Here is a 288,358-nt window from a genome sequence, read left to right on the forward strand (position 1 = left end):
AGGGGCGTATGATATAGAAAGAACAACCAACAGTCAAGGAGGGGCGTATGATATAGAGAGAACAACCATTAGTATATGATCAATCATCCAATGTTCATCAAACATGCTCAACTCATAAATAACTAGGGAATGCGTAACAAATTTAATACAAATTATTACCAATCTGCTAAATCAATTATTTTATTTCAAGGAAGTTCTGTGTAACCCCTGAAAGCGCAGCAGTATTCAAACAAACAATGAAGGATTATATACCATGAAAATTTTAATGAACGCAGCCAACATTAATTTTTAAACAGCACAACTGTGTTTTATGAAATTGAGATATTTATTTTCTTTCATATATAGTAAAATTAAGCGCTCGTAGTAGTTTTTAAAAAGGTAGAAAACAACATTTGGATTACTGTGCTGATCGTTTAGTTTTGGCTATAATTAGTTTTATGAAGGTGAGTTTTACTTAAAATGTATCTTTATACTGAGTGGATGTCTGTGAATAAATCACATCCATTGACTCGCTTTCTTAACAATTCTTTTCTTCATCATAAACAAAACAAATTTACCGTTTACAACCAGCTAGCTTATTTCCTGAATATAACCTTTGTTATAAAATCCGCAATAACAGTGTAATTGTCATTACAAAATTTCTACATGAACCATAATAAACTTTAAACCAGTTCTAGAATAATTATGTAAGATTATTATGAATGACCTTTTTATAAGGTTTATTACATAAATATGTTTGGGTGCCATAAGATAGATTTTATGCATTTGGAAGATGTAATTATTCTGCTATGGACTTTAATAAAATGATGCTTTACTAAAGATGAATTTACACAAAAAATTACTATATTTTATCAGAAAGCATCGGCATTTTTTATCATTGACGATTGTTTTTGATGTTTGAGGTGATCTGACTACCAGGACGTTTCAAGATTAAAATCGACGATATCTGATCGCAGTTAACACGCAATGAATGCACTAGTTGCTATTGTTGCTATAGTTGAGATCGGCTATTACAATCAAGTTGCAGCATTACATATCGCTATTTTACCAGTCTCTTTGCGAGTAAAGACATCATAATCACATTTTCGCTTGATCTGAGCATTTTAACTCTGACCAAGTTTTGTCAATTTTACACTTGAACTATCCTGGCAGTCAGATCACCTCAAACATCAAAAACAATCACCAATGATAGGAAAATACAATGTACCAACACTTTCCAATAAAATCTACTGAATTTCACATAAGTTCATCTTCAAGCCATAAGTGCTGAAATCTTTAGTGGATGTTTAGCGAAGTTGTAGTAACCTACCCTCTGGCAACAAGAGAACTAAACATAGCAAACCAACCTGGGAGGCAAAGAGAACCTCCAAAATCTTATCTTCAATTTCTTTGAGATTGCGTTTGTTGGTAGCGCCTTCTAAAATCAGTTCATTTTTCTTTTCCCCCAACATGATAACATTGATACAAACTGAGAAAACGAAATAAAAATGCTGAATATGTTGAATTAATAATAACAATTCTTACATAGAAGTGTGTATAAAAAAGGTTACTGTTCCATCAGAAGCTATCCATCAAAACTTTTCTTATGATATGCAGTTTGAAAGTTAGAATGTTGTTATATGTTAAATACAAATCAATTTTCTAACCAAAAACTTTTTTATTACCCAGGCAGCGCCGGGTAGCACAGCTAGCTTTTACACATCTGTAACATACAAACATCAAACTATTTATAATAACTGCTGTCCACAGTTTTTAATGATCCAAATATAGACTATCGACAGACTCTACCTGACTCTGTACTAAAGAAGATACTTTAATAGATAGCTATTAACTTCACTATCCCCAGTCATTGCTGTTCAAAGTAAATTATACCATGAGACACAAAATAATAAATAACAGTAAAGTAAAATAATGGATAATATAGCAAAAAGCTCTCTTTTACATAATGTTGTTCCATAATGTGGCTTGGTAAGTGTTGGTATCTGGTATAAGGTGTAGAGGATATTCTAGGGAAGTAGGATTGTAGTGGATGGTCAGGCAGATTGGAGGTGGGATCTGAGTGCTTTAGATACCAAATATCTAATACCACAGGTTCATCAGCATTAAGAGTATATAGTAATCCTTATCATAATAACTATATACTTGTATACTTCTTTATGAGGAGATTTTCTATAGCTAGAAATTGGCAAAATAATTCATTTTTAATTCCCGAAAAGCAATACTTATCCGTGTTCAAATGCGTGTTATTAGAAGTGTACATCCTTTGTATATGTGTTTTTCCGAGACAACACCAGTTGAATCCTTCAGAGATGTGTTTCACAACTGAAGGCAATTGACACGAACGGAAGTTGTTTACCACGTAAAATAAATGAATATTTACAGACATGCCAAAAACAAGAAACTCTATGAATCGAGGACAAACTGTTCTTTTCTTTCAGGAAAACTCAGCAACATTTGAGGAGATAATAGACTAAACTATTGAACAGGTTATGAAAGTTTTTTAACGTTTTAATTGGAAATGTGATCAACTAGCCTGTCAGAGGAACCATGCGCGGAGAGACACTTTGCTGGTTGGAGAGCGACACTAGACTTGGGCGTCGAGGGTGGGTTACCCTGATTTGGTGCCCCTTCTTTATTTCTTCCACTCTTTGGAATGTTCATGTAGGACACACCCTCATCTTGGGTCTCTAATTCGCTTACGCGGATGGTCAAAAAGCATGTCATACATAAACAAAGCGCTAACCTTTTGGTTTGCAGCTGTCTAAGCTGTCACACTTCTAAAAATTTAGTAGCTGAGCACTGGTATAGTCCCAGTTATCTGTTGAGTCAAATAGTCACCAAGAAGTACCTACTACCTACTACTGCGCATCTACCCGTTCACTACCTCTTCATTATCTGTGTTAAACTCGATTTGATCATCTGTTTATTTTTAGCACCAGCCTCTACCTACTGCTTTTCATAATTTATAGACAGAGGTCAAGGTTGCATCAGAAATGATGTATATGGTGTGTCGCTATAGTGATTGTAAACAAGCTCAGCTTACTGGTTCTTATCTATTAAGATAAAATCACAAACTTCCTTGCTTGTGCTTTATCACTTTCCTGTTTGTTGAAGACTTTGTTAATTAAACACCCTAGTAACCATATTTAGGTCATCTGCTACCATCATGTGACCAGCTATGAGGCTAAAAGGCTACACTCCCTAATCTTGTTCCTTTTATCCACACCTTTATCGGTGTTAAGCGCTTAGTATAAGTATCAGCGTTGGGCCTCTAGCAGTCCAGGTAGGTGGAAAGGTTTGTCTATGAGTAGTTAACAGCTCTGTACTTTTTCTTAGTAAACTTGCTTTTCAATAGACTGACAGAAGCCAGTCGTTTCACATGATAAACATTGAGACAAGCTGACTGAGGTATGTCTGACCTCTAAGGCTGACCTCTCTTCGTTTCCTTTTTGCTCATTAATGACAGCTTCGCAAAAGATCTATTATTCGATTATGTTTTACTAAAAAAGCTATATATAGTGTTGCACTTGGCATGATCAAACCATTAGATCAACGATTTCACTTGACTCCTTAATAAGCCTCTATTTGCGCAATCTTGTGAAATGTTTATGGAATACCTACTCCTTGATTATTTCTGTATAGGATTGTGGTAGCTCTTTATAGAAATAATATTTGAATAAAGACACCTAGCTTCACACACACGCGAGCAGTGTCAAGGGAAGACATTTTCTTTCAACATTGGCTCTTGACCTTATAATGACATCTGAGAGTATTATTTAAACCTAAACTTAAAATGATTTGGGTTCAACTTTGGAAAAATTATACTTCAATAAAAACATTGTACAGGGTAACAGGACCTGAGGCTTGATTTAGTTTGGGCATTTCTCTATACGCCTACAGTTCACTCGGAATGTAAAAAGCGTTTATGAAAGTTACCTCTTGAATAGTCCAGTGGTATTGCGGCAGAGTTCTGACACCATATTGTCTCAATTCACAAGTCATGTAGGATAATTTATGGTAACTTACAAAGAAGTACAGCTATATCTATGAGCTTAAGTGAACTTCTGTAGTTGTTCTCCTTGCTGTTAGGAACAGGATGATTCTACTAGAAGAACAATATCTGGTATGATCAGAATCTGAAAATTATGTTTTAACTTTTTGTGTTGTTTCTTGGAAAGTAAGTAGTAGAAATATAATTTTAGTGTCTAATGTTTTTGTAACAGTATTTCATCTAAAGCTAGAATCCCTTATTATACTGTAGCCTACCATTATGTACCTCGCTAACGTTTATTTGATCTGTATTAGCAGGTACTTTCTACGCCCATATAAGTTAGTTTGTACCATCCATTTTAGCTAATATCTGATGTGTTTATATCTCTTTAGAAACAGGCATCTAGAGGAGTAGAAGGGGTCACCAAAGATGGCTGCAAGCAATATTCTAGAGTTCCAATGGTATCCTGACAGCATGCGTTGTAAGTGCTGTCAAAATATACACATTCACTAGATGACTTCAATTATGTCAAAATCTTTTTGCTTTTTCTATTCTTTTTTAGACTGTTTCCTGAATTTTTCATGAGATGAAACAACCAAACAATTAATAATAGCAAAAATTGAAAGCCAGGTTATTCTCCTATTTTGGCCCGACTTACTCTGTTCCTATAATCGTTTCTTCTCACCGTCTATCTTATGGTTCTGTCAGGTGATGTTGTCAGGGAAGATCAGGAGAAAGAGTATGTTTTTGATTTTAAACTCGAAAAGTTGAAAAAGAAGGAAGTGGAAGAGGGCTTTGAAATACAATCAACTGCTCGGTATGAACCATTAGTACACTAGTTAATAGGTTTTTCGTGTTTAGTTCTGATTGTTAGTTCTCACGAGTTCATACCGAAAACGCCGAGTGTTTTGCTGTGAATTTACTTGTCAATGCGATTTCACGGTCATAGCTACCGATTAATAAGTCAGCATGGAGACTGACATCATATTAGTAATCTTCCCTTCTGGATAAGCAACTCCAAAGCAGTGTCTCCCTCTGCTAGATAACAGTAGCTAGAGGCTGTTTCATAGAGTAAGGTTCAACTAATGGCTCGACATTCTTGTGAATGAATGGAAGTAACCCGCTGCTTAGTGCCGTTTGCTCTCATGAATGCAGTAGTCTTTATTACTACCCTGGGAGTTTGTGCAGAGGTCAATCATTGCCACAATCATTGCTGATGAGAGTTTCCTTAATGGTTTATCAAGGTCCTTCACTTTCCTGGTGAATGCCGGAGACAAGCCAATGCTTAAATGCAAAGTCAGCAACTTGCCAGAAGATATCGAGACTAAAAAACTTCCAGAGACCAAGGTGAGATCTTGGTGTCGCATTGTTTCTTGTCAACGTATCTCCCTTACTCATAGCTAACTCGTCGGTCTATTGTCAAATTTTTTCATCCGATATGCCTTGTCAACATTCATATATAACCAGGATGGCCTTTGTAGCAGGTCACATTTGTGTAGGACACTCTTGCATATTCTATGTACATCTGTTCTACAGATAGATGATGGCCGCATACAGGTGTTTTTAAAAAAGACAACCAAGAACAATTGGAACAATTTGATCAGCCGTGTTGAGCCCTCCTGGAAGTTCCCTCCACTTTCCGAAATACAGTAGTCAACCGCCAGCTTCTATGGATCATTTTACACAATCATTACAGAACTCTATTGTCTAATCCTTCATTTAGACTACCTGGTGTTGGGAGTTGTCTAATCCTTCTATTAAGACTACCTGGTGTTGGGTGTAATTATTTCAACTCTTGTATTTATTTATTGGTGCTTTTTGGGTTTACAAACAATATTCTCGAGGTTGCGGAGCTTTGGGCTTACGCAATGTTTTTGATATTTGTTTTTAATTAAGCCTTGTATGTCAACATATGAACAAAATCTTTTTATAATTCTGTAAACTAGGTTTTTGTATAAGCTCTTTTACTCATGCTGCCGATAGACAGTTTGTCACCCCCTGGTTAATCTGAGGGTGGGTGCTGCTTTATCTCTAATTGCAATCATGCTTTTTAATCTCTGAACACATCAGCTATAATAGTAAATATATTACATGATTACAACAGGAGATGTGAAGATGACTCCGTGTTACACCAAGTCGTGCTAAAGACTAGACACAATCAATTTAGTCAAAGAGAGTTTTCCTCTTTAAAGGTATGGAAAAGTTGAATATAACAAGGAATACAATGTGCATAAATGGGACTTTATCATCTGAACTACCGGCTAAGTCTAGGCAGATTATGTATGAGGTAGCCTTGCTAAACATGGATGGCTGTATTAAAAATGACACTACAATAGCTATGACACCCGACTACATCGCTCCATATGAAATTATCCTCTCACGACCTGCTACACCTAATGTATAGATGAAGTATAATATTCACATAGAATTATCAACACCAACTTCTCCATATAACTGCATAGCTCTAATTATTATTTAGCTGTCCAACTTGGAGTCTCCGTGCAGGTCTATAATTCAATATAATAATGCTGTGACACGTGCTCAATACGATGAATAATCTATTTATAGACTGTTATTCTCTTCACATTACTTAACTGAAAACCGCACATTTATTGTCCAATAAAGTTACCAGCTCTGTGTTCTCCATGTGGTTCCTCCACAAGCTTACTCGTTTTCTCAAACATGCAAGTAATTAATCTGCTAGCAGGGTTATAATCAATAGCAACACCTACTCTTGTCTACTCATCCTGTTTTAGTTGAGACTGCTGAAGACTGTTCTATATAAAATGACTAGTCATTTTAACAGGTGAAGGGAGAGTCTACAGCAAATATTATTCTGTCTAATCTATGAAAGATTGCCAGCACACCACAAACTGTCTCACTCTCATGACTGCTGTACCGTGTTTACAACCATGTTTTATTGTAATAGTGCGTCAGTGGTACCAAAAACATACAGAACAAAGTCCACTAAAAATCGTCTACTCTTACATTTAACACTGGCTTTAAATTATTATCTTCTATGTTATAGATGTGTAACTTTACATGGTAACTCTATGAGACACTCTTGTAAATGAAATAGACTCACTCTTCTACTAAGGTGGTCATCTGGTCATCAACTCAGGTATTCAGGTCATCTTGTACTCTACCTTACCCTGAATAAGCCTTGCCTCTCCAAGCCCTGAATATCCCTTGTTTCAACATTTACTATCAAAACTACATTTAGCAGAAAACATGGTCATTACACATTTTATTATATTATTATGATATCTTAAATAATTGGAATGTAAAATACATTGGAATGTACATTTTTTGTGTCAAGAAAACATACGTATGAGTGGAATAAGATAAATGCTAAAAAGCAAAACAATTAAATACAATAGATGCATAGCAATGAAAAGACTAGAAAACATTTACTACATATCTAGGTTCATGGAATGTAAAGAAGAGTAATATGGGCATGAAAAGTAAGCAGAAAACTCCAACATAGGAATGTAACTACAACTATCCCATTTACTATAAGCGCTTATTTTTACAGAGATATTCAAAAGAATGAAAGTGTTTACTCATGGTATGGATTTGGCAGCATTCCAACATCATATGGAGCCCGAGTTTCCATTTTCAGCATTGCCAGTTTTTGATGAAGTAAATCTATGGTATTAACAAGGTATATATCATAGAACAAGCCTCCAACAACCAGCAGGGGCACACAACTACATGAATGTTCACCGATACCAAAAGTGATATCAACTTGATGCCAGAACATAACTAGAATGCACCAGCGTATCTGCTATGTTTTACATCGCCCCGAGAACTGCGTGGTTCAACCACAGAAGGCTGAGGTATATTACTGCTAGCGTTAGACATGGTGTCACCAGCTGGGCCTGACCTAGCGACAGACCTGTTCCTACCAGCCAGGCTAGACTCCGTATCGCTGTGGTTATGCCGCGGCTGCATGAATGGGGAGTAGCTGGAGTACCGAGTCGAAGGAGGGTAAGCTGTGGACGCCATCGACTCCCCCGCCACGCTCCTAGGTCCAGGAGCTGAACTCCCAGAATAATCTATTTTGTATCCTGGTTCTTCAGCAGACTTCTGTGTAAGATAACAAACGTAACTTTTCAATTTCATGATAAGCAACAGCTATCTGTAAGTGTCAATATATCTCTCAGTGTCTGTCTGTTCAGTTCACAGAAATGAGTTTAGTGGGCAGCTAAAAAGGCTAGGAGAGTGGAGTTATGAACAAGCGCTTTCTATAATTTAGGCAGCATGATAAATGGATAAAATCGACTGGTTGTCATAGAAACTACTTATAATATCAGTGTTTCCATGCTTCAAATAGTTCAGAGTTGCCTTGCTAATTACAAGTGGAGATAACAACAGTAGTAGGTATCATTACCTACAAACAACAAACTATTTATAACAACTGTACTTGTCCGCTATCAACAGACTCTACTCGACACGTTACCTGACAATACTGAATTATCATATACCCGCAATATTGGACTAAATACTTAAACAGGTTAAGAAGGTTTTCCGACAGTCCAGCTGGAAATTTAACGAACCTGCTTGTCAGAGGAACCATGCATAGAAAGACGCTTTGCTGGTTGAGGGGCAACACTAGACTTGGGCCTCGGGGTTGGGTTACCCTGATTTGGTGTTCCTTCTTTATCTCGTCCACTCTTTGGAATATTCATATAAGACAAACCCTCTCCTTGATCAACGCTGCAAAAAGAATGTGACTTCTCCGTGGTTCCATACAGCGGTAGAAAAAAAGGAGTGACAAGAGAAAAATAGTCTTTCCAGATAAATTTCTGCAAACAGTTACATAACCTGACACAAGTCACTATCAGGGTGGTAATTACCTGCTAGGAGGGTTCTGACGAGGGGCAGCGACAGGGGGAGCCTTTTTGTGAGTTATTTCAGAACTGGAGTCAGGTTGATCTCTATCTAACTCATTATTTGACAGCCTCTCCAGCTCTGTGTCATCTCCTAGATTGGCAAACTCATCCTAAGAAAGGTACCTCCACAATAGAGCTACTTCCAGAATACATACAATAGAGCTACCTCCAGAATACATACAATAGAGCTACCTTCGGAATACATACAATAGAGCTACCCCCAAAATACATACAATAGAGCTACCTCCAGAATACATACAATAGAGCTACCTCCAGAATACATACCGCAAACACCATCTACAAAAAAGAAAAGTACAAGTCAGAGCGAAGTTACAAAATAAGGAAATAGCGATAACAGAGAACTCTGGGAGATCTAAGACCATTTTGTTTTCCCGACGATCAAATAATCTACTGCTGCACAGTATTTTACGTTTATCTTGCAGTTTGCTAATATACAGTCAAACATGGATAACCCGTCCACGGATAGCTCGAACACATGGTTAATTCAAACGGTTTCTTTGGTCCGTTCCCACGTAATGATAAATTGCTATAGATAACTCGAACTCAACACTGTTAATTCGAACTGTTTTTTTGCCCAACAACCTACCGAAATGGTTGTTATCGCTTTAGAAAATCACTTTATTCAAAGCCATAGAGGTAAACCTCATCTTTTCGTAATTCATAAGCGTTGTTATTACCACCATCGGCAAAATAATTTTGTCAACGACTTTTCTAAAGGTTTGGTCAAATTTGATTTATACTGCTATACGATTAATAGCACGGGCTTGCCGGGTCACGCGCGCAAGGATTTTCGCCACGCACATACAAAACAAAAACAGCATGTTGTTGTGTATGTGCGTGGCGAAAATCCTTGAGTGCGTGACCCGGCTAGCCCGTGACGAATAGTTTTCCGACGTTGATTCCGTGTTGAATCAACGTCGGAATGTTGAATGTTTAAAACGTCTTAAAAAATGTTTTTATTAAACGTATACGTTGTCTTAGCTAAAAAAACTATTCATCGTTTGACCTAAACATAGAATACGTGTGTACATTCAATAAGTATCCATTCAAAAAGCGTGAGTGATATACAATGTACCGTTAAACCTCGTAAAACTTTTAATTGAACTGCCTCGGAGTGTTGCTCTTAACGAATCCCAGGTAAAGTAAGGGATTTTTCTTTGGTAACTTTTTCTTGAAGTTGCATAAACTTCAAGAAAAATCGGCAAAATTGATCGTGGGTAAAACGCTCAAAAGAAAAAGATGTCTTTTCTTTTGAGCATTTCAACAACGATCAAGTTTTGCCAATGTCAATCTAAAAAAACGTCCTGGCAATAACATCACCTCAAACAACAAACCAATCTCAAGTGATAGAAAAATCTCTATACTTTTTGATAAAAACGTTTTAAACTTTACATTAGAAGCATTTAATTTGAAACAAGCCATTTGTGCTTTTGATTTATATTATAGTTTGCATATGTACATGTATCTACTAATAAATAAGTAAATACATGGACTTGTGACAGTGCTCTGATAACTTGAACGCTCTGATAATTCGAACACTTTTGCTCGGTCCCGTGAAGTTCGAGTTATCCATGTTTGACTGTATTTACAAACTTCTAAAACATTAATTGTCAGTAACGATGCCAACAACCTGGTTGAAAAACATATTTTACCTTTGCAAGTAATTTACAAATACTGGTGTAACACAAGTGTACATTTATAGTCTTCTAAATTATCCTCCAAAAACATCTTAAACAATCTACCAACTCTTAGAATATAATTGAAGTCCAACCAAATATGATGTTCAGGAAAAGCAGCAACAGTATTCAAATGGCTTCCAATAATGGTAACTCGCTGTATCACTTTATTAACTGATATAATTGCAAAGCAATTAACTAAAAACATCCTTAGGCATTATTCTACAAACATATTATATTAAGAATATATTATATTACAAATATATTATATTACAAATGTAATATATTACAAATGTAATATATTACAAATATAATATATTACAAATATATTATATTACAAATTTATATATTATATTACAACCGCTTTTTTGACACAACGAAAAAAAATTCAACCAAGACTGAATGATCGACATACAGATCTACGAATCAATTTTCCTCACAGAATATTATCTAACCTAAAAACCCTTTGTTAAGTAAGGAAAAGAGTCTCAATTTTCATGACACTCGTTTGCCGAGGTTCTCGGGTGTTTTCACAAAGTTTATTATTGTTGTAAATTTAACCTCGATGGAGTTGAGGGAAAAATTTTTAAAAGCTATTTCAGTAAACAGAGGACAAATACATCATCAATCTAAAGGAAGGTCATTAACTAAGAGTTTCTAAATTTTGATTCAACTAAGGCTAGGAGTCAGTGTGTAACTGGAGTAGCAACCATTATTCAGTTGTGCTATAAGCAACTTACAGCCGTGTGAAAGACAAATATTAATTTCACTAAATTTGTTCATTAAAATTTTATTAATTGTGATGTGGGGTGTTAACTGGCAGACTTTGACGAAGGTACACTCTTAAGGTCTGGCTACACACATCGAGAAAATGCTTCGCCGATGCATAGTGTAGATATTTGTTGCCACTGCGCATACTGACGCTACCGAACGATGCACCGTGGCAACAAATAGATTGACCAATGATAATTAACCTAAGTCGTGTCAAGGCCATGACATACTTGCCAGATTTTTCAGTACCATGATTGACGTCTCGACAGTGTTATTATCTGATCATCAAAATGTATGATTATGATGACATTGTGCTGTGCATTGGTATTTTTTCGTACAACGAAAGAAATGTTCGAGTGTAACAGGAGAAACAGCCAAGTAAACTAGATTTTGGGTTCACAGCAACTAAAGCCAAGACAAAAGTGTGTTCCAACAGATTTAATCAACTAATTAGTACCTAATTTACACTAGTAGCTCTCATGTATCTCGTAAGAGTCATAATATCTCTGTTCATATATAACTGTGTGTGAAGCCATGTCGACATCATCATTGAAAAGACCTTAGATAAAAACATATTGTAGGAAATTATTAACATTGAATTGAGAATAAACTATTAAACCAATGATACGCCGGTTGCATCATAACTAACACAAACCGATGTAGATTTTCGACACGACGCATCGACGATGTGTTGCCAGCACTATTGGCTATGCAAAAGACACATCTCACCGGTGCGTAAAGACAAGCCGTCAGCCTAATGTTTATGCAATGACAGATGATGTCAAGATGAAGAGCGATACGATATGAGTATAAACGTACACTAATCAGTTTTTAATACTCGTATTTACCTTGGCATCGCCGGAAGAGAGACGGAACATCTTTTTAATAACAGTTGTGAAGACGATGAGAGACAGAACGAAGGAGATGAGGAGGCTGACACCTCCAGCAATAGTTATGGCAAGGCCTGCACCATATTTGTGTGTATCCTTCTTCGTCCCAAAGAACTTACTTGTTCGCTCTTCGTAGTTCTTTATGAAAATGAAGGGGCCCGATATCAGAAGAGCACCTGTAAGTGACAGTTGTATATAATAAGAGCACCTGTAAGTGACAGTTGTATATAATAAGAGCACCTGTAAATGACAGTTGTATATCAGAAGAGCACCTGTAAGTGACAGTTGTATATCATAAGAGCACCTGTAAGTGACAGTTGTATATCATAAGAGCACCTGTAAGTGACAGTTGTATATCAGAAGAGCACCTGTAAGTGACAGTTGTATATATCAGAAGAGCATCTGTAAGTGACAGTTGTATATAATAAGAGCACCTGTAAGTGACAGTTGTATATCAGAAAAGCACCTGTAAGTGACAGTTGTATATCAGAAGAGCACCTGTAAGTGACAGTTGTATATAATAAGAGCACCTGTAAATGACAGTTGTATATCAGAAGAGCACCTGTAAGTGACAGTCGTATATAATAAGAGCACCTGTAAGTGACAGTTGTATATCAGAAGAGCACCTGTAAGTGACAGTCGTATATCAGAAGAGCACCTGTAAGTGACAATTGTATATTATAAGAGCACCTGTAAGTGACAGTTGTATATCATAAGAGCACATGTAAGTGACAGTTGTATATCATAAGAGCACCTGTAAATGACAGTTGTATATAATGAGAGCACCTGCAAGTGACAGTTGTATATCAGAAGAGCACCTGTAAGTGACAGTTGTATATAATAAGAGCACCTGTAAGTGACAGTCGTATATCAGAAGAGCACCTGTAAATGACAGTTGGATATAATTAGAGCACCTGTAAGTGACAGTTGTATAACAGAATTTAGAAATAAGTTATCTCTTCACTTTGACAGCTTGAAGATGTCAAACAAGAACTTTATTAACTTACAGTAAGAACTTCTTCATGCTTGACTTCATGACAACCCATCAAACTGATGACTACGCCCTTTTATTACTGACTACATAGTACATACTTCATATATGCATCTATAGTGATTAATTGAACAATTTCTATTTACTATAAACCCTCTATTTAAATGCCATGGCGCTGTATTTTTCAACCCTTCCCTATAGTTGCGTTTTACTAGAGGTGGGGTTCGAATAAAAAGTGGGGCTTAATTTTTCAACCAACTCGCCAGAATTTTGGGAAGATAAATTTAACCCTTTTACGGGCTAAGCGAGCCTATATTTTACACTCTCCTTCGAGCTGATCAACATTAATGCCGTCAGCCTCAGTATTTTCGCTAAACTGTTTTTATATACCTCGTGTTATCAAACTGAGTTAGGCAAGGAACTACTTTGATTATAAAATATTAGCGGGATACAGTTATTAATATTTTAATGCTGTCGCTTTTAAAGTTTTAAAGAAAAAATCCTCAAGCGTTAGAGTTTGAAAGCGGACTTTTAATGTTTGAATATTAAAATACTCCATAATAATGGCTGCTATTACATATGATGTTTCTGAAGAATATTCTCATCGTTCATCAAAACGCTTTAGTCTTCGGGTAAGATTGTAAACCACATTATGGACGAATCTAAAAACAATGGATAGGATTTAGACCTTAATGACTTCGAATCCGAATGTAGTTCTGATGATTGTAACAATCAATCTTCTCAGGTACGCCATCACTAAAACCACTACAGCAACAACAAAAGAATTATTGTTATTGATGTAACCGAGACATTATTAGTACTATTTTGTAGACAATTTTCTACTGATGACTTTCTATTACAGGTTCATGAAGATCAAAGATTGTCCAAGTAGCAGGCAAATAGAGATGGCGTCCAATTAAAGGGTGACGCTGTATTTTTCAACCCTTCGTCTATAGTGGCGTTCTATTAGAGGTGGCGTTCAAATAGAAGTTTTATGGTATTTTGCATTGCTAGAAATAAAATATTTGTGTTTTTGTAGTATTTAAATAAGTTAAATAAAAAAAAGTCTGCAAGTCTGATACATTAGCCATTTTAATTAGTCATTGTCACACCTTGTTGAACTACCTGCTCTAAAAGCAGCATTGATGGAAAAGCTTGCCGCTGAGCCGTGGAAGCTTGGTGAAAACAAGCAATCCACAATCTAATCTACACGACTTGGAGGGAAACAAAAACAGACCAATAGCAATCTCACTTACAGTTATGTCAACATAAACCTTTTCTTACAATGATTTCCAAAATAACCTTTTAGAGCTTTCAGGATAACGCCGGCAGATACCATGAACTATATTTTGTACGCTTCTTGCCTCTTGATCAAATCATTCTTCAGAATATTTTTATTCAGGATTTTAAACTGAGTTAAAGCTTGGGTCAGCCAAATAACAAGTATTTTTATGAAACTGGTGGAGAATTGGATAAAGGAATTGAATAATTGAATACCTGTAATTGAATAAAGGCTCAATTGTAACTGGAGCGCATGGAAATCAAAGGTGCATACGTGGCAGTCGCCATATTCTAAAGCTTACCTGCTACAGCAGCAAGCACAAACCACAGTCCCAGCGCAGCCTTTGATAGCAATAGGGTGCTGGAGGGCCTGCGACGCTTTTTCAACTGTTGCTTCAGAGTGCAATAAGAGATGAGAAAGCCGAGTACCAACAGGAGGGTGAGGAAGATGAGTATCAAAGCAGCCAGATGCATATCCTGAACCTTACGGTACCAAGCTACAAACAGCAAGTATCGCGGTCGGAAACACAAAGTTTGTCAATTGATAGCAACCGTGAACTAAGTACAAAATATTAGCTTCCATTTCGCTAAAAAAACATAGATAATAGTTTAAAAATAGGAGAAAAAATAAAAATAACCCGACAAAAACATTAGCGCGAAAACTAGCAAGGTGAAAAGTTCTTGTGAACCTAGCATACATGAATGCCCATTCGGTCGAAAACAGTTTGATTTGATCAAAATATGTAAAATTTAGGATAATCTGAACGGAGGCTAAATGGGACGAATCATTGAACTCACCAGGACTCACATATTCGTCAGGAATCTGGTCAAACACTGCACTAGTCTTTGTTGTATCCTTGCAGCCGTTTAAGACATCCTCATCTGGTCGCTCGGAGTACAATGATGATAATGGGAATTCCACAAAACAGGCTGTGCTAACACCCACACTAGTAACACTTTTATCTGATGATGGTCTAGGTTCCAACCAAGCACCAATATATCCCACTACTCCAAATATAAGACCTAAACAGTAAAAAAACACGGATGCACTGAAAACAGCACTGCCGAGGAAGGCACCCATGTTTCGTAGCGACTTCGAATCTGCGTTAAACTAGACCATAATCTTCCCAAGTTTCATTTAAGGAAGGAAGACCGTGCTAAGTTTGGCGTGACCTATAAAGAAACTATTTTGAAAAATACGTCTCTGCGCTTGCGTAACTTATAATCTACATTCACTTCGTACACAAGTTTTGCTTAAGATTGTAACAATGCAATACTTGGTTCATGTATTAACTGCATTGCATCAATTTGTGTATTAAATGTAATAAAATAAATTAAATTATTATTAAAAAATTAAACAAAATTATTTTGCAAATTAACAACAAACGATAATAGTTTGTATCAGGGGAAGATAATATCTGATCAAAGCATTAATCCCACTGATAAAAGCATCACTGGTAAACCTGCTGAATCATAAAAACCTCACTGATAAAAGCATTAAAAGCTGATATCAGGAAGATAATCTCCAAAAATGTTGAAGTTGTTAATATTGACTATAAAGAACTCAGTAAAACAAACATTAACATCTTACAAAATCAGAATGGCTGAGAAGATGGAAGACGCAACTAATTAATGGGAATTGCTCACTAGGCCTAATTGCAACTCTCCCAGTAGATCATTTATTCAATAACCCAATAACCTCTAGAGACAGAAAGGAAAGCACTCGCTGCACTGTGCGATCTGCTAACTGATTATAGCATACTGCAACTATTCCAATATACCATTGGAGCAACCTATACACCTACATATACTCATGAAATAATATATACATATATGTGTGTGTAAATATAAATGTATTTTATGAATCAAAAGCAATATCAGACCTGCAAATAGAGACAATTTATTTTTGGTTTCTTGTTTATTGTTTAAAATAAAGAATTAACTAACTAAGATAATATCTTATATAGTGTTTGTGTTTGCCGACCCATTTCAAACAGCATGTCTTAACTGGTTAGTGGTTACCTCATGGAAAAGGTATTAACAAGCCCAACATATGGCCAAGCTTTTTTTTACATTTAAACATAGCATTGTTCAGAAAAAGTTAAATATCTATAAGAACGTGCCTCTGGCTTTGTTAACTCATAGCATAATGGCTGGCCAAAGGCTGTAAGATAAATCTGCACCAAGTAAAGTTTCACCATTAACTCTGTACTTGGTTAGTGAGGGTTTACTTGGTCAGTTTTGGTTTACCAAAAGTTTTTAGCTTTTAAAATTGCTCCATTTGTTTGGAGTTTATGTCCACTCTGCTTCCTTGCGTAACAGCCGACCAAAATGATTAGTACTGCCAAACTAAGAGCGAAGAACTTGGCAAAATAATGGATAACATCAAAAAATTGTTGAAGGTTTCCCTGTTTGAAGGTGCAGGAAACTCCAAAGCATCTTTAGTCTATTTAAGATCAGCTCTAATTCCTATGCTGCCAATGACATGACCTAAAAAGTGCTCTTGGACACACCGCATCAACATTTTCTCAAGGACATTCCTAAGTGGTCAATGTGTACGATTAGTACTATCAACCAATATCATCCATGTGGCACATCACTGCCTTCCAACCAACTGGAAATCTCAAGTGCACCAATTATTCCAAATCAGATTCATAATTCCAAACTTTTAACAATAAAATCTGTAATTGCATTTGACCATAATCACAGTTGGAAATTAACAGGGTAAACATTTTACAGATACAGTATTTTATGTATTGTCAATACATACATGTACATACATATACAAGGTTTACTTTTGGTCATTGCAATGCATGAAAAGCCATTCCGTAAGCTCTTTGATTATTTTTGTCTCACTGAGCTTTTCCTACGGTTTAACTGATCTACTCTCAACTGTTCGACAGGAGAGCCAATTGCTCTGTCCTGTCAAACAGTTGACAGTAGAAAGCGGTTATTCTCCTGTCGAGGAACCGTTCTTGGGTTACAAATGGAGTAGCATGTTGATCAACCTTGATTCAAATTTGGGCGTTGAAGGACTCAAAACCTTTTTATATCTCTGGAAAGGCCAATACTTAATCTGAAGTGGGACTAGTGGTAACACCATCTATAATTGACCTGATTACCTAGTCAGCAGAGGGACTAGATTTGCAACAAAGTATATTGTTTCTGTTTTATCAGTTGACAACATTGTCTTTGTCTGACCAGCCACATGCAATTTGTGGTTTCTTGCACTTTCAAAACCTTGTTTGTAGTGTTCAATAAAGCAACCTTTTTATATGTTGGAGTTATCTTCTTGTTATAGCCGTGTAACCTTGTTTGATACCTACAATGATACCTACATGTATATCTCAGACAAAAAAGCATTTTTCCTGGTTTTGGCCTTCGAGTGAGACTCAAATAAACTAAACACTAAGATTTCTATATACATGTATATATAGAGCAGAGATGTACACACATATAGTATATACATGTACATATATATATATATATATATATATATATATATATATAGTGCACCAAGTATTCAGTTCTAGTCTATCTGACATTCATGTGTCCAGTTATCCGTTGAGAAAAATCCACTTTGCACTGGATTTGAACTCAGAACCTCCAGGTTTTCAGACAGGCAAGTCTATAAACGAAGTCCAGCGACTACATACATTGCTTTACAATGGAATAATTGTAGTCATACTTATTACAACTGCCAATCTTTACTGTCAATTGGTTAAAATAGCAGCTTCACGCTTCAGCTAACACGCTTGAAGATAGTGATTGCAAAGAGAGAGCATGATGCTGGCTCTAAGTTTTAATAACGGCTCTTATTATAGTAAAGAGTTAGACTAGCTTAAGTTACTCAAACTCATTGGGGAAACGAACTTAGTCAATTAAAAATAACATTCACCTAGTTTATATGTGTGTGCAGTTCGTATCTCTGTATATATATCTACACAGTTAATATTACTTAGCTAACTAGTTTGTGAATATAAATGAAGTTTCTGCCAATTAGAATACTTATCGTTACCAGTTTGACCAATGAACACACACGTATCTGTAGTGAGAGCCTATAGATACCTTTAGCAATGCTCACATGTGGTTTATGTTAAGCAATAAATGCTGGAGCCAATACTTTAGAATATTAAGACGATTTTTTAAAAACAGTTTGAAATAACTATCTAGTACTTGTAGGACCAATATTTTTCTCTCAACATTCAGGAAGAGAATATTTCATGTCTACACAATAATTCGGAAACGCACAAAAACGGCCTCAAGCCTTCAGCGGGTCCAATAAGTTATGAAGGAAAGACTGGTCCTCAGACGGTTACTCGATTGTTTTATTTGTGCAAAAAGTATGGATCTAATGCTAGAGAAATTGTCTTCTCCTGCACCATCACCCAAACATTTGAAATTAGAAATCTTCCGGTAAAAGAAAGCACAGATTTATTGAATGAGTGAAAAGACAACTCCGGGCAAACTGTCACTAATTAACGTAGAATAAAATCTAAAACCTTATTTGCAAAAGAGCGCTATAAACATATCATGAGATGGCCAGGCCGACTAACCCAATAAACAAATTAAATTATAACATGACAAATAGAGAGAAAAAACTCAAAGTCAACTCAGTGTTTGTCTCCTTAACCTTGGAGCTCCTTCTACGTTCCCTCATTCTATAGTAATTAGAGTCGAGATTGACTTTATATATCTCTTCTTGCTGCCCGTGTTCAGTCTTACAGCAAAAGTTGAACTGTGTGAGGTTTGCCCTCGTTTCCAACACTGACACAAGCAAGAAGATTCAATGTAATGCAAAATTTGTTAGCTCAGTCGAAGAGTTGTTTTCTCTTCACAAACCAGATTGGTATTCCCATAGTTCTTTTTCATATCCTTCATGAACATGCCCTAGCAATACCGTGCGTCTGCTTTCACAGTACCTAAAATATCCACATGGTATTGGATAATTTGAGCCAGTCTATCCACGTTAGTTAGCATCGCGTGTCAAAGGGTGATATGAGACACAGAGATGAGACAGATTCAACTGCTGACATCAAATTTAACATATAAAATCAAAAAACAAAAAGGGAGTGCTCAATGAGTGCAAATGCTGGGCAGATTTTAGAGTAGGTCAAGGTCAAATATAAGCCTCAGCTGATCGGAGAAAGATCTATCTAGTTGTCTATCCTAAAACAAAGAGCTTAGCATTTTAGAGTTCTTAAAGAATAGAGAAAGCATAATATTATTATGCTTTATTAGTTATCTTGAGGTGTTGACTGATGTTCTAAAAAAAGAATCAAGGAGATTGACCAACTAGAAGCTTAGATATAGCCAGCCAAACACAGGTCTACCTAATAAAGAATCAGAGGAAAACCCTTCGAAAATCCCGAAAACTGTGACGTATAAAATCGACTTAATGTTCATGTGCCGGAGTTGTGCACCCTTACCGCCGTTACGTATAATGATTGTTTTGGCTACGAGATGTGAAAAGCTACTCGCGATAATAAATAATTTACAGACTAGCTCTGGTTTCTCAGGAAAATCAAGCAAACATTATGTGGTAAAGGCATTTGCCCACAACCCCTCGACGTGATTTGTCAAAACAGAAGAGCATATTTTGACTATTGTGCTTCAAATTTTAACTCGATCTCCACGGATATGCTCCGAAGATCCTTTGTTCAACGAACGGCGCGTGTATAGTCTATATGCGACATCCGCGATTGCAAGTCGTTTCGAATAAGAAATGAGAATGTGAATTTTTGTTCATTCATCATTTTTCTATTGTGTATCTACCGCAGCATTTAGTTGATTTTCATGATTATCGTCACTATTAACATACTGTAAGTTCACTACAGCCATAATCTTAAAAAGAATAACTTGACCGTGCTGTTCTTGCTGTAAAAAAAGAAAACGATAACTTTTGATTTGATTTTTCTATTGATCTATTATTTTATCTATGATTATTTTTTATGATTAATATTATAATCATAATGCATATTATACAAAATAATAATATAACTGCATATAGAATAAATGATGTAACTAATATAATTTGTAGAAATTGATAGCAGAATGTTGCGAAATAATAGATGCGTGTAATTATTTTATTCTAAAACTAATCTACACGTCAGAGGGACTGGTTCGGAATTCTGAGAGCAATGATTGTTAGGCCCAATTTGATTGTTCTATACTTCCAAGGATTAAACCAATTAAAACGCCGTGATTGTTATAAGAGAGCGCATTAGTTGGCTTAATTGACCAATGGCACACGAGTCGATTTCATACGTCATATAATGATGACTACCAAAAAACTTATGTTTTTTGGTAGACCTGTGTTTGGCTGGCTATATCTCAGCTTCTGGTTGGTCAATCTCCTTGATTCTTTTTTTAGAACATCAGTCAACACCTCAAGATAAATAATAAAGCATAAAAATATTATGCTTTCTCTATTCTTTAAAGAATAGAGAAAGCATAATATTATTATGCTTTATTAGTTATCTTGAGGTGTTGACTGATGTTCTGAAAAAAGAATCAAGGAGATTGACCCACTAGAAACTGAGATATAGCCAGCCAAACACAGGTCTACCTAATAAAGAATCAGAGGAAAACCCTTCGAAAATCCCGAAAACTGTGACGTATAAAATCGACTTAATGTTCATGTGCCGGAGTTGTGCACCCTTACCGCCGTTACGTATGATTGTTTTGGCTACGAGATGTGAAAAGCTACTCGCGATAGTAAATAATTTACAGACTAGCTCTGGTTTCTCAGGAAAATCAAGCAAACATTGTGTGGTAAAGGCATTTGCCCACAACCCCTCGCCGTGATTTGTCAAAACAGAAGAGCATATTTTGACTATTGTGCTTCAAATTTTAACTCGATCTCCACGGATATGCTCCGAAGATCCTCTGTTCAACGAACGGCGCGTGTATAGTCTATATGCGACATCCGCGATTGCAAGTCGTTTAGAATAAAAAATGAGGATGTGAATTTTTGTTCATTCATCATTTTTCTATTGTGTATCTACTGCAGCATTTAGTTGATTTTCATGATTATCGTCACTATTAACAGACTGTAAGTTCACTACAGCCATAATCTTAAAAAGAATAACTTGACCGTGCTGTTCTTGCTGTAAAAAAAGAAAACGATAACTTTTGATTTGATTTTTCTATTGATCTATTATCTTATCTATGATTATTTTTTATGATTAATATTACAATCATAATGCATATTATACAAAATAATAATATAACTGCGTATAGAATAAATGATGTAACTAATATAATTTGTAGAAAGTGATAGCAGAATGTTGCGAACTAATAGATGCGTGTAATTATTTTATTCTAAAACTAATCTACACGTCAGAGGGACTGGTTCTGAATTCTTAGAGCAATGATTGTTAGGCCCAATTTGATTGTTCTATACTTCCAGGGATTAAACCAATTAAAACGCCGTGATTGTTATAGGAGAGCGCATTAGTTGGCTTAATTGACCAATGGCACACAAGTCGATTTCATACGTCATATATTGATGACTACCAAAAAACTTATGTTTTTTTGGTAGACCTGTGTTTGGCTGGCTATATCTCAGCTTCTGGTTGGTCAATCTCCTTGATTCTTTTTTAGAACATCAGTCAACACCTCAAGATAAATAATAAAGCATAAAAATATTATGCTTTCTCTATTCTTTAAGTTCAAAGAAATGTGATGATACTGTACTTGGCAGAGAGAGGAGAGAGAGAGGAGAGAGAGGAAAGAGAGAGGAAAGAGAGAGGAGAGAGAGAGGAGAGAGAGAGAATAGTCAATGAATCAGAATAAAGCAAGCTGAACAAATAATAACAAATAATAATAACAATATATATATATAACAAATAATAACATGCACAAAAACTGAGCAGATCAAATGGAGGGTTTTATTTGGTTTTGGGTGGTTTTAAAAAGCCTTCAAGTACCGTAACGTATCCGGAATTTTGTGTTCTGCCCTTTTATTTACTGAGTTTACAGTTTTAAAATGAATTATAATTAATAATCAAAAAAAAGGTAAAACTTGGTGCAAATGTTTCTCTTATATCTTTCCGCTCCCGATTACATGAACAATGATACTGTGCTTGTTTAATGCTTGAAATAAGATGGTTTTTCAACACTTAAAGTTGTGTGTGTAAAAACGAAGCAAAAAAAGGAAAAATATAACAAACCAAATCAATTATAGACAATTATAGACACATGCAATGCGATAAATCTCGTTTCTTAACTCTTTATACTTCCAACAGCAAACAGCTGTGCAGACTTCTGAAGCAGTGCAAAACTCAGAGAGACAAGACCGATGTACATAGACCGGGCATTATTAAATGTTTGACGCAACAAAAAGGCGAGTGCTAACCTGAACTTATCCTGGACCTTCTGTTTAATGTCAACAAGCATGTCAGAAGTTATGTCCCTCTCGAGGTACTCTGAGAGCTGTTCCGTTGCCTGCTCCAAGTCCCTCTGATTATCCTGTAACATGGTCGGCAGCGTATCTTATGTCATCACAAGAATAGAGTGCATAGCGAACTGATGGAACATATTTGAGGTCAATCAAACAAAAGAATTGTAAAACGGAGTCAGCTCTGACAATGTCAGTTGGACTCACCAACCTCAAATATAATGGACTGATTGTTTTTCTTGAGATAGAAGGCAAAGACATAAGTAAACATGAGAGTCTGTCTGCACAGGCAGAGAATGTCTACAGCTTTCTTGAGGAACTGAACTTCTATCCACGACATATTATGTCGCTGCATCTCCTCCATCTTTTCCTTCACTTTCGCGTATAGCTGTAACATTACGAGTTTTTATGACACTCAGTTGCAATGAATGAGCCTTTACAATGTCTGACAGCGGCATAAGGTCCATGCATATCATTTAACTGCTACAAACCTTGTTCTCAAACTTGAGGCTTTGCATATGGTTCATGTAGCGGTTGCAGTAATGAAGGTAACGCTGTAGAGCGGCACGGGAAACTTCTTGCGCAGTGCGCGCTTTCACGGCGGCATCTTCATCAAACCTATTACAGTTGTACCTGCAATGGACACACATGGTCTACAGACATACAGTGAACCAACTCAGCAAGAAGGCAGCAGAGAAGGTATGTGAGAAGACCGGAGTTTGCTCCAACCATTACCCATAGACGAGCCATCTTCAAATATCCTCATCCATGAGACTAGAAGGATTTTGCAATAAACAAGTTCAAACCGAAGGCAGTCATAACGGCGAGCAATAATTTTAATTCTAAAGGAGACAATTTTTATAATTTTCAGGCTGGGAATCACTGCCTAATTGACCAAAAGGCAGCAGTATAAAAGAGCCTGCATCTAGCAATAACTATAAGTTCTCTAGCTGAAGAAATGAAGAGAATAGACAGCGTGTCATCACGATTCAAACCTTTACATTGACTTGATAACAGCTTATTTTAATTCTAATTTCATCTCATTTGCGATTTGAAATAATTTGGGTGAATTAAAAACCGTTAAAAGGAAACACACAAAAACAAGAAACATTGCAAACTGAATAACAGTAGAAAAGGAGGAAAATAAGAATAAAACATAAACAAGAAAAAATATAGAGTAAGTAAATTTAAACTGTAAGTCAGTGTAAGTGAGGGTAAGAATACAGTGGATGGCGCTACAACGTAAGTAATCCGTTTTAGGAAAGTTTCCATTAATTATAGGCAATATAAAATAAATATTTGTTTATTTATAGGGATTTTATGTTATAGAGTAACGTGTATACAGTAAAACACATGTATATTGCATAATTCATTCTAAGATTTTCCCAAACTCACCCTTTGGTCCTTCAAAAAAGAAAAAAACTAGGCAGCTTTATAATTTAATGACTAGTATTATTGATTTATATTGACAACTTTTCTCCTTTGTCTTATCACATTCATTCGGTTTATGGGCCATGACTACGATAGTTTTACAATAAGTTAAGGAGAGCGCACAACTTCAACATCATTCACATCAATCTTTTCATTTTTTTCTATAAATCAAGGTCCATTCTGCCAAGAAAAATAAAAAATATTTTGTATAAAAAAAAGTTTTGCTATACATATTAAGAGTGATGTCTGTCTGTTCATTGCCAGGGTTCAAGGTTGCGATACAAGATAGCTTTCGACAAAAATACAACTTGTGACATTCGGGTTGCTATACGACACTCTAACACCTGCACCAATCGACCGCCTTAAGTATGTTTGAAGAATTGCGCAACCACTTGTTTTTTGTGTTTCATCGACACGCCTGACGATCCTCTCGCAGCGAACTCAACTGCCAGGGCCACCCAGGGTACTCGTATATATAATAGAGATAATCCTATATGTTGTTTTTCTTTAAATTGCGGCAAAAAATTGATATTTTTAAAGCTAACTACGTTATTCTCATCATGCAAATCGAATTATGAGAATTTGAACTTGCACTGACTTGACACTTTCTGCTATATGAAAATTGTTACGTATTACGGAGCAAAAACTTTTACCTTATTTGGAATTTGCATTATCGGAGCATCTAGTGTATTTCTATCACCCACTCTACCAAGAAATCTGTACATTACTGAGTCTAACGTATGTTTCCTGACTCCAAGATAAATTAACAATTTGATAATCAAGTGTTTACATATCACTTTAGTGTTTTTGTTAAGACTAAAATGCATTTGTTTTAATCCAAATATGAAATTACTAGACAATTTATCATTTGTGTTTAGCTATGCGACAAGTTAACAAAGTATAGTGAATTCTAGAGAATTATTTGTTCCTAAACCCGATAGCCTCTATATACATAAAGTAAATCTGAGAATGGACGAACTTCGTACGCTAAGGGTTGACTGTATATCTAATAATTATTAAGAAGTGATTGCGACTAGACAGTAGTCAGTAGTACCAAGAGATGCAATACCATGTCTCACAACTCACTGGTAATGGTATACAAAGATTCTGGTAAACTGTCGATAGCAATAAAATGCTGTATCTTTTGTATGATATTCATCATCAATGATGCACATGATGCAAACTAAATAGCTGAATATGATAGCAAACAGAAAAGCTACCAAGACAGAAAGGTAAAGGGCAATAAAAGAGGGGGGTAATAATAGGGGAGGGTAATAAGAGGGGAGGGGGCAATCAGAGGGGAGGGGGATAATACGAGGGGAAGGGCAATAAGAGGGGGGTGATTATAGGAGAGGGGGCAATTAGAGGGGAGGGGGCAATAAGAGGGGAGGAGGGCAATAAGAGGGGAGGGGGATAATAAGAGGGAAAGGGGCAATAAGAGGAGGGGGTGATTATAGGAGAGGAGACAATTAAAGGAGAGGGAGGCAATAAGAGGGGAGGTGTGCAATAAAAGGGGAGGTGTGCAATAAAAGGGGAGGTGTGCAATAAAAGGGGAGGGGGCAATAAGAGGGGAGGGGGCAATAAGAGGGGAGGGGGCAATAAGAGGGGGGGGGCAATAAGAGGGGAGAGGCAATGAGAGGAGGGGGGCAATGAAGGAGTAGGAAGAGGCTAGACAGCAACTCTAACTTGAGATTAGAGGAGAGAAAGCAATGCTAATATGATATCTTACCAAGAAGAACCATGTGGATCCCATGGTCCCAGACAAACCCAACAAAAGTCTGTTTTACAGCTTTGGTTTCTGCAGACCATGTGATTACAACCTCCATCTTTCTCTATTGTCACTTGACATTTGGGACATTCCTAAAGCAGAGAAAAGTAAGTATGTGTAAAAGAATGACAGGTGTTGCAGGTGACCCAACAACTACTGTCAGTAAGAGAATGACAGGTGTTGCAGGTGATCCAACAACTACAGTAAAGGAACTAGCCAAGCAGAAAATAGAAAACCTCTGGAAACGTGAGAGGATAAGTGGTGGCATACAACAATACGGTCAAACCTAGAAAAGAAAAACTCCAGAAACTGCACCATAAGAAGAAAAATCTCTGGAGTGCAACTGGAGAAACCAAAGATAGTAAATGGTTACTCCCCTGCTAATCAAGAGTGCTAACCGGGGTATTAGTTCTGAAAACTTTGAACAGCGAACACTGAGAGAAATCATAGAAATACGAACCTTTGTGTTTGCTGCTATCCAATTAGAGGTTTCACTGTCGTCATCACATTTTTTCACCCACTTTTTAAGCCAATAACATTTGACAGGATCATGCCACACCTCTCCACACCGAAAACTAAAAAGATCATCTATTGAATACTGAGGAACAGTACTCATCGGTATAACTATACTAGTACTCATCTGTATAACTATACTAGTACTCATCAGAATAACTATACTAGTACTCATCGGTATAACTATGCTAGTACTCATAGGTATAACTATACTAGTACTCATCTGTATAACTATACTAGTACTCATCAGTATAACTATACTAGTACTCATCTGTATAACTATACTAGTACTCATCGGTATAACTATACTAGTACTCATCGGTATAACTATACTAGTACTCATCTGTATAACTATACTAGTACTCATCGGTATAACTATACTAGTACTCATCGGTATAACTATACTAGTACTCATCGGTATAACTATACTAGTACTCATCGGTATAACTATACTAGTACTCATCGGTATAACTATACTAGTACTCATCGGTATAACTATACCAGTACTCATCGGTATAACTATACTAGTACTCATCAGTATAACTATACTAGTACTCATCGGTATAACTATATTAGTACTCATCGGTATAACTATACTAGTAGTCATCGGTATAACTATACTAGTACTCATCGATATAACTATACTCATCGGTATAACTATACTAGTACTCATCGGTATAACTATACTAGTACTCATAGGTATAACTATATTAGTACTCATCGGTATAACTATACTAGTACTCATCGGTATAACTATACTAGTACTCATCGGTATAACTATACTAGTACTCATCGGTATAACTATACTAGTACTCATCGGTATAACTATACTAGTACTCATCGGTATAACTATACCAGTACTCATCGGTATAACTATACTAGTACTCATCAGTATAACTATACTAGTACTCATCGGTATAACTATATTAGTACTCATCGGTATAACTATACTAGTAGTCATCGGTATAACTATACTAGTACTCATCGATATAACTATACTCATCGGTATAACTATACTAGTACTCATCGGTATAACTATACTAGTACTCATAGGTATAACTATATTAGTACTCATCGGTATAACTATACTAGTACTCATCGGTATAACTATACTAGTACTCATCGGTATATCTATACTAGTACTCAACGGTATAACTATATTAGTACTCATCGGTATAACTATACTAGTAGTCATCGGTATAACTATACTAGTACTCATCGGTATAACTATATTAGTACTCATCGGTATAACTATACTAGTAGTCATCGGTATAACTATACTAGTACTCATCGATATAACTATACTCATACTCATCGGTATAACTATACTAGTACTCATCGGTATAACTATACTAGTACTCATAGGTATAACTATATTAGTACTCATCGGTATAACTATACTAGTACTCATCGGTATAACTATACTAGTACTCATCGGTATATCTATACTAGTACTCAACGGTATAACTATATTAGTACTCATCGGTATAACTATACTAGTAGTCATCGGTATAACTATACTAGTACTCATCGGTATATCTATACTAGTACTCAACGGTATAACTATATTAGTACTCATCGGTATAACTATACTAGTACTCATCGGTATAACTATACTAGTACTCATCAATATAACTATACTAGTACTCATCGGTATAACTATACTAGTACTCATCGGTATAACTATACTAGTACTCATCGGTATAACTATACTAGTACTCACCGGTATAACTATACTAGTACTCATAGGTATAACTATACTAGTACTCATCGGTATAACTATACTAGTACTCATCGGTATAACTATACTAGTACTCATAGGTATAACTATACTAGTACTCATCGGTATAACTATACTAGTACTCATCGATATAACTATACTCATACTCATCGGTATAACTATACTAGTACTCATCGGTATAACTATACTAGTACTCATAGGTATAACTATACTAGTACTCATCGGTATAACTATACTAGTACTCATCGGTATAACTATACTAGTACTCATCGGTATATCTATACTAGTACTCAACGGTATAACTATATTAGTACTCATCGGTATAACTATACTAGTAGTCATCGGTATAACTATACTAGTACTCATCGGTATAACTATACTAGTACTCATAGGTATAACTATACTAGTAGTCATCGGTATAACTATACTAGTACTCATCGGTATAACTATACTAGTACTCATAGGTATAACTATACTAGTAGTCATCGGTATAACTATACTAGTACTCATCCGTATAACTATACTAGTACCCACCGATAGATATAATAAACCTTTATTATATCTATTTATTTATATCAATGTACTCACGACAATAACTAGACAAGAACTCACCAGAACCTGTGGCCACAAGAGCAAGTGACAGGCTTGCAGTCTACATAAGTCACTTTAACGGCGCAGCCGCAATCAGCAGCTGGGCACCAGCGGAGTAGTCTGTTGCACTATAATAGACAGTGATAGAAACATAAGTTTAAACTAACATAATGGTTGCAGCAAATACGGGAGGTGATAACTCTGAAGCACTAGCATACCTCCACAAAGCTGTTGGTGATCAGGTGTTGATATTTGAGTCTTACTGTTGGCTCTCTGACGAGGCGCCTGCAAGCACATAAGTCTAAATTAAAACAATAGACAACTCTTAAACGCGACGTGTGCTCTGATACTAATTTTAAAATAGCTCAGCCAGTTGAACTCCAAACAGCAGCAGATATTTGATTTACAATGATTTACTACATACAGTAGTTGCATAGCAACCGATCGCTAATGATTGTCGCTGCGTCGTATTTCACTTCTAGAGAAACTTGAAAACGGTTCTAACCTAATATACGAATAACATGAGACAGAAATGAATGTAAGACAAAGATATTTCCATCGGTTGGTGACAGGAAAATTTCCATTCATACTCTATTGCCAATGAAAACCGACGCTAAAAAAAGAATCTGATTGCTGGCTAACTTTTGCAAGGCTTTAGAACTCAAGAACAAGGGCTATATTAGTATAATATTCTTATAAACTTTGGTCGAGCACCGTTCAAGGTCAGTTTAAGGCCAGTAGCAGCTTGGCCAGCATCTCAGGTAAGAGTTTTGTTTAATAGTCAATTAATTGATCAGATCTATCCACAGCATAAACCGAAGTTGTCAGTACAAAATAACAGACATCTGTTTCAAGGCAACTTGTTTCAAGGCAACTTAATCACGGATGCCGTGAAACAAGAGGCTACAATTAAACTAAAAGCTAGCCTTCTGTGAGACAGACGACAGCGGTGACTTACATCACTGTGACATCATCGACTAAAATGTGGCAGGCGTGGGCGGGGCAAGATATGGTCTGACCCATACCCTCATGAAGTATTTTGGTAGATAAATAGTCATTCCAGCATTGCTCACAGAAAAGATGGCCGCACTCGAGACCCGTCATGTTCTACAAGAGTAAATGGCCTACTAAGGCATTTGACATTTGAGCTTGTGGTGCACACACGTGCGTCACCTGATCAGCTCTGTGACAGTCACAGACTTTAATAGTAACAGGGAAGATAACTCAGCATTAAGAGTAATTTCCTCGTGAAACAATTATTAACCATCTAGCGCGCTTGATCGGGTCAATACTGAATACTGAGTCTAGCGGGCTACCTAATCCACTTACTGCTCTGCGCAGCACATCGTTATCGTGGCATTTGCTTTTGCACAAATATTTTAAAAAAGAATTTTGTTCAAGATAGCCTGATATTTGTCAGAAAGACTAATATAATTGAGTGGGTGTTGTCTTTCTTTTAGTTTTAGCTACACTCAAAATATAAACACAGCCCAGTTTTTTACTTTTGCGTGAGATACGGATATATAAAGTTTCATATAGTCAGTCGTTAATTAAAATGCTATCATTACTTTAACAGCCCCTCCTATAAAAGGTCGACTTAAGGATGCAAAGTTGTGACTTGCTTTACAATTCACAACGAAGTGGTTATTACCACACACGCTGTTAATACACCCATGTCACACCTCCTTTAAGCTGCCAGTAAAAATGAGAATGCAATTTGACTTGACACAAAAAAGCCTGAATTACCACAAGAACTCAGGGACACTTATGGATACAGGGTGCTCTTTGTAGGAGCAACAGAGCCATGCAAATAATCTGATGCAACACCATCATCATTTTAAAGACGGTTAAAGGGCATTTGAAGACTAAGAAGGCCCATCTTACGACTTTCGCCGAAATGTTACAAATGTCTTAGTGTAAAAACAGTTGTCACAAAAACTAAAATAAATAGTTTTATATTATTGCAATTAATTTCAGACTTTGCAAAAATTAACTCATCAGTTTGGCTTAGCGTCAGGAGTGGCCGATTAGAATCAAGCGATTTAAATCATCCCAAAAAATCATGTTTGATGATTTTTTTATTTTTCCATGTCAAAAATGGGACTTATAGAAGGTCTACTGTGAATATGAACTGCACAACTTGGTCAAAATTGAAATAAAACAACTTTTAATAAATTGAAGTGATGCAAAGCTGTTTAGTTATGTTGCTAATGTTTTTGTGTCGCAAACTTCAACAAAATAAAATAATACTATGTTAGTGGTTATGAAAAAAAGCTGGTAAGTGATGTTTTCAAAAATCCAATTTAAATCAAAAAGATCTGATTTAAATCACAAAAATCCAGATTTTTTTTAAAAATCATGATTTTTTCCAACCTTGCTTAGCAACATTAAAAGATATCAGGTAGTGTACTTGATGGGAGCAGCTGTCTGTGTGACTAAGCATTAGGAACACAACTCTAACATGCTTAGTATTCTGAAGCAAGAGCAAACAACTTCCGATGAGTGTGCCTGTCCAGCCAGTTTGGCCAGCGTTAGTCATGACTAATCAACTTGAAATTCACTCTTCTGATCGAATGAAAAGCTGATCGATGAAAAAACTTTGAACGCCACACAAACAGTGTATCATCCCGAAATCGTACAGCGTTACGATCTTGTGCGACCGAAAGCTAGTCATCAATGATACGCTAGAATGTCCCTACCTGTGCAGGCATGCCTGAGAAGCAAATTTCGCAGTCAAAATTCTTAGCCACTGCTGCCGATCTAGTGCGACAGCTCTTGGTGCTGCTGCTTGGGGTCGTCGAAGTTACGGCATTGCGACTAGTAGATGCTGCAATATTTCATATTTTCAGTTTATGTGAATCTCTAGTCGGCATGTAGAGATGTATCAACACTATGTATCTATGTGATTCATATGAAACTGTATCTATGTGATTCATATTACACTGTATTTTGTGTCTTCCTTTTGAGCTGAGTGAGCAAAAAAAAAATAAAATTGTTTCCTTAAAACGCAAGCAAAAAACTACAGAGCAAACATTTCAGATAACTTCATTTGAAAATCGGCGATGTTATCTAGTAGTTATTGCAAGCAAAAGCCATGAAAAACATGGCTTTGAGTTTTTAAAAATAGGGAAGCTCTCATTAAACTTACAGCCATGACAATTTAAAATACAATTCAAAAAAACAAATGCCGAGAAAATATATCTAGAATAATTCTGAGTTCATTCAAATTTTGAGCAGTCGCAAGCTCTACAACTCTATCTGTGGTCTCTACCTGCGGCCACCATCTGTGCGAGCTCCATTTTCTGTATCGCTAAGGCTACACCTCCATTTGCTCATCTTTAATATGTCAGCAATAAATATGAGCCACATAAATAACATATTTCTATTGATGAATATTTTATTTAATTTTTACATATAATTTTATAAATAGTTTAATATGTATTTGTTTAATGTTACATGTAATTGCCTGAAGTATTTGTTATCAAGTTCTTGTGTTGCGGAACGAATTGAATAAAACACAGTGCATGTTCATAAGAACAGTTGCTACCACACACCACAGTTTTGAGATAGGAAGTAAATAATGAAACAGAATAATCTTATATACCAAGGTTTGGCTGTATACAGGATTTTTACGCAAGCTCACAAGTCTTACAGCTAATGGAACTAACATTAAGGTAGAGTAATTGTGACTCACCAACACTTGACGAGGCCCTCGACAAGCCTGGATTCACTATATGTGCCTCATCAAAAAGTCTTGCTTGGTCTCCATCGTAATATCTTTCTATGAGTTTTTCCTTGTCCCAACGAAAATGATTCAATAAAATTCTTGTAATGGTTGCTGGCAACTAAAACACGTATTAAACATTTACGTATGTCATCAAGCAAGTTATATAGCAAGCTATATTATAGCGCTCTTCAAATTATCAGAAAAAGCTAAAACAGGTACATTTTGATGGCAATATCTGTTGAACTGCGGCACTCACCCACTATCATACATTCATGCACTGGCTAATGGTTGGCCAGCCTTATGACCTTCGGCACATGCCACCATACTACCTTCTGTTTCTTATTCTAATGCATTCTCAATGTATTCCCTAGCATAAGATCTAAATAACAGCGCATCAAAAAACAAAATGAGGTCAGAAGCTTTTAGTTTACTAATGTCTTTTCACATAGCATATGCATCTAAGTTTAAATAGTCGCACAAATTATTCCATTATTTAAATTTTACATACTAGAATTAAGATATTCACTTGCTGATCTTTTCTTAAATGGCTAGATTGATTGTTAGTCCATCTGCTTTCCTTTTTTCCAGAGAATTCAAGGAACCTTACCTCTAACTAACAATATAACTAGTTTTGTAGCTTATGAGCTGATCTAAGCCAAACTACGCAAACAAAAACCTAATATAAGCAAACCAGATTACCAAAACCAATATGGCCTTCTCTAGCCGTACCACTAAGAATAGATTGGCGTTAGCTAATATTCTCAAGATACCTTGCGTTGGCAAATAAAAAAAGGAACTAGAACTACATGCCGAACCGTACCTCGACTATTGTATTAACCTCTTTTATACAATCTATCATATGTTGAACGATTTGATCGGGAGCCAACACCATATGTGGAAATGTCTCATCTTGGGCCTCAAAAGTCGTGCTGCTAACTTCGGGTTCCATAACCATATGATCATCTCCGTCTTCGCTCATCTCCTCTTCTGATTCATCAAAATTCATGTCCTCTTCGCTATCCATCGCAATGCTGAAGCAATAGCCAGAATATAATGCAAGAAAAACGAGTAGGAGAAGAAGGCGAAAACAGCTCTCCTTTGTACGTTTAGTCTCTTAGGTGCGCTACACCAACGGAACTTGACGAAATCACTGTAATGAAATGGCCTCGTTGCGAAAATTGATGACATCATGGTATATATAGAAATCAAAAGCTATCGTTCGCCGTAGTTGGAGTAATCTTTTCTTGAGTAAACAACTCACAAACATTACCCGTGAACCGTTTCAAGTCGTTCACGGCATCGTATAGTTTAGTTAAAAAGTATATGTAACAATAATTTCTTATTGATTGACCATTTTACTATATTTTAATGCATAAATTTTTGCAATTTTTATGAACTAACAGAGATGGATAAAAAATCTGAGAAGTGATGGCCTTACTAGCCAGTGCATAAAGCATGACAGATGGTTCCTAGGGATCGGTTCATGCCATAGTATAGAGCATACCTATTGTCACAACACACTTTAGTGAATTCTCATGTTCACGTTGGTTTATATAACTATTAGTTAATCAAAAATTAAATTGTTCGTATAATTTTGCTAAAAAGTATTTTTATGGTTGTGCGGATTTCTAGGCACAAAACACACAATATATTGGTCTGTAAATATAATACCATTTGGCAACCAGAGAAATGTAACAAAACCATTTATTTAGGAATTTTACCTAGTAAGTTTCATTCATTTCCTTAATAATTGTAATTCACAAGTCTATGCATGTGCACGATGTGCTCTATCGCTATAGAATATTTTGAGAACTGGTTATTTTTGATCAAGTAAGCTTGAGTTCTCTGCTAAAAGCTTGTGGGAACGCACTTACAGACATTCAAATGAAAACATTTGCCTTTCTCCTCTGAGAAGCACATAAGATGTTTGCTTCAAGCCTATGAAATATTATGAAAGCTTAGAATATAAGCAAGCTGTAGACTTATTGATAATGAATCAAACGCGATATTACATTTGAAGGGCTGCGAAATATAGGGCTGAGCCGATAGCTAGTCTGTTATTTCTTATGGCTACTTATAACTTATGTCTGCGTTTAAAGTATCACATGACCATGCTGAAGGCAGCAGTGTCCCATCTGGGAAGCCAATCACCTGTGTCCTATACAGATAAGTTATAGGTGCAAAGCTTATGATCAAAAGACGATACAAAAAGTTTTCATAAAGAACACAATATGCGCATATAATTTTAGTAGCACCAATATATACTATTCTTAAACAATAGTATTTTAAACTACCGTATATTTTATTTGGACATTGTCATTGTATTTGTAGGTAACCCATGACTGCCAACTAGCAGCGAGAAAAGACATTACATAGTGGCAAGTATCTTAGTAGATTTGATTTTACTGACTAAATAATAAGTTGTCTTATTATTATAAACTATTTAATATGTAAAATATTGCTTGTAAAATAAATGCTATGTTGCTATAGGAACAAATATTTGCAAAAGATAAAACTAGAATCGTTTCATCCCTAACCATGGTCACTGCTGTTACATAACGTTTAGCTTGGCTTAAGACTTTATGCTTCTGAGCTTATTATAGAAATGTTATTATAAATAATTAAAAACGCTAGTGGTAGCGAGGCTTGGGCTCATGACCATATATATAGAGAGACGCGTGTTGTTGGAGTCATTCACAAGAGGGACTTGCTTCAAGAGCCATCTGTCACCAGTCGCCATCTGCTGGACTCTTCGAGCTTTCTATTGGTACTTGCTGTTACTTTCTACAGCATCTGTTACGATGTCATAAGTATTCTTATTTGTTGCGCAAAGCAACAGATATTTCTGTTTCGACGATAAATCACTCATCAATAAGTAAATGAGAATGACGGAAGAATGGCAGAGCATGTCGGTAGCATTCTTGGAGTTTTGATTGTTGCTCATATAGTGTGTTACATCAACTTTTTGAGTACCGATCAAAAAACTAATGAATGATAAAATCTGCTCACTGGATTCCAGGCAGCGCTTGAATGTTGGAGCGCAGATTACTGACTAAACGTATCAAATGGTAATGTATTTTTTACAGTACAAAATATGATTATATGATTAATGTATTCTATGGCAGAAACCACCCAGCATTTGACAAACTGTTTTAGCAAAGCCTGCTCGGTATTTGAAAGAATGTATGTATCTTGTTTAGAAGTGGAAGGTTGAACCAATTACAAAAGATGAATTGTCAATTATGAAAATATGTTATAATAGTATTTACTTTATTGCAATCGAGTGATTAGTCTCTACTCCGGCTTGTCTCTCAGTAACTTCTGGCTTCTCAGAACTTCTGGAAATCTTTGAATCGGGAGTTGTCTGCTCTACTACATTTGTGATTTCATTTATGGTAATGCCAGTAGGTAAACGCTGACAGAAAAGTTAGTTGAAAGTTTGTAACTATAAAACTGTGTTTTTTGTTGTTTGTGTATCAGGAACACAGCATCCACATGTGTTTCAATTTACCAAACTTTTCTGAATTTTCTGAAATAACACTCTCAAGAATACTTTCAAACATGTAAGTTATACGTATTTCTATATTAATAATATTTGCGAAGCTAATTTGAAAAAGCCCAGCCATGCTTGTCTGAGTGACAAATAAGAAAGCGGTGATAGCAAGGGAACGAGGGACCAAGGTCGACCAAGGTCGGCTTTCAAGGTCGACCAGCTGATGAAGAGATTGAAGAGTTGAATTTAAACAGTTGAATAGCCACCGACAGTCTATCAGTGATTCTGTCTTTTGCCTTTCAACAAAGATATTGTAATACGCATTTGAGGAGACTGAAAAGTGCGCAGCAGCAAAACAACCCATTGAATAATTGTGGATACTTCAAAACAAAATAATAAATCTATCATCAACCAAGCAAATTGTTTATCATATGCAAAAATATCTTACAAACTTCAATGACACATTTCAAATCTCCAGTTTGAAGAGGGACAAAGGTCGGCATATAAAAAACAAAGAAGCTTGAATAGATTTTAGATAATAATATAATAATATAATAATATAATGCACATGCCAAGTGAAAAATGTACTTCAACACTTTTAAACCCAAATTTTGTTTACCATATAAGTTTTTCACGTGGCCCTCATCCACTTCCCTCAATACATATGTGGATTGTCAGTAAATAGTGTATCCAACCATGGGCTAGTAAATTTATCAATATCTCTGTGGCAACATCAGTGGTATATCTAGATAGGAAGTAGGTGACCTCTGGCATGACAGCGATATACAGAGAGCATTCTGAGAAGAGAGCAAGCATCGTTTAATCCTGCCGGTTGAGCTAATTACAAGCCGTTGTTGCATAATCAATTTAGAAAATATAATCAGTTGCTCGTGCCACAACTACCATAGTTAGGGCTTGGACATGCAAACGACTAGCATCTGTTTCAAATTTTATACAATTTTAAATTTTTAGGTAAGAAATGTAGTATTTCTGAATGTTTGGGTACTCTTATTATTTGAAAACCAAATGAAGATACTGAATTTTGATATCCACTCTCGCTTTGGCTATTTAAAAGTACCACATAATGGAAATGGTCTACACATGCTGCCTCTAGATTTACACGAATTGATAAAATGAACACGCAAAAGGAGAAGATGGTTTTAAAAACATAAAGACGTTTTTTGAAAAGAATTTTGGGTAGTTTTGAGTTTGAAGCATAAAAAATGGCACAGAATCACATGACTTCAGTGTATCCAATCGCATGACTTCACTAAACACAGAGTAGACACTTCCAGCAATGATGTCATTACTGCCATCATACCCTGTAGATTGAAATTGGTTGTCTTAGCCTTTATCCTGTGCACTGCGACATGTCAGCTAGAGATCCACCTCACAGCTAAACCCAATGGGCGCTAAAACAATTCGTTTTAACAAATTCAACTCTACGAGTGACATGAGAGACTGTAGACCCCCCACTGTCTATTATGCTACTCAGTCTTTAGTTCTGTGATCAGGGTTTTAAGAAGTTGCTGGATCTCTCTATAAACAGTACTCTCACTTCTGTGTCACTGAGCGAGAATGCGCCAACGGCACATCAAATAATTTAGACAACTTATTCTTTCAAGCAAAACGTGAACCTGAATCTTCGTCATAGGCCTGTCATCAAGATGCCAATAGGTACCAAGGAACAGTGTATGAAACAGATGAACACTACTCACAGTTTGGACAGATCTGAACATCCAATCAAACCTGAGAGAATGCATCGAATAGAAAAACTTTAGCAGCATTCGGTATATTCTAGAAGTCTGTCATGTGCCATCTTACCGTGCGCTACCATACACATATTTTGAGGAAGGGCTAGTCCAACATGAAATACAAGAGAAATAAAATAGGGACAAATGCTAGAGCTAGTATTCTATTATGGACAGCTGAACTAACACTCTGAGGTCAGCACTGCGAGTATTTGAAAACAAGTATTCTCGTGAAGGTGAGGGCGGAACATCCAAATTTGGACAGACACTGTAAGTCTACGGATGAGAGGAATAGCATCAGTTTACCCCAATAAACACGGTGACCCTAAACTGGTCTACAAGCCAGGTCCCAGCAAGTGGCTAGCAACTCGGTCAACATAGAGTATTAGTTCGAGAGGGTGTCCAGACTAGCCCTCCTGTAGCTGCATTTAATGAAGGAACTAGTCTAATACGCTTTAAATAGCCATTTCTCGTACTAATTGACTTGCCAACGCTGTAGCAGTGTGTAGCAAAGGCAATCTGATTACTGAGTCTACCTGAATAAGCCAGTTACGTTGAAAGTGTGTTACGTAACTACCTTCATCCCTAATAGCATTTGGGGAGAACAAAGCCCGAGCAGAGAGAAAGCTATTGATCCAGTCTAGCTCCATAACTGCCAGGCCGAGCCAGACAAACAGGTTTTGGAAGAGAAACGAGTTTCCAAGCCATACTACATTTTAATTAGTGCAGTCTATAACATGGCATCGTTGAGAATGGAAATATTTAATTATATACATTATATGGCAGCCGATGAAAACACTCATTACAAGAAAGTGATGTGAAGATAGAGCAGTGAACTGATGGCAGCGCTTGAAAAGACAGACACGCGCTGCTACAGCACAACAGAGTCATTAGCAACCAGCTCCCCGTACTCTATAGTGAAACTTGTATAATGGACAATAAGACGCGGCCTTATGATATAGTGAATGTTCTTTCAATTTAAAATGATGGTGTACATCAGTGTAAAGTTACAGAAGCACTGTTGAGCTGAAGGCAGACTGCACAGGTGGCTAAATAATACAGGACACTCAGCGTGTGTACACAATAAAAATTGCACACAAAAATTGCGCATAAAATTGCAGGTCGGATTCAGGTTTCACAAATAAATAAATGAAAAGAAAGATAATGTATAAAGATAAAACGGTCTGCAAATAAAACAAAGTGAAACAACTTTTACTGAACACTGGACTGAGTCGGACGGCAGCAATTGTCATGGTAGGTGAGAACAGAAGTCGCTTATCGGAATGGCTTCCTGTGAATAACTTGAGAGTTTGTTGAAGCGGCGGAGACACTGGAACGAGCCGTACTAGGGGCTCCCCGACTCTGGGCGTGACTAGCCCGACCTGAAAAAAAACAATGAGCAATGTATGTAGCTAACGATATATAGAAAGAGAAATGAACTCCCTGTCACTGAACAGGGCTTGATGTAGCCTTCACCCACAGGCCAGGGGGCTCCAACACAGGAAAATAAAGATTGAATAGGTGAAAGTTTCATCTATTCACAAGTGTGACAAATGGAAGCGAACTGTACACGAGGAAAATATAGTGACGGACAATGTATACAGAAATATAACTCTGGAAGCTATAGGGTGTCAATTATAGCGCATTAAAATATTTCACAAGCTCAACAACAAAACCAAAGCTTGTTGACAAGATGCATAATTTCCGTAAAATCCAAAAGCAAAGTTATGTAACACGACAGAGAGAGGACAAAGAAAGATGAATCAGCCTGCTATGGTGTACAAGAGCGAGTAATGAAGGTTAGCGGAGGCCTTCATAACTGATAATTCAACTCACTGAGACTTGCATCTTTACAAATATCGGACGAGGCTATTCTCACCGATGAGACGAGTTTTACAAGTTAAACAAGGTGCATGACTCTCGCCAGAGTTACATGATAACCTTGAAAAGTGTTAAAAATCTCTTGCAACAAAAAAAGGAAAACACATCTTGAAGAATCATAGGGTTCGATTCATACCTAGTACGTGTTTAAACTACAAGAAAACTAGCAGCAACTGAATGATGTAACAAGGTTATGAATTAATTGAAACTCCTATAAACAGGTACATGATGTGACACATAGATATGACATGATATAGTCTGTCTATATATATATATATATATATATATATATATATATATATATGTGACATCTTGTAGCAGGTGTTAGGACTCACTTGAGACACTACTCCGACTGTCATAGGAACTCTCCGTTTGATCCAAGAGCGTGAAGACATCCTCTCGGCTGAAGAATGTCTTGCTGGGCGGTTCTAGTGGTTTACCCTTGTTAGCAGGTGCTATAGAAACTGGCAAACCTCCTGTGATGAGGCTTTGTGGGTAGAGCCGCGCTGCCACCTTCAGCCCTGCAAATTATATTTGAAATTGTCCTCTTTCGCGTACAAATGACATGAACTGACAACTCCCACTAATTGTCAAACGGGCACTAAGCTATCCTTACATGTATCTGACTACGGTTGTTCATTTCACAACAAATAACAGTTGAGACGGAGTGTGCACCCTGAACAGCGAATAAAATGCTGCCGATGTATATATAACCACTGAATGTGTTCTTCAATTAAGGATTCTTAGGCATATAAATAGACATAACCACTCGCAGCCTAAACAGTAGACATAACCACTCACAGCCTAAACAATAGATGGAAACAGGAAAAGCTACATATCTAGAATGAAAAAGTAGATCTTCTCACCCCCCGAAAGAAGAAAGAGATTGTCATAGCCTCTTTCCACCAAAGTTGTGGCAGCTTTAGGGGCGACCCTTTCGTCTTCATCGTACACGATTATAATCTTCCCAGGCTGATTCTTCTGTACAAGCGAAGTGATATGGTCAGAAGGAATGCTAGCTAATAGAACTGGTACAAAAGGCAGCTGTCACCTGACCGGCGTGAGATGAGACTGTAGCAGCAGAATATACTTCACATTGGCTAACTCTGCTACTTGTGACATTTAATTCCAGTTTGAGAATTGTGTGTTACCGGTAAGTTTGTCAATGTGATAGTTCTATGCTCTAAAATATTAAGCTCCATAGCTCTATGGTTCCGAGCTTCTTAACTGAAGGGCACTACTTTCTGGGCTTTACAACTCTGAGGTTTTATGTTCTCTGAGTATATACAGACTTGAAACTATTGGTTGATGTTTTTACATTCCGCGCGCACGCACACACACACACACAGTGCTATATTCCATAAAAACCTTTAGTATTTGTTAAGTTATAGTGTTAACCAGTTCTATAAACAATTGCTCTTCGATGCTCCCGAGCTCCGTTTTCAAACTCAATCGCTCTTTTTACTAAATAATTTTAATAGATGCTTTGCTGTATAAACCTGTAACCCTACAATCTATAACTCTATGGATACGCTCCATAATTCTATGGTCTCATAATCTGAGGCACTCTTAGTTTAGACTCCAAGGCTCTATGATTTTACAGACTGTAGCTCTGACTCTACAGACTATAGCTCTATGACTAGAGTTGCCCCGATTTTGGTATCGGAATCAGTATCGGTGCCGATATGGGTGTTAAGTATCTGAATAATGAAACCATCTAAAACTTCCGATACTTTTTACAGATCAACTATTTTGCAGAAAACTGTATTTTAGCCTGCTGCACGAATAAAAAATTATCAGCTGCAAGCTCCTTACTTTTACCAAGTGAATTTCAGGCCTGCCACACAATTTATTTCATGTCTATAGTCTGATCAACACAGCTGAGGAACCTTTTTGCTTTAGTCAGGACGTAATCACAAAGTGTAGTATTTCCCAATTACAGCGATAGGATTTTTTGCAGCTAAACACGAGCAAGAAAACAAAGATGGGAGACAAAAACGCACTGTAATATTTCTATTTACTAGCATTATGAAAGTAACTTAAACAGTCGATGCATAAAGTTATCCATCACACTCTCGATCCTGACGATACAATGTATCGTTTGTACCGTGCAAAAAATGGTAACCATAGTGGCTTATCGGTATTTAGCCTGTCCTCCATCATCTGTGGAAACTGAGTCCCTCTTCAGTACGCCTGGCTACATAGATTGTGATAGAAGAAAGATACTTCTTACTGAGAGAACTGAATCACTAACGGTAATTAAAAGAAACGTTGACTTGCTCTAAACTTGTACAGGAGCAGCAGTTTATCCAGCAATAGAAGAAAGACTTCTTTATCACAGAGAGAACTGTACCACTAACAGTAATTACCTTTATTTACAAATTACAAGAAACATGGACTGTTTTGTTACTACATGCATGGTATGTCAGTATGTGAACATGTATATACACGTATATTTTTTTCATAAATACAAACAAATAAATACATTAATATAATTAATAATGTTTATATTTGCATAATAAGATTAACAATTATTTATGCATTTTTCAATAAGAATCAATGTATCGGGTCGGTATTTGAATCGGCTGGTGAATTTAGAATTGGGGATCTCTATCTATGACTCTACAGACTATAGCTCCAAGATTCTACAAACTATAGCTCTGACTCTACAAACTATAGCTCTATGATTCTATAGACTATAACTCTATGATTCTACAGAATATAGCTCTATGACTCTACAACCTATAGCTCTATGAATCTACAGCCTATAGCTCTATGAATCTACAGTTTATAGCTCTATGATTCTACAGTCTATAGCTTTATGATTATACAGCCTATATATCTATGATTCTACACTCCATTATACACTAGATTATAGCCTTAAGATTCAACATAGTGGTGCGATTACACACTCTATAGATATACTAACTACTACTAAGTTCATTCTCGCTACAGATAATGCTATGAAAAGTACTGTATGAGTAGAAAATGGTTCTACTGAAAATGATGAGGAGAAATTTACTGATTAGTGCCACCTGAGTGGATGGACACCATTGTGAGCGTTCTACCATTTTTATCACTGAGAATAAGTTAAAAACATCCAAGAGCACACAACTTCATCTACAAATTTTTATGCGTACAAAGCAAAATGGCTGTTGCCTTACCACTCAAGTGAAACAGCACGTGACCAAGGTGACAGTTAAATGAATTACCAGACGACAGAAATAAACCTCATCAGAAGAATATAGTGGTTGTATTCACACTATGATGACAATGAATTTGTCGTCAGCCTAGAAGACAGCCATGTACATTTCACATTACCCCTACGATATTTTTTATGCTACCTGAAGTACATTGAAACTGAAAACATTAGTAAGATATTACTGAGAAAAATTACCTATCGTAACGGGTATCACAAAATAAAGGGAAGACAAACACCACAGAGTAAGGAGTGAGAGAAGATTATAAGGAAGGTTGGTGATTATGAGGAGGGTTGGTGATTATGAAGAGGGTTGGTGATTATGAAGAGGGTTGGTGACTATGAGGAGGGTTGGTGATTATGAGGAAGGTTGGTGATTATGAGGAGGGTTGGTGATTATGAGGAAGGTTGGTGATTACGAGGAGGGTTGGTGATTATGAAGAGGGTTGGTGATTATGAAGAGGGTTGGTGACTATGAGGAGGGTTGGTGATTATGAGGAAGGTTGGTGATTATGAGGAGGGTTGGTGATTATGAGGAAGGTTGGTGATTACGAGGAGGGTTGGTGATTATGAGGAGGGTTGGTGATTATGAAGAGGGTTGGTGATTATGAAGAGGGTTGGTGACTATGAGGAGAGTTGGTGATTATGAGGAAGGTTGGTGATTATGAGGAGGGTTGGTGATTATGAGGAAGGTTGGTGATTACGAGGAGGGTTGGTGATTATGAAGAGGGTTGGTGATTATGAGGAGGGTTGGTGATTATGAGGAGGGTTGGTGATTATGAGGAGGGTTGGTGATTATGAGGGTTGGCGGCTGTGACTGGTGAGAACCCAGCGAAAGAAAGTTACTTACATAGGCAAGCATCGACTTATTCTCATAGTTGCAGCTCCTGGACAGATAGGCGATAGGAAAGCTTTCAGCTACAATAGACGAGTGAGTAGTTCGTATAAGATGTATTTTTTCCATACAAAACAAGATCAATTATGGAAAGTGGGATAACTAACCCGTTATAATATGACAAGCATTGTACTCATCCTGGTCTCTGACATCAAGAATGAGGAATGGTCGCTCTTCGAGGTTACGATCTGGCAGCTGCTGAAATACAGGTCCTTTATTGTCGGAGGACGACTCTGCAGGATGTTGAGTATCAAACTCTCCCACACCAGTAATCAATCTGGAGGATAGTGAACAGTGCATGATGCATGACTAGTACAAATAAAGACTGACCTCCTATGATACTAGTGCAAATAATGACTGACCTATCGTACTAGTACAAATAAAGACTGACCTCCTATCGTACTAGTACAAATAAAGACTAACCTCCTATCATACTAGTGCAAATGATGACTAACCTTCTAGCGTACTAGTACAAATAAAGACTAACCTCCTATCATACTAGTGCAAATGATGACTAACCTCCTGTCACACTCGCCTACCGATAGTTGGTGGCGTATAGATACCACCCATTCTTTCAATAGGTTTGTAAATGACCAAATCATTACCTAGATCGTCTGTGTTGGATTCCCATTGAGCTTTACTTGAAGATACAAACGGGTTTTGCCTGGTTCAATAAACAAAAGCTAACCAGGGAGAGTATTTAAACGAAAGCTGTGCTAGTGCAGACTGAATCTCCCAACACAGTGGATAACATCAAGGACCTTACATCCCTCGAGGTAACTCAATAAAGACAAAAGTGAACAGTTGTGATAGAGGTTGAGCATTGCAAACGATGTGCACAGAAGACACCAACAACCGTTCTTCATAGCATTACCTTTTCCTGACCACAGAAAGAAATAAGCAACAGTTATTAATATCCGAGTTCAGATATTACAATCAATACATTCTGTTACCACAGAACTGTCATACATGTATGTAATCGTATACATATATACATGCATTTACACATAAAAATATGTACATATAAGTGTATATATAAATACATGTATACATACCAACATATATACATACCCTACATGTAAATACCGTAAAACCTCTATTTGAACACCATGGTGCTCTATTTTTCAACCGCTCCTCCATTAATAGTGGTGCTCAAATAGAGGCTGGCATGTATTTTCAAATAGCATGTCAGAATTTAGGGAAGCTATATTTAACCCTTTTATAGGTCAAGCGAATGTTGCCTATATTCTGCACTCTTCTTCGCGCAGAACAACAATAATCCTTTTGGATGCAATACATCTGCTAACTTACCACAAACTTGTCAAACATATCTTCATAAATTCTTTGAAAAACCGAGAAATATCTCCAGTTGATATCTATCGCCTATACCCCGCTTTGCAAATTGTGGGAGCTTTCAATTTTTTTATTTCATTCTAAACTTAAAGGCATATTTTCCATTTTACAACTACATTTATTAATGTTGCATAAAAGCTCATTGCACTCATTGATATGTTGGTTACAGATTGCAGCTAAAACTGTCTTTTTATGTGCAATAAAAGCATATAGAAGAATACTTGATAGCAAGAAATAAATATTAAATAATGTGCTATCTATCTGCAAATTTATAAGTTATATAATGATAGTCGATCAAATGCTACAAATATATATTTATGAACAAGTGATCCAAACAAACCATACTTATAATACATGCAGAAACGAAGATTAACAATTTTGAAACAAAAATATTTGCACCGTTCGCTCGGCCAGTTGCATTCTCATTGTTGCTTCCGACGGAACGACCACCTTCTTCTGGTTGTTCATTACCTTCCACCATGCCTTCTTACTTCAACTCTTCCTCTGCACTGCTAAACTATTTGATATTATTGTCCAAACAATTTTTTCAGCAGAGCAAAACTTTTACACGTACCGTTTCGCACAAATAATTGAACTTTTAGCCGGATAGGCGCCAAACACAACTTTTAGCCTAAAACTAGTCATTCATATAGGCCTACCGTCGTAAATGTAAACCATTTTTCCATAAACATGTCAAAGTTTCAAGACCGCGTTGAACAATAAACACTACTATTAGCCTGATACAGTTGTTAGTGATTTCTAGTGTTGCTTTCAAAGTTTTAACAAAAAGATTTGAAAAACGTTGAAGTTGAAAAAGGGGCTTCGATGCAAACAGAAACAACGAAATAATTGTTATTAACGTAACCGAGTCATCAGTTTGATTTTGTGCACACTTTTCTACTGATCATTTTTTACTCTAGGTTTGTAAAGATCAAAGAATGGCAAAGTGGCGGTCAAATAGAGGTGGTGTTCAATTAGACGTTTTATGGTATATATATATTCATATATGTAAATATATATATATACATATTCATCCAAATACATACACATACATACAAACAGATAGATGTATATATACATCGCACACACATTTTATCCATTTTTTCAGGTGTATGAAACTAACAGAAACAATGATTTTACTCCATCTTCTATTAACACATATTATATGTATGTGTATACACGTCCCTATATATCTGTATGCATGTACATATAGTGCGTAATCAAAGAAAAACTATTTATTTCATAGACATATTATTCTAACCCATGCAGGGTTGACCTGGCAGTGCTTCTATCTCCACCAGCATCACCGTTGCTATGTTCAGGATTGTGAGGAGTTGGAGGAAGATCAACATCCATTCCATCCTCCTGGATCTGCTCGGTGCGGGTTGTGTCAGGACGGTCTCCCACTAAACACCAGGGTAGATAATTGCTTGATAATAAGACACCAACATAGAGATATATAAAGAGCACCTACAGAAAATAGAAATTTGATAGATACGACGTATTTAGCATGTACAGTTGAACTCACTCTCACTCTGCTCATCAAAGAACATATCCCCATCAACTGTTGACACTTGTATGACCTGTAAGCAAAGGTCACATGATCATCAAATTATTTAGGCAGTACTGACAGTCTGGGTATAGAGAGAATTACTAAACTGCTGCGTTCTTAGCAATGATCTAGAACCTATCAACCTAATAAGAAAACTGCAAACCCAAGTTTACAAGTTGTCCGCTCATGTAAAGTTGAACAGACAACTGTATAAAGGGTCATGCACATTCATTAAATGTTTACCACATTTGAAAACCTATTCTTAGCATTTTTATCATATCCTCATTGGTTTTGCTTTTCACCAAGTACCAATAAAATTCTAATAGCTAAATTACACATTATCTCTTAAAAACTGATTGTTATTTGATATCCGTTTTATAAAACCCATCATAGAAGCTTGACTCCAATTTTAAGCCTTGCTTGTATATACGTGAGCCTCTACACACATAGGGTTGGATAAATTCAATAATGTTATTAACTTATTATTATTACATGTGTCTACACAAACTGGAATCAAGAATAACTAAAAGTTGCAAGTTTTCACCAAAATATGAGAACAGTGATGTTTTGATGCTCTCACTCTGACTGAGTTATAAAAATTAATAACAATGCTGAAGGCCCCTCCGATTATTAAAATCTCCCTTATGCGTTAATATAATTTTTGAGAGTGAATCTAAAAGAAAAGACAACTTCAAACTTCACAAATTTATTGAGCAAAATGCAATCACAATTAGCAATATTTATTAATGTACTTTGAAACGAAACTGATGTTAGTACAATAAGAAACAATAGGAACCTTATCGCAATGCAAGTTCTAACCATCTGAGTTAAGTCTAGTCTCTTTATAACTCTAGAATAAGAATATAAGAAATAGTAGGGGTAGAACGAGACAGGTTTTTTAAGTTCGAGATGAGACTCGAGACACTGTCTTGTAAAAATTCGAGACTCGAGACACGAGACAGTAAAATAATGAGCATTTGGTGATGATTTCACTACACAAGTGCTAGTTACTTGGTATATATAAAATTAATAAAACTATTTTTAAATTGCATTTTCACCTGGTGTAAACGATTTAAATACAACATTTTAATAGTGATATGCATGTAGTTTTTGTAAACAAAAGTGACACAAACAACTCTAAAATACCGAAGTTATATATTCTAAGAATTTTGAGCTTGATTGATCATAATTATTATAAACATATTGCTTTGTACATGTATATTTTTACCATCTATTGAATAGTTCTTACTTTTTAATGTAATGAAACCGATAGCCGGCGCTCTAGAAAGAAATGCCGCAACTAAAAGAACACACGATAACACTTTCATTCTTATCGTTTCATTAATATTAAGTGTTGTTTGTGTATTAACTGTAGTATGTGAATTATATTTAAATTGTACTCATGAAATTATATTAATTACTGTATACATGCACATATATATTCTTATATTGAGCTAACAAAACGTCATTGTTAACCGAACACGGACTATGGTCGACACGGCCTTTCGTTCGTTTCTCCGTGTCCGGGCAAGTTTTAACCGCGATTGGTAGTATATACGTAGAAGAGGCCCGAATTTTATGAAGGGCATTTGGTATTTAGACACGATACGATAAAATACAGACATTTTACCCGCAAAAGTCTTATTTATTAAATTGGATGATCCGAAGAGTAATTAGATACGACCCGGTATCTGTTTTAAGGACACAGAACCGAACTAAAATATAACAGGGCCGTTGTCCGGACTACATGATTAGACTCAGTGGCCAACATAATCAATAGCAACAGGTAGTAACGGACCGGGTATAACTTTAAAGGCAGTTGCCCGCAATCCATTACAATATATGGAGTTGTGTTGCTACCGCAAGAAGCCATGTTTTAACAACCGTGCGCAGGCGCTTTAGTTCTATTTCCTGTCTCGAGTTTGGCAATAGTAAAGTCGAGACGAGGCCGATACGAGACAGGTTGATACTCGAGACGTCTCGTGTCTCGTTCCACCTCTAAGAAATAGGAAGCCATGAGTTTTGTGAGGAACCTTTATAAAATAATTGAAGCTTGAAGCAGCGTTCAGCTGACAGCTTGCAAGTGACTCGAGGCCCCAGTTTGAGACATCGGCGTGTTTAGAAAACAAACAAAAATGCTTATTGATGGTAAAACAGCATACCAGATGCACGGGTAGATCACTAGAAGAAAATACGAGTAACCCTACAGACAATTGTGCAATCCTACGAAAACACGCGAGGTTAAGCAGTCTCTTCGACAGCGGAAAAAAGTGAATACAACTTTTATCTCATCGTGACCAGAAACAACTGACTAGAGACAACCCACCAGTTGGACAAATGTTGTCACCTTCATCCTCTTAAACAACTCATTTGGCTTGTATCTGTAGTCTGCAAAAGAGCTAAGTATAGCGGACAGGGCTATGTACAGGGTATGAAAAAAATGACACATGCTGCGGAGTTAAAGATTGTCAAAGATCTCTCACAGGTGTTCATACTGTTCCAGTAGTTCCACTTAAAAGTATTCCCTAAAGATGAGTGAGGCAATTTAACTAAACCAAGAAATGATAAATTTAGAATTGGTTGGAATGCGTAGTAAGAGTGAACACACATGCTGAGTAAGAAATCAACTGTAATAATTGAAAGGCCGATTGCCATCTCTATTATGAAACCTACTGCATCATTTATCATGCACCTACTCTAGCGTATAATATAGCAGCTACCACAGTGCCTACTCTAGCGTATAATATAGCAGCTATCACAGTGCCTACTCTAGCCTATAACATAGAAACTACTACAGTGCCTACTCTAGCATATAACATAGCAACTACCATAGCAACTGATGATACTAACTTGTTCTTATTTCTTCAATTCTTTTTAGATACCTGGTCATACTTGAGCCTGGAAGGTAAACAATAATTAGTTAAACAGGATGCAGCTAACAACCTTATGAGTCATACCATGAAAGCATGAGCATTCAGATGGCCTTGCAATTTCTCATCTTCAACTAAAAACTGCTTAAATGAAGTTCGGACTGTTCAGCAGGTTTTTAGATTAAATGAAACTCTTCTTTGCTCAACGAATTCATCTCATTGCGGTGTGACAAAAGTGATGAAGAAGAGAATCAAGGGAAAATGACTAAAGCAATTGTAACAATAGCCAGACTTGAGATAAACTCAGTGAGGTCCAGCATGGAGCAATCACTCGTGTTCACCTGAATCTACAACAGCTTCGACATCTCGGTACCGAGGATTGGTGGGAATTCTCTTTTTCATAGGCTGAAACACAAAAGAACATGCTGTATCAAATACGAGAATATATATTATCAAGTAGAAGTAGCAAAGTTAAATCATATTCTTCTTGGAAATACCATGAATAGAACAGCCCTATTTTATGACCCCGCGATGGTAACATCAAACTGATTTACACCTATGCATGAATAATCAATTGATAACGCCAACCTGTTGAGTAAAGATACATACGTGATACACAACAATTGGTGCTCTGATCCAATGTACATCAGAAAACTAACACGCATAAGTCTATATATATATATATATATATTCGAATCTGTCCAATACGCCCGAGGGCATTATATGAACATAAAATTTGAGATAAAATGATTGATAAGAACGCTAAAACCTAATTTGTTGCAATACCAAGATCGTATTACAAACTGAGGGAGTCATCAACGCCCTGACCCACAACATTCGGTGCCATTCTATTATAAAAAGAGTGCTTATATTGGTCTATCCTAAAATGTGGGTGGACTACTCCATGACGGGTTTGGTGGGATGGGTTAAAAGAGATATAGTTATTGAGGTCTAGATCGTATAGACCAAACACAATTCTTTTTAAAAATTTCAAATCCAAATCTTCTCTTCTATCTTTTAGTTCTTGGATGTTATTTACACGCATGCACTCTGTGACACTATCCATAGGCCCGAGTCTGAAAATCCATCGAACCCCCCGTCTTTGAATTGTTTCTAATTTGTCAGTTAAGCCTTTTGCGTGCGGTGACCATACCTGACAGGCATATTCGAGTAATGGTCGAACAATTGTGTTATAGGCGACAATTTTTGTTGATATGCTTGCATTAAAAAGGCAGCGTCGGATAAGTCCGAGTGCCTTATTACTTTTCTTAGTAATGTTTAAAATATGCTCGTGCCACTTGATGTCGCTTTGTATGAAAACCCCCAAATATTTCAGACCATTCGCCTGTGGTATAAAAATTCCGTTCATAAAAAGTTTAAAATCTGGTGTCGACCTGCCCACCTGCATGTGGATACACTTTTCTGGATTAAATGTCATGCCCCACTGTGTGGCCCAATGCTGTAATGCTGTAACGTTAGTCTGCAAAGCCAGCTGGCTGGTGTTTGTCAAATCCATGCACAGCAGAGTATCATCGGCATACAGTCGACAGTCAGCGTCCTTCACACAGAGTGGCAAGTCATCGATGTAAAGAATAAACAATAGGGGTCCCAGCACTGAGCCCTGAGGTACTCCTGATTTAATACTAAAATTATGTGATGTATAACCATTCACTTGAACTACAGAAGCTCTGTTTCTGAGCCACGCTTCTATCCATTTGAGGGTACCTGTATCAAATCTGTAAGCCTTCAATTTGTGTATTAAAAGTTGGTGGGGCACCTTGTCGAAGGCCTTTGCAAAATCAAACGAGACTATGTGATACTCTCGGCGTTCTGCCAGTGCTTTAGAAGCAAAATGTGTAACATCCAATAATTGGGTGGTAGTGCTAAAATGTTTGCGAAAGCCGTGCTGATTGTCACTTAAAAGGTTAAAACTACTTAAACTATAAATCAAAGCTGAGCAGTATGACCTTATTGGCATGTTTTACGTTAAAAATACCAATTATCCTATATTAAACCCGATATGACACCTAAAGTAAACCACTGCCAATGAAAATACCAAAAGCATTAACTCCAAAAAGAAAAATCCAACACAGTAATACAAAGAATAATACGCATTAAAACACGCTATGGAACGTGAATACGACTAACTCACATCCTCTTTCTTGCTGGCCTTTGACCTGTTGACTTGCATCGCAGACACAGACATAATAACTGAGTTAAAATGTGAAAATAGTGAATTAAAATGCCAAATATAGACGAACTTAAAACACTTCTTTAGCAATGAAGTTTTGGAATAAAGAAAAATAAAATCAAATTCCAATTTGAAAACGGAAAAAATTGATTTGTTGATATTCGCTACAGGGTTCATATAAAAATGTAAGATGCGATGTAGCCATGGCAGAAAACACTCGAATATCTATTTAATTAAAAAAAATATTCAAATTCATAGTTTAATTTTGTTTAAAATAAAGTTGATATTTTCTAATTAAAGCGTTAATATTTTTAAAGATTTTCAGCTTGGTTGAAGTCATGCGCCCCATTTGCTGTGAAAAGACAACTTTCATTAACAACTTCATTTATCTGAGGTAAAAAGTCCTAGTGGGAACACAGTAGGTTCGTTTCCAAACATTGCTTCGTAGTTTACGTTAATAGAACAGTGGACTCACTGCAGCTACTACATCCATCAACGTCTTGGGCAAAACATGAATGAAAAAGTCATTAAGTGCGGTTCGTGGATATTACAACAGCGAGGACGAGAGTCACCATAAAGCATTATGCTAGTGAGTATATTTATATGTTTGTTTAAGAGTGTCGTAGTTTTTTTAGCCAATCTATATTTTAAGTAGTCATATTTACAGCGCTGACATTCTGACAGCTTTTATCTGTCATCGATTCGGCAGCAATATAACAATATGTAGTATTAAAGAGCGCTAGCTACAATTAAACAAAAAAATTTTCAAAAATATTTGTAGCTTTGGTAACAGTAAAAGGTTTATGCGCTGCTCAAGACTATCAGTGTCATATTGTGGCTGCCTGTAATTTTTGTAGAACAAAATACATTTGTTTGACCTACTGCAGTAGAGCATACATATAGCATGAAATGCATTATCAAATGTTTTTGTCTTAAAAAGTTATGTATAATATAATAGATATCTGTTATAGTAACCTGCTAAAAGTTGGTTGCAGTCTCTTATAGGCATACTGGCAAGCTTCGTGGATGTTTTTTTAAGTCGACTGTACCGACTATCAAATTTTGAAAGGAAAATTTTCTTGCTAGTTATGTTGATTGAAGTTTGCTGAGTTATAAATTAACTGACGTAATTGTTGGATTTACTAGCGAACCATGAATTATATATATATATATATATATATGTATATATATATATATCGTTGCACTAATGATGTCTTAGGACATATTGGGTATGGATTGCTTGTTCATTTGTAAATCTGATTGATAATGTTGTAAATGCACTACTAGCAAGCAAGTGTCAGGAATGCGATTTAATTTACGTAGTTTGACGTGTAGTGTAACTCTTGCTGCTCAAAAGCTCCTGCGTCTCTGAGGAAGGCTGAATTATTTTTTTTCTTGTTGAATAATTTAGTTTTTAATGTATGTCAGGGTGAGATTGTTTAACGTGGATGGTGCTTCGAGTTTTCGAAAACGAAACATTTTTATTGCATTGTAGTAGCTATTTTTACTTAGCTAACCTCTGTATGCGTTATTTTGACACAGTCAGCTATAGTCTGGAATATCTGAGGCTCTATGAAGAATGCTGCCAGCATGGATATGCAGCGGGATCATAATGTATAGAATATGCGCCCTGTTGATATGCATCTATTCGTTGCTACATATCTCTTTCTGTGCTCCTCCAATTGAAGGTATGTTTTCATGAGTAACGCTAACAGCTAACGCTAACAGCTAGGCACTGTAAACGCTATGGCGGCAGAGTACCTATTCCCCGCGAATTTTGTCTCATTAGTGTGATGCCAGTATCACTGGCTTGAGCGCATATCGCTCGACACAACTCCTGCACCTAATTACCTCAGCTCTGCTTGGCTGTCGCACTGATATGGCTGCTTGCCAATCCAGTCTATTTGATTGAAATCCCTTGTCATGTTGAATAGAGGTAGCTGTGCATTTGGACAATATATGGCACCGCAATACCCCAACGTAAGTAAAAAACCATACTTACCCTTTGGTATCGGGTTATCTGCATTAACTCAGGCCTATAAAAGGCTATAGTGAGCTAATAATGATTTATGTCAAAGGCTGGTCTTGACCTTTCATATGTGGTTTCTCTACCAGTAATGACACCCTGATATACCTTTTATGATAGACTTGGCTTGATTCAAGCACAAGTCCCTGAACTTGCATATGACTGCTTTCAATGCCTTCTCTGGCTTATATTCAAGGTAGTTGATTTTTCAATTCTCAACAATCTCAAATCTATCATCAAATCTCACAAACTGGCTGCGTTAGTCGGCATCATCCAGCGATGAATACGCCTCGAGTTGTAAGGTATCTATTTGTTCATGATGGGAGTTAACATGAAGCCCGGTCTTCGACACAAATTTGTATGTTGATAAATATCGAAGTAGTGATCACGTAGGTGGGGTATCAAGGTCGATAATAGATGACTCAAGTAATGCCGGCCTGCAAATGTCGGCCATGTTTATTGCGTTGCGATGTTACCACTCGATCTTTCGGGGCCGACTTTTTTCCTTGAGCAGTATTTTTTTCCATAGCAATGACCTTTTAAATTGTGTCGATCCAATCGTTTAGGTCTACTTTACATTAGACGCGGCTATCTTTTTATCAAACTTCTAATGTATCGACCATTTGTCGATTGAATTTGTGTCATGGCCAGTGAGTGGAGCATCGACTGCTGAGGCATAGCAAGTATGACTAAACCTAGTCCGAGACGCAGAAGTAGGTAGTAGATGAATTTAAAGCAGCAGAAAAAGATTTATTCAAAATTCAGCCTCCAGATATCCTGAAATATCGTTCATTAGGAAATGCTATTCTTGAGCTCTGCGATAGTCGACTGGATAATGTAGCCGTAATGAGCGATAGATTGCTTTTCGTGTTTCTTTAACTATCACTGTTTGATCTCTGATATAAAACATAAAACTAGACATTTCTAGAGCACGCAGGGACGTCTGACACAAGAATTTTAACAACTCTGAACAGTAACAGATTTTTCGTACTTGTATTTACACGAAAATCAAACTAGCTAGATGCCTCTTGTGTCTGCCCTTGGCGTTATAAAATCTTGAAGTGTCGATGATTATGCATTTTAACTGTCGACTTGGAATTACTCTATATATGCGCTTATTGTAAAAACATAGGCTGCTTTGGCATGACAAGTGTAGCTTAACATTGGAACTTAGGCATTCGCTGCCTTTAATATGAAAGAAGTTTGGTAGAAACACAACTACTGGTAAACTTGCTGACCTTTCAGCTACAGGAAGGTGATACATAATATTGTGGCATACAGTAGACACAATTCCATAGCGATGTATGGCCACAGACGAGGAGGAGTGATAACGTACCCATAATTATATTCGTGATAAGATATGCCTGTTACGAGTATTGGGCAATCGTAGACAAAGTTCTTCAGAGGCCTCAAGTAGCAGAAAGTGGCATAATAATATGCCACCCTTAGTCTTAACCGTAACGACCAGACTTTCCAGTTATCCTTGACCTGAGCCACTGCTCATTCGCTAATGTGGCAAAATATTATATGTTGTCTCACTAGGAACCTGTTCTTGATTCAAGTGAAGTTATATTATTAGTCGACATTTTCATAAAATGGATGAACTGTAAGTATTTGGTTAGCTTAATTTGTGCCGAGTTAGGGTACCGCATGGTGGTTTAATAATGACCATCCCTTTACCAGTAAACTGTGAATGCTTTTTAGAAGCAAAGAGTAAACTTCCAGTTTGTTGAGAGATTTTACCAGAGGTTGCTGTCAGGCCGCCCTCACAGCGGCAGCCAATCTTGTTTCGACAGCTCATTATTTTCTACTCTGATCTAATTGCTCTGATTGTAATCAGCTCATTGTTTCTAAGGATTCTTTATCCCACCAACTCTGCTTCTCCTAGGCTGCTCTGCCTACTCCCCGACTTGTCTTCTGTCTCTCTTCAAGAACCCTCAGCTAGGACACCCACTTCAAGCGCTGCCTCCTCTCACATGTCGGTTTCATCTCTCTCGCTCTTTTACTCAGGATTTGAACATTTAAATCTAAAATTGTCGGTGAATATTGTAAACCTGAGCTCATATATTGTAGCTGTTAGTTAGAAAAATTGTGCCAGTGGGAATGTTGCCAAATTTAAAACGTGTAACCATGGTGAATTAGACGGTACGAATAGCTTCCAAGACTGGCCTGGCACGCTGTATGAAAATTTACTGGGGACCACATGTTGATGTATCGCGTGCCAACGGACCCAGCCTTGAGAGTGTTACGTAGGGTCAGTCAGGAGGATGTTATTGAGAGCACGTGGTTTCACTGCGGGCAGCGCTAGTAAGTCTATAGGCTACTAACCCTGTATAGCTGGCTGATAACACGAGTCTACACAGGTGCTAGGTAAACAGAATCCACTCACGCTCTGATCTGTCTGTTGCTAGTAATATATTTTACTAGTGACTTGAGCCCTTGCAGATAGAAAGAGGCCTCACTAGAGGTGTTTTGACATGAACAGCTGAAAAGGGAGCTGTAAGCTGTGTGGGGCGACAGTAACCTTACACCTCAGCATTGCCGTATCATTCATCATCGCATACCATAACTACTTACAGAAATTATATAGCAATTTGTAGCCATTATTCCTTAGTTACGTGGGCTTTTCTGCCGCGCGAGTCATTGCTAGTAGCTAACAGGCATAACCTTCCTACAGCTCTGCAGCAACCTGCCAAGTTCTGTCTTTCATGCCTTGACTGAAACCATTTCAATCATACGATCTGCAAGATTTTCACTGCTACGTGATCAGGGTTACCTTTTAGAGGAAAGGTGATTTAGTAAGCAGGCATTACTTCACGTGCCTTGTATGATCAAGTTTATCGTTCGTCATCATTTAGTCTTTGCGCAGCTTTTTCTTTTTCATCCGCCATTTTGATAAGCACCCCATGACGATAACATGCTTTTGTCAACTTTGGTGTTTTGCTTTTCGTTCTACTAGAGCATAGTTTCTATGGTATTTGCAATAGTACTATACTTATTTTCACTTCATCAAAATGATGAGCTCGGAATTTGCAGGTTGCGTAATGCAAAAGATACGGTCACCCTCTGGTGGCATCGCTGCTAAATATTGCAAAAAAGGATCAGAAATTACCATATTAGGTTACACCATATTAAGTTATATGACAATTCAATTTATTCTATTTACATGCATAAGATCTATTGCGAGGGCAGCTGGTATAGTTAGCCAAGAAAAAATACCCAGTATTCCAATCTTACAGGTTCCATAGCCATGTAATTCGATTAATGTCTAGTTGTATCCACGCTTCCTATGATATGGGAACTAGTTCCAATATGTTTGCGTCTGTTCGGAATTAAAATTTTCTGCATCGCATGAGTTGGCCAGCTCTCTTGAATGATAAGTACACTATTTATTGTTTTAAACGGTCCCAGAAATAATAGCCTACCATCTTATTGGCTAATAAAACTAGCAAATGATTGTTATAAATAGTCATGAGAACATAACTCTATTGCGGCATGCACTCCAACACTTTAACTGGTTGGGAGTGGCAGGTACTTGCTCATGCGGCTAACAGTACTCTCTTTACTGTCTGTTTTATGGGAGTTTTAGACTAAAAGCATAGAATCAACTGCTGAATTATGGCTAGACACATTCATGTTTCAAGACTCACATTCATGTTTCATATATCAACCCATTCGCTAGCGTGGGCGTTGCCTCTATGTTTTCAAACCTCATCGATGCGCGGAAATATTGTTGCACATATCACTGTGCACTGCATTTGGCCAATATTTTGAATGAACCAACGCAGTTGATTCTCTGATGTATCGCTGCAGCCCAAATTACGATTCATATGTTCTTGTAAAGCCGAAAAGGGTAGCTGTATGCATTTTATTCACATAAGCCTAAATGATCGATATTTTTATGTATTCATCATGTGTCCTTTTCTGGAATACATCTGTGAAATCCAAAAGCCCCCTTATTCACCATGTGTCCTTTTCTGGGATACATCTGTGGAATCCAAAAGCCCCCTTATTCATCATGTGTCCTTTTCTGGGATACATCTGTGGAATCCAAAAGCCCCTTCGCTTGGAGTTGGACGACTCAAGTATACTGGAAACTTGTGTAATAATATTCGTTGTGAGCAGCGTCAGCCTTGCAGCAAACCCCCAGCGGAACACAGCGGAGGTTACAAACATGGTCGCAATCTTTCATCCTTGATATTTATATGAATAAACTTTCATTTTACTACTTATAATATAAATTATATATTGTCTAGTACTTGTATTTAATAGTTGTACTTTTACTCTAAATGACTTAGTAACATATTGGAGTAACTGAGCATTATGCTGGGAGTTGAACGACTTTATTTAGGTGTGTCTGGTTTGATTATGAAAGCCATCTCGACGCTGATCAGCTAAGCCAATCAAGAATATGAAGTGCTTGAGTATCAAGTACTCCCGTAACTCAATGGTACTATCAGCCAAAGCATGAAATCTCTTGAATTCACCAGCAAATTTGCTGTCAGTTCCCTTGTGTTCTTCAGCCTTTGAAAAAGACATTAAAATGGAGTCCGGCTCCATGTGGGTCCCATGGAACTGCATCACTGGTCTGTTTTCATATATGTTTGCACTAGTCAACCTTTAAAGTGCCGTACTTTCTAATAAAGTCAATGGTGTTTGAAATTGCATCTAGTTCAGGTCAGTTTTATGAGTCTACTTCCTCCAGGTTCGCATTAGATGAGCTCAAATGCTTGAGGGGGTGTCTATATATTTGAGTGGAACTGTATCGTTGAACTCATTCACGTGTACATCCTGTTATAATTACTGAAGCCTTCGTAGATGATATGTGTCATACAAGAATGATTAACGCTGTCCCATTTCATTTGACAGCAGCTACTACAGACATTTTCTAAATTTAGTGAATGAGATTTTAAAAGCTGCCGAAGCCACTGAAGATGTGCACTGATTTATCATTATGTACTATATATATACGAATTCATTGCAATCTGATTATACGAGAATGTGTTCAGGTTTGTTCCTCGAAGCTTCTCTATGGAACTTGTTACATTCATCCAAGTATCGTAAATATCAACATCACCTCATTGCAGTGACTCTGGACTCTAAAAACATCTGCATATATCAATGAAATTTAGTAAAATACTTTCCATCTAGTTGCACTTACTCCCACTATACGTGCCACTTTGAATCAACATCTCATTGATTAGTAGATGTGTCCATGCTGTTTGTTGTATAACTCTGCATTTTTGTATACAGTGTACATAAACAAGGAGTCAAGGGAATAAAACAATGCTGCGTATAGGGTAACTCTCTAGGTAGGTTTAACTCTACATATTTACTAGTTGAATAACTGGTATTGCACAAGTAATAAATAATTACCCAATAAAATTGAGTAACTTAAGCTAGTAAAGCTGGTGACTTACTATAATAAGAGCTGTGCCCTACATCTGAAGCCAGCTTGTGACGCGTGATAATCAATGACGACGCAATCGTTAACTTGAGCATGCTAGTATTTTCTCAAGTCATGCATAAGTATTTGCCTTACATGTATTATTCCATAGTATGGTGAGGACATTGTAGTGTATTGGGTTAGCTCGCCAGTCTGTACACCTAGAGGTTACGAGTTTAAATCTGGTGTGAAGCGGATTTATTGTTCCTAAAACTTTATCGCTATAACTGAATGGATGCATGACAGACAGACAACCACTGAGATTCATAAAGATGGAGATGCTATTGCTTTCATTGATGCAGCATTTATTCGCCATGCTGGCTTTTTTGTATCTATTTTTTAAGGTTTTCGGACGCTCTCAAAACTGCTTCAAGTTTCCTCAGTTCAAGTCTATACTTACAATGTTTTTCTTTAAGTTGTGAGACCAGCTATAGTGTATCTATTTAATATACAACCATATTATATGTAATTTGTGAGACCAGCTATAGTGTATCTATTTAATATACAACCATATTATATGTAATTTGTGAGACCAGCTATAGTGTATCTATTTAATATACAACCATATTATATGTATTGTTAATAATCAGTAACAGTCATTGAGTTTTCTCACTTGAGGGTTCATCTGTTATAACAATAAGTCTTTGATATATTTAATATAAAACACAACATATACTAATAATATTAGTTAGTTTAAAGTATCTGACAACTGATCAGTCATGCTACAATTACTTGTGTGTAGGAAGTGTCAGCCAGTACCTCGAGGTACAAGTAACGGCTGTCAGATCTTCTGTGACACTTAGTTGTGCCCACATTTGTCCTAACCTAATAACACCTGTTTTTAAATTGACTTTAATATATATAACAAGTATCAAAATCTTCTCCCTCATAATAGCTTAGAGGATTCTTATGTGTTAGTTTACTAAAGAGCCAAGTTGTTGTATGAAACTATCGATAACCTGTTAGTAGCAGTGAGGAGTGGACTAGTCTTAAGTACATCCTTTGCTTGTTACCATCAGAGTCCGCAAGTGCTTCCATTCTAGTCTCGCCGTTAAGGCTGAACCATAGCCACTCTACTCACTGCTTCTTTCCTTGCCTGTGGGATTGTAGGACATTATTCACTATATTTCCATTGTACGAATGATACTAGTTTGGAATTGTGTGCACGTTGACTAACCGCATGATAAGTGTTTCAATAGACATTCACATGTTACAAATTAATGCAGGTACTTTTTAAAATATAAGCAATACATGCCATAGGTCAGAGGTCATAGCGTGCACCCCTGCCTTGCTTAGCAGCATATTTTTGAAATGGGAACTGTTATATAAACACTCAGCACAGCTTTCCTAGATGGAAGAAGGAAGCTCTTCAATACCTATACTCTGCACTGTATGTCTATACAGTGCACTCCTCAGTTACACTGTTTCTGTTATACGGTTTTTCGTCTTACAATGTCATGCACAATTATTTTTCATCACAGCCATACGGCACCTTTTTTCGCCATATGACATCAACTAAAATTTCTCTCAAAATTCAAATCTGGCTTTCGGTATGCTGAATACGTCGGAATAAGCTATATTAAAAATAAAACCTGAAACAGATGGGGATAAAATTTTAGACGGTGATAAAATTTTATACGATGACAATGTTTAAAGGTTGACTTGCAACAAAATTCACATTACAGTTATTTGATACCAAAAGATTCACTATGTCTTACTCTGCTGTGTTGTAGATGCAAAATATGTGGAAATGTGATTACAAGCTCTTAAAAGCTAAAAAATGAACAGTTAATCACAGCCATCATGAAAACGCCGTAGACCAGAATCCGTTTCCAAAACGGCTCAAATGGGACATAAGATGAACACTATGGCTTCTGTTTACATTTTCATGCAACCTCATTAGTCGAGATATTTTCACAAATATACTTCACGCATTCAATGAAACCATGTCTATTGTCCTTACGCGTCTATTTCATCATCATTGTAATGCTGTCACTTTGAGCCCCGATATCTCAAAACCTACCATAAAAATTCATTCAAATTTTTAACCCTAGCTTGAATGATTGCATATCATCCTCTGGTAAACATGAAGAGCCTGTTGGTCACTTGTGATAGTGGAAAAATGCTGCAGAAACTGTTCGCGACATTTGGCAGGAAGTAGGGGTCACATGATCAGTTTACGAATAAATGATTTGACCGGGCTGACACGAAACTGTAGAGTAGCGAGCATACATATTTGATACGGGTTTCCCAGTAAAACACGAAGTGTTTGTCATAAACTAGTGCTACGAAACGTTTTATATTGAGCCTTTTATTGGCCTTTCAATTCATGTGAAAACATCGCGTGTCAAAATAATAACCAAAATGTTTGAGAATGTCATCGAAATAAAGAAATTCCAAATGATGGCATTTTCGTGATGGCTGCAATGAACTGTTCGTTTTTTAGCTTTTAAGAGCTTGTAATCACATTTCCACATATTTTGCATCTACAACACAGCAGAGTAAACAATGGTAAATCTTTTGATACCAAAAAACTGTAATATGAATTTTTTTGCCAGTCAACCTTCAAGTTTAGGTTAATAAAATACATACCAAAGTTAGCTACGAGTGTGTGTATAGTAAGCTAAATTCATTCTACTTTAAATTCTAAGTCTATGTTGTACGTCTGATTTGTAGGTAAGAACTCCCCGCGGTACATACTGCACATAGTATATTATAATGTTACATTTTATTGCAGATCATAACCACGAAATATACTAAAGTTACTGTTGGTAACTATAGTTTCTAAGGGTAACATAATAGGTTGCTACTAATATAGTGATGTTTTTTGTCAGGCGGTATTTCCATTAGATAATTACTATGGGTTTCTGTATCCCTCTTTATGACAATTTCGTCTTGCGATGCCAAAAGTGGGACGAATTAATGTCGTATGGTAGGTATCCACTGTACTTGGGGTGTTGTATGGTAGGGGTCCACTGTACTTAGGATGTCGTATGGTAGGGATCTATTGAACTTGGGATGTCGTATGGTAGGGGTCCACTGTACTGTCGTATGGTGGGGGTCCACTGTACTTGGTATGTCGTATGGTAGGGGTCCACTGTACTGTCATATAGTAGAGGTCCACTGTACTTGGGGCATCCATAAATGAAAAATCTACTTAATCCTAGAAGCTACATAGTTTTAGAGGCTTGGCCACTCAGAGGCAGTCTGACCTTAGCTGAAGTTCCTAAATCATAGTCAGGCGCGTGAGAGTCGCCTGTTTATACAACAGAAACAATGGAAGTGTTAAAAATGTTTAAAATGGATTAGCTTGTGCGGCATTTTCTTGCACATCATGTGAAAGTGCCATTTCAATCTTTCACAAGCATAAAATATTCTATAAGAATCTGTGATTAACAAAACTCGTTTGACTTGCGGGTTTTTCCAGTTTCCATCTTGCAGTACATGCACTGAAGGGGTTTCTCTTTCATTGTAGTACATGCACTGAAGGGGTTTCTCTTTCATTGTAGTACATGCACTGAAGGGGTTTCTCTTTCATTGTAGTACATGCACTGAAGGGGTTTCTCTTTCATTGTAGTACATGCACTGAAGGGTTTTAGCATTTCCATCTTGCCGATGATGCAAATTTGACAGAAAATAGTGATTGTGTGAGCGCATAACTCTGATATCGTCATCAAAGCTTGCTTTTTAAAGTTCTTGAGTGTGAAATGAACCCATCAGCTGTAACGCTTGTCAAAGCTTCTCACTCTCCGCCCTGTTATATCTATCAGTTACTCTGATTTTTGGGGAAATGTCCAACGGACTATGTGGCAGCACTGGGCTCATCGAGACAGCGTAATTGATTGGAATAGACTGCAGAGTCAACAAATAAATGGCAGATTAAATAAACACCGTAAATTGAGCTGCTCACCACACGCCTGCCTGTAGTAGCAGTTCTGCCAGTTAGCTGCTCACCACACGCCTGCCTGTAGTAGCAGTTCTGCCAGCTAGCTGCTCACCACACGCCTGCCTGTAGTAGCAGTTCTGCCAGCTAGCTGCTCACCACACGCCTGCCTGTAGTAGCAGTTCTGCCAGCTAGCTGCTCACCACACGCCTGCCTGTAGTAGCAGTTCTGCCAGCTAGCTGCTCACCACACGCCTGCCTGTAGTTGCAGTTCTGCCAGCTAGCTGCTCACCACACGCCTGCCTGTAGTAGCAGTTCTGCCAGCTAGCTGCTCACCACACGCCTGCCTGTAGTAGCAGTTCTGCCAGCTAGCTGCTCACCACACGCCTGCCTGTAGTAGCAGTTCTGCCAGCTAGCTGCTCACCACACGCCTGCCTGTAGTAGCAGTTCTGCCAGCTAGCTGCTCACCACACGCCTGCCTGTAGTAGCAGTTCTGCCAGCTAGCTGCTCACCACACGCCTGCCTGTAGTAGCAGTTCTGCTAGCTAGCTGCTCACCACACGCCTGCCTGTAGTAGCTGTTCTGCTAGCTAGCTGCTCACCACACGCCTGCCTGTAGTAGCAGTTCTGCCAGCTAGCTGCTCACCACGCGCCTGCCTGTAGTAGCAGTTCTGCTAGCTAGCTGCTCATCACACGCCTGCCTGTAGTAGCAGTTCTGCCAGCTAGCTGCTCACCACACGCCTGCCTGTAGTAGTAGTTCTGCCAGCTAGCTGCTCACCACACGCCTGCCTGTAGACACTGAAGCCTGCATCACACTGGACACTGTTTACACACAGCACTGACAGGAAACTGTATGCCAGTGTGACCATTCATGTAATAGATGTACTCCTGTTGTGCGGTGCTTACAGGAGTGTCTGACTTACATAAACATATCCTGTTGACCAATTCAAACCTTTGTTACACCGGTGGACTCCTTCATCAAATGAGGGCGAGGTTGCATCATATTCCCTTATTAAAAATACTTTTAAACATTCTAGACGGTTTATAGTGTATTCGTAGTGTTAATGGTATTTTAGCAGTTGAATTTCCCCTATTGATTAGCCTACCAACACGAAACTGATAATGCAATCAGTTTATAGACAGAATACTCTCAATAACCCTCAGTACAGGAGTGCTAGTCTGTTAATGTTTATGCGGATGTCACAAATATATCTCACAAAATCTTCTTGTCGCCGAGTCAGTTTATTGAATATAACCGTTCGTGCAGCTATCTGCTGTGCCATCCACTTTCTCATAACGTAATTATAAATTCTGACTGCGAACCAAAATTATTATTTGTAAAAATAGGTCATTGTGTTGACTTTCACCCAAGCCCACTTTGCGCTAATCCTTTATCTATAGCTGTAGTCTAGACCAGTATTAGGACTATCCAGTAATACGCAACATTAATTGGCAAATGGGACAACTCTAAAAAAATTAAAGGTACTTGTAGTGTCTATTGCGAATGTTTTTGAGGTCTGTCTATAAGCACCATCTCCTGTGAGAATGAAGGCGATCATGGTTCTTTCCCATTTCCTGTAACCATGACTTTTCTTGGCAGGGTTCAACAGTGGTTTACCATAGCCTTCTATTGGGTATTTTTATTGAGACAACATTTCTCAAGTCTTTGAAGTAGGTGAGTAATAAAAGTGATTCAATCTCAGTTAAAGAAAACCTCTCACGATCTGTGTACTAGACTCGAGGAATCATCTTATCTTGTTTAGTAAGGTCTGTACAACCATAGACATCAGCCCACCTGATCGCTCCTTGAACAACTTTAATAGCTAGCAGTTTTCCGTGTATAAGCGGGTGACTGGACCAGGATGCTATATTGTGTTAATACGGTGGCATCGCCGATATCAGTTTTATACGACTTCATCTCGTCAGCTATCGAACTTAGGCTTCTTAGCATTTTCCTTTTTTAAATATCTTGTGCAATAAAACTTAAAGGTAATTCAGGGCCAACCAGGAAGTAGTTTTCCATGTGCTGAAAGAATTGCCCAAATCTTCTATGATGTCATGCTGCCATGAGGTGTTTAACCTACAGTAAAACCCTTTATTAGAACGCCATGGCGCTCTATTTTTCAACCCTTCCCTTGGAGTGGCACTTCATTAGAGGTGGCGTTCAAATAAAGGGCGCCGTTGTATTTTAAAACGCTTCGTCAGAATGATCTCTTAACAAATAAGCCCGGGCAGCTGATACATGTCTCTACCAGTTGATATTTATAGCTTGCAATTTATCTAAGATGACCTTATAGCCTGCGTTGCAATTTGTTGGAGCTTTCAAGTTTTTTATTTCATTCTAAATTTGGAGGCATATTTTCATTTTATAACCTTATTTAACAAGGTTGCATTAAAGCTCTTTACCCTTATTGATATTTTTGCTACAGTTTGCAGCCAAAACTAGCTTTTTATATGCAATAGACATGGAGTTATGGGCCGCGATCCATTGTAAGTCAAGTTCATATTACCACAATGATGCTATTAAATAGTTTGCTATAGATCTGCAAATTAATAAGTTGCATAATGATAATCAATCAAATGCTACAAATATATATTCAAGAACAAGTGACATAAACAAACCATATTTACATGTATAATACATTCAGAAACAAAATTAACATTTTTAAAACAAAAATATTAGCATTTTTTGCTCAGTCAGTCGCGGTCTGATTGTTGTTTTCATTTGCAACTACTCCATATTTTTTTGGCTGTTCAAGACCTTCCCCAGCGTCTTCTGACCTCAACTCGTCTTCTGCACAGCTGAGCTAGTCGATATTAGCGTCCAAACAGTTTTAGCAGAGCAACACTTTCATGTGATGCACTTTAAACATTTAAACACTTGTTTGCACAAATACAAAAAACCGCGTGTAATGAAAGTAGCTTCAGAATTTTAGCATCAAAATACGTAGCAGCACAGATTCCATCACAAATGCACAAAACCTCTTCACATACATCGAAGTATTGAACCGCCTTAAAAAGGAACTACGATTAGCCTTGTACAGTTACTAATTCTATGGTGTTGCATTCAAAGTTTTAAGGAAAAAACCATAAAGACTTGAAGTTGGAGAATGGACTTTGGCACGAACAGAAACAACGAACCAATTAATTGTCATTGATGTAGCCGAGTCATTATTAGTAGTTTTGTGGACTCTTTTCTACTGATCACTTGCTATTATGGGTTCATAAAGATCAACAATGTCAAATAGTAGCGGTCAAATAAAGGTGGCGTTCAAATAAAGGTTTTACGGCGTTTGCTCTGCGTGTCGACCAGTACTCAGGACTCAAATGTGAGTAATTCAGCACAATAAAATCACTCTAGCGTTTAACTAGCTCTGGCCACTTTACAATTACTCACCGAAGTTGTCCGCTGTATCTGCACTTTACTACTCACCAAGGTTGTCCGATGTATCTGCGCTTTACTACTCACTAAGGTTGTCCGCTGTGTCTGCACTTTACAACTACTCTCTAAGGTTGCCCGTTGTACAACTACTCACCAAGGTTGTCCGCTGTGTCTGCACTTTACAACTACTCACTAAGGTTGTCCGTTGTACAACTACTCACCAAGGTTGTCCGCTGTTATCTGCACCCCGACTATCACTCAAATTATTAATTAATACAGTCAAACATGGATGACTCGTCCACGGATAGCTCGAACTCATGGTTAAATCGAACGGTTTCTTTGGTCCGTTCCTACGTAATGATAAATTGCTATAGATAACTCGAACTCAACACTGCTAACTCGAACTGTTTTTTGCCCAATGGCTACCGAAACGGTTGTTATCGCTTTAGAAAATCACTTTATTCCAAGCCATAGAGGTAAACCTCAACTTTTCGTAATTCATAAGCGTCGTTATTACCACCATCGGCAAAATATTTTTGCCAACAACTTTTCTAAAGGTTTGGTGAAATTGATTTATACCAAACATCCGCTTAGCGTACACCCTTCGGAAGCAAGGTAAAGCGAGGTAATCTTTGCATAAACTTCAAGAAAAATCGGCAAAATTGATCGTGGGTAAAACGCTCAAAAGAAAAAGATGTCTTTTCTTTTGAGCATTTCAACAAGGATCAAGTTTTGCCAATGTCAATCTAAAAAACGTCCTGGCAATAACATCACCTTAAACAACAAACCAATCTCAAGTGATAGAAAAATCTCCTATACTTTTTGATAAAAACGTTGTATCAAAAAGATCGTGGGTAAAACGCTCAAAAGAAAAAGATGTCTTTTCTTTTGAGCATTTCAACAACGATCAAGTTTTGCCAATATCAATCTAAAATGCATCCTGCCAATAACATCACCTTAAACAACAAACCAATCTCAAGTGATAGAAAAATCTCTATACTTTTTGATAAAAACGTTTTAAACTTTACATTAGAAGCATTTAATTTGAAACAAGCCATTTGTGCTTTTGATTTATATTAAAGTTTGTATATGTACATGTATCTACTAATAAATAAGTAAATACATGGACTTGTGACAGTGCTCTGATAACTTGAACGCTCTGATAATTCGAACACTTTCGCTCGGTCCAGTGAAGTTCGAAATATCCATGTTTGACTGTATTACCTTTTGCGTTTGTTATTTTTTTGAACTTTTTGAAAAGCCATTTTCATACCATTACTTATCCGTTTAATTTGTACTTTTCAAATGTGCCGTTTCAATTTTACGTGTGCTGTTACACTCATATTTTGGTTTCGGTCGATCTGTAAAAGTAGGAATAGCCTCTATTTTCTCTCTCCATTCGGTCAGACAAAGACAGACGGATATCTTATTTTGCGTTTGTACCAGTATCGAAAGGTACCAGTATTGTCCATCAAAACTTTGAATATAACGAGCTGCTGCAACGGTAACCTTTTTTATACACACAATTCCATGTACTCATTGTTTATTTTTTCTGTTAATTAATTTGAACTGCATAAAAACACTTTTCTCGTGATATGAAATTTAAAAGTTAGAATGGTAAATGTTGTATATACATGTAACATGTTAAACAAAAATAAGTTTTCCGTGTTTGGTCTTTTTTTAATATCCAGGCAACACCGGGCATTTATCTAGTCATATATATATTGTTATATTATATCACAACAATCAAAAGCAAATACATGACTTTAAATTATTTGTAAAAAATGAAATTGATAAAGTAATGATCAATAAACATATGTGGTTATTTATTTTTCTTGAAAGGCATGTTATTGAAAGTGTATGCTTTGCAAAAGACAGGTTTGGTAGCGGAGAGAGTAATATGTGTCGTGACCTACTTTATCTTACACTAGATGTACTTTAAATTGATCTGATTTATATGTTCTTATTACTTTTATATTTTATTGTCAATTTTTATGTCTTTTTATTTTATTTCCAGAATGGATTTTTTGGAAATCTTTTCACATTTTATGTTTAAAATTACGTTGTATGTTAAGACAAGTATTTGCTCAAATTTTATACTGTTTGTCGAAACATTTATGTGTAGAGGCGATCAAACACGGATTGTTGCCTATTTATTATTCGAATAATGGCAACTCAAGGATACAGGGCCTTTTTGATCCTAATATTACATTTATGTTAAAGCGGTACTAGTAATATTTTAAATCTATCATTCTCCAGCGAGATTTGCTAATTTCTGTAGGAAGTTGTTTTTCCATGTGTATGAAAATTGGAGGTAGAGAGCAGAAGACATGAGCAATAAGCTTGTCATAGGGTATAATCAACCCTTAATATCTAGTTTGGTAGAAAAAACGATTGCTGTTCGTCATGTTTGGTGCAGAAAGTTGTGATATTACAGATATAGCGTACTGTTGGATTCGCTACTCGTAGGTGTGTGATTGGCTACATGTTAACGATGTTTGAATTCTGATCGCATATCTCTCACAAAAAAGTGATTTAGTAAGCAGGCATTGCTTCACGTGCCTACTATGATCGAGTTTATTGTTTGTCATCATTTAGTCTTTGCACAGCTTTTTCTTTTTCTTCCGCCATTTTCATAAGCACCCCATGACGATAGCATACCTTTGTCAACTTTGGTGTTTTGATTTTCATAATACTTCATCAAAATGATGAAGTATAATAGGAGAGTTATGGTAGTTTTTGTTTTGATTCAGGTAGATAGGGGATATGTGGTAATCGAGTCTGGTAGAGTCCAATGGTGGTGAATAGGCTCTTGCAGGTTGATGCATAATTAATAACTATGGTGCAAGTTGTATATAACCAGTTTGGATAACCAGCTAGGATAATTGAACATTTATCTTATGAGAATCATATAGGTCTAAATGTTCCTATTGCATTCCTTTACGAGCCTTTAATACAGTAATTAGTGTCAATCACATATCATTGAAAGCGGATAACTCCAAGTTTATGGATATAGCCTACCCGGCTAATCGAATGAATATTTGCAGATGCCATTCCATGATAGAAATTTTTTGAGTTTTTGTTGCGTGTACTCTTCTGTAAGAAAATGTGTCGGAGATCGGAGAGGCACCACATGTACCAAGGAAATTCGTTATTTGTCCAGTCAACGCTTCGGCAATGAATCATCAATGCTTTGTTGCCGCGTTGTAGACACATCATGTCTAAGGAGAAACCAACGCGTCTGTGATTAGGCATTGTACCATTCCATTTTATTCATTTCCAACACAGCTAATACACTTTCGCATGACGACAAGACGGCACCACATAAATATGTTTTAGATGGACTGAAATACTTTTACTCGTAACAAATATATGGAGGTCACTGGTGTAAAATGAACCTGTTCACGAACCCCTTCAGATATTGCTCTCAGTAGTTAAAACTGCTGAGACCTGAAAATTCTCTCATCTTGAATTCATTTTACAAACCGAAGAACCTATTTTACTTGGCTGATTATCATTATAATTTTAGAGTTCTTCCTTCAGTAAAAGTATAGCAATGCAAACATTGTTTTTATCACAGAATTTTGATGATGTAAATTATAAATAATTAATATGCTAGAAAAATCTTCTATGACGTTGATCGGAAATCCAGCTATGGTATTATGGCTAATCCGCACTAGTCGATCTGTTTGTCAATACATGCATCATTTAGTATAGTTTGTGTGTAGACACAGCAAATATCCACACTACATGCCAGCGATTTATTTTGTCATTGTGTGAGACCTTTGGTAGTATTCGATAAAGGCAGCAAGAATCAGTGAATATAGAATCAGGCAGCGTTCAGGCAGAATACAGAATCATTGAGAGATGAGTCAGAACTCAAAAGATGATGGGGTTAAGAAGGAACAGATGCTGCCTAGGGGCTACCCACGGAGGACCCCCTGTGAGAAGAGATTTTTCGTTGGAGAGCTCCATGAACGAACGAGCCAACAGTTGAACACCTCTAGGCAGCACCTCCATGACCCAGTTGCCCTTGTGAGAATAGAAAAGTGGTGTTTATAGTGATTTACTGCGGCTCAGGGTCTCCTCTCTTCAATGATCTCGTTCCAAATGTGCTACGTTATTTGTTAAATTGTTTCAAGTTATGGGAAATGCCATACTCCTATCTGCCATAAAACTCACTATAGACAACTATTGCGTTTGCAATATTTTTGCCAATATCGTGCCGAAATATTGTGAAAATTGTCAAAAATATGCCTGAAAAAGCTAAATGAAAATGAAGAGAAAATATACTTGTTAAAACCATTAAAGTAACTATGAATGTATAGATATGATACAGGAATGCTCGCCATGACATTTTCTCTATGCACATGCTGTGTCAGCACATGCTGTGTCAGCACATGCTGTGTCAGCACATGCTGTGTCAGCACATGCTGTGTCAGCACATGCTGTGTCAGCACATGCTGTGTCAGGGTGTTAGGTTAGTATCTGACAGAGTTGAAGAATTGTAAAGTAGATCAATGTTACATACGATGCTGAATAAAAAAGTTAGAATTTGAAGTACTTGTTAAAAATTTACACATATTGCTTAAATTCCAATAGACATTAGAGAAGGAGAACAGGTGTGGAAGTACATCACAGTGTAAATAACCTTCAAGTGTGCAACGGAGGCTCTTAGAGGGTGGGTTCGTTTCTTGGTGAAGTAATTTAACGGCAGAGTTTTGTGAACATACGGTAGTCGTGTTGTTATAAAGAGGACCTCTATTTCACTTCCAAATTTCTACTGACTTTTAATAGATGAATTTACACAAACCTTTAGTAGATTTTTAAATGTATTAAATTTTTAAATCAGTTTTATTTTATCATTTGTGAGTGTTTTTCGTGCTTGAGGTGATCTAACTACCAGGATGTTTCAAGATTAAAATTGACAAGACAATAACACAGTTAAAATGCTCAGATTCAAGCAAATGACTTCTATAGTTGCACTTTGGCAAAGAGACCGATAGAATAGACGGCGTAACGCTTAAATTTCACCGCTATAGCCAATATCGGTAGTGAGAGAGATAGGCAGCGAGAGAGATAGGCAGTCGCACAACTAGTGGCATCTTTTTGGCAAGTATTTTTCTTGGTTTGAACTGAAATAAAAAAATTTTTTATTTGGATCTTGAAACATCTTAGCAATCAGATCACCACAAATGTCAAAACATTGCAAATGATAGAAAAATACCGATACTTTCTGATAAAATCTAGTAAAACTTTGTGTAAATCTATCTTTAAGGAACTTTTTCAATTGAGCAATAAAACACCTGACCGTACTTTGTGATTTCTGGATTAGATAATGCTCTATGCCAGGGTTTCGACTAACCTCTTCACCTTTGTAATCAACATTGATAAATACCATCTTTATAGAGCTCAAGGGTGCTCTAGTTATGAGCTCATTGAGAGTGCCACGCGAGGAAACAGTCTGGTATATCCTGGCACACAACAAAACGCGAAGACCGCAAGAAGGCCGTAACGGTTGAAGAAGGCGAATGGTGTTCATTCTCTTTTTAGATTTGTTCATTTTTAACCATTTCCTGTTTGTAGTTTTGAAGCTGCGTTATTTATTGCCATAGAAAACAACAAGCTTCAGATTTACAATAAAATTATCTCTGCCATTCTTGCAAATTGTTCACAATTTAAATGTGTCGCCCCCTCTCCGTGTCGCCCCCTCTTCGCCGTACGAGTTCCTGCAAGTATGTCGGGCCCCTTTCCCTAAAATCTCAGCAAGGAGTAAGTGAAGGCCATCGGTTCTATATGAGGTACGGCTAGGTAGTTGAATTATATTAGCGCCGATTGGCGGAAGTGCCAAGGTTTCCAAGATATTGTTTTCTTGTTTCCTTCAGCCGAACATTCTACTTTCACATTCCAACAATAATATAAGATTGCAACATCCTATCATGTTATCTTCATTCATGGCCTCATTCCTTCACATTGGTCTGACAGCTCGGTTCACGTCTCCTTATTACACCCTAGGGTCATGATTGATGACTTTTAAAAGACGTGCCACCATCGCTTGCAATCCATCTTGCTACACATTACAATGCTTTCCTAACCATCAATCGATAGATTCCTGTCAAAACATCTGATAGGATATGCTTAGCTTCCGTTAGCTAGCCGCGTGTCCTCGGTGCTTATTCACTTTTCTGAGGCATTGAATTTCTTTGTCGATATGTTGACCTAGCGAATACCTTTGCAGGCAGGACTCCAGCTCCATGCCCAAGCTCGCTTTATTTAGCCATCTCATAGATTATAGCTTACCGCCACCTAATGGCATTCCTCCGCAGGTACTCCTTCTCCTTCATCAGGTGCTCCGCCGTTAGATTTTCTTCCCTTCTTTGTCTGACCCATTATCATGCACCCTATGAGAGATAATGACAATTTTATGTTCCCTGGCGCAGGCGTTGTTTTGCAGCGCTTGTTTTCCAATATACTTCTGGCTCGTTTATCCATTTCATGCGTGCTGAATCTATGCAAGTGCCTTCATCAAGAACGAATCACAAAATAATTACATAATTAAAACCAAAATTTTGGTTTAGGATAAACTCTTGTAGATAGTAAGAGCTTAATTGGCTTACTGGCTAAAAAGTAACAGCAGCGTAAAGACTGCATTTCAATTTTTAGCTTATTGCTGAAAATCTGACTAGCAACATTAAAACCATGCTAATCATTAAAAGTAACTAAAGTAACTGGTTAACTCTTTAAACCCATTGGTTACCATATTCACATATCCTTTGCAGTCGCTCAGAATGTGCAGTCGCTCAGAATGTGCAGTCGCTCAGAATCTGTGGTTGCTCAGAATGTGCAGTCGTTCAGAATGTGCAGTCGCTCAGAATCTGCGGTCGCTCAGAATGTGCGGTCGCTCAGAATGTGCGGTCGCTCAGAATCTGCGGTCGCTCAGAATCTGCGGTCGCTAAGAATTTACAGTCGCTCAGAATCTACGAAACTTAACTGAGGAATCACCGTAATATGTTTACAAAATATCTATAAACCTGTTTCTACTGTTATATTCACACTAGAAACCTATTTAGTTTGCATATGAGGCAGTTTTAGACAGCTAGGACATGTATTTAATCAATAGTGCTAAAAGAAATGCGTAACGGCAAAAATATTTTCATTTCATCGCGATTTTTCAAACGCTACCTAATTATATATAAAGACCACCAAAACTGGGTAACAATTTCCTTAACCCGAGTTCCATCACACTATACACATCTATACATCTGAGAACTATTAAAAGGAACGGCTATATTAGTAGGTTATTGCTGATCTAACCAGTAGACAAAATGATGTCTTGCAAAAGTCAATGAACTAAAACCTTGGGTTTCTATAAACAAGACTTACATATGTTTTTGTATGGTGTTTTTGTCTAACACTGTCACAATGTCTATTAGTTTAAATTCGAAACCTTTATTCGTTGGAGCATTCGTCGCCCTTCATTTTAAGAGGTGTCTGCTATTTATCGATAATTATATTTTAGACGATACAAATTTATTTGTTAGTCGATCATACATTTATTAGGGCTCCACTTGCAGTTTTATATTTGTATTCCATTATATTACTTTGAATAATTTATTCTAGCTTTTCTTAACTTCCTTCATGTTATCTTAACACATCTAGCAGCGAAATAAAATAGCATTTATTCAATATGAACTAAAGCTCAGCTAGTTGCATTTTTATTTATTAAAAACACCCTTTTTTCATATTCGGCATCATCTAGTTTGCTACAAGGTCACCCAAGTCAGGTCATATTCTGTTGTTGGAAGGGTTCTAATGATCTATTGTCTATTTAGGCTAGTCAGAACAAGTAATAAGAGGAGCAAGAGCCGCAACAAAATGCTCATTTTTGACTGAAAACAATGAAAACAATGTGGCACTGAGACACTTGGCACAATGAATAATGTGGCAGTCAGAGGGTTAAAGGAGGCAGGGAATGATAACTCTACAGACTTTATACATTTATAACTTTTTTATGCTTTTATTCATGACAAGACCAATTTTAAGTTTCCTTCCTTTTAGAGGCCGGATGCTCAGATGCTGACTGTTTGTATTTTTATTGCTGCCTACGCAATGCTTCCTATAAGCAAGAGCAAAATGTTGAAACAAACTGTTTTTATATTTTTGTTGCCATCACAATGTACAGCCCTACACGCCCTGTTTCTGTAATATTTAGCGAGTCAAATGAAAACAAAGCAGTTTGAGTTAAACATGCACTTCCGATTATTATTACTATTATTATTATTATCTTGACACTCGAATTGTCTATATATAGATTTAAGTTTCAAGTTTAAGCTTCAAGCAAATTTTTCACTTCACATTTGAATTCATTTTTGAGTTGCAAGGCTGGAAGTTTCTAGAAGCATCGCGGGGTTTTAAAATGGTTAAAAGCCGAAAGTTAACAGGGAAATAACGAAAAAAAAAATAATGCAACATTTCATTTTTACCATTAATTTATTTTACGGTTACGTCTGACTACGCGCAGTACTTATTGTAATGTTGTCAACAACACTGAATATTTCATGTGCTGTTTATTTATCTTGTCAGCATACCTTTCCTACGCAAGTGAATCACTGTTTATTACGAGATGATGTTTCGTACATGATGTCACCTTACTATTTATATGTTTTTCCTGTTACCATTGATATTTAAGTGCCGCTCCGTGTTTGATAAAATTAGTCATTCCTACCAGCAGACCTGCTGAGCTCTCTGCAGATATAGGGATTAATACCTGTAACACAAGTATAACACTTATTAAGGAGTTGTCTTCTGTTATTGGGCTCGACTGTATTCTTAATGGGAGTATTTGCTCCAACATGTGATAGTAATGCAACGATTTGAATATTAAAATTACAATATTACAAACCGAATAAATTACAAATGAATAAATTTTATTTTGTTTCTATTATGGTAGTGAATAGCCGCTAGAAAAGTTATTTTATCCTGAACATTGGTCATTAGCAGCCATGTAAGTGTTTAAACAGTTAGGGAGCTTTCTGAGACAGAGGTAAATTATTTGAGGCCTTTTGAAATGGTTTCTCTATTGCCTCGAAATTCCTTTGTTGCACTTATCTGAGCAGCCCTGGTGTTTAGGAGACTACATATGCTTTAGGGTAGATGAATGAGGAAGCAGCCCTTAGTCACACGAAGGTAGTAAGTGTATCATAGCTATAATATGCTGCATAACGCTTATCAACTGCACTAAATATAGGACTGAGGATATACATCAGCATAGTGAATGGGCTTCCTTCCTTCCTTCCATATGAAACAATGTCTCTGGGTTGTTATATAGAGCTGACAACTACAGCATCTCTTCTATCTTTGCTGATATGTAAAAGAAGAAAAATGTTTCCTAAAATTAAATGTAGGAAATGATGTGACGTTTTTTTACAAACTTTCATGACTTGATCCTGGAGTTATACTCTCATGACTTGATCCTGGAGTTATACTCTCATGACTTGATCCTGGAGTTATACTCTCATGACTTGATCCTGGAGTTATACTTTCTGTAAGATTGAATCAGTATAAGAGGAAGATGAGAATTAGTTTAACTCTATAATAATATAAATGATAATAATATAAATAAATCCAAATCTATGTTAGTAAATTCCTTTGTGGTACTTATCAGTTTACTGCGATTGGTAAGGTAGAGTTGATAGGGTAAACGTTTACTATCATGGTCTATTCATTGTCAGCTCCTCTCAGCCTAGCCCTTATGTAACTGTGCTATGATCCCTCAGCGCTGATTTCTATGAGGAAGAATAGAATGAACATCCCAAACATTTAACATCACGCATCTATTGTTTGAACGATTAACTTACACAAAAATTTTAGTAGATATTATCAGAAAGTACTCGTATTATTTTATCATTTGCGATTGTTTTTGATATTTGAGGTGATCTGACTGCCAGGGTGTTTCATGATTAAAATTGACAAACTCAATTGACGCTCAAATTGCTCAGATTTAAGCGAAAGTGTGATTATGACGGCTATAAGTTGCAAAGAGACTGGACAGAATAGAAATGCGTCACGCCGTAACTTCAACGCAACAGCCGATATTAATAATGAGAGAGACGGGCAGTCAAACAACTAGTGATATTATTTCGGCACGATTTGTTCTTCTGAACGTCTTAACTGCGATCAAGTTTTGTCAATTGTAATCTTAAAGCAACCTTTCAGATCACCTCAAACATCAAAAACAATTGCAAATGATAAAATAATACGAGTACTTTCTGATAATATCTACTAAATTTTTGTGTCAAGGTCATCTCTAAGGCCAATCTAAGGTCATCTCTAAGGCCATACATACATTGTCTCTAAAGACAATCAAAGTTGTTACAAGCTGCTCATCATGTGAGGTTGTTAGTGCAAAGGCCATGATAGTGACCTCTTGTAACCTCTTGTGACCTATCCAGCTGGTCTTTTTTGGTTATTTTGACAACTTTGATTGATAAACATTCTCATGTACATAATGTCTATTAAAAGCTATAGGTCAGGTGGCCATTATTCATCATCAACGTTGGGTCGGTCTTTTACAATATCTTTCATACTAAAATGTAAAATATCGATATTTGTTGGTGGCTGTCTCTGGTGAGACCAACCTTTGCTGTGTAATCAGTGATGAATGCAGAATGCTGGAATGATAACTATAGTGACTATGCCAGTACTGATTGCCAAAGTCTAAAAATGTGCATTTTTAGTTAATTTTTTTAGTTTTGCATTCATAAAACAAGATTTTTGCTTAAAATTTGTAATAACTCGAACACTTAGATCTGACATATTTCAGCGAGTGAATGATATTGCTCAACAGTATCGGTCTGTAAAACTGCATCAATTGTAGTGAACCGATTCCCTTGATTTTCACTGGTGATATGTCCGTGTTTAGCAATATATTTACATCAATTGTAGTGAACCGATTCCCTTGATTTTCACTGGTGATATGTCTGTATTTAGCAATATAGTTACGAGTCTCTTACTTGATGTATCAAATGTTTTTCAATCCAATTTATTTCATGAACATTGGCTGCTCGTGTCAACAATTCGCATCATCATCAGTTAAAGGCATCCACACTTTATTTTTGATGTGATATCCAAGTCTGATTAGTTTGATGTAATAGATTGCTCGACGACGATCTACTTCCATTTGATAGACAGGCTAGCTTATCAACTAAGTGCTTCAAGTGTTTAAGTTCTCAGGTTATAGCTGTCAGCTTTGTGAGTAGCACATGTGCGTGGCTGTAACTAGAGTTGTGCCAGTCATAAGTTGATCTTTCTACATGCTTGTCTCGTCGTTAAGGTTGTCTTCTTTGTTCATGAGTGTACCATGAAAGTTGTACTAGAGAATATGTTTTCATGCTATTTACTTGCACTCTCAAACATCAGCTGTAATATTAATACAAGTGTAATTGTTATTGTGGGTGCACGACTCCAATTGCTGTTATAGGTAGTCTTGTGGCTGAGTGACCAGATGGAAACTTGAACACTCTTTGTGATTGCCTTGTTATTATTAGTGTTATTAGTCTTTGATTTCTCAAAGCTGACTGAATCATAATTGTATGGACTAGCCGTACATATAAAAACTGCAAATTAGCAAATTACCACGATCTATTAATAGCCAGGCAGTCATCAGTGATTAGTTGAGCTTTGGTACAGAGTTATGCCCTCTTGCAAAAATATATTTATATCAGCTCCAGGAGCAAACAACTTTAAATAAAAATAAGAGAGTAAAGGATTAACTGGCCAAGCTAAAGTTGCATCACTGCACCAGCAATGAACTGATGAATAAGTGCAAAAAATTTAATTTACAAATGAAAATGAGTTGTATTGTCAACTATAGTTGGTATTAATCAGGATTTTGAAGCCACAAAAGAGATGCGCCCTGGAATATTTTGGCTGATTATAGGCTGCTAAACCATTGTCATATATAGTTCAAAGTATACCTGTTGTGCAGCAGAGCACGCTATCACTGTAAATTAATATGTTGGTATCTTCAACTGTTACTTGGAGCCTTCATGTCTGCATGGTTTAAAGTTGTGCCATATAACTACTGCAACCAAATATATCAATCATAGGGAAACCAGAGTCAGTACCTTGAACGAAACTGTTTCCTGTGTATTATTATTTCTGCTTGTTCACTGGGTGTTATCAATACTCTGAGGCTGTCTGTTTCCTATTACTTCTTTCTGTCAGCTCACAATTATCAAAGGGTTTTTGACAGTACCTGGTACCTTTGACAGTACCTGCTACCTTTGACAGTACCTGCTACCTTTGACAGTACCTGCTACCTTTGACAGTACCTGGTTTCTTTGACAGTACCCGGTACCTTTGACAGTACCTGCTACCTTTGACAGTATCTGCTACCTTTGACAGTACCTGCTACCTTTGACAGTACCTGCTACCTTTGACAGTACCTGCTACCTTCGACAGTACCTGCTACCTTTGATAGTACCCGGTACCTTTGATAGTACCCGGTACCTTTGATAGTACCCGGTACCTTTGATAGTACTCGGTACCTTTAACAGTACCCGGTACCTTTGACAGTACCCGGTACCTTTGATAGTACCCGGTACCTTTGATAGTACCTGGTACCTTTGATAGTACCTGGCATCTTTGACAGTACCTGGTACCTTTGACAGTACTTGGTACCCTTGATAGTACCCGGTACCTTTGATAGTACCCGGTACCTTTGATAGTACCTGGTACCTTTGATAGTACCTGGTACCTTTGACAGTACCCGGTACCTTTGACAGTACCCGGTACCTTTGACAGTACCCGGTACCTTTGATAGTACCCGGTACCTTTGACAGTACCTGCTACTTGAGCTTGTTTATAATTTTTCATGAAATAGATGCATTACACGCTTTACCGCTGTCATAATGAACTATAAAAACTGATTCAACAACACAGTTGCTGTTTGTTGCTGCCTTCTACAGTTGTTGTTGTCATTTATTGCAACGTAATGTAAGCGTGTAATGTCAGGAGTTGGCACACCGATATAAGGAAACAGAATGCAGAGTTGTCTTTGATGGAGGACATAACTCTCAGTTTAGGCATATACATGCGTATCCAAGTGTCTTTCCTTGTAACTCAAGATAAAAACATGAACCTAGAAAATGGCTACTCTTGGCCTGAGTAGTTTTCCAATCTCTTCTGGTCGGATCTTATTTAGACATGTGTAGGTAGTCGATGCTACCCTAGTTTGTCTAGTTAGTGTCCACATGTCAAAATATGACTCAGTATTTATAGCAACTTTATGGGATTCATAAAGTGGACCCACTTTATCTCCGATCAATTTACATGATCCATACATAGCCTCAGATTTACACGATCCATACATAGCCTCTGATTTACTTGCTCCGTATATAGCCTCAGATTTACATGATCCGTATGTAGCCTCAGATTTACTTGATCCATACATAGCCTCAGATTTACTTGATCCATACATAGCCTCAGATTTACTTGATCCATACATAGCCTCAGATTTACTTGATCCATACATAGCCTCTGATTTACTTGACCTATACATAGCCTCAGATTTACTTGATCCATACATAGCCTCAGATTTACTTGATCCATACATAGCCTCTGATTTACTTGACCTATACATAGCCTCAGATTTACTTGATCCATACATAGCCTCAGATTTACTTGATCCATACATAGCCTCTGATTTACTTGACCTATACATAGCCTCAGATGTATTTAATCCATGCATAGTCTCAGATTCACTTTATCTATATATAGTCTCAGATTTACAGAATCCATACATAGCCTCAGATTTACTTGATCCATACATAGCCTCAGATTTACTTGATCCATACATAGCCTCTGATTTACTTGATCCATACATAGCCTCTGATTTACTTGACCTATACATAGCCTCAGATTTACTTGATCCATACATAGCCTCAGATTTACTTGATCCATACATAGCCTCTGATTTACTTGACCTATACATAGCCTCAGATGTATTTAATCTATGCATAGTCTCAGATTCACTTTATCTATATATAGTCTCAGATTTACAGAATCCATACGTACCCTCAGATTTCATGAACTCTTCAACTTGTCCAATCCTTTTGAATGCCGACTATCTTGGTATATAACAGACATTGAAACTAGAGCTTTATTTTATAGAGCATTCCAAATGTGGGAACCTTCCTTAATTCTAAAAATATTTATGACAAGGTAAAGCTAGTCCATCTTTTTACTACCAGAATGCTTTGTGTTCAATTGTTTGAAGTTGAAAGTCACCCATCACTAAGGTTCACGCTACAAGACTTATTACAACACCATGTCATTAATCATTGTAACCTCTACTCGTAAATGTTCTGACAACTACTGGAAGAAAAACTTAAGGAAAAGTTACAAATTATTTTCTGTCTGATTGACAGGTATCAACAGTTGTCTGTATTGTTGTGACAGGTATCAACAGTTGTCTGTATTGTTATACATCATTATAACCAGTCATGCAACTGCAATAACCCTGTAGATTTAAAGATGAATTTATACTAAATTTTAGTAGATCTTATCAGATGGTATTTTGTATCATTTGTAATTGTTTTTGATGTTTGAGGTGATTTGACTACCAGGATGTTTCTAGATTAAGGTCAAGAAAAGTTTATCACAATTAAAACCTTCAGATCAAACGACAGCACGATTGTGACGACTATATAGATGCAAAGAGACCGATAGAATAGAGACTCGTAGTGTTAGATCTGGAATGCAATAGCCGATATCAGCTATCCCAACTAGGAATGTCATTCCACCAGGTATTTTTCTTCTGAGAGTTTTAACCCTGATCAAATTTTATTGATTTTAATCTTGAAGCATGCTGGCGGCCGTCTCACTCATCAAAAACAATCGCGAATGATAGAAAAGTGCTGATAATTTCTAATAAAATCTACTAAAATTTTCTGTAAGTTTATCTTCAACTCTCTTCTGTCAAATTTGTGTTTATATCAATCCGTGCTTCTCAGTCACAAATGCCATATTATTCTCCCTCTAACATCCCCATGATGGTCATCAATCTGAAGATTGCTAGAAGGGCCTACTACCTCTTCACCAGAACTACTAATACTGTTTAAGGGGAGAGTCACGACGTCCCCTGATCTGGTCACTTGACCCACCCTGTGTAGGCCAGGAAAGGCCTACACAGGTTGGGTCCACCATTTTAATTTAATGCGAATGAATAAGGTACACCTTATGTAATTGCTAGGCATAGACTTTAGTTTGTTTCCTGTCACTGATGACGTACCATAGTTATCTCAACTACTCCTCAAGCTTCTGAACTGAGATCATTTGATCGTGACTATCAAAACTGCCAGGTGGTCGTTGACCCAGCTGTCATATAAACTAAAGTGCAAACACGCTGCTTTTTTTCTCACAAGGTATTGCCCCCCTAGTTCCTCATCAACGCTGTTGCGCTGCCAGTTGCAGGAATGTTCCAAAAACAAATCTCCATGACACACATAGTAACATCAAATAAGTGACCATTCACCACAATAGTATTGCTAGCTCAGCTGGCTCCCTTGATAGCGGGTACTCCCGTAGCTGAGCTTACCGCAAACTCTTATTACAAACATTTCAGAGCTGTCCCTACGCCGTACTGTCCTACTATTGTCAATAAACAGATTGGCCATAGACAATATGGTGGTTTTGGTCAAACCATCTCAGCGCGCTTGATCCAGAATTAGACACATGAAACTTTTTGTCTGGAGTCATTGCTTCTGTTCATGCAAAATTAGAATTCTGTCATGATAATAAGGATAAGGGCTATCAGCTCACTTGCTTTTCTGTATTTTATTAAATGAATCTTGGTTATATTTTAAACATTCAACGGATAAAGCAAATACAGGTATTATATACTGTAAGGTATTACCTGCAATTATTATATACTAGAAGGTGTCACCTGCAACTATTATATACCATAAGGTGTTACCTGCAACGAGCAACCTCTTGTCCTTACTGCTAAATATTCTGACTATGAAATCATTTAGGTGACCTCCTGATTCCCTACACAAACTATAGGTGTGGGTACCAATGATTCCCTACGCACACTATAGGTGTAGGGACCCATGATTCCTTACACACACTATAGGTGTAGGTACCAATGATTCCCCACACACACTATACGTGTGGATACCCATGATTCCCTACACACACTATACGTGTAGGGACCCATGATTCCTTACACACACTATAGGTGTAGGTACCAATGATTCCCCACACACACTATACGTGTAGGGACCCATGATTCCTTACACACACTATAGGTGTAGGTACCAATGATTCCCCACACACACTATACGTGTGGATACCCATGATTCCCTACACACACTATACGTGTGGGTACCCATGATTCCCTACACACACTATACGTGTGGGTACCGATAATAAAATATTGAACAAGTATTATTGTTCAATAATACTTGAGTTATTGAACTGTACTCATATTGAGCATGATAAGCATTCATGTAGTCCTCTGAGGCTCCATAAACTTGGAGTTGTCTGCTATATGTCACGTTCAGTGAAGACATGGTAATTACTCTATCGATAATTTGCAAACAAATCAACGGATAAACGCTGTTAACATATGCTGAACGCGTTAGTTAAAAAGCAAATATTCAGTTATTTTAGCTTGAAACATTGAACTATTTATAAAGATCTCAGGCTACGCACCGATGTCATTATTGTATTTAGGGCTTGGATGTCAGTTTTTTCTTGCAAAGAAGACTGAGCTCTACAAGGTGTTCTTGGCACTATAACTTATGATATAAATGGTTCATTTTGCTTTAATTGACTTTCGCACAAAATTTGTTTATGGCGATACGTTTGGATGGTCCCTTGACCGTATTACATTGTCTCCTCTTGACTCCGAGAATCAAGATATTTCAGAGTATCATACTTTCCAGGTTGAATGTTCCCAGATCGCCATGTCTTGGGTGAACTTACTAATATACCATGGTTTTTACAACTGGCTCTGCATTCAGATAGATTGTGAATGTGTTGTCAATTTATTGCAAAACGTCTAATTGAACACTATGGTGCTCTATTTTTCAACCCTTTCCTTGTAGTGGCGTTCAAATAGAGGGTGGTGTTGTATTTTTCAAATAGCTTGTCAGAATTTTGGGAAGCTAAATTTAAGCCTTTTACGTGATGTGAATGTTGCCTATATTTTGCCACTCTTTTTCTGGTGGAGCGATGTTAACCTTTTTTTGCAATAAATCTGCAAACTTACCAGAGAGAGAACTTACCAGCAGAGAAACTTTTATCAGTTGATATCTATTGCTTTCAATTAACTTGCGATGATAATATAGCCTGTGTCCTGCTTTGATATTTGTTAGAACTTTTAATTTTTCATTTCATTCTAAATTTGAAAGCATGTTTTCATTTTATAACTATATTCAACAAGGTTGCATAAAAGCTCATTACACTCATTTATATTTTTACTACAGTTTGCAGCCAAAACTAGCTTTTTATATGCAACAGAAGAGGAGTTATGAGCGTCGATCTATTGTAAACCCAATTAAGATCAACGCAAAACTTTTATGCGTTTTGGGCAAATAATGATAAACTTTGACCAGGATAGGCACTGAGTGCAGACTTTTAGCCTAAAACTCTCGTTCGTATGCCATCGTGTATGTAAACCGTTTTTTGCACATAATTATGTCGAGGTATCAAGTCCACCGTTAAACAAGGAACTTCTATTAGCCTGCTACAGTTATCAATTGTTTCTTTGATGTCGCTACTAGTAGCCTGCTACAGTTATCAATTGTTTCTTTGATGTCGCTACTAGTAGCCTGCTACAGTTATCAATTGTTTCTTTGATGTCGCTACTAGTAGCCTGCTACAGTTATCAATTGTTTCTTTGATGTCGCTACTAGTAGCCTGCTACAGTTATCAATTGTTTCTTTGATGTCGCTACTAGTAGCCTGCTACAGTTATCAATTGTTTCTTTGATGTCGCTACTAGTAGCCTGCTACAGTTATCAATTGTTTCTTTGATGTTGCTACTAGTAGCCTGCTACAGTTATCAATTGTTTCTTTGATGTCGCTACTAGTAGCCTGCTACAGTTATCAATTGTTTCTTTGATGTTGCTTTCAAAATTTAATGAAAAAACTGAAAAGCTCCGGGGTTAGAAAACAGACTTCGATACGAACAGAAACGAGGAAATAATTAATTGTTATCAATGTAACCCGAATCATTATTAGTACAGTTTTATGGATACTTTCCTACTGATCAGTTGATATTATGGGTTCATAAAGATTAGGAATGTCAAAGTGGCGGTCAAAGGGAGGTGGTGGTCAAAGGAAGGTGGCGTTCAATTGGAGAGTGGCGCTCTATTTTTCAACATTTCACCTATAGTGGCGGTCAAATAGATATGGCAGTTTAATAGATATGGCAGGTTTGATCGGTACCATACCCGCAAATAGTCAAAAGAGGGGTTAACATTTTCGTTACCAATACAGTATGGAAGTCGTACTTTGAGGTTGCGTTTAACAATTTTTAGGCATTAGAATTTGATTGCATCATAATTTGATTTGACTGGCCAATACCGACCAAAGCAAATCAAATCGTGTAGAGAAAAAATAAAATGCACAAAATAAATGACAATAACATGGGAATTTAATAGTATTTAAAAAATAAATTCTTATAACCTGAGGATGTTGTGGATATAGGATGGGCAAGTTGTTTATATCTGTGCAGGGTGTAGCTATGAAATGGGTGGTTAGGTATAGAGGGTGTAGCTATGAAGTGGGTGGTTGGATATACAAGGTGTAGCTATGAAGTGGGTGGTTAGGTATAGAGGGTGTAGATATGAAGTGGGCGGTTTTGTGTATGATATAGTCTATTAGAGCGCTTTAGACAGCAGAGATTCCAAAATACCAAAAGTTGATTGAGCCCGAAGGTCTCCAATCATACATCATAACCATCCATATACTGCATCATCACTGTAAGTCAAAGCTGTTTGTAGTTTTTCTAGTCTCTCCATACCTCATCATTTGATCAATATGGAAACCGGCATGGCGCAGGGCATGGCGCAGGGCATGCCGCAGGGCATGGCGCAGGGCATGGCGCAAGGCATGGCGCAGGGCATGGCGCAGGGCATGGCGCAGGGCATGGCGCAGGGCTTGGCGCAGGGCATGGCGCAGGGCATGGCGCAGGGCATGGCGCAGGGCATGGCGCAGCGTACGACAAGATGGATTACACTCTGCTCTGGTAAAACAATTGCTTCTGGCTTCTTAGTTTTATGCTCTTAATATTTCTGTAAGTAGGAGAGTGCTTGAGTGGTTTTGAGTAACCACCTCTCTTTCATTCCTGTTATTTCACCATTTATTCAACCTGTCATTTGTCCTCTCTGTCTCACCTCCTTTACCATGCTACGACTCGCACTCTTCACCTTGTCCTAATTAAGGAGTATCATGGATATACGATTTACCTTTCTATCTATTCTAAGTTGTACGCAAGCTTTCAAGGGTAAGTCAATAGGGGAGACACTTTCAAGGGTAAGTGAATAGCGGAGACACGTGATAGCTACTCTGGGTAGCTCTATATAAAGTGTCAGCTCACTTTGACTTGTTTTTCCAACATCATAGAGATAATGGAATGGATTGCTGATACTAATTGAAGAGTCTATGTCTAGCATATGTCTAGAATATGTCTAGCGACACACTGATAATTGTTTGTATTGAACTAAGTGGGTTGTAGTTTCAGGAAATGACTGTGAAGAAACACAAATATTTAATTGTTAAAGCACTTTTGCTAACAAGAATACCAAATGGCAGCGATAGGTACGGGCAGCGATAGGTATGGTCTAGAGAATGACAAAGAAATCATAAACGGTTTCTTAGCATATTATATCTGGCAGCAAGTTATTTCGACAAAGGTATATGTCTGATCGCTCATATAAGTTTTCAAAGCTTTGCTACTATTGGTTGGTTGTGAGGTCAAGGTTGTTATTGTTAACAGTGTTCTTCCATACCTTAACAAAAGTAGCAGGACTGAGTAACGGTTTAGAGACAGATTTCATTGAGTGTAGACTGAGAACCTTTAACTTGTTGGTAGTGGATTGCTGACCTTAGGTTGCTAACTTAAACCATAACTGTCACGAACAACTTTTATCGTTGTTCCTAGGTAAATCAGACACGCTAATTCCGATTTTGTACTCAAAATAAAGATTAGTCCACTAACCTTCAAAGTCATTTAGGCTTTTTTAAAGCGTTTCAATATCCGTTTCGAAAACAACACAATCGGCATTACAAGCTCCGCCCATAAATATGTGACGAAACCTAGCTTTTTCAGGAACGGAAGTTAGGAATGTTTAGTCCGATTTAAAATAATAGAGATGGGTGTCTTAAAACCCATTATTATCTAAATCCAGCCTGTAAAATAATTTCAGATTTTTATGAAAGGTATATAAACTATTTAAAATTGCTCGTAGCTTGTTACATGACGTTTAAATGGGCTGGACGCCGAGGAAAATGAGCTCAAAAAGCGCGGTTTTATCACAAGCTAGCGTTGTTATTGCGCTCTTTTAAATATGCAATGTTAAATAGCTCATCTACCTTTCAGAAAAGACTGATATTATTTTTAAGGCTGAATTTAGATATTAATGGATTTTAAAACACCCATATCTATTATTCTAAACCGGTCTAAACATCCCTACGTAACTTCTGTTACTAAAAAGCTAGGTTACGTCACGTATTTATGGGCGGAGCTTGTTATGCCGATCGTGTTGTTTTCAAGACCGATATTAAAACGCTGTAAAAAAGCCTTCATTACTCTGAAAGTTAGTGGACTAATCTTTATTTTGAGTACAAAATTGGAATCAGCGTGTCTGATTTACTTAGCAAATACAATAAAAGTTGTTCGCGACAGTTATGGTTTAAGGTTGCTGTGCCTTCACTGACCGTACTTTAGCAAAATCTTTTCTGTTTTCCCACAGCCCACAAGGTTAAAGTGAGATGCTGTCAGACATACAACATATTTATTTGCTATTAATAATATAACGATATTACTATTGTAATAATATAATGTTATTAATTACATAATAATAAAACACTAGTGATAATATAATAATACAACATTATTAACCGTATAACAATATAACACTAATGATAAAATGACACTATTGTTAATTGAACTTTTTTACAAATAAAACCACTAAAAACTATACAATTTATATTAGTAGTGTTTATTAAAACTCGATTTGAACAAATGTCAAGGACACAAGATTTTGTTAGTTTTTTATGCTTAGTAGACATCACAAAAGTTCATTGTAAGGCTGACGCTGGTACCACTGCTTAGCAACTCCTTTATTTCGCTTCCACACGTGCATCAGCCTTGGAGGCCTGGCTACGCTTACCGATGGCCACACTTACCGATGGCTACACTTACCGATGGCCACACTTACCGATGGCCACACTTACCTATGGCCACACTTACCGATGGCCACACTTACCGATGGCTACACTTAGCGATAGCCACACTTACCGATGGCCACACTTACCGATGGCTACACTTACCGATGGCCACACTTACAGATGGCCACACTTACCGATGGCCACACTTACCGATGGCCACACTTACCGATGGCCACACTTACCGATGAACTGCATTCTTTCTGCGTTGTCGATGCGTCATTTTAAAATAAACGTGTGGGTCTACATCACTGGAGATAGAACTGACGCATCCGTGAATGGCAGAAGTGGGGTCCTCCCATGTTTTGTGACGATTCTGACGACCCGACGACAGGGATATTTAAAAAGTGACAGACGAGACGACCATTTATTAATGTAGGTGACGATGTTGTGTAAGTAGGATTACTAAAGGTACGGCTACATGTAACGATTTTTTGTTGGTTCTGACTTCTGGCCGAAATCACGAAAAACGCAGAATTAATCGGTCGAAATTCACAGAATTACATGTATTTGAGCTGAGCATGCCCACCGAGTTCGTCGACGAAACGCTTTTAACAGATTAAACAAATTATTAGCGAGCACGATTCTAGCAGCTTTAGCAATTAGTATAGTCCAAGACATGTATCGCGACACACAATAAAAGTACGAAAGCAATTCAACATAGAACACACGATGTAACTGTTTAAGTTGCGCTATTGTTGGTTAGCGAGCGCAAGCTCTAGCAATTTTTAAGATATATGTAGTCCGAGAACATAATGCGACACGCAAGAAAATACAGTCAAACATGGATAACTCGTCCACGGATAGCTCGAACACATGGTTAATTCGAACATTTCCTTTGGTCCGTTCCCACGTAATGATAAATTGCTATAGATAACTCGAACTCAACACTGTTAATTCGAACTGTTTTTTTGCCCAACGGCTACCGAAACGGTTGTTATCGCTTTAGAAAATCACTTTATTCAAAGCCATAGAGGTAAACTTCATCTTTTCGTAATTCATAAGCGTCGTTATTACCACCATCGGCAAAATATTTTTGTCAACGACTTTTCTAAAAGTTTGGTGAAATTTGATTTATACTGCGATACGATGAATAGCACGGGCTAGCCGGGTCACGCGCGCAAGGATATTCGCCACGCACATACAAAACAAAAATCGCATGTTGTTTTGTATGTGCGTGGCGAAAATCCTTGAGTGCGTGACCCGGCTAGCCCGTGATGAATAGTTTTCCGACGTTGATTCCGTGTTGAATCAACGTCGGAATGTTGAATGTTTAAAACGTCTTAAAAAATGTTGTAATTAAACGTATACGTTGTCTGAGCTACAAAAAACTATTCATCGTTTGACCTAAACACAGAATACGTGTGTACATTCAATAAGTATCTATTAAAAAAGCGCGAGTGATATAGAATGTACCGTAAAACCTCGTAAAACTTCTAATTGAACTGCCTCGGAGTGTTGCTCTTAACGAATCCCAGGTAAAGTAAGGTAATCTGCATAAACTTTAAGAAAAAACGGCAAAATTGATCGTGGGTAAAACCCCAAAAGAAAAAAATGTCTTTTCTTTTGAGCATTTCAACAACGATCAAGTTTTGCCAATGTCAATCTGAAAAACATCCTGGCAATAACATCACCTCAAACAACAAACCAATCTCAAGTGATAGAAAAATCTCTATACTTTTTCATGAAAACGTTTTAAACTTTACATTAGAAGCATTTAATTTGAAACAAGCCATTTGTGCTTTTGATTTATATTATAGTTTGTATATGTACATGTATCTACTAATAAATAAGTAAATATATGGACTTGTGACAGTGCTCTGATAACTTGAACGCTCTGATAATTCGAACACTTTTGCTCGGTCCCTTGAAGTTCGAGTTATCCATGTTTGACTGTATTAAGAAATTTCACCATAGTAAATACGATGCAACCGACTTGATTTCGCTAAAGATGGCAACATTTTCTACCACAAAACTGTTGCTGCTAAAAAGGAAATATAATTAAAAAATAAACAATTTGTAGCTATAGCGTCCAAACAATAAATACATACAATAACGCAATCTAAGCAGTTGCATCGTGTGTACTATGTTGAATTGCACTTATACTTTTATTGTGTGTAATTATACGTCTATTGGACTATACTAATTGCAAAAGCTGCTGGAGTCGTGCTCGCTAGCACGATTCTAGCAGCACAGAATAATTCTGTGTGTTTCATTCAGTTCGTGATTTCGGTTAGAACCAACGAAAAATTTGTTACGTGTAGCATAAATCAACACGTTCAACCGAAACTTCACTAGTTTTGGTTTGAAGCATCTGGCCCAGCATTTATAGACTGCCAAATAATTAAAGTAAACGGCAATGTAATGCCACGACATTGACAGCAAATCCGTTTCCAAGTCTGTGACTGACAGTGATTATTAAAGACAATCTCGGTCTACTTTCAGTACAAGAAATGTAGCCCTAAAAACCTAAGACGGCTGTCACTCTTTGCGGAGTAATCAGCAACGCTCCCAAACATCACTAATAAGTTTGTGAAGGTCACTGGTTGAGCCATGCTTTTGGTTAGCAGAAGTTCAAACTGAGCAAGTTTCAGGTTTCTAACGCAACGCAGTGCCACCAAAATAGATATTTGTATTAAAATAATGAATGTGAAGAAAGAGGTTGTTTTGGTTACCAACTTGAAAAAGGTGATAGTGATTTTAAAAGTGACGACAGTGATTTTAAAAGTGACGACAGTGATTTTAAAAGTGACTATTCTGAAGACGACTTTGTGTGGTAGGACCCCCAGAAGTGTATTCTAGCGATTTTGATTTCGTTTTATTTATAATGATTGAAAGACAGTTTAATCTATGAGTTACATTTAAATTGAAGATAAGAAGCAAATAGCTGTATGAGCGTTATTTCTGTCACAAAGCATTCCATATTAGAGAATAAAAGCGCTGATGGTACTTGCATAACGATACTGGAAAATACAGCGAGTATGTCATGGCCTTCACACGGTTGAGGCCAGTTTTCATTGTCAGTCAATTGTTTAATAGACCCAGCAAATATTACACTTTGCCTTAGCTAAGCATGATGTCAAATTATGGTCAATGCCTGTAACCAAGCCTTTAGTCTTGTGTCTGTGAAGTAATCATGTCTAGTGAATCCGTGAGAGAGAGAGGCCTTGCTGTTTACTCCAACTAAAGGCGTAGCAACAACATCTCAGCTACATGCTCCAGTGGCTAACAGTACTGAGTACAGCCTTGCGCTTGTCGAGGGTTCCAGGTTTGCCTTCTTCACCTACATGTTCCACCTGACTGTTCCATGATTAATTGCTGTAGTGAAATCTTAAAAATGGTTCAAACTGCATAATTTAGTAAAATTACAGCTTGTATTGATTTATTGATTAGACTTAGCACTTGATAAGCTGTGTAAACTTGGCTGATCTGTCTACTTCTCCTGTTACTTCATAAACCAAGCGATTTCTTTATTTAGCTTTCACTGCATCGACCTGCGACCTATGCAGCTTACATCTTACTGGTTTCCAGAGGACTGCGACCACAATATTGTAATATTTTACATACTATGTTAAGTTATATTGAATTTAGACAGTTAACCTGTTATAACCTTTTGATTAAAGCATTTCTATAAAATTTGATTATTTCTTACCTGAATTTTTTTAATTTGTTACTAATGATTAACAACAACGCTTTTCAAGTGTTTTATAACAAGGAATATAATCTTACTTAAAAGAATTGGCAAGCATTTTGTTGACACTTGACAAAGCTAGTTATTACATCCTGAAACTAAACATGGAGTACCTATGTTATCCGCAGGGAATTACCTACAAGCATTCAATTGTTTTTCAGAACAGTTCCAGTTGCAAGCTGCTGTTGCGGCTCCAATACTATTGGGATTAGCTAATGGGGGTGGGGCTGTTATTTTTAAATTTGGTTGTTCACTGCGATGGAATGTAGCCATCCGATGAACTTCCTTATGTACTGAAGAGCTGTGATGTACCACTATCCTTTTGCTATAGCTGATACAAGCTTTTGCGAAGCTGGCTATAACGGATGTCCCCGAATTGGACCATCCAGATGGCGGTTTGCATTTGGAAAATTTTCTTCTCACCTGGCACTCTCACTTGTCCTATCTGGGCTTGCCCACTCCTCGAGTGCGGAAGAACCATTGTTAGTGGATCGCCCGGGATCGCCAAAAATTGGTCTCCCCAAGGAGCATCCCATGCAATAAGAATTTTTTTTAGTCCCCAAGGAGCATCCCATGCAATAAGAATTTTTTTTAGTTCTTGATGAGTGAGCCATTAACTGAATAGCCCCCCTATATGGCAGTTTTAATTATTGATGCACGTCTGCAGGCGCCTCCGATTAATAAATATAATGATTCTTAAATGTTTCAACTGCCGTTAGAAATATCCATTTGATGCTAAAAACTCTCTGCTATAATCTCTATTCTGGCCATTCTCATCACTTTATTGTGAAACGCTACTTTATCTTACTTTTAAATTAAAACCGAACGGTAGAACCGTAAACAGTCTCATTACTATAATTTTTGAGCGAATATAATCTCAAATTAATAGCCATGACCAACTGAGTGTAAAGTGTGATTGGCTATTTAATAATTCACATAGTTGTGGCAACGACTATCAACCCAATAAACTGCGTACAGTCTTAATTCACTATGTTTCCATGATGCGCAGTGCTTCGGAGTTGCGCTATCTCCGAATCATGGAAACGGCGTCTTCGCACAGAAATCACTGCGCACTGATCAGTGCGAAGCCAGTGCGAATTCGCAGCAAGGAAACAGCGACTGCGCAGTGGCTGCGCATAGCTCTCATGCTGTAGAGACGGATTCTTCGAAGGCCATAAACTAGTACAATGGTTGTCCTGCTAATCTTGTTTTTTACTATTCTTCCGATCTTCTTTCACCTAAATTTAATTATGGTCTGCATTCACGAGGACGATGAGGTGATTACTTTCCTGGACTTTGTTATCGATGCCAACACTTTTCGAAAAATAGGTGGCAAGTCCTAAATAAACGTTTAAATAATATATTACTTAAAAATACTTATTAAAAATACATTACTATGTAAAAAGAGTGTTAAGGTTTGTAAAACCTTGTGAATGTGTATTGTAAATAAAAGTATAATGACGACAGAATCATAAAAAGACCGTTTATGACGTTCGGTATCCGTGATCGATTCTATTTCTCCATCAGGCGATTCGATTTATACAATTTCTCTTCTCTGGCTAATTTGCGGTATTTGCTGAAAACCACTGCGCAGCATGGAAACGTACAATCCCCTCGACTTCGAAGGGGGCTGCTTCGCAGTACTGCGCACCATGGAAATATAGTGATTGTATGGCCAACTGCTTGCCTTTAATGCTTTGGAGGAATAACCATTTTTTGGAACAGGTACCTGTAAAGGGTACATGTGAAGGATACATGTGAAATATACCTGTGAAGGGTTACATGTGCAGGGTACGTGTGAAGGGTATGTGTGAAGGGTACGTGTGAAGGGTACGTGTGAAGGGTACGTGTGAAGGGTACGTGTGAAGGGTACGTGTGAAGGGTACGTGTGCAGGGTACGTGTGCAGGGTACGTGTGCAGGGTACGTGTGAAGGGTATGTGTGAAGGGTACGTGTGAAGGGTACAGAGGAAACATGAAAAGTCACAGATTAGCAACATCACGTAATGTACTATGAACAAAACTAGCTAACTACTAGTTTCAAAGTGTTGATGCCAAGCATTGGCTTGTCTGGTTTCCTTTAAAAGGATTGAAATATAATTCCTTGCATTATCTCTGTATTTAGCTATTCCTGCTTGTACAGAGGTTGTTATGACTTATTGAAGCCGTGGATAATGTCTGACACACTCCTCAGTTACCTTCAAGATAACTCTATGCTCGGTGCACTTGTGTTTCCTTCATCTTATCTCCTTGTTTTATCTGATGGATCAACAGCGTTGATGAGAGTCTTACTTGAGAGCGTGTGGTTATAGCTCATCCATCATTAGTCTGCACCTCCTGTCAGAGGCTGATTGCTAGCAACACTCCAACAGGCCAGAGCCTTTGCACTCCTTATCCCCTGGAATTATATAATCTTCACACAAGATATAAGATCAACTAGAGAGTTGGGTTGTGCTACAAGAAACACTTTGTAACCAACTATTTGATTTATGGTTGATGTCTGCCAATTTCTCGCATGGCTTGATCACCAAGCAAGGGTGTTTTCAGTCTCCTACGCAAATGGGTACATGAATGGGGTTCAAATTTTAATCGCATACCCATAAGAATTAAATATGAAAGATTTTGTCTCGATCGGGTTACAAGATGGTACACAATCACAGGGTCGGGTAGAGTCCATCGACCGCAGACAATCGCATTCGTTTCGATGCATCAGCAAAAGCTATGGCACGAGAGCTTTATTCATATTTTAAAGTTATTAAGCACACCAAACCCTCGTAACAAACCAATTTGGTGTCGAAAGTGTTCTATTGGATTCATTTGCAGATTATCGATAGAGTAATTACTGGGTCGATCACTAAACATAACATATAGCGGATAACTCCAAGTTTATGGACATGCATAGAACTAAGTGAATGCGTATAATGTACCCAGCTCCATGACTGATCATTTTTTTGTAATTTGTCACCCGTATCAAACTCCCACCCATGGTGTATGTGTAGAGAATTCATACCCCCTCCATAGCATAGGGTATGTGTGGGGAATTCATACCCTTCCATTGCATAGGGTATGTGTGGGGAATTCATACCTCCTCCATAGCATAAAGTATGTGTGGGGAATTCATACCTCCTCCATAGCATAAAGTATGTGTGGAGAATTCATATCCCTCCATAGCATAGGGTATGTGTGGGGAATTCATACCCTTCCATTGCATAGGGTATGTGTGGGGAATTCATACCCCCATAGGGTATGCATAGGGAAACCAAAAGCGATCCAATAGATACAATGTAGGTGAGCCATGTGTATGAGACAGACTGTCTTACTGTAAACTTGGAATGACAATCCAACCCGCTATTACATATTCCATCACATCTTGGTGATGATCCATAGTTGGTAATAAATATGCTGACAATCGTTCAATATACCAATCTTATATCTTACTACAGCAATGTCATAGCTTTTACCCAACTGGTCAATCAATTTGTCAACAGATTAATTAATTTGACAATTAATTTGTCAACAGGCTAACTATTGGTTAGCATTGGTAGTCTCAGGAGATAACTGAGCTACTCGTCGACCATGGATTTCATTCCTGTGTTCAGTCAGCGGTTTTGGTCTGACAGCGATGCTCAGTCTTTCGCCTGCCTCACCTGTCATAAACCTCTTTCACCTGCCCCACCTGTCATAAACCGATCTATGACTACAGTGTGGCTATATTCACAAGGTCATATGGTGCTGTGTGACATGCTGGGGTTGGTGTCGTGGTTGTCAGTGTTACAAGTAGTTCTCATATTAAAAACCAAAGTCAGCCTTGTATAAGATTTAAAAAGGATGGTGATGACTTGTCCATTCTGTATACAAATGAGGTCAAGGTCGTAGCCTATACAGCCATCATATGTTTACTTTTAGCACCATTTCGCCACTTCTTCCACATGCTTCTTCCACTAGTCGTAATAGTATTGTAGTAACGGTAATAGTATTAGTAGTAACGGTAATAGTACTAGTAGTAACGGTAATAGTACTAGTAGTAACGGTAATAGTACTAGTAGTAACGGTAATAGTACTAGTAGTAACGGTAATAGTACGAGTAGTAACGGTAATAGTACTAGTAGTAACGGTAATAGTACGAGTAGTAACGGTAATAGTACTAGTAGTAACGGTAATAGTACGAGTAGTAACGGTAATAGTACTAGTAGTAACGGTAATAGTACGAGTAGTAACGGTAATAGTACGAGTAGTGACGGTAATAGTACGAGTAGTGACGGTAATAGTACGAGTAGTAACGGTAATAGTACGAGTAGTAACGGTAATAGTACGAGTAGTAACGGTAATAGTACTAGTAGTAACGGTAATAGTACGAGTAGTAACGGTAATAGTACGAGTAGTAACGGTAATAGTACGAGTAGTAACGGTAATAGTACGAGTAGTAACGGTAATAGTACGAGTAGTAACGGTAATAGTACGAGTAGTAACGGTAATAGTACGAGTAGTAACGGTAATAGTACTAGTAGTAACGGTAATAGTACGAGTAGTAACGGTAATAGTACGAGTAGTAACGGTAATAGTACGAGTAGTGACGGTAATAGTACGAGTAGTAACGGTAATAGTACGAGTAGTAACGGTAATAGTACGAGTAGTAACGGTAATAGTACGAGTAGTGACGGTAATAGTACGAGTAGTGACGGTAATAGTATGAGTAGTAACGGTAATAGTACTAGTAGTTACGGTAATAGTACTAGTAGTAACGGTAATAGTGCGAGTAGTAACAGTAATAGTAGTAGTAGTAACAGTACTAGTAACAGTAATAGTAGTACCACCACTCTATTATCAGTTGTATTTCTACATGTAATCTGTAGCCATTCATGTCTCTGCTTAGTGTAGCAAACGATATTTACCTGGTGATTTTCAATTCGGCTATTCACTGCGAATAATTTTTAATCTTTTATTTTGTTCTGGGCCTTTAATCCTAAGGATTTAATACCCTTTCTTATTACCTGATGGGTTTTATTCTTTGTTTCTATGGCTCAGTTGGCCTCTCTCACCACACCCTACTCTTACACTCTCATCACTCCCATCACTCGCTAATATGTACCAGAATGTCTTTCCTCTTTCACATTCATCATTTCCTGTTTAAGGAGTTGCCTTCATCAGGTTTAGCTTCTTTGATGTGGCTTGAATTAGCATTAGGTTTTACCTTCCCTTGGAGGGAAAATTGGGTAGCTTGGGGTAGCTTTCGCGCTATTAGCTAGAGCTTGGGTTAGCTTTCGTGCTATTAGCTAGAGCTTTCATCAAATCTTCATTAAAATTTATAACTTTACCTCAACTATTCGGTAGCATTTTTCACCAAATCCCTACCCAGAGATAATAACACTGAGAGTCATTAACATGAACTAACATGAATGACAATTCATTAACATGAAGTATCATGAATAACATATCTCGTGAGTCCTCAACACACTCTAAAAGGTCCAAACTGTGCACCAGGTGACAAGATAGTCCAGGCTAATGTGTCGATCATAATTATATTATAGTACTTGTTTCAAATCATTGTATGAAGTGTTTAAATCTTAGCTATATTTTACATCATTAGAGTATTTATTTGGTATACATACAGTTAGCGGATACCTTGTTGAACATCTTACTATATATTCATGAAGCTCAGTTAATTTCAGGGAGCTGTTGGAGGACATAGAGCTCCTCTGATCGTAAATATTAGGAGTTATGTTTCCATACTAAACTTGTTCGGCATCGTGATACCATCCATGTTTTATTATTTCTACTGCTGATTATTCGCTCATTTAATTGTGTTTATTCAGTAACTTGTACTCGGTACCCAAATCCCAAAACTACCTTAGAGACTAAAGAACAGTGGGGCACACCACTTGTTCTCTCCCACATTGAGTGGTGGTGGTATGCCTATTCCTGAAACAAGCCAGATGTCGGTTCACTTCTGGTATGCTCCTGACAAAAATGTCTTCTCACATATCTGAGGGGCTTGGACCAAATAGGTCTACATAGCCTGCTGTCCTCGTAATAGCAGGCTATGTAATAGCGATGATACTACATGTATATTAGTATACCCGCACTGGAAACACCTGCTAGCACTGTCATCTGGTCACAAATAAACAAGGGTACACCTACTTTGCATAACTTCTAAGACAAACAATAATAAATTTATTCTTATTGCTGATTGATGAGGGCAGGTTAGTGTGAGGTCTATTTGTTAGTGTGAGGTCTACTTGTTAGTGTGAGGTCTACTCGCGTCGTTCGGTCTACAAATTCCAACTATTATTACCATAGCTCAGTGTTTTGGCCTGACTGAGAGCCGAGTATCTGCTACACACATCTTGGTAGCTGTGAAAACAGATGATTCAAGTGTATTACTAGTAAATACTATTACTAATCAATTACCTTTTAGTGATACGTTCATCAACTGAGAGTGATGTCGGTGTCTTGACATTCACACCAGACTAGACAAACTTTTAGTTTTTTTGAATTGAGTTCTATTTTTCATCAAGTAAGGCAGTTACTGAGAATACACCATACAATAATTGATGAAGGATCCATGCACACAATAGCTTGGCTAATCGAGGTACTTAGCCCAGTTGACAGGCAGTCAGCAAGGTGTGGCTCTCATGGATAAAAAATCACTGCTATTTAAAAAAAGAGGACAAACACACAGCCCGATGCCACGCAGACGCTTCGAAACTGTCCTAAATATATTAGCGTCTTTGAATCACCTGATGTTGGTTAATTCCATGCCTCTGAGGCTTGGTGTGAAGGCTGGCTATGTCCAGATACTGAAGTAGGTGTTGGAAATGGTAGATTGCGAGAGGATTTACGAGTCGAGTAAGGGTGAGAGGATTTAGGGAAAGAACGGGTTGTGAGCAAGCATACAGATATGACGATAATAAAGGTCACGGACAACGAAGAATCTACGCAGTTTTCATTTTTAAAATATGTAAATTTTAACTCGCTCTACTCGTCTAGTAAGTTAGGTTAATCAAAGTCTGTTTATGGTTGGCATTGCTTACTCTATGCTAGTAAGAAACATAGACTATGCAAACAGGTGACCATTACTAACAAGTGCTATTTTGGTTGTCTTACAACGTATATCCTTCAGTTGAAGTTAAGTCATCCAATCAGACTGTGGTGCTGTCTTTGCGTCTGCTGCATTGTTAGTTGGATACTAGAGGTTGGATACTTGGTATAATGAGAAGTGCTCAATGAATCAACAAATTGCTTAGTATAAATTGGGTCTGTCGCTAGTACTTGACTCAAGGCATCGTGACAGGGAGAACATGGATAGGGTTTCAAATTGATAACTCATTGCTTTTGATATTACCTCCCATTATCATTTATATTATTCAGTAATTGTATCAAGAAAGAAATTAATTTGTATGAATTACAATGTATATTACTAATATATTAAAAAATAACTGTAAAACCTTGCTCTTGTTTTATCTTTTAACTTGTTAAATTATAAGAAGACAACTCCAACATTTCGAAATTTTATTGATAAGACAATTCTAATGGAACCTTAAAAGACATGTTGACTGTTTCATTTCCATCTTATAGGAGTTTTTCTTCATCGAAACATGAGAAAAGGTCAACTTTACTGACCCACACTATGTACACTCCCACACATTGACTATACTCACATGCATAGACTAAATTCTCACACAACGACTATATTCTTGCATGTCAACCATATACACGCTGAGTACACTCCCATATGTTGTTACAGGAAGTTAAGACCTACTCATACAAGGAGTAATATACATGTAACTGCCAACTCAGTATTTACACCATCCCTATTCACCATCCCTATTTAGGTTTTGAACTACCTATACAGTGCATTGATAATACTCTTTGCTCATGTTCCTAGCCTGTGATCTGTTTTAGTGAAGGACGTCTGCTTAGGCACCAGCAATGGTCGAGCTGTCGCCATGAACCCTCAAGAAAACAGGTTGGTGGCCTTGAACAACCGTTACAAGGACTGCAAGTATGTGGATGGAAACCTTGAGATCACTGGCCTCAATCACCCAGACTTCTATAACCAGGACTTGTCTTTCCTCAATGGCATACGGGAGGTGGGTTCACGCTACTCCTCGTTGCTGAGTTTTGGGCAATGATCTCATGCTATTACTAGAATACACGACCTTCTTTGATGTTTTTGTCCTTTTCCTAAACCTAGCCTCAGTCTCATGCCGTGCTTGTCAGCATTCATACCTTTTAAGACTCTCCGTCTCATGCCATGCTCGTCCGCACTCATACCTTTTGAGACTCTCCATCTCATGCCATGCTTGTCAGCATTCATACCTTTTAGGACTCTCCGTCTCATGCCATGCTCGTCAGCATTCATAAATTTTACGACTCTGCGTCTCATGCCATGCTTGTCAGCATTCATACCTTTTAAGTCCCTCCATCTCATGCCATGCTCGTCAGCATTCATACCTTTTGAGGCTCTCCGTCTCATGCCATGCTCGTCCGCACTCATACCTTTTGAGACTCTCCGTCTCATGCCATGCTTGTCAGCATTCATACCTTTTGAGACTCTCCGTCTCATGCCATGCTTGTCAGCATTCATACCTTTTAGGACTCTCCGTCTCATGCCATGCTCGTCCGCACTCATAAATTTTACGACTCTCCGTCTCATGCCATGCTTGTCAGCATTCATACCTTTTAAGACCCTCTATCTCATGCCATGCTCGTCAGCATTCATACCTTTTAAGACTCTCCGTCTCATGCCATGCTTGTCAGCATTCATACCTTTTAAGACCCTCCATCTCATGCCATGCTCGTCAGCATTCATACCTTTTAAGACTCTCCGTCTCATGCCATGCTTGTCAGCATTCATACCTTTTAAGACCCTCCATCTCATGCCATGCTCATCAGCATTCATACCTTTTAAGACTTTCCGTCTCATGCCATGCTCGTCAGCATTCATACCTTTTAAGACTCTCCGTCTCATGCCATGCTTGTCAGCATTCATACCTTTTAAGACCCTCCATCTCATGCCATGCTCATCAGCATTCATACCTTTTAAGACTCTCCGTCTCATGCCATACTCGTCAGCATTCATACCTTTTAAGACTCTCCATCTCATGCCATGCTCGTCAGCATTCATACCTTTTGAGACGCATAATTCAACAACTAGAAGCAATAAATTCTTGAAAAAGCACACTTCCTGCATGCTCAAGGCTTCAGCCATCCAATGAGTGTCCTTGTATACTTTAGCTGATCTGTAGGACACATAAATTTGCATCTAATATATGAGCAGACAACTCTAGTCGTTTAACATCAGACAGATACACCAGAACAGATTAACTGTCAGTCATGTGTTTGTATTGCGCTGATCTCAACCCCTTAATGACATGTTCTATTAGACTAGGATGTCAGCATACTTCGAGTTAGTCATGAGGTCATACACCTAGCTTAATTAATAACCCACCTTGTGCGGCTATGGCAAGCTATACTTTCATTCATATAGATTTGGAATAAAGAATTTTAATAATTTCTCACTCTGAGGAATATTTGGTGTCTATGTTGAAAGATAACATCTCAATATGTATACCATGTTTTTAACAAAATATACACAACTAGGATACGGCTAGATTGTACAAATATGTCCATGAGTGGGTAAACATCAAATCACTATTTTATCATCTAAGCTTTTACTCAAAACTACATGTACTTTGCTAGTACTGTTTGGGTGTTAGCTGTTGAGAAGCGTTAACATTGTCGGCTTTAGTGGGTATTAAAGGAAGAGCAGGCTTGGGTGTCTTCTCAGAGCAACCTTATCGTAAAAAGCTTCATTATTGTCTCGCACAAACACCCTTTTGTAATGTTAAACTTTTTGCTGACACATCGGCTGACATAGCGGCTGACATATCGGCTGACATATCGGCTGACATATCGGCTGACATATCGGCTGACATATTGACCGACATATTGGCTGACATATTGGCTGACATATGGCTGATATACCGGCTGACACATGGCTGACATATCGGCCGACACATTGGCTGACATATCGGCTGACAAATTGGCTGGCATATTGGCTGACATAACGGCTGACATATTGGCTGACAACGGCTGACACATCGGCTGACATATCGGCTGACATATCGGCTGACACATCGGCTGACACATCGGCTGACACATCGGCTGACATATCGGCTGACATATCGGCTGACATAACGGCTGACATATCGGCTGACGCATCAGCTGACGCATCAGCTGACATTGGCTGACATATCGGTTGACATACCGGCTGACATATCGGCTGACATATTGGCTGACGTATCGACTGACGTATCGGCTGACATATCGGCTGACACATCAGCTGACATATTGACAAGGTTCCTTTCGTGATCATACAATCAGAGGGCACCGAGAATTCTATTTATGAAAAATGCAAATTATGTCCAATAATTGAATTTGCAAACATTTCATGCACCTTATACAGCATTGTAAGGACCACTCCCAATTGTTGGGGAATGTTACTTGGTAGCTCAGTAAGGCTACTTCTCTTAATGATGACAGTTGTTTGTGTGATTTGTGGACTTTTAGAAATAATGACCTTTTTAATAAAAAACCAGTAAATCTCTGTTCGATTTAACAAGGCCATATTAAATATTTCAGGTTACGGGCTATGTTCTAATTGCTGATGTCTATATACGTAATGTTACATTGGAGAACCTCGCGTTGATACGGGGAGACTCCCTCTACTACCCTTCTGAGGACTCAGATAGCACTCGGTCTACTCCGAGTCCTGCCATGAGCTTCAGCAACAAGACTGGCTACTCCCTGTTTGTGTCTCACAACTTCATGAAAGAGAGAGATTCTATTGGCATGAGACTCCTTGGTATGCGTAATCTAGCCGGTAAGCGGATTTCTCTCTGACGGTGTTGCTTGCTCTTTCTTCCACTTGCCTTTACCTTCATCGTTAAAATAGTTTTTCATCGATTTGAAGGTCATCAGGGAAGTTTAAAAGTTGTAGCGCGTAACCAGCCTTTTGTGTAAGAACTATCATACATCATTATGGCGCTGTAAATAACATAGTGTAATTTTGCGTCATTTTTCACTAGAGTTATTTGAGGAAATAATTACAGCGAGAAGGTCTTAAGACAAGAGAATATAACAGATTTTTTTTGGAACAATATAATGACGGTTGGAAAAAAAATTGCCCGATAAGTTTGAAATGTGATTTTGCGATTCACTGATAATATAGGTGTTTACCTGTTTATTGTTCATAATCTTTTTGTTTTAGAGATATCTCACGGCGATGTGCTATTTGAAAACAACAACCTGCTTTGCTACGCCACAACTGACATCTATTGGCCAGACCTACTGGTCAACGGTGCTCAACAGAGAGTCAGCTTTGAGACAAGTATTATCAGCAGAAGCACTGAGCCATGTTAGTATATTCTTATAAATATAACTACAAGAGCGACAAGCGGCTCTCTTATTATAATTACAATGTAAGCCTTGTAACAGACGCAGCACGTTGTTATGTCGTGCATAACTAAGTTGCTTTTCATAGGGTTCATGTTGTTGGTAATCTGTATTCTAAGACTACCCGTGTAACAGAGCGACATGCCTTATGTGGCAAGAACAGTTTGCCACTGGGAGAGGCGGGTGTCATTTGTAGCTAAGTATTCACAACTGGTTTGAACTCGGATTAGGCTAAGATACATCAATAGGGTTTAATTCATCTAACAGTTTGTGTGATGCTTAGAAAAAAAGACAGGATTTACTTTACTTCAGATTGAGGCTCACAATTGGAGAAATTTTACTTATATTGTCTGCTTTTAGGAAGCTAAAAATAGAGATGCGACGCTGTCAAAATAAATTGCAACGTTATAGTACAATAGTCCATTGTCACTTCACTGTTCAGCTTTCGTGTCTTCAGCGCTTGAAGGAATAGATAAATATTCATTAAAATTTTTTAATATAAAGCAAATAGATAAAAATAGCTAAATAAAATATATAAATCTCTCTCATTCTCTTGACTAGTGAGATCCCTGCATGAGCAGTATTGTGATGGCAATCATGGTGATATGCTTTTCTTCTGTCGCTAGCGTGAATTGTAAAGTGGCAAACTGCTTGTCACATCCCTCCTCATACCTCTGGACGTCCTTGACACTAAAAATTGTCTAAGGGATTTGAGGAAAAGAGGAAAATGCTAACAATTAGAAAAAGTGACTTTGATTTGACATGAGTTTAGAAAGTTCCATTACGCAGATCTTCAGCATCGGCACAGGGCACTGGTCCTTATTAACCACGAAACATAGGGTTGTACTGTATTTTCATTACACGAGATGTATGCTTGCAAGGTCAGACAATTTCTCAGTCTGCTGTAAAGGGGGTTTCAATCGCTAGGCACTTGATTACATGCCAACAGAATTCCGTAGTCGCGACATCTTCGTGTTTTAGTAGCATTAGGTATGCATGCCTTTCTTAGCACAATCACATGTAGCTGGCAGGTTTGAGGGATTGATGAATTGAGGCAGGTGCTCTGATCATATTCTTACAATCAATCATAAATTGTTATTCAACATTCCAATGCCACCTCTTGTCAGTCAATAAAATGTCAGGATGAACCCACAAAATGCTCTCTACATGTTAAGATAGTACATGTACTTTATAACTACATGTTGAGGTAGTACATGTACTTTATAACTACATGTTGAGATAGTACATGTACTTCATAACTACATGTTGAGATAGTACATGTACTTCATAACTACTTGTTGAAATAGTACATGTACTTCATAACTACATGTTGAGATAGTATGTGTACTTTATAACTACATGTTGAGATAGTACGTGTACTTCATAACTACATGTTGAGAGAGTATGTGTACTTCATAACTACATGTTGAGATAGTACATGCACTTCATAACTACATGTTGAGATAGTACATGTACTTCATAACTACATGTTGAGATAGTCTATGATTGTGCTAATACAGTCATATGTCAACTTACAATGACTTCTACATATGATTTTGTGACAAATATGGCATAATTCTTGAGGGAATGTCTCTACATATGAAGTGATTTCCAACATAGGTGTCCAACATACAGTAGGTTTCCAATATGGTGTCCAAAAGTTCTTTACACTTAGCAGTTTTATAAGTAGAAGAAACAAATCATTGTAGTACTTAAAAATAAGGCATTAAAGTAGTATTAATATATGTATATTATATTAATTTAAACTATGTGTGATGTAAGATATAGTAGTTTACATAGAGATTTATGTAGATGGTCAATTCTTTACATAGTTTATATAATGTACCTATTTGCCTAGCTGTTATGTGTAATTACTTGAAGTATTTGAAATCGTTTACTCACTCTAGAATGAATTAAACATAATACAGCAAATTTTTGTGAATATACATGTTCCAACAAACCATGATTTGCACTTATAGATTGAGTGCTGTAACAGATTCCTGTACTTTACAGATAGTTGACTGTACATGGCAGCATGTCTGATAATTAGCTCTGTGAGATTACCAATCGCAGCGTTACTTCCATTATATAGGTCAGCCGGCTTGCCATGAGCAGTGTGAGAACTCTAAGATACCCCTAATACCATCCGCTCGCTACTGCTGGGGCCCTGGGCCCAAGAACTGTCAAAAGATGAACAAGGTAACATGCGCAGAAGCGTGTGATGGACACAGGTGTTTTGGACATCAGTCTAAAAAGTGTTGCCACAGCGAATGCGCCGGTGGCTGCTCAGGCCCTTCAAAGTATGACTGCTTGGTAAGTAATACGATATCGCTTCTAGCTCCCCTTTCAGACATTCCAGCCGGTGGTGAGAGAGATGTTCTTAACGATCTGACATGTAGAGAGGCAGATGCAGTACAGGAGATTTTTGAGACTCGTTATGAGTTGAAGACATGAGGCTAGTTATTACTAGCCAGGTACCTTGTTTACCCCTCGGCTGCCTTTAATGGGACAATCCCCTTCATAATTGAGTATGATGCCTGCTTAGCTTACTACAAGCAGAGGCTCTGCCTGGTTTTAGAGAACAATGTTACACAAACAATGGCTCAGTTATCTTGTATGAACATGTCTGAGTCTGGTGGCAAGCAACGTCGGCGACTGGAGACACGCCTAGTTGCGGAGAGCGATTAAGGTTGGATGTTATTCCAGTCCATAGAGTTATTTCCCCCTAGAGTGATAACTGTGCATTCAACAACACGAGCGTTTCCGGTGCCAACAAGGAGCGTTTAGGCCACGCCCCTTTTTTGTGCTAGTCAATCGTAGTGATCGACAGAACAATAACGTCAGCCATGAGAATGATCATGAATTTCCAGTTAAGATAGTAATTATTGCTCATATTAAAGAAATGATGATTATAGTTTATTACTCTAATATGTGCTTATTATTTAAAGCAATTCAATACCTACATGCATTGCAAAGGCACTGAATAGATGGTGTTAAGTAAGTGAGTTAATGCAATCAGTTACTCCAATGATATACAGCCCCCACACATGAGGGGCTGTATATCATTGGTTATTCATAGATAAGATAGATAGTCATACTGGGGTTGTATTACATTGGTGTGATGGGAAGCTAATCGACTGCCATCAACTGAAAGTATTGACATTGTATGGTGATAGAGTGATTCATTGTCACCTCAGTTCACAAACAGCCCTTGCATGTAATATTAGATTTCAATACATATCAATCAAATACATAGACTAGCTTGAAGCAAAGATGTCCACTAGTTAGTGGACATCTTTGCTTGATGTAAGCAAGCAAAAAGTTTGAAAGTTAGAGTGGCAAATGTTGTTATATGTTAGATAAAAATAAATTATACTTAATTATACTAAATTATAATTATTTAAAAATAAAATAGACTTTTTATTACTTTATTTATTAAATAAAGTAATAAAAAGGAGTTGTGAATTACTTTATTTATTAAATAAAGTAATAAAAATTAGCTATGATTACAATAATTTTTTATTGTAATCATAGCTAAACAGATTATATTTAGCATTACTTGCTAATTATTTTACATTTAAACACATTTGCAGTTTCATTTTTTTTCTTAATTCATTTTAACAAAAAACTTCTTTCATGATATGAAGTTTAAACGTGGTAGTTGTTTGAAAAAGCTTGAAAACATTTACAGTTGTTTTTATTTTCTCTCTTCTCTTCATTTATTTCAATTACACAAAACACTTTTCACAATATGTAGTTTGAAAGTTAAAGTGGTAAATGTTGTTATATGTTAAATAAAAATAAATTATACTAAATTCTACTAACTATAATTATATAAAAATAAAATAGACTTTTTATTACCTTACTTATTAAATAATTTTTCATTGTAATCATAGCTAAGCAGATTATATTTAGCCATTACTTGCTAATTATTTTACATTTAAACACATTTACAGTTTTATTTTTTTTCCTAATTTATTTCAACAAAACACTTCTTTCATGATATGAAATTTAAAAGTTGTAGTTGTTTGAAAAAGCTTGCAAACCTTTAGAGTTGTTTTCTTTCTCCTCTTAATTCATTTAAACTGCTTAAAAATATTTTCTCATGATATGAAGTTTAAAAGTTAGAATAGTAAATGTTATATAAAAATAAATTTTCTGTCCAAATACTTTTTTATTACTCGGGCAACACTGGGTAGTACAGCTCATAGTTGATGGCAGTTGATTAGCTTCCCATCACACCAATGTAATACAACCCCAGTATGACTATGTATGTTATCTATGAGTAACTGCTTGCATTACCTTCACTTTCACTCACTATCTATTCAGTGCCTTGGCAAGTCATGTAGGTATCAGGGATTACGTGTATGTCACAATTTTCATTTTCATAATTCATTTCCATATTATTTCCATTTCCATAACATTTCCATAATTCATTTCCATATTATTTCTATTTCCATAACATTTCCATAATTCATTTCCATATTATTTCCATTTCCATAAAAGTTCCATAATTCCTTTCCATATTAATTCCATTTCCATAATTCAATTCCATATTATTTCCATTTCCATATTATTTCCATTTCCATAATTCATTTCTATATTAATTCCATTTCCATAACTCATTTCCATATTATTTCCATCTCCATATTATTTCTATTTCCATAATTCATTTCCATGTTAATTCCATTTCCATAATTCATTTCCATATTATTTCCATTTCCATATTATTTCCATTTCCATATTATTTCCATTTCCATAATAATTCCATTTCCCTACTTCATTTCCATAGTATTTCCATTTCCATATTATTTCCATTTCCATAATTCATTTCCATATTATTTCCATTTCCATAAAAGTTCCATAATTCATTTCCATATTAATTCCATTTCCATAATTCATTTTCATATTATTTCCATTTCCATAATTCATTTCCATATTAATTCCATTTCCATAATTCATTTCCATATTATTTCCATTTCCATATTATTTCCATTTCCATAATTCATTTCCATGTTAATTCCATTTCCATAATTCATTTCCATATTATTTCCATTTCCATATTATTTCCATTTCCATAATTCGTTTCCATAATAATTCCATTTCCCTACTTCATTTCCATAGTATTTCCTTTTCCATAATTCATTTCCATATTATTTCCATTTCCTTAAAAGTTCCATAAAAGTTCCATAATTCATTTCCATATTAATTCCATTTCCATAATTAATTTCCATGTTATTTCCATTTCCATAGCATTTCCATAATTCATTTCTATACTATTTACATTTTCATACTATTTCCATACTTGTAAAATAAAATTTCCATATCCATTTCCCTAAAATTATGGAAATATTTATGTTTATGGAAATGAAAAAGTAAACATTTTCATAATATGTTTAGCAATCCCTGGTAGGTATTGAATTGCTTTAAATAATAAGCATATATTAAAGTAATAAACTATAATCATCATTTCTTTAATATGAGCATTAATTACTATCTCAACTGGAATTCATGATCCTTGTTTAACCCTTCTCATGGCCGATGTTATTGATCTAGTCAATCACTACGACTGACTAGCACAAAAAAGAGGCGTGGCCTAAACGCTCCTTGTTGGCACCGGAAACGCTCGTGTAGTTATCACTCTAGGGAGAGATAACTCTATGTTCCAGTCACCACCAGTGACCTTTGACCACCAGTGACCTTTGACCCATGTCTTTTTGGGGAATTGGACCCCAGCCTGTTGTTGGCGGTTCAGGCTTTCTAAACCACTGGCCATGGCTTCTTTCAAGTGTACTTCGTAAAATACGGGTTCACTCTGATGACCCTGAGTAGCTCTCCAAACAATTTGCATTGCAAGGTGCCCTCTTTTCATTCTGTCACCCAAGTTTATGCAATTTTTGGAAATTTAAGAAAAGCTGATAGATCCGATAAAAAATGTGAAGCTCTGGCTAGCTATGTGTATAAATGGTGTATCTTGCTGATGTAGAGGTGCAAGAATTACTATGATGATGGTGCCTGTGAACCCTACTGTCCGCCCCCAAGGATCTATGAGAACGCAAACTATAAGTGGGTGCCTAACCCTGACAAGAAGGTTTCCTATAGCAACTTCTGCATGGAGAAATGTCCGCGTAAGTAACCAAATGACTCATTCAATTCCATCAAATTCCATTTTGTCTTCCTCTAAACCTCTGCCTAATCACCTTGTAGCAGCATAAGTGCTGGTGTTGCATTACCTGTTCTTTGGTAACACTATCGCTAGTTTTGGTATAGTTTTGTGGTAACTCTATGGTTAGTGTCAGGGCCGTATTGTTCTATGAGGCAGCCTTTGCTGTGCAGAGGCAAAATTTCAGCACCCATAACGGCCAAACGGTGATTTTCTTGTGGTTTAGTGTCGACAATGTTCGGACGAAAGGTGCGAGCGTATCGTGCAGAGCCCGTTTTCAGAATATTACTAGTGGTTGCAAACCTAGCGAATCCATTTCGACAACATTGTTTACTGCTGAGAGTGGAACGGAAAACAGACTTTTCGGTTTTGTCCGTTCTGGATTCAAATATTTAATGATAATGTGCTAGACGCTGTTGAACTGACGAAGAGTTTTTATTTTGACGACTGGCATAAATTCTGGACTAAGATCAATATTTTGATAATCGTGGAAAGCCAATTACTTACGGGATAATGTAAAATAATTCTTGGTTGGCTTTACTAGCCTTACTGCAGTTTTACGAAATATTCTGACGATAGTCACTTGACTGATTACAGTTTGCAAATGATATTTGAAATGTTTTCTTTATTATTATATTTGTTATATCGACGCTGCGTGAAGCAGAGGTGTTTAGAACTATCTTGAAACTTTCAAGAAAAAAAGAAATTTGCCGCGAGCTTTCTTTTTACTGCTCATATATCGAGTATGCTTGCTAATTCTTCCACACTCTATTTACGTGAAAACATCTACTTCGTTGCATGGAATTCAACTCAGGATTTTCTGAGGCTGCATACATGTAAAAGCCGATTTAAACTTTTCGTAATTTTGTGTTTTTCCTTTTTTAATATCTGCTTGACAAGCTCTAGTCACGTATTATATGTCTATAATTTGTTTGTTTAGTGAGCTATATTATTATCTATATTTGCATGGAAATATTGTTTGTATAGTTTTTATTTTACGCTCACTCGATGAACCTGTTTATCCATGGGTAAGGGTTGTACTATCAGCACCAAACCTGATCACCCAAGGCGTGAGAAGAATCTCTAACTTTGTTAAATTCAAAATCAACCATCTTCAAATTTAAATAATTTTTAGGAAAGAACTCTGATATCACATTGAACTTTAGTCATTCAGTGATTGGTGCTCTTGTTATAGATCTAGATAGCTCAAATTAGTTTCATTGTTCTACCATTATTTCTTCTCAGCAGAATCACAAACATTCTAATATTCAATTTTAAATAATCTTTAGTCTTTTATTTATAGATTTGCTGTTTAGAGTTTATTATCAAATCTTAATCAATAATCATAATATTTTGCTTTCTTACCCCTTGCACAAGTTTACATACCACATGACATGTATTCAATAATTCGTACGGAAGGTGATACACAGCAATCTTGAGGATTTTTGAGAAATTTTTCTAGTATTATGCTTGCTTGTATAAGTTGCAATAATACAATTAAAACTGCTCTCAGATAGGGTTTCTTGTGTGTGTTCTGTAAAATTGTTTTGATATTCGGGAGGGCGTTGCACTCCTCCCAAACCCACCCTGCCGGCCGCTTGGGCCTACATCCCTCACAAGTTGCCTAAGGGGGCTACTCAAGATATTGGCAGAGGCATCCTAAAAATGAACAATACAGCCCTGGTTAGTGTGGTTATAGTTTTACGAAGGAATAGTTCTATTACCTCAGTAACAAGCTTGTTGTAACTGACATCGGCAGTAAAATGGTGCTGTTGCCACAGGGGGCTCTCTTGAGAACGACGGAAAGTGTGTTCGGTCTTGTCCAGAAGGCTTCGAGTCGGAAGATGACAGCACTTGTGTTCAGTGCGCCGGACCTTGCTCAAAAAGTGAGTCCTGAACACTCTGCTAGCGCTGAAATCTTTTACTCCTTCATTATATGTATTCTGTATTGTATTATATGTCTAAAATTCTCATAAGACTATTATTATATGTCTACAATGATCATAGGACAAGTATTATATGTCTACACCGATCATAAGACTAGTGTTATTTGCCTACAATGATCATAGGACAAATATTATATGTCTACAATGATCATATGACATATATGTCTACAACATAGACCTATTAATTATACATATTAAGTAAGTATATTAACTATATATATTAAGTATAGTTAATAGGTCTATGGTCTACAGTGATCATAGGACTAGTATTATATGTCTACAATTATCATAGAACTGGTATTATATGTCTACAGTGACCATAGGACTAGTATTGTATGTTGACAATGCGAATATATCTAACATTTACCATGTATGTCTCAAACCGTTGTAAAGTATTTAACATTATCTTCTCCTTGCCCTGTGTGGTCTTGCACTGACCATAGTGTTGTTATATACATAGTATTTGTTTTGTGTTGATTAATAATTGCCTACAAAGTATCTCCCAGTGTTAGCTCAATATTTGCAGTAATAAATGGGTGACATTGCATTGACGTTTGATGTCTAAACCTGTGTTATTGCAGAGTGCAAAGTTGATTGGGGAGATAGCCAAGATTTTCTTAACGAAAACAACATTGGTGATTTGGAAGGCTGCACTGTTATTGAGGGGCACCTTAAAATACAAGAGGCAACATTCACTGGGTATGGTATTTATGGTATTTTTTCAGACAATTTCCATTTTCATTCTATACCTTCTGAAATTCCATTTGCAGCAAAAACTCATTCAACATTCTTGTGACTCACAGCATGACTCATAGCTTGACTTCTAGCTTGACTCATGGCATGACTCTTAGCATGACTCTTAGCATGACTCTTGGCAGGACTCTTGGCAGGACTCTTGGCAGGACTCTTGGCAGGACTCATGGCTTGACTCATGGCTTGACTCATGGCTTGACTCATGGCTTGACTCATGGCTTGACTCATGGCTTGACTCATGGCTTGACTCATGGCTTGACTCATAGCTTGATTCATAGCTTGATTCATAGCTTGATTCACAGCTTGGCTCATAGCTTGACTCATAGCATGACTCATGGCTTGACTCATGGCTTGACTCATGGCTTGACTCATAGCATGGCTCATAGCTTGACTCATAGCTTGACTTCTAGCTTGACTCATGACTTGACTTCTAGTGTGACTCACAGCTTGACTCTTAGCTTGATTCACAGCTTGGCTCATAGCTTGACTCATAGCATGACTCATGGCTTGACTCATGGCTTGACTCATGGCTTGACTCATGGCTTGACTCATGGCTTGACTCATAGCTTGACTCATAGCTTGACTTCTAGCTTGACTCATGACTTGACTTCTAGCGTGACTCACAGCTTGACTCTTAGCTTGACTTTTAGCTTGACTCATGGCTTGACTCATAGCTTGACTCATAGCTTGATTCATAGCTTGATTCATAGCTTCTCACAGCTTGGCTCATAGCTTGACCCACAGCTTGACTCATAGCTTGACTTCTAGCATGACTCAGCTTGACTCATAGCTTGACTCATAGCATGACTTATGGCTTGACTCGTGGCTTGACTCGTGGCATGACTCGTGGCATGACTCATGGCTTGACTTCTAGCTTGACTTTTAGCTTGACTCATAGCTTGACTCATAGCTTGACTCATAGCATGACTTCTAGTGTGACTCATGGCTTGACTCATGGCTTGACTCATGGCTTGACTCATAGCTTGGCTCCTAGCGTGACTCACAGCTTGTTAATGGTCTTGAAAGTTAACAGACATGGTTGCCAATATATTGCGCAGGGATTCCTGCACCCTATAAACTGATGGATATGTTCGGTTATCTTTATATATATTTCTCAAAGTATGTCGTCGTATGTATATATGCATTCCGGCTATAGATATAGCTTTAACGTATGCTGATTATTTTACAGATGCGGCCACACGTCACGACGCCCTTGTTAAGATATATTTTTCGTAAGGTTTAATTACTATATTCCTCGGGCGCGGACAGGTATACTGTATTCGTGAGAAGAGCCTCGACATTCTCTCACCTTTCGGTCAGACAAAGTACGATATCTCATTTTTACCAGTATCGGGAGATAATAGTATCGTCGAATTCAAAGTTTTTATGGAGATTTTCTGGTGGATCAGTAACCTTTCTCAAACACACACACTTCTATGCAAGAATTTCAATTACAAAAAAATGAACATTTTTTATGTAAGTACTTCCCAAGTTAGTAAACAGATAATTACGTACTTATATTGATGGCATTATAGTCAATTCAGATTCAGATTTTCGTGATTACACAAATAAGTAAAATAGCCGCACTCTGATGTTGGTGAAAGTAATCGTTCTGTAAGAGTAAGGAACGTTTTAGAGGATCGTTTTAGCTTCGTAGCGATCGTAGCTTCACATTGCTTTATCACTGCACAAAGTATAGATACATTGAATTTGTTGCATGGCAATGGTTTTTAACATATTGGAAAAATAAACTATGTAACAAAACTGTTTTAGATAGAGAAACAAAAAATATTGTTACATATCATGAAGCAATATCGGCATTTTTCGGTAAAATGGCTGGCCTTAGGCCGATAGCTAAATTTGTACATGGATATTATACAAGAATTGGTATTATTAATTCAACATATTCAGGATTTTATTTTGTTTTCCCAATTCATATTACTTGTATCATTACCGAATAATCTTTTAGTTTAATCGCAGTAAAACAGACTTAATTTAGCTATTACTTGCTAATTATTTCGCATTTATATCTAAACCCTTTTACAGTTGTTTTGTTTTTTGTAATTTATTTGACCTGCACAAAACTTTTTTCTCATGATACGAAGTTTGAAAGTTACAGTTTGACAAAGTTTGAAAACCTATACAGTTGTTTTTATTTTCTCAAGACATGTAGTTTGAAAGTTAGAATGGCACATGTTATATGTTAAATACAAATCAATTTTCTGACCAAAGATTTTTCTATTACCCGAGCAACGCTGAGTAGCACAACTAGTGTTTATATATAGTGTGCCCCTTACTTTCTCGCAGAGATCCACTACACAACATCCCTCCCCTCGGCATTGAGAGATTGAGCATTCTCAAGTCTGTTCGTGAGATCACTGAGTACCTTTTTATAGAGGCCATTCCTGAAAACAGCATTACTTCTCTCGACTTCCTATCCAACCTTGAAAGGATTCTGGGTATGGTCGAAGATCGGTATGTACATGTATGTCCGCTAGCTTTATATTTTGCGTTTTAATCTCGTTAGCTAGAGATAAGTGAATAATATCTAGTTGCTGTATTTCAACTAGTATAATAGGTGTCCTCATTTTGATGGGAGTCCTCATTTTGATGGGTGTCCTCATTTTGATGGGTGTCCTCATTTGGATGGGTGTCCTCATTTTGATGGGTGTCCTCATTTGGATGGATGTCCTCATTTGGATGGGTGTCCTCATTTGGATGGGTGTCCTCATTTGGATGGGTGTCCTCATTTGGATGGATGTCCTCATTTGGATGGGTGTCCTCATTTGGATGGATGTCCTCATTTGGATGGGTGTCCTCATTTTGATGGGTGTCCTCACACTTTTAAGAATTCATGCTAAAATGAGTACGTTTGCTAGCATTAGTATCTTTACTACGCTAGGTTTCCCTTGCTAAACATATAATGTAAGATATTTTCTCTAGCTAGGGTATGTCCTTTTGCTAACTTGAGAAGTTCTCACTATTATAGCTGACCACATTGACTCGCTTTATTTTTTTCCCTAGTTTATCTTGTATCATATGATAAAAAGAGGAAAGATCATGTTTAATATTCTTGGAGCGTGTTCTGTCACCAGAACTGTGCTAATGTGTAAAGACAGTACCATTGACCGGTTAACAGAATGCCATTTCTTCCACTGATTGCTTGGTTTCCATCCTTTGAATGGTTTGGAGTTGCTTCCACTCTGAATCGTACAATCGGTAAAATCCAAACAGATTTAATGGCATTTCACTTCACATAATTTGTGCCAAGGCATTCGCAATGAGACTACTATTCGACGTCACAAAAACGCTCACTCCGAATGGTCTCGGATCTATAATACCCAGTTGAGCTCTCCCCAGTGGAGGGAAAAAAATTCAGCACATTTCATCACTCTACCACGCGGGTATATTCTAACTACATGCACTATTGCACATAGGTTGCTCACACGACAATGATGAGATAATTACCTTTTTATTTAGTTTGTTACCTTATTTATTAAATAACTGAACCCACCGATTGTACAGATTCCGACTGCACTGTTTTCGACCTCTTCCAAGCTTTTATCTTCTCGCATACAAAATTTTTTACTGATAGCGATTGTCGCTCATGTGACCTTTGAACCAATAACTGTTTAGCAAGCAGTAAGGTCTGTTGGTGTTTTGTAATATAGAAGGATATTAATATTAATAATATTATAGAAACTTCTGATCAGGTATGCCTCCTGAGTTAGTGCAACGAGTGGACAAAGCGTGAATTGAAAAGTGATTGCGACCCGAAAGTGAGTCTACTATAACAAGTGCTGTTTTGAGGAGTACATCCGGTAGTCTTGGAATAATTGATGAAGTGCAACTCCGAATCATTGAAATTGTGGGGTGCGAATTCGTCGGCTGTGGGCAACTCCAAATCTATTTGAAGCATGGAAACCCGGTGAAGGAATACTAGCAGGATATCATATGACATGTTTGTTAGGTTCAACAACGCCCTCTGTATAATGAACCAAACATACCTTGAGTACTTAGGCTAACTTCTTTGAGGACGATGCAAATACTAACAGTATATCATATGACATGTTTGTTAGGTTCAACAACGCCCTCTATATAATGAACAACACATACCTGGAGTACTTAGGGCTAACTTCCTTGAGGACGATACGAATACTAACAGTATATCATATGACATGTTTGTTAGGTTCAACAACGCCCTCTATATAATGAACAACACTTACCTGGAGTACCTAGGGCTAACTTCCTTGAGGACGATACGAATACTAACAGTATATCATATGACATGTTTGTTAGGTTCAACAACGCCCTCTGTATAATGAACAACACATACCTTGAGTACCTAGGGCTAACTTCTTTGAGGACGATATCAGCTGGAGGTGTGATGATAAAGAACAATCCCAGACTCTGTTATGTATCATTACTCAAATGGCGCAAACTGAAGAGTGGGGATGCGACCTACGTGACCCTAAATGCTGAACCTAGTGACTGCGGTATGTCCTCCATACTTCCTCTAATAGAGAACCTTCTAGACTATGATGAAGTAGTTTATATATTCTCTACTTGTCATTAAAATCGCAGATCTCTACAATAGCGACGGCTGCCTTCATTGTATTTGCTTTCCGGTTAAAGAGCACGGTAATATTACCATGGGTGATGTAATATCTTGGGTGATGTAATATCTTGGGTGATGTAATATCTTGGGTGATGTAATATCTTTGTTAGTCAATTTAATGGACAGCTACAATGATGTTATTATAATCACCATACTCGCTGCTTTTCACTACCTCTCATGGGCAAACGATTGTAAACTGTTGTAGGGAAAACAACTCCTGATTAAATTAACGATGCCCGCCCCATAACTAAATGTGTAAATATTACTGTTCTCACACATCTTTATAGCTACATTGACTCTTTTGCAGAGGAGTCCGGAAAGGTCTGTCACTCCGAGTGCAGGAATGGCTGCTGGGGCCCTGGTAATGCGCAGTGTTTATCGTGCAAACATGTTCAACACAAAGACCACTGTCTCAGTGACTGCACCGGTCTTTTGTTATTCGATGTGCCTGGCAAGAAGGAGTGTGGCACATGCCACTCGCAATGCAAATCTAGTTGCACCGGACCCGTAAGCTTAATATATGCTTTCATCTCAGCATCCGCTGTTTTCATTGGGCTTCTATTATTGACCTAGGCTTTTAAAGGTGCTTATAGTCTGTGTTCTATTTTAGGAGAGTGATATGTGTGACGAGTGCCTCAAATACCGTGACGGCCCTTACTGCGTGCAGGACTGCCCAAATGACTCCGAAGAAGATATATTCAAATACCCGGATGTGAATGGTACCTGCCAACCTTGTCATGCCCACTGCATCGAGGGCTGCACGGGACCTGGTAACTTTGTAGGAGCTGGTGGCTGTAATTCCTGCGAGGTATACATTTCTACTATATTCTTTGGTTAATTTTTGTTAGGTTGGTTATCATGTGTCAAATGCTGGTACATCTCAATAGTTAATGAAGATAATACAGCTGTCATAGATTATCATGCATCTCAGCTCTCCTGTAGGTGTCAATAGCGAATGAAGACGCTACAGACATCATAGAATGTCTCAACAAAAGTGCCTCTTGTCCATCAGGCTACTTTGCCAATAGGAATTCACAAGGAAAACTCGCTTTTCTCAAGGATTATCAGGTATTGCTATGCTACGCAATATCTACTGGCAAGACTCTCTCTTTAAAACCTTAACAAATTAATCCGAGATAATTCAGTTTGTGTTTTCAAAATATTGCATTACGAGCGAGATGTCTTGGCAATTCCTGCTACTAAAATAAAACTACCCCGAGAAATCTCAAGTCTAAATGAAACTAATTCCGCATAACTAACACTTGAGAGAGTTGTGTTCACTTGTAATACCAATATAATTGACTAGTTTGCTGTATAGGAGTTGCATAAAATACGTAAAATTGTGATAATTATATTCGTTTGGCACACATCACTAAATATGTTTTTTAAGGAGTTAACATCTTGCCTTCTGATATCCTATGGGGCTTCACATGTGTATGGAGATCGAGTGTTCTTTCGATCAGATGTTCACACACTCTGTGAATTACATTGTGCACCATATATTCAATGCTTGATGCATATAGTAGCCAACTAAATATATCTCAGTTTGTTGGTCTGTTGTTTGTGTGTCCAGTTTACCAATTCAAGTCAAGCAAAGAAAAAAGGCTAGGCTGTCCTTACTTTTATTATAGATTTTATACAAGATCTGTTGGTTCGGCATATCGGAGTTGTGTCACCACTTTTACTTCTAGCCGCTATTTCAGGTTACGAGCTAATTATGTACTTATTATTAAAAATATTATCTTTTGCGTTTTTTTTTTAAAGTCTTTGAAAAGCCTTATATTCATGACCCCTTTTTTAATTTTTTTTTACAAGTGTGCTGTTTCAATTTAAACACTTTCAATTTCTGGTTCTACTAGCAACTATTTTCGAGGTCAATCGCTAAAAGCTGTAAAAAACTAAAACATTTTCACATGGACAGTCGTATTTTGTATTATCTCGAATAGGAGTTGCCTTCACAGTCTCTGTCCGTTTGGTCAGACAAGGAACCCTCGTGCACTTCACTACTTCAGGAATATCTTCAGATGCTTCCGATATCCCAGTTTTACATATTTGTACCAGTACAGTTATATTCAAAATTTCGGTGGTTAGCTTCTGCTGCAACAGTAACCTTTTTATACGCACCTCTATGTACTCATTGTTTATTTTTCTCTTAATTTATTTGAACTGCACATGAATGTTTTTCTCATGATATGAAGTTTAAAAGTTAGAATGGTAAATGTTGTATATGTTAAATAATGTTAAAATAAGTTTTCTGTGCAAAGACTTTATTACTCACCCAATTCGGGCATTCATCTAGTATATATACAGGCAAACTCAGATAATTCGCCCTCGGATATCTCGAACACATGGTTAACTCGAACGGTTTTGTTTGGTCCGTTCCCGTGCAATGATAAATTACTTCAGATAACTCGACCTCAACTTCGTTAACTCGAACAGTTTTTTGCCCAACGGCTACCGAGACGGTTGTTATCGCTTTAGAATATCACTTTATTCCAAGCCATAGAGATAAACCCCAACTTTTAGTAGTTTGTAGGCGTCGTTATTACCATCATCGAAATATTACCACCAGCAAAATATTTTTGTCAACGACTTTTCTAAAGGTTTGGTGAAATTTGATTTTTACCAAACATCTGCTTAGCGATGGTCCTACGAAAGCTAGGAAAAGCGAGGTAACCTTCGCGTAAACTTAAAAAAAAATCGGCAAAATTGATCTTGGTTAAAACGGGATTAAAACGCTCAAAAGAAAAATGTATTTTCTTCGAAGCATTTCAGCAGCGATCAAGTTTTGCCAATTTTAATCTGAAAATGTCCTGGCAATCACATCACATAAAACAACAAACAAAGCTCAAGTGATAGTAAAATCTCTATACCTTCTGATAAAAAAATTTTAAACTTCACATTAGAAGCATTTAATTTGAAACAAACCATTCATGCTTTTGATTTATATTATAGTTTGTATATGTACATGTATCTACTAATAAATACATGGACTTATGACAGTGCTCTGATAACTTGAACGCTCTGATAACTTGAACACTTTCACTCGGTCCGGTGAAGTTTGAGTTATCCATGTTTGACTGTATATATATGACAACTTCATTGACATAGTGGTATTGCTACAGGTGTGCACAAAGTGCCATCCCCTCTGTCTAGAGTGCAATGAACAAGGCAACTTTCGCTGTCCGAAATGCGCTTTCTACCGTAGTGGAGATGAATGCTTGAAGAAATGTGGCTCGGGTTTTTACTCTGATGAAACGACAATGGAGTGCTACCCTTGTCACCCTACATGCCGGTAAGCTCTACTGCCCAATTCTATTTCCACATTTCTTTTGAATTTGGCAAAAGGGTTTGTTCTGTGGCCATGTTGTTTTGTGGCCACGCTGGTCTGTGGTCATGCTGGTCTGTGGCCACGCTGTTCTGTGGCCATGCTGGTCTGTGGCCATGTTGTTTTGTGGCCACGCTGGTCTGTGGCCACGCTTGTCTGTGGCCACGCTTGTCTGTGACCACGCTGGTCTGTGACCACGCTGGTCTGTGGCCATGCTGGTCTGTGGCCATGCTGGTCTGTGGCCATGCTGGTCTGTGGCCATGCTGGTCTGTGGCCATGCTGGTCTGTGGCCATGCTGGTTTGTGGTCATGTTGTTTAAACCAGAACTGATATTACAGGCATCAGTGTAGTGGCAGCACTGCATGGGATTGTAAGAACTGCCTTCATTACAAGGTCTACAACAACAGCAGGCCGTCGTCTGCCGTCTCTTATAACATGAGTGCTTCCTCACTCGTCTATTCTTCCCTCATATCTAACCATTCTGTGTCTCTCAAAGAATCTCCGGCTAGATCTGTACGTACTAAGGCTATTTCCCTCAATTGTGAATCATGCATTCACACGCCAACTCAGATAGAAAGTAGAACCTGTCATGTTTGTTTTCACTAGTATTACTGCACAGAAACACCGGACTGTCCTGTCAGTCAGCCAGACATCAAGCAGGAACAACTGGACACTATCTGTATGTCATTCGGGAGGAGCATGTCTCCTGGGCAGAATGTAAAGATGGCAATCACCTCAGATACAATCACCGGAATCGTAATCGGCATCGTGGTTGTTGTCTTTTTAATCTGTGAGTATCGCTAGTCATGCAGGAATCTCTTGTTGGAACAAGTTATCCTCCATAGATTGTTATCACTGATTTACTCTTCATGCAATAAAGTGAGCCTTTCTAAAATAATGGCTCAATGATGTAGTGTTTCTGTATCATTCTTCAGTGGGTGGTGCGCTTGTATGTTGGTGGATACGCAAGAACAAGCAAGACCGAATGCAGAAACGGAAGTGGACACAATTGATGGCCGGTGGTGCTAGCCTAGAGCCTGTCGATCCATCTTCTGCTGCCCCTGACATGAGCAAACTTCGGCTAATCAAAGTGAGTTTGTAGTAGAGCGTATCTTGCCTGTGTTTTATCATTCACTGCTCATCAGCCAAACTGTGAGAAAATAAATAATCGACTCTATGATTGTCGGGAGTCATAGTTTTGGAGGTTAGTTTGCCTGTTCTGCACATTATTGTCTGTTTTTCACAGGAAGTTGAGCTACGCAAAGGGGGAATTTTAGGCTCTGGAGCCTTTGGAACTGTGTATAAGGGAGTTTGGCTGCCTCGTGGAGAAAATATAAAAATACCGGTTGCTATAAAGGTATTACAAGAAGGCAACTCTCCACACCAAAATAAGGTAAATATATAGTTTTATCTCGTCACTCGTAATAAATAGTGTTGATCTGTTGTACTGATGTTCACGGATAAACCCTGTGGTTTTGTGGTTGATAGGAGCTGCTAGAGGAAGCAAGAGTCATGGCCTCTATAGAGCACCCATGCTGTGTGCGTATTGTTGCCGTGTGCATGACACAGCAGATGATGCTGATAACACAGCTCATGCCACTCGGCTCACTCCTTGACTATGTGAGGAACAACAAGGACATGATTGGATCTAAAGTCATGCTCAACTGGTGCGCGCAGATAGCCAAGGTTTGCATCTCTCGAATGCTCTTCATCGCTTCACCTCAGACCACTTCATCCACTGCTAGCCCAAGCTCTTTTTATATATATGCGTGTACTTTATTTCTTTGAGCAACATTATGTGCTTCAATGTCAAGAATTCTAGGTCCACTTTTGGGCAAATGTTTGTAGCTCTTGCATTCGTGATTGCAGGGAATGATGTATTTGGAGAGTAAAGGGGTCGTGCACCGGGACCTGGCTGCCCGCAATGTTCTCGTTAGAACTCCGAACCAAGTAAAAATTACAGACTTCGGACTTGCGAAACTTCTTGACTATAATGTCGGCGAGTATCACTCTGCTGGTGGGAAGGTATGCGTAATATGTAACACGACTTTTACTGGGTAATAATGTATGTCAACATGGAGTAGAACATTCACATAAAGATGCTCGATAATCAGGTATAGACAGTAGGTTGAGACAATGAGATAGTGAAACAGAATGGTGCTATGGATATAGACCATAGGTTCTAGCAATTGTTACTTACAGCATGTACATGTATCTCTTTATTTCTTTACAGATGCCCATTAAATGGCTAGCTCTTGAATCCATACACCACAGAAAGTTCACACACAAGACAGATGTCTGGTCGTATGGTGTGACGCTTTGGGAGATGTTTACGTATGGACAGAAACCATATGAAATGACAAGACCATGGGAGGTGCCTGAGCTTCTCGGCAAAGGAGAGAGACTTCCGCAGCCAACTATTTGCACCATAGATGTTTATATGATCATGATAAAATGTAAGTATTTTTATTAATACGGTAATTATAAGCAAAATAGTGACAATACCTTGGCTATTATTGTAGTAGATTACGAGGTACTACAATTCAGTAATATCGGCACTTTTATATCACTAGCCGAATGCCAGATGTTGCACAGGTATTAAAAACAGGTTATAAATAGTGGAGGGTAATGTAGTTACCTGTCATTTGCCATTAGCCTGGCACATTCCCATTGGCTAATTTGAGTAAGCTAGTATCCGTATTGCTAAATTTACCAACAAGAGACTGAAGCAATAGTGATGTTGCGTAACGCAGAGTGCTATCGCTCAATGAATTCATTGCATATCGTGTAGCTCAATTGGTTAGGTTATTGCCTGGTGAACGGGAGGCTCCTAGATTGAATCCAGTATGAAGCAAATCGTTCATTCCTAGGTTGTAATAGCTATAGCCAGACAGACCGAGCAACGATAGACTTTGAGATTTATATAGTTTGAGCTCATCAGTGTTATTACAATCAATGATATACAGCTTTCCAAGGATAGCCGACGGCTATCATAAGGGAGGGGTTTAATGATGGAACTCTGTTAGGATTGTGGGCTATCATAAGCGAGGGGTTTAATGATGGAACTCTGTTAGGATTGTGGGCTATCATAAGGGAGGGGTTTAATGATGGAGCTCTGTTAGGATTGTGGGCTATCATAAGGGAGGGGTTTAATGATGGAACTCTGTTAGGATTGTGGGCTATCATAAGGGAGGGGTTTAATGATGGAACTCTGTTAGGATTGTGGGCTATCATAAGGGAGGGGTTTAATGATGGAACTCTGTTAGGATTGTGGGCTATCATAAGGGAGGGGTTTAATGATGGAACTCTGTTAGGGTTGTGGGCTATCATAAGGGAGGGGTTTAATGATGGAACTCTGTTAGGATTGTGGGCTATCATAAGGGAGGGGTTTAATGATGGAACTCTGTTAGGATTGTGGGCTATCATAAGGGAGGGGTTTAATGATGGAACTCTGTTAGGATTGTGGGCTATCATAAGGGAGGGGTTTAATGATGGAACTCTGTTAGGATTGTGAACTCTGCTAGCCTTGCCGTGTTAGGTTTTGGAAAACACGACTCGCTGTTATCGTTTCATTAGCTCATTCAGTCAGTAGACCCCGCGGTTCACAATAGCAAACCTTTCTACAATGTAGGGGTGATACCTAACCAAAATAATGGATCCATGCAAAATAAAACATTTCAAATTACCTACTTTTAGTAATTTTAAAATTGGTAAAGGTCGTAGTATATGCTTAAAGTTGAATATAATTTACCCGAAATTACCCGAACAACAGCCTTTTTTTCCTAGTTTTTGATTAATATTTTGCCACCCCTAATATAAAATGACAGAGTCTTTCATCGTTGTCACATTGTTTTACCTGGCCAATAATATGGGACAGCAGGCAAAGCTGTGCAGTGTAGTTTTCATACTCAAAATCTAAATACAAAACCGAATTTGGGCTATTTTACGATTGTGACTATTAATATCACGAATGCTTGCGAATGGCAACTGACTGATCATAATGGTGACAATATTGGGATACTATATTTATTTGACAACAAAATGAATTCAATAGATGAGTAAAATAACCACTATAGTTCATAATATTTGTAAATTTGCCATGGGCTTTATTCAGCATATTTGTTTGTTCGGGTGTCGTGTTCGGGTTCATCCCAGCAGAGCTCCATCATTAAACCCCACCCATATGATAGCCGTCGGCTATCCTTAGGGGGCTGTATATTATTGTTACAATTGACAAACTTGTAATTTATTCTTGATAAAACCTAACTGTGGACAGTCACGTCTGTAAGAACATTGGCATTGGCTAGTCACTGGCCATCATGTACCAGCCCCACCATTATCTTGCCTCTTTTAGGTTGGGTTATCGATGCTGACAGCAGGCCTAGCTTTGTTGAACTGTTCGACGAGTTTGCCAAGATGTCGAGAGATCCCGGACGCTATTTAGTCATCGAAGGCGATTGCCACAGACGACTGCCTAGCAGTAACATAGACAGCAGAGAACTTGTAAGTTCATCCATATGTGTATGTGGTGTGTGTGGTATGAGTGTAAGAAAGCCATCTAGGGCTTTGTTGAACAGGTCTATAGAGTTAGAGCTGCCATAGAACAGGAGCAATTGTGGTTGGATGCCATTCCAACCCCACCAATAGTCTTTGTGTACTCTGATCACTGACCTACTGATCATAAGCAAGCGCCCTAATTACTGAACCCCAACTGCTCTGTATCAGTCTGTTGTGTGTTTAATCTTACTATCAGACTCTTCAGCACTATCACTGCGAGCGTCTTTCTACGACTTGAATTATTCATTTTCGAAACCTATTCATACACACATGAGCTAAAGCCAATTTACTTGTATATTTTTGTATTTGAACATTCTAACAGCCCTGCAAAGATTCTCTTTTTAGTTCTGTCGGTTTTACTCATTAGCTTATGCTTGTGGATATTATTTTACATTCACAAATTATGTTTGTCAGTGTAGATGCATCGTTGCTAATATTTGTTTCACCCGAGGGTTTGTGCTGTTTTACCTGGTACAGCCTCCTTGAATGTGTGTTTTCTGCGATATAATTACGCTGCTCATTGCAGCTCACGACTTCAGCTACAGAGTTGTGTGAAGACGGGCCTGAGAGACTAATGGAGGCAGATGATTATCTTAACACAAATGATCCATCACCTTTCTCTGATGAAGTCCCATTTCCTCTTGCGGCCCCGCCACCCGTTCCCTACAGCAATGGAAATCTTCCTACAAGAACAGCTCAGGGCAACCATATTTCCCTTTCTTTCTCAAACATAGTAAGTGTATTGGTAGAACAAGAGATGAACGTCGCAACAGCTGTGACTAGCGCTCTGAACAATCTCATATACATGCATATTACAGACGCAGCCACGCCAATCACGCTCAGGGACTAAAGCTATCTATGTTAATGATCTTTCCACAAATTCGAGCTCACCCTCTACAGACACAACTCCTAGCAGAGGGTCCCCAGTGAATCCGGTTGAGCAGAGGCAAGTTGATGATGCGCAGAGCAGCATGACTTCACTAAAACCTCTGATGGATCCATCTCACCAGAGTCTTCTTTCTATTCCAGAGCTCAATCAAGGTGGATAGAACCAAAACACTTACTCTAATTTATTTCTTTTTGTGTGTGTTTTTGCTTTATTAAGTTAAACTAGCTGGAACATACAACTCTGTGCCCATACTCAGCTTTTGATGGTTAGTTATTATATTAAGACTGTCATTTTCTTGAGTCCGAGTTCACCCGCTACATTTTCAGGGAGTCCAGAGCCACCAGACTACCATACGTGCCAACAGACTCAACTACCCTATACGTATGACAATGGCTACCTTCAGCCTTTGTCACATCCAACCTATTCGGATGACTGCCCATTGCCAGGTAGAGATACATGGGTTCAACACTCTCTCTTTCTAACACTTTTTACTCCCCATTTTACTGTTTCTTAATTGCTCTGTAAATTTATGATTATTTGCATGACCGAGTAATCATATGGTGTTTCAGTCCATGATGCTCCACCCACACCAACCATCCAAGCAGCAGAAGAGAAGCCATCTCGCTCATTCAGTTTCAGTCTTCTCGATGACCCTAGTAAGCGCATTTTTGCCAACCCTGAATACTTTGAAACTGAGGACAGCACAAACATTGATGAGGAGATTAATGATGCTCTGCTACCTCAGCAGAACAAAGAGTATTATAACAGTACTGCTGCCTTTGGCAGCGACAGCTCAGCTAGGGACAGCTTTATAAGTAGCTGAAAGGGAGCTGTCAGGCACTCCCACCCTTCCTCAATACCCTCCATATTTTCGCACAACTGTTAGATTCTTGTGATGCCCCCATCTCGCACATACGCGGCTTCATTCCGCTATCAAAAACTTGGTCTAGTCCTACTACCTCAGTGACCTACTCGAGTGGCCACTCCACCAACAACTCTTGTTACCTGGAATATCATATGCTTTCATTGTATCAAACCATGTCAATTTCGTGTTAGATAGACAGACTGCGAAAGCATATATATAACATGTGACTAGAATATGTAACACGAAATGTTACTAAGAATATATGATTAAGACTATTGGAGGAGTAGAAATGTGCCTGGTTACTGAAAGGCATATTGATGTAAGATGTTATTGGAGCTCATGCATGATACTCTTGAACAAAAGGAAATTTTTGGTCTCATATTACCTACGGTATCCAGTTACACTTTGCGTATACCACTATTTCATCAATCTAGCTTTACTTTTAATTATTATAAAATGAAACCTACAGACTATAAAGACGATGGTCAACAAACTCTGAATGTCATAACCCAGCCGGGCATCGTACAAACATCCATCTATAGCAATTTATATTTAGGTTCGAAAGTGATCTATTTGCTCCTACCACTTGGTTGCTATAAATGTAGTGCAATGCTGTCAATAATAAATATAATATAAATACTCCCATGATGCAATGTTTTGTTTTTAGCTGAATTTTCTCACCAATGTTTAGCATATATAAGTTTTTAAGAGATGTAAGTCACTCCGAAGTGTCGTTATGTTGTACACTTGTGTACTTTTCAAATCGACAGTCAGGCTTTCACTTAAACTGTTTTTCCTGCTTTATCTTTTTTTACAAGGCATAAATTGACACTCCATTTTATTTTTCTAAATTGTCAGGCTTTTATCTTTAGGTTGCCTATGCAAATGTTCTGTCTAACCCGCAGCCAACATTGACATTTGGATGGCTTCTAACCCCTCATCTTAAATTTCTGTATGGGAACTTCTAGCCTCTCGCAATCATGTTCCTTTTTTATCTTGTTATATCGTATTTTGTGAAATTGTATATTTTTTAATTACAATACAATGTTGCAATGACGAAAAATTTGTTATAAACATTCACCAATTTACACGATTTTTAAAACCACCTGAGAACAGCGAATTGAAGCCTTGATTGTCTGTTACATATCATGCAAGTTCTAAGATTTTTATATTCCTTGCTGTGTCATCAAATATCGTATACCAACATAGTGTCTGATGCTCACCAGGCTCCCTCAGGTATTCTAGCTTTCTTTGGTCCACCTGACCCAAGTTCTAAGATTTTTATATTTCTTACTGTGTCATCAAATATCGTATACCAACATAGTGTCTGATGCTCACCGGGCTCCCTCAGGTATCCTAGCTCTATTTGGTGTCCACCTGACTCAAGCTCTCACCTAGCCTGTGTCTATTATGATCTCAGATGATCAGGCTCAGATGATCTTATTTGGTGTTCATGTCTTCTTCCGACGTGCACTTGACTTACTTTGGTCTCCAAATGGTTTCTTCTGATGTTTACTCGGATCATGTGGTCCTCTTGGCGTTTAACTGGTTCCCTCTAGTGATCAAATGGTTTCTTCTAGTGTCTTTTAATGTTTAACTGTCTCCCTCTAGTGTTGTTCAACTGGCTCCTTCTAATATTGCTTGACTGGCTCTTTCTCTCCCTCTGCGGCGTACAATTGTCTACCTCTGGTATTCAATAGGCTCTCTCTGGCCAAAATGGCTTATCCGATGCCAAACTAGCTTCCTGTGGCATCCAACTACCTCCACTATCGACTGACTTGAAGCATCCTAATGAACCTTACACCCAATTGCATCTTTTTAGTTACCAACTAACTAGGTCTGTGTGTCCAGCTAGCTGTAATTATTGTATAATTCGCTTACTCTAGTGCTCCTTTTGATCATCTAGTGCTCCATTTGATCATCTAGTGCTCCATTTGATCATCTAGTGCTCTATTTGATCATCTAGTGCTCCATTTGATCATCTAGTGCTCCTTTTGATCATCTAGTGCTCCTTTTGATCATCTAGTGCTCCATTTGATCATCTAGTGCTCCATTTGATCATCTAGTGCTCCATTTGATCATCTAGTGCTCCATTTGATCATCTAGTGCTCCATTTGATCATTTAGTGCTCCATTTGATCATTTAGTGCTCCATTTGATCATCTAGTGCTCCTTTTGATCATCTAATGCTCCATTTGATCATCTAATGCTCCATTTGATCATCTAGTGCTCCATTTGATCATCTAGTGCTCCATTTGATCATCTAGTGCTCCATTTGATCATCTAGTGCTCCTTTTGATCATCTAGTGCTCCATTTGATCATCTAGTGCTCCTTTTGATCATCTAGTGCTCCATTTGATTATCGAGTGCTCCATTTGATCATCTAGTGCTCCATTTGATCATCTAGTGCTCCATTTGATCATTTAGTGCTCCATTTGATCATCTAGTGCTCCATTTGATCATCTAGTGCTCCATTTGATCATCTAGTGCTCCATTTGATCATCTAGTGCTCCTTTTGATCATCTAGTGCTCCTTTTGATCATCTAGTGCTCCATTTGATCATCTAGTGCTCCATTTGATCATCTAGTGCTCCATTTGATCATCTAGTGCTCCTTTTGATCATCTAGTGCTCCATTTGATCATCTAGTGCTCCTTTTGATCATCTAGTGCTCCTTTTGATTATCTATTGCTCCATTTGATCATCTAGTGCTCCATTTGATCATCTAGTGTTCCATTTGATCATCTAGTGCTCCATTTGATCATCTAGTGCTCCATTTGATCATCTAGTGCTCCATTTGATCATTTAGCGCTCCTTTTGATCATCTAGCGCTCCATTTGATCATCTAGTGCTCCTTTTGATCATCTAGCGCTCCTTTTGATCATCTAGCGCTCCATTTGATCATCTAGTACTCCATTTGATCATCTAGTGTTCCATTTGATCATCTAGTGCTCCATTTGATCATCTAGTGCTCCTTTTGATCATCTAGTGCTCCTTTTGATTATCTATTGCTCCATTTGATCATCTAGTGCTCCATTTGATCATCTAGTGTTCCATTTGATCATCTAGTGCTCCATTTGATCATCTAGTGCTCCATTTGATCATCTAGTGCTCCATTTGATCATTTAGCGCTCCTTTTGATCATCTAGCGCTCCATTTGATCATCTAGTGCTCCTTTTGATCATCTAGTGCTCCATTTGATCATCTAGTGCTCCATTCGATCATCTAGTGCTCCATTCGATCATCTAGTGCTCCTTTCGATCATCTAGTGCTCCTTTCGATCATCTAGTGCTCCTTTCGATCATCTAGTGCTCCTTTTGATCATCTAGTGCTCCATTTGATCATCTAGTGCTCCATTTGATCATCTAGTGCTCCATTTGATCATCTAGTGCTCCATTTGATCATCTAGTGCTCCATTTGATCATCTAGTGCTCCATTTGATCATCTAGTGTTCCATTTGATCATCTAGTGCTCCATTTGATCATCTAGTGTTCCATTTGATCATCTAGTGCTCCATTTGATCATCTAGTGCTCCTTTTGATCATCTAGTGCTCCTTTTGATTATCTATTGCTCCATTTGATCATCTAGTGCTCCATTTGATCATCTAGTGTTCCATTTGATCATCTAGTGCTCCATTTGATCATCTAGTGCTCCATTTGATCATCTAGTGCTCCATTTGATCATTTAGCGCTCCTTTTGATCATCTAGCGCTCCATTTGATCATCTAGTGCTCCTTTTGATCATCTAGTGCTCCATTTGATCATCTAGTGCTCCATTCGATCATCTAGTGCTCCATTCGATCATCTAGTGCTCCTTTCGATCATCTAGTGCTCCTTTCGATCATCTAGTGCTCCTTTCGATCATCTAGTGCTCCTTTTGATCATCTAGTGCTCCATTTGATCATCTAGTGCTCCATTTGATCATCTAGTGCTCCATTTGATCATCTAGTGCTCCATTTGATCATCTAGTGCTCCATTTGATCATCTAGTGCTCCATTTGATCATCTAGTGTTCCATTTGATCATCTAGTGCTCCATTTGATCATCAAGTGCTCCATTTGATCATCTAGCGCTCCATTTGATCATTTAGCGCTCCTTTTGATCATCTAGTGCTCCATTTGATCATCTAGTGCTCCTTTTGATCATCTAGTGCTCCTTTTGATCATCTAGTGCTCCTTTTGATCATCTAGCGCTCCATTTGATCATCTAGCGCTCCATTTGATCATCTAGTGCTCCATTTGATCATCTAGTGCTCCTTTTGATCATCTAGTGCTCCTTTTGATCATCTAGTGCTCCATTTGATCATCTAGTGCTCCATTTGATCAACTAGTGCTCCTTCTGATCATCTAGTGCTCCTTTTGATCATCTAGTGCTCCATTTGATCATCTAGTGCTCCATTTGATCATCTAGTGCTCCATTTGATCATCTAGTGCTCCTTTTGATTATCTATTGCTCCATTTGATCATCTAGTGCTCCATTTGATCATCTAGTGTTCCATTTGATCATCTAGTGCTCCATTTGATCATCTAGTGCTCCATTTGATCATCTAGCGCTCCATTTGATCATTTAGCGCTCCTTTTGATCATCTAGTGCTCCATTTGATCATCTAGTGCTCCTTTTGATCATCTAGTGCTCCATTTGATCATCTAGCGCTCCATTTGATCATCTAGCGCTCCATTTGATCATCTAGCGCTCCATTTGATCATCTAGTGCTCCATTTGATCATCTAGTGCTCCATTTGATCATCTAGTGCTCCATTTGATCATCTAGTGCTCCATTTGATCATCTAGCGCTCCATTTGATCATTTAGCGCTCCTTTTGATCATCTAGCGCTCCATTTGATCATCTAGTGCTCCTTTTGATCATCTAGTGCTCCTTTTGATCATCTAGTGCTCCATTTGATCATCTAGTGCTCCATTTGATCATCTAGTGCTCCATTTGATCATCTAGTGCTCCATTTGATCATCTAGTGCTCCATTTGATCATCTAGTGCTCCTTTTGATCATCTAGTGCTCCATTTGATCATCTAGTGCTCCTTTTGATCATCTAGTGCTCCATTTGATTATCTAGTGCTCCATTTGATTATCTAGTGCTCCATTTGATCCTTTCAAAACTTTCGCGTTTCCTCTGGTGTTCAATTGACTTCAGCTAGTTCTTGATTGGCTCCATCTAGTGTCAGCTCAATTTCATCTCGTGTCCAATTTTATCGATCTGATCGCAAACTGTTGGTTCTGGTCCGAACAAAATCAGATCCTTCTGTTGGTCACTGATATTCTTTGGTATTCAACACTTACTCAAGTGTACAAGGAGATCACTAATTACTTAAGCAAAACTGTCCAAAGTTTGTAAGCTCATAAGATGATTACACTTGATTGGGGAGAGCATGAGTTGGCTTCATCTGGAAAGTTCATTCTTTGATTCAGCCTACTAGCCTCTATTTTTAGGGCTCATCAAGCACCAATTCCAGCAGAATCATCTAACAGGTCAGCAAAAACAACGCAGCTGTCTGGCAGTTTTAATTCAAGAATCGTGATAAGCCGATTGAATGAAAATTTTGAGCAAGAGTCAAACGATGCACTAGCTGGTTTAAACTGAAGGTTCCATCAGGATTGTTGCCATTCAGGTTAGATGGTCTTCACCGATAACATAAACGATTAGAAGAATTGCAAATGAGATGTTCAAAGAGCATCCTAAAACTTAAACTAGTAAGATGTGTCTCAGTTCTTGAGGCATAGTGCCAGGTAGGAGACCTAGGGAAAATGAACTGTCGCTTAGGTGAACAGGGCACTTGGGTAGGACATCTCACGAGGGATAATAACAGATGCTGGTTGAAAACACAACAGGATGCCCGTCTGGAGAGTGAAATCTACCAAGGCGTATGCAACTATTTACCTGCTGAACCAATTAGACTGTACGTTACGTCAAGTGCAGATTTCCACCCATTTAAGGTTATCAAAAGTGTGCAATGAGGTTGCAGGCTAAAATGAAGTCAAACACGAGTCAGTCAGGCTTACAAATACCTTGTAGCCCAGTCAACTGACACTTATAAAATATGGAAACAAAAATATGTGCAGCATATTTGCAGGTTGTTAACTGACGCATTAATTTAATGGTAAATTGATAAATATTGCACAACCTGAAGATTAGTTTGGCCCAAACCTGACATTTTTTTGATAAACTACTGAAGCAAATAACCCTGTAAAAAAATCGATCTTAATTATGCGTATGTACTCAATCGTTTAATTTTTGATACAATTATAGAAAACACTTTTATTTTACTGAGGTTATCTCCAGTACGATTTCTGCAATTAAAAAGGCTCCAGCTTTAAAAATCAAAGTGATCGTTGTGGAGTTGGGATGACGAAGGAATAAAATGCTCGCTATTCATGCTAAGAATATAATTAGACCCGCCTTCAAACTAGACATTCTGAAGAATACCATCTACAACTTTCCACATCCCATAGGAATCTGACTTTATCTCTCCTCCCGAACAGGCAAGTGTAACTGCAGCGGTGCACAACTGTAGAAGATGTACAATAGTGGACATCGGGTGCTGAGATGATGATGCTCCAACTATACATTCCGGGATAACTTGTTACAAACTATGCAATAATTTAACGAACATTTTATATAGTGTAAGGGCCAATAATAGGCTTCATCGATTCAAGTTATGATCAGAAGCTAATAGCAAGCCCACCCTTATCTACTCAGGAGTGATTCTATAGATGATAGTAATGTCTCATTTATGTGACATGACATCATCTGTTGTATGATCAAACCTCTGGTGAGTAAAAATCATCAGTACCTGCGTGACCTGCCACACTACTCGATGTTTATGCAGAAGAGATGAAGAGCTGATGGCAACAGAACGGGCAGAGCAATCTCTCTGAAGCATAGACTTGTATTTGTTTAAACTGTACATAAAATAGTAATTATTGTCCATATATACATCTCCATGTAGTATGTTGTATTATTAAAAGTTGCTAGCAAGTGCCACTAGGTGCCACAGTGTAATCTCAACTCTAAGATAGCTTGTTGAGCAACTATGCAAGTATGAACCGTGTGTAAAGAGTCAATCAACTACTAGCGAGTATCAGTTATTGCGGGTAGGTGGGTTGCGTCCCGTCTTGGAGTGCTTCTAGAAGATCTGGGCCGAGGAGTTCCCATCTCTACTATTTGTTTTCTAGAAAGTAAAATAGAGCGGAGAGAGGTGGAAAGAAAAGTTGTGACAGGCGATGGTAATGTGAAAGTGGCAGGTGGATGCACGAGCTAAGGATGAGCTACTTCAACAAAAATACTCATCACTGACAACTAAAAACAAAATATGATTTATGTAAAAAACTTGGTAGAAAGGAGTGACAAGAATTATAATGAAATTCAAGTATTCAGATGTATATTAAAAAGCATATACTTCTGATTTAATGTGCAACTGCAATAACGATTGAAGATGAGACAGTCAGGAAACAATAGACGAGACAGCAAAAACATCAAGGGCAGCATCCGACCAGTAGCACACCGTAGCAGTCAATAATCACAATGATCAACAGCTGGCCCAACATAAGGGAGTCTAATCACCTCATCGAAGAGCCGATGACTCTCCGTCTCTCGTTATCTTCCTTCCTCGCTTTTATTTGTGCCTCAGCATCCTTCATTTCCTCCTCCATTTTGTTCATCGATTCTTGAGCAACTCTCTTCCTCTCCTACATAAGAGAGTCAAGCTTACATCTTGTCGGGTTTATCTTTGCTCTATGCTAAAGGCTATACAAGGTAACACGGCCCAGTCGCTAAACTGAATGAGCATCCATCAAGGGGAAATGTTTAAACTGCTGCTGACGCTGTTTATAAAGAACACTCCTATTTCTCGAACTTAAATGCAACCTAAAAGGCTGAAAGAGTTATGGAGTTATGGAGTTTGACAGCAGAAATGACACCTGACATTAAAATTTGCTGCAAAAACTGACACTCGATGATGCAAGTTAGTGAAAGCTATAAGAACAGGTACTTCTATAATAAAGGAAAGACTTATAGCAGCAGTAAAGCTGCCGATCCTTGAGATGTTAACTGCAACTCAGCAAGAACCACAACTCAACAATTACAAACACAAGAGGAAATCCTTCATACCAGTCGAGTTTTCTGTGTGTCTTTTACGCTGTAAAACATCGGGCCAAGCTCTGCCAGCCAGTTCCCCTCCACAGCGGTCACACACTGCATGTACTCCTGTCAAAAGGAAAGAGAGCAGAGAGTAAGTATCACCTACTTTAATGACCTACTTTAATGACCTACTTTAATGACCTACTTTAATGACCTACTCTTTATTAAATCTGTTTAAGAGTTTGCATCGCATTCAGTCATAAGCGAGTGTTGAGGGAGAGTGTTTCAACATAAAACATAAACCTAGCATACATTAGGATGATGTGTAGAAGAACTTACCTTAGATGTCATGATGAGCTCATGGTAGACAATGTAGTCCGGAGTGTAACCCATTCCAAAGAGGGCGCTCGTTGGATGGACATGACAAGGCATGCCAGTTCTCACATTGACATACTCTCCCAGGCCCTGGTCACAATAAACTACTGATAAGCATAACTTGCACTGAGTCAGAGCACTCCACATACAATCATTTTAATATACTCCCTTTAGACATAACTATTACCACAAGAATGAAGAGATGACCCCATACAAACACATGCGCCTGCACTTATACACACAAATGCATCGATAAAATGCATATTTGTAATGGCTACACATGCTGACACTACTACACGATGCATTGCGTTGGCAAGTAGATTGACCAATGAGAATTAGCCTCAGCTATATCTTATTATATTTTACTTTATTGGCAATAATTTTATTTCAAACAGAAATGTTCCAAATTATGTCAAGAATCATGAAAAAGCAACAATTAGCAAATAAAATAGCCCATGTTTTTGCTAGATTTTCGATAACAATTATTGAAGTATCATCAGCATATTAATTACCTAACATGGAACAGAAACAATTTGTGATAAAACTTTTAGCAGCTGCCGCATTGCTGAGTTTTGCTCATGGAAAAAATGCTACACATTAACAATGAAAAAAACAGTCAGGTACAAAAGTCCTTACAGTTCATGACCTTACAGTTCATGACCTTAGTTCATGACCTTACAGTTCATGACCTTAGTTCATGACCTGAATCAAGAAATAAAATAACCGGTTTCAACGAATTCAATTACCAAGAAGCTTGTCTAAAACCTCTCATAGACAATTCTAATTTACACTAATAGTTTTAAGACACCTAACAGAGTGAGACTATTCTTGTCCAGATATACAAATAGCTGTTCGTATGAAGTCATGATGGATATGTATAAAATGGAACAGGAATGCATTGATTTCTTCTCTATGGAAGTAGACCAGCATTACACTTGGTGTTGGTGTGTAGAAAACATGACACTTGGTGTTGGTGTGTGTAGCCAGCATGACACTTGGTGTTGGTGTGTGTAGCCAACATGACACTTGGTGTTGGTGTGTGTAGCCAGCATGACACTTGGTGCTGGTGTGTGTAGCCAGCATGACACTTGGTGCTGGTATGTGTAGCCAGCATGACACTTGGTGCTGGTGTGTGTAGCCAGCATGACACTTGGTGCTGCTGTGTGTAGCCAGCATGACACTTGGTGCTGGTGTGTGTAGCCAGGCCTTTAAATTATCCAACTTTTAGAAATACATGCTTAGGTAACATTATACTTGAAATATTTCAAAAATAATTCTTGGTGTGGGCAAATGCATTGAAAATACAATGAAAATATGTGTTCTAGCAGAGGCAATAGCGGAGGTAAAACCACACAAAGAATGGATCACAATGCTGATTAGGCATGGAGCAAAGACTAACATATATCAGAGAGGTTCTGATGTGTGTCAGTGTGACTCCACCTCAGACTATTCCTGTAGATATATAACTCTGAGAAACTATTGCTACACATAGCCGTTGACCTAATAGAGGCGAACCACAGGAACTTATGCAATCGACTGACCTTTAACCTAGCAGCCTGATGGAAGTACGATGAACAAATACACTTTCTCACGATGTCCCACTCCATACCACAAGAAATGAGCTCCATCTTTTGTGAGTCCATAATTTCTTTGAGTTGTTGTCGTACCTCCCTCACCTTACGCATAGCTTTCACGTGGATGTAGTGTTCAGTACACCATGTTGAGCCATAACTGTAGAGTGGACAAGATATTCAGCCTGTACATGCATGTAGGTACTACTGAAAGGCATTACATACCCTGTCCTTACAAAAACATATTATAAGACCTCTATTTGAATGCCATGGAGTTCATTTGAACCTCTATTTGAATGCCAACTTTTTAACCCTTCCCCTATAGTGACGTTCAAATAGAGGTGGCATTCAAATAGAGGGTGACGTTGTATTTTTTACTTGCTTGTCAGAATTTTGAGAAAATAAATTTAACCCTTTTACAGGCAAAGCAATAGTAATGTCGCCTATATTTTGCACTCTCCTTCAGACAAATCAACATTAATGCTATCGGCCTCAGCATTTTTGTTAAACAGCTTTTCACAAACGTCGAAGTATCAGCCCGAGTTAAACAAAAAACTACTTTGATTATAAAATACTAGTGGGATACAGTTATTAATTACTTTGATGGTGTCGCCTTCAAAGTTTCAAAGAAAAACTGTAAAGTTTTGGAGCTAAAAGATAAACATAACGTTTTAATTTTTAAAAAGGTTTTCAACGTTTTAAGGTTAGAATTTGCCATAAAAATGGCTGCTATTACGTCATATGGTGTTCCTGAAGAGCATTCTCATCATTCATCAAAACACTTTAAAGTCTTCAGGTAAGATTTTAAACCACATTATGGACGAATATGAAGACAATAAATATGCTATACAGTGACCTCAAACTCATGACACTTCAGAATTAGCAAAGGCACTTCGATACATGGCATATCGAAGTACTCAACAGTAGCTGCTATTATGTCATATGGTGTTCCTGAAGAGCATTCTCATCATTCATCAAAACACTTTAAAGTCTTCAGGTAAGATTTTAAACCACATTATGGACGAATATGAAGACAATGCATATGCTATACACCTTAGTGACCTCAAACCAGAGTCTAGTTCTGATGATTGTAAAGATCAATCTTCTCAGGTACGCCATCACTAAAACCACTACAGCAACAACAAAAACAAATTGTTATTGATGTAACCGAGAAATTACTGGTACTATTTTGTAGACACTTTTCTACTGATCACTTTCTATTATGGGTTCTTGAAGATCAAAGAATGTCAAAGTGGCGGGCAAATAGAGGTAGCATTTGATTAGAGAGTGGCACTCCATTTTTCAACCTTCTTCTATAGTGGTGTTCTATTAAAAGTGGCATTTGAATAATAATAAAAAAGAAAAATAAAAATAGAGATTTTACGGTAACTGAAAGAGTTTTAAATGATGCGCAGCGTGAGCTCAGATGTGACATACAAGCCTTCAGCTCCAAACAATGAAATGAGAGAGTTTTGAGTGAAAACTTTTACAGTGTGTGAGGGACGTGATTATGAGTTGTGAGGAGGTAAGAATGAGACCGCAAGAAGGAAATAACAAAGGCAGTCGATATAATGATGTATGGCTGGAGACACTCTACGGGCCTGCACTGCTAATTCCTACTGCTGACCTGCCAACCACCATGAAACTTGTCTTCTGTTGGAAGGTTTTGCTTGAACACAAAACGCAAATGCATTTCCCATTTGAACGTTCTAGAATACAGGTGTAGATATAATCATAACCCGAGTATCTAGTCTAAGTACCACGAGGACAGGTAGAAGACTAGAGTGTAGGTGAAACCAGTGCCTGTACAACTACGGAGAATGATAGGTCTATATGACTATTGGGAAAGACATGTCTGTATGACTGAAGGACAGGTTTATATGACTGAAGGACAGGTCTGTATGACATAAGGACAGGTCTGTATGACTGAAGAAGGACAGCTCTGCATGACTGAAGAAGGACAGATCTGTATGACTGAAGAAGGACAGGTCTGTATGACTGAAGAAGGACAGGTCTGTATGACTGAAAAAGGACATGTCTGTATGACTATGGAGAAGGACAGGTCTGTATGACCGAAAGACAGGTCTGTATGACTGAAGGCCAGGTCTGTATGACTGAAGGACATGTCTGTATGACTGAAGGACATGTCTGTATGACTGAAGGACATGTCTGTATGACTGAAGGACATGTCTGTATGACTGAAGGACAGGTCTGTATGACTGAAGGACAGGTCTGTATGACTGAAGCAGGACAGGTCTGTATGACTAAAGAAGGATAGGTCTGTATGACTGAAGGACAGGTCTGTATGACTGAAGAAGGACAGGTCTGTATGACTGAAGGACAAGCACACAGAAAGGAATACCTGTTGCGCTTCCATTGAAGATACGCATTGAGTAAGGTCAGATGGTCACTTTCAGGCACCTGAAACTTCTCCTTCATCGCATCTGATTCCTCCTCCTTTCCTTTGGGTCGGAAGAAGATGGCAGGTACAGACAGCATAGATACTATCACCTGCAACACAGCATTACCACATGCTGACTTCAAACAGTGACTGAACATATCAACTAGTAAACCCCAATGAATAAATCATAATTACCAGAATCTCTGCACTGCACTCCATCTCCACAGAAACATTGAGCATTTTGGAAAGCGCCGGGTCAAGAGGAAATTCAACCATCTTTCTTCCGAGAGTCGTTAGACTGCCAGTATTGTCAAGAGCTCCGAGCACCCATAGCTGATACATCGAGTTGAGTATGTTGTCCTGATATAAACATAATATATATCCTTATAATCTCTACATGTGCAAAACTCTAATAGTAGAAGCTGTACAAAGAAAGATAACCAAACTTCCCCGACTCGCTAATGTGGATAGTGTAAGGGAATACTATGTACATGTAAGTACAAGGCAAAATACGCAATAAAGCGAGGTGTCGCAACTGTGAATCTACTTCCTGCCGCACACTCGGCCTGTCTTTGTGTTAGATATATGAACATCAGCGTACTTTCTGTAGTTAAATCTTTACTAAAATAAGAGTCGTCTCCGTCTGTCAGACGCAATACTAATAGTGTTAAAGAAAAGATTGCACAACAGTAATGAAACCAGATAATCAGGTTTCCAGCCAAGCAGACTGCCATGTACGCCACCCTAACACCTATGCACATTCAAGAATAATTATGCATGTTGTTATTACATGCGACGATCTCTCACGGCCCACGGACTGCCAGCGTACTAATAATAACAGTATACGACAAGAATTCAGGGAAAAGGAAGCACCTGGGGAGGGGCATCCATGAAATGAAACTGCAAGAGATCTTGCACTCCAAGAGATTTGAGGAGTAACACCACATTTGCCAGGTTCGTTCTCTGTATCTCAGGTACAGTGTTCAGTAGCAACTCATTCTTGTATGCTCTTTCTGTATAGAGTCTGTAGGCCTGTCCGGGGCCTGTTCGTCCCGCCCTGCAAAAAAATGATGTGTCTTGTATGCTGACCATAGCATACCTTGTTTGGTATAACACTGCAGGAAGTTAAGTATACGACATACGAGACATAGTGAGTTAATTTAGATGCATCTGTAACTCATAAAGAGTACAGGTATTACATCTATGAGCCTGAGAGGGTGCAACTTTAGTACCTGCCTGATCGCTGATTAGCATTGGCCTGAGAGATGGGAAAGACTTGCAAAGAGTCCATTCCTATCTTAGGGTTGAAGACCTTGAGCTTACAGTAGCCAGCATCTATTACGTAGATGATGCCATCAACTAAAACAGCGACCACGAGGAAGGTCAAAATCGCCTAGCAATCACCAGAGACATGTGAAACAAATCTATTAATAATCTCTTTCTACAAAGACACAAATGACAGACATTAGTGGCCTGACTACCAAAGGAACAAAGAAAGGATGCAGGGAAAAAAACTATAAGAGATCCAAAAACGCAACAGCTTGTGCAAAGTAGAACATGACAAGCAATATAGAAAGAAGTTGGAGAGTAAATGGATGGAAATGGAACTAATAAAAAAGAAAGAGAGAATATTTTGAAGGACAGAAGAAGAAGCGGTGAAAAAACAGCATGGAAGAGAAGAAGAAAGGGTAATAGAGATGAAAGGGCTAACAAGCACAGATACAGGGGTACTTACCAGTGAGGGAAGTCTCAGCAATATTGGTGGCCACCACACACTTCCTAATTCCATCTTTATTCTTTTGAAATATCTTTGCCTGTAGATCGCTAGGCAGTTGGGAATATATAGGGAGCACAGCTAAGGGTGGCGCATCATCCAAAGCCGTTAATCGTTCTACAATTAATTCAAGACCAATTTAGCAGAGCCTATGCAACCTTTTGCACGTGAAAGGTGTTTAATTAGCATAAAGTAGTAGAACATTTGGATAATGTATAGAACTAGAGCAGGAAGAGAGATTCAAAGAGGGAGGAACAGAAAATGAAATCATGTAATGTAAGAGTGAACATATGTAGTTCATGATAGTGACAAGAAATGGGGAGAGACGATGAGAGGAAGTGACATTAAAGAATGAGTGGTGGGAGAGTGTGGGGGAAGAGGGAGGAGAGAAGTAGTCTTAGAGGGTTCGAGCTAAGAAAGACTCACCTGCGAGCGACTCACACGTGACCTCAATGTCCTCCTGACCCGGCATGAAGACAAGAATGTCTCCTGAAATATAACTTCGGATATAGACTCAGTAATATCTATTCAATAAGACCAAGCACTGCCATTGCAGACAGTTTTAAACTCGCCTGATCAAAGTGAATCAACTAAATGATTGCAAAAACAAATGAACAGAGACTACTAAGATTAGTATTGCACCTGAACATTGTAGGATTAGTATTGTACCTGATCATTGTAGGATTAGTATTGAACTTGAACATTGTAGGATTAGTATTGAACTTGAACATTGTAGGATTAGTATTGTACCTGAACATTGTAGAATTAGTATCGTACCTGAACATGGTAGGATTAGTATTGTACCTGAACATTGTAGGAATAGTATTGTACCTGAACATGGTAGGATTAGTATTGTACTTGAACATTGTAGGATTAGCATTGTACCTGAACATTGTAGAATTAGTACTGTAACTGAACATTATAAGATTAGTATTGTACCTGAGCATTGTAGGAATAGTATTGTACCTGAACATTGTAGAAGTAGTATTGTAACTGAACATTGTAGGATTAGTATTGAACCAATCTCTAAGCATCTCACCTGTTCAGCCTGCCATTTTAATCAAAAGAGAATAAAGTAAACTCTACTTCCTCCAATCGTCACTCTAGAACTTACCAGGATTACCCTGTAGGTGTATCTGCATTGCCTGTTTAACAGATGCATCTACATAATCTTCAACAGGGTTCTTGCTGAACATAACATCCACCGGAAATGTTCGACCTGGAATCCTAAACACTGGCACATTGCCAAAGAACTCGGCGAATTTGTCAGCATTCATAGTGGCACTAGTAACAATGAGTTTGAGATCTTGCCTGCGAGCCACAACCTGCCAATAGAACCAGCAAAGGCCTACAGCTCTAGTTACCACACATGAAGCATGCTTGTGCATGTCATAATAAAGGCCTACAGCTCTAGTTACCACACATGAAGCATGCTTGTGCATGTGATAATAAAGGCCTACAGCTCTAGTTACCACATATGAAGCATGCTTGTGCATGTGATAATAAAGGCCTACAGCTCTAGTTACCACACATGAAGCATGCTTGTGCATGTGATAATAAAGGCCTACAGCTCTAGTTACCACACATGAAGCATGCTTGTGCATGTGATAATAAAGGCCTACAGCTCTAGTTACCACACATGGAGCATGCTTGTGCATGTGATAATAAGATCCCAAAAAACAGGAAACGGATAATTAAAAGTGAATTCCACAAAGGAGAGTATTTGTTTAGCGCAAAAATGTAACCAAAATTTCATGCACTTTAAAAAACATGATACATGTCTAATATGAAATTCTATGCATTTTTATGCAGAGCGGAATGAGCAGTGAGCGCAAAAACACCTGAGAGATAAAAGCTTGGAACCTTTACAATGAGATGAAAAATTGACAGAAACAAGTAAAAATTGGAAAAAGGTAGGATGAGAATTGACTCACATCTCGAAGGAGGCCAAAGAGCACGTCAGTATTGAGGGATCGCTCATGAGCCTCATCCATAATAACAGCGCTATAATTGTCAAGGTCTGACTCTCTAAGTGACTCTCTCAGCAGTATTCCATCCGTCATGTACTTGATGATAGTATCCTGAAGATAAGGTTTCTCTTGGGTAAGTTAGACTAGTAGACAAACAAGTCTTTACCATACATTATACCAATTTGGTATACAGAATACCTATAGCATTTACAGACACGAACTCAGAGCTGAGAAGGACTAGGTTAATGTCACTGGGTCATTATAGGATAGGAAAAGTCAACCTGCAACAAAACAGCTACAGGGCTTCCTTCGTAAATCGTAAAAAGAGATGACCAGAGTCACCTAAAGAAATCCCCTTACCTGATAATTTCCAAAAAATATTTGTTCAAAAATGACTATCTCCATTTTTAGCTAGACAATACCTCATCCTTCTGAACTTCTATGCTGTCAAACATACTCAAGAAAACAAAATAGAGAGCAGAAAGGTACAGTAGTAGATAGAGCTACTTGACACACCTCACTAGTGCAGTCTTCAAACCGGATAGCATACCCAACTCTGCCTCCTAGGTCTGAGTCCATTTCCTCCGCAACCCTTTTTGCCACAGACATGGCAGCAACACGCCTCGGCTGAGTGCATCCAACCATTCCATAGTTGGTGTATCCATCCTCATGCAGATACTAAACATAGAGAGAACAAACGCACTCAACAGAAAGAATAAGTACAATCAATAGAGAAAGCAAGCATCATCAATAGAGTGAGCATTTATTCGAAAAAAAAACACAGATGCTACATGGGGTGAACATAAAAACAGCAAATATTGGAAGCACAGGTGTGAATAGAGAAAGCAGGTGTGAATAGAGAGAGCAGGTGTGAATAGAGAGAGCAGGTGTGAATAGAGAAAGCAGGTGTGAATAGAGAGAGCAGGTAAAGCACTAAGGGTGAGAAGTGCCTGCAAAACTTTGGTTTGCTGAACCATAAAAGGAGGTAAATCTCACCTGGGTTAGTTGTGTGGTTTTGCCAGATCCAGTTTCACCCACTACGATAACCACACTGTTATCTCTTATCACTGAAAGCAGCTACAAAGTAGAGACAAAAACCACATATATCAAGTGTACCAACTATCTGGGGGTGAGTCTACTAGTTACCTGAGAGTGATAGCGCTATCTACCTAAACGTGAACACTTATAGGAGGGTAACAATATAGCCTAGCTAAGGTGACAGTACTACTCATTCGAAAGTGACAGTACTTACGGAAAGGTGATAGTACTAGCTACCTGATCTCTAACAGCGAATATCGGTAAATACTGTCTCTGCTGAGTCATTGATCTCTTCTTTGCAAATTCACTGACAGCCTCTGTTTTGTCGGACAAGAGGTCAGCAAATTTTTTATCCTTCTTGTAATCTATGTCATCATCATTCCCTCCAGATTCCTAAATGAGAAAAGTACAGCTGGAAAAGCATATACAGTAAATACTGTATATAGACTAAACACTGTACATACAGTAAATACTGTATACACAGTAAATATAGTATATAGAGTAAATACTACATACAGTATTTACTCTATATACAGTATTTACTGTATGTACAGTATTTACTGTATGTACAGTATTTACTGTATGTACAGTGTTTAGTTTCTATACAGTATTTATATATGTATTTATATAGCGTATCCATATACAGTATTTACTCTATATACAGTATTTACTGTATGTAGTGTTTAGTCTATATACAGTATTTATATATGTATTTATATAGCGTATCCATATACAGTATTTACTCTATATACAGTATTTACTGTATGTACAGTGTTTAGTCTATATACAGTATTTATATACAGAATCCATATAAAATATTTACTGTATTAAGTAAATACTGTATATACAATATATATACGTATATACAGTATATACCCTGGTATATGCTGTATATATAGTATATACCAGGCTATATACTATATATACAGTATTTACCAGGGTATACACTGTGTATGCTGAGACAACAACTTCAAATAGGATTACATCCCAGCCTCACCTCATCCTTTTTCTTTTCCACACCCATGATGTTGCCAATGTTAGTACCAGCCAACTCCCAATGCTTTGACTGCGCCTTTTTCCTTTCTTTCTGTTCTCTGAAAGTCCTCACAAGCAGAGAACCCTTCTTTGATATGACAGCAAGGTCAGAGGTCGGGTCTCGCACAGGTATGACAGGCTCAAACTGTTTTGTGAAGAGTATTCTACCATCAAGAAAAGGAGGAATGATGTTGTGGACTAGGAGATGTACTTTGGCCTCATTCACCTCCTCAAAGTCTTCATCAAACTCTGTCTGGGTCACGACACCAGATGTTAACATCCGGTTTGTCTCCCACTTCTGCACATCCTTATTTTTCTCTCGCTGCCGCTCTGTCAACCGCTTCATTCGTTTTACCTGAAGAATCACCTACTTGTGTGTTACTTACTGTCACTTACTTACTGTCAAGATCAACATATTGCATGTTACTTACTGTCAAGGTCAGCATGATACTTACTGTCACAGTCAGCATATTACTTACTGTCAAGGTCAGCATATTGCATGTTACTTACTGTCACAGTCAGCATGTTACTCATTGCCACGGTCAGCATGTTACTTACTGTCAAGGTCAGCATATTACTTACTGCCAAGGTCAGCATATTGCATGTTACTTACTGTCAAGATCAGCATATTGCATGTTGCTTACTGTCACTCACTTACTGTCAAGGTCAGCATATTGCATGCTACTTACTGTTAAGGTCAGCATATTGCATGTTACTTACAGTCAAGGTCAGCATATTGCATATTACTTACTGTCAAGATCAGCATATTGCATGTTACTTACTGTCATGGTCAGCATATTACTTACTGCCAAGGTCAGCATATTGCATGTTACTTACTGTCAAGATCAGCATATTGCATGTTACTTACTGTCACTCACTTACTGTCAAGGTCAGCATATTGCATGTTACTTACTGTTAAGGTCAGCATATTGCATGTTACTTACAGTCAAGGTCAGCATATTGCATATTACTTACTGTCAAGGTCAGCATATTGCATATTACTTACTGTCAAGGTCAGCATGTTACTTACTGTCAAGGTCAGCATGTTACTTACTGTCAAGGTCAGCATGTTACTTAATAGCTTTGAAGAAACAAATTTTAAGGTCAGCAATTTGAAGTGAATATAATGAAGAAATCAAGAAACAAACACGCAGAAAGAATCAAAGAACATCTGAAGATGAGCGAGGAACAGGCTAACAGAACTTGAAAAATATTAAGATGTGCCGCCTGATTTATAGTCTCGCATGCTGCTGACCCGGTTCTGAAGGAATGATCTGTTAAATAATTGGTTTCAGGCCTACCCAAATGTCTCTACTCGCTGCATCCAAGAAAATGAGCTGTACAGATAGTCCTAACTTAGCGACAACTTGGAGTTATGACACCACAATAAAATACCCAATGCTTAGAGAAGCTAAATGAAACTAAAGAGAAAATATATTTCTTAGGCCATCAAAGTAATTATGAATGTATAATAGATATATTACACATATACGTTAGCTATACACAAGTACGTTAGCTATACACATGTATGTTAGCTATACACATGTACGGTAGCCATACACATGTACGTTAGCCATACACATGTATGCTAGCCATACACATGTATATTAGCTATACACATGTACGTTAGCTATACACATGTACGTTAGCCATACACATGTACGTTAGCTATACACATGTACGTTAGCTATACACATGTACGTTAGCTATACACATGTACGGTAGCCATACACATGTACGTTAGCCATACACATGTATGCTAGCCATACACATGTATAATAGCTATACACATGTACGTTAGCCATACACATGTATGCTAGCCATACACATGTATATTAGCTATACACATGTACGGTAGCCATACACATGTATGTTAGCCATACACTTGTATATTAGCTATACACATGTACGCTAGCCATACGCATGTACGTTAGCTATACACAAGTCCGTTAGCTATACACATGTACGTTAGCCAGACACATGTATGTTAGCCAGACACATGTATGTTAGCTATACACATGTACGTTAGCCATACGCATGTACGTTAGCCATAACATTGATTTGGCAAATATGGTACAGGGTGTTAGGCTAATACCTGCTGCATTTCAATCGTGACATATAAACACAATACGAATGGTCCATACAAATGCTGAATGAGAAAAGGAATGCAGAGAGATAAACATAAAGAATAGGTAAGAATAGGTAAGAATATGTAATATCTACCACAAGGTACTCTACACGCACTCACAATAGCTTAATTATAAAGACAAAGTTTAAACTTATTATTAGAAAGCCAATAAAAAGAAGAGAAAGAGGAAAGGTGAATTACAGTAGCCTACAGTGCAAATAGCCTCCATGTGTGCAACGGAGGCACGAAGGGAGGTTCGTATAACCATGGAATCGCTCGACCACTGGGTCTTCAGAACCCTTAAGGTTTGGACTACCGATACAAAGATCTCTAGCATATACTGGCAGAAAGCCATGCCACAAACGATGCTAGACAATTGTTGCTAAGAATTTTATCATGAAAGAAATTAGATGGTTGCATCACTACCATGACAGACAACCAGCAAACCATGGATAACGCACTCATCCAATCATGAATGATGATGAATGGTGGTTATAATATTCTTCGGAAGAGGCAGCAGACAAAACAGATTCCTTATGCCGGCAGCCCTAATTTTAGATTACCTCAAGTTCTTTTTCCTTCTTCATAGCATATTCATCAGAGGTGTCAGCGAATGGATTGTGGGTATCATCATAACCCTCATCGCTGTTATACCACTGCCGGTCCAACCTCTTCTGTTCGCTTTCCCAGTCTTCTGCCTCAAACGCATCAGGCTTTGAAAGGAGAGTATCTGCAGGAAGATTATTAAAAACAGGTGCTTTATAGATAAACTAAACCAAAACATTCCTCTTTCCTAGCTGTCTTTATCACATCCTAATAATCTTATAGCTGATAAGGAGTTATCCTCTCTTACATGTGAACATAACTGCATTAGTAGACCCGCTTTTGGCAGACTCGGCTCGACCAAATTTCTTTGATACACGGGATGGCCAGATATCTAAGGAATAGGGCAGAACCAACACACGCCGCACCAACATAGATTGCAATGATATAGGTCTAACCAGCTCAGTAATATCCTACTAACCATGAGCTCACAGCTGATGACTATCAGCAGGTGACATCACCGAACATAGTATTAATTTAAAAAACTGGCACAAAGTGATAACCTTTCTCACGTAAAGGAATTATTGTATGTTACGGTCATTACTATGAGTGAAACAGGAAATTAACAAAACCCGAGGTTAAAACTTTTATTATTATTTAGGATCAATACAGACTCGAAAACTGATGAATGAAAAATAATTTATTTACATTTGATTCGTTGAAATGAGTAGTTCTCAGTGGACAAAATACAACTTTCATTGAAATTCTGTCTATCTGAAATCAGCTTCATTTGAAATTGAAAAAATTAATAAAGCTTATGGCTTATAAACAGTGGCAGGTAAATACTTAAATATATTGGCCAAGCCTCTTTACCCAATGAATTTGAGTAAATTAAGCTTGTAACTTCAACTAGTCTAAATCTTTACTATAATAAGAGCCGTGATTATAATCTTTACGTTACGCACCATGGTCTCTCACCCAATCATGATCTTCAAGAGTGTTAGTAACCAATAATATTTCTGCAAACACTGCATAAGTATGTGCACAATTATTCCAGACAATTCACAGAATTTTGTATTCCATCTGTAATACAAAAACTGAAAGAGCCATGTCACTATCTCCAACATCTAGGCGCGCAATAAAGACAAATATAACAGTTTAAGTTGTCCAACCTTTACGAAAAGAGAAGACAATTTTGATTTTTTTCTTTTGGTAGATTTGCTATTTAGTGATAATAAAACAAAAGCTTTCTATTACTTCCTGTAATTATGACAAGTTTCTTTTCTAGAAAATGCTACAGTGACAAAGTCTAAGCTTTTATACAAATAGTTGAAAAACTGACAATTTTATTTTAACTAGTACAAAATCTGCATATAATAACTTTAAATAGTTGGGCTTGTGTAAAAGCTTGTGGTGCAGGAAACTGATTACAGTGAATTGCTGTCGTTATACAAGATACTTGAAGGACTTGATTTAAACTAGTCCAATACTAATCTGGACAATAAACCTGGTCTAGTACAATAGCAGCTGAGTTTTCTTTACATGGAAATTCTTAGAAGTGCAATGCTAAGAAATTCAAGGCTCACGTGTGTCACGGCCTACCAAAACAAGGCCCACGTGTGTCATGGCCTATCAATAGAAGGTCCATGTGTGTCACGGCCTATCAATAAAAGGCCCATGTGTGTCAGAGCCTATCAGTACAAGGCCCATGTGTGTCACGGCGTATCAATACAAGAAATATTATAGCGCTGTTGTAGTTCAGAAACCAACAGATTTTATAACCAATTGATCTGTAGTTTTCATCCCATTATTCTCAGTCTCATTTCTAGCCCCACTGAATATGTGAAAACATCAAATTTTAGTTATATACGTTACATACGCTAAATATGAAGTACTGTGTGGGGACCATCAAAGATGGCAGTATTTTAGAGTGCCACAACATCTCTGTTGACAAAAACAACCATATAAAGGAGACAATAGTGTATTTATATAGTGTATAGAAGAATTCTAGCTGCAAACTTCCTTTAAGCCTGATACCCACCTTTGTCATTAAAGCTAGGCTTTGGAGTGTAGTGACTTATCTTCTTCTCTTTCATCCAGCTGTTGTATTTGTATGAAGGAGTGGGGAGAGGAGTCTCATCAGAAGTCTTCCAGCTGAGAGAGTTATTTAGACATGTATGATAGAGAGTTATACAGACATGTATGATAGAGAGTTATACAGACATGTATGATAGAGAGTTATATAGACATGTATGATAGAGAGTTATACAGACATGTATGATAGAGAGTTATATAGACATGTATGATAGAGAGTTATATAGACATGTATAATAGAGAGTTATATAGACATGTATGATAGAAAGTTATAGAGACATGTATGATAGAGAGTTATATAGACATATATGACAGAGAGTTATATAGACATGTATGATAGAGTTATATAGACATGTATGATAGAGAGTTATATAGACATGTATGATAGAGAGTTATACAGACATGTATGATAGAGAGTTATATAGATATGAATGATAGAAAGTTATACAGACATGTATGATAGAGAGTTATATAGACATGTATGATAGAGAGTTATACAGAGATGTATGATAGAGAGTTATATAGACATGTATGATAGAGAGTTATATAGACATGTATGATAGAGAGTTATATAGACATGTATAATAGAGAGTTATATAGACATGTATGATAGAGAGTTATATAGACATGTATGATAGAGAGTTATATAGACATGTATGATAGAGAGTTATATAGACATGTATGATGGAGAGTTATATAGACATGTATGATAGAGAGTTATATAGACATGTATAATAGAGAGTTATATAGACATGTATAATAGAGAGTTATATAGACATGTATGATAAAGAGTTATATAGACATGTATGATAGAGAGTTATATAGACATGTATAATAGAGAGTTATATAGACATGTATAATAGAGAGTTATATAGACATGTATGATAAAGAGTTATATAGACATGTATGATAGAGTTATGTAGACACAAAGAATGAATAAAATGTGTGGCAAGCTCTCACCAAAACCTGAAAAAATGCCCACCTCTTGCTGTTTGGAGGTTTCCCAGTGCTACGCTCACTACGTTCTCGTCGATCGCTCCATTCACTTCGCTCACTCCGATCAGACCGTCCATCTCTGCGTGATGAGTGAGACCGAGGCGTCGGCAAGTCCCAACTAGATTTTTTCAAAGGTGTCGGATCATCATCGTCCCATCTCTCATGCGAGGGAGTGTCTACAGATATGAAGGGAAAGTGGAGCCCATAGATGAATAAACGAATCTCTATACATCGATGTACTGTCACTTGAAACAGCTAAGAACGACTTTTAGTTCTCTTAGTGGTCAGTTTTCTACACGTGGTTATAACAAGAGTTGTGCCCTTTAAAGCTCGGACTGAAGAGTTGTGTCCAAAGGTTATGGAGCCGGACTTTTAAACACAAGTTAATAACTGCTGGTCTTACAACTACTATTGGAGATTTCCCAGACTCCAAATAGACTTGTACTAGAATGATTGTCAGATGATATAGCGGATGATAGTGTGCTGAACTTTCCTAGTCATGTTTAAGAACAACATGTTTATAATAGGTGATTGCAGAAAGTGAATATTTGTAGCAGAGCCTATTGAAGAATTACAGCCACGATCGGCGTGTGACTCACCAACATGAACATATTTTAAAGTGAGGTTTGATTTCGATGTTAATATCAATGACAAGACAATAGCGATAAGGAAGGAGTGCTATTTTATCAATGACTGTCATCAAAATCAACTCTAACAAAGCAGTCAAGCTGTAGTACAAGTGAATAGAGGTGTAATTTCTGAAAACAACTATGACAAGCTATTGGCAAATTAGCTGTGACAGTGATATTCTATTGGCCAACTAGCTGTGACTCTGATATTCTATTGGTCAATTGGCTGCGGGTGTGATATTCTATTGGTCAATTAGCTGTGACTCTGATATTCTATTGGTCAATTGGCTGTGACTGTAATATTCTATTGGTCAATTTGCTGAGATAATTCATTCAATCCAGCAGAGATAGACAGGTACTGATGGTCGAACTTGCGGCTGATGTGGCACATGATAAAATATTTACATGGGCGACATTGGTTTAAAACTGAAATCTTCCACAAATCACCCTATTTCTGACATAAAAAACCACCATTTCGAGTGTTTAAATGGAAAACCAATTTATCAAAGCACTATCAACATACCACAGTCTGCCTAGACGGGTAGACAACTCCTAGGGTAACTGTGGTTAACTCAAGCCTGTACAAATTAAGGTTTTGCTCTTCTTGGTCAGCCCTTTGATACAAGCATTGCTAAATACACACTTTCACAAGTACCTTGGTCAGCCCTTTGATACAAGCATTGCTAAGTACACACTTTCACAAGTACTTTGGTCAGCCCTTTGATACAAGCATTGCTAAATACACACTTTCACAAGTACCTTGGTCAGCCCTTTGATACAAGCATTGCTAAGTACACACTTTCACAAGTACCTTGGTCAGCCCTTTGATACAAGCATTGCTAACTACACACTTTCACAAGTACCTTGGTCAGCCCTTTGATACAAGCATTGCTAAATACACACTTTCACAAGTACCTTGTTCAGCCCTTTGATACAAGCATTGCTAAGTACACACTTTCACAAGTACCTTGGTCAGCCCTTTGATACAAGCATTGCTAACTACACACTTTCACAAGTACCTTGGTCAGCCCTTTGATACAAGCATTGCTAAGTACACACTTTCACAAGTACCTTGGTCAGCCCTTTGATACAAGCATTGCTAACTACACACTTTCACAAGTACCTTGGTCAGCCCTTTGATACAAGCATTGCTAAGTACACACTTTCACAAGTACCTTGGTCAGCCCTTTGATACAAGCATTGCTAACTACACACTTTCACAAGTACCTTGGTCAGCCCTTTGATACAAGCATTGCTAACTACACACTTTCACAAGTACCTTCACATCTTCGACTCGCCCAAATTGAAAATGTTTTAATCAGAACTGAACTATAATCATCTCCGCTACAGTAATAGAACTCAGGCAGCGAGTGTGTCAAGTTGAATTAAACTATAAGTCTAATAAAGAAAACACACCTACTTCCTGTCATACTTACAAAAGCTGTGACTAAAGTAAATAAATATAGAAAGAGCGGAAGCAGCCCGAGAGCAGCACTGACATCGGTAAGTTATTTTACAGGTTTAGTGCAGAAAGTACCTCTTCTAATACATTTACATCATTTCAAAATCAGCACTACGAAAATAATCAACTTGTGCTTGAACTCTGTAAATATTAAAAAAACATTTTTAAGTGAGAATTATTATAGATTCACGCATTACGATATCACATATGAACACAAACCTTTATAGTGCACCCTGGGAGTCCCAATGCTGCCACTGCTGCCACTCCTCGAGGGTGTCTCCTCCCACTCTCTTGCCCTGCGGTCTCTCTCTGACCTGTGAGACCTCTCTGAATTTCGAGAGTCTCTACCTCGTCTCTCACGCTCATCTGATAAAATAGTAGCAAATATTGTAGAGAATGTAGAGTGCCTTCATATTAAATTAACGAATGCGGCAAGTTGACGGGTAGACAACTCCCATTCGAACTATGAATCAATACAGCGGGTTCTATTAAAGTCATATTACAACAGATTGTAGATTTTACTGCGCAAGGAATACGCCTGAAGTAAACTTCGTGAAAACTAAACAGAGTGAAATGCATTTTGTTTATCCAAAATATATTACAAAATCGCGAAGAAGGTTTTTGTTATACCCTATAGTCATACCTCTACTCACAATAGCCTCAACGTATGATTTCTCAAGAGGTGACTTAAATACTAGACTCTAAGCGCGAGGCAACTTTCAATACGACATTCGAAATTTCTTGAAGCTTCACAGTTTTGAGTGAAACTGAAGAGGCTGGGATATTTATAAAGAAAGCATTAATATAAAAAACATTATATTAAATTATGTTAGTTTGAACTTCAATTAATTTATACTAAATTGTGCTCAACCCTACCTCTGTACCTCTACCTCTGTACCTCTACCTCTGTACCTCTACCTCTGTACCTCTACCTCTGTACCTCTCAACCCTACCTCTGTACCTCTACCTCTGTACCCTACCTTTGTACTTCTACCTCTGTACTTCTACCTCTGTACCTCTGTACTTCTACCTCTGTACCTCTACCTCTGTACCTCTACCTCTGTACCTCTCAACCCTACCTTTGTACTTCTGTACCTCTCAACCCTACCTTTGTACCTCTGTACCTCTCAACCCTACCTCTGTACCTCTGTACCTCTCAACCCTACCTTTGTACCTCTGTACCTCTCAACCCTACCTTTGTACCTCTGTACCTCTCAACCCTACCTCTGTACCTCTGTACCTCTCAACTCTACCTTTGTACCTCTGTACCTCTCAACCCTACCTCTGTACCTCTGTACCTCTCAACCCTACCTCTGTACCTCTCAACCCTACCTTTGTACCTCTGTACCTCTCAACCCTACCTTTGTACCTCTGTACCTCTCAACCCTACCTTTGTACCTCTGTACCTCTCAACCCTACCTTTGTACCTCTGTACCTCTCAACCCTACCTTTGTACCTCTGTACCTCTCAACCCTACCTTTGTACCTCTGTACCTCTCAACCCTACCTTTGTACCTCTGTACCTCTCAACCCTACCTTTGTACCTCTGTACCTCTCAACCCTACCTTTGTACCTCTGTACCTCTCAACCCTACCTTTGTACCTCTGTACCTCTCAACCCTACCTTTGTACCTCTGTACCTCTCAACCCTACCTTTGTACTTCTAAATGTTTTCCTGTCTCTAGATTAATAAAAAACATATCTTCCTTGTTTATTACCGTATCAATTAAGTTTTTTATATATAACTTAGTATTTTACACTTATCTTATAAAATATCTTTAAATAAGGCATTTAGTTAGTGGCAAGTTACATAGTCAACAAGTTTTTGGACTTTGGTACAAATTGAATGTATTACAACGTATTCCTCTGGAAATATTTACCTTCATACGAAAATGTTGTACCGTAAGTAATAACCGCAAACAACACTAAAAATTTAATTTTAAAACGCTTGAAACTGTTCAAATATGACAGGACTGTCACTGCAGATGTTTTGACAGTGTCTTTAGATCAAAAAGACAAATGAATTGGTTTTTTACAAATGTATATAAGTATTAGTATATAGAATATTGGTGAAGAGTCTATTTGTTAACCAGAGTTCCAATGTTTAACACGGGCCAAAAAATTCGCACAATTCTTGAAACTAGCCAAAAATGGAACAAGTGTATTTCTGTGATTCATGGTGGCCCATGTCATGGAATTAGCAGAGAAATGTTTCCAGTTGTTACTCAACCAAAATGCGCTAGAACAGCTTTGAAACAAATTTATCAACAATTTTTTTTAGATTTTAGTAAACTTTACACAGTAATGGATAAGTCAAAAATTTTAATAAACTTATAAAGAACCCAATTATCATATTTAGTGTACAAAGCTGAGCGTCTGTTAGAGGGAAATCAGTAGGCATGAACTGTTACCTCTATCCCTACGGCCATCATGCCTATCTCGTCGCTCTTTCTTTGCGGAGTCAGCGTAGACTCCCCTATCTCTTCTATCCCTATGCTTCTGCACAGCCTCCCGGACCGGGGTCGAAACACCACCAGGGTGAGATGGTGTGTCCTCTCCTTGCTCCCTGTATTGCCTGAAAATGCCGAATGATAGGATATCAACATAATTCACACCTGGTCATACATTAAGCCCGTTTACTCATTAAAAAGTACAACTCGACTTTTGCAATATACTTTTATGAAATGGCATATGAAATCATAACCTCTATGAAGACTCGACGAATCAGCAGTGGTCATGCATCAAATAATAAAACTGTACCAATTAAATTCGGGTTGTACATAATATTTGTTTAACTAAACAGTAGTTTTAGATTCTAGAGCAAATCAACTCCTCTTCTTTATGCAAATGTGTTCAAATAGTCATTAATTATTTGCACAAGTAAATTTACCCCCTAAACTCTGAAGAGACTAAGGCCGACTACAAGCATGTATAGTGTCTCCACCCTAAACTCAGAAAAGACTAGGGTCGACTACAAGCATGTATAGTGGCTCCACCCTAAACTCAGAAAAGACTAGGGTCGACTACAAGCATGTATAGTGTCTCCACCCTAAACTCTGAAGAGACTAAGGTCGACAACAAGCATGTATAGTGTCTCCATCCTAAACTCTGAAGAAACTAGGGCCGACTACAAGCATGTATAGTGTCACCACCCTAAACTCAGAAGAGACTAGGTCCGACTACAAGCATGTATAGTGTCTCCACCCTCAACTCAGAAGAGACTAGGGCCGACTACAAGCATGTATAGTGTCTCCATCCTGAACTCAGAAGAGACTAGATTCGACTACAAGCATGTATAGTGGCTCCACCCTAAACTCATAAGAGACTAGGGTTGACTACAAGCATGTATAGTGGCTCCATCCTAAACTCAGAAGAGACTAGGGTCGACTACAAGCATGTATAGTGTTTCCACCTTAAACTCAGAAGAAACTAGGGTTGACTACAAGCATGTATAGTGGCTCCACCTTAAACTCAGAAGAGACTAGGGTCGACTACAAGCATGTATAGTGTCTGCACCCTAAACTCAGAAGAGACTAAGGCCGACAACAAGCATGTATAGTGTCTCCACCCTAAACTCAGAAGAGACTAGGGCCGACTACAAGCATGTATAGTGTCTCCACCCTAAACTCAGAAGAGACTAGGGCCGACTACAAGCATGTATAGTGTCTCCGGGGATGACTTACCGTTTGTGTCTGTTCTTCTCACTATCACCTCTGTTGCCGTCTGCCTTCTCACTATCCTGTCGCTTCTCTGTAGCCAACTTATCCAGACCTTAGGCATAAAAAGTGTGCTACTCATTAAAAAAACAATTTAAATGTTTACATTCTTAACTCCTATTAACTAAGGGCTCCAGTTAAGACTGAGCTCTTATAATACGGCAAAGAACTTTTAAACAGAAACAAACAACCACAGGAATAGAATGGGAGCTAAACCTTCGGTAAGCTTCTGTTCCTCTAGATCCCCTCGTAAAACTGATTTGAAGCATTTGTCTTCAAGCTAATGGAGTACAGAACAGAAAAAAACATACAGTAGCCAGTTAGTCGGACCATAATTATCATCGATCATGTTTATAAGGTTGGCAGAAGGTCAGTTACTTGTAACAGCCCATGGATAAAGAGAGAGGACAACTTCAAATTAATCGAGTTCGTTTACATATTTTTTCTAATTATTCTACCCATGAATCATTCACTGCATGCATTAATTATACTGCATACGAGCATATACTGCATATAGCATTATACCGCATATATTAATTATACTTTCCATCCACTGTGAGTATTTATCATATCTTGCATGTATTTAGCTATTTCAAATCTGAATATATAATTGCACAGACAAAGCAAATATGTTTTACTGCTAACCAAGCATGGATCTCTTTGGTGGAGCCATTTCTTCATCCTTTTTCTTCTTTTTCATTATAACCAGCCCACCCTTTTCTGTGCCAGAACTTCCAGCCAAGCGGTGAACAGAGTTGTCATCCGCCATCTTATATGTAAACCCCGCAGTTAATAACTCAGTCGCATTTATTTAATGACACTCCAGGTAATGCCATACTCGCTGTAAAAGATAATTCCTGCTACTTTGACAGGCCACATAACATATGGTATGCGATTGCCATAAACCTATACCGTGAACTAATTAGCCTTTAGTGACAAAAAACAGCTGCATGTTTTACACTAAACCCCTCACCTTGGCATTTAAGTTAGCACAATGCAACCTGCTATCTAATCCTTTAGATGCTTAATGATTAGTTTAAATAGTGTAAGGCGGTATCCCATAGAGGCAGCAGATCCATAAGAGTGAATAGTCAATTTTTGAATATTTACATAAAACAGGAATAAATACAGGTGTTAGTAATAACTAAGCATGTTTGACTAAAATTTACTGCTTAACACATTTACTATTATACTTAATAAACTGGAAATAAAAAGTTTTTTCTACGTTATAGATCTGTTTAAACAAACCAAGAGAATTAATGTAATGTCAGTCTATGTTGGACAATAAATTACTACTAATATTAATCACTTAAATCCACACTTACTACAGATTATTAACCAGAGTTGTCATCGTGCAAAAGGTTAAACACGCCAATATAAGGAAGGAGCAACACATTGATATAATAAAGTGTTTATCATATCTATGGAGCAACAACATGATATGAGAGCCAATGGCAGAGCTAGTCACAAGCCTTGGTATTATAGGTTAGATCTTGGAAACGGCTGTTAAGTATACCTAAACAACACAAAAAGCGCACTAATTTGAGCATGCATTGCTAAAAAAAAGATAAAACAGACCAACAATCTCTACAGCGACCAGGCAAAGGTTAATTAAGCGCAATTCAACGAGTTTATTTATAATATTGTTCTTAGTTATCAATGTGCTACAAACGTGAATTTGCTTTTTATTTCGTCACGACTGAACTTACCGATAATAGTTGCTTTCATGTATAATAATTATTTTAATCGTCCGTATCAAAAGCGAATACTACAGCAAAGATGAGAATCTATAGCTTCTAAAGTTTAAGTTCCTGCATATAGATGTGAACTTAGGATGCGAGATGTGTATAGAGATCTTTAATTTCCAATTTAGCCACACATCTTTATTTCTTCAAACGGTATCTACGTTGTATCTAAATGGTAGTAAATGCCAGCTGTTGTATTTCAGCCACCTTTGAATACAAACGTAGACCTTGCGAAAATAGCACCACGGTTTTTGTTTCTTTATTTCGAGTACAGTAAATATCTTTTCAATGGTGCCTACTCTCTGACAAAATAAGATCAATTGTTAAGATCACCCCGACCGTTTTAATGAGCTCATAACACTTTGGGCTATTAGGTAAAGTTGTATCCGGTTACGATTCGTTAATAAAATCATTGTAGGATAATAAAATAATGACCGCCCTCTTCCTTTTAACATTCAGTTTGGCTAAGTCGGTATTATTTTAATTTAACATTTGCATTGGTTGGGTAACAAACTTTTATACGCTCATCACAACTGCAACACATGTGCCACATGTAAACGACAATTTGAGCAATACCCATATTTAGATTTATTAAAACTATACGACGATTTGCGTATAACGAATTTCAAGTAAAATTTACTTATGTATTTGTGTATTCTCACGTCTTGTTAGTTTATGTACACTAATTAACACGTATGATATTTTGTGATTGTGCAGTGTTTACTTACTTCGTTTTGTCAGCGATGAAATATGGCAACATTTGATGAGGATGATGATTATTTGGAAGCAGAAGATGAACATCTCAGTGATATTGTATCTTTTTCACCAAACGTACAAGAGGCTATTGACCAAGTAGGTTTTACTATTGCAAAAATTGTCTCGAAATGCTTCATTTTCTCTGTTGCTGCCATTATTTTTGCCTGTATAGTGGTTAGATGCATATAGCCAATAATTCACCACTATAACTAGCAGTAGGCTTTATTAACGGGCTACAATTTATGTTCTAAATGCTTTTAGGTCCTAACATCAGATGACCCTTTGGACATCCCCCACTTCAACGCTGTTGACTATATCAACACACTTTTTCCCACTGAACAGTCTTTAGTCAATATAGATGATGTAGTCAAAAACATTCGCGGCAAAATAAGGTTTGTTCACTTTTCAATGTCTATAGCAGTTTGCTTTTGTATCATAAATGTCTGCAATGTTAGTAATTGTCTAGAGCTCTGGATGGTGAGATCAGAGATGTGGTACGAGAACAGAAAACGGCAGGAGATGATGGAAAAGAATCTTTGGAGGAAGCTCAACTTGCCATCCAGGAGCTGTTCTCCAGAATTAAAGATATTAAAATGAGATCAGAGAAATCAGAAGAGATGGTTGGTGGTTTCAATAGTATTTCAATTATGCCTAATTATCACAAATTATGGTTTATGCCGAATGACATTTTACATTCTTGTTCAGTTTGTTAGCAAGATTTTCACTGATGCCAGTGAGTTTTTTCATGTAACAAAGAAATGCATAGTCATCAGTCTAGTCACTGGCTGTACATAGCAGTCACCCGAAACAGTCATTTTTTTTACTTTTGTTTACTTCCCTATCAGTAGGAAGTGCATGAATATAGTGAAAGAAAGCTGAGCCCATTTGTTCTTCGCAGGTGAGGGAGATAACAAGAGACATAAAGCAGCTGGACCATGCTAAAAGGAACCTGACATGCTCAATCACTACCCTTAACCACCTGCACATGCTTGTCGGAGGTGTCGACTCTTTAGCGTAAGCAGTTGTCATAGTATTAATTTTTGTAATTGTGTGATATCTGAAAGCTACAATTTTGAAAGCTTTCTTGCTTCAAGTGTACTAGATAGCATCTCTGCCCTTCTATTCGCTGTTTGTCATGTTTCCTTCAACATTTACCTTGTCAGCACTTATTGCCAAATTACACTTGCAGGAGCATGACAATTCAGAGGCACTATGGAGAAGTAGCGCAACTCCTACAAGCTGTCCTGAATGTATTGGAACACTTTGAGAGTTATATGCACCTTCCTCAAGTCAGACAGCTGTCAGAAAAGTATGACTGCTAATTGCTGTGTCATTTGTCTTCTTTTTATCTATTTGGCAAGTTGAACTAATTTTTTATTACATGAATTTTATAGAGTGCAGACGATCAAATCCAATTTGTCCACTCAGGTCGTGAATGATTTCAAGGACGCCTTTGAAGGGCCTAACTCAAAGGTAAGCTATGCTTTCTTCTAACAAAGCATTTGATGTCAGAGTTAAAAAGGTGCAGGCTATGGATGGAATAGGTATGCTACAAGCGATGTAATGCTTTTTACAGTACGGACCTGGCAACTCCACACTCCTAGCAGACGCGTGCAAGGTTATAGATGTCCTTGACCCCAAGGTAAAAATGGAGTTGCTATCCTGGTTTATAAAGCTGCAGCTATCAGAATACCTCGTACTATTTGGAGACAACCAGGATGTGAGTACACGCTCTCTAGATCACTCACACGAGGTTGGCTGACTGGTCTAGCCTGAGAACCTTTATTTCTGACAGTTTGGGTTTGCTCCTCACTCAGTTAGTCTGTCTTCATTTCCTGTTAAAGTATCAGCGTATATTATGACATAAGTTATATTGTCAGATAAACTGTAAAGCTCTACCTCTGCATGTTGTATCTAAGTTGAACAGTCATTAGCTATGTTTATTGGAAACCTCGACATCAATGACCTTGACATCAATGCTTTAGTAAATACAATGTAATCTTGAGATTGTAACTCAGTGATAGTCGAGTGTATTAAAAATGTTAACATCCCACAGTTGATAGCACAAAAATTATGACGAAATTCCAAATAGTTATTGACTAACAGTCGTATATCATTATTGATTTTTTCAAATGCTGGAGGAAAAAATTCTAACATCTTAGCGAGTAGGAAATTTATAGAGGCAGCATGCAATAGGAAGTTGTCAGAGGCAGCATACAATAGGGAGCTATCTGAGACAGTATACATTAGGGAGTTATCAGAGGCAGCATGCAATAAGGAGTTATCATACCCTAATCTAAAAACATTAGCAGGTCTAAACTAGAGATGCCCCGATTCTAATTTCACCAGCTGATTCAGATACCGATTCGATATACCGATTCTTATTGAAAAATAATCCGATTCAGATCTTTTGTGTTGCATAGATAATTGTTAATTTTATTATGCAAATATAAATATAATGCAAAGAAAATATAAATATTGATTTATTTGTTTGTATTTATGGAAAATAGATATACGTGTATATATATTCACATACTGCCATACCGTGCATCTAGTAACAAAACAGTCCATGGTTCTTGAACTCTGTTATTAATAATGGTAATTACTGTTAGTCGTACAGCTTTCTCTGTGATAACGAAGTCTCTCTTCTACAGCTGAACGGACTGCTGCGCCTGTACAAGTTTAGTTCAAATAAATGTTTCTTTCAATTACCGTTAGTGATTCAATTCTCTCAGTGAGATGATGGAAGACAGGCTAAATACCGATAAGCCACTGAGATTATTTTATGCAATACAAACAATACGGTACATCATATCGTCAGGATCAAGAGAGAGATGGATAACTTTATGCATCGACTACTCAAATTACTTTCGTAATGCTAGTAAATAGAAACATTACACTGCACTCTTGTTGCTCATCATTGTTCTCTTGTTCGTGATTGGCTGCAATAAATCATATCGCTGTAATACCGCACTTTGTGATTACGTCCTGACTAAAGCCAAAAGATTCCTCAGCTGTTTGGATGGTTATTAGACTATAGACATGAAATAGATTGTGTGACAGGCCTGGAATTCATTAGGTAAGAGTAAGGAACTTGCAGCTGATGATCTTTATTAGTGTAGCAGGCTAAAATACGGTTTTCTGCTAAATAGTTGATCTGTAAAAAAGTATTTGAACTATCTGATTTTTAAGAAAAGATCGGCCGATACCGATTCAGATACTTAACACCCATATCGGCAATACCGATTCCGATACTAAAATCGGGGCAACTCTAGTCTAAACACTTCTGAAGTTTTGCTTTCACAGTTTTATATCATAGTTTATTTTTACTGGCATTTAGTCATTATGTAAAACATTAATTATTGGGTATTGTTGATTTTATCATTTCATTTGTGATTTTATAAGAGCTGGTTGGCTGCTATGCAGGTAGCCTGGCTAGATAAGATTGACCGGCGCTATGCATGGATAAAAAGAGCTCTCGTCGAGTTTGAGGAAAAACATGGCAAACTGTTTCCTGAGAGCTGGGAGGTTTCTGAGAGGATCTGTGTGCAATTCTGCAATATAACTCGGGCGGTAAGAGTTGTCTACACATGGCAATTTCTAAATTTATTATGATTAAATTATTTCAATGTTGAAGAGGCTTCTGACAGAATCAAATCAAATACCTTTTTGTAATACATTCATGCCAATTTATGCTTGGCCATGAAAGATTGCAATTTTGTTTCGCCTGTTATTTTGGTATTGTTAACGCACAAAAAATATCTTTAGAATATTGTAACAGAATCATTTATGAGGATACTTTATTCTTTACAAGAATATAATTATATTATTTTATTATTTAGCTTCATGAATTTCTTCATACCAAAATAATTTGTTCCTTTTTTTTATTACAATGAAGCTTGATGAATGGAAACAAATTCTTAACTCGATACTTCATAAGAATATATATGACAAGTGAAACTTGAAAGATCATGTTTGGCAGACCCTGTTTGACAGGTGTTTGACAGGTGTTTGACAGGTGTTTGACAGGTGTTTGACAGGTATTTCGTGAGTCTAAGCATGTGCTTGTTTGCAGGAGCTATCTAAGGTTATGAGCAGAAGATTGGTTGACATTGACGTCAAACTCCTTCTCTTTGCCATTCAACGGACAACAGCATTCGAGCAGCTGATATCAAAGAGGTACACTGGAGTGACTTTGAAGCCTGTAAGCATTTTATTGATGTCTATGGTCATGTGAGCATTTTGTTGATGTCTATGATACATGTGTACTCAAGAGTGCTTTACCTACTCAAGGTCACATCGATCATGGAAACAGGCTTCAATTTTTCAGAATATTGACAGAGCTAAGTTTTTTTCAATTTTAAACCACGTTAAAATACTAAATTAAAAAAGTTGGTTATGCGTTTGTTTTTTATTGCATTTAATGTTGACAAGAGAGCAGAGATACTTACTTTACCAAAGGAGCCTGTTCAACCACCTGTACAGCTCATAGTCATCTTTTCATATATAGTTCAAAGGTCTGATGTCGCACTCATCTATAATAACTTTCATGTTCTTCTCACGGTTATCTTCATATTCTGGGATGAAGTTCATTGTTCATGAATAGTTGATGCAGTTGAATTTTAAGATTACTAGTGTTTGTTATTCGAGCCAAATATTTGTTTGTTACGCTAGTCAAAATTTGGAATATGGCCGGTACTTTTCACTTTATTTTAACTTGGATAAATTTGATCAACACGCGCGAGTAGATCAACACGGATGAGTAGATCGACACGGATGAGTAGATCGACACGGATGAGTAGATCGACACGGATGAGTAGATCGACACGGATGAGTAGATCGACACGGATGAGTAGATCGACACGGGTGAGTAGATCGACACGGGCGAGGAAATCGACATGCGTGAGTAGATCGACATGCGTGAGTAGATCGATACGGGCGAGTAGATCGACACGGGCGAGTAGATCGACACGCGCGAGTAGATCGACACGCGCGAGTAGATCGACACGCGCGAGTAGATCGACACGCGCGAGTAGATCGACACGCGCGAGTAGATCGACACGCGCGAGTAGATCGACACGCGCGAGTAGATCGACACGCGCGAGTAGATCGACACGCGCGAGTAGATCGACACGCGCGAGTAGATCGACACGCGCGAGTAGAGTGAATATATTATAATATATTCACTCGCGGTGAATATATTAGCGTGACTTAGCGTGATTACGGACAGACCTACAAACACACACAGCTATTATTATCGTAAAGATTATGTAATGCTTTGCAATATTTAGTTTGTATGCTTTATAAAAACTACTCATGTGTTACGCAAAACTGAAATCAAATAATCTACATATTTTTATGTTTTCTTTTGCATCATGAAATGTGGTTGTCACCATTTCATCCCTGAATCTCATGAAACTTTTAGTATTAATTGTGCTGCAGTTCTTCTCTTGTCTATACTTCAAGTCCCGATAGTTTTGATCATGAAGTCCCTGACACAGCTTTGGCATGCCTCATCCTTCAAGGATGTCTTGCAGTTTCTTCCGCTAGTACCTAACTTTCTGTTTTTATTTATAAGGTGAAACCATTCACTCAGGCTGCACCCCCTGTTGAAAGTCCCTCTGACTCTCTTAATCCGTTCCTTCAAAAGGAAGAACCTGAAGTTGAAGAAGAAAAGCAGACTTCATTTTCACCCTTTGCTGGAATCATAGCCAAGTGCTTCGAAACACACCTCAATATTTACATAGAGTCACAAGACAGGTAGCCGAGGCTATATTAATTTATGCATAGAGTTACAAGGTGGGTAGCTGAGGCTATATTAATATATGCATGAAGTTACAAGGTAGGTAGCTGAGGCTATATTAATATATTCATAAAATTACAAGGCAGGTAGTTGGGATTTTTTAACAACAGTTGTGTACTGAGGCTATGTTAAGCGATTATTTGTATCGCGGGTGTACGGCTAGTAGCTCAGTTTGTAAGAACTACCCATATCCTTAGTGATGATCTTCCTACCTCTCTGCAGGTTGCTCTCCGAGTTGATGGAGCGATTTGTGTCAGATATGAAGACATACAAAGTTCCGGAAATCTCTACAAGCAGCGAAGAAAACAATATCTTGCCTAGCTGTGCTGACCTCTTTGTTTATTACAAGAAATGCATGCGCCAATGTTCAGAACTCAGCAATGGCGAGGTTAGTCTCTTTCCCTCGTACCTTTTCTAGTTCAGCTCTCTGATAGACCTTTCTTATGCCATTTCATCATTCGTAGATTTTCAATCATCGCCTTTAGCTGTGAATTAGGCCTCTTCAACGTCACAGGGCTCTTCAAGGTCACAGGGCTCTTCAAGGTCACAGACCTCTTCTTTCATGCCTTGACAAGTTCACCTTTTCAATGAGTACTCTTTAAGGTCACAGGGCTCTTCAAGGTCACAGGGCTCTTCAAGGTCACAGGGCTCTTCAAGGTCACAGGCCTCTTCTTTCATACCTTGACAAGTTCACCTCTTCAATGAGTCAACATGTTAGTAACTTGACTGACGAGTCCATTAAATCCCTACTCACTCATTTTACCAAATGACCATGTTATATGTGCTATTCTTATTGTAGCCAATGATAAACCTTACTAGGACATTCCAGAAGTACCTACGAGAGTATGCTAATAGGATTCTAATGTGCTCACTGCCCAAGTAAGTTCATCGGAAATTATGTCCTCCTGGAGAACCCGTTGTCAACCCATCGCCTGTCATGTTTGTAGAATATATGTTCTCGACACTTACCATATGATATGCCATGGCATGCTTTGCAGAGTGCCTATTCAAAGTACTCTGGGAACTGCTGGTAGTCTCATCCAGTCAATACTGAAAGAGGGAGACAGTTACAAGTTTAGTGAGGAGGAGCAGAGGCAATGCTGCATCATGCTTTGCACTGCTGAGTACTGCATGGAAACCTCACAACAGCTTGAAGAGAAACTCAAGGAAAAAACGGACACTCAGCTATCAGCCCAGATATCTCTGTCAACTGAACAAGACCTTTTTCATGGGTGAGTTGGAGACACCTCTTAGCTTGATTCACTGAACTCCAGTAATCTCAGTGACCTCTAGTCATAGAGTTATCTCCCCCTAGAGTGATAACTACACGAGTGTTTCCGGTGCCAACAAGGAGCGTTTAGGCCACGCCTCTTTTTTGTGCTAGTCAGTCGTAGTGATTGACTAGATAATAACATCAGCCATGAAAAGGGTTAAACAAGGATCATGAATTTCCAGTTGAGATAGTAATTAATGCTCATATTAAAGAAAAGATGATTATAGTTTATTACTCTAATATATGCTTATTATTTAAAGCAATTCAATACCTACCAGGGATTGCTAAACATATTATGGAAATGTTTACTTTTTCATTTCTATAAACATAAATATTTCCATAATTTTAGGGAAATGGATATGGACATTTTATTTTACAAGTATGGAAATGGTATGAAAATGGAAATAATATGGAAATGAATTATGGAAATGCTATGGAAATGGAAATAATATGGAAATGAATTATGGAAATGGAATTAATATGGAAATGAATTATGGAACTTTTATGGAAATGGAAATAATATGGAAATGGAAATACTATGGAAATGAAGTAGGGAAATAGAATTAATATGGAAATGAATTATGGAAATGGAAATAATATGGAAATGGAAATAATATGGAAATGAATTATGGAAATGGAATTAATATGGAAATGAATTATGGAAATGGAATTAATATGGAAATGAATTATGGAAATGGAAATAATATGGAAATGGAAATAATATGGAAATGAATTATGGAAATGGAATTAATATGGAAATGAATTATGGAACTTTTATGGAAATGGAAATAATATGGAAATGAATTATGAAAATGGAAATTGTGACATACACGCAATCCCTGATACCTACATGACTTGCCAAGGCACTGAATAGATAGTGAGTGAAAGTGAAGGTAATGCAAGCAGTTACTCATAGATAACATATATAGTCATACTGGGGTTGTATTACATTGGTGTGATGGGAAGCTAATCAACTGCCATCAACTATGAGCTGTACTACCCGGTGTTGCCCGAGTAATAAAAAAGTATTTGGACAGAAAATTTATTTTTATATAACATTTACTATTCTAACTTTTAAACTTCATATCATGAGAAAATATTTTTAAGCAGTTTAAATGAATTAAGAGGAAAAAGAAAACAACTCTAAAGGTTTGCAAGCTTTTTCAAACTACAACTTTTAAATTTCATATCATGAAAGAAGTGTTTTGTTGAAATAAATTAGGAAAAAAAATAAAACTGTAAATGTGTTTAAATGTAAAATAATTAGCAAGTAATGGCTAAATATAACCTGTTTAGCTATGATTACAATGAAAAATTATTTAATAAATAAGGTAATAAAAAAGTCTATTTTATTTTTATATAATTATAGTTAGTAGAATTAAGTATAATTTATTTTTATTTAACATATAACAACATTTACCACTTTAACTTTCAAACTACATATTATGAAAAGTGTTTTGTGTAATTGAAATAAATGAAGAGAAGAGAGAAAATAAAAACAACGGTAAATGTTTTCAAGCTTTTTCAAACAACTACCACATTTAAACTTCATATCATGAGAGAAGTTTTTTGTTAAAATGAATTGAAGAAAAATGAAACTGCAAATGTGTTTAAATGTAAAATAATTAGCAAGTAATGCTAAATATAATCTGTTTAGCTATGATTACATGTAAAATAAAAAATTATTGTAATCATAGCTAATTTTTATTACTTTATTTAATAAATAAAGTAATTCACAACTACTTTTTTATTACTTTATTTAATAAATAAAGTAATAAAAAGTCTATTTTATTTTTAAATAATTTTAATTTAGTGTAATTAAGTATAATTTATTTTTATCTAACATATAACAACATTTGCCACTCTAACTTTTAAACTTTTTGCTTGCTTACATCAAGCAAAGATGTCCACTAACTAGTGGACATCTTTGCTTCAAGCTAGTCTATGTATTTGATTGATATGTATTGAAATCTAATATTATATGTAAGGACTGTTTGTGAACTGAGGTGACAATGAATCACTCTATCACCATACAATGTCAATACTTTCAGTTGATGGCAGTCGATTAGCTTCCCATCACACCAATGTAATACAACCCCAGTATGACTATCTATCTTATCTATGAGACTATGAATAACCAATGATATACAGCCCCTCATGTGTGGGGCTGTATATCATTGGAGTAACTGATTGCATTAACTCACTTACTTAACACCATCTATTCAGTGCCTTTGCAATGCATGTAGGTATTGAATTGCTTTAAATAATAAGCATATATTAGAGTAATAAACTATAATCATCATTTCTTTAATATGAGCAATAATTACTGTCTAACTGGAAATTCATGATCATTCTCATGGCTGACGTTATTGTTCTGTCGATCACTACGATTGACTAGCACAAAAAAGGGGCGTGGCCTAAACGCTCCTTGTTGGCACCGGAAACGCTCGTGTTGTTGAATGCACAGTTATCATTCTAGGGGGAGATAACTCTATGCCTCTAGTAGTCTCTAGTCATATAACTAAAGCAGTAATGAGACAAGGTCTAGTAGTCTCTAGTCATATAACTACAGTAGTTATAAGATAAGGTCTAGTAGTCTCTAGTCATATAACTAAAGTAGTAATAAGACAAGATCTAGTAGTCTCTAGTCATATAACTAAAGTAGTAATAAGATAAGGTCTAGTAGTCTCTAGTCATATAACTAAAGTAGTAATAAGACAAGGTCTAGTAGTCTCTAGTCATATAACTAAAGTAGTAATAAGATAAGGTCTAGTAGTCTCTAGTCATATAACTAAAGTATTAATAAGATAAGGTCTAGTAGTCTCTAGTCATATAACTAAAGTAGTAATAAGATAAGGTCTATTAGTCTTTAGTCATATAACTAAAGTAGTAATAAGACAAGGTCTAGTAGTCTCTAGTCATATAACTAAAGTAGTAATAAGACAAGATCTAGTAGTCTCTAGTCATATAACTAAAGTAGTAATAAGATAAGGTCTAGTAGTCTCTAGTCATATAACTAAAGTAGTAATAAGACAAGGTCTAGTAGTCTCTAGTCATATAACTAAAGTAGTAATAAGATAAGGTCTAGTAGTCTCTAGTCATATAACTAAAGTATTAATAAGATAAGGTCTAGTAGTCTCTAGTCATATAACTAAAGTAGTAATAAGATAAGGTCTATTAGTCTTTAGTCATATAACTAAAGTAGTAATAAGACAAGGTCTAGTAGTCTCTAGTCATATAACTAAAGTACTAATAAGATAAGGTCTATTAGTCTCTAGTCATATAACTAAAGTAGTAATAAGATAAGGTCTAGTAGTCTCTCGTCATATAACTAAAGTATTAATAAGATAAGGTCTAGTAGTCTCTAGTCATATAACTAAAGTACTAATAAGATAAGGTCTATTAGTCTCTAGTCATATAACTAAAGTAGTAATGAGATAAGGTCTAGTAGTCTCTAGTCATATAACTAAAGTAGTAATAAGACAAGGTCTAGTAGTCTCTAGTCATATAACTAAAGTAGTAATAAGATAAGGTCTAGTAGTCTCTAGTCATATAACTAAAGTAGTAATAAGATAAGGTCTAGTAGTCTCTCGTCATATAACTAAAGTATTAATAAGATAAGGTCTAGTAGTCTCTAGTCATATAACTAAAGTAGTAATAAGATAAGGTCTAGTAGTCTCTAGTCATATAACTAAAGTAGTAATAAGGCAAGGTCTATTAGTCTCTAGTCATATAACTACAGTAGTAATCAGACAAGGTCTAGTAGTCTCTAGTCATATAACTAAAGTAGTAATAAGACAAGGTTTAGTAGTCTCTAGTCATATAACTAAAGTATTAATAAGACGAGGTCTAGTAGTCTCTAGTCATATAACTAAAATATTGTAGTCCTGCATACATACAGTCTTTCATGGCCATACACTCAATATATGTGTATAGATGTATAGTCTTCACTTACCCATGAACAAGTCATGATATGCTGTTCAGCCATGGCAAACTAGACTTGATAAAACAATCAAGTAAAATTATTTGTTATTATAGGCACGAGGCAGACCGGCTTTGCTTTTCTGTAGTTTTACTTTTGCTAATAAGAGTGTTAAATGTAATTGCATCGTAGTTCTAATATACGTACTAGGAGTTTGATTTGGTAGTTTATACCAATTGTCTGTAATAACTCAACAATTCCCTACTCATTTTAGATTTCTATTTAAAACAAACTCGCTATTCAATAGGTTTTATTTTCAGTGAGCTGACTTGACACCACAACTCTCAGCTAGTCTCAGAATAGTCTCAGCTAGTCTCAGAATAGTCTCAGCTAGTCTCAGAATAGTCTCAGCTAATCTCAGCTAGTCTCAGCTAGTCTCAGAATACAGTTATAAGTGTGTCAAGTGACATACCATAACGGGTGGTTTTGCGAGAGAACCTGTCTGTGTTATCATCTTACACTCCATCGTAAGGGACTGCCCCATCCCGCTCTCCTCACCTCCATCGCTATGTTTTCACTCTAAACTAACACTCAGGTCAAATTGTGTTTCAGGGTGATAGCACATGTCATACTTCTATTGGTGCAAGACCTCGAGTCAGCCTGTGAACCAGCCTTACATGCCATGAGTAAGGTTAGTCTGTCTTGTTAGTTATAGATTTATTGTAGTCAGGCTTGGGCTTCCACATGTAGTTGTTGGGCTATTCATCCTATCACACAAATTCATGACAATTTTTTTACATGCGTGTGAACTTTGCTTTTGTCTAGTTTTCTTGGAACACAATAGAGACAGTCGGGGATCAAAGCAACTACATCACTTCCATAGTTGGTCATCTCAAGTCAAGCATTCCCACTATCCGCCTCAGCCTCTCCTCTTCTAGGAAATATTACACACAATTCTGCATTAAATTTGCTAAGTAAGTTAATTACTTACTACCATTGCTTGTACTAAATACTTGAACATGACACGTACATCAAGTATGACTACAGTTTAAAAAAATTTGTTGAGTCAGAGGTTTTGCTGTAGATTTCACTCATTGTTTGTTGATGCGCAGTTGTTAATTGCACCTGCTCAACCTGTTATAGTTGGCATTGGTAGTAATCAAATGTGAGGAATAACATCATTTATCATAACATCTTCATAACCTTCAGTTTGTGATAAAGAAAATCTTCTCTAGTCATAACTTTATTAGTTACAGCTCTATTAGTCATAACTCTATTAGTTACAGCTCTGTTAGTCGCAACTCTATTAGTTACAGCTCTGTTAGTCATAACTCTATTAGTTACAGCTCTATTAGTCATAACTTTATGAGCTACTGTTCTATTAGTCATAACTCTATTAGTTACTGCTTTATTAGTCATAACTCTATTAGTTACAGCTCTATTAGTCATAACTTTATGAGCTACTGTTCTATTAGTCATAACTTTATTAGTTACAGCTCTATTAGTCATAACTCTATTAGTTACAGCTCTATTAGTCATAACTCTATTAGTTACAGCTCTGTTAGTCACAACTCTATTAGTTACAGCTCTATTAGTCATAACTCTATTAGTTACAGCTCCATTAGTCATAACTCTTAGTTACAGCTCTATTAGTCATAACTTTATGAGCTACTGTTCTATTAGTCATAACTCTATTAGTTACTGCTTTATTAGTCATAACTCTATTAGTTACAGCTCTATTACTCATAACTTTATGAGCCACTGTTCTATTAGTCATAACTCTATTAGTTACTGCTTTATTAGTCATAACTCTATTAGTTACTGCTCTGTTAGTCATAACTCTATTAGTTACTGCTCTGTTAGTCATAACTCTATTAGATATTGTTGTATTAGTCATAACTCTATTAGTTACTGCTTTATTAGTCATAACTCTATTAGTTCCTGCTTTGTTAGTCATAACTCTATTAGTCACTGCTTTGTTAGTCGCAACTCTATTAGTTACAGCTCTATTAGTTATAACTCTATTAGTCATAGCTCCGTTAGTCGCAACTCTATTAGTTACTGCTAATTGTCTTTTTTGTGTATTTCTATTGCCACTTTCGCACTCAGTTTATTGGCTTTTCTGCAGTAGTTACTGTTTACTCAGTTTCCTGAGTTTTTCAGAGTTTCCTGATTGGTTGCTGCCACTTGTAGTGTTTTCATGCCCAAGTTTATGAGCAGTCTCTACAAATGTAAGCCTATCAACACCGTCGGGGCAGAACAACTCCTTCTAGACGCTCACTCTCTCAAGACAGCTTTACTCGACCTTCCCTCCATGGGCTCCAAGGTCAACAGAAAGGCTCCTGTCAGGTAGATTATCTCAGCCTCCTTTAATGTGTTTAGTCATTGTTTAACTGTGGTCGGTAGCAGGTGTTGAACCATGCATTACTTCTCACTCTTTGAAGACAAACGAAAGTTCTTATCAATCATTACAGATCCGTACCCCATGTTTCATGACATCATAACTTTTCCAGTACAACAGTAGAACTTGTCCGTACTGTTTTCGGGGTACAGTTTTTTTGTACAGTTCATGATCTTGTTCATATACATAGCAATGTACTCTTCTTACTGTAGCTACACCAAAATAGTCGTGAAGGGTATGAGTCGCGCTGAGATGGTGCTGAAGGTAGTCATGTCACCTCACGATCACCAGCAGGCGTTCGTTGACAGCTGTCTCAAGTTACTCACAGAGACTGATGTATCTGAATTCCAGAAGATACTTGAGATGAAGGTAAGTGGAGACGTCTGCAGTAGTCGATGGTTGGTGCTTAAAATTAAAGTACATGTAGGTGGAGACGTCTGCAGTGATTGATGGTTGGTACTTGAAATGAAAGTAGGTGGAGCCATTTGCAGTGATTGATGGTTGGTACTTGAAATGAAGGTAAGTAGAGACGTCTGCAGTGGTCGATGGTTGGTACTGGCAATGTAGGTAGGTAGAGACGTCTGCAGTAGTCGATGATTGGTGATTAAAATTAAGGTACATGTAGGTGAAGACGTCTGCAGTGGTTAATGTTTGGTGCAGCTGTGTGGCTCGTAGAAATACATTGTTTTAAAATTAATTAATATTAAACCATAACTGTCACGAACAACTTTTATCGTATTTACTAGGTAAATCAGACACGCTGATTCCGATTTTGTACTCAAAATAAAGATTATTCCACTAACCTTCAAAGTCATTTAGGCTTTTTTCAAGCGTTTCAATATCCATTTCGAAAACAACACAATCAGCATTACAAGCTCTGCCCATAAATATGTGACGAAACCTAGCTTTTTCAGGAACGGAAGTTAGGAATGTTTAGTCCGATTTAGAATAATAGAGATGGATGTCTTAAAACCCATTAATATCTGAATCCAGCCTGTAAAGTAATTTCAGTTTTTTATGAAAGGTATATAAACTATTTAAAATTGCTCATAGCTTGTTACATGACGTTTAAATGGGCTGAACGCCGAGAAAAATGAGCTCAAAAAGCGCGGTTTTATCACAAGCTAGCGTTGTTATCGCGCTTTTTTAAATATGCAATGCTAAATAGCTTATCTACCTTTCAGAAAAGACTGATATTATTTTTAAAGTTGAATTTAGATATTAATGGATTTTAAAACACCCATCTCTATTATTCTAAATCGGTCTAAACATCCCTACGTAACGTCTGTTCCTAAAAAGCTAGGTTACGTCACGTATTTATGGGCGGAGCTTGTAATGCCGATTGGGTTGTTTTCGAGACCAATATTAAAACGCTATAAAAAAGCCTTCATTACTCTGAAAGTTAGTGGACTAATCTTTATTTTGAGTACAAAATCGGAATCAGCGTGTCTGATTTACCTAGTAAATACGATAAAAGTCGTTGGTGACAGTTATGGTTTAAGGTGCGATTACATTGCAAAGTTGGCGTGGTGTTGGCTTGAGGGTGATTCCTTGTGTTACAATTTTGGCGAATCAACGAGTTTTTGCATTCTAACGAGCATTGGAGAAGCAATTTGCATTTTTTGCATTCACCTGTCCGTATTGTATTCTACCCTAGACATCAGATTTGAAGCATCTGGTCAATCTACCTTTGTATTTACATCATGACTAGTGATTTAGGTAATAGCTTGGATATATAGCTACTTATTTCCATGGAGCTGACAAGTAAAGTGCGCTACGGATGTATAGGATCTCAAATGCTTTCCTTCTTTGTATTCATATGATTAGCATGCATTCACACGCCTCTCACCACCCTACTGTCAGTTATATTCATATGATCAGCATGCATTTACATGCCTCTGCCCACCCTACTGTGAGTTATATTCATATGATCAGCATGCATTTACATGCCTCTGCCCACCCTACTGTGAGTTGTATTCATATGATTAGCATGCATTAACACGCCTCTGCCCTTCCTACCGTCAGTTGTATTCATATGATTAGCATGCATTTACAGCCCTCTGCCCACCCTACTGTCAGTTATATTCATATAATCAGCATGCATTTACACGCCTCTGTCCACCCTACTGTCAGATGTATTCATATGATCAGCAAGCATTCACACGCCTCTGCCCACCCTAGTGTCAGATGTATTCATATGATCAGCATGCATTTACACGCTTCTGTCCACCCTAGTGTCAGATGTATTCATATGATCAGCATGCATTTACACGCCTCTGTCCACCCTAGTGTCAGATGTATTCATATGATTAGCATGCATTTACAGCCCTCTGCCCACCCTACTGTCAGTTATATTCATATAATCAGCATGCATTTACACGCCTCTGTCCACCCTACTGTCAGTGGTATTCATATGATCAGCATGCATTCACTTGCCTCTGTCCACCCTAGTGTCAGATGTATTCATATGATCAGCATGCATTTACATGCCTCTGCCCACCCTACTGTCAGTGGTATTCATATGATTAGCATACTTTCACATGCCTCTGCCCACCCTACTGTTAGTTGTATTCATATGATTAGCATGCATTTACACTTCTCTGCCCACCCTACTGTCAGTTGTATTCATATGATTAGCATGCATTTACACGCCTCTGCCCACCCTACTGTCAGTTATATTCATATGATCAGCATGCATTCACACGCCTCTGTCCACCTTAGTGTCAGATGTATTCATATGATTAGCATGCATTCACACGCCTCTGCCCACCCTACTATCAGATGTATTCATATGATCAGCATGCATTCACACGCCTCTGCCCACCCTACTGTCAGTGGTATTCATATGATTAGCATGCATTCACACGCCTCCGTCTACCCGACTGTCAGTTGTATTCATACGATCAGCATGCATTTATTTGCCTCTGCCCACCCTACTGTCAGTTATATTCATATGATCAGCATGCATTTACTAGCCCCTGTTCACCCTACTGTCAGTTATATTCATATGATCAGCATGCATTTACATCCCTCTGCCCACCCTACTGTCAGATATACTCATATGATCAGCATGCATTTACTAGCCCCTGTCCACCTTACTGTCAGTTGTATTCATATGATTAGCATGCATTTTTTTGCCTCTGCCCACCCTACTGTCAGTTATATTCATATGATCAGCATGCATTTACTAGCCCCTGTCCACCCTACTGTCAGTTATATTCATATGATCAGCATGCATTTACATCCCTCTGCCCACCCTACTGTCAGATATACTCATATGATCAGCATGCATTAACATCCCTCGGTCCACCCTACTGTCAGTTGTATTCATATGATCAGCATGCATTTACATGCCTCTGTCCACCTTACTGTCAGTATAACGCATACAGCACCTGCTTATCATTGTTTCCTGTTGTCAGGGTCTGAAAAGGAGTGAGTTGGCAAGCCTAATGGAGATGTACAAGTCGCGTTCTCCGCATGCCGCTGGGTCAGCAGTCCAGTCACTCGCCGCTGCTCCAGCTCACCCGTCACCTGAGCATGACATCAGCAGGATACGCAAGCTCGAGAGACTTATTAAAAAAAGAATTTGAGTTGTGATAATACAACCACCTGATTGGATGATATTTGATCCAGTAATCATGAGATTGGCCAGTCAGATGTTAGTGCCTTCCGTTTATAAACGTCTTACCATTGCTGATAGAGGATGCCAATTATTTATATTGTGGAGGTCATAGCGAAGAAGGGGACATGGCGAGGAGTTGGGGACATGGCGGGGATTGGGGACATTGCAGGGGTTGGGTACAGGGAGAGTGGTTGGGGACATGGCGAGGGGTTGGGGACATTGCAAGGAGATGAACTTTTCTTCTCTAGGATTTGTTGAATTTGGTTGCATAATAGATTTACTTGTTTAAAGATAGCCTGTGTGCACAATATTCAGTAACACAACTAAAGTTGCAATATTCTTCCCTGTTCTGATGGCTTTGGCTATCTCCAGTAGATATACTAGTTCTTTGCGGAGAAGTTTTTCAAGTCTCTGTTTACTTATACTAAGCTATACCAACCTCTTCTCAAACATCAGTGACAAGGCTAGACAGGTGCTCTCAATTTCAATTTCTGATCATATTGTTAGGCAAACAATATTTATTCACAGTTTTTTATTATCGGTTGACGCCTGTTATATTTGCTGGCTCATAGCTCGCTGCTTGCATATTCTTTATTTAAATATGACAGCGGATGTTCTCAGTAGTAGCAAATGAACTACCGGTAGTTGCTATACCCAGAAAATGGGAATGAAATGCATAGCTTGCGTGATAGTTGACCGTCAATTGGCTGTGGAGTTGCTTTCCCCACTTTGAAGCAAAGACTGAATACCACTAAGGTATCAAGATCCACATATTTATTATTATAGGTTACTAGATGGATGCCCAGTGTTGCACGAGTAATGGAAAACGTGTTTGTACAGAAAACTGACTTTTAATCAACTTATTCCACATCAAAATTTACCAATCCAACTTTTAAATAAGGTGGGCATTCATTTCTGTGTACTGTGTTTATTTCTGTGTAACTCATACTGTACCGGCTGCAGTGCCTACTACAGATTTATACTGATTACAACAGTCTTGTTGGCTATATGAGTTTAAGCATTTGTCTTCCCTTATGGGATGCATTTTCCTTCTAGTTTAGCTTCATGGATTTATCTTCTGGTATGGCTTTACGCGTAACGCTAGCTGCAGTGTGTAACGTGAAGCCATAAAAGACTGGCATGTTTTCCAAGTATGTGCCAAATTTATTCTTTGGTATAGCCAGTTGGAAGGTTTAGTGTATTGGATAAATGGATGTCCGCAGAACTAGAGGTTGTGAGTTCAAGTCCAGTTTGCAGTGGATATCTCGTTCTTGAAACTACCACTATAGCCAGACAGACGAATGTACAAACAAATAAACATTGAGATTTATATACATATATTATTATAGATTATATACACTATATGTTATTGTAGATTATTGAAATTATTGCTTCCATGCAAAAAACAAACAGTAGTATGCTGGTGTGGAAAAAAGGTTTGCGTAGAATGTAAATGTGACCAGCCTACCATCTACCATCTTGTCTGAACGGTGATGAAGAATGAGATGAAGAAGACAGCAGGTGCAGCCATACAGAGTAGAGTTATGTTGAGCCAGAAGTCAGTTGAGTCATTGTAGTGAATTTCTATAAGCTCTGCAGATATTGCCATGGACATGCCGGTCAAGGCCACAGAACAACTTGAGAGAAATAGCGTGAAGAAAAAGAGAAACAGTAGCCCGAATGTGCCCTTTGTGCAATAGCCTGGGGCCCAAGCTGGACATTTAGAGAATATAACGTCATTTTTGCTAAGTTTAGCCGCTATCTGTATCATAAGAAGGCAATGTCGTAAAAAAGTTACCACGAAAGCGATGGCTGACGTTACGAGGCCGGTAGTTGTCTGTAGATCTGCGATGGCTTCTATAGATTTGAAGGCTATGAGAATACGCACCATAGCTATGATACCATCCTCTGTGAATACCACTAAGATGTTGTTCGTTCTGCCCCAGTATTTGGCTACTTTTCTGAAAACATAAACGACATGCTTTAGCTATTCCTGTATGAAAATTTGAGTAAAAGATAATGTTCTTCCGTGACACATAAACGAGGGTGTTAATATAAATCTAGCAGGCAAGATGATCTTAGCTCCAACAAGTTCAGTTTGAAAATAAGAGGTACAAGAAGAGTCAGGGGGCCTAGTAGATGCTAGTAGATACTAGTAGATACTAGTAGATACTAGTAGATACTGCAGGTATGGTTGAGGATGCATTTCAACAAGTTTTGATCCGAAATTGCATCTAGTGATGGTTAAGATACGGAGCTGGGTGATTGCGCCGCCACTTTTTTAAGCAATGGCTAAACAGCAAGCATGTTTGACGCATATTCGGTATATAATCTCAGAGAAAACATCTTTATGGCGCACTGAGTTTAAATATGACATTAGCTAGCACTATTAGATAATAACATGGAAACACTTGAGGAATTGTTCATTCCGAGCAATCCTCAGTACCATACGCTCTGCAAACATAAAATATCAAAAGACGATAAAGATTTATTTACATTCCAAACTCATTTACGTTCTCATGTAGTTTGGTGCAGAAGGTTAATTCATCAAGTTGTCTGCTTTCTGCAACTTACCGAAAGCCATCCATTTCTTCATCAGACTTGTCTGCTCCTGCTCCACAGCCTGTGAGTCTGATAAGGCTGTATATGGGTAAAGCCATCTCACTTAACACAATCACCCCGCTAACTATTAGAAAACTCAGCCAGATTGTAATGTAGGTTTGTACGACCTCGTGGTTATCCATGTTCTTCACAAAGGAAACGTAACCAAATGCGTCTGCCAAAAAGTCTGCGAGACTGAAGATCAGGGCAGAGAAATATGTTGCTGTCTCCCACTTCAGGCAGCATCTCTTGCTAACAGGACAGTTGCATATAACAAGCTCGATAGATGTCTCGCCTATGTCTTTGGACGCATCGAAACAACAGGACAGGTTGCTGAGCAATTCCATTTGTTTCTCCTCTGAAACAGAACTGGTTGAATGAGTGCCTCATGGTTGGTAGAACAACTTTGTAAAAAAAATGCATACAAAACAGTTTTTATGGTTTTTTTTAATTTGCATTTGGGCTAAAGAAAAGTTAGCGTGTATTTTCATGAGATCACTAACAAGGCTATCTATAATATCAGTGCATTTGTATTGTATGTCCAAGCATTGTACTGCCTGTGAGTATGAAGCTCTTATTAGCATTGATGGAATAAAAAGCTGTTTACATAATACAATAAGGAATACAATAGAGGTAATGGTTCACGCTCTATTCATGGCAACAGCTAGCAGGTGATTGTTCTCAACAAATTGCCTGAAAGCGGCACTGAAGAATAGAAAGTTTGGTTCCTTCATTGACCGTTATCAAACTTTAACCCGCGCGAGCGCATCAGGAGCTGAGTCTTTGGAAAATGATATAATCAGCTTAGTTTGTTCAAGTTTACTCTTTCAACATGATCAGTTGTTCTTTGGAATTCCTACAGTCCCCAGTGTAGCAACCTCTTCCCTCCGCATAGATCCATCATTCAGCATATCATATGCACAGGGAGTTTTTTCCTCAACATACCCTTGTCATATATATAGAATTATATGCATTGATCTCCTAGCACACTATTCCTTTTTTCTTACATATACTAACGGCTCATCATACGAGCAAAACCTACTTTGTCCACACTTAATTTCTGCTGATCTGCAGCTTGGATGTAAAAATATGTTTTCCCACATGAAGATTAGCGCATCTCATTTACACGGAGTTACCAATGTAACATGGCGTTTCAACACAGACTTATGGGTCGATGTATCACATATATATGAAATATTCAACATAACATACTCTCCTCGCATAGAGTTATAAATAGACAGATCTAATAGACATAGAGCTACCATTTCACCCTACTCTAAACCAGTGCAACATATTTACTCGCGATAGTGTGTCTAGTACAACATGTTCACTCTATGTAGTGTATATCCAATACAAAATATTTACTCTATGTATGGTGTGTCCAGCGCAATATGTTCACTCTATTTATAGTGTGTCCAGTACAACATGCTCACTCTATTTATAGTGTGTCCAGTACAACATGTTCACTCTATGTAGAGTTTGTCTAGTACAATATGTTCAGTCTATGTAGAGTTTGTCTAGTACAATATGTTCAGTCTATGTAGAGTGTGTCTAGTACAATATGTTCAGTTTATGTAGAGTGTGTCTAGTACAATATGTTCAGTCTATGTAGAGTGTGTAAATTACAGCATGATTTCTTTGGATGAAATTATTGTCTCTTCCACTCTTCATACATAGTGTTATCATTGCGACATGAAGCTATCAAAACAGCGGCCATCTTCAGTAGAAATATGCCAATCTCCTACCAGCCTCTCTACTAGCTTATGATTTGTACTTACTTATGATTTGTACGTACTTATGATTTGTACGTACTTATGATTTGTACGTACTTAGTTCTTTTAGAAAGGCCCCCTTATGGCTGTTTTACGATTAATGATATAGCAGCATAGTCTTTTCTTACGTGTACACAGGATGGTAGGAACACACTCTATGTAATGGCTGAGTAGAATTATTTTCATCATGCCGTGTCTCTCAGTAAACTATAAAAACTAATGACCAAGTCTAGTGTAGCCTTTTCAGTGAAACATATTATAACCTTTTATTTGTAACATGAAATAATTTTAAATAATCATATTACTGTTTGGCACACATTGCATCCGAGGACTCCATGTTTAACAACTTATCTATAAAATTAGAATAACAAATGACAAGTTGGCTCGTTACAACTCCGTGGGTTTTCTGCTTGAATTGGAGAGATTGTGATGCAACTGATTCACGCGGTAATTTGTTTTATGAAATCATCTCACCTGTCTTAGTCGTTAGGTTTTACATCTTCAATAATTGAAGCATTTAAGATAAAAAATTCATTGAAATGAGCTGTTGATCAATTATGAAAGAGTGGGCGACTACAAGTCTGTGATATCACGTCTCTGTATAATTATACGGATAAACTGAGAGCATTTGTAGATAACATTATAGAGCAGGTGACTACCTACTCTCATGGCATCGTGTCTAAAAACTGTCCACTGTTCATCAGCGTCATCATGTTCTATTGCAGACTGATCATATGTTTTAACAAAATTGCAAAAACCTAGGAAAAACACAAAGTGCATTTTATTCTTTGAACTGCTAGAATTTAGAATGCAAATTTGTTTGCTTTTAAAGAGACCGAATTTTCAGTTGCAAAATATGTTTGTAATGATGGAACAACTGCACCATCTCACTGACACTTGTTGTCATCTGTCAAGCAAGAATACTCGTAACAGTCTGTCAAATAAATAGCCATAAGAAAGCTTACTAAAAACTGGCTAGGACCTAAATACTTACTCAACTCATGTGTAGACCAACAGGAAGTACGTCAGCATGAAATCTGCATGCACAGATGAAAAATTCATGCAGAGCTGAAGGATAAGTGAGATACTATTAAGCAATTTGTTAAATAAAACTGCCTCAGCTCATCTTTGCAGCAGAAGGACGGAACTGCAAATGTGATTCTACCTTTGTCTGATATAATAATAGGCGATGCATTTCATTTTGTGTACTGCTAAAAACGTCTTTATTGATTATAGATATTAGCATATTCACATATAAGTTATATAGCTAGACATTAGTCATTACCCCCACCCAGTGCTCCCACTTTTGTCACGTTCACTAGTTGCTGTTTCAATATGGCTGTCATCCAACAGCTGTAGATTTTATTAAACCCAACATCTCATCTGTATAGGTCTTACCATGAAATTAACGAAGTTCTTGCAAACAAGATATAACAACTTTTCTAAAAGCAATGAAAGAAAGTCAGTATTCAAATGGCTATTTTTTGTTGTGCAAGTAATAGTCACATCTAACGAGTTCTTTGCGAATAAAGGGCAGAGATGATGCTCCAAACCGCATAAGAGTGTTAAAAAGCTAAAGCCCAGGCTACCATCTCATTTGAATGACAAGAAAAAGAGTGACGATAAAGACAGCCGGCACAGACAGTCCTAGTAGAGTTACATTCAGTAGAAAGTCAATAGAATCTCGATGATAGATATCGATAAGCTGAGCAGATATTGCCATAGACATGCCGGTCAATCCGACAGAGCAGCTCGATAAAAATAATGTGAAAAAGAATAACAATATTAAACCCAATGTTCCTTTGGTGCAATAGCCTGGGGCCCACGCAGGACACTTTGAAAAAGTCACTCCATTTTTGCTCAGTTTAGTGATTAGCTGGATAGTGAGTAAACCATGCCTGAGTATGGTGACCACAAACGCTACGGCGGAGGAGACTACTCCTGAGGTTGTCTGTAGGTCTGCCACGGCTTCTACAGATCTGAAAGCTATGAGTATGCGAATGATAGCGATGATCCCGTCTTCAGTGAGTATAACGAGTACGTTGTTAGCTCTGCTCCAATACTTAGTCACCTCCCTGCAACCGAAGGCTATGTTTGTAGCAAAGGCAAGAAACAGCAACTCCAACTTTTTTTCTGTGGTGATTGAATTGATTTAAAGTTATGTAAAGAATATACATAAAGTAAAGAATATAATTAGTAAAGCATCTTATGTAAAGAATATAATTAGTCTTGTTTTTTGAACAGTTGCTCTAAAGAGATCATTGCAGGTGCCAAATGAAGTAAGAGCTTCTTACACAGTTCCTATAAAGACATCAGTGCAAGTACTAAATGATAAGGGCACTAGCTGGAAAGGTGAACATTAATAATATAGTACTCATCAGATTAAAGTTAGCCTAATATTTAGATACTCCTCGAGTTGACTTCCATAAAACTAAAATATGATATCTTACCGAAATTTGTTGGTCTCTTCTTCACTCCGGTTGACACGAGAACAGCTGAGTTTGACAAGACTGTAGATAGGCAAGGCAATTTCACTCAAAACTATTACACCGCTTAGAATTAGAAAGATTAGCCAAGCGGTGATATAGTTCTTGACCTCATCATGATCTTCCAGGTTGCTTACGAAAGACACATATCCGAATGCGTCAGCCAAAAAGTCTGCCAAGCTGAAGGCTAGAGCGCAGACGTAGGTGATGGTCTCCCATCTCAGGCAGCACTGTTTGCTAAGAGGAAAGTCACAAATAACCAGCTCTACGGATGTCTCTCCGATGCTTTTTGATGTGTCGAAGCAGCACGAGAGATTGCTCAGTACCTCCATAGTAACAGCTAGCCTGTTAACATATGCACATATAACATTCCTCCATGATAACAGTAAGCCTGTTAACATATGCACATATAACAATCCTCCATGATAACAGTAAGCCTGTTAACATATGCACATATAACATTCCTCCATGATAACAGTAAGCCTGTTAACATAACATTCCTCCATGATAACAGTAAGCCTGTTAACATAACATTCTTCCATGATAACAGTAAGCCTGTTAACATAACATTCCTCCATGATAACAGTAAGCCTGTTAACATAACATTCCTCCATGATAATTGTAAGCCTGTTAACATATGCGCATATAACATTCCTCCATGATAACAGTAAGCCTGTTAACATAAAATTCCTCCATGATAACCATAAGCCTGTTAACATAAGCGTATATAACATTCCTCTATGTAAAAGTAAGCCTGTTAACATAAGCGCATATAACATTCCTCCATGATAACCGTAAGCCTGTTAACATAAGCGCATACAACATTCCTCCATGATAACCGTAAGCCTGTTACAATAAGCGCGTATAACATTCCTCCATGATAACCGTAAGCCTGTTAACATAACCACATGCAACATTTTTCCATGGTAACCATAAACCTGGTAACATAATCACATGCCAAATGTATTTTGCAATTATTTAACTGAATGACGATTGCCTATAAATGTCTTTTGCTGCTAAACAAATCGGTGTTGAATGGCCCTAAAGGCCAAGTATAGTTGGATAGAAGACAGGATTAACTCTTACGGTAGCAGCAGCCTCTCTCGTCCAGTCCAGTCCAGCAGAATGTCATGTGACCTAAAATCAACAGCATGCTGCCACTCAGACAACTTCAAAGTTTGAAATCGTTTATTGAAATCAAATATCGTCATTCATCAAACAGCAAGAATAAAGAGTCTTTTCATTGTGTGCTTTGAGAGTATGTAAGTATAAATAGATAGAATGCCTCTTGGCATTCTATCAAATCTCAACCCTAGTTTAACAAACAGGCGAGAGCTTTGTAAAACAACAGTCGTGCTATTCAAGACAATGTTTACATCAAATTTGAAAGTTTTTATTCAAAATATGCTGAGAACCCTTGTTCTGAGTTTTAATATGTGCATATTAAAACAGCCTGTGCTCTGACAGATTTGTGTTTGGGATGTGGCTGTTTCCACCGCAATTATCTGAGGAGAACAGTGCTTGCTGCTAAAGAAATAGCTGAAATCTTTTGCTTTTCATGGTTATGTTATAATGCTTGCTTACAAAACAGCAGCTATGGTAGAGCCCTGTTCCTAAACTTTGGCTGATTCCTCCAAAATGCGAAAGCTACTTGACCAGCAACCAATAACGCATGTCACGCTGACATCCAATCACACGTGTCCCACTGACATCCAATCACACGTGCTGTGCCATGCTGACATCCAATCACACGTGTCCCGCTGACATCCAATCACACGTGTCACGCTGACATCCAATCACACATGTCACGCTGGCATCCATTCACATGTGTCATGCTGACATCCAATCACATGTGTAGTGCTGACATTCAAGATTTTAGGTCCATACAAGCTTTTGCTAATGACGGTAAAAAGTTTGTTTGACATAATCTATGACTCATAGATACGCTCTACCACTGTAGCTCACAACAGCTGCGAGATGTTAACACAAAGATAAGTAAACATTTATTATAGTTGGTATGCTACAAGGACTCTTCCTAGCCAATCAGCATTTAGCAAGTAACATCCTAATATTCTTGCAGTCAGGTATCAAACTTATGACAACTATCAACTGGCATTCAGTAACTAGCCACGCTGGCGTTCCTATAGTCAACAGCGAGCCTTGAAATGTATTGGCATTCAGCAATTGGGGTGCTAATATGCTTTGTGGTCAGCGAGCTAAGAGCTATCAAAACTATGAATTAACCATAATTCTGGCAATCAGACTGTTAGTGGTCTTGTCATCAAGGTTGAGATTTAGGCAGCTATTATAATAAGCTGCATGAATCAACTCTCTGCATTGTTGTAGACACTCAGGTAAACGTCCAGTGATTTTTGGTACAAAGCTGTTTAGTTTCACATTAGCCAATAATTTCATCAAAACTGAGCTAAAACTAAGTTCCAATTTGCATCTCTTGTCCTCCCATTTATTCAACTATACATTCAAGAGAAGACGACTACGATTCTTTCGCATTCCCATTTTCTGTATCATAATTTATGTTTGTACATGAAAGCAATAAATACAAAAAGCTACAGTAATATGTATAATAATCTATATTAATCTATAATAATATTTATTATTTTCTATATTAATATATATAATAATCTATGACAATCTACAATAATATAAAAAATAATCTACAATAATATACATATAATAATAATCTATAATAATAAATATAATAATCTATAATAATACGTATATAATAATCTACAATAATATGTATATAATAATCTATATTAATATATATAATAATCTATAATAATCTATAATAATATATATAATAATCTATAACAATAATTATATATAATAATCTATAATAATAAATATTTTGGTGCTGATACTTTAGTGCTATTCACAGCCTTTGCTTCATAGTGGAAAAGCAACTCCAAAGTAAATTGATGTTTAACCATCACTCTAGCTATGCATTGTATTCTTGATTTTGGGGTAGCAGAATTAGAAAATATTAAATATTTTTACATTTCTCCGTCAGCTAAAATATATGATTTGACAAAAAGCTTAAAAACGATTAAAATTAAGAAACTATCTGCTTTAGGTTCAATCAAGGTTTAAGGACATTTATTTGCTTTGTTATGATTTATTTGCTTTATTATGATTTATTTGCGTTATTATGATTTATTTGCGTTATTATGATTTATTTGCTTTATTATGATTTATTTGCTTTATTATGATTTATTTGCTTTATTATGACTTATTTGCTTTATTATGATTTATTTGCTTTATTATGATTTATTTGCTTTATTATGATTTATTTGCTTTATTATGATTTATTTGCTTTATTATGATTTATTTGCTTTATTATGATTTATTTGCTTTATTATGATTTATTTGCTTTGTTATGATTTATTTGCTTTGTTATGATTTATTTGCTTTGTTATGATTTATTTGCTTTGTTATGATTTATTTGCTTTGTTATGATTTATTTGCTTTATTATGATTTATTTGCTTTGTTATGATTTATTTGCTTTGTTATGATTTATTTGCTTTATTATGATTTATTTGCTTTGTTATGATTTTAGCAATCAAAAATCTAACAAAAATCTACAAACAAATAAGCTGACATAAAATAAAACCAAAATACAAGCAGAAGTGAAAGTGAAACTCATTGCATACACTTACAGACATACAGACATACAGACATACAGACATACATATGAAACTCGAACTGTGTACAGCTGATTGTTACACACCGTTGCAAGTAAGTAGTAGAAAAAGGATATCATGGCATCAATGACAGGGCCTGTGGGGCTCTCTTCACACTTCTTTACAGTACTACAGTATTGTACATACTGTTGAGATGGTGGCTTCTGCAATGGAGTATTACATCTAGTAAAACAACTAATTCTAATAACTTCTTGTCCAAAGTTGAGATGCGGTGTGGTATGGAGTCAAAATGCTGACCAAGATGTGGACGATTGTGTGGTGATGAAATGACATGATCATTATACCAACCTGTGTGGTATGAGTCGATACCAACCTGGATGGTATGAGTCATTATACCAACCTGGATGGTATGAGTCATTATACCAACCTGTGTGGTATGAGTCATTATACCAACCTGGATGGTATGAGTCATTATACCAACCTGTGTGGTATGAGTCATTATACCAACCTGTGTGGTATGAGTCATTATACCAACCTGGGTGGTATGACTCATGATACCAACCTGCGTGGTGTGTGTCAGGATGAATGTAGTTTCACTGAAAAGTGTTATAAAAATCCAGAATTAATTTTATTTTAAAGGTTTTGTCAGAAGTCGAAATAAACTAAAATGTACCAATATGTAGTCTGCTTGTAATTGTTTGAAACAAGAGCACTAGAGAAATGCTCAGAAAAACGACTGCTCAGGTGATACACTAAACTGTATAATTTTCGAAGTAGCTAAAAGTTCTACTAGTTACGTCTCTTTTCCAGTCAATCATTTCTAGCAGTTTTATTTTTGCTCAAAGCCAGACTTCTTACCTGTTAACTGATCTGCCGTCTTTCCTTCCTTGTTTCTGATAGCAAGCAGCTGGTACTTTTGCCTCCAGGAGACCTTGCTGAGGAGTTGATTCGCCACATCAGTTTTGCCTTGCTTTGCCAAACAGTGAATGACTGTTTTGTTCGCACCGTCAACGCAACTTAAAACTTCAAAGGCTGAAACTGAATTCACTTGCAAATACTCGCTTAAAAACTCAACTGTTTGAATGCTGCCGAGACAAGCAGCTAGATGCAGCGGAGTAAGATTGTTGGCTTCTTGTTGCTTTAGCAGTTCTAAAATAGAGTTAGCATCAAGGAGATGAAATATGACTGCTAAGATGGATGTAGGCCTTCTTTTCTTGAATGAATCTGTGGATTATGGTTCTTCTGTAAGCGTAAGATGTTGACAACAAGTCCAACAACTGGCCTTTCTCCAAGTTTTCTAGAATAGCAAAAATGACAGCATTATCCGTAGCCTTCATCAATGCAGTAGAACCCCTTTTATCCAGCTGTCTAAGCAAGCATAACATATTTGTACAAGAGTACTTTTCTGGCTCTTTCTTTTTCGTCTCCTCTGCAATTAACCTCGCAAGCTCGACACGTTTGCTTACAGCAGTCCAGTGAAGAGCTGTGTAACCATTTTCACTTCTAATGGCATTAAGCTGCATCCACTCTGCAGAACTCACAGACCTGGCTACAGCGTGGATAATTTCAGGATTTGGTTGGTCTGAACACTGAGCTTTTGTCCAGGTATGGAAGGCAGGCTCTTGATTGGACGGGTCATAGGCGAGGATTTCAACTATTTCATTGCCAGTCATAGGATCTAGCAAGTAATTTGCTGTAGACTCATTTAGAGACCTAAAGATTGGTAATAGACCATTCTTGTCAGCCTCCTTTAGCAAGCGTATAACAGATTGTGAGTCAGTCTTTGATTTTATGAAGCGTATTAAGTCATTATGGCCATAAGCAGCAGCGAGATGCATAACAGTGCATCCATCTGCATTTTTATCAGCCAGTAGGCTCACCCAGTCGTCGTCATTTAAATAACGGCGAATCCTCTCAATGGTTCTCAAATTACTGTCATATCTGGCTATACCTGCCAACAATACAGTAGCCTGCTTGTCATCAGCTAAATGCAAAATATTGCATCTCTTAGCCTTTTCTATTTTTTCTAAAAGCATCTCAAACACTTCATGGTGACCTTCCTTAGAAGCGCAGTGGAGCACAGTTTGGTGTGAACTATTCAAAATGCGGAAAAGTGAGAAGATATTCTCGGAGCTCAGTTTATCAAGCTAAAGGTTCAGCATCTTATTGTGACCATGTGAAGCAGCTAGGTGCAAAACGGTATTTTTATTCAAACGTGGTGCATTGTTGATAATTTCATACTTGGTGCCTTGAGTTATTGTATACACGATTTCTTCAATTCGTTCGTCTGGAATGTTGATGAGTCCTCTTAGCTTAACATAGTCTGAAAGTAATATTTCCAGCTCCTCTTCGACCGTGTGTATGTCCTCTCCTAAAATGACAAAAACTAGGTGAATAGACCCGACTTTGAATAGTTCAACAATGAGGGAGATACATGAAAGATTTGCTGTTATTAATTACACTAGCTACTTCTCACATCGTACTACTAGATAATTACATACTAGGGGAGAATGTTGTAATTGTAGAGGATGGTGTAAATGTAAAAAAAGGTTAAATTGTAAGGACGCTGTAATTATAGAGAGTGTTATAACTGTGGAGGATGTTGTACTTGTAGAGGATGTTGTCATTGTATAAGGTGTTGTAATTGTAGAAGGTGTTGTAATTGTAGAAGGTGTTGTAATTGTAGAAGGTGTTGTAATTGTAGAAGGTGTTGTAATTGTATAAGGTGTTGTAATTGTACGGGATGGTGCAAGAAGTGAAATGTAGGAATTGTAGGAGTAACCTTGTTGTATTCTTGTAAAGAAATGAGGCCTGAAGTAGTGTAGATTGTAATGTAGTTTATTCACTGACGGAAACACACAACTTGAACTGAAGATGTTGTGGGTATTTATATGGAACCAAAAGTAGCTTTATAAATATTGGCTTAGTATATGGTAAAAATACAATAGAGCGCTATATGGCTATCTTGCCTCAGATGTAAACAGAATTGTTATAAGCAAAAGGATTACTATAGCCATAAACTATTATCTCATAATTGTCACAATCCCTTATAGCTCAATAGCCATAACAAACCTGTAACTATAAAAGGTGCTTGGCACCTTGCCTATTATTCCTACCTAGGCGTTTACGAGCTTTCTTCTCCTCTGCTCTTTTTCCCCACATCCTCTGTTTATTTTCTCTGATAGATGTTGTATGCTCTTGCTTACTCTCTTCCAAATCTCTCACAACAGTTTCAACCTGTACTAGACGCGTTTTCAAAACATTCACTTTCTCTTGGGTTAGCCGTATCTTCTCTGTGAGAGCCTGCTCTGCATGTGTGTCCTCTCTTTTTTGTCTGCTTAACCTTTCCCTGTCATGGCACAGCTCTGAAAATAACGAGAATATGTAGCTTTGATATTTTTAAAACAGATACCTTAGTAGGATAATACTGACAGATTAGGGACGGATACTTGCATATCAAACACACCAGCTTCCCAATAATCTGAGTATATAGTCACCTGTGTAAAAGTAAACATTTATAAAAATAACCATAAATATATACAGGTTTACATGTACTATAGGTGCATCAAAGAGATAAATATTAACCTACAGAACTTGAAGTGTACCCATATGTGGGCTTCTTGATTTAATGAATATGTATGCATAGGCCATGTGGACATACAGTCTTAGAGTATGCACAGCTTTTGCTCTCACACATGTACATGATTGCATGCGGTATACGCACTTAGACTAAGCAGTCATGGAATCATATATTTATACACATTTTTATAATGTATGCATCAAGCATATCTGCATCAGAACTGTTAATTATTATTCTTGCAAACGCTGAGAGAGAAGGCAACAAAACTGAAATAACAATAAAAACACAGTCTATATCTGCATGCTATATGATGCCACGCAAACACGCTACCCTATTTTATAAGTCTATACAATTGCTAAATAATTTTACTATAATGTACACGATGTTAACAATATTTAAAAATCATTCACCTCGATATTCAGGAGAATTAAGGTTATTAGAAAGGATTTCCAATCTCAGATTTACCCTCGTCAGCTCATGATCTGTCACTCGCTGCCGCTGTTGAGTAATTCTTAACCGCTGCTCATCCTTTTCCTGCTGTGAGGTCAAACCTTCAATATCGTTTTCAATATCTTCATTATCTATTGTGGTTCGTCTAGTGGCTTCAGGCAATCTTTCTTGCACTTCTATGTGCACTTCATTATGGTCTACCAAGCCTGCAAATTGTATCAGTAAAATTATATAAAAATGTAAAAGAAATGGAATATATTTGTACTGCATGGAAGCCATGCTAACTCACATAAAGGTATTACACTTAATTCAATGCTAATATGTTTGCATGTATATAAGATAACTCTAGCATAAAACTAGCTCAAGCACCTGTCAAACACTTAAATATTTGTAACAGATTCCATCTACTTAAACATTGTCAATTTTATGTGAATTCAACCAACAGAAAGATTGACAAAATTAATCATAGTTTTCAGAAGCTAATTTTTAATTTCTTCTTGAAGTATTTCAACAATTCTCTCCGTTTCTGGAAGCTGGTTCATCCCTCATCTTCTAATATCTTAACTAGTCTGGTCATATCAGCAAGGTCTGATTTGGTAACTGGTGGCCGTTCTAGAGATGGGCTAATGGTTTGGCTGAGCTGTGCCATTTCTATCAAACATCAGACAGATGAGATGAATTTAATTGATGAGTGTTACTTGTAGTAAGTTCATCTATTGTATACAACATAACCTTGTGTGAGACCTTGTGGTCACACTGCACTATTTAGTGTCACATTTACATAAATATGAATTCTAGTTGAGCAGATAGTCATCTATAGCAAAGTCTGTGTCATGCAGGTAAAGCCACCATTTGTTTTATCATAATCATTAGAACATTGCCAAATGTATTTTGGTGTCTTGAAGCTTGTTATGAACTCCAGCACAAAATAGTAGGGCCAAATTAAGGTCGTGATCTGTGTATTGCCATTAGCTGTACACTTAAATAAGGTCATGATGAGTGTATTGTCATTGGCTGTACACTTACATAACATAATGATCACTGTATTGTCATTGGCTGTACACTTAAATAAGGTCATGATGAGTGTATTGTCATTGGCTGTACACTTAAATAAGGTCATGATCAGTGTAGAGCCATTAGCTGCGTGTTCAAAATGAGGTCATTATCATAATTATTAGCATATCGCCGTACTTTAACAATTGTAAATTATACAATATTAAAAATTTTAGAGCAACCAAATTATATCATTATATAATAATTATTATTATAAATTATATAACTATTGTATATTAGTATATCATGCTATTAGCTGAAGTTTAATAAAGATCAGCTATTCTATTTGTAAAGGAAATATTTTGTTTCTTGTAAAAAGTAAGTTTATTTAATAATGTTCAAGCTACTGTGTTGACAGTAAGCTTGTGTATATTGTAAACAGCAATAGAAGCGAGTGGTTCTATTAAGCTAGACATTGCGTACATACTTTCTGACTCCATCAAAACATTCAACAAACTATGAAATATTGACTTAAAATAACTTTGACCAGTTTATTTGAAAAAAATTTATAAAACAAAAACGCAGCGCCTGCATGATATATGAAAATAAAATTTACTGAAATACATGTATTTATGAAAGGAACCATTAACTGTGTAAGGTGGTTTAAGTAGGACTTAAACAATAGACAGAATTCATAGAGCTGCTAATAATTAAGATCGTGGCTCCAAGCGCTTACTTGTAAAAACAAGTTGTTAAGTAAACAATTTTAAATGGCCTGCTTGATTGTAGACGAAAAGGTTTTAGCTGTGCACACATGAAAGAACATTTCTGTAATACAGACAGTCAGCCATTACATATGTCAGTAGGTCATAGGTCACAGGTATTACACAGGTCATATGTCAGCGTGTGCTGATTTATTAGAATGTAGGGCGCTTGTTTTGTAGGAATATGTAGGATAACCTGGTTTTCACCCTACACATTACTGAATGCCTTTTAAACAAGGTTACAAAGCTAATCTGCTTAAATATTTGCTTTGAATGTCAAATTAGTTGCATGTTGGAGCAAATCTATATTTCTCAAAGTTTGTGTATTTGTGGTTGTACATGTCCAGCTATAGCAATTTTCTTAACTTGGAAAAAAGAATCCATAAAGCAGAAGATTTGATCTCGCAATCTCTCATTCCCCAGTCCAAGACCTAACAAACTTAGCCACACGAGATTGATAGGTTTGCTAGGCGATATATGTCACTATGCGGGAGCAAATACACTACGCTTTTGGTCCCGATGCAAAGTGATTGCTTAGCGTCACGAAGAGGGTTAGTTCTTATTAGAAAGCTTACTCAAGTTATCCATTGGCAATGTGCCAGGCTAATAGCGATGTGCCAGGCAACTCTCATTACCTCTCATTGTTTATAAGCTGATTTTTAATACCCGGGCAACGCCGGGTAGCACAACTAGTATTTTTATATAATTACAACGTATCTTCATTATTCATTTCAGAGTAACGAAAAGACAACAAGTACTTCCAGTATTTTTTATGGTAATAAAAAACAACAAATAAGAAATAATAACAAGGCATAAAACTAAAAAAGAAAAAAACAAAATTGATGTAAAGAGGAAACTAACAATAGTAATAATTGTACAAAATGAGTTCATTTTGTTATTTTATTCTATAGAACTTCAAATGAGAGCAAAGGCTCATCAATGCTTCAGTTTATTGGTAGAGTGAGCGATATGAATATCAACAGACACCATGTAACTCACTCTGATTTACACTAGAGATCACTTAAATTACTTCTTTCTAGTTTTTGCATTTTACTTAAATTTTTATAAATCTCTTTACTTTTACTTTCAAACTGTAATACTTCATCAAACTTTGAATGTTGCGACAAATATTTGTTCAAACTTTGCGCTCTATCAAAAACTTCACACAGCGATGTGGTCATAAGTTAAGTCTTGACTTTGTTTGTTACCACGGCAACTGTTGCTGCTTGGTGTATAACAAGATAGCATAAATTTATGTTTCTAAAGACTGCATGAAAAACATTTGCCAGTTCGATAAATCTCATTGTTGTATAAGCTGGTTTGTTTTTAAGGGTTAGGAGAGAACTAACTATCAGCTGTCTTAAAGGTTTCTATATTTTGATCTCATACTCCAGTCAAATATAATGAGCCAGTAGGAGCTTTTCTCTTATTTTAAATTGGAATTAGATAGCACACGTGCTCTTTGAGTAAGGCCCTATGGCTGACCAAATTCCTCACCTATCTTGAAGCTAGTAGATTCATCTCTAAATAAATCCACCACAATGACTTACAATACAGAGAAAAATTTTTAATTGACATACTGACCAGCTTCAGCTTCTTCCTTTTTCTGCCGAAGAAAATTGAGAGCTTCCTGACAGTCATTGTTTTCAGCGACGTTCTCCGCAGTTTCGTTTGAGCTATTTCTGGCATCGAGCAGGTACAACTTCTGTTCAGGTGTTCGGTCATTGACTATAAGCTCAAGATGGTCCACACGATTCCTTTTGGCTGCTTCGTGAAAGGCTGTCTGTCCATCGTTATCCGACGCACTCAGAAGATCAAATCTTTGTTCTACCGGCACCAGATTCACGATTGTTCGGAGCTCACTCAACATGCCTGCTCCATAATGAACCAATGTTCGACCTTGACTGTCTCTCTCTTTCTGAACATCACATTGTCGACTTTCTCGCACTCCATATAGCAACTTTGTTAGAAACATTTGATTACTGTTTACTGCTGCCAAATGAAGAGATGTTTGTCCCGAACTATTTCTGACAGCCACAAGATCTGATATGTCGACTGGTGTTAAACATTGCTTTTCGAAACCTTTTTTACTGTTTTCTGCTAGCCAATGAATTGGTGCCTTGCCAGACTCGTCGAGTTGAGTCAGGGCATCATACTTTGAGTCATCTGGGTAATTGCGAAGCAAGGTGCAGGCGGTTGACGAATCGGCCTTTTTAGACGCTGCCACTAGTAAAGTGCTGTTGCCGCTGCCATATCGATGGGTGAGAACTTCACTTACTTTATCAGGAATAGTAGCTAGTACGAGCTCAAGCATATCAACCTTTTCAAATGTTACGATTTCCCTCAGAGCTGAGTAGATGTTAGTCGGTTGCCCAGTTTGAGCAACTAGTTCTGATCTCTCCTCTTCAGGTATGTAAGAAAGCAGAAGTTGCATAACTTCAGGCCGGCTTCCTGATGCAGCGCAGAAAATGGCATTTCTTCCGTTGCCGTTTCGAGAGGTTATCAGTGAGATTTGGCTTTCACCCTCCGGTACACTACCTAAAAGAGTTTCTATGGTGCCTGTTTGTCCCAAAGTGACAGCATTCCGCAAAGCTGTAAGGCCCCCAGGATGCAAGTTTTGCGACAATATTTCCAATTTATCTTCATCCGAAATATATTTCAAAAGATTTTCTAGCCTTTCATTTTGTGGCTGCTCCCCGTCATTTGCGTATCGTCGTAGTAGCTGTGTCAAAGTTTCTGCAGCATTTTCTTTTTGTTCCGCCATTGCTAAAGGATTTTAGGTAACTGGCTGTTTATTTGTCACCCTGTCAGAAACTCTATTTTATTATTGTCCAAGAGTTAAGTATTTACACGAGTTATCCACTTCAGCTTCTTTCTTTAAATCTCTACTTGAACAAATATAACTGTTTGTGAAAGTACTTTAAGTTTTTAGCTTCTCTTATTCTCTTGTTTAATTAGCACTCTCATTTAGCCTTCATTCCACTTGTTAGCCATAATTCTTTACGTTGCTCTGTTTCTTAGTGACTGGTAAAAAATTGAACATTCAAGCCCATTTGTAAAGGATCAGAAAGTTTTTAATAAGGACACGAAGTAAAAGAAGCTCTTGTTTTAAGTTCTTCTGGTTATGCCTGCAATCTGTTTGCTATTTAATTAAGTAATCAATTAATTTAGCATATTTAATTAAATATATATAAATCTCAAAGTTTGTCATCTTATGTCATCATTCGATATTTGTCCAGCGGTTAAAATCTCGGAATGAAAAATCAGCTTAATATTAGTATAGAACCCATGAAGAGTGCAACTGCCAGTGTGTAATCACCCTCACCTAACCACAAGGCCAAGCCGTTCTTATCATTCCCATCGTTCATACCATATACTCTGTATCTTTTTCGTGATTACACATGCTAAATGTGCACTTTTTATTATTAATTAATATTAATTTTTGGATTTGTTATTTTTTTTGAAATTGTTTAAAAAAATTTTTTTCGCCACCATCACAATATTTTTAATTTGTATTTTTCTAATGTGCCATTTTAATTTCTAATGTTCCGTTAGACCCCCATTTTTAGTTTTTCCTAAGCTTCGATTACTAAAACTGTAAAGACTAAATAATTTTCACGTGGACAATTGTATTATTTCGAGTAGGAAAAGCCTTTAAATTCTTTTTCCATTCGGCCAGACAAAGTACAAAAAACAGGCCGATTTCTCATTTTTACGTTTGGGCCAGCATCGAGAGGTACCGGTATCGTTGTATTCAAAGTTTTGATGGACAGCTTCTGCTGGAACAGTAACCTTTTTTATACACACACACTTCTATGCAATGATTGTTATTATTAATTCAACATATTTAGAATTTTTATTTTGTTTACTCAGTTCACATTAGTTATATCAGTACCAAATTATTTTTCGTTGTAATCGTAGCAAAACAGACTTGAAGAATAGAGAAAGCATGATATTATTATGCTTTATTAGTTATCTTGAGGTGTTGAATGTTATAAAAAAGAATCAAGGAGATTGACCCACCAGAAGCTGAGATATAGCCAGCCAAACACAGGTCTACCTAGTAACGAATCAGAGGAAAACATTTCAAAATCCCGAGAATTGTGACGTATGAAATCGACTTATTGGACACATGCCGGAGTTGCGCACCCTTACCGCCATTCCGTACCTATGCTGATTGTTTTTAGTAGAGCAGGAACATGAACTTATATTTCAGCCTTTTCCTTCGGAGGGTGGGCTACTCAAACTAAGATGTTTTATAGTCAGAAATTTATGCTGAATTCAATTATAATGTTTCTACACCTATGTGTTTGCACATTTCTGAGCTAGGGAGCACTTTCGAAATGGGAGGGGGCAACTCCAAGTTTGGTTGGAAAACCTTACATATCAAACAAAGAAAACTATTTTATAATCTCAAAAATTAATAAATGCTTTTATTTGAGATTAAGTGAGTCAGTTCTCAGCATTCCTTAACCCATGCCAAGGATGCAGCAAGACCGCTTGGTTCACTGTCTTGATTAGTTTGTGAATGAAACCCTAGTCAGAGTGACTAAACTTCAATATGAGACAGCCATACAGTATTCAAACAGATGGTTAATATTAGAAGAAGAAAGCATTCAATGTGAAATTGCTCAAAAAGTGCTAACCATTGAGAACTTCGATGAGAGTTCAGACTTGTTGTCATTATGCCTGTTATAAAAAGTATTGTAACAAACTCGTTTTGGAAAGAGCTGAGAAAAGACATGAAAAGAGACAAAAAAATGTGATACAGCATAAAAGGTGAGATTAGATATTTATAACTTTACAAATTCATGATGATTACTCCAAGATGATGGTACTTTGGTGAGAGAAAAAAAAAACATTTTCATTTCTGTCTGCACATTTTTTGAGCAGCAAAACTAACTCTTTGCAGTTTACATGACGTGTTATAGCCTACAATTTGGACATAAATTTATAGATAAATTACATGTATGATCCTTCTTTGGTTTTTTGCATACGACCACACAAACTACACTAGATATGGCACGCTGTACTATGCAGAGATGACTAATCTGAAAGTATAGCGTAGCAAGGTGTATGAGGCTCTTATGAAGAAGGGGTATTTTACTTATCAATCACGACATCACTGTCCATTCAGCTCTATCGCTTGTGATCAATCTATTGAGCAAACAGTTAAAAGAAACTCAATGTCTCACGGTGGAATCACAGGGTTTACCAGGAATCATCGGCCTTTCAATGCTGGACTCTATCTCACCCAGAATGAACAGCTGTACAAACAGACATGAAGAAGATGCTAGTGCCTGGTGATTCGGATGCCGCAAGTTATGAGATGCGTGAAACGGCATGGAAGGCTGATGAGGAAATGTGGGAAGTCATGAAAGACTCATAACAGCAAGAATAAACCTGTTTGCGTTTCAAACCACCAAGCTAGTACATATTACCAGTGGTGTAAAAGCCTCCATTGAAGTGAAGCAGGATCTTGAAATGGCAAATGTGATAGAAGAGAAACAGCTTTCAGAATTTGTCCAAAGGAGGTTAAGCACCCAAGAGATTGAGTTCAATGCATCCATCAAGTCAAACAAGCTCAAAACCTTCCCCACATTACAATCAGCTAAGAAGAAATCAAAAGAAAAAGTCTTAGAGTGTTCGCACAGCCTGTTTGAGAATTTGTTAGTGATCAACAAACAGCGTAACTTGGATTTGAGAAAAGTGTTATCATTCTCTCTTGGCAACATCAGCTGGTCCCTGGCTAACTCTGATGGCTCTATATTGAAAACTGCCAAGTCGGCTCTGATGGCTGCTGTTGAGGAAGATGTTGATGATCAACCATCAATCTATGTTAACCAGAATCAGCTACTATTCTTTGACACTGTTGTGGTTGTTGCTATGGCTGAAATTCAGACCCTGAAAGCTCCTCCAACTTTTGGCATGATTGCAAGTCAGCTTTTGCAACGGATAGTTAGTATTGCAAACGTACATCACACATGTCCTGTGGATTTTGTTTGTGACACATACCTTGATATCAGCATTAAAGGAGGTGAGAGAAGTCATAGAAGTGTGAAAGGAAGGCAGAAGGTTGCTGTGTTTAGTCCAACTAATCAGTGCCAAAAAGGTCTGAATTTTTAGCAGATGGCTCAAACAAGACTGCCCTAGTGAAATTTTTAAGGATACATGGAGGAAGTCAACTGTGAAGCAGAAACTAGATCTTGTAACAGCTTTTTCTCAAGAATGCCACATGATCAGCTATGACCTTGATGGATCAATCGCTGTAAGCCAAATAGATAGTTTGACATCAGACCACGAGGAAGCAGATACGCGCATGTTATCACATATCGCAAAGATAATAGAAGACAAACCCAGCTCAAAAGTTGTAGTCAAGTGCCAGGACACAAATGTTTTCCTAAGCTGTCTATCTCTAGTGGATGAGCTGCCATCACAAAAACTCATTTACTGCTGTGGTAAGAAGCAGTTGAGATATGTAAACAGGCTGTCTGTCTACTGTCCTCACACCCGAATGATGCAAAGCACTGCTCGGGCTCCATGCTCTAAGTGGATGCGACAGTGTACGCGCATTCTATTCCAACGGAAAGATAACTTTCTTCAAGCTGCTAAAGAACAATATTGAATTCTGTAACACACTGAAATCATTGGGAGCAGATTTTGAAATTGTTGGTGCAATAAGATAATCTATTGAGACATTCATATGCATATTATATGGTGAAGAGACAAATTCCATCAATGAAGCAAGGTATAAGATCTTCTGCTCACCGTCTCGCACATCACAACCAAACCTACCACCCACACTAGATGAGTTAAATCTCCATACATCTAAGGCTGCCTATCAGGCCGCAATATGGAAAAGAACCAAGCAAATCATCATCAATGCCCCATCCCCCAGCAACATGGATGGTTTATCGAAGATGGAGAGCTTAAAGCTAGATGGATAACACAACAACCAGCACCTCCTGATGTGCTCGTGGACATGTTTTGTCGATGCAAAACTGGGTGCCAGTCTCGTCGCTGTCAGTGCAACAATACAGATCTCAAGTGTACGGACATGTGCAGAAGCAGCTGCTGTAGCAATAGAAATAAAGAGGATGGAGATGAAGGTAGTGACGCAGAAGACTCAGATGACTGTGAATTAGAAGGTTATTATTCGAGTAGTATTGTAACCAAAGGTGCACTTCATGTTTGATTAGAATACATATGTGTCACACCGTATAAAAGACTGACTAATTGTGATTTCACTTGCCTAATAAAGTAAACGGTTCAACATAATAAGCATTAATGATGAATATATGCATACTAAAATGTTAAATATACATGATCTGAGTCTTTAAAAATACTTTACATTTTATTTTGCAGATCTGTAATGATATAAGAGTTACAGAATAACAAGGACCAACTGTAAAGCTACCACAATATCACCCAAACTGGGAATACATAATATTATATAATACAATTCTAATTTTATAATATTTGAAGAATAAATATTTTAATGTTATCAGAATTGATTCCAACTTAGGTTATTGCTAATTATTTAGTATTTATATGCCATTTTCATTATTACATTGTTGGTAGAAGCACATGAAACATTACAGACATTTATTTAATTAAAATAATATATTAATTAAGTTGCTCAAAAATGAACAATCTAAGAGGTGTAGAAACCAGATATTTGAAATCAGCTCAAAATTCTGATCTAGATGCCACTCTAGATGCTCGGTCGACTCCCTTTACCACTTTCTTTACTCCCCTTCCTATTTTTTTCTCTCATCCCTCTCTCCTCTTCCTCCCCCTTTTTCTCCAGCATATATTCACCAGTACAAAAAGAAAAACATCACACATAGACTCAGAGATACTTTAAACTTTTTTGGTTCAAACTCATCATATATTTAGCACAATACAAAGTAAAAGTATGCTACATAAAAAGTGAGATTGAAAGAGCGGAAAAGCGTAAAAATTATTTAACACACTTCTAGACAAATGTATTTTAACCCATATTATGGCTGTAGCTGCTTTAGTAACAGAAGGGACAGAACATCATAAAAACAAAGAGGAAGAGATTTTTTCAAATGTCCACAAATACATTTTAAATTTGCTTTGATATGATTTTGAACATTAAAAGCTAGCAAAAATCTACAAATAAGCTGACATAAAAGAAAACTATAGCGCAAGCAGAAGTGAAAGCGAATGAAAAAGGAAACTCCTTTCACACACTTACAGACATACATATGAAACTCGAACTGTGTACAGCTGATGGTAACACACCGTTGCAAGTCAGTAAGTAGGAAAAGGATATCATGGCATCAATTACAGGGCCTGTGAGGCTCTCTTTGCAGATTCTTTACAGTACTACAGTATTGTACATACTGTTGAGATGGTGGCTTCTGCAATGGAATATTACAACTAGTAAAACAATGACAACTAATTCTAACAACTTGTCATAAGTTGTAATGCTGCTGTGACATGAGTCATTATACCAACCTGTGTAGTATGAGCTATGATACTAACTTGTGTAATATGAGTCATGATACCAACTTGTGTGGTATCATGCCTCATGAATCACTGGTATTACCGGACAAAGCCATTCTGCCATCGAAGCAAGTTTGGTCACCAATGGACAGGCTTGAACGACTGAGCGATAAATAAAGAAAAGTGGCAAAGCCTAATGCAAAAGCGATCATTCTAAAAGAAGGAGAACGCCATTGCACTGCAGAGCAAGTGCCGGTTCTCTGCATGATTGTCATTTGAATGCACACACTTTAGCTCCATGTATTTATATATATTTGCAAATAACGTATATGCTCTCTGGCAAGTAAACACTCCGTTTGTTGATTGTCTTGTGAAAAAGTGAAGACAACCGGCAATTTCCTTTAAACTTTACACTAGAGGCTGGAGAAACTCTGACATTTGATGGGCCGTGTGCTGGAGACAGCATCATTGTCCTCTTGAGGTTGGCGAGCGCTTGCCTGAGTGAGTCTGTAAAAAGGGATTTTCCTAAACTACGTAAGTCGTGTTCATGAGCTACACCATCTCTGATCTTGGCGAGTTTTTTTTCAGACTATGGATGATCGATGCTCAAAGAGCATGAATTGAGAAACCGACTGGCTGACAAAAGTTATTGAAATACTAGTGATGGTACTCCTGGCCCACACCTCGGCCCATCAGTTTAAGGCACCTCAGTACTCGGGGTCTGGAGATGTCAAGTATTTTATCAATCGTTTTCAAGAAGTAGCTAGAGCTAAGGAGAAGGAGATGGAGGCCAGCCTGCTGCATCTCTGGGAGACCTTGAGGAAAAAGAGAGGCAGAAAACTTCAAACAAACTGACCACGTAAGACTTGGTTTCGGAGGAGGAGAGGTGTTGTAAGGGTTGGTTTCTTAAAAGAGGTTCAGCCTTTTGCCCAGGCAGTTTTACAACAAGTTGAGCACACGGAGGCGGGCCGCAGCAACCTTTCTCCAGGTGTTGGTTTGAGAGGCATATGAAGGCTTGAGAGCCTTTACAGGAACGACATGGAAGGGAACTATTCTGCAGCTTGGTCAACCATGCCGGCTGCAGATACACCTCCTGGCTATGCCCATGGCTACCATGGTGTAGGTCGTGCGCACTGGGATAGACCTAGCCAAAAGGCCGAGGAGCATCCAATGTTTGGACTGTGGAAAAGGCTCCTGAGGAGCTGGCTGCGGTGTTTCAAAACCACATAGTCGGTCAGTTGGCCTGGCTCATACAGCAGCTGATGCAAAAAGAAGAGAAGTAACAGAAGCCTCTGCAGTGTTGGAGCTGCGAGGCCTCGAGCAAGTGCACCGGCAATGCTCCAAGAAACCGGTACACCAAAGAAATAGCCGCAGGCCGCAACAGTAGTGCCACCTACTGGTTGAACTACGACCCAAACCATAATGCCTTGGCAAAAGAAAATTAGTTGGCACTGCATCAGAGGCCCGTCACAATAGCTGGCCTGACTAGGCCTCGACTGGAGACGTCTGGCTGAAAAGGGCTGAGGCAGAGGGGTCTGCCCATGCCATGCTAGCAGTAGAAGAGCTTCTGGCCATGGCTTTTCGAAACTACTACTAGGCTTTAGAGAATCTGGAGCCCAGATTTCAGAAAGACAGACGCGGCATGCCATCGTGTTCATACAAACCAACATGAGCTGCACCAGGCTGCCCAGCCAAGAGTGCACACTCAAAGTTCAATTGAAGAGAAACCGGCCGGTACAATGTTGGAGGCCTGCCTGTACAAATGGTCTAACCTGTCTCCTGTTGCTCACTTCAACAGATCAAAAGCACTTCAGAAGCTAACTCCAAAAGTGTGAGCCCCTGGGTGATACCCTAGAGCCAGAAAAGAGAACGACCGGCTGGTAAGCCATCGGAAGCCTGCCTTAAAGGTGGTAGGACCGATTCACGGTACACATGCTGGTCGGACTCCGCAGGCACTAAGGAATGCTACCTCGACAGTTTCAGGAGTGCCTGGATCAGGGAGATCTGCCTGGCTTAGCAATAGTGGTGCCGAGTAAGTCCAGGTGCAGGCACTGAGCCGACCCTACTCCACCAACTACTTCCTCGTCAGGAAATTTGAGGAGCGACCGTTCAGTTCCTCCTCGACACCGGGTGCACCACAAACTTGCTAAGCAAGCAGGTGTTCTATAAGCTCTTCTGGGCTGCAAGAGACTTGTTGGAAAAAAGTGACAGCCACAGATTCATGGCTGATGAGATCAGGCTGCCTTTCTGCTAGGTTGTACTACTGCCTGTATAAATCCATGATGTAAAGACCAAGGAGGCCATTGTGTTGAGCCACATCAGCAAGGTCACTATCCTAGAGCTACCATTCCTGGTGGTACACCAGTACCCCATAGAATTCCAGCAGCTCATGGTCTCCGTGAATGGTCACCCCTGACCTGTACAAACAGAAATGGCCAGTTGCTGCTCCGCGAGGTTCAGGTGGTGCGCGACATGGTGGTGCTAGCCAGGACTGAGATGATTGTTTCGTGCAAAGTGACAACTAGGAATTATTGCCCGTTGGGAATGATCAAGAGCTGTCGAGATGGGCCGCCACTGACTATGAGTTTAAATCGGCTTGAGCCAAAAAAAAGCATAGTCTCGAAATGCCTCAGCTGCATGAACCTATCCCTCTACTTCTGAGCTGGTAGTACAGTCAGGACGTACACAGGCGTAGAAAACCACCAGATGAATGACAAACCATTTTCCCATAGCTCGGGAACTCTAACCCTGGGTGTGGATACGTCAAAGAGAGGGCTGTCAGCTCACTTGGCACATCTCTATCTGGCAGCCCAAAGTAACTGCACAGAGCCGGGACAGGCCGAGCGACTGGCACAGTTGCTGATACGCCGCCAAAGCACGTTCAGCTTCGGTCACAGGGATATGGACCGGACTTACGGAGTGAGATATTTGATTTCACTAAAGGAAAGAACCCATCTTATCTGCCACTGCCATAGAGAGAGAGAGAGAGAGTGTAGAGAAAGAAACCGAGGCCAAGCATCAAGTTTGAGCGCTGCTGGACAATGAACTCATCGAGCCGGCTGGTTGTGCATCAACCGGAAGAAGGATGGCAAGTAGCATTTTTGCGTCAATTACTGACAGCTAAATGCCATCACCAAGCAGTACGCCTACCCCCCTTCCCTGGATCGATGATAGTCTCAATGCATAGTTTGACAGCAAGTAGTTTGGCACACTGGACTTGGCCAGTGAACTTGGCAAGTACCCTTGGACACTAATGCACAGAAAAAAGTCAGCATTCGCTACTCACTTCTGCCTCTAGAAATGGAAGATCTTGCCATTTGTTTTTATTTAAGTGCCACCTTCTAGAGGTTGATGGATTAGGTACTGCACGGCTTTCATTGGAAGATGCTGCTGCTTTACCTGAATGACATCATAGTCATTGCACCCCAACTTTGACCCCGCTTGCAACTATTGAAGGAGGTTCTCTAGTGGCAAAAAAAAGCCGACTTAAAGTTCAAGCCCTCTAAATGAAAATTCTTTTAACTTTTCTAGAAGTCGAATCTTGTCCGGAGGTCGGACTTCTCTGATCCGCAAAAAAGTCAAGCGGTCCGTCAATGGCTGATCCAAAGATGACTCAGGGAGCTACAAGGATTTTTGGAAACAGTAAGATACTACTGACAATATATTCCTAACTTTGCCACTATAGCCCGGCCTTTAAACTGACTCATGAGCAAGGGGGAAAAGTAGACAGGGAGTAAGGAGCAAGGAGCAAGGAGCTGGAGCAAGGAGCAGTGGAGCAAAGAAAAGCAGACAGCCTTTGCCAAGCAGAAGGAAAATTTCTCCTTGGTTCTTATTCTGGGATACCCGGATCTGAGCTGACCGTATATCTTTGATACGGATGCCAGTGGCTGCCGAGTTAGTGCAGTGCTCTCTCTCCATTACGAGAAAGCCAAGAGAGTGATAGCTTTCATCAGCAAGACACTGGTCCTTGCTGAGAGAAACTACTGCATGACCTAATAGAAGCTGCTCACCGTGGTAAAGGTCGTGAACACTTTCGGTCACACCTATACAGCATGCATTTTTTCCTACAAACAGATGGTGCCTCTGTGCAGTGGCTGTGTCAGTAAAAAGAACCCTCTAACCAAGTGGCCAGATGGTTGGAGATTCTGGCCAAGTTTCAGTATACACTGGAACACTGAGCTATTTTCATTATGGAAAGGCTGTTGGACTGAAATGACAGACCTGTGAAGGCTGTCAGTGATGTGAGCTCGTCGAGGTAAAAGATGGAAGACTGACTTGCAGAAAGCTTGCTTTAGAGGGCCAGCACCCCTTGAAAGGATCTGAGGAAAACTCGTTCACTGCGCCACGGGTCGCTAAAACCTGGCGGAAAACAGTTAGTCGAATGAGTCCATTTACTGCTACGACAGTCGAAGAAGCTGTCCAGAACCGACCGAGGCCACCCTGGGACCCTGCGACATGGCACAGGTATAAACTTGGGGAAACATGGAAAAAAGCTGGCTTAAATGCAAGCCATTGGCCCAGGACCAGTGACCACCTCCAGACTGTTGAGCAGGTTGAGAAACTGACTCGGGAGCAGCTAGAGCTCGGAGACTAAGAACTTTGCCAGCTGCATAAAAATTGTTTATTCTTTAGGTTACGATTCAACGGGGTACTGGACACCCAAACTTTCATCTATGGCCAACCATAATGATGCTTGGTCTGCCCTCAGCCATCAGGGAAATGATTGTCTGGCAGACAGGCCTTTGCTCACTTTAGGGTAAGTAGGACGACCAGCCAGCTGCGGCTGACCTGGTACACGCCAGTTATGACAGCAACAGCAAGCGGACTAATCAAAAGCTGCAAGGTGTGTCAGAGGGCAAAACGGGGTGGCCCCTAAACAGCTGGCGGCAAGTATAGATTTATGCCGGACGCCTCTAACAAAAGAAGGCTGTAGAGCTGATAGGGTCGATACAGGAGACTGCGAGAAGGAACAAGTGGATCCTGGTACTCACGAATCATTTCGTGAGGTGGAAAAAAACCCTAGCCCTCTCAAAGGCCATGGTTCCAGTAGTGGCAAGTGCATTGAATGAATGGGTGTTCTGTTATATGAAGCTCCTAGAGCAGATCCACACCAACCAGGGAGCACAGTTCAAAAGTCAACTGATCACCGAGCTGTGTCGATTCTGGTGTGTTAAAAAAACTCATGCTACACCCTATCACCTCCAAGCCAATGGTGTTGTCGAGTGCAATAATTGACAGCTTGGCGACTTCCTGTGAGTACTGCTAATAAACTGGTGTCAAGAAGAGTGGGACAGGTTGCGCTCTCAACTGATACAAACCTATAGTGGCTTGCCACACTCAGTCACTGGAGAAACGACCAACTTGCTGATGCTTGGTTGGGAGTTATGGCTTTCTGACTAGTTGGAATTCTGAGACAACCCTCCGAGAGGAGCAGATGGCTATCTGACAAAACAACAAAAAGGAGCCTCCTCTCTAGGCACCGAAAAACTGGTTCTGGCTCTTGAATAAAGAGAGGAGATGAGGAGAGAAACCTAAGCTGCAAGCTGAGTTTTTGGAACCTTTCCAGGCTGTAAAGGTCTAGCTAAATTACATTTGCCTGATAAAGTGACAGGGCCATTCCTAGGTGGAGAGTGAGAGCTGGCCGCATTCCTTCCCAATAAAGCTCGGACAAGCACCAGCCACCATAGAACTCTGGAAAAAGCCTAGCGTGAAAGGGGCAAAAGCCAGGAGACAGATATGGAACTTTACAGTGCCTCGAGTTCCATGTTCTCAAACCGAGTTGTTGAACTCTAGTTGCTGTTGAAAGAACTCAGGCAGAGTTTTTGATGAACTCGAGTTGTGTTTACAACTCGAGTTATATTTACAAACTCGAGTTTGTAAAAATGAGGTAAAAATACCAATATACTGGTAATACGATAGCATAACCGTAGATCTGGTTATACTAACAATGCTACACTGGCAGGCACTCGTTAGCTAATAGAAATTAAACTATGTATGTACTATGTACTGTAAAACTTCAACAAGTTCAACAACTCGGGTTGAGAACATGGAACACGGGGCACTATAAGGCTCCATACTAACGCAAAAGCCAAATGCCAAAAATCGTTATAAAAGAAAGAAGAACGCCATCGTACTGCAGAGCAGGCGCAGGCTCTCTGTTATTGTCATTTGTATACACACTTTGGCTTCATGTATTTATATATATTTGTAATAAAAGGTATATTCTCTGGTGATTAAACACTCCATGTGTTTATTCATTTGCCATTTGTCTTGTGAATAAGTAAAGACAACCGGCAGTTTTCTTTACAGTTATTAAAATCCATAATTATTTCTATTTTAAAAGTTTTTCAGAGATCAAAATAAACCAAAATATACCTACATGTATGCTTGTAATTGTTTGAAACAAGCTCACTAAAAGAGTCGATGTTCAGAAAAATGACTGCTCAAGTGATAAACTAAACTGTATTATTTTCGAAGTAGCTAAAAATTCTACTAGTTACGTCTCTTCTTCAGTCAATCAATTCTAGCAATTTTATTTTTGCTCACAGCCAGACTTCTTACCTGATAAATGATCTGCCGTCTTTCCTTCCTTGCTTCTGATAGCAAGCAGCTGGTACTTTTGCCTCTGGGAGATCTTGCTGAGGAGTTGATTAGCCACATCAGTTTTGCCTTGCTTTGCCAAACAGTCAATGACTGTTTCGTTCGCACCGTCAACGCAACTTAAAACTTCAAAGGCTGAAACTGAATTCACTTGCAAATACTCGCCTAAAAACTCAACTGTTTGGATGCTGCCGAGACAAGCAGCTAGATGTAGCGGAGTAAGATTGTTGGCTTCTTGTTGCTTTAGCAGTTCTAAAATAGAGTTGGCATCAAGGAGATGAAATATGACTGCTAAGATAGATGTAGGCCTTCTTTCTTGAATGAATCTGTGGATTATGGTTCTTCTGTAAGCGTAATATGTTGACAACAAGTCCAACAACTGGCCTTTCTCCAAGTTTTCTAGAATAGCAAAAATGACAGCATCATCCGTAGCCTTCATCAATGCAGTAGAACCCCTTTTATCCAGCTGTCTAAGCAAGCGCAAAATATTTGTACAAGAGTACTTTTCTGGCTCTTTCTTTTTCGTGTTCTCTGTAATTAGCCTAGCAAGCTCGACACGTTCGCTTACAGCAGTCCAGTGAAGAGCTGTGTAACCATTTTCACTTCTAATGGCATTAAGCTGCATCCACTCTGCAAAACTCACAGACCTGGCTACAGCGTGGATAATTTCAGGATTTGGTTGGTCCGAACACCGAGTTTTTGTCCAGGTATGGAGGGCAGGCTCTTGATTGGACGGGTCATAGGTAAGGATTTCAACTATTTCATTGCCAGTCATAGGATCTAGCAACTCACATGCTGTAGACTCATTTAGAGACCTAAAGATTGGTAATAGACCATTCTTGTCAGCCTCCTTTAGCAAGCGCATAACAGATTGTGAGTCAGTCTTTGATTTTATGAAGCGTATTAAGTCATTATGGCCATAAGCAGCAGCGAGATGCATAACAGTGCATCCATCTGCATTTTTATCAGCCAGTAGGCTCACCCAGTCAGCGTCATTTAGATAGCGACGGCTAATCTCAATGGTTCTCAAATTACTGTCATATCTAGCTATACCTGCCAAAAATACAGTAGCCTGCTTGTCATCAGCTAAATGCAAAATATTGCATCTCTTAGCCTTTTCTATTTTTTCTAAAAGCATCTCGAACACTTCATGGTGACCTTCCTTAGAAGCGCAGTAGAGCACAGTTTGGCGTGAATTATTCAAAATGTGGAAAAGGGAGCAGATATGCTCAGAGCTCAGGTTATCAAGCAAAAGGCTCAGCATCTCATTGTGATCATGTGAAGCAGCCAGGTGCAAAACGGTATTTTCATTCAAACGTGGTGCATTGTTGATAATTTCATACTTGGTGCCTTGAGTTATTGTATACAAGATTTCTTCAATCCGTTCGTCTGGAATGTTGATGAGTCCTCTTAGCTTAACATAGTCTGAAAGCAATATTTCCAGCTCTTCTTCGACCGTGTGTATGTCCTCTCCTAAAATGACAAGAAATAGGTGAATAGACCCGACTTTGAATAGTTCAAGGATGAGTGAGCTACGTAGAAGATTTGCTGTTATTAATTACACTAGCTACTTCTCACATCCTACTAATAGAGAATTACATTCTAGGGGAGAATTATATAGATTAGTAATTATATAGATAATTACATACTATTGGAGCATGCTGTAATTGTAGAGGAAGTTGTAATCGTAGAGAAAGTTGTAATTGTAGAGGATGTTGTAATTGCAGAGGATATTGTAATTGCAGAGGATGTTGTCATTGTATAAGGTGTTGTAATTGTAGAAGGTGTTGTAATTGTAGATGATGTTGTAATTGTAAATGGTGTTGTAATTGTTGAGGGTGTTGTACTTGTAGATGATGTTGTAACTGTAGGAGATGTTATAATTGTAGAGGGTGTTGTAATTGTACGGGAGGGTGCAAAAAGTGATAGTGGACAAAGTCAATGTACAAATTTAGGTGTTCTCTCAGCTGCTTTAGTCTAATGTAGATTATGTAGTGTCTAACAGAACTTTACAAGCGGAGGAGTAACCTGTAGCTATAGATAGTGCTTGGCACCTTGCCTATTATTCCTACCTTGGCGTTTACGAGCTTCCTTCTCCTCTGCTCTTTTTTCCCACAACATCTGTTTATTTTTCATGATAGATGTTGTATGCTCTTGCTTACTCTCTTCCAAATCTCTCACAACAGTTTCAACCTGTACTAGACGCGTTTCCAAAACATTCACTTTCTCTTGGGTTAGCCGTATCTTCTCTGTGAAAGCCTGCTCCGCATGTGTGTCCTCTCTTTTTTGTTTGGTTAACCTTTCCCTGTCATGGCACAGTCCTGAAAACAATGAGAATATGTAACTCTGATATTCCTAAAACAAGGACCTTAGTAGGATTATGCTGACAAATTAGGGATGGGTACTTGCATATTAAACACACCAGCTGGCCAATAATCTGAGTATAGTCACCTATAAAAAATAAACATTTAGAAAAATAACCATGAATACATACAGGTTTACATGCACTAGGTGCATCAAAAAGATAAATATTAAACTACAGAACTTGAAATGTACCCATATGTGGGCTTCTTTCTTTAATGAATATGTATGCATAGGCCATGTGGACATACCGTCTTAGAGTATGCGCAGCTTTTGCTCTCACACATGTACACGATTGCAGGCGGTATACGCACTTAGACTAAGCAGTCATGGAATCATACATTTATACACATTTTTATAATGAATGCATCAAGCATATCTGCAGCAGAACTGATAATTACTGTTCTTGCAAACGCTGAGAGAGAAGGCAACAAAACTGAAATAACAATAAAAACAGTCTATATATGCATGCTATATGATGCCACGCAAACACGCTACCCTATTTTATAAGTCTATACAATTGCTAAATAATTTTACTATAATGTAAACGATGTTAACAATACTTAGAAATCATTCACCTCGATATTCAGAAGAATTAAGGTTGTTTTGCTGATTAGAAAGGGTTTCCAATCTCAGATTTACCCTCGTCAGCTCATCATCTGTCACCCGCTGCCGCTGTTGAGTAATTCCTAACTGCTGCTCATCCTTTTCCTGCTGTGAGGTCAAACCGTTAATATCTCTTCTGATATCTTCCTCATCTATTGTGATTCGTCTTATGGCTTGAGTCAATCTTTCTTGCTTTTCTATGTGCACTTCGTTATGGTCTACTAAGGCTGTAAATTATATCAGTTAATTTTAGGTAAATTAAAGTGGATGGATCATATTTTTATTGAATGAAAGCTATGCTAACTCACATAAAAGGATTAGGCCTACACTTAATTCCATACCAACGTGTCTGGACGTATATAAAACAACTTCAGCATGAAACTAACCTAAGAACCTGTTGATCACTTAGAGATTTGCAACAGATTCCATCTACTCGAGCATTTAACACTGTATATTTTATGTGAATTCAACAAACAGACAGATCTACGAAGTTAATCATAGTTTTAGAAGCTAACTTTTAATTTCTTCTTGAAGTCTTTCAACAGTTCTCTCCGTTTCTGAAGGCTGATTCATCACCTCATCCTCTAATTTCTCAACTCGTCTGGTCAGATCAGCAAGGTCTGATTCTGTACCTGGTAGTTCTTCTGCAGATGGGTTAAGGGTTTGGCTGAGCTGTGCCATTTCTATCAAATAACAGATAGATGAAATGAACTTAATTGAGATGTGTTACTTGTCTAAAGTTTACCTATTGCATAAAATATAACCTTGTGGTCAGACTGCACTATTTAGTGTCACATTTACATGAATATGACTTTTAGCTGAGCAGATAGTCATCTATAGCAAAGTCTGTGTCATGCAGGTAAAGCTACCATTTGTTTCATCAAAGTATTTAGAATTCACTCTCTAATTGAACTAGTTGAATAGAGAGCAAACTATTGTCAAATGTATTTTGGTACCTTGAAGCTTGTTACGGACTCCAGCCCAAAATATTAGGGTCAAAATATGGTCATGATGAGTGTATTGTCATTGGCTGTACACTTACATAACATCATGATCACTGTATTGTCATTGGCTGTACACTTACATAACATCATGATCACTGTATTGTCATTGGCTGTACACTTACATAACATCATGATCACTGTATTGTCATTGGCTGTACACTTACATAACATCATGATCACTGTATTGTCATTGGCTGTACACTTACATAACATCATGATCACTGTATTGCCATCAAAATGAGGTCATTATCATAATTATTAGCATATCACCATACCTTAACAATTGTAAATTATACAACATTAAAAATTTTGGAACAACCAAATTAAATTATTAATATAATTATATAACAATTATAATAATTATTATATAATTATTATTATTATGAATTATATAACTATTATATATTAGGATATCATGCTATTAGCCAAAGTTTAATAAAGTTCAGTTATTCTATTTGTAAAGGAAATATTTTGTTTCTTGGAAACAGTAAGTTTATTTGAAAAAAGTTTATAAAACAAAAACGCAGCGCCTGCATAATATATGAGAATAAAATTTACTGAAATACATGTATTTATGAAAGGAACCATTAACTGTGTAAAGTGGTTTAAGTAGGACTGTTGAACAATAGACAGAATTCATAGAGGAACTAATAATTAAGATCGTGGCTCCAAGCACTTACTTGTAAAAACAAGTTGTTAAGTAAACAATTTTAAATGGCCTGCTTGATTGTAGACGAAAAGATTTTAGCTGTACACACATGAGAGAATATTTCTGTGATACAGACAGCCAGCCATTACACAGGACACATGTCAGAGTATGCTGATTTATTAAAATGTAGGGCGCTTGTTTTGTAGGAATATGTAGGATAAACTGGTTTTCACCCTACACATTACTGAATGCCTTTTAAACAAGGTTACAAAGCTAATCTGCTTAAACATTTGCTTTGTATGTCAAAGTGGTTGCATGTTGGAGCAAATCTATATTTCTCAAAGTTTGTGTATTTGTGGTTGTACATGTCTAGCTATAGCAATTTTCTTAACTCGGAAAAAAGAATCCATAAAGCAGAAGATTTGATCTCGCAATCTCTCGTTCCCCAGTCCAAGACCTAACAAACTTAACCACACGAGCTTGATAGGTTTGCTAGGCGATATATGTCACTATACGGAAGCAAATACACTACGCTTTTGGTCCCGACGCAAAGTGATTGCTTAGCGTCATGAAGAGGGTTAGCTCTTATTAAAAAGCCTACTCAAATTATCCATTGGCAATGTGCCAGGCTAATAGCGATGTGCTAGGCAAATCTCATTACCTCTCATTGTTTATAAGCTGATTTTTAATACCCGGGCAACGCCGGTTGGCACAACTAGTATTTTTATATAATTACAATCTTAATTATTTATTTCAGAGTAACGAAAAGACAAGTACTTCCAGTATTTTTTATGGTATTAAAATAATAATAAAGCATAAAACTAAAAAAGAATGCAAGTTTGATGTAAAGAGGAAACTAACAAGTTGTAGTAATAATTGTACAAAATGAGTTCATTTTGTTATTTTATTCTATAGAACTTCAAATGAGAGCAAAGGCTCATCAATGCTTCAGTTTATTGGTAGAGTGAGAGATATGAATATCAACAGACACCATGTAACTCACTCTGATTTACACTAGAGATCACTTAAATTACTTCTTTCTAGTTTTTGCATTTTACTTAAATTTCTATAAATCTCTTTACTTTAACTTTCAAACTGTAATATTTAGACAAACTTTGAATGCTGCCACAAATATGTGCTCGAACTTTGCGCTCTATCAAAAACTTCAGACAGCGATATGACCATAAGTTAAGACTTGACTTTGTTTGTTACCGCTGCAGCTGTTGCTGCTTGGTGTATAACATGATAGCATAAAGTTATGTATCTAGAGACCGCATGAAAAGCATTTGACAATTCAATAAATCTCATTATTAGGCCTATAGAAGGCGGTTTGTTTTTAAGGGTTTGGAGAGAATTAACTGTCAGCTGCCTTAAAAGTTTCCATATTTTCATCTCATACTCTAGTAAGATATAATGAACCGGTAGGAGCTTTTCTCTTCTTTTAAACTGGAATTAGATAACACACGTGCTCTTTGAGTAAGGCCCTATGGTTGACTAAACTCCTCAACTATCTTGACGCTGGTAGAGTCATCTCTAAATAAACACACCAGAGTGATGTACAGTACAAAGAAAGATTTGTAATAGACATACTGACCATATTCAGCTTCTTCCTTTTTCTGCCTAAGAAAATTGAGAGCTTCCTGACAGTCGTTGTTTTCAGCGACGTTCTCTGCAGTTTCGTCTGAGCCATTTCTGGCATCGAGCAGGTGCAATTTCTGTTCAGGTGTTCGGTCATTGACTATAAGCTCAAGATGGTCCACACGATTCCTTTTGGCTGCTTCGTGAAGGGCTGTCTGTCTATCATTATCCGGCGCACTCAGAAGATCAAATCTTTGTTTTACCGGCACCAGATTCACGATTGTTCGGAGCTCACTCAACACGCCCGCTCCATAATGAACCAATGTTCGACCTTGACTGTCTCTCTCTTTCTGAACATCATATTGTCGATCTTCTGGCACTCCATATAGCAACTTTGTGAGAAACATCTGATTACTGTTTACTGCTGCCAAATGAAGAGATGTTTGTCCCGTACTATTTTTGACAGCCACAAGATCTGATATGTCGACTGGTGTTAAACATTGCTTGTCGAAACCTGTTTTACTGTTTTCTGCCAGCCAATGAATTGGTGCCTTGCCAGACTCGTCGAGTTGAGTCAGGGCATCATACTTTGAGTCATCTGGGTAATTGCGAAGCAAGGTGCAGGCGGTTGACGAATTGGCGTTCTTAGACGCTGCCACTAATAAAGTGCTGTTGTCGCTGCCATATCGGTGAGTGAGAACTTCACTTACTTTATCAGGAATAGTAGCTAGTACGAGCTCAAGCATATCAACCTTGTCAAACGTTACGATTTCCCTCAGAGCTGAGTAGATGTTAGTCTGTTGCCCAGTTTGAGCAACTAGTTCTGATCTCTCCTCTTCAGGTATGTAAGAAAGCAGAAGTTGCATAACTTCAGGCCGGCTTCCTGATGCAGCGCAGAAAATGGCATTTCTTCCGTTGCCGTTTCGAGAGGTTATCAGTGAAATTTGGCTTTCACCCTCTGGTACACTACCTAAAAGAGTTTCTATGGTGCCTGTTTGTCCCAAAGTGACAGCATTCTGCAAAGCTGTAAGGCCCTCAGGATGCAAGTTTTGCGACAATATTTCCAATTTATCTTCATCAGAAATAGATGTCAAAAGATTTTCTAGCCTTTCATTTTGTGGCTGCTCCCCGTCATTTGCGTATCGTCGTAGTAGCTGTGTCAAACTTTCTGCAGCATTCTCTTGCCCTTCCGCCATTGCTAAATGATTTTAGGTAACTGGCTGTCTATTTGATACCCAGTCAGCAACTCTATTCTACTATTGTCCAAAAGTTTTTATTCAATTCATCGTTAAGTATTTACACGAGTTATCCACTTCTGCTTCTTTCTTTAAATCTCTACTTGAACAAATATGACTGCTTGTGAAAGCGCTTTAAGTTTTTAGCTTTTATTATTCTCTTGTTTAATTAGCACTCTCATTTAGCCTCAATTCCACTTGTTAGCCATAATTCTTGACATTGCTCTGTTTTTTAGTGACTGGTAAAGATATTGAACATTCGAGCCCATTTGTAAAGGGTCACAAAGTTTTTATTAAAGACACAGAATAAAAGGAACTTTTGTTTTAAGCTTTTTCTATGGTTGCTCTATTGCTATATGAAGCCGCATATTTAATCAAACCATATTAAATATAAAGTTATATAAAGCAATATCAATAAAGAACGTCGCAATGATTATAGAGATTAATTTTAATTTTTTAGTCACAGAGAACCTCATCAGGACCTGGCAGGTTGCCATTACCTACCATGTGCCAATACATTCTGACACAGTGCCAATACATTCTGGCACAGTGTCAATACATTCTATCACATTGCCAATACAATCTGGTACATTGCTAATACATTCTGGTATACTGCCAATACATTCTGGCACATTGCCAATACATTCTGGTACAGTGCCAATACATTCTGGTACAGTGCCGATACATTCTGGCACAGTGCCAATACATTCTGGTACAGTGCCAATACATTCTGGTACATTGCCAATACATTCTGGTACATTGCCAATACATTCTGGTACATTGCCAATAAATTCTGGCACAGTGCCAATACGTTCTGGTACAGTGCCAATACATTCTGGTACATTGCCAATACATTCTGGTACAGTGCCAATACATTCTGGTACAGAGCCAATACATTCTGGCACAGTGCTAATACATTCTGGTACAGTGCCAATACATTAGTAAATTTTGACACTTCAGCTAAACTCTCTCTAGAGCGAAATCTATCATTACATATCAGCTAAACATAAAGGAAACAGTAGTACACAGTAGCCTTAGCTTCTATAACATTAAATACTAGTTGTAAGGTTGGCAACTCAAAGCTCTCAATACACTGTAAAGAGTCTGAGGAAGCCAACCAACAATATGTTTGAGCGATATCAATCTTTTGAAACAGAATTAGAATAGTTTAGTGAAATTAAAAATCTTTTTAAAAAATTTAATCCTACTTTTAATTTTTTTCATAAGTTATAAAGTAGCTTCGATAATTTCACTGCTATAGAATTCATAGTTATTATAGTTATTATGGACTGACCTGGCTTCAAGGAGAACATGACTCCACCTTAGCTACTGCATACTGAAAAGCTTCACTTATGCAGACAGTCCGGGTAATTATATTACAAGCTAAATGGTGGCTACAATTCTCTCATCATTCATAAACCTTCTTGATAAATGAGAAATAATTTGTAAATATTTGAATCGTTATAAAGAGTGGTTTTCGTTGGACTCACAATTTATATGTTAATTCCTTTTATTTGAAACTTCCATTTGAGATTCATTTAAAAGGACTCGACTGATTCGTTGAATATAGGTGACTTCCTTGAATTAGATGTTAACTTGTCAGAAATGATAAAATGCTGGGTGTTCAAGCTTTCTCAGTTGTTTTTAGTGTGCCAACTTTCACTAAATCACAAAATTCTATCAATGTAATAAATTAGACGAGTAAAATGCTGACCTATATGTTGACCTATATGTGGCTCAAACCTATGGCATTCAGCTTATTAGACTGACACTGCAACCAACTGAGCTAATCAGCCACCTTCTCAAATCTCAGAATAAATGTGTCAATCTAAGAATTGATCAGCCACCTTGATCGGCTACCTTGATCAGCGATATTGATGAGTGACTTTGATTGTTGACCTTGATCGGGGACCTTGATCAGTGATATTGATAAGTGACTTTGATCGATGACCTTGGATCTGCAATCTCGATTGGCTACCTTGATCAACCACCTTGAAACTATGAGAGAGTAGACTGTATAGTATATAACAGGGGTGCCCAAATTGAGGCCCACAGATGTGATCAGGCCTCCCAGCTGTTGTAATTTTTTTTAAATGTTTTGAAAATTTTAAACAGTTTGTTTGGCAATGCATTATTGTTATTGTATCAGTAGTAATTATTAGTTATCTGGAAAGACCTGACCAGCATTATTGACAATACTGAAGTTTAGTTTTGCATTAGTTCGGCGGATTTCTCAGCATAAATTGTTTGATTAGGGAATATTCAACAGTCCCACATTTGAGATTGGTTCAACTTGAGCTTTTTATCTACAGGGAATTTCCCAGCTTGCATTTTCAAGACTTCTACTATGACTAATGACTTAAAAAAATAACTCGTAAGCACTCATGGCTCAGAGATTGGTAGACAGAGAAAACCGATGATCTAATCCAGACTGGACTACGCAATTATTTTTTCATGAAGTGAAAGGGAAACCTATATGTTTGATATGCAATAATTCAGTTGCTATAAACAAGGTAGCAAATGTCAAAAGGCATTACACTCAAAACCATCCTGACTATGACGGGAGATTTCCTTCAGGTAAAGCTCGGAGGCAGGAGCAGCTTGATAGACTAACAAGGCAGGCCAATGGACAAATGGCTATGCTAAGGGAGCTACAAGCTTGCAACAAAAAGCAGCTACTGCTGGGTATGAGGTTTGTTATAAAAGTGCCAAAGCAATGGCTCTATACAGCCACAGCGAACTGTTTAAAGAATGAATGGTTTCAGCCGTTCAAGCGCTCTACCCTGAAAAGCAAGATATTCAGCAAGCTGTTCAGTCAGTACCGCTATCTAGGAATACGTGTGCCCGACGGATAGAAGCTATTGTCAATCATGTGACTGAAAGTGTCATATATAACTTGAACAGATGTGAATCATTTTCAGTTGTAGTAGATGAGAGCACTGACATGAACGATGTTGCTCAGCTGAATGTCTTTGTTCGGTATTATCTCAACAACAAGTTTAATGAAGACCTTAGAGCAGTTATTCTACAGACAGAACATACGACTGGAGAAAATACATATCAGACATTTAAGGCTTACATGGACTCCCATAAAGTGTCAATGCATAAGATAATTTCTGTAGTAACAGGTGGCGCCCCAGCTATGGTGGGTGTATATTCTAGTTTTGTTAATCGCCTGAAAGATAACAATCCTCAGATGATTGCATTTCATTATATCATACACGAAAGCATTCTCTGTGCACAAGTGAAAGATGAATATGGAAGTCCTATGCTGGACATAATGAAACTAATAAACTTTCTCAGATCAAAATCATCTCTACGACACCACCAGCTTAGAAAATTTCTACAAGTCTGATTCGTAGTATGATGAATTGTTAGTACACAACAATGTCAGGTTAGTACCATACTGCTATCTTTGATTTATATTTGACATACTCATTTTTATTACAGTATGGTGAGGTAAAAAAATCAATGCAAAGTTCTGAATCTTGTCAATTATCTTTAGTATACAATGTACTTAAATGTATTTGTGCAAATGGCTGAGCAAGGGTAGAGCTTTGCAAAGAGTATGGTCTGTAAGACAGCATATTGAGCAGTTTCTTAGTGAGATTGGAGGAGATGCAGCAGAAATTTTTTTAGAGATTCTCAGATCAGAACATTCACTGAGAGACATGACTTTTTTAACAGACATTTTGGCTCATCTGAATGACCTAAATTTGAAGTTGCAGGGCGAAGGTCGTAATCTGATAGAACCTTGGCAGGCAGTAACATCTTTTAAAGACAAACTCCACTGCTTTTAGGAGAACATAAACGGTGATATGAACCACTTTCCAATCATCAAGGAATTTGTGAATGATCATGATGATGTTGTGGACCTTACAGCAGCACACGCTTTTCTCATTGATGCTTCTTCAGAGATGGAGTGTCGCTTTGCTGCCTTTGATAGTATCAATGGCATTATTGAGCTGGTTGCATGCCCATTTCAGACACATCAGTTTTGAAAAGCCCAAGTTGATAACTTTTCTCATGTTCAGACAGGTGTGGCAGAATTAGAGCTGTGTGATTTAAAGGCAGGTATACCGGCTTAGAGATCAATTTGCTAGGCAAACTATTGTAAGGTTCTGAACGCAACCTGCTGTACAGGAGAAGTATCCTATGCTATGCAAAATGGCAGTGCACTTACTTTCTTTGGTACAACCTACTTGTGTGAATCAATGTTTTCAAAGCTGACCTTTATAAAAAGTAGGTATCGGAGTGTACTGACAAAGAAACACACTCAACAGCTCTTAGCCGTAGCAGTCACCAAAGATAAACCAGATATTGCAGCAATAGCTGCAAAGTAAACTCGCATCCATGTGTCTCATTAACATTACAGATACTTCTTCTGCACAGTAGATTATGTTGAGAATATACCTACATTTGTTATTATGTTACATCTTGTTACTTTCATGCTTATGCTCATGTATATATGTTTATTTACACATTACTTAAAATACACATACACATATGTGTGCATATATACAGCTATATTCATGCCTGGCCCTCCTGATAAGGCCTGGTTACCTGTTTGGTCTTCTACCAAAAGTATTTGGGCACCCCTGATATATAATGACGCTACGACTCTGCATGTAAAAACAGTACATTTAAATGGTTTTGAGTTGTAGTGCATAGGTAGAGAGATTTGTCATCTGTTCAGAAGTATAGAGAGGGGAGCAACGTCTAATCTAGTTGGCTAAATTACCCTATAAAACAGACAAGCAAATTTTTGTGACCATCAAGGTAATAAGACCATTTTTTTAGAGTCATTAAAGACCAAGTTTTTGTATTAACTCTTTCTATGAAGGTCATTTCAAGGTTACACATTATAAGTTGTGAAGATTGCAATACTTGACATTTACTTATTGCACTTTCGATCAAATTTAGTAAAAAATAATTCAGTTTATTTTGACCTTGACTGCAATTCAGTACTCATCCAATTCTAAAGTTAAAGGTCAGCAAATCAATAAATATTCCTTAATCAATAAATCAATAAATATTCCTTAATGAAAGCAAAGGGAATGCACAAATACTCTTATTAGGAAAAGAGTTTCAGCGCTAGATGGTTACTATGGTTACTAGAGCTACTGTCACTACTACATCCTAACACATGGCTGTTTGACATGGAAGCTAAAACATTTGAATGAATATTTTGGCTTCGCTATACACCGCAATCTGAAAATTAAATAGTTACCTTTCAGTAGTGTGAGTTATACGGAGTAAAAAATAAATTAGAAATTTTAAGAAATAATCAAGATAAATTGATTAAATTTAATTAAAATGGGCTTTATAAATAACCTATACAACCCACACAGAAAGCTATAATGACATGTATGTTGTCTCGCGCGCACTACATGCAGTACACTATACCTTAATGTGAGAGCTGCCAGCTTGTATTAACCTATTTATATTGTTATCTATTTTTGTTGTTGTCCAATTATATTGTTATTTCAACATTAAAAACCTCTATGAACCAATTGAACCAGCTCCTTTCAAATCCCTACTCTTCCACAACCCATCTAAAGCACTATTTTCCCGACAGTCACACGATGTAGGGACTATTCCTATTAGTTTTGGTTCCTGTGGTCTATTCATTTCTAGATGGAAAGGAAGTTGAACAGCCTGCAGAACGTCTGACTGCGGCAAATTTGACACAGTCCTGGAGGATGGATCAAAATGCTAGTAACCTGACACCCGGTGGACCACACCAGTAGACCAATGGATGGAGTTGTGATCTCTACGAGAACTTGCAATAGTTTAGGTTTTCAGGAGCTGCTGGTGAGGTACAATAAGGTGAATGTACTTGTCCTGAATGTGCTGAAATGAGGTCAGCTGAAATGAGGTCAGCTGAAATGAGGTCAGCTGAAATGAGGTCAGCTGAAATGAGGTCAGCTGAAATGAAAAGGAATTTCACCAGATATTGTTCAAAATTTATGGTAGAAGTCTTCATTGAATTTGTAAAAGAAATTCGCTTGTACATGAACAAAAAACAGATATCAATCAGCATATACGTAACAATTATGAGTTTGAAAGTCTCCATTTCATTGTTCACAATATTTGTTTTCAAAATACTAAAATATTAGCATAATGTTGTTGAACAAATTTAGAAGGTGATGCCTAGATTGTTGGAGGATACAGTAAATGATGGTACTGTGCATCCTCAGGATACGATTACTCTTATATACGTTTTTTCACCTAACAAAGTGGAAAATGATGATATTTTTCCCTCATGGTACAAATCCTATTTTCATATACAAATTCAACAAAATTTTTGCCCGAGTTCAAATTTATCAGTTAGTGTGCTCATTACGCACGTCAAACTAACAAAGATGCTGAAATTATATTAACCAAAAACGTTTCCCCAACGTCTAAAAGCAACAAGATGACCGATTTCTCTCAGTGATATAACATCGATATCTTTTTCCTAAGCATTTTTCTCATTACTCATGTTTATTAGACAATTGTGAGAGTAGTAGACATTACATAAGCGTATTAAAGGGTGCCACAAGCATTTTGTACTTTTATGCTTCTTAAACATAACATAAAGACTTGCCAAGGCTGCTAGTACATAGAGTTTCGCAAAGGATTCTTCCTGGCTCAGAGTATGAGAAAGATTTACTCATTTTTGCAGTTCGTAGTGTTTTTTCTTTTTTTAAGTTTTTAAATTTCTAACTAATAATTTTACTCTACAAATTACTAAAGTTGTAAAAGATGAAGGGCAAAATAGGAAGAAATTACTGAACTTAGAGCTTGGTAGAAACACACCAAAGTAGGAAGGAATTACTGAACTTAGAGCCTGGTAGAAACACACCAAAGTAGGAAGGAATTACTGAACATGGAGTCTGGTAGCAACACACCAAAGTATCAAGGAATTACTAAACATGGAGCCTGGTAGAAACACCAAAATAGGAAAGAATTACTGAACTTAGAGCTTGGTAGAAACACACCAAAATAGGAAGGAATTACTGAACTTAGAGCCTGGTAGAAACACACCAAAGTAGGAAGGAATTACTGAACATGGAGTCTGGTAGAAACACATCAAAGTATCAAGGAATTACTGAACATGGAGCCTGGTAGAAACACACCAAAGTAGGAAGTAGGAATTACTGAACTTAGAGCTTGGTAGAAACACCAAAGTTCTCTTCCCATGAGCTGCATTTCTGATCTTGAGTATACGACCGCTCTATCAACCAATCAGAAGGTTGCTTGTTTTTTACAAAGCTGATTTCTTCTCTTTTATCTCTAAGGTTTCATCAACATTTATGACACCAGGTTGTTGCAGTTTTCCACTGTATGACTGTATTAGAAGTATTAGCAGCACGAAAACTGCTTTTCTGCCCAAAGAAACATGGAGCGCTTTCTATCTTAAAGCTATTTCAGCTTTGTGACTTTACATTAAATATGTTATTTGAGTTAATAATAATCAGCTGTATAGTTTGACATTACAACTAAAATAGTTAGCATTCCTTTGATGACTCTACTGTAAGTAGTTTAAGCTAATGCTGCCACATTTGTAGTTCTCAGCTGGTCTGGAAAACAAACTCGGGTAAAAGTCATAAGTTGGAAGGTCAAGTTAAGGAGAGTTGAACTGAGCTAGATCTAGCAGAACAAATGGATAGAGACGACAATACGCGACGGTATGCGAGTTTCATTTCATCAAGTATTTTCTACCTACTGTTTTTTTAGCTTCCGAAATTCCAAAAGCATGTTACATCTTTCAGGAGGTTACATGAAAGATTGAACAAATTGTAATGCCCAGCCTAAATGGTGAATTGATGAATATTTATTATTGGATGACGCTCATTTATAATAGAACTACACGTACATACATAATAAAAATCTCTTTTGATGTTAGTTCTTAAATTTTGGAACAAAAACAATAAACTTCAGCCATCATACTATCTCATTGGCAGCTATGATGAAGTACAGTTATGGATATGATGACTGTCTAAAACATACAATGATGGACTGCTTAGTAATTTTCTTACTCTTGCTACTACTTGGTACTGAAGTACAAAATCTAAAATCATGTAGTGATTCAGAGTTATGCTCAGACCATAAACCGTGTGGATATAAATGAATAATACAGAACATCTTATAGAAGGATAGGATAACTAGTACCTCAGTTTTTATTGGTAGGTGATGTCCTGCTGAGTCATGCCTGCTCCTTAGCAGCTTTAGTTTCTATTGGTAGGTGATGTCCTGCTGAGTCATGCCTGCTCCTTGGCAGCTTTAGTTTCTATTGGTAGGTGATGTCCTGCTGAGTCATGCCTGCTCCTTGGCAGCTTTAGTTTCTATTGGTAGGTGATGTCCTGCTGAGTCATGCCTGCTCCTTGGCAGCTTTAGTTTCTATTGGTAGGTGATGTCCTGCTGAGTCATGCCTGCTCCTTGGCAGCTTTAGTTTTGTCTTGCTTCTATTTATAGACATCACTTGCTTCTATTTATAGACATAACTCATATAAACTGAGTAACAGAACTACAAGCAAGTTTGGAAATACTATAATTTTTGTAAAGATACTGGTTAGGAAGTGTATACTTGTAATGTCCAATAATGACTTACTTTCTGGTTCACTCATGACTTACAAAAATTTTGCAGTCAACTAATAGTATTTAAATCAGTCGAATGATTCTATGAGCCAAAGTGAGTTGTGGTTGTAGATAACACCTGTGGTTGTAGATGACACCTGTGGTTGTAGATAACACCTGTGGTTGTAGATAACACCTGTGGTTGTAGATAACACCTGTGGTTGTAGATAACACCTGTGGTTGTAGATAACACCTGTGGTTGTAGATAACACCTGTCGCCCTTTGTAACTCTTGCACAACTTTTGCTCTATTTCGCAGCGTTGTGTCACTGAATATAATCGCTGATAATGCTGCTAAAGGGGTGAAAATAGATGAATTTTTCACCAGTGAATTTACTACCGAGTTAAAAGATGGAAAATTTGGAATAGAAGGCTTTAAAAAGCTTCGTTGCATGTATGAAATCGATGAGTATGCTCGCAACAGAAATGTGACCCTGTAAGTAAAACCTGCTACCTCTCACTAGTTAACATTACAATATGCAGTCGTTTGTGGAGTCATTGTTAAATAATTCTGAAAGATATTTATTTACTGGCTATATGCTACAGAGTTAGTTTGTGGGTCTAGTCTGTAAACGTATTTTGTGAACTTAGTTCTTAAAGATGAAATGACACAACATTTGAGTAGATTTTATTAGAAAGTGTTGGTATTTTTCTATGATTTGCTACTGTTTTTGGTGTTTGAGTTTATCTGACTTTTCAAAAGGTTCAAGATTAAAATTGACAAAACTTGATTGCGGTAAAAAGGTTAGAACATACAAAAGTGTGATTATGACGTTTTTAGTTCCAAAGAAACCTGCAGAATAGAAAAACATACTGCTGAAACTTAGTAGTCGAAGTAGTCGATATCAACTATTGCAACGATAGCGACAAGTGATATTATTTCGGCACGTACACATGTGTATTGTACATATTTATGTACATATGTATGTACACATGTATGTACGTATGTATGTACGCATGTATGTATTTTTATTATGGGCGTTTTATCCGCTGTCAAGTTTTGTCGATTTTAATCGTGAAACAGCTTGACAGTCAGATCACCTCGGACATTAACATCTCATTTGTCCAAAAATAATATTTTACATCCTTATCAGTGTGGTTTCAGAAAAAGTCATTCATGCACTGATGCTGTTCATAAACTAATCTCAGATTGTTTGGATTTGAAAACCAGAGGTGAGAAGATTTGCTTGATGTTTTTGGATTTCAGCAAAGCTTTTGACTGCGTCACAAAATATTATATCATAAACTAGAACTTGCTGGTTTTAAAAATAAATCGTTGCAAATACTTCAATCATATTTTCACAAAAGGCGCCAAAAGGTCGTCATGAATGACAAGGAATCATTGACACTAGATATAAATGTTGGTGTCCCACAGGGGTCACTTATTGCGCCAGTATTATTTTTGATATATATAAATGATCTTCTTAGACTTATTCCAAAAGGCTTTGCCTACGCCGATGATACTGTTTTTGTTAGTTATCACAAAGATGTGCAACTTCTTGAGACGAACTGCAACCTCATCATGAAAATTATCAGCAACTGGTGTACAGCAAATCATATGACAATCAATTTACAAAAATCACACTTTCTTCTTTATAACACTGATGAAAACCTTCGAAACAGCTTTACTCTTAAGTTTAATAGTCAATCCATCACTTGTAGACATGAAACAAAATTGTTAGGATTTGTTTTGACAGATCGACTCTCTTGGAATAATCATGTCGACACTGTTTGTAGTAAGGTCACGAAGTCATTGACTCCGCTCCAGTTTTGCAGGCCATACATGAACTCAAAATCTGCTATTGCATTTTATTATCAGTTTATATTTTGCCATATTATTTATGGTATCCACAACTATTATAATCTAGCTCCAAGATATGTCATTAAGGATTTATTTTTGTTGCAAAAAAGAGCATTTCGACTCATTGCAAATTTACATCATATGCCTGCATATATTATTCCAACAAATGATCTTTCCAAATCTCGGCGTCTTCTTACTCTGCCTATGCTAAATATTTATTTTACTTCAATTCAATGTTTCAAGATTTTTCATGGTTTGTGTCTTTTACAAGACAGTTACAGGTTCTCAACTCATTTCAACTTACGTGATATGAACAAATTGCATACAATCACTAACAATCATTTTGAAAATGTCATTGCCAGCTGCTTTAACAATCTTCCACCAAATATCCGTTCTCTTAGCAGAGAAAGGCATTTTAAACACTACGTGTCAGACTATTTATTTAATTTTAATGGTTAACTGTTGCTTTTTTCCCTTTTTTTTTGTTTTACTATTGTTGTATGGCGTAATTTGAAAAACATTTCTATTTGTGAAATGAAATTATTGCCAATAAAAAAAAAAAAAAAAAAAAACAGCGATCGCAAATGATAAAAATTCCAAAACTTTCTCATACTATCTACTGAAATTTTGTAAATTTTATTAGATTTTGTCTACTAAAATTTACTATACGTTAAGTTCAGCTTCACGTATAATAGATTCATATAGTCTGTAGGTATGGTCTGTCTGTACAGTCTGTAGGTACGATCAGGATGTATGGTTTGTGTTTACGGTCTGTAGGCATAGTTCGTTAGCATAGTCTGTAGGGATGATTCTCAAGTATAGTTTGTTCATATACTCTTCAGGCATAGTTCGCAGTCTTGTCGTCCTAACAACAACAACACATACTCGCAACAACACACAGCTGATGCCTTACATCAGCTGACATCAACCCTAGTTTTTTAACTTCTCTTGCTAGATCTGAGCACTTGTCAGTTCGTCAATCTTTCAATCTATAAATCTCAATGTTTGAGTGGCCTCTGTAACTCAGTCTGTCTAGCGATAGTTATTAGCCTCTGTAACTCGGTCTGTCTAGCGATAGTTATTAAAATTGTGGAATGAAAAGCTAACTTCTTGTTTGATTTGAACTCAGGAAGATTGCAACCATAATTTTGTAAACTAATCATCTAGCCATAAATCTACGAAGTTCTTACGATTCTATCGCTCTTACTAGATACTGTATACCCTTTTTTTGATTGCACACGCTAAATGACATATTAATTGATACCCTAATTTTATCCGGTACATTGCGCTTACGAGTTAGAATGTCCCTGTTATGAAATGTTTTTTTCCTCGCTCTATAAAAATCTATGTTTTTCCATCCTCGCCATACTTGGTAGAATTTGTTTTCCGCCATATGATATCAACAAAATGTTTCTCTTGAGATTAAAATTTGGCTATTGTTGTACTGATTAAGGTGAAATACATTGTAAGAAAAATGTTCATATGATACTTGCCAAAATACTTCCCACAGCGCCGGAAAGAGATAACGTTGTTTACTATCTCAGCTCAGTGTTATTCATAATGACAAGAACCGATTTACAAACAGATGAGCGATGAAATTTTAGTTCAAAATTTGAAGTTTAGTTAAATACATACTAAAGTTCCTTCAAGTTGATTAAACTAAATACATTAAGTTAGATTCATCCTTTGTGCTACACTTCTGTCTGTCTCGAAGATAAAAACTCCCCAAAGTATATACTGCGTGTAGTACATTGTAATGTTACACTTTCTTGCAGACCATAAACACTAAATACACTAAAGTTATTGTAGCTGACTATAGTTACTAAGGTTAAGATATTGTTTTGTTACTCAATATTAGTGATGATGATTTTGATGATTTCTACCAGGAGGTGTTTGCCTTAGATAATTACTATGGGCTTCTATACCATCTTCACAATATTTTTGCCTTGCGATGTCAACACTGAAATGAATCAAAATCATATTACTGTATGCCAAATCACTTTTCATTGCAATCAAGCAAAACAGACTATATTTAGCCATTGCTTGCTAATGATTTTACATCTACATGTAAACAACTTTACAGCTTTATTTTTCCTCCTAATTTACTTCAACAAAACAATTTTTTCTTGGGATGAACTTTACGTGTCACAACAGTTTAAAAAAGTTTGAAAACCTTTACAGTTCTTTTATTTTTTCTCAAAAGACTTTTCTCATGATATAAAGTTTAAAAGTTAAAATGGTAAATATGTATGTTAAATAAGAATAAGTTTTCTATCCAAGGACTTTATTTCACTCGAGCAGCGCCGGGCATTCATCTAGTTTTGTGATATTCTCTACTCAAGCATCTTCAGACACTGTTATGTCCACAATCTAAGTATGGCACACGTGTTTGTGTCTCACGACTATGCCTGCTTTGCATGCATAGTCGTGAGACACCGTGCAACTTTCTTTGCGTGATATACATATTAATATTTTGGATGCTATAGTGAAAAGTTTTTTACCCGAGTTTTAATAGACCAACAGCTTCGCCTTATTCTGGCTTCTCTTTTACTCCAACTGTTCAGCAGTCAAAGATTCAGACCAAATGTACACGTAGAAAGCTGCTCCATTATTATCTTTACCCATGATAGAGCGTGGATCTTTCGTTGTACCTCAATGGTTCTTTTTCCACTGCGTTCAAAGTGCCTGCTATCATGTTCAGGTGATGAGTTTTTGTCTCATATCATCTACCATTTATTCAACAACTTACGTTCTTTCTTATCTGAAGTCTTTGGATCTTGTTCCTTTCGGTTCTTATTGGTACCCTTTTTGTTAGTAACCTTCTTTAATAATTTGTTGTAATCTGTTTTACATTGTGTCTAGTTCTGCAATCGAAATCCTTCAATCCTTGTGGTTTCTTCTACTGATTTCAAGTCATATCCTTCCTTAATCTTTGCTAGGCGCAGACTAGTCGCAATTTTGTAGACAGCTTTGGTCGCATTGCTCTGTTGACAGTCAGATATTACATCATTTGTCTAACAAAACTTGAGAGTTCCTCTTTAGTTCAATTCAATATAATTTTGAAGTATCTAAATCCAGTATTATTGTTTGCGCTTTTATTGAATTGTTATTGTTATCATTGCAATTTAATGTAACCTGGCAACTTTTTATTTGGCAAAGCTATACAGCCTGGCCGATTGTGTGGTGGCTGTTAGACATGCACCCGACAGACCGACTTAAATTCATTGTACCTGGCTATGAGAACGCTGCAAACTTCAGAAATGTGGAAGAGTTAGTGCAAACGCATCTTGAACAACCAGAAGCCTTTGAGGAAATGTGAGTTGTGTTTCACTTTAGATTACTTTAGAACTTTCTATCAAGCTATATTACCTCTCTATCAATCTATATTACCTCTCTATCAAGCTATATTACCTCTCTATCAAGCTATATTACCTCTCTATCAAGCTATATTACCTCTCTATCAAGCTATATTACCTCTCTATCAATCTATATTACCTCTCTATCAAGCTATATTACCTCTCTATCAAGCTATATTACCTCTCTATCAAGCTACTCTATCAAGCTATATTTGTGCTACATACACACACAAAATTGCAAAACGCCCAGTACAAATATAAATATATGGATATTATATATATATAATACATATATATATATATATATATATATATATATAATATCCATATAATATATATAATATATATGGATATTATATCTTATATTATATGGATATTATATATATAATATCTATATATATATTATATATATATATAGATAATATATATACATAATATATATATACGTATATATATATGGATATTATATATACGTATATGTATACCTACACATACATATATGTATAAATATCTCTATATATACATATATTTCAAACTTTGTGTGTATATTCGTGTATTCGTTTGTTGTTGTGATTGTCCAGCTATAGATATTATTTTAGCATTGTGCCCACGCACACGATCTCCCTGTTAAGAAATATTTTGAAACCTAGGTATACATTAAACACGATGCTTTTTCGTTTTTTTTCGTTAGGGGAAAATTTTTTTTGCCCCACGATATCGACAATAATTTATCTTGAACTAAAAATTTGGCGGATTGTGTACTGATTATATTCGTTATTAAAGATATACCTCGCTGAAGTTGGCATGGCGAGTTGTCCGGATCGGTTTTCCAGTATATCCGGATTCGTTATAATAAAAACGATTTGCAAACAGACAAATGATGAAACATTTTGTTAAACGTTTCATGTTGGCTAAAATCTTTACTAAAACTTCCTTCAAGTATGTGTTTAGTAAACTAAATTCATTTAAGTTAGTTTTAGCATTTACGTTACACGTCTGTCTCGAAGCTAAAAACTCTCCACGTAGTCCATTGTAATGTTACATTATCTTGCAGATCATAACCAAAAAATGCACTGACTTAATGCACTTTCAAGTTATGAAATTTTCTGTCCAATGACCTTTTTATTAGCCAGGCCACGCCAGGCACAGCTAGTATTTAAATAAGCCACGCCGGCACAGCTAGTATATATATAAGCCACGCCGGCACAGCTAGTATATATATAAGCCACGCCGGCACAGCTAGTATATATATAAGCCACGCCAGGCACAGCTAGTATATATATAAGCCACGCCGGCACAGCTAGTATATATATATAAGCCACGCCGGCACAGCTAGTATATATATAAGCCACGCCAGGTAGCACAGCTAGTATATATATAAGCCACGCCAGGTAGCACAGCTAGTATATATATAAGCCACGCCGGCACAGCTAGTATATATATAAGCCACGCCGGCACAACTAGTATATATATAAGCCACGCCGGCACAGCTAGTATATATATAAGCCACGCCAGGTAGCACAGCTAGTATATATATAAGCCACGCCGGCACAGCTAGTATATATATAAGCCACGCCGGCACAGCTAGTATATATATAAGCCACGCCGGCACAGCTAGTATATATATAAGCAACGCCGGCACAGCTAGTGTATATATAAGCCACGCCAGGTAGCACAGCTAGTATATATATAAGCCACGCCGGCACAGCTAGTATATATATAAGCCACGCCAGGCACAGCTAGTATATATATAAGCCACGCCAGGTAGCACAGCTAGTATATATAAGCCACGCCGGCACAGCTAGTATATATAAGCCACGCCAGGCACAGCTAGTATATATATAAGCCACGCCAGGTAGCACAGCTAGTATATATATAAGCCACGCCAGGCACAGCTAGTATATATATAAGCCACGCCAGGCACAGCTAGTATATATATAAGCCACGCCAGGCACAGCTAGTATATATATAAGCCACGCCGGCACAGCTAGTATATATATAAGCCACGCCGGCACAGCTAGTGTATATAAGCCACGCCGGCACAGCTAGTATATATATAAGCCACGCCAGGTAGCACAGCTAGTATATATATAAGCCACGCCAGGTAGCACAGCTAGTATATATATAAGCCACGCCAGGCACAGCTAGTATATATATAAGCCACACCAGGCACAGCTAGTATATATATAAGCCACGCCGGCACAGCTAGTATATATATAAGCCACGCCGACACAGCTAGTATATATATAAGCCACGCCAGGCACAGCTAGTATATATATAAGCCACGCCAGGCACAGCTAGTATATATATAAGCCACGCCGGCACAGCTAGTATATATATAAGCCACGCCGGCACAGCTAGTATATATATAAGCCACGCCGGCACAGCTAGTATATATATAAGCCACGCCGGCACAGCTAGTATATATATAAGCCACGCCAGGCACAGCTAGTATATATATAAGCCACGCCGGCACAGCTAGTATATATATAAGCCACGCCGGCACAGCTAGTATATATATAAGCCACGCCAGGCACAGCTAGTATATATATAAGCCACGCCAGGCACAGCTAGTATATATATAAGCCACGCCAGGCACAGCTAGTATATATATAAGCCACGCCAGGCACAGCTAGTATATATATAAGCCACGCCGGCACAGCTAGTATATATATAAGCCACGCCAGGCACAGCTAGTATACATATAAGCCACGCCAGGCACAGCTAGTATATATATAAGCCACGCCAGGCACAGCTAGTATATATATAAGCCACGCCAGGCACAGCTAGTATATATATAAGCCACGCCAGGCACAGCTAGTATATATATAAGCCACGCCAGCACAGCTAGTATATATATAAGCCACGCCAGGCACAGCTAGTATATATATAAGCCACGCCAGGCACAGCTAGTGTATATATAAGCCACGCCAGGCACAGCTAGTATATATATAAGCCACGCCAGGCACAGCTAGTATATATATAAGCCACGCCAGGCACAGCTAGTATATATATAAGCCACGCCAGGCACAGCTAGTATATATATAAGCCACGCCAGGCACAGCTAGTATATATATAAGCCACGCCAGCACAGCTAGTATATATATAAGCCACGCCAGGCACAGCTAGTATATATATAAGCCACGCCAGGCACAGCTAGTGTATATATAAGCCACGCCAGGCACAGCTAGTATATATATATAAGCCACGCCAGGCACAGCTAGTATATATATAAGCCACGCCAGGCACAGCTAGTATATATATAAGCCACGCCAGGCACAGCTAGTATATATATATAAGCCACGCCAGCACAGCTAGTATATATATAAGCCACGCCAGGCACAGCTAGTATATATATAAGCCACCCCAGGCACAGCTAGTGTATATATAAGCCACGCCAGGCACAGCTAGTATATATATAAGCCACGCCAGGCACAGCTAGTATATATATAAGCCACGCCAGGCACAGCTAGTATATATATAAGCCACGCCAGGCACAGCTAGTATATATATATAAGCCACGCCAGGCACAGCTAGTATATATATAAGCCACGCCAGGCACAGCTAGTATATATATAAGCCACGCCAGGCACAGCTAGTATATATATATAAGCCACGCCAGCACAGCTAGTATATATATATAAGCCACGCCAGGCACAGCTAGTATATATATAAAATTAGGTAAGATGAAAGTTTAAGTTCAGTTTAAAACAATTTTATTACTAATAGTTTCATATTGCCATGCAATAATCATCAGATAAAGTTACTAACACTAAAAGCGTCGTGTATACATAGGTTGAAATAAAATATTGGAATAATCAACAAAACACCAAAAGAAGCGAAAAAAATTAAAAAGAAACTCTGTTACATCCTTCTTAAAATCGGACTGCATATAACAGTATCCGCAAACAAACGGTGGAGAATTTCTTAGATGTTGACCTCAACCTAACCGCAGGTACACACAGAATCTACCCCAAGCCTAATGCACATCCACATTATGTACATACCAAGTCTAACCATCCACCAAGAGCAGGGGTCAGCAACCTTTTTGACTGAGAGAGCCAAAAAAACTCACATGTTTCAAATTTAATTCTAGGAGAGCCGTATTTATAATTTAAATCCCGAAAACATAAAAGGAAGAGGAAAGCCAACAAACTTAGTTTGTTTGAGCAATTTTAGAGTATAACAAAACTGGATTTATTTTGAACAACAATATTCAAATAACAATTTTTTCTCATAGCCATCTTTTGGTTTGAAGGGTTTACCTTTTGATTTAAAAAGACTTGTGCAGTCTTTGTGCGGCCTGCGGAGAGAGCGTAGGACAGAAAGCACTAGACACTCTTGAAACTAGAAACTGCTGCGCCCCATCAAAAGTTTGTAAAAGAAAATATATTTCTATTAAATGAACGTTTTTTTTACTTTGTTTATTATTACTGTAATTTAAGCATTATTTGTATTATTGTGTTGATTAAATTAACAGCCAATTTATGGATTATTTTTCCACTGATTTATCAAAGAGCCAAATGCAATCATCAAAAGAGCGACATATGACTCGAGAGCTTTAGGTTCCCTACCCCTGACCTAGAGTAATAAACAACATACCACTAGGTATAAACAAGAGGCTTAGTGACTTATCATCAGACAACACTACATTCACTGCAGAAACTGACATATACCAGCAAGCACTCTACCAAAGTGGACATAATTACAACCTTGTGTTCCAAGCTGACCAGAAAATCAATGCTCAAAGTCACAACAAAAAACCAGGTGAAGAAAGGTACTATGGTATAATCTACTTTTCAACAAGAATGTAGCAACTAACATCAGTAAGACATTTTTCATATTCTAGACATAATGTTCCCAAAATCTCATGTTCTACATAATATTTTCAATAGAAACTCGGTTAAAGTTAGCTAAAGCTCCATAAACGACGTGAGCAATATCATCAGTATTCACAAAACTAGACCACTGCAGCGCCATAATATTTCGCCAATAGACACAGAATTGAGAGACTGCAACTGCCGAGATAGTGGTAGCTGCTTACTTCAAGGAAAGTGCTGAGCAAGTCTATCATGTACAGAGCAACAGTCACCGACGACAATAGCTTACCAGATGAGCATTACATAGATTTGACAGAGACTACATTTAAACCACGATATCACAACCATAGTTCAACCTTTAGAAACGAGTGCAAAAGATCAACCACTGAGCTAAGTAATGTATATATGGACAATGAAGGACAAAAACATAAATTATAACATCAAGTGGAAGATAGTGAAAAGAACAACATCGTATAATAAGACAATAGGCAGATGTATCTTATGTTTATATGAGAAGTTCTACATCTTATGCAGACTTGAGACCGCTACTTTTGAACAAAAGGTGTGGGCTTGTATCAACATGTAGACATGCTGGCAGATTCCTATTGAGTAGTTTTAGGTGTTAGCTTTTTAACCCCTAAATTGCTAAGCTTTGTCTCATTACACTGTACATCATGGCATTGCTCGCTAATTTATATCCTACCTATCAGCGACGCTTTCAAGTATTTTAACAACCTATATATAATCGGCGCTATCAGTGATAGCAACTTTATCTGTTGAATATCGCTTTGCAATATGAAACTATTAGTAATAAAATTGTTTTAAAATAAACTTAGACTTTCATCTTACTTGAATTTGCATTGCTCTGTTTTATTAATGAGCACTTTTACACAAGAGACTGAAAATATTGCCTCTATTATATATATATATATATTATATATAATAGAATGTACATACATGTACATGTATGTACATGTATGTACATGTACATACATGTATATACATGTATGTACATGTATATACATGTATGTACATGTATATACATGTATGTACATGTATATACATGTATGTACATGTATATACATGTATGTACATGTATATACATGTATGTACATGTACATACATGTATATAAAAACGGTTTGCAAGTTTTGGGCCACAGGTTGATTAGCGAGCAAAACTTTTATGCGTTTGAACGGGTACAAGTTTTGTTTTGATAAAAAATTGTTTGGACGCTAATGTTGGCAAGTTCAGCAGCGCAGAATAAGGGTCAAGGTCAGTGGACATTGTGGAAGGTATTGGACAACTAAAAGATCTTCATTCCGAAAGAAACAATCAAATTGCAGCAATCCGAGCAAACAATGGAAATACTTTTGATTTAAAAATGTTAATTTCTGTTTCTGCATGTAATATATGTAAAATTCATTTATGTCATTTGTTAATGAATATATGTTTTCAGCATCTGGTAGATTATCATTATATAACTTACAAATTTATAGCGATTTATTTGAAAGCATCATTGCGATAATCTGATTTTACAATTGGTCAACACTCGTAACTCCTCTTCTATTGCACATGAAAACCTAGTTTTGGTTACAAACTGTAGCAAACATATCAATGAGTTTTTATGCACTATTGGTAAATATAGATATAAAATGAAAATAGTTTACAAATTTAGAATGAATTAAAATTGAAAGTGCCAACAAATTGCAAAGAAAGACACAGGCTATAATATCATCGCAGGTCAATTGCAAGCAATAGTTATCAACTGGTAGAGATATTTCTCGGTTTTTCAATGCATATATTATATATATTATATATATTATATAAAGAGATCTTCGACAATTTAGAGGTAAGTTAAAAGATTTATTGCATCCAAAAGGTTTAATATCGCTCTACCAGAAAAAGGGAACAAAGTATGGGCAACATTTTCTTCAAACGTAATAGGCAATCTTCCTAAAATTTTCATGAGCCATTTGAAAAGTACACCACCAACCTCTATTTGAAGGCCACCTATAATTGACCACCACTACAGAGGAAGGGTTGAAAAATAGAGCGCCATGACGTCCAATTAGAGGTTTTACGGTATATCTAAATATATTTACAAGGTGAAGGCCCGGCCTTGCCCAGGTAGTAAAATGGGTTAGCACAGAAAATGAGATTTATTTTTATTTAATACATACACCATTTATTAATATAAATATTAAATTTCATATCATAAGAAAAGTGTTTTCTGTAGTCTAAATAAATTTATAGAAAAATTGAAACAATACTAAAGGTGTTTACATCTGAAATAATTAGCAAACAAAAGCTCAATAGTCTGTTCTGCTACAAACTATTCTGATTACAAAAACAAATGAAATGATTAGACACTGATAATATCTAATACAAACTGAGGAAACAATAGAAATTATGAATATGGTGAAGCAATAATAACAAGCATTTGCATATAGAAAATATTACTATTGCAACAGAAACTATCTAACAGAATTATTATTGTGACGATACTGGTGCCTAGCAATACTGGTACAAACATAAAAATGACATATCAAAATTAACTACGTCAGTAAAGCGCACGAGGGTCTAGCATTCATGACTGCAGACGAGGGTCTAGCATTCATGACTGCAGAAGCGAGTTTTGCATTGCTAGATTCAATCCCTATGACAAACACTTATATTAATATATATGGATGTGTATATATATATCTAAATACTGTGTATAAATATCAAAGTTTGTCTTCGTCTGTTCAGATGTTTGCCTGTCCAGTTATAGCTATTAAAATCTTGGAATGAAAAGCTCATTGCGTGCTGGAGTTGAACTCACGGAGATTGCAACCACAAGTTTCATGCCACGCATTTACGGTAAAATCTCTAATTGAACGCCAAGGCATTCTATTTTTCAACCCTTCTTTTATGGTGACGATCAATTGGAGGCGGTGTTAAAATAGAGACTGGCGGTGTATTTTTCCAGTTGCTCGGCAGAATTTTTGGGAGGCAAATTTAGCGCTATTACGGGCAAAACGAATGTCGCCTTTGAGTCCTTATGTCCCCGTCAGGGAACGGTCATAAACTAAATGGTATCATCAGCATAAATCAATTATAGAGACTAACAACCAGGTTTCATGTTCAAGGAACAAATTGTGAGTTGTTCTCTCACAATTTCATATTTGCTACCTCCTTCAGTTGAGAACTACAACAAAAACCAGATGGCTGCTTCCTGTTCTGGTCCATGCGCTTCAACTTCTTCAGGTAAATTTTTCAACTAATTGAGTTTTTCCGGTGTTTAAAAAGTTTTGATTAGTTATTGGTTGAACATATTCCTCTATCATAAGCTCAAACAAGCTTTCCAAAAACGTTTTTGGTACTGTTTCTGTTAAAAAGAATTTTTGAATGTCCCTTTACAAGGGACATTGAAAAATTGATTTTGATGCCTATGAATTAGATCAGCTATAAATCTAAAAATATGTTGAATGTTTCATTCTAACAGCTTTTTCATCTTATTTAATGGGTTTTTTATTATTTTATGCTACGTGTGTTGGATCCAGCGACCAACACGTAGAGGCGACCTGGGTCGGCTTACTCTACCGGTCTGCATTCACCTTCCACAGGGGCCGTGTAAGTGTTGCCCGTTGACCAACACGCGGAGGCGACTCAGTCGGCTTACACCACCGGTCTACTACAACCACCTTACACGGGGAATTGCTCCCTGAGTGATATTATGCTCGTTCGACAAGGTCGACCTGAGGTCGACCGGGGTCGACAGTGTTTCTATACTCTACTCCCAAAGCACAGTCCGTAGACTGAGACTTGGAGTAAATAAGTGCTCAGTGTGATTCTGTTATTGCGCAAGGTAACAGAAGAGTGTGGGTCCAAATGCAAAGCATGTATTGAACAACTTCTAGGCCGATAAACACGGCCTTAAATATAACAGAATATGCAAATGAGGTGGCTAAGGCCAACCTCCTCTAGGGGCGTGACTATATAAAATAACACAAGAGAACACAACTCTAATGATAATAACCAAAAAGGAGATGGTACTGCAGGTTTCCATCACACACGCCGCCCCTATAGACGACTACCGGCTATATATATAAAAAAAAAAAACCACAAGAAAAGAAAAAAAACACAAGAAATATAGGAACACACCAACTAGCTACAACAAAACAGACAAAGAAAAGGGAATATAATAATATGAGAAACCGCAATTACTAAATACCAAGAGAAATACGGATAAATCATGTCGACCGGGTCATCTAGGAGGTCGACATGCGATTTGCCAGGTCCTCCAGGCGACGAGCCGCCCGTCGGAGGTTGGAGGCCTCTTCTCGTAAAGCGTCCACTGTAACCCGGGGTCGTACGTCCCCCAGCCGGCTCTGGATGCTGCCTATTGTCGTCAACCTTCTAGGAGCTGGGACCGGTCGTTCCAGCTTAGGCGGACTGTACCACTTCTTCTTCGGGGGAGAGGGGAGAGGTGCCGGAGGTCCTCTTCGTGTAGGTGGCTTGGTTTTAATTGGCCCGTAGGGTATAGGCTTTTCAAAGGCCGGAGGATTATTTAATTGTACCTTTTTGCTCCAGGCCGGGTAGCTATCTCGGTCGACCTCGTATATAGTAATTCCCTTTCCACCGTGCGCCTTCCTTACTTCGGCATCCTTGATCCGAGCCTGATGTTTGGCAATAGTATCTCGAGATGTAGAATTTCTCCCACATTTGCAGAAAAAGCGTGTAAAGTGCTGGGCGATGTGGATTCTGCGCCGTCGAGGGGTAGAGAGTAGTTGTTGGCACAATGGACAGTTAGTACCTTTCACTCGACATAGTTTCGAGATCGTTTTAGCTGTCTCTGCCGCAATCCATTTGGTTGGTAGTGGAGGGTGTGGAACGTGATTATCTAAAGAATCCGTTTCTGAGTCGTCCAGGGTTTCACTCGGCGCTGGGTGGAGCTCCAGTGGCAGGATCTTTACTTCTGGCAACAGGGGTAAAGCTCCGATAATCGGTGCCGACTTCTTCACGGTTTCTTTGGTGACTTCCATGTTGAGAAAAGATATAGGTGTGTGCGCCTCGAGTTGGTAACAAGTAATGAGCGCGTTCTGTCTGGGACCCAAAATGGCCGCCTTCTGACCTTGAACTCCGAGGGCTTCTCCCGATTGGACGGTGCTAGTGTCGTAATCGGCCAAGTACGCGGGAGGCCTCCTGATTCGTTGGGGCCGTGGTGCATCTCCAGCCCCGGTATCACTAGCCTGGGCTCCCATATTTTCTGTGGCTCTTTCTTCCTCGGGTATCGACTCGTCGCCAGGGTCGGGGTCAATCATCAAGGTAGGATTGTGCTCCCCTGGTGGAACCAAGGGGTCCCTCCTGGGAATTCGAAGGGCTTCTGACCTTCCTGGCGACTGAGGTATTCGCAACTCCGTTAGTTGGCTAGGCAGGGGCAACTCTGAAATAACTACTTCTGGGTTATCGTTTCCTCGTGCGATTTGCCTTCTGGGTCGGCCCCTCATGTTGGGACGGCGAGCAGGCTCGACTTCAACTGGGGCTCGTCCTTGTTGCACCGGACTGGGGCGACAGAGTCGTAACCTTCCCTCTGCTTGGATAGATCGCTGTCCATACCTCTCTATCTCGTAAGTGTGGTTTTCGTGACTCCTCAACACGCGATAGGGCCCCAAGTACTTGGCCGCTAGCTTCGGGTTTTCCCCTCTTCTCCGCCGCTTGCTTAGCAACCACACGAGGTCACCCTCATTGAATAACGGAGGCTCTCTCGCGTCGGTTGACACAATATCTTTTTGCCTATCTCGGAGGAGAGTATGGGCTTGTATCAACCGGTCGTGGACAGTCTGCACATACTCATGTATGCTTGCGAATGATTCTAGTCTATTCCCATACTGCAATTGGTCAGGAAGACGTAGTTCCCGACCCAACATCAGATAATTGGGTGTTTCTTTAGTCGCGGAGTGTGGTAACCCTCGCAGCGTCCTCATGATTTGTGGCAGTAGCTGGTCCCAATCTTCCTGTCCTCTGCCCAGCAAGAGAGCTCGTAGGGAGTCACCCAACACACGATTGTTTCTCTCGACCACCCCATTCCCTTCGGGGTGGTACGGGGTGGTCCGAGACTTATCGACTCCCCACAAGTCGCATAGCTCCTGGAATAATGAGGATTCAAATTGGCTCCCCTGGTCGGTATGGATAATCTCGGGTAGCCCGAAGTAACTAAATACCCTTTCGTCTAGGATCTGGGCTACCGTTGGGGCTGTAGCGTCGGGGATGGCTAACGCATCTGACCACCTAGTGAAGTGATCAGTGAGCACCAACACCCAACTGTTTCCACGAGGGGTCGGAGGCAGGGGTCCCACCAAGTCTACGGCTAGGCGTTGCCACGGCCTCCCGGCGTACAGCCGTTGTCTATTCCCGGAGGTCCGCCCCTTTCCTGTTTTGGCCCTCTGGCAAACCTCGCAAGAGAGGACTGCTCTCCGGATATCTCCGGCCATACCCGGCCAATACCAGTCCAATTGGACGCGTTTCAAGGTCTTCTCCACCCCGCAGTGTGTTTGCTCGTGGGCTTTCCACAGGATTTCCTGTCTCAATGTTTTCGGGCATACCACCACTACCTTTTCTCGCCCATTCTGGGTAAGATGGAGAGTCAACACGCCCGACTCGTCGAGCTGGAGCTGGTGAAACATCCGGGCCAATCGTTGCAGCTCGGGGCTGCCCACTCGTAGCACGGCTTCTTCCACTCCTTTCCGGTCCCTGACGGCTTGGTAAATGACCCCTAGGTCGGTAGTGGCCCTCTGTTGTAGCGCCCGTACTTCGTCCAGCGGGGTTTGTACCACCGTCAGCTGTTCTGGACCCTTTTTGACTACACTTTCACCAGTTCCATCCAAATTTTTGGTTTCGCCAGTTATCTTGACGGCTTGTGACTGAGGATCCTGAGGTCTTCTGGGAGGGTGGTCCAACACTCTAGGTGTTCCTGCCCCGCCCGGCAGCCGTACCGGGACTGGACTGGTTGGTGTGAGAATCGGGGGGCCGTGCCCTAAAGCCGGTCTGTTGCCAGGTAGTTGAGGCCATTCATCCTCATCCAACTGGCGGGGGTTGGGACTGGATGTTCCGACGCCTCTCGGTGGCTGTACCGGAACTTGGTCCACTGGCACCGCAGTGTCCCAATTCGTTCCTGGGTTTATTAGGGAGTCGTATACTTGCGACCTCGTTGGCCCTTGATCCCGCTTCTCAATAGCAGCACACTGCCGGCAGTCGACGCACTGTCGTCGACTCAATCCATCGGCGTTCCCGTGTTTATCGCCTTTTCGATGGATAATTCGGTACTTGTGCTCGGCCAGACTCTCCAGCCACCGGGCCACCTGGCAAGAGGGTTCCTTCCTCCGGTGCAACCAAACCAAGGAGGCATGGTCGGTTCGGATGGTAAACTCTCTGCCATATAGGTAGGGCCGGAAATGCCGGACAGCTTGTACCACTGCCAGTAGCTCCCTTCTGGTTACGCAGTAATTGCGTTCGGCGGAGGAGAGGGTCTTGCTATAGTAGGCTATGGGTCGCTCCGTGCCCTGCTGGACCTGGGATAACACAGCCCCAGTCCCTACATTACTAGCATCAGTATCTAGTACGTAGGGCAAGGAGGGGTCGGGATATGCCAGTACTGGAGCGTGTGTCAGCGACCATTTGAGCCTAAGAAAAGCTTCCTGTTCCTCTTCTCCCCATTTCCAGGGGACCCCTTCGCTGGTCAACAAGGTGAGAGGTTTGGCGACCGAGGCATAGTCCGGCACGTATCTGTGATAGTACCCAGTGGTACCCAAGTATGACCTTAGCTGTGTCACATCTTGGGGTGCTGCCCATCCACTTATAGCCTGAATCTTTTCAGGGTCGGTAGCCACCCCTGTGTTGCTGACTATGTGGCCCAGGTATTTGACTTGGGTCTGGAACAAGCTGCATTTGGAGGGCTTTAATTTCAGCCCGGCCTGCTTCAATCGTTCCAACACCTCGGCGAGCCTAGTGACATGACTGGAGAAGTCGGCTGACATGACGATGATGTCATCGAGGTACAGCAGCAGGGTTTTCCAGTGTAGCCCTTGGAGGACACGTTCCATCAGCCGCTGGAAGGTAGCTGGGGCGGAGGTCAGTCCAAAGGGGAGCACCTTCCACCTCCACAACCCACTGCGTGTGGCGAATGCCGACCGCTCCTGGGCCTCGGCGGAGAGGGGTACCTGCCAGTACCCGCTCATCATGTCCAAGGTACTGAAGAACCTACTGCCAGACAAGGCGTCCAAGCTCTCATCAATCCGGGGGAGGGGGTAGGCGTCCTGGCGAGTGACACTATTAAGTTTCCTATAGTCTACACACAATCGCCACGCCCCGTCCTTCTTCCTCACCAAGACCACCGGAGAGCTCCAGGCCCCGTGAGCGGGCTCAATCATGCCTTGCTTTTCCAGGGCCGAAACCTGTCGTTCGATTTCGGCTTCCTTCTCGTGTCCTACACGGTACGGGTGTTGACGGATGGGTTGTGCCTCTGGGAGGAGGGGGATCTCGTGTTGTACCAGGGTGGTACGCCCCATGTCTTCGCTCCCTTGGCTGAATACATCCGCATAACGGGTCAAGAGGTCTTTCATTCTTCGGTGCTCGGTAGGGGACGAGCAATGTGGTGCCGCCTGTCGGAGCAGGTCCAGCATGTGGGGTGGTACATTGGAGACAGGAGGGGGAGTTTCTTTGGAAACCTCGGCTTCTCCCTTCGCTGTCCAGGGGGCCCCTATTTCGTCCGGCCCGACCCCCGTGTATTGCCCCACGACCGTTCCTGCCGTCACACTGACGGGATGGTCGGTGGGGTTCATACAACGGATGGCCACTCTCCCCTTCTCACCGGGTTGGTGTAGGCTGGCGGCCACCATATATCCGTTCTTCGTTCCCTCAATTAACCCGACTGGCTGATAGGAGGAGGACGTGAGACGTCCGGCAACCAGGACCTCGGTTCGAGGGGGAAGCGTTGTGGCTCGCATTACCTGTACGCTGCTTGTCAGAGGTCGACCCTCTCGGTCAGTGCACGTCAACTTCTGTCCATTTAACACCAACGTGGGTTGCTGGAAGTTCATCTCGCAGTGGTGGTCGACCAAGAAAGGCATGCCCAGGATGGCATCCTCCTTCAGGGCACACACCACGAGAGACACAGTAACCTGGACACTCCTGACTCTGACCGGGAGAGTGATGAGTCCGTGGAACTGCAGCCGGGTACCATCTGCCATTTGCCCATAGTCCTCCCGGACCTCCAATTTGCTTTTGACGTCTTTAGGTAACCGCTCAAAGACATGTCGTCCCAACAAATTAGAGGTACACCCGGTGTCCACGAGGAATTGGACGGACTGACCTCCGATGCGACCTGGCAAGAAATAGCTGCTATTATGCGGCTTCCATGATTCGTCTCCGTGGGTCCGTCTGGCTTTGCTAGTCCTCTGGGGGCCCTTCTTGGAAGGCCGAGACGGCTTTGGCCAGACGTAGGTTTCATCCTTGGCTTCTGAGAGTGGGAGACCTGCACACTCAGGTAAGGGTTGATATTGGTTATGCAAGGGGACCGGTGGCGAGCAGGGGGGGAGCCTGCGTCGCCTAGTCCGTCGTGGCTGTTGCCACTGTCCTTGCAAGGGTATATTTGATCCACAGTCAGTACTTCCCCCTACTGCTGTGGATGGTAACCGTTTCCCGGCCTCGTGACTTGAGGCCGTTGTCCTTGGGGGGCTTGGGGGCACCGGCGTTGGATGTGCCCTGCCTGGCCGCAACCCCAACAATTTGGTCCCCTTTTGTCCACTCCCCGTTGTCCCAACAGCTTCCCTTCCCTCAGTCCATCTGCTAACCCCTTTATAGCCATCAGGACGTCGTTCAAGGTGGCTGATGGGGGTTCCGAATGGACGGGGGCGACTGTAGCGGGGGTAACTTCTTCCTCCTCCACCGTCATTATTAGGGGTCGGGCACCAGGTCGAGGAAGAGTGGGCTGGATTTGCAGGAACTCGTTCCCCGCCTGCACTGCTTCCTCCAAGCTCTGTGCCTTCATCGCTAACAGGTGGCGTTGGAGGGGCGTATTTCCCAGTGTCAGAGAAAACGCATCCATGGCCATACTGGACTGGTAGGATTCTGGGAGGTCAGCGTATGCTATTTTCACCAGACGCTCCATCTCTGTGGCATGTTCTTGGAGACTCGTCTTGGGTTCTCTTTTTAGGTGGAGTTTACTCCTAGCCTCTCTCGGGGAGAGCCCGTACTTCATGCGTAAAGCCGAGAAGATGGAGGCAGGTGAGTCCCCTCGACTGCATCCTCTGGCTCCTTCCTTCAGGGTCTCCCGCAGGTGGAGGAGCGTGGCCTTCTCACTCCACTCATTTGCTTCCGCGACCTCTTCGAACTGGGAGATGAATAGCTCTACATCCTCACTCCCATCGAACTTCGGAGGCTTGAAGTTGGCTCCCCCTCGGGGTATCTGTAAGGCTCTAGTGATAGCCTCTGTCAGTTGACCAATCTGGTCGACCTGCTGTAACTCTGCCTCAGCCAGATCTCTGGTAGCATTCCGTCGGCTGTTTGGCATGGTTACTAGGTTCGTCTTATAAGTCCTAATTACCGCAGTTCAATCCCACCGCTGCCACCAGTGTGTTGGATCCAGCGACCAACACGTAGAGGCGACCTGGGTCGGCTTACTCTACCGGTCTGCATTCACCTTCCACAGGGGCCGTGTAAGTGTTGCCCGTTGACCAACACGCGGAGGCGACTCAGTCGGCTTACACCACCGGTCTACTACAACCACCTTACACGGGGAATTGCTCCCTGAGTGATATTATGCTCGTTCGACAAGGTCGACCTGAGGTCGACCGGGGTCGACAGTGTTTCTATACTCTACTCCCAAAGCACAGTCCGTAGACTGAGACTTGGAGTAAATAAGTGCTCAGTGTGATTCTGTTATTGCGCAAGGTAACAGAAGAGTGTGGGTCCAAATGCAAAGCATGTATTGAACAACTTCTAGGCCGATAAACACGGCCTTAAATATAACAGAATATGCAAATGAGGTGGCTAAGGCCAACCTCCTCTAGGGGCGTGACTATATAAAATAACACAAGAGAACACAACTCTAATGATAATAACCAAAAAGGAGATGGTACTGCAGGTTTCCATCACATACGTGAAATTTTTTTCGCAACCTACTAAATCTGTTGCTGAATAGCTATAATTGTAAACAGTGAAATAAAATAAAATTCGATTATCTTTGCTATCAAGATTAGGATTAATGTTAAACTTGAAGCATTTTTGTTTTTATTCATTTTAGGATTACCAAGGAAAATACCATCAGGGAATCTAACTGACATTGATGTCATTGATGTACTAGAAAGGCTTGACAACTCCAACCTAGACTTATGTTCAGATGACAGTGATGCAGATGTAGATTATGATCCTACCAATACATTCCTATTGAATCATTCCTATGAATCAGATGATGATGTTGAGCCACCACCATCAAAAAGAACAAAAAAATCTTAAAATAAACATGCTCATTCCGCAAAAGTGATAGCTTTGCCAGCAAGTTCAAGTTATCACATCTGCTAAGATGGATGATTGTGAAAGCCCAGTAAAAGTTATTAGCAAGTATTTTTCCAATAAAATATTTGAGTCAATGGCGGATTTAACCATTCGCCATCATACTCAGCATTTAGGTAAATTTCTGAAGGTGACGTCTGCTGAGATCAAAACATTTTTTGGAATCAGCTTGGTAATTCGATGCATCGGTATGAAGCGCCTCAAGACGTGGGAAAAGAAAACCAAGGTGCTTATTATTATTATTATTATTGCAAATGCGATAACTAGAAATCATTTTTTAAGATCCGGAGCAACTTGAAAGTTGTAAACAATGGGCTCATTAGTAAAGAAGCCAAAAAAGAGGACAGGTTGTGGAAAGTTACACCATTCGTGGAGCATATCAAAAGAGGGCAGGTTGTGGAAAGTTACACCATTTGTGGAGCATATCAAAAGAGGGCAGGTTGTGGAAAGTTACACCATTTGTGGAGCATATCAAAAGAGGGCAGGTTGTGGAAAGTTACACCATTTGTGGAGAATATCAAAAGAGGGCAGGTTGTGGAAAGTTACACCATTTGTGGAGCATATCAAAAGAGGGCAGGTTGTGGAAAGTTACACCATTCGTGGAGCATATCAAAAGAGGGCAGGTTGTGGAAAGTTACACCATTTGTGGAGCATATCAAAAGAGGGCAGGTTGTGGAAAGTTACACCATTCGTGGAGCATATCAAAAGAGGGCAGGTTGTGGAAAGTTACACCATTTGTGGAGCATATCAAAAGAGGGCAGGTTGTGGAAAGTTACACCATTCGTGGAGCATATCAAAAGAGGGCAGGTTGTGGAAAGTTACACCATTCGTGGAGCATATCAGAAAGATCTGCACTGAATGTCCACGAGAAAGATTTTTAAGCATTGACGAGCAGATGACTTCGTCCACAGGCAGGTGTCCAGCAAGGCAGTATGTTCCAAGGAAACCAAACTACACAGGTTTAAAAAACTTTGTTTTGGCGGGTTGAAGTGAACTAGTTTATGATTTTGAAATTTATAAAAAAGAAGGAAAACTTGCTAAATTCGTAATTTTTCTAGGACTGTATAGCTCTTACTGAGCTATACAGTCCTAGCATTCTATTGCTCATATTAGATACCGTATTCTAATAAGAGCCAACTGTGCATTTCTGACTATTAACTAATATTACTTTTTGCATTTGATATTTTTTGAAATTGTTTAAAAACTAATTTTTCGCTAAAATTAAATAATTATTTAATTAGCAAGTTTTGAATGTGCCGATTCAATTCAAATGTGTCGTTACACGGTTACACCCCTGTTTACACCCCTGTTTCGGGTTTTTCATAGTATTCAAAGTTTTGATTAATTGCTTTTGCTGAAACATTAACATTTTTATATATAAACACACTTGGTCTGTTTGTATATTTGAGTGTACGTGTGTATGCGAGAGTCAGTGTATGTAACAACCTCGGTGTTTGTAATACACATTTGTATGTAACAACCTCGGTGTTTGTCATAAGCTCCCTTCGGGAGAGTATGTATGTATGTTTTTGTGTATGTAGGCCTAAGTGCGTATGAGTGTTTGCGCTACATATATATGCGAGCGTATATTTATGTTTATATGTTTATTTTCTTTTGTAGGAAAACAGCTTTCAAAAACTTGACACTTTTAGGTGGTCCATGGTCTATTTCTGTAAATTTGGAAGGAATGATGAATTCACGTATAGGTGAAAGCGATGAGGCAGGAAAGCAGACTTTTGATCGCTGTAAGGAGCTAACGTCATTTGAGTCTATAATACAACTGGCAAACCAAATCGGTTATTTTTAGTAAGTACTACTTTAAACAAATGACTGAATGCGAGTTAAACTCCCAAAAACACTTTCTAAGAGGGTAAAAAATGGGTTAACATTGGCATGAGCTTGTCACGGTAAATGGAAAATCATGTGCAACATGAAAAAGTTAATGGTTTACCAGCTAAATGTGAGATGTATATAAATATCATGGTTTCAAGCAATAACTTTCGGATTTTTAATTTTTTTATGAAGTAATATTTAACATGGTTTTTAAAAACTAAATAATTTATTGTTGTGTCCCTCTTTCCTTTAGTAGAATTAGTTAAGTGGGTCTGATGAAGTTGCCACCACAAACAGCACCGTTGTTATCCAATCATTTGCACACAATTATTAGTTAAGACTTGAACTGAAGTTGAACCTGCAGCGTTCCACAAGTATATAGAATGCTAGAAGCTATATATAGAATGCTAGAAGATATATATAGAATGCTAGAAGCTATATATAGAATGCTAGAAGCTATATATAAAATGCTAGAAGCTATATATAGAATGCTAGAAGCTATATATAGAATGCTAGAAGCTATATATAGAATGCTAGAAGCTATATATAGAATGCTAGAAGCTATATATAAAAGCTAGTGACCTACCAGCTACATTTAAAATGTATATAAATATCATGGTTTTAAGCAATAACTTGTAGCTTTTTTATTTTTTCCATGAAGTATTGTTTAACATGGTTTTTAAACCTAAATGATTCATTATAACGTCCTTCTTTCTATTGGTAGATTTATTTAGCTCTTTCTGATAAAGTTGCCACCACAAACAGCACCGTTGTTATCCAATCATTTGCACACAATTATTAGTTAAGAATTGAACTGAAGTTGAACCTGCAGTGTTCTGCTAATATATCGAATTTAGCTCTTATCCTACTCAGTAACCGCACTACAACAACATGTCTGTGTAATGTTAAGTCTAGCGGCTAAGATAAACAAATACATGATACGAGTCACAAGCTTGAAACTCAACATAGAAGCCTAAGACGCTAACACCTGTGAGATCGGCCATCACCTACCCTTAATCCAGGGGTTCCCAACCTTTTTTGGCCTAGGTACCCATTGGGAGTCATATTGCAAAAAATGTACCCCTTTGAAAAACACAGTTCAATCAAGGGTATTATTGGTCTAACTTCATTAATATGACATGTGTGCATTATTAAAATTTGTCACATAAACAGGTAAAGAAATGTGGTATTGTATGAAATTGCTATTTATTAAAATAATGATAACTATGCAGCACAATTTTTATACATCACAGTGTTTTGTTACTTTCCCACCTTATTTTGGCAAGTCTAATGGGAAGGCTGTGCCTGCTTTGCATCAGTGATTTGTTTGATGTTTAGTTCAGTAACAGATAATGAAACTCTGAGGTCATCATCAACATTTAGTCGTGAGCGATATTTGCTTTTCATGTACAAAAGTGAGGAAAACTCCTGCTCACACTTATAACTACTAGGAAATGTGAGCAACACTTTTAAAGCTACCTCTGAAAGCTTTGGGTAGGATGTTATCAATGAGCACCAGAACTTGCTAAGAACGCAATCTTCAAATCTATCATGTGCACCAGAGTCATTGAGGTCAATCAACTCTTTTTGCATGTCACTATCAATATGAGCTACATTTAACTTAAACGGGTTTCTAGCCAACTTCAAATCTGTGTCATTTAAGTCAGGAAAATATTGTTGAAACTAGCAAGTCAGCCGAGAGAGGTTGTCTGCAACCAGATCGCAACTGCATCGCAATCTTGACATAATTGATGAAACAACCTTGTGTTTAGAGCTGATGCTTGCCTAAGTTTGTCTGAATGGTAAAACTAGTTGGCTTTAAAATGATACCAATAATAGCTCTATAGCAGAGGTTTCAGCACAGTTATTAATAAATAGATCCAAACAAACTAAAAATTTATTAAGCTTATAACTTGTATTGTACCCCTTAGATTTCTAAAATGTACCCCTAGGGGTACTTGTACCCCAGGTTGGGAACCCTTGCCTTAATCAGTCAAATACTGAGTTCGATCAATTAAGGTAAATTTGAATGTTGAGTGACAGTCAAATAACCTTGATCCGCTTGACAGGGTTAATTGGCAGATCAGTTTGTTAATCCAAATCAACATCAAGTATGACACATGAGGAAGTAAGATGATGTTTTTATTAATGCTTTCTTATCAATTATTTGTTAATTTTTATCGCTAAAGGCCTTATATACTTTACACTTACACCAGTGACACATCTATGAGAGTTGTATATCCTTTACACTTACACCAGTGACACATCTATGAGAGTTATATATCCTTTACACTTACACCACTGACACATCTATGAGAGTTGTATAACCTTTACACTTACACCAGTGATACATCTATGAGAGTTGTATATCCTTTACACTTACACCGGTGACACATCTATGAGAGTTGTATATACTTTACACTTATATCAGTGAAACATCTATGAGAGTTGTATATACTTTACATTTACACCAGTGGCACATCTATGAGAGTTGTATATACTTTACACTTATACCAGTGAAACATCTATGAGAGTTGTATATCCTTTACACTTACACCGGTGACACATCTATGAGAGTTGCATATCCTTTACAATTACACCGGTGACACACCTATGAGAGTTGTATATCCTTTACACTTACACCAGTGACACATCTATGAGAGTTGTATATCCTTTACACTTACACCAGTGACACATCTATGAGAGTTATATATCCTTTACACTTACACCAGTGACACATCTATGAGAGTTGTATATCCTTTACACTTACACCGGTGATACATCTATGAGAGTTGTATATCCTTTACACTTACACCGGTGACATATCTATGAGAGTTGTATATACTTTACACTTATACCAGTGAAACATCTATGAGAGTTGTATATACTTTACACTTATACCAGTGATACATCTATGAGAGTTGTATATACTTTACACTTATACCAGTGACACATCTATGAGAGTTGTATATACTTTACACTTATACCAGTGATACATCTATGAGAGTTGTATATCCTTTACACTTACACCAGTGACATATCTATGAGAGTTATATATCCTTTACACTTACACCAGTGATACATCTATGAGAGTTGTATATCCTTTACACTTACACCGGTGGCACATCTATGAGAGTTGTATATACTTTACACTTACACCAGTGAAACATCTATGAGAGTTGTATACACTTTACATTTACACCAGTGACACATCTATGAGAGTTGTATATACTTTACACTTATACCAATGACACATCTATGAGAGTTGTATATACTTTACATTTACACCAGTGACACATCTATGAGAGTTGTATATACTTTACACTTATACCAATGACACATCTATGAGAGTTGTATATACTTTACATTTACACCAGTGACACATCTATGAGAGTTGTATATTCTTTTCACTTATATCAATGACACATCTATGAGAGTTGTATATCCTTTACACTTACACCAGTGACATATCTATGAGAGTTATATATCCTTTACACTTACACCAGTGATACATCTATGAGAGTTGTATATCCTTTACACTTACACCGGTGGCACATCTATGAGAGTTGTATATACTTTACACTTACACCAGTGAAACATCTATGAGAGTTGTATACACTTTACATTTACACCAGTGACACATCTATGAGAGTTGTATATACTTTACACTTATACCAATGACACATCTATGAGAGTTGTATATACTTTACATTTACACCAGTGACACATCTATGAGAGTTGTATATACTTTACACTTATACCAATGACACATCTATGAGAGTTGTATATACTTTACATTTACACCAGTGACACATCTATGAGAGTTGTATATTCTTTTCACTTATATCAATGACACATCTATGAGAGTTGTATATACTTTACACTTACACCAGTGACACATCTATGAGAGTTGTATATACTTTACACTTATACCAATGACACATCTATGAGAGTTGTATATACTTTACATTTACACCAGTGACACATCTATGAGAGTTGTATATCCTTTACACTTACACCAGTGACACATCTATGAGAGTTATATATCCTTTACACTTACACCACTGACACATCTATGAGAGTTGTATAACCTTTACACTTACACCAGTGATACATCTATGAGAGTTGTATATCCTTTACACTTACACCGGTGACACATCTATGAGAGTTGTATATACTTTACACTTATATCAGTGAAACATCTATGAGAGTTGTATATACTTTACATTTACACCAGTGGCACATCTATGAGAGTTGTATATACTTTACACTTATACCAGTGAAACATCTATGAGAGTTGTATATCCTTTACACTTACACCGGTGACACATCTATGAGAGTTGCATATCCTTTACAATTACACCGGTGACACACCTATGAGAGTTGTATATCCTTTACACTTACACCAGTGACACATCTATGAGAGTTGTATATCCTTTACACTTACACCAGTGACACATCTATGAGAGTTATATATCCTTTACACTTACACCAGTGACACATCTATGAGAGTTGTATATCCTTTACACTTACACCGGTGATACATCTATGAGAGTTGTATATCCTTTACACTTACACCGGTGACATATCTATGAGAGTTGTATATACTTTACACTTATACCAGTGAAACATCTATGAGAGTTGTATATACTTTACACTTATACCAGTGATACATCTATGAGAGTTGTATATACTTTACACTTATACCAGTGACACATCTATGAGAGTTGTATATACTTTACACTTATACCAGTGATACATCTATGAGAGTTGTATATCCTTTACACTTACACCAGTGACATATCTATGAGAGTTATATATCCTTTACACTTACACCAGTGATACATCTATGAGAGTTGTATATCCTTTACACTTACACCGGTGGCACATCTATGAGAGTTGTATATACTTTACACTTACACCAGTGAAACATCTATGAGAGTTGTATACACTTTACATTTACACCAGTGACACATCTATGAGAGTTGTATATACTTTACACTTATACCAATGACACATCTATGAGAGTTGTATATACTTTACATTTACACCAGTGACACATCTATGAGAGTTGTATATACTTTACACTTATACCAATGACACATCTATGAGAGTTGTATATACTTTACATTTACACCAGTGACACATCTATGAGAGTTGTATATTCTTTTCACTTATATCAATGACACATCTATGAGAGTTGTATATCCTTTACACTTACACCAGTGACATATCTATGAGAGTTATATATCCTTTACACTTACACCAGTGATACATCTATGAGAGTTGTATATCCTTTACACTTACACCGGTGGCACATCTATGAGAGTTGTATATACTTTACACTTACACCAGTGAAACATCTATGAGAGTTGTATACACTTTACATTTACACCAGTGACACATCTATGAGAGTTGTATATACTTTACACTTATACCAATGACACATCTATGAGAGTTGTATATACTTTACATTTACACCAGTGACACATCTATGAGAGTTGTATATACTTTACACTTATACCAATGACACATCTATGAGAGTTGTATATACTTTACATTTACACCAGTGACACATCTATGAGAGTTGTATATTCTTTTCACTTATATCAATGACACATCTATGAGAGTTGTATATACTTTACACTTACACCAGTGACACATCTATGAGAGTTGTATATACTTTACACTTATACCAATGACACATCTATGAGAGTTGTATATACTTTACATTTACACCAGTGACACATCTATGAGAGTTGTATATTCTTTTCACTTATATCAATGACACATCTATGAGAGTTGTATATACTTTACACTTACACCAGTGACACATCTATGAGAGTTGTATATACTTTACACTTACACCAGTGACACATCTATGAGAGTTGTATATACTTTACACTTACACCGGTGACACATCTATGGGAGTTGTGCTGCCTTAGGAACATGTAGCCAGAGTAAGTTAATCAGTAATAACTGTTGTCAAATTGAATGACAACTTCAAAAACTAATGCTTTGTAAAGATCATGCTTTTTGATAGTTTCCCTCTGCAAAGAAGGTCACAAAAATATTGGATCTGACATAGCGCAGAAAGTAGTTAAGCTAAAAAATGGAATATGTTTGCGCAAAACTGATGTAGTTGCATTGTGTTTGTGTTCAAATTTATAACTTGCCCCATCATGCCATCTAGCCGAATCTAAGAAGGTAGGTGACTGAAGTCATTAGCTTTGCACTTTTACCAAATTTTAAACTTTAAGCCAACGCTGAAACAGCTACTGAAAACAGTTCTTCATGATGTTTAGTTACTGAATAACTACCTTTTAACTTACAAAATTGTGCTTCGCTAAGGCAGTTGAGCAGCACAATACAGCAAGAACTTCAGTTTCAAATATTATTTAGCAGCTAAACTCTTGTAGCTAAAATCAAGCAGGTTGTCCGTTGCCCTCGCATGCTCAATATTAAATGTTAGAGAAACTCATTAGGATTTGAATAAAATGAAGTAGATCAGAAGGGTCTTCAATTTTAGGCTAATCGTCTCTGGTTGTTTAGCCTTTTAGATAGAAGGCTAATCGTCTCTGGTTGTTTGGCCTTCTAGATAGAAGGCTAATCGTCTCTGGTTATTTGGCCTTCTAGATAGAAGGCTAATCGTCTCTGGTTGTTTGACCTTCTAAATAGAAGGCTAATCATCTCTGGTTGTTTGGCCTTCTAGATAGAACTTTTGGTAGTCTATACTATCACAACACTATTCTGAACGTAATAAGGTGGAATTTGTAGCCAACTAGCATTGGCTTTCATGTATGAACTACAAGTGCTGCTGTTTTTTTAGTGGTATGACAAATGTTACTTTATGGCGAATGTTAAAGTTGGACCAACAAACTCAAAGTGATGTGATGCAGAACTTTATGGAAGAACTACAAGCCAAGAACAACTTAGGGCCTTTGCTGATGCAGCAGTTGGTAAAAGTTCCCAGTTGCCAGGGTACCTTTGGAAGTGTATGCGAATGGTTTGGAGCAATCTATAAGATTTTGTCAAATGAGAGGTTAAAAGAGTAAGTCTATGAAACACATGGTTTCCCTTATTTTATCTTTAGATAAACCTAACTAATTGAATTGACATTTGTAAGTTATTAGTCTTTGTGGAAAAAGATAACAAATTCACAAAGTTCAGAAATAATCTTTTATAAGCTTTCGACAGCAAATTAGTTGAGTTTTTAGTGTATAACCAGTCTACAAGTTTTACAAGTTGACATTTTTCAAACCTTACTTTTTTCTATTCTTTAATAGTCTATGAGAGATAATAAGGGATAGTAATGACCTATTTGAGGCTACCAAAAGCGGGATGAGGCAATGAGACAAGCGTGGCGAGAAAGGCAAAATTGCCAATATTTAAACACTTTTTGAGAAATCAAACAGCGAAAGTAGTTTTCTTATACATACAACAACCATAAGTCTGTTTTAGAAATGGATGTACGCCTGCTATAGATCTATACATTTTGGGTATTTATTGAAATGACTATGTCTGCAATATCATGACTATTCATCGGTTTGCAGAATTTGCCTTTTTTAGCCCGCAATACGAAAATACAACCGAAGAAATAATAGAGAGAACAGGCCACAGGCACTATAAAAACGTTCTACTTCCTGATATTATTATGCCTATGCTAAGCAGGGCAATATACAACAAAATTAAGAATGAATTTTCTTCAGAGACAAGAAACAGGTGAGTTGTTATAGTTGGTGAGTTGCTGAGAATAGGATTGTAATTGGAAGAAAATTTCAAGCGGTGCATCCAACATTTCTTTAATCAAATAATTGTCGGGAAGCTCCTGCTAGTTATAATGCTATTATAAACAAACACTTTGGAATCGGGCTGCATTGAGATTTATCTCAACGCAGCCCAATGCTACAGTTGTTCATTGTAGCATTGGTGGCAGCACTGTAGCAATTGTAGCATTGGTGGCAGCACTGTAGCAATTGTAGCATTGGTGGCAGCACTGTAGCAATTGTAGCATTGGTGGCGGCACTGTAGCCACCAATGCTACAGTGCGTTCAAACCTAGAAAGTAAATCATGCAACAAACAAAATATACCTTCAGCTTCAAATCCTACCCTAATGGATGTTGATGAGCTGTATTCTAGCAACAGCTGTCAAGCAAACGGCTCAATCTAAACAACAGAAAACTGCTTTTGTTGGAAACAACAACCTTGTGGTTTCCGTTCGACCAAACTCTTTTCTCCTTAAATCATTTTATCAAGACACGGTACGGAAAGCTATAAGCAGTCAGTACGGGCCAACCATCATTGAACTCGCTACTCGTTACAACTTCAAATCAAACAATCCTAGGATTATGATTCAGTTCTGATCTATGGACATCGCTAAAAGAATTACAGATTGCTGAAAATCTGATCTGTTTGATGGATCTTCCTGCAGACTGTCCATTGATCCAGATTCTTTTAAAGAGAATGTAGTTATTGTTAAAGGTATCCCACCTGATGCAGATGACAGTAAAATAAATCAAGATATCAAAGATACTGACCCTGATGCCTTCATAGAAAGATTGTTCAAAGATGGTAAAAGATTGAGGTCCTTGAAGATTAAGTTCTCCTCCTCCATATTTTATCAAAATGCCATCTCACATGGACTAAGTCTACCACCAACCCATTGTTTATGTCATGACGAACCTCTTAAATGATGGATCTCTCTAAAGGATTTTTTATTGCCCATTTAAATATAAAAGGTTTATCTTCCAAAAGGGATGAAGTCAAGTATTTGATTTTAAGTGTAAATTTAAAGTTATTTGTTTTTTTTTAAACTAGCCAAGGTGATGACTACTTTAAAATTTCTGGTTAAAATGGTAAGAAATGATAGGAACTATAACCAGGGTGGTGGCTTATTATGCTATATTGACCACTCCATTAAATAGAAAACGCTTGGAATTTGCTATTAAGGAAATTGCTGCTGATAGTCTCTCCATTATAGTCATTCCAGTTATTTTGAGACCTTACGTAGTGTATTTTGTTTATAGACCTCCAAATTTGACTGTAGATTGGATAAAATTTTTTTTAAACTTCAATAAAGAGTGTTAAAGCAACACTTGAGAAATTTTAGTACTGGGTAATTTCAGTATCAATTTGTTGAACACAAAAGAAAGTTCCAATTGTAAAAGGAAAATATGTAATCCGCTGTTTTTAAAACAGCTGATTGGCAAACCCACAAGAGTAACTGGAGCCAAGTTTCTGGAGTACCTAAATTGTCTATGAGTGATCATAACTTAGTATTTGTTGTAAGAAAAGATAAATTGGTGTTGCACATAAATCATTTCTTCAGAAAATCACTTATAGAGATAACTCCAGATTCATTCCTGACAATATTTCAAATAAGTTTTCCTCCATCAGTTGAAATGATATTTTGATTAAAAAAACACTAATGGCATGATTAACCTATTTAATCAAATGTTTTCTTTGCCTGCCAATAAGTTAGCACCTCTTAAAACTAGAAAAGTCAAGTCAGAATCTTTACCAACAGTGTATCTGACTTGACAAAGAGGTACAGCAAAAGATAAAATTGAGAAAAAAACTTAAAAACTGCAAATATTGGACTGCTTACACAAAGCAGCGCAATTTTGTCACGAATTTTATTGAAAGAAAAAAAAAAAATTATCGACAGACTTGTTAAACAGTCAAAGCTTGGTGATACGCGTAAGCTTTGGCAAGCTCTGAATGTGAAAGATAAGAAACCTCAAAGCTGTTACACTTGTTTGTCAGCTTCAGAACTTAACTCTCATTTTGTGTCTATTGCAAGTAAACTTTCAAGTTCAATTTTACCGTCATCTAATCCTTATTTTTCTTGTCAAAACACTGAATTGAAGACCACATTTAATGAATTTCCCAAATTTACTCCTCATGATATTGTAAAATACATCAGTAACATACACAATTCATTTAATAAACTGGAACTTGCTGGTTTTAGAAGTAAATCATTGCAAATACTTCAATCCTATTTTCACGAAAGGCGCCAAAAGGTCGTGATGAATGACAAGGAATAATTGTCATAAGAAATAGATATTGGTTTTCCGCTTATTGCTCCAGTATTATTTTAATATATATAAATGATCTTCTTAGACTTATTCCAAGAGGCTTTGCCTACGCCGATGATACTGTCTTTGTAAGTCATCACAAAGATGTGCAACCTTTGAAGCCAACTGCAATCTCATCATGCAAATTATCAGCAGCTGGTGTACTTCAAATCATATGACAATCAATTTACAAAAATTACATTTTCTTCTTTATAATACTAATGAGAACCTTCGAAACAACTTGACTTTTAGGCTTAAGCTTCGTAGCCGAGTTCCAAAACCTTTTTAAAATCATCGCCAGGCTTCGAGTTTTATTGCCATTGCATCAAACTTTACAAAATTATTCAAGGTTTTCACAAGTTATTCGGCATGGCTTCGTCGTTGCAAAAAAATCTCTCCTAGTCTTTTTACATTGAAATCAACTCCATCAATTTCTAATATCGAAGTTGAGGACGATTATGATTCTGATCTGGACATTATGGTATGTATATTTGATTTTGTAGTGCAGATACGTTTTTCCATGATTAACTGCATTAGTTAATTCTTTTGTTTAAAAACTGATCGCTTTCATTAAATACTTCAGCTATTGTTTTTGTACTTCCGTAACACTTATTAATATTTGTTCTTTTTTGTGTTTACTGCAGATTGAAAATGAAACAACCTACTCCGATTACAAAAACTAGAGACAAGTAGTAATATTCATCAAGGCAGGAATATTGGCAGAGAAGCAACCAGTCAACCCAGACCCGTTCATCAACAACAACTCCTTGATATCGCTGCAGCAAACATGATTATATTATATATTTTATTTCATGTAGAGATATATTATGATTTATTACAAACTTGAGTGTACAAATAAAATATTTCAAATACAAATAACATTTTACAAACGATGAATGGAGTAAATATAAACATATCAGTCTATTTGGCGGTTATCTAGCAATAAAATTAAACTGATACTCATGATAAGTGAATAGTAGCATGTAATAGTGCTCTCTGACTAGTTATTTTGGTAATAGCAGCTCTATATCGTTGTCACTGTCCTGGGTAGATGTTAAAGGCAATTACTACATGGCTGGTAAGGATGTTATCATCAGAACTCTCCTCATGGCTTACTATTGCAAAGTTCAGCCGGTTGGCCCAAGATTTGTGCTCGTAAGGGTGTTTTTGTTCCTTTTTTAAAAACAGATACAGTATTCTCCTCGTAAGTAGCTGCGGTCCTCAATTTTCAGACCTCCCTGAATGATTAGTGATCTTCTAAGAATGACATATACCATCCTTGCAGTCATTGTGCTTGCGTGTATGATGAAAAATCTCTCTCTCACACTAAAAAAAATAATGAAGCGGTAGGAATAGAAAAAATAAATATTGCCTTTTACCGAAGAACCAAAGTAAAATTCAACTAATTTAGTAAATGGTTTTGAAAAAACTTATTACTTACCACAAATTGTTGGCTCATCAAAGGCCTCCAAATCTATGAATATTCGTAAAAACCTCTGAACGCAGCAAAAAAATTATAGCTTAGCACGATCCGCCCGTAGTTGTAAGTGAAATAGAAAACGAAACACGCAATGCCCCCATGCGTAGGGTTAACTCTATTGGTAGACATAATAGAGTTAACTCTTCATAGAGAGTGACAGTTTTCAGCCGCGAATAAATTAATCCACGAACATGCATGAAGTGGCAATTTTCGCGAAATATAACTCCGCGAATAAATTCATCCTGTAGGGTAAATACTTTTAGACATGATACATAATTGTTATGACTTGTTTTGACAGATCGACTCTCTTGGAATAATTATGTCACCACTATTTGTAGTAAGGTCACGAAGTCATTGACTCCGCTCCAGTTTTGCAGGCCATACATGAACTCAAAATCTGCTATTGCATTTTATTATCAGTTTATATTTTGCCATATTATTTATGGTATTCACAATTATTATAATCCAAGATATATATATATATAGGATATATATATATATATATATATATATATATAAGATATTCTTTTGAATATCTTATATATATATATATATATATATATATATATATATATATATATATATATATATATATATATATATATATATATATATATATAAGATATTCAAAAGATTTATTTTTGCTGCAAAAAAGAGCCTTTTGACTCATTGCAAATTATATTCTTTATATATTATATTATTATATGTATATTATATTATTCCTGCATATATTATTCCTGCATATATTATTCCTGCATATATTATTCCTGCATATATTATTCCTGCATATATTATTCCTGCATATATTATTCCTGCATATATTATTCCTGAATATATTATTCCTGCATATATTATTCCTGCATATATTATTCCTAAATATATTATTCCTGCATATATTATTCCTGCATATATTATTCCTGCATATATTATTCCTGAATATATTATTCCTGCAAATATTATTCCTGCATATATTATTCCTGCATATATTAATCCTGAATATATTATTCCTGCATATATTATTCCTGCATATATTATTCCTGCATATATTATTCCTGCATATATTATTCCTGCATATATTATTTCTGAATATATTATTCCTGCATATATTATTCCTGCATATATTATTTCTGCATATATTATTCTTGCATATATTATTCCTGAATATATTATTCCTGCATATATTATTCCTGCATATATTATTCCTGCATATATTATTCCTGCATATATTATTCCTGCATATATTATTCCTGCATATATTATTCCTGCATATATTATTCCTGCATATATTATTCCTGCATATATTATTCCTGCATATATTATTCCTGCATATATTATTCCTGCATATATTATTCCTGCATATATTATTCCTGCATATATTATTCCTGCATATATTATTCCTGCATATATTATTCCTGCATATATTATTCCTGCATATATTATTCCTGCATATATTATTCCTGCATATATTATTCCTGCATATATTATTCCAACGGATGATTCTTTGCATCTTCTTACTCTGCCCATGATAAATCTTTATTTTACTTCAATTCAAGGTTTCAAGATTTTTCATGGTTTGTGTTTTCATTTTTTACATGACAATTACAGGTTCTCAACTCATTTCAACTTACGCAATAGGAACAAATTGCATACAATTACTAACAATCACTTTGAAAATATAATTGCCAGCTGGTTTAACAATCTTCCATCTAACATCCGTTCTCTTAGCAGAGAAAGGCATTTTAAACACTACTTGTCAGACTATTTATTCAATTTTAATGGCTAACTGTTGCTTTTTTTCCTTTTTTGTTGTTTTTGTTTTACTATTGTTGAATGGCTTAATTTAAAAAAAAAACATTTACGGTATATTTTTGAAATGAAATTATTGCCAATAAAGTACTATATATCAAACTAATGAGCGTCATGTTTCTTGAAAATATGGAAAGGCTAATGGAATTGCAGTTATTACCTTTCTATCACACATGGGCTGTGAAAGGCAGACAGTGAAAACATTTAACCTCTGTAACACCGATACATTCATACAACGGCGCTTGAGCCAAAGGGTTTATAAACAACCTTGGTCTTACTATGACTGTGAACGGTGTTGGCACACACTTAGATAAATATCATCTAAAAGCTGTTGCCCTGTAATTGCAACTACATCTTTAAAAATATCTGGAACGTTGCCATGTAAAGCAGATGTGTTATATAGTGTAGATGTAATGCATTGTAATGCAATATAATGCAGATGTGTCTGAAGATTTGAATTTTACAGCAGCAAATATTACTAAGAGAACATCCAGCTGCTGAAACAGACAGCTATGTATAAACATCTTTATAGTCAGCTAAAGCTACTGCTTAGGCCTTAGACTTTAGTAGAATAGCAAATTGTAGACACAAATATTGTCTTTCTGCATTATGTTACGCATCTAAATGGGTGAACTATTTATGGACCACCCTTCAAAGGTGACTTCAGCATGGGTCATTTCTTACATGTAGGCAAAGCTTCGACCAAATCGACAAGCCGCATGAATAACGCCATGTGTATACGGCAGCCACCTCCCTGTAGACCACGCGCATACATTCTGGATTATCTTAAGGAACACTGTTTCACACATTTTCCATATAACACAATTTATAATAGTGCGCACGTTTAGTTACCATGCGATAAGCAATTTTACAGACATTTGCATGTCGCAAATTAACACAGGCACTTTGTTAAAAAAATGAGTTCTACGTCAAAGGACAATAGCGGCGCACTCCTGTCCAGCTCAGCAGCACACTATTTCGACACACCCAAATATGGCGGACAAATCAGTTATAGAAGGCTGCAAAAAAGAAGAAAAATGAACACTCCATAAGAATGGATAAGCATTCAGTTTGCAAGTATAACAAAAATTATTTTCCAGCTAGCAGGGTAAAAAGTGCTTCATTAAATGGGAATCTATCGTAATACTGCACATTTATACAGTATCAAGCATTTTGTATGTTGCAGAGTACCAATTCTTGGTACGAAAACGTGCTTTTAAAAAGCCAATATGATAAATCGATTAAAAGCTTCAGACTTCTTCAGGAAATGGCAGCAACACTCTGATGAGGTGCAAGACATGCCACCAGCAATTGAGTGTGTGAGACATGCCACCAGCAATTGAGTGTGTGAGACATGCCACCAGCAATTGAGTGTGTGAGACATGCCACCAGCAATTGAGTGTGTGAGACATGCCACCAGCAATTGAGTGTGTGAGACATGCCACCAGCAATTGAGTGTGTGAGACATGCCACCAGCAATTGAGTGTGTGACACATGCCACCAGCAATTGAGTGTGTGAGACATGCCACCAGCAATTGAGTGTGTGAGACATGCCACCAGCAATTGAGTGTGTGAGACATGCCACCAGCAATTGAGTGTGTGAGACATGCCACCAGCAATTGAGTGTGTGACACATGCCACCAGCAATTGAGTGTGTGAGACATGCCACCAGCAATTGAGTGTGTGAGACATGCCACCAGCAATTGAGTGTGTGAGACATGCCACCAGCAATTGAGTGTGTGAGACATGCCACCAGCAATTGAGTGTGTGAGACATGCCACCAGCAATTGAGTGTGTGAGACATGCCACCAGCAATTGAGTGTGTGACACATGCCACCAGCAATTGAGTGTGTGAGACATGCCACCAGCAATTGAGTGTGTGAGACATGCCACCAGCAATTGAGTGTGTGAGACATGCCACCAGCAATTGAGTGTGTGAGACATGCCACCAGCAATTGAGTGTGTGAGACATGCCACCAGCAATTGAGTGTGTGAGACATGCCACCAGCAATTGAGTGTGTGAGACATGCCACCAGCAATTGAGTGTGTGAGACATGCCACCAGCAATTGAGTGTGTGAGACATGCCACCAGCAATTGAGTGTGTGAGACATGCCACCAGCAATTGAGTGTGTGAGACATGCCACCAGCAATTGAGTGTGTGAGAACACCAATTCCACTGAAAAAAGAGAATTCTTTAAACAACTAGATACATCCCATTCAGTAGTATTCGCGTTGACCCTTCATTTGCTCACAGCCACAGGAATTAATATTTTGCAACTATCATTAGGAAACTAATCCAATAAATCATCAAATCAATCTTAATTTGGAAAATGCTGCTGAGGTCGATTGAGAGGGTTATTGCAAAGGTAGGTAAGTAGGTGATTGTAAAGGAGAATATGTCATGGCAGAAAGCAGCCAGGCTCAAGGCCAAAAAAGTCACTACAACTAACCGTGCTAAGGCCAAGAGGATGACTCAGCCTTTTCCAGCTGATAAGGGTTGAAGAGACTCTGCCAGACCGAGACAAAAGTAGACCGAGCCATTTTTTGACTGGCCGCCTAAACACGTTCCAGTAGGGCCAAGCAGGCTATCAAGCCGGCAGATAAAAACCTGACCCGCTCACGAGCTGGCAACTAAATAGACTAGCCTGCCACTGAGTTGGTTTTCCCAAGACAACGGTAACTCTGATGATGCAAACAATGTATGAGGAGCCGAGCAAACAGAAGTTGGCAGAGCATGGAAAGCCTTGTTATATATACAGTTTCTTGTTAGTAAACAGGTGAATGTTGATAGCTACTTCAGTGAAAAGTGTTGATGATGCTACATCTATTGGAATAAATGATAAGCCGCTCACTATCCGTTCATTGCTTCTATCAATCATTCTCCTAATCTTTCATAAATGCCATCGGAAGTAAAGGTACTTCTTTTCCAAGAGTATAGCTTTTCAGTGTACTAATAAATAACATAGAGCCCGTTGAAAAGGAAGTCTGTCCTTACCCACCTATAGAATAAAACAAAGGCCAGATGTTTCTTGATATATTTCAAGTAAGAACATATAGTTGAACTCATAGCATAGCCTTGCTATGACAAAGTTTCTTTTTTGATTTAAAAGGAATTTTTAAGGAGTCTGAGCAGTACCATAAAACTCGTGGGTTTTCTACAAACCTTTATATATACTACATACATACCTTCAGATCTCTCAAATTCATCTGTGATGAGTGCTGCAAGCTATTGATTTGCATTGATGGCATTCGGGCAATGGCTGAACAAATCTACCATACTTCCATAGAATGACAAGATAACAAGCAAATTTATAGCCATATAATCCTTAGGTATTCTGCTACTTCAAACATTCCTATTCCGCGCATTATGAGATTTCAGCATTTGTGTTGAATTCTAATTGTTTTAGATCATTAATATGTAAAAAGAGATTAAAACAATCACACATTTAAACCTATAAACATTAATAATTTATTCTAATTGTTTTAGATCATTAATATGTAAAGAGAGATTAAAACAATCACACATTTAAACTTATAAACATTAATAATTTATTCTAATTGTTTTAGATCATTAATATGTAAAGAGAGATTAAAACAATCACACATTTAAACTTATAAACATTAATAATTTATTCTAATTGTTTTAGATCATTAATATGTAAAGAGAGATTAAAACAATCACACATTTAAACTTATAAACATTAATAATTTATTCTGATTGTTTTAGATCATTAATATGTAAAGAGAGATTAAAACAATCACACATTTAAACTTATAAACATTAATAATTTATTCTAATTGTTTTAGATCATTAATATGTAAAGAGAGATTAAAACAATCACACATTTAAACTTATAAACATTAATAATTTATTCTGATTGTTTTAGATCATTAATATGTAAAGAGAGATTAAAACAATCACACATTTAAACCTATAAACATTAATAATTTATTCTGATTGTTTTAGATCATTAATATGTAAAGAGAGATTAAAACAATCACACATTTAAACCTATAAACATTAATAATTTATTCTGATTGTTTTAGATCATTAATATGTAAAGAGAGATTAAAACAATCACACATTTAAACCTATAAACATTAATAATTTATTCTGATTGTTTTAGATCATTAATATGTAAAGAGAGATTAAAACAATCACACATTTAAACCTATAAACATTAATAATTTATTCTGATTGTTTTAGATCATTAATATGTAAAGAGAGATTAAAACAATCACACATTTAAACCTATAAACATTAATAATTTATTCTAATTGTTTTAGATCATTAATATGTAAAGAGAGATTAAAACAATCACACATTTAAACCTATAAACATTAATAATTTATTCTAATTGTTTTAGATCAATAATATGTAAAGAGAGATTAAAACAATCACACATTTAAACCTATAAACATTAATATGTAAAGAGAGATTAAAACAATCACACATTTAAACCTATAAACATTAATATGTAAAGAGAGATTAAAACAATCACACATTTAAACCTATAAACATTAATATGTAAAGAGAGATTAAAACAATCACACATTTAAACCTATAAACATTAATATGTAAAGAGAGATTAAAACAATCACACATTTAAACCTATAAACATTAATAATTTATTCTGATTGTTTAAATTTAACATGCCCAATATGCACCTAGTGTTAGTTTTTGTAGTTCATTTAAATATTTGGTCACATAACATACCTGATTTGGACCACTCTCTTTTTTCCCTCCAAGTATCGTTTCTCCAGCAATTTCTATTTGATTCGCAGCTTCTTGTAGCTTCTGTTGCCACCGAGCCAGTCTGCTAAGCTTCTAAAAGTAGTTGAGTTCTTTTGGATAGTTTCATCAATGCGCCATTGCAAATTATGTCGTTCTATCAAAGACAATACCACCAATGTTTCTTTTTCGCTGAATGAAGTAGCAGCATTGTTTACACACAAGTACTGGTTACCAATTTATCTTGTGAGTTGAATAAAGCACATGGAGCTGTGTGAAATTGAAATAACAATGATGGGAGTGTAGAAAACACTTAATTTGAAAAAAAATTTAATGATATTTGCTTGCGCGTCATTCACAAAAGCCGTTTTCATCTTTGCAAGCATAAGAATTTCGGTAAAAGATTTACGAGTAACACAACTCACTTGACTTGCGGATTTGGCCCGTTTCCATCCATCAGATAAAACAAATGGTTTTAGACCTTTTAGATGAAAGTATTTTGACCTTTTGACCTTTTCTGGCAGTAAACAAAGTGAACTGTAAATAGTTTATCAAAGCAGAATATACCAGACAGAAAAGGGAACAATTTTGCTGGCAGAGTAAGACATAGACGTTAGTTTTGGAAACATTCGATAAAGAGCTACGATGACTGCTGTCTGCTTCCGCTATGTTCTTTATACTAGCAAACAGCTTTTTACGCCATAGAATATACCAAGGCAACGGCAGGAAGCTATAAAACTCAGGTTTTGAGCTGAAGTATTTTTCTACCAGATACCAAAATTTCAGTTTGTTTACGTCACAGTCTGATTACATGTTGCTTCAAACTTCACATCATAAGGTTGGCTGGAGTTAATTACAGATATCAAATCTACCACAAATATGGTTGATGAGCAATATTTGTGATAGAGTTGGTTACAGATATCAACTCTACCACAAATATGGTTGATGAACCATATTTGTGGTAGAATTGATTACAGATATCAACTCTACCACAAATATGGTTCATCAACCATATTTGTGGTAGAGTTGATATCTGATATCAACTCTACCACAAATATGGTTTATCAACCATATCTGTGGTAGAGTTGATATCTGTAATCAATTCTACCACAAATATGGTTGATCAATCATATTTGTGGTAGAGTTGATTACAGATATCAACTCTACCACAGATATGGTTGATAAACCATATTTGTGGTAGAGTTGATATCAGATATCAACTCTACCACAAATATGGTTGATGAACCATATTTGTGGTAGAATTGATTACAGATATCAACTCTACCGCAAATATGGTTGACAAACCAAAAATTTCTCATCACAGCGTTGAAATCCAGCCTTTGTATAGGACTAGCTGTATGCTAGCCATAGTTGCTTCCAGTAGCTTTAGCATGCTGCCAGTCTTAAACCGATAAGTGGTCAGTTCTTAGTATTTAATTTCAAGAATAGTGAGTGTGCTGCATGTGTTAGATCTGTTGAAAAGTAAGGAATAATAACTAGAAACAAATTAAGTTAACTTCAATGCAATGCAAAATTTTGTGTCACACATTTGAAACCATAACAAAAAAAGGAAAATTTTAGAAGCTTGCTTTTACTTTGCAAATAAAGCAGTCTTCAAAGAGAATAAAGCAGAGTGAAATTTTTGCTTTTATGTGCACAATGAGTTATGTTGGCAAGTTATTACCAAAGTCATACAACGTATAAACCTCAGCCTTTCTATTGTACTTTTTGTATTTCTAATGAAAGTGAAACTATACTTACAACTAAATAAACTTTGCTATCTGTAGGGATCATAAAATCCAATTTGGCACAATAAACATGCTTCATATGGTACCAATGGAAGCTAGAGTGCGTCATCTTCAGAAACAAGGCCTCCAATGGGCTGACATAGAGATGCTACGCAGTTTCACAGAACTGAAAAGATTTCTTGAGAACTACTTCATTTGCGATTCTGAGTGAGTATTCTAACTTTAGCCCTAAAACTGGGCATACCTCTAAGGCCTACTACATGTTTAGCCCTAAAACTGTGGATACCTCTAAGGCTTACTACATGTTTAGCCCTAAAACTGTAGATACTTCTAAGGCTTACTACATGTTTAGCCCTAAAACTGTGGATACCTCTAAGGCTTACTACATGTTTAGCCCTAAAACTGTGGATACCTCTAAGGCTTACTACATGTTTAGCCCTAAAACTGTGGATACTTCTAAGGCTTACTAGATGTTTAGCCTTAAAACTGTGGTTACTTCTAAGGCTTACTACATGTTTAGCCCTAAAACTGTGGATACCTCTGAGGCTTACTTCATGTTTAAGACGTGTTTTAAGAAAACAATTGTAAAAATAAGTATGTGCCCAAAAAGGAATTGGCCCTATCAAAATATATTGGGTGTCATTACCATGAGGCATCCTTTATGAAAATCAATTGGCCTTGATAATTAATACATTGAATATTTTGTGACTTTCAGAAGTACTCAATTTTGACCCTCAAACTATTATAAAACCGAATACATGTGCAAAGAACAATTAAAAAAACACTTTATAGTTATTATTTGAGCAAACAAAAAATGAATTTACTCTATCAAGACACGATAACCATAAAGCATCCCTCATGAAAATTAGTGTCTTGATATTTCTTGCATCCTTGACTTGGTATACTTGTCTGCAGACTGACATAGACGCACGCGAACTCCGTATATGGCCATAGGTTAAACACTTTCCTACTGAGACCTCACTGTGAGTGTGTAGAAATTGTGGCAACAAAAGGCCAAAAAAAGTTACGATTTTTCAGAATCCCTAAATGTCGATATATTTTGGAGTTTTGTGCACACTTATTTGTATTTGCTTAGCCCGCAACTAAATTCCATTCTATTCTTTCATAAAACTGTAGCTAATAAACATTGGAATATGTCACTTTGTGTGTTACATATATTATAAATGTTTATAGAAATATTCATGTCTATGTGTTAATTGCTACAAACACCCTTTTGTGTTTAGTCCCTTCTTCCGTTTCTGGCATTCGCGCTATTGAGAAGCAAAATAAAATCCTTCATCATAAAATCTTCAATTTCTTTCAAAAAACTAACAATACAGACTATGAAAGCTAATAGTTTAACACTAAAAGCTATAAAAATGGATATTTATAGTTTTTAATAAAATTACTCAGATGGGTATCAAATCAAATGTGTTGTCTTCAATTTTGTGAAGTCCGGACAAAAAGGGGAAAATGTTTTTCGGAATATGTGGCACGTAAGCATTCTACTTTGGATGAGTGCAATGGCGTTTTTCCTGATTATACATTCTTTAAAAAAAGGTTCAATGAATTCAAATGACCGTAAAATTTAGTAATCGCAGCAAAAATGCATCACTTATAGACTAAAGAAGGAACAAGAGTCCAATAAACACGTAAATATCTATGCTTACGTTGTCTTCAGTTCTAGAATGACTGGTAGTTGCAATATTCCTATGTGCGAATGCAAGTATACATTCGGGGTTGTTAGTGAAAACTAAGTAGCCTAGCTCTAGAGCGCTCAGCAAAAGAAAACACAGACAAGCGAGAAGTTCAATTGATTGGCTCTTGCGCTAGCATGAGTTCCTATTAATATATGTCATGTATTTATGGCAAACAAAACAAATTCTATAACCTGTGTTATAAGGCTAAACCAGCAGAGACAAGTAAAACCACATTTGAAGTGCATCTATAGAAAAATCTGCCAGCTGTCCAAGATAAACTGGTACTGCTATAAACCAGTGGTCAAAGGAATAACTAATTAAACTTATATTATGGTTCATGTCAAAGCGCTAACTGCGGCAATAAGCATACCAATAATAATCATCTCTTACTTTGTTAAGAAGAGCTGTTGTTCGTTGAGCGAGTTGGTGATCTTTTAATACCACCAAACCACATGGTGCTTTGGTATAGCATTGCAATGTTAATGTTTAGATACAAAATCAACGCAACCGCCGTGATTGTAATTGACCCTTTTATTACTTTAATCTTTTAACTTTTATAAACAGATGTATTTTTATGGTTTTCCAAATAGTGACAGTATAATGTTCCTGTTTGTAGCGTATTAGTACATAATATTAATCATTTTTAGAGCAATACTTTTATGTTCGATTTGAAAAGAATTATGTTATCCACACATACTACAGTGTTGAATTTGTCTCACGACCGAACGAGCGGAGCGAAGTTTGAGAGTTTTTATGATAAATGTATGTGCATACAACTTACGAAAATTATTCATCAACAACATCGCAACCCTTTCATCGAAATCTCATCAACAAATTTAACCATTTTTTTGTAGAGCCGTTGAAGTATAATAACGATACAAAACACATATAAACCTATTTAAATATATTACCAAGTCTTTGAAAAGTGTCGCATATTCTTAAAACTTACCCATCTGAACGGATTATACACAAATAGACAGATTAATTTGGCCGAAAATTGTCACAAAATGCATGAAAAGCTTGGTTTAATGAAAGTTAAGACTGGCAAACGAAACGCCGAGCGACAGAGAATAGAACCATTAAATCGTGCGTATTTCACGAAAAAATAATGTGCACATTTCACCAGTCTATAGCAATGTCAAGTTGCCGAAGTTTTCTGTAATTAACGTAGAAGTACAGAAATTGTTTCTTTTTTGCTGATTTCAAAGTAACTGGTATTTTGGAAACTTTTGAGTACTTTGGTGTTCTAACTGATGTCCAAAGCAGTAAAAGTAAAAGAAATGAAGATGATATTTTTTTCTAACGGTTCTTATGAGATTATTACAATATTTAATTATAAGTTTGGATGACTATTGAAGTGTAATAATCACACTAACAACATCGATGATGGGTAATATGTTACGGCTATTATTTTTTGTAAATAGTTTTGTTAAATAGATTTTCTGAAAGTCCATATAAATATCACAATTCCTTGATATTGTTAGCTATGACGTTTTGAAATGTAAACAAAATTGTGCATTGGTTTTCTATTATTACTATATTAATAATATTGGTTATTCTAGTAATATCAGTGCATCTTACTTCTAATATTGGCCAACAATGCATTTCTCCTATTGCAGGGGGAAAAATATAAACATATAATCTTTTCCTTTCATTATTGCTGTTTGTTGTATATAATAACACCCACACCCAGTACATTACAGCTACGATTGCAGTTATCCTATTGTGCTGCAGTGCCATTTGACTGCTAATATTGCATTTCTCAACCATCAGTACCCTTTCTTTTTTCCAATATCACTTTTGTCGTGGGCTGTATGACAGGAGAATTTCTAGTTTTATTATCTTATTCTGTTTGACTATATTTAGTTTGTGTCATTTTAATTAAGTTATATTGCTCAAAGGAGCAATTTACCACTCACCGTGAACACAAGATCACGAGAGAAAATCGACCTCGTCTCCAGTCACTATACATCGATGGGGAGGAGGGTCAGGCGTCTCCTAGATATCTAAGCTGTATCTATTAGCCTCAGTAACTATAACCTCTAGTAGTCTATTTAGCCTGTGGCTCTTTATTCCTAAACGTGTTGCAGTATGGATATATAACAGTCGTGTAAACTAATTTGATAATTACTGTCTTAGACACTCGTGCCGTGTTCAGCTACCGTACTTTTTGGACTATTAGCCGCTACTTTTTCTGATGATTTGAGCCATGCAGCTTGTATAAAGGTGCAGCTAATCTGTGGCTTTTTCTTTCATCTCTAGGGCGCATTAACTAGAACCTCCGGTTAGTGCGCCTTTAGCGGTGAAAGAAAATACGAAACAATGCCTAATGGTACTGTCCCGTTAGGCACTAGGTTAAAAAGCGTCGATTAATACATTAATACGTTTTAAACAAGAAAAATTGCGGCCGCGTCAAAAAGCACCATCCTGACATCTGCAGCCTATACAAAGGTGCAGCATATGTATTGTTTTATTATCATTTTTTTGAAATAAAGCAGATGCGGTTTATATAGGGGTGCGGCTTATATAGGGGTGCGGCTTATAGCCTGAAAAGTACGGTATTATAAGCATTACTGATATTTATTAGTAAAGACAACTTTTTATTTCTGAAAGTCTAACAATTAAAAAACACAACTAATAAAATTCTACAACAAAATATTAATGCTGGAACGTTAAAAATAGCCAATGAAAGTTGCCACCAAATATAAACAATTCTAGAATGCAAAACTTCCTTCGCCAACTTAAGGGTCTGGCTTATGCGCATGTATCTCTGATTGAAAGCAGATGAATTGACATTGTTAACTCAATTTTAACAATTACTATTTGAATCAAGCTAAGCATGCAGCTGATAGCTTTTTACTGACATGTTGTTTTGTACAGTAGAGATAGCTTGCACTTGAAGAAAAGCCACATGTGAAAATTCATTGAAAAAGCAATGCAACGGAACCGGCTTAAGTTGATTTTCTCTGTCCAGAGTTTGTTATCATGGTCAGCGCGTGCACACCCACGCCCGAAGCAATTTTTGTTTTATAACTGCAGTAACAGTCATGGTTGGTGAGCCATATACACATGATTGCTAGCATTTTAGAATTTCTAGTTAACAAAATACATGCAGTTAGAGGTATTTTACCTAAAAATGTCTAATTTTTACATTAAAAAAACTAATGTCTCACAATGCTTGTTCAATAATGATTAATCTATCATTCGCTTTTTCACTATCAAATAAATTTATTTACAGAGAAAACCGAATATTTGGTAAAATGGAAAATTTGACATTGGAGCATAAAATTATGTTGTCATAACATTTGATCAAATTAAGTAATATTAAATGTCACATCAGCTGATGCCATAATAATGCCACAAATATGTTGCAGAGTCCATTTGGACACCTTTTTCTTTTCTTCATACTACCATTGTTGACAAGTTGAGCACTTTCTGGGTCACTACTGTTATAATAGTTGCCACTACTATTATAATAGCTTTGTTGCTTACTGCATAATTATTACTGTTAAAAATAAATACTCACTGTCACTGCTGCTATTGTCCTATAGATAATCATTTTAAAGTCCATTTATCTACAATTTGTGAAACCAACATAACTGTAATGCTTCTGATTATCATGAAACAGAAAAAGCTATAAAAAGGTGTTTTTGCAAAGCGAAGCTAAACTCAGCGAGTGATGCAAACATGTTTTCCATTGGCTAAACGGAAACAGATGATTGTTTTATTTTGGTTAAACAGAAGCATGATAGGCTAATTATACAACTACTCACTAATCAGAAACTTTTTACACTAAGGCTACAGAAGTCTTTCCATTTCTGCAATTTTTTGCCCTAATAGGTATGTACAACGTGTTACGGTTTATAGAGTCAGCTTGTACATACATGTTTTTATAAATTTATAAGAATTATTATTATAAAATTATAAAATTTATATTAGAAAAACTGCCCTGATTTCAGCGCTGTTTTTCTAAGGTCGGCTTATATTCGAGATATGCTGAAATGCGGGGATATGAGATACGCCCTTACACAAATGGTCATCTATAGTTTTTTCACTTGGTTCCCTAAATTTACTAATCTTGAAAGTCAAACGAAAATCTTGGCGGTTCATAGAAATGCACAACAATTGAAATAAAATGTGCCTTAGAAGAAAAGAGAAACAGTTTCCGCAGACGAAAGAAAAAAAGGCTAAGCAGATGAAGAAGAGGTTGAATCATTGGAGCTGTTCACATCTATAGATTTTTCTGTTAGCACGTGACACACTGTTTATGTGATCATGTCTTGTTTGCTAAGTTGGGGAGAGTTGGTATTGAAGTGGATTTGTCTGTAACACATCATGATAATTCATTGTTTATAAATGATGAATCACTTCTGTTACTTTGTTCATATCTGGTAGAAGTTGGTAGAGCTGAGTACGTATCATTGCCTTTAATTTCTCTTGGTGGTTTTTTACAGGCTAATTGACACATCTCAGATGAATTTTTTTCACTGGATACTTCTGTTTGTTCTGGTTTTTAAAATTTCTTTTCTCCTGATGTATTACGATGCACCAGGGGTTTTGTTGGTTGCAGTATTGCATGTATCTTCTCCGGTTTAGGCGTTGCTCGCTTGCTCTGCATATGTTTTTGCTAATATCTCAATACAACAATACAGTGCATTTATTTTCTGTGTTATGTGAAATTATTAGGAAACGATGTTAGGCACAAGTACAGCAGATATGGCAATGTATTCTCTAGCCTAGTTTTTCTATGGCGGAGTATTTTATAAAACAAGTTAATATGGATTATACACGTCTGATCTCTTATTATTTATTGTGCAAGATAATGAAAATTGACTAAAGACTGGTTTTTCTAGTACAGAAGCGAATTAAATTTGTTTTTGAAGTTTACAATGGGGAAAATGTTTCAGATGGTAGAAAACTGTTTTTTCAACACCTTGAAATTAATTATGATGGTCAAAAACCAACTTTGGACTTATTGAAATGGAACTACAACACGGGAGTAAAGGTGATCACTGTGAAAATGGCAGAAATGAACATCTGACTAAATTATTCTTGTATGAAGCACTTCAAAACTTTACAGATTACAGACACGTCAAAAATATTTCGACGAATGAGGCTGCATGAAAAGGTAAACATAAGCCCTTGTGTTCAGCTATGTCTCATTTGAGCTGTTTTGGAAAGGGATTCCAATCTACAGCGTTTTCGAGACAGCCGTGATTAACTGTTCGTTTTTTAGCTTTTAAAAGCTTGTAATCATAGTTCCACATATTTTGCACCTACAACACAACAGAGTAAGACATGGTGAAACTTTTGATACCAAATAACTGTAATGTGAATTTTGTTGCAAGTCAACCTTTAAAAGGAGAAACATGTGTGACCATCAAACTACGCCAACAATCTTTGCTACCAGTTCTTCATTGGCAATTTGAAAGATTTTCTACTAGGCATAGACATCTTCAATGATAAAAGGTGTCGCATCAACTTCCAGAAAGTCTGGCTGTACATAAACGGTGATATGATAAAACGGTGTGAACAGCTTGCGAGTTTGCTATAGATTGAGGTCCAAACAGTAGGCAGAAACAAATTAGCCCCGTTCTCAGCAATAATGTTTGTGGAATGCCTGAACCAAGGTTGGAACAGACAACTAGCCCTTATCAAAACAAAAAACGCTGACTCACAACACTTGTAGCCTCGTCTATAAATTTCCACAAAATGGACGCCTTCAGTATGTAATTGAACAACCAATGTCATCAAAATACCAGCTGGTAAAACTATCGCAACATGCGAAAAAATCCAAAACAAAATCGAACTGGTCGCACTCATAGAAACTAATCAAAAGTTATTCACCCTTTACAAATGGTTTCAAGAAAGCGGGTTAAAAAAGAAAGACTAGTACAATGCCTGGCAGATGCTGGCACGCCACCAAAATGCGTTCATCACCACAAAGTTTGACTTATGCCGGATGAATATACCTATAGCCTAAATCATTAGTCAAAGGGCACAACCCATCAAATAGCGCCTATACATACATGTGCCGGAACAAAAAGGGAAAATCGATGGACATGGGAAGGAGCTCAAGTAGCTGGTCCTCAATATAAAAAAAAGGAAACATAGACCTTGCCAACGGTGCTAATCCAAAAGTAGGACAGTAGCTAGAACTTTCGTGTAGACTATAAAAAACCCAACAAAGTGATCTCGGAAGAAACTTACCTATTGCCAAGAATGACATCTTTGACACACAACTATCAACTATCTTTGGATGTAGAACTATCTCCAGTACCCTGGGCCTTCCTAGTAGCTACTGGAATATTGAGCTGGACAAGGCTGCCAAAGACAAGTCTGCTTTGACGAATGAGAGGTGTTAACTTTTGGCTTGACCTTTGCTTCTTCTACATTTAAGAAGGTAGTGGAAACAGTCTTTGGAGGCCTGCACTGGTAGACCGTATTAATCTAGCTAAACAATATCATCATATTTGCTTCAGACTGTAACATCCGCATTGAGTGATTTGAAAAGGTCTGCTCATGGTTAATGGCAGCTTATTTGAAATTTAAGCTTGAAAAATGTGGCCTGTTCACAGACTGAGTCAAATATCCGGGACGCATGGTGAGCGGCAAAAGAGTAGAGACTTACAAAGATAAAATTAGCCCCATTAAGAGCCAGCATTGCTCTGAGGTTAAAAAGGATTTCTGTTAATTTTTCAGCACTTGTAATTATCACTGATGATTCATTCAAGAATATCCCGTGACTGCCTGACCACTTACCCAGATGAGTTCTAAAAACAAGTCATTCAGCTGAAATGAGGATTATCAATCGGCATTTATAAATTCAAATGCAGATTGATATTCCTCATTTAAATGTTTGCGACACTCTTTGTCATAAACTTTTCACTTAAATGATTCTGGGTTACCCAGATTATACAAGCCCACTCTTACTGGACAACAACATCAGTGTGGTTAGCAGTGAAGCTGTGTTGTCTCAACAACAAAAAGGGGAGGGGAAAAGAGTTTAGTTCTCCAAGATGATGTCTGCAGAGGAATATAACTATTATATCACTCCAAAAAGTTACAAGCAATAGTCAAGGCGGAAATACACTTTAGCCTTCGGTTGTATGGACAATGCTTTGTGTTCAAACAGACCATGCAATTCTTGCCTGGTTGCTTCGAATAGCTTATCCTCATCCAAGGTCAACTGGCTAACTGGAGAGAGTTTTTGCTCCATATAGTAATTTCTTGATCGAGTACAGAAAAAGAGAGTTCCTAAAAGTGTTGATGTTCTCAGCCAACAAGTATGCAAGGATTACTACTTACACACCCGCATGACTTGCACAGACTTTCGTAAGGAAAATGTTAATCAACCTGAAGCTTTCCAAAAAACCGACTACAAATTGCCGCAGATACACCACATGAACTTGTATCCGAAGCACCTCTGGAAGCTTATTCTGAGCCCCTGACCTTGGAAAAGCATAGTGCATGAGCCCAAAACCCTTTAGTTTCAAAGTCGGCTGTATTCCCCTGAGCCATTTGCTCTTTTCAAACCCTGGCAACAAATCCAAAATTTGCGAAAAGATTCAGGTTTTTTCACTGAACCACCATCTACTGTCAAGAAATACGCCACTCTGCAGCACTCCTATGGGGATGCAAAAATGAAAAAAATGTAAATTCTAAACATCGAACTAGAGTGTAAAAGTTGGAGTGGAGTTGTTTGCTTTTGAGTACCTCAACAGGAGAAGAAACCCATTCGCCAAGTACAAACGCCCATGAGGTCAAACCTTGGACACCAGCAACTCGAGGACCCTAACAACTCAAGACCCTGACAACCCTATTGTCAGTGTGCCAAGAGAGCCAATCAGATGCACAGTAAAATGAACAACCATTTGTACACAAGCCATCCCTAGCAAGTTTTTGCCATCAACATATGCCAACCACTGCCTACCACTGAAAATAAAAACACTAATTTTGGTACTCACTGACCATTTTACTCGATGAAGTGATCGTTTCCCAATACCCGACGGAAAGGCTACGCCATTTGCTCAAGTAGTGTATGAACCCGTCTTTGCATATTTTGGCATACCGGATTCCATACATTCTCACAAGGCCACACAAATCCAATTAGAACTGTTCTAAGCATGTTGTGAATTCTGGTAGCGTGATAAAACACAGACCTTTCCCTATCGATTCCAGGGTAACTTGATTGTAAAAAGACTAAACAGGATTGTGGAGAATTCACTATGAACGTTACCGGCTGGCTAAGGATGAGTACATAGTGGCGACTACTCCTAAAAATCATGAGGATTGTCTTGTCAACGCCACATCGAATGATAAGAGAATCAGTTAATTTCTTATTTTTGGGCAGAGAAACGAGACTATCTCTAATTGTATTACACTCCGTTCATCGCCTGGAGTTTGTGGAGAGTGAGTACGTCATTGATTAACAGGAGCGAGTGCAGATGGCAGGGGAATTACTTAGAGAGTGGCAAATAGATGCAAAGGCTGTCGAATGCTTTGTACCACTGTTCAAAGTTAGAGACCGAGTCTGGTTGAAATCATTTCTCAAAGAAAAAGGGAAAAATGCAAAGCTACAACTTAAATTTATTGAGTCATATCAAATTATGAAGACCTTACCATACCATGTGTATGAAATAAAGAAAAAAAGCCATTCTGACATAAAAGCCGGATTAAGCTTCATGTTGCTAAAGATAAGCTTGTGTCAGAAGCCGACTAAAGACCGTGAAGACCCCCTGCACTCCTTGACCAATACCATCATGATGGATGTAAACTTTCAATGAAAAGCCGACTATACACATAGCATGTTATTTCCCAACATTAATAGACTTGCCATCATTATCGATGTTTATGTTATTTTACTTACGGTAGGTAAAAATTCCTAGACTCGTGCAGAAGAGAGCTGCTGTAGAAAGTTTTTATTCATAATTGTGTATCCAACGATATTAACATTGTTTACTGCTGTTTATCATTGGGTTCATCATCATCTGTGAATTAACGCATTCCTTTACTTATCATGAAATCTTAAAAAACGCTACAGTTGTTTTACTTTTTAACTGTTGTTTTAAGCAACAGACTTAATTTTATAAATATTATATTCAATTATAAAACAACTTCTCTTAAAAAAATTAAGCGAAATCTTAAATTTTTATCAACTTATAAATTTTTAAGCTTTCCTATCGTTAACACCGACTTGAAGGGTGCGGGCGAGTGTAAAAAAACCTAAAATGTATGGTTCCTAAATACAGTGGGCGCTTTTATAATGTAAGTCTCATTTTACGCAAATTCCAGTTGACGTAAATAATTTATGTGAAGTTTTTGTTTCACACTATGCAAGAAATTTCATAAAACGTCAAATTGGTGCATGTTTTTAAATTTAATTTGAATAAAGAAGGTCCCATAGTTAATCTCAAAGGTATCGCTTTTATTCTTGCCACACTTAGAAGAGAAAATGACATACAGTGTCTGCCGGGTTACGGCATTCCTGATTTACTGTTTTTGACGTGACGTGGAACGTGAGGTTCTTCGTCTTCTCGTTGCAGAATGTTTTTGTCCTACACCATTAACAACATGCTTCTCAAAATGTAAATTTGGAAGTTGGTGTGCTGAATCGGTAAAAATCATAGAGTCCCGATATGCTATTTGCCGAAATACTTCCTACAATGATGGAAACCAATACAATGCTCTGTCTCTCAGTTTAGCATTCTTCGATATTGTCCCCGTTTATCCCTTGGTATTTAGGGCAGACGGTCAAAACGGTATTTTCCCAGGGATATTTACTGTCCCAGGAAAGTCTTTGCAACCCTGCTTCCAAGTATCACTTACAATTGGCTAAATTAGAAAGTCTGTAAGTAAATGTACAGTTTTGCCAAAAGCATTCTGTTTCATTATATTTTTGTAGAGAGCTGGAGTACTTTGAGCCATTCTGGGCGCTGTTAGATGCATCTAGGATACATAGGAAACTTCCAAGAGCATGCCCTAACAGTGAACAAATAAAGAGAAGATTTTTAAGTGTTACCTGTGTAGGTGACTTTCTAAACCTAATGCACAGTTCAAAAAAAAGCAGGTAAACGTTTTCCGTCAGTGGCGTTATAAATAGAAAAAGATTTTCATTTTCGTTTTGTCAACTCTGAAACTAATTTGGAAAAATTTATCTTCAAGTAACTCACTGTAAACTTTATGGTTTACGTAGTCGTCAATGTATCGTTTAGCTACTATACTGTGTGTCATACCTTTGGCTACATTTCCTTTGGCTACAATATTGGTACCTTCAGCTTTTGGAGAAAAAAAACTCAATTAGCTAGCCAACTATTTGCTGTAACAAGCTATTAAGAATGTCTTACAGCTTCCTATTTACTGGGTTTCCATTCTTCAAATATATTCGGAGTTTTTTCCCTCTGAATCATAGTATCAATAAAATCTGAATGGATTTGACGCCATTTCGCTTTGCCAAATTTGTGCGAAGGCATTTGCAGTGAGGCCACAAATTTGTCGTTACAGATTTGTTAACTGCCAATGAATTCCAGATGATAATATCGAGTTAAGCTCTCTCCGGTAGAAGTAAAGAATTGCAGTGCATTATGTCACACTGCCACAGGGGGTATATTCTAACTACAGGTATACACTACCAGCTATAGGTTTCTCATAACAATGCTGAGTTAATTATCTTTTTATTTATTTATTACAGTGTGTATATATTATATATATATATTGTGTATTAAATAACTGGACTTACTGATTGTAAAGATTCTCACTGCACTGGTGCTGACCTCTTCCTAGGCTTAACTCTTCCAGCATAAAAATGTTCTTTTTACTAAAAGCGAATGCCATTTTTGCGACCTTGAAAACATATCAAAAGTTCTGTTGCTTTTTTTAATATAAAAAGACATAATTATAATTAATAATAAAGAAAATTTTGATCAGGTATGCCGGCTGAGTTAATGAAACAAACGTACAAAGCGTTAATTGAAAAAGTGACTAGGAACCAAAAGCAACTTTACCTTACCAAGCTCTGTTTTGAGAAGTAAATCGCAAGTCTTGGAAAGGTTGATAAAGCGCATCTCCACATTGTTGAAACGGTAGAGTGTGAATTTTTCGGAAGAGGCCAAATCGAAGCCGTTCAAAGCATGGAAACTCAGTAAATTGGTATGTCTAATAGCTAAGAATCTGGTTTCAACACTTCATTTGTCCTCCAAGTATTTGCTAGAAACAGCTTTAATACAAATGTGTTATTTCCGTTTCATAGTTCATAGTACACCTTTGCATCTCCAGCACAAAGAATTGTGTAGATGTTTCGCTGAAAGATGCGTATAATAGAGAGGCGTGTCATGAATTAGTATTTTAAACTAGTATAAATAGTAAATTTTAAATAGTATAAATTAGCAAATTGAATAATCAAATTTTAGAATGCAAAAATTGAATCAACTTGCTCAAACAAACCAAGTGTTCCAACGGCATGTTAATGAGTTAGAAGCATATGAGAGTAAAATAAACAGATGGTTAGAAGGAAAATCATCAAGAGAAGATCAAGCGGAAAGAGGTAAATGGGAAGAGGAGCTGTCACAGTAAGTTAATTTGACAGATGTGCCCTATTGATACATTCCAACAAGCTAGTCAAACATAAAGGTTCTTTATTGGTAAACATTGGTAGACAGGTTCGCAGCGGTGTGGGACGGAATCTTCCTTAGAACTCCTGAACAAAAAAATAAACTATTTGTGAAGATGAGCTTCTACAAAATATTGGTAGATTTTATCAAAAAGTATCGGTATTTTTTATTATTTGCAACTGTGGTTGATCTTCCTAAGGATCTGACTGCAAATATGGTTCAAAATTAAAATCGATAAGACTTGGTCGCAGATAAAATGCTCAGAAGAAAAATATACGCGCCGCAATGATGTCACTAGTTGCGCGACTTTTGTCTCTCGTTATTGATACCAGCTATTGCATTCACCCTCCATTCTTCAGGTTTATTTGCGGAACCGCAACTATAAATGTCATGCTCACACTTTTGCTTGAATCTGAGCGTTTTCACTGCAAACTATTCTTATCAATTTTAATCTAGAAACATCCTGGTTGTCAGATCAGCTCAAACATCAAAAACAATTACAAATGATAGCAAATAGCAAATAGCAAATAGCAAATAGCAAATAGCAAATAGCAATACTTTTTGATAAATTCTACTAAATTTTTGTGTTATTAATCTTTTATTTTTGTCCAGAGTAAATGTAAAGAACAATACTATTTATGGTTAGAAACCAAGGCTAAGAAATCTTTATTTCTTATAGGAAATGAAGAAAATGTATCGTTTTCTCTCCAGGTGTAACTTGGTTCAGCATTGTGTACACGCTTAGTGACAACGTTGTCATTGTTTTTATATAATGATAACATTTGGCATGCCAAAGTCGATTGCATTTGAGAATCGCAATGGAAAAACTATTTGTATGTCTATGACCTCCTAGTGCATGAGCATTTGTGGGACCATAAATGACAAATACTTTTCATGTATGACCTCTGCTCAGTAGTCCATTTACTAGGTAGCTTCAAAGTGCTTGCTACTTATTAGTAAACAAGCCTTTACCGTTGACAAACCTTGGCACACTTCCTTTCAAGCATCCTGGTGAGGTCAAGCACTGTCTACAGTAAACAGTTTGCTCTCGTCTGACTCTAACATTACCACTAAATGCAAGCAGGCTTTTGTTTTTATATTTAGAGCATCTCAACAAACCAGCACTGAGTCATCTCCTGCGAAGAAAAGGAGAAGGAAGCGTCGGTAAGTGAATTTAGCAGAACTGTGGTTGAGCGACAGCATATAATTAAAGCAGAACTGTGGTTGAGTGACAGAATATAATTAAAGCAGAACTGTGGTTGAGTGACTGCATATAATTAAAGCAGAACTGTGGTGGAGCGACAGCGTATATTCAATATTTGTTTTGTATTTTAACCTTTACCCCTCTATCTGTAGATAAACAGTCTGGTTCAAGTCAGTTTTTATTTGGTCTTTTCTCCCATTAGTTCAGTTTTTATGCCTCTAATAATATATTTGATGAACTGACATATACAAATAAATTCTCTTCAAGTCTGGTTGTTCAGAGACAATCTAAGATAGATACAACGTTACAGTAATGATTGCCTAGAAGCCATGGTTGCAAAGGTAAACTATTAAGCGACACACAGAAAGTTATTATGCAAAAGATTTTGCGTTGCATTGAGAACATTGAACAACCTTGATGTCAATTAAATAAATGTTTGTTATAGGATAAAGTACTATTGTAATATTTGAGTACGCGTGGATATCATGGCGGAATCAGCTAGTTAATTTCCTCAGTATATCATGATTTACTGTATTTTTTTAAAAAGAACTATTCTAAGAATTTAAATTTTTAAGTTGTCACCTAAAAACTATTAAATATAACATTATACTTATTACCAGATTGTCTGTATTGCAAGTTGACTGCAAGTTTTCACTGCTTTTTATGCTGATAAAAGATGAGGAAAGATTTATTGCTCGAGGTGCATAGGTACATGTAAACACATTTTCATATATTTATGTGCACATGTACATATAAACACGCTCACATGTTAACATCTATGTATGGATCAATGCACATGTGGATATATGTACATTGATCAATATTTCATGCACGCAAAGGCGCATGTGTATAGAAAAGTTGCCGGTCAACTCGGCTAATGTAATTGTTCTGCTGTTTTCTACGTGGTTCCTATTGGTTATCATGATATTTTTGAAACTTCTAAAACTTCAGTTTAACTTATTAATAGATCTTTTGAACATTTTTTCCTCCAATTAAATTTCATGATTGTTCAACTCACTGTCAACCTCTAATAATTTTTGTTCAGAGTTTTGAGTTGGGGTTTTGAGTTGGGGTTTTGTACGATAACAACTTCATTTCAATTACACCTTGTAGAAAAAAAGCAACTGCAAGTTCCGAATCAGTTGTTGAAGCTACCAGTGAAATCACTGAAAGGTAAGTACATAATCCTCGGACTGCCGCATGATTTGTCATGCCAAGTGCTACAGTGCCACATTTTCTTATTCAAAAACAGGGCATTTTGTTTTGACGCTTGCTCTGCTGTTAGCAGTTCTATCAAGTTAACAATATATCATTAGAATTTTTTAAACAACATATAGCAACTTTATAGCAAACCAGATCATGTCGAAAACAAAAATGCTTGTTTTTCAAAAAAAATACAAATGAGGCTTTAGTTCATATTTCATGAATGATAGTCATTTTATTTTGCTGCCAGAAGTGTTAAGATAGCAATTGACTTTTGCTAAACATCATTTCTCTATTGGTAAAAAAGCAAATATCAAGCAATGTAGCGTTTTCTTTTAATATTTCATAGATTTATAAAAGGGTTCCATTGTGTTAAAACTTGGTTAATGAGGCTGTGAATGACAATTTGAAAAATACAATTTGAAAGCATTGGTAAATATTGGAAAAAGCATTTCCTGTTGTCACAGATGAGAAAAGGTTTATTGCTCGAAGTGCATATCTTTATATGTAAACATTAGTTTACATATAAAACCATATAGTAAATATTAGTTTACATATAAGTGCCTGAGGTTGCACAAGGAATAAAAACTTTTTGTATAGAAAATTTATTTTTAATCAGCACATACAACATTTGCCATCCCAAATTTTAATTTAAGCTGGATGTTTATTTCTGTCTGTGTCCGTTTAATGCATAATTAAAATATTTGAACGCTCGAGGTGTAGCAAAACAGGTTGTTGAAAGATTTTGCTCACCCATGCTTTACATTTCTTACTGTTTATGCTTCACACTCATTCAAAATATGAAACAGCATATAAACTAGTTGCTGTTGGCTTAGTATCCTCACCCTATGGGCTTGAGTAGCTTAGGCTAGTAACTTAAGCTAGTAACTTAGGCTAGTCTAAATCTTTACTATAATAAGAACTGTGTTTGTCCATCTGAAGTTAGAGTTGGGAAAAAGGTGGCATCATTGTTTTACATGGTGTCTTTAGAACTGGTCAAACTTCTGTTTAACTTACCGATGATTCTTCTGGACATTTTTTCTTTCAATTTTGTCCTGATTGTTCTACTCAGTATCAACCACTAATCATTTTTGTTTTGAGTTAGAGTTTTGCACCATAATAAATTAATATCAATTACATGTGATTGGTAGAAGTATAAGAAATGAAACAACTGTGAGTTCTGAAGCGGTTGTGGAAGCTACCAGTGAAGCCACGAAGTGGTATGAACTTAAATATAATATGTTGATTAATATGATGAAGTTGTCATGAATAGACAGTTTAATGAGTGTACATGTATGTCTTCACTACATAGTAACAGGAAACACACTTATTGCTCATAAATTAAGCATTCATTATATAAGGTCAAAGGGTCAAAGCTATACATTTAGCTGAATAAGCACGATATCCCACTAAATATCTATTTTTACAATGTTATAGTTTGATCGTAGCTTCTACAATGCATTGCTTAGTTGTTGGTCATTATGAGAAGTCTACTATTGACTACTACCAATTTACATCCAGATATTATGGAACATGGAGCAAGTTAATATCTACTCATTCAGACATTATACACCTACGCATACCTTATCCTTCTTCGTATACATTTATTATTTGTATGTATTGTCACCTCTGTTGCTCTTACTAATTCAATAAATACATGTACAGAAGGAGCCAAGCTCATAAATATAACTGCTTTTTTTAAAGTGACACCATACCTGAAGATAGTACATGGACACGAGCTGAGGAAGAAGGAGAACAGACATGTGATGATGAAAATCCAATAGATGAAGATGTCTACACTCCACCATCCGGTAAGTTTCATTTAGTGCAAGGGGTCCTGACTATGACCCAAAACCATCTATGTATAAATCTATACTATGGAATAAATTAGGCACAGACTTTTTACATCTGCCAATCTTTGATGACTTCACACTTAACACTCCAGCTATAATTCTACGTAAAGCTGTATCTAAGAAAAATACGTACCCATACGTGAATAAATGCTTAAACTCACGTGGCCAACAAAACTATTGCAATCGATATGGAGATGTAGTAGGCACTGCAGCCGGTACAGTATTAATTACACAAAATAGATACAGCAATATAAACACACAGAAATAAAAAACCTCCATTTCAGAATGGTAAATGTTGTATATGTTGATTAAAAGTAAATTTTCTAGTCTTTAATGAAATCAAAAAACTTAAGCCTTAATTTGACCTTTTGTAAGAGTTCCAGTAATACAGCATTGTCAATTATATTGTAAATATTTTTATGTGTAATAGTGAAAATATGTTGACTACATTTCCATTTCATAAGTATTTTAAAAAAGGTGCTGATTATTTCTAAATACTAAAAGATTTTTCATCTTTTAATGACTTGCAATAAAAGGAGTAAAAATGGTGATAGAAGATCTCACACAAAAGATTAAGTTCTAGAATGTTTTGTGTTTTTCAAACTTGCTAAATTGTTTCAAGTTGAACTATTTTAGAGCAGGTGGCTTTTTGAAAATTCTTTGCTTCACCCTTTCATCAATATTTTGCTGGTTACAAAACCCTTGTTTTGGAGTTGAATAAATATATAAAAAGAAACATTTTTTAAAGACGTGCTGCAGTATTTCAAACTTGAAAGCAATTGAAGTAAGACCAGGTACTTGTCTTTACAGTAACGCATTTAATAAATTTTATATAAATTATTATTAACACCATTTGCAAACCTGATATATCTTACGATAGCTGTAGTCAATGGCGGCAGGCGTAAAATAAGTTGGTTATCAGCAAACATACAAAGTAAGATTAGAAACCTTAAATTAGTTTCTGCAAAAATCATTGTATATACTTTCTGTATTTTGAACAAGAGCTTGAATGTCTGATAGGTCTTCACAGGTCTGTTTGTGTGAAACTCAATTAAACAGTTTGTACAGTTGCATTGCTCCTTTAAATTTAATTAGTACACAAAAATACTCAATTACTTTTTCAATTAGATTTTTTGTTCTTCTATCTGGGCTAGTTTCAGATATAAAATAATATTAAAAATCTAAACAAGATGAATGTATTGCAATCCTTTGCTGTAGAATGGTAAATATTTGTAAATGAATTTGGAACTATTTCTCATAAAGTACAATATAGAATCACATATCATGTTCTACTTATACACATACAAGCAAAAACTGGAGGATTTTGTATATTAAATGTCATTCAGGGTCAGTAAATGATTTCTCCGAGAAGGATGGTGCGATAAGCAGTTTATTCAAGACTCTAATACACTGTGAGGAGTTTTCTGCTCTACCAATGTGTAAGTAGATCTGTGTAATAACCAGTGATAAACCCAAACACTTTTAGCTGCAACTGGTGACTCTAAGACCTATCAATAGCTTTCTACTAGTTTTGCTTGTTGAATACCTCTATGGAGTCTCATCTATTTGTAGGTGTTAAAGGACCTTCACAGTGTCTCGCTTGTAAATTCAAACATGAAGCTGAGAAGTCATTTAACCTTGAAACATTAGACGCCGACATCTTCAGAAGTACCATGAAAAATGGTGATAACTATAACCTTCTATAGTACTCATAACTATAGAATTTTAACCAAAATTGCTTTTGTCAATATTAATCCTGAAACATTCAGCAATCAAATAATTTAAAATATCGAAAACAATCGTTAATGATAGAAAAAAAAACTTTCTGATAGAATTCTAATAATACTGTGCAAGTTTATTTTTAATGACGTTCAGAAGGTCTGGAATTGTTAATTTATGAAATTAGCTAGTCTTTGTGTTTTAAAATGATAAATCAGTTTAGTTATTAGGAACAAAATATTTCAAGTTATCCCAAAATACTCCTACTTCCTGCAACCATTGCTTTGTTTAGTTGTTGGTTATACTACTCCTGTTGAGATCTCAATAACAGCTTACGCTTTTTTTATTCTGCATTAGAAAAAACGGCTTTGAAGTATGTATCACCATAGTCTAGAAGAGTATTGTAAAATAACAACATTGATTTCTCAACCCGGTTACTGAACAATGACAGAAAGTTAAAATATGTTAAGATTTAATGTGTTTCTCTCAGAGAACGATTATTGAGTTGGTCTACTCATAGTTTACTGTTTTCCAGGGAGTTCCCATTTAAAGGAAATGGCTGAAGCAGATCGTATAAATGTACAAGATTTGTTTGATGCTATGTGTGAAGACTGTGATCACAATCTGTAAGTTAGTGAGACCAACCAAACTTAACTGCTCATGATATCCTGTTTTTACTACACTAATAGAGATGTCTACAAATGTTATCACTTGATAATTTGCAACTCCGTAGTATCTAAATGCAGTAAGCAACTTGAAGTTTCACAGCAAAGAACTCTGTTATTGTCCAGTTTAAAGATAGCAAAGTTCACTGTAGTCGGCGCTTAACAGTTATTACAGTTCTTAGCAAGTCGTCTCTCATTTCAATAATATAGAACAGAGTTTATAAAATATACCAGCAGTATGTTTAGCCTGACCCAGTCAAACCATAAATCATTCAAGACAACCTTAGCGTTTAAATAATTGCATTCAAGTGTTTGTGTTAGAACTATGATTCAACATCATAAGGCAACCCTGAAAACGCATTGCGATAGATTTTGTTTTTACAAACCTCGTAACAGCTGAGGTCACCTACAAACATAACACTAGCAAGCAAGTACTGACAATTGGCTTTACCAGCGAACATGCACTGACTATTGATGTCACCGACAAACAAGCACTGACTATAATTGATGTCATCAACTTGCGCAAAATAAATGCTAATGTTACTAAAAAACCTTAGCTGAAGATTGGCGTTGCCAACCAACACAAGCTGACAGCCGGGAATTCTAACAAACATACAGTAAAGACCATATGTTATTACTAACAAACGTACAGTGAAGGCCATATGTTATTTCTAACAAACATACAGTGAAGACCATATGTTATTACTAACAAACGTACAGTGAAGGCCATATGTTATTACTAACAAACATGCAGTGAAGGCCATATGTTATTACTAACAAACATACAGTGAAGGCCATATGTTATTTCTAACAAACATACAGTACTTACTATATGTTATTATTAACAAACATACAGTGTTATCACTGACAAACATACAGTGAAGACCATATGTTACTACTAAAACATACAGCGAAGACCATATGTTATCACTAACAAACATACAGTGAAGGTCATATGTTATTACTAACAAACGTACAGTGAAGACAATATGTTATCACTAACAAACATACAGTGAAGGCCATATGTTATTTCTAACAAACATACAGTAAATACTATATGTTATCACTAACAAACATAAAGTGGAGATCATATTATGTTATCACGAACAAACACACAGTAAATATCAAGCATTTCCAAGTCAAGTTTCTTGATAAATTTCATCAAGATACGAATACTTCCGAGTAATTCAGTCTCAGTTCTGTTATCTTTCTTGCAGTTTATCAAACAATTATAACTTATCACATTATTGTTTTAATAGGTTTGTAGAAATATTAATCTGAGAGTCATTAAAGTCTATAAAGACAATGCTTCTAACTCGGGACAAACAGATTTCATCAAAGATTTTTTTTTGTTTTTAGCCGAGAGCTGTTTTGGCTTCGAAAGCTAGAAAGGTTACAATGCCAGAAATGTAAAGGTCAGAAAACGAAAACATATCTCAGAAAAATGCTACATTTGGATCAGCGTCTGTACAATGTAAGTAAATCTGGATCCTTTGTTTTGTATATATAGACATTGCTTTTGACACATTATATATAACTTATTTGATCCACTTTAATCGTGCATGCAAAAGATTTAGCTAGGATATTAGCGCTGTGATATTAGCACTGTGATATTAGCACTGTGATATTAGCACTGTGATATTAGCGCTGTGATATTAGCGCTGTGATATTAGCGCTGTGATATTAGCGCTGTGATATTAGCGCTGTGATATTAGCGCTGTGATATTAGCGCTGTGATATTAGCGCTGTGATATTAGCGCTGTGATATTAGCGCTGTGATATTAGCGCTGTGATATTAGCGCTGTGATATTAGCGCTGTGATATTAGCGCTGTGATATTAGCGCTGTGATATTAGCGCTGTGATATTAGCGCTGTGATATTAGCGCTGTGATATTAGCGCTGTGATATTAGCGCTGTGATATTAGCGCTGTGATATTAGCGCTGTGATATTAGCGCTGTGATATTAGCGCTGTGATATTAGCGCTGTGATATTAGCGCTGTGATATTAGCGCTGTGATATTAGCGCTGTGATATTAGCGCTGTGATATTAGCGCTGTGATATTAGCGCTGTGATATTAGCGCTGTGATATTAG

The 288,358-nt window shown here is 37.6% G+C and overlaps 11 protein-coding genes across 12 annotated transcripts; 3 read left to right on the forward strand and 8 right to left on the reverse strand.

The window, feature by feature from the left end:
• The first annotated feature begins 4,392 nt into the window (after positions 1 to 4,392).
• Positions 4,393 to 6,074, forward strand: LOC137389603 (uncharacterized). The gene is made up of 4 exons (XM_068075658.1): positions 4,393 to 4,472; positions 4,700 to 4,808; positions 5,236 to 5,338; positions 5,528 to 6,074. The coding sequence occupies exons 1-4, from the start codon at positions 4,421 to 4,423 to the stop codon at positions 5,642 to 5,644; spliced, it is 381 nt and encodes a 126-aa protein (XP_067931759.1). The 5' UTR covers positions 4,393 to 4,420; the 3' UTR covers positions 5,645 to 6,074.
• Positions 6,075 to 7,221: 1,147 nt separating this feature from the next.
• On the reverse strand, positions 7,222 to 15,676 carry LOC137389601 (uncharacterized). The gene is made up of 7 exons (XM_068075656.1): positions 15,315 to 15,676; positions 14,819 to 15,013; positions 12,203 to 12,420; positions 9,172 to 9,183; positions 8,851 to 8,996; positions 8,551 to 8,710; positions 7,222 to 8,080 (listed from the first exon to the last, which is right to left on the reverse strand). The coding sequence occupies exons 1-7, from the start codon at positions 15,595 to 15,597 to the stop codon at positions 7,757 to 7,759; spliced, it is 1,338 nt and encodes a 445-aa protein (XP_067931757.1). The 5' UTR covers positions 15,598 to 15,676; the 3' UTR covers positions 7,222 to 7,756.
• Positions 15,677 to 18,827: 3,151 nt separating this feature from the next.
• Positions 18,828 to 33,826, reverse strand: LOC137391998 (E3 ubiquitin-protein ligase arih1-like). Its single transcript, XM_068078579.1, has 12 exons — positions 33,509 to 33,826; positions 32,656 to 32,806; positions 31,661 to 31,788; positions 29,920 to 30,068; positions 29,180 to 29,246; positions 28,983 to 29,089; positions 26,577 to 26,691; positions 26,078 to 26,208; positions 23,409 to 23,550; positions 23,129 to 23,305; positions 22,876 to 22,988; positions 18,828 to 19,438 (listed from the first exon to the last, which is right to left on the reverse strand). Exons 1-12 carry the CDS (start codon positions 33,710 to 33,712, stop codon positions 19,351 to 19,353), a joined length of 1,572 nt encoding a protein of 523 aa, XP_067934680.1. The 5' UTR covers positions 33,713 to 33,826; the 3' UTR covers positions 18,828 to 19,350.
• A 4,844-nt stretch (positions 33,827 to 38,670) lies between these two features.
• Positions 38,671 to 51,995, reverse strand: LOC137391386 (centrosomal protein of 41 kDa A-like). Its single transcript, XM_068077842.1, has 11 exons — positions 51,835 to 51,995; positions 50,024 to 50,087; positions 49,663 to 49,710; positions 49,139 to 49,200; positions 46,789 to 46,843; positions 46,522 to 46,666; positions 44,015 to 44,184; positions 43,863 to 43,930; positions 40,680 to 40,794; positions 40,149 to 40,334; positions 38,671 to 39,314 (listed from the first exon to the last, which is right to left on the reverse strand). Exons 1-11 carry the CDS (start codon positions 51,886 to 51,888, stop codon positions 39,208 to 39,210), a joined length of 1,074 nt encoding a protein of 357 aa, XP_067933943.1. The 5' UTR covers positions 51,889 to 51,995; the 3' UTR covers positions 38,671 to 39,207.
• Positions 51,996 to 52,406: 411 nt separating this feature from the next.
• Positions 52,407 to 127,387, forward strand: LOC137391693 (epidermal growth factor receptor-like). Of its 2 annotated transcripts, XM_068078219.1 has the most exons (27): positions 52,407 to 52,462; positions 53,416 to 53,561; positions 99,657 to 99,844; positions 102,399 to 102,639; positions 103,027 to 103,173; positions 105,304 to 105,524; positions 109,198 to 109,339; positions 111,156 to 111,260; positions 111,902 to 112,019; positions 114,381 to 114,548; positions 116,373 to 116,569; positions 116,999 to 117,198; positions 117,302 to 117,499; positions 117,634 to 117,759; positions 119,817 to 119,986; positions 120,358 to 120,532; positions 120,626 to 120,809; positions 120,955 to 121,109; positions 121,266 to 121,412; positions 121,508 to 121,705; positions 121,889 to 122,044; positions 122,253 to 122,475; positions 124,374 to 124,522; positions 125,103 to 125,309; positions 125,395 to 125,617; positions 125,792 to 125,911; positions 126,035 to 127,387. In XM_068078219.1, the coding sequence occupies exons 2-27, from the start codon at positions 53,453 to 53,455 to the stop codon at positions 126,286 to 126,288; spliced, it is 4,521 nt and encodes a 1,506-aa protein (XP_067934320.1). In that variant the 5' UTR covers positions 52,407 to 52,462; positions 53,416 to 53,452; the 3' UTR covers positions 126,289 to 127,387. The 2 variants fall into 2 exon arrangements, with proteins under 2 accessions (XP_067934320.1, XP_067934321.1); XM_068078220.1 differs by lacking the exons at positions 52,407 to 52,462; positions 53,416 to 53,561 and adding an exon at positions 86,015 to 86,122.
• A 5,822-nt stretch (positions 127,388 to 133,209) lies between these two features.
• On the reverse strand, positions 133,210 to 158,116 carry LOC137391448 (pre-mRNA-splicing factor ATP-dependent RNA helicase PRP16-like). Its single transcript, XM_068077930.1, has 25 exons — positions 157,857 to 158,116; positions 156,793 to 156,988; positions 156,115 to 156,202; positions 154,843 to 155,006; positions 152,653 to 152,799; positions 150,329 to 150,518; positions 149,294 to 149,406; positions 147,273 to 147,439; positions 144,544 to 144,936; positions 143,784 to 143,939; positions 143,505 to 143,585; positions 143,025 to 143,186; positions 142,473 to 142,619; positions 141,653 to 141,863; positions 140,965 to 141,027; positions 140,500 to 140,655; positions 139,997 to 140,123; positions 139,638 to 139,821; positions 138,960 to 139,124; positions 138,726 to 138,874; positions 136,334 to 136,523; positions 134,757 to 134,882; positions 134,448 to 134,543; positions 133,902 to 134,026; positions 133,210 to 133,509 (listed from the first exon to the last, which is right to left on the reverse strand). Exons 2-25 carry the CDS (start codon positions 156,914 to 156,916, stop codon positions 133,410 to 133,412), a joined length of 3,624 nt encoding a protein of 1,207 aa, XP_067934031.1. The 5' UTR covers positions 156,917 to 156,988; positions 157,857 to 158,116; the 3' UTR covers positions 133,210 to 133,409.
• Positions 158,117 to 158,614: 498 nt separating this feature from the next.
• On the forward strand, positions 158,615 to 175,814 carry LOC137389752 (vacuolar protein sorting-associated protein 53 homolog). Its single transcript, XM_068075838.1, has 18 exons — positions 158,615 to 158,744; positions 158,910 to 159,040; positions 159,115 to 159,268; positions 159,547 to 159,662; positions 159,838 to 159,957; positions 160,043 to 160,121; positions 160,225 to 160,368; positions 162,075 to 162,221; positions 162,724 to 162,852; positions 164,227 to 164,408; positions 164,674 to 164,839; positions 165,251 to 165,330; positions 165,450 to 165,683; positions 170,259 to 170,337; positions 170,472 to 170,620; positions 171,840 to 171,995; positions 172,260 to 172,416; positions 175,467 to 175,814. Exons 1-18 carry the CDS (start codon positions 158,643 to 158,645, stop codon positions 175,635 to 175,637), a joined length of 2,496 nt encoding a protein of 831 aa, XP_067931939.1. The 5' UTR covers positions 158,615 to 158,642; the 3' UTR covers positions 175,638 to 175,814.
• Positions 175,815 to 177,140: 1,326 nt separating this feature from the next.
• LOC137389491 (uncharacterized) lies at positions 177,141 to 178,617 on the reverse strand. Its single transcript, XM_068075506.1, has 2 exons — positions 178,244 to 178,617; positions 177,141 to 177,630 (listed from the first exon to the last, which is right to left on the reverse strand). The coding sequence occupies exons 1-2, from the start codon at positions 178,615 to 178,617 to the stop codon at positions 177,141 to 177,143; spliced, it is 864 nt and encodes a 287-aa protein (XP_067931607.1).
• A 2,810-nt stretch (positions 178,618 to 181,427) lies between these two features.
• LOC137391688 (uncharacterized) lies at positions 181,428 to 183,680 on the reverse strand. Its single transcript, XM_068078214.1, has 3 exons — positions 183,615 to 183,680; positions 182,493 to 182,873; positions 181,428 to 182,117 (listed from the first exon to the last, which is right to left on the reverse strand). The coding sequence occupies exons 2-3, from the start codon at positions 182,858 to 182,860 to the stop codon at positions 181,628 to 181,630; spliced, it is 858 nt and encodes a 285-aa protein (XP_067934315.1). The 5' UTR covers positions 182,861 to 182,873; positions 183,615 to 183,680; the 3' UTR covers positions 181,428 to 181,627.
• Positions 183,681 to 187,020: 3,340 nt separating this feature from the next.
• Positions 187,021 to 194,742, reverse strand: LOC137389497 (protein lava lamp-like). Its single transcript, XM_068075511.1, has 6 exons — positions 193,563 to 194,742; positions 190,182 to 190,427; positions 189,308 to 189,556; positions 188,407 to 188,562; positions 187,474 to 188,142; positions 187,021 to 187,340 (listed from the first exon to the last, which is right to left on the reverse strand). The coding sequence occupies exons 1-6, from the start codon at positions 194,740 to 194,742 to the stop codon at positions 187,021 to 187,023; spliced, it is 2,820 nt and encodes a 939-aa protein (XP_067931612.1).
• A 10,422-nt stretch (positions 194,743 to 205,164) lies between these two features.
• Positions 205,165 to 214,447, reverse strand: LOC137389500 (centromere-associated protein E-like). Its single transcript, XM_068075516.1, has 6 exons — positions 213,268 to 214,447; positions 210,536 to 210,703; positions 209,993 to 210,247; positions 209,126 to 209,374; positions 207,015 to 208,526; positions 205,165 to 205,241 (listed from the first exon to the last, which is right to left on the reverse strand). The coding sequence occupies exons 1-6, from the start codon at positions 214,445 to 214,447 to the stop codon at positions 205,165 to 205,167; spliced, it is 3,441 nt and encodes a 1,146-aa protein (XP_067931617.1).
• Positions 214,448 to 288,358: the final 73,911 nt, after the last annotated feature.

Source organism: Watersipora subatra, chromosome 3, assembly GCF_963576615.1.
Source record: "Watersipora subatra chromosome 3, tzWatSuba1.1, whole genome shotgun sequence".
Taxonomy (NCBI): domain Eukaryota; kingdom Metazoa; phylum Bryozoa; class Gymnolaemata; order Cheilostomatida; family Watersiporidae; genus Watersipora; species Watersipora subatra.

Excerpts from the sequence above, each read along its gene's own strand:
- LOC137391688 (XM_068078214.1), bottom strand. The coding sequence starts at position 182,860 with ATGGAGGTACTGAGCAATCTCTCGTGCTGCTTCGACACATCAAAAAGC. Across the intron at positions 182,118-182,492 it reads GAAGAGACCAACAAATTTCG|GGAGGTGACTAAGTATTGGA; the intron begins GTAAGATATCAT and ends CTTCGGTTGCAG.
- LOC137389491 (XM_068075506.1), bottom strand. The coding sequence starts at position 178,617 with ATGGAATTGCTCAGCAACCTGTCCTGTTGTTTCGATGCGTCCAAAGAC. Across the intron at positions 177,631-178,243 it reads GAAGAAATGGATGGCTTTCG|AAAAGTAGCCAAATACTGGG; the intron begins GTAAGTTGCAGA and ends TTATGTTTTCAG.
- LOC137389497 (XM_068075511.1), bottom strand. The coding sequence starts at position 194,742 with ATGGCGGAACAAAAAGAAAATGCTGCAGAAACTTTGACACAGCTACTA. Across the intron at positions 190,428-193,562 it reads AAAGGAAGAAGCTGAAGCTG|GCTTGGTAGACCATAATGAA; the intron begins GTCAGTATGTCA and ends TACAATTTGCAG. Across the intron at positions 188,563-189,307 it reads GAAAGCTCGTAAACGCCTAG|GAGAGGACATACACACGGTC; the intron begins GTAGGAATAATA and ends TTGTCATTTTAG.
- LOC137389603 (XM_068075658.1), top strand. The coding sequence starts at position 4,421 with ATGGCTGCAAGCAATATTCTAGAGTTCCAATGGTATCCTGACAGCATG. Across the intron at positions 4,809-5,235 it reads GAAATACAATCAACTGCTCG|GTCCTTCACTTTCCTGGTGA; the intron begins GTATGAACCATT and ends TGGTTTATCAAG. Across the intron at positions 5,339-5,527 it reads AAAAACTTCCAGAGACCAAG|ATAGATGATGGCCGCATACA; the intron begins GTGAGATCTTGG and ends TCTGTTCTACAG.
- LOC137389500 (XM_068075516.1), bottom strand. The coding sequence starts at position 214,447 with ATGGCGGAAGGGCAAGAGAATGCTGCAGAAAGTTTGACACAGCTACTA. Across the intron at positions 210,704-213,267 it reads AAAGGAAGAAGCTGAATATG|AAATGGCACAGCTCAGCCAA; the intron begins GTCAGTATGTCT and ends GTTATTTGATAG. Across the intron at positions 210,248-210,535 it reads ACTTCAAGAAGAAATTAAAA|CCTTAGTAGACCATAACGAA; the intron begins GTTAGCTTCTAA and ends TATAATTTACAG.
- LOC137391386 (XM_068077842.1), bottom strand. The coding sequence starts at position 51,888 with ATGTCTGTGTCTGCGATGCAAGTCAACAGGTCAAAGGCCAGCAAGAAA. Across the intron at positions 46,667-46,788 it reads CTTTGATGAGCAGAGTGAGA|TGGGAGACCGTCCTGACACA; the intron begins GTGAGTTCAACT and ends CCTGGTGTTTAG. Across the intron at positions 40,795-43,862 it reads ATAAGTCGATGCTTGCCTAT|AAGAATCAGCCTGGGAAGAT; the intron begins GTAAGTAACTTT and ends TCGCTTGTACAG.
- LOC137391448 (XM_068077930.1), bottom strand. The coding sequence starts at position 156,916 with ATGGCGGATGACAACTCTGTTCACCGCTTGGCTGGAAGTTCTGGCACA. Across the intron at positions 144,937-147,272 it reads AGAAGGAAAAAGAACTTGAG|GTAAAACGAATGAAGCGGTT; the intron begins GTAATCTAAAAT and ends GTGATTCTTCAG. Across the intron at positions 134,027-134,447 it reads ACACACAGAAAACTCGACTG|GAGAGGAAGAGAGTTGCTCA; the intron begins GTATGAAGGATT and ends TCTCTTATGTAG.
- LOC137389752 (XM_068075838.1), top strand. The coding sequence starts at position 158,643 with ATGGCAACATTTGATGAGGATGATGATTATTTGGAAGCAGAAGATGAA. Across the intron at positions 159,663-159,837 it reads GGAGGTGTCGACTCTTTAGC|GAGCATGACAATTCAGAGGC; the intron begins GTAAGCAGTTGT and ends TTACACTTGCAG. Across the intron at positions 162,222-162,723 it reads TCTGCAATATAACTCGGGCG|GAGCTATCTAAGGTTATGAG; the intron begins GTAAGAGTTGTC and ends GCTTGTTTGCAG.
- LOC137389601 (XM_068075656.1), bottom strand. The coding sequence starts at position 15,597 with ATGGGTGCCTTCCTCGGCAGTGCTGTTTTCAGTGCATCCGTGTTTTTT. Across the intron at positions 15,014-15,314 it reads TGACGAATATGTGAGTCCTG|CTTGGTACCGTAAGGTTCAG; the intron begins GTGAGTTCAATG and ends TGCTGTTTGTAG. Across the intron at positions 8,081-8,550 it reads ATGGTTCCTCTGACAAGCAG|AAGTCTGCTGAAGAACCAGG; the intron begins GTTCGTTAAATT and ends TATCTTACACAG.
- LOC137391693 (XM_068078219.1), top strand. The coding sequence starts at position 53,453 with ATGCTGCCAGCATGGATATGCAGCGGGATCATAATGTATAGAATATGC. Across the intron at positions 53,562-99,656 it reads CTGTGCTCCTCCAATTGAAG|TGAAGGACGTCTGCTTAGGC; the intron begins GTATGTTTTCAT and ends GATCTGTTTTAG. Across the intron at positions 120,533-120,625 it reads AAGAATCTCCGGCTAGATCT|TATTACTGCACAGAAACACC; the intron begins GTACGTACTAAG and ends TGTTTTCACTAG.
- LOC137391998 (XM_068078579.1), bottom strand. The coding sequence starts at position 33,712 with ATGGATAGCGAAGAGGACATGAATTTTGATGAATCAGAAGAGGAGATG. Across the intron at positions 26,209-26,576 it reads GGATAGCAGCAAACACAAAG|GAATGTCCCAAATGTCAAGT; the intron begins GTTCGTATTTCT and ends TCTCTGCTTTAG. Across the intron at positions 19,439-22,875 it reads AAGGTCCAGGATAAGTTCAG|GTACTGTGAAAGCAGACGCA; the intron begins GTTAGCACTCGC and ends TGGATATTTTAG.